Consider the following 288358-nt stretch of genomic DNA (forward strand, 5'->3'; position numbering starts at 1 on the left):
TTTTGTGCGGGGTCCTGGTGGTCTGTAGAGGAGTGTGCCTCTGAGTGTGGTCTTGGGGTCGGTGTGGATTTGGAAGTGAAGGTGTTCGGCGATAGCGAGGTTGTCTTCTGAGCTGGTTGAGACGCGGATGGTGTTCTAGTGGACGATGGCGATGCCTCCTCCTGTTTGGATGGTGCGGTCCTTACGGATGATCTTGTAGACGTCTGGGATGGCTATGGCGATGTCTGGAGCTGAAGAGGCATTCATCCAGGTTTCTGTTAGGAAGGCGATGTCCGGAGAAGTGGTGTCAAGTATATTCCAGAGGTCGATGGCGTGTTTGTGAACCGAGCGGGTGTTGAGAAGGATGCAGTTAAGGTGGTTGGTGTTGGATCTCTGTTTGGTGTTTGTGGGTTTGGTATGGGTGTTGATGCAGGAGAATTTGCAGGAGAGGCAGGTGAAGGGTCCATGGGTGTGTCCTGGTGCTGCTTGGGCACAGTTAGGGAGTCGGCCGGGGTTAAGTGCTAGGAGGGTGGAGGCGTCGTGAGTAATGCGGGAGGGGTGGGTAAAGCGGGGGCCAGGGGGTCTGGCACTGGGCGCGGTCCAGGCGCGGACGGGCGTAGACGGGCTTACCTTTGGCACACCTTCGGCGCGGCCGCAGCTCGTGGACGCTGCACGTTGGAACATCTTTCATAAATGGAAAGTGGAGGGGGCGGAGCGTGGGAGGGTCAGATGAGAGGCGGTAGCGGGGAGGGGAGGCGTGCCCGGGGGAAGCACAACAACACAAATGGAGGTCGGAAAGGAAAGCGAGGAAGGGATCAACAGGCAATACGTGAAACGTGAAGCAACACAAAGTCTGTAGAGACTATAATGAAAGTGAGAGTCCCTGAAATGACACGCAGCTTGGCAGGGCAGTGGGGGTGGCTCTGCGAGACTAGGCGCTAAGTTCGTGTCCAGGCGCAATTGAATATTATAAATTAAAAATTAAAATTAGGCTGCGGTATTGCATAGGCTAAGTTACTGAAATAGGGCTACGATACCACACGCAGCAACGTGGTCAGCAATGCGCTTCAGCTGTGGGCGCTGCACAGAGGAGCACGATCCAGGGATCTCAGGCCGGGGAGCGACCGCGTAGGCACAGGTCCAGACGGTCACAGCTGTGCGTAGGAGGAGGAGAGCCCTCTGTGTGTGGGTGGGAGGGTCAGATGGGAGGCGGTAGCGGGGAGGGGAGGCGTGCCCAGGGGAAGCCCAACAACACAAATGGAGGTCGGAAAGGAAAGCGAGGAAGGGATCAACAGGCAATATGTGAAACGTGAAGCAACACAAAGTCTGTAGAGACTATAATGAAAGTGAGAGTCCCTGAAATGACGCGCAGCTTGGCAGGGCAGTGGGGGTGGCTCTGCGAGACTAGTCGCTAAGTTCGTGTCCAGGCGCAATTGAATATTATAAATTAAAAATTAAAATTAGGCTGCGGTATGGCATAGGCTAAGTTACTGAAATAGGGCTACGATACCACACGCAGCAACGTGGTCGGCAATGCGCTTCAGCTGTGGGCGCTGCACAGAGGAGCACGATCCAGGGATCTCAGGCCGGGGAGCGACCGCGTAGGCACAGGTCCAGACGGTCACAGCTGTGCGTAGGAGGAGGAGAGCCCTCTGTGTGTGGGTGGGAGGGGCAGATGGGAGGCGGTAGCGGGGAGGGGAGGCATGCCCGGGGGAAGCACAACAACACAAATGGAGGTCGGAAAGGAAAGCGAGGAAGGGATCAACAGGCAATACGTGAAACGTGAAGCAACACAAAGTCTGTAGAGACTATAATGAAAGTGAGAGTCCCTGAAATGACGCGCAGCTTGGCAGGGCAGTGGGGGTGGCTCTGCGAGACTAGGCGCTAACTTCGTGTCCAGGCGCAATTGAATATTATAAATTAAAAATAAAAATTAGGCTGCGGTATTGCATAGGCTAAGTTACTGAAATAGGGCTACGATACCACACGCAGCAACGTGGTCGGCAATGCGCTTCAGCTGTGGGCACTGCACAGAGGAGCACGATCCAGGGATCTCAGGCCGGGGAGCGACCGCGTAGGCACAGGTCCAGGCTTTTTGGGTTGCAAATGCTTCGTTATAAGCTCCTCTATGAACAAGTCTGTTGCCTGACTTTATGCTCGCTCAGGCACGCCTAAGATTTGCACATTGTTGCGTAGGCCCTGCCCTCATAATCGTCCAGCTGGATTTCGTGACTGGCTTTTTTTTTTTTACTAATTTCTTTATTAATTTTATTCTTCGGAAGTTACAGACCATGTTCATATGCAATACATTTCGCCCACATGACAACTAATACCATGAACATTCCAATTGTGAACTCAGGATTATATCCGTGTACACTCCTCGGGAGCGATGTGCCACTTTAGACAAGGATTTGGTTTGTGGTAAAGAAACTTTAACTGAACTCCCCTTACCCCCTCCATCATCCCCAACACCCCCCCCCCCTCTTGACCGTTTGATGCACCTTAGGTCCAAGTATCTGAAGTGCCATCTGGAGTCTCCATCTAGCTCCCTTCCTGACTGTGGGTTTCCGTCCCAGTGGGGTGCGTCTCATCTTGCGATACCTGCGTGGACTGTGGGGTCTGCCCCTCTATCTCCTGTACCATCATCCCCCACGTCATCAGTACCTCAGGCAGCTTGTCATCTCATCTGGTGGCGCGCATATGCCCCTCCTCTGCCAGTGCCCATTCTCTCAGATCCGTTACCCAGCTTGCTATCAGTGGCCGCTGCTGCGCCAGCCAGTGTATTGCTATCCGCCGCCTAGCTATTATGAGCCCCAGCTCAAGGAACAGTCTACTCGTCTTTCGTTTAGGGTCCCGGGGAATTAGTCTGAGGAGACATGAGTTCGCCTCCATGGAAATTTTCCAGCCAGTTATTCTATGCAGGTCCTCTAGGACCTCCGTCCAGTACGTTTGAATTATAGGGCAGGTCCATACCATATGTGGAAAGTCCGCCTGAACATTGCGACATCTGGGGCATGTTGGATCCCTAGAACTATCGATGGCATGGAGCCACCTGGGCAAGAGGTAGGCCATAAGCACTATATTATACTGTATTTGTTTGAATCTGTTAGAGACCGATACTTTGCGTTCGCTCTCGTGGATTTTCTCCCAGTCCTGTGGCGTAAGTTCCTGCGGACACACCAGCTGCCATCTCTCTTCTACTTTTAAGGGCCCAATTTTTTTATCCTCCCTCAGCGCCCTACATAGATGGGTGACGAACCTCCGCCTTCCCACCATTGCTATCATCGTAACCAGGATAAAGGTGCGTTCTGGGGCCTCGGGAATGAGGGCCATAGCTGTCGCACTGTGGCCGCAATCTTGGCAAATTGCAGAAATTGCCCGGGTCCCAAGTCAAAGGTAGCCACCGCCTCCTGATAGGTAATGAACCTATTTTCCGGGTATAGGTCAGGCAACATTAGGCAGCCCAGCCTTTCCATTTGTCAGTTGACATCCGCTCAATTTGAGCAAAGAGCGGCAGAAGCCAGAGATCAGCCTCCGGGACGAATAACCATTCTCGGACAAGTCTCTTAATCACACGATTCCAGATCGTCGTTAATAGTCGGACTAGTGGAGGACACGGCTCCCGAGACCCACCTTCCTGCCAAAGGAGCTCCCCCAACTGTTGTCCACCATACGTGTCCGCCAGTAGGGCCCTCTCCCAGGAAGGGTCGGTATCCAGCCATGCTATAGCATGCTGCAATTGCGATGCAAAATAGTAAAGTTCCAAGTCTGGAATTTCTAAACCTCCTTTGTCCCACTTGGTTTCATGACCTCTAGACTGACCCGGCACCGTTTCCCTTTTCATAGCAGCTGTATAAGCAGTGCGTTTAGTTTCTTAAATACCCGATGGGGGAGTTCAAAGAAGGATCTCTGCATTATAAAGAGGCATCTAGGCAAAACTACCATTTTTTATCAAGGCTCTCTTCCCCATCAGCAAGAGCTTGAGTGTGTTCCAGAATGTAATACAGCCCTGGAGCCCCCTAATCTACCCCATTATATGGTGATAGAAGACGTCCCTGTCCCTGGCTATCCATATCCTGAGGTATTGGAGTGTATCCGGTACCCAGCGGAGCCCCATCTCAGGTGGCTGGGCGTCATCCCCTTCATCCGGCTGCCCGATCGCGTATAGTTGTGATTTCAGTTTATTAATGTGAAATCCGGAGGCCCCCGCAAATTGCTCCAAAACGCAAATAGCTTCAACATACACTGGGTCGGTTGGCGCAGGTACACCTGTACAATGACACAATATATTCTGTTTCCCCACTCGGATGCTCTCCCCCTGAAGTACCCCACGGAGATGACAAGCCTATGACTCCATTGCCAGGGCAAACTACAAGGTGGGAAAGTGGGCATTCTGTCACGTCCCCCTTTCTACTGTGATTGTATCTGACACGTATCTATCCCTACTGACCCTTGCCAGTGGATGAGCATATAGTAATTTCACCCAAGTCATGAAGCCCTCCCCCAACCCCATCTTTAGAAGCACCTGCCACATATATTACAAACGGATCGAGTCGAACGCTTGTTCGATATCAAGAAATACTTGGGTACTCTGATGTGCCGCACCCTCCATCGATTGCATAACGTGAGCGAGACGATGGATGTTCCTCAACGCATTCCTGCCAGGTATAAAACCGAACTAGTCATCATAAACCAGCTGCCTAAGATAGGGAAGGAGCCTGCCAACCAGCACATGGCTAAGAATTTTAAGATCCACGTTCAACATCGAGATTGGCCGGTACGAACTGGGGAGCATGGGGTCCTTCCCTGGTTTGGGGATCATAACGACCAGTGCCTCGCACATGGAGTCTGGGAGCAAGCCAATCTCGGCTGCTTCTACCGTAATTTCCAGGAGTTTAAGGATAAAGACCCCTCCATACTCCTTATAGAGCTCAGCCACCAGGCCATCCATCCCAGGGGACTTCGCGGTCTTCAAGTGGGCGATTGCCACTCTGATCTCCTCACCTCTAAAGGGGACCCCCAGAGATTCCTGACTCTCTGGGTCAAGACATGGTAGTTCCAGCCCGGCAAGGTAGGTCTCCACCACCTGGGATGCTGTGGGGCGCCTGGGTTCCGAGTATAGACGAATTGGCCCTGCTCTGTTTTGATCTATAAAATCGGGAGAGGCTTCATCTCCATCCTAATCAGGTCCGCCAAAAGGTGTCCCGCTTTATCCCCCTCTATGTACTAGCGACGTCTACTCGTGGTTCTATTGTATTTGCCCAGAGAGTCCCAGATGTCCCCAATCTTTCGTTTTAGTTCCGTCCACTTGGCAGGTCCTTCCTCAGCAGTGGGAAGCTCTCTTTCTAGAACCACCAAGCTATCCTCTTGTTGGAATGAATCCCATTCCAGCACTCTCCTCACCCCCACCTCCGTGGACATACACACCCCCCATAGCACCAGCTTCATCGCATCCCATTCAAGCGCCCTAGTGGCAGTCGTACCTCAATTCACATCGAAATAGTCGTCTAACCCCTTCGTTATGGCATCTTTATATATCGGTCTGTCAAGGCTTCGTGTTTAGTCTCCACAGTGGTACTTTAGATCGTGGCCAGCCTAGAGTATACAATATCATCAGAGGGGAGTTGTCGGACAAATAGCGGGCCAGATACTGCATCTCCTCTACCCGGGGAGCCGATGTCACCTGAATAAAAAAACAATCAAGTCTACTGTATGTGTTGGCAGCAGGTGTGTGGCACGAGTACACGCGCCCTCGGGGATTGCGGTGGCACCAGTCGTCCAACAGGCGGTAGCTGTGAAGCATCAGGCGTATGTCCTCTCTCGCTTTTGGTTTGGCGTCTGGTCTGGGGGGGTGTCTGTCCAGCTCTCTATCCAGGGCACAATTAAAGTCTCCTGCGATAATAAGCTCTACCTCTGGATCTAGATCTAACTGACCCAGGACCTATCCCAGAAACTCCCCATCATCACTATTTGGGGCGTATATATTTACCAAACTTATGTGTCGTCCATCTAGTGTCGCCGTCAGCACCACAAACCTCCCAGGATCAAGTCTAGTGTGCACCGCCTTGAAAGGGCTCCAGGCACTATCCATATAAGTGCTCCTCTAGCGAACCCCGAACAGGAAGTTGCAAAAAACTGGCCTCTCCATCTGCGTTGGACATATTTAAGGCAGCCTCCCCACAGGTGTGTATCTTGAAGAAAGGCTATACTTAACCCGCATTTTCTTGGATAGGTCACCACCGTCACCCGTTTGATCATCTTATTACGCCCCCTTACATTCCACGTTATGAATTTATATTTTTGATTATCGCCTACCATGAGTGTAATATCCGGTGGTAAGGTGGCCCACATCTTTTGTGAGGAGGATCCCGCCTGTGACATAATGTGACCATGTGCGCTGAAACCTCATAAACCAAGCAGTGATATGACAGAGTATTGCCCGGGCATGAAATTGTGAAACATAACAATGTAAACTCCCAACCCCTCCACCCCCCTCCCTCAGGTAGTAGCACTGCATTCTCACAACCCAACCGAGGCCTGAGGACTCAGGACTCCGCCCCATTGCTGTCACCCTCCCCTTACCTCAGCCCCCCAACTCAAATCAACTATCACATTCCAGTAACAAAATTGCACAAGAAAAGTAACTCTCCCACTCGCAGATATATAGCCAAAATGTCTGGCACTGCGCGTCCCGCCCGAGCAATGGTCTAGCGAGGCCGCCCCAGTACACCACAGTCGGAGTGTCTAAAACTGTAGAGTGGGGGAAGGGTGCCTATCCCTCCCAGAACTTCTCCGCCTCAATCCATCGTCCCTGGGGCTCGGGCCCCTCAAGTTGGAGTACCATGGCCAAGTTCAGACCCGTCCAGGCCAAGTCTCGTACTTACAGTTTCGGTCAGTGCTTCTATCTCACCTTAAAGCGATTGTTCCAGCTCCGCCCACCTCCGCAGGGTGCGCAGCCCGCTGCCAGCGCCAATGTCCTCACACGGGTGGGGAGGGGGCAGACTCACCGCCAGAACAGGTGTCTTGAGTCCCCTCAGCCAGACGTCCGCCAGGCAATGCTGTAGTCTCCCAGTGGACGAGGCTGCCCTCCCGAAGCGCCGCATTCCTCCGGGACTCGGGGGGACCAGGGCAATTGTCACCAGGGCACGGCCCCGTTCCACAGCGTCGGGCCTCCGCCTTCCCCAGCGTCAGGATCTATCATGCGCCACAGGGTCTGAGCGGGCCAGGTGCAGACCCGCGCAGCCCCGGGCTCACATAGAGCCAACACCCGTGCCGCCGGCGTCCCCTCAGCCCGGTGGCCCGTCTTGGCTATCAAACCACCTGATCCACCACTGCCTCCCCCAGTCTTGACTGAGCAGGCCCTCTCCCCCTCCGCACTCTGGAGCAGTTTACCGCTGCCCGCTGTCTCCTGGGTCAGGCCGGGGCTGCCATCTTGACAGGACACCGCGCCAGATAGGAAAGCTCCCACAGCTATGCATAAGCTCTTCAGATCTTTACCGACTCCCTCTGGCACGCCTTCAGACTCCACAGAGCCAAGAGGCCTTCCACCTGATTTACCGTCTGTGGGTTTGTCCTTGGCACCAGTTTGACCCTCTGAGGCACTTCTGTCCACTGCTCCAACACTGACGCCACCACAGGATGCCATGACCACACAACGCAGGGTACGCCGACCGCCTGATCAGCGGGCCCGATTGTCCTCTCCAACGCTGCACTACCTTTACCAGAAGGTGCAAGGCATGCATTCCTTACACTCCCTTTTTGGAACGTATTTCGATAATGACTATTACCACGGTGATGAGTTAACTCAGACCTATGCTGATGTCAATTGGTACAAGGACTTACAAGAGGTGAGTGGGCGTGACACTTTCTCAGAAACCGTCCTTTTCTCTCCTCCTAGTCCAGCCACAGAAAAATCTGCCTCCTACACCATGGTCATGCGTAGGACGACTGAAGTTCTTGACATCCAACTCCCTACCATGGAGGTGAAAACGAACATCCTGACTGAAGTTTTGCAGTTTGATCAGACTGCTTTTTAATGAGGGAGGTTGACGGATACCCTCCTAGGGACTTGGGCTAAGCCTTGTTCCGGCTCTCCCGTATAACGGATAAATTGCCACGTGCCACCGTCCTGCTCTAGGAGGCAAGGTGACGATTTGGGTCACTTTACACCCCTCATACCAAACATTTGTAGTGTGCCTTTACAGGTCACAGTGACCTAGTGGAAGGCAGCCACCGATCCTATCTGGGCTGGCATGCATCACAGCGGACAAATGGGTCCTCCAAATTATTTGCAAGGGCTGTGCTTTGATCTTTCTTTGGTCCTTGCAGCACTTTCTGCAATCTACTTAATGACTGACAAAGGACAATCACTCTATTTTTCAGCACAAAGTGTAAGCCCTTTGTCCAAAGGGACATTCGAGTAGGTGCCAACTCCAGAAGAAAGGTGTGGTTGTTATTCCCACTACTTCTTGGTTCCCAGGAAGGACGGAGGTCTTTGGCCTATTCTAGATCTATGCCTTGTCAATCTCTTCCTCCAGAAGGAGAAATTTGAAATGCTCACCCTGACCCATGTTTTGACGGCCCTCAACCCAAGGTGGTGTTGGACCTGCAGCATGCTTCTATCCATATGTTTGTCCTGCCTGTTAATTGGCGCTACCTGAGGTGAGTTATGGGAGAGGAGCATTTCCAGTTCACTGTGCTCCCCTTTGGTCTCACTAGTTCCCCTCAGGAGTGATGGCCGTGGTGGCTACACAGCTTCGGCGGTCAGGGGTGCCTGACTTCCCATATCTGGACGATTGGCTGTGGAAGGTGGACTCCCACAAAGTGGCTCAAAAAAGCCCACTCCTCCTGCCAAAACCTCAATGATATTTTGCAAACGGTGTAAGTCCCATAGGCTCTTTCCTCATTCCTCCACCTCCGGAGGCGTGATCTTGCCTCGTTGTGCACAGTGCTAATGATATTTGCCTGCCCCTGCAGAACTGGAGAGTGAATGTCTGATCATTAGGGACTGCCAGCAGGGTAGATTGGAAATCTTGGCTTAACAGCACTAAAGATTGTCAATTATGTTTTGCTAGTGTGTAGAAGCACTGCAGCATGATTTTTACCAAGGCTTCCCTCTCTGCAGTGTTTTAGTCGGTGTTCGGTTTCTGGGTGTGTATGTCAGTCCACTCTTCATCACTAACTGATCTATTCAGCTCTGCCACCCATCTTTTCTGACCGGGGGTCTTGCCTGTTTTGTCTTGGTTACCAGCAGTTTATATATTTCAGAGATGAGTTGCAAACCCTTACTTTTGGTATATTGATATTTGCAAATTTAGTAAGTGTTCTAGAGACCAGGCGTTTAATTGATGGTTCCATTAACTAGAGTCTAATCTGGTAGGAACTAAGGCTCTTTGTTTCAGGTTTTCCATAGACTTCTTTCTGCTTCTCGAATGACTGTATTATTAAATAGTTCTCCTACCCTGATGCACACTTTAGATTTCCACCAGTGAAGAGCTTAACATTTTCAACTAGAATAAAAACTGGTTTGCCAGTTTTGGAGACATTGGTGATAGAAATGTTGAAAGCCCACTTTTCTGCCCAAACAAAATTATTCAAAAGTTTCAGTGGTTACTGTGAGTGGCAAGGTCTGTAACAAGAACAGAGGTTTGGGACCGGAGCGATCTTGACTGCCACCAGACAGCCAGTCCATGAAAGACCCTTATGTCCGAGATATGTTGATGAGTCTGAGGCCCAGCTGTAAGGCAAGAACATCTTCAGCTGCCCTCGGTGGTCTTAAGGCTAGGCTATAGTCCGGGTTCATGATTTGACCAAATGGACCCTGAACCTACAAACCTTTCCAAATCGAGTAGTATGTAATGTAATGTAAACCGAGTCGTATCCCTCAGCAGTGCTGGGAGAATGCTCTGGCTCAATGTAAGTAGAACATTGTTGGCTTACATTGCCCGTTTTAGAGTGTCTATCCCTATCTGAACTCCCTTGTTTTTTGCTTTCCTGCAAGCGGAAGGGGGCAGCCATGCTTTGTTCCCCTTGAGATTGATCTAGAAGAGGAACAGATTAGGAAGCTCGTTCTATATATAGTATATAAAAACAAGGTGTACTGTGTAAAGAGTCCAGGTATTTCCTTATGAGTGATAGGGGCTTGCTCTAGCAATCCCAAGATGCTCTTCTAGGGGTAGTGTGGTCGTGACTTTTCAGAGAGTAGTGTTGGACATGTGCAAATAACACAAAATTGTCAAAAAATGATACACACAACTCAAGAAGGGGATCCAAAGCAATTTATGAAAAATAACACGTATCTTTAGATATGTTTAGGCACCAGAATCAATACGATCAGGTAAGTACATTAAGCAAAAGAAATACTTTTATGTTTAAAAAATCTACACGGCATTTTTCAGAAGCTGCAATGTTAACCTATGGGAGGAAAAACAAGTATGGCATTCAGGTAGAGAGTACACCGACTAATGAGACCAATTAAGGTTCAAGACAGCCCCAACAAGTCACATCCAGCGGCACTATGGCGGCTGAGTGAAGTAGTGCAATACAGCGTCGAATGCCCAGTGATAGTTTAAGGGAACCGGTCTTCGTTAAAAGAGGCTGCATGTTTGGACTGGGACGCCCGTCGGACCAGACAGTTCAAGTCTTGCAATGTTTGAGGGGGCTGCACACAGAGGCTGCAGGTGATTTGGGGATTTCATGAAGGGGAAAACCAAAGTGGAGTTTGTCTCCTGAGGGCTTGGAGACCACGCTCACTCCATTGGCCCACTTCAACTCGGGTTGGGGGCTCAGGTGCAGTGGTGCTTGGCGGCAGTGAGTTTTTGCCAGTCATAAGTCCTTGTGGTTCTTGTTGGGGTACCTGCAGTATGTAGGAGAGCAGCTCTGCTGCTCCATGGGAGTCCTGGAATCTTTATTGAAGGCAGGCAGTCCTCCAGCCAATGGAGGCATGACAGCTTGCAGGACGATTTACAAAAAGGGGGTGGTGATGAACAGAGTGTCTGAGTTAAACAGACCACTCTTACCCAGTCCAAAGATCAGGGCTTGATCCATCACCGTTATTTATTTCACTGCCCCATCCCAGCTCAGAACCTGGCTATATGCAAATCAGTCTGTCCCTGGCCCAGTGCATCATGGGAACAGGGCAGACTAAACTACCAAGCCAATTCTTCACCAGAAAGGAGACAAGCTACCGGGGACCGGTTTCTGGCATTTCAGCCTTCTTCGGCCCGGCTTGCTTGAATCCTGATGGAGCAGTGAGAAAGGGACTCATGTCTGAGTATACCCTGCCACACCTATAGTGGCCAAAAATGATTTACAAAAAGGGGGTGGTGATGAACAGAGTGTCTGAGTTAAACAGACCACTCTTACCCAGTCCAAAGATCAGGGCTTGATCCATCACCGTTATTTATCTCACTGCCCCATCCCAGCTCAGAACCTGGCTATATGCAAATCAGTCTGTCCCTGGCCCAGTGCATCATGGGAACAGGGCAGACTAAACTACCAAGCCAATTCTTCACCAGAAAGGAGACAAGCTACCGGGGACCGGTTTCTGGCATTTCAGCCTTCTTCGGCCCGGCTTGCTTGAATCCTGATGGAGCAGTGAGAAAGGGACTCATGTCTGAGTATACCCTGCCACACCTATAGTGGCCAAAAATGATTTACAAAAAGGGGGTGGTGATGAACAGAGTGTCTGAGTTAAACAGACCACTCTTACCCAGTCCAAAGATCAGGGCTTGATCCATCACCGTTATTTATCTCACTGCCCCATCCCAGCTCAGAACCTGGCTATATGCAAATCAGTCTGTCCCTGGCCCAGTGCATCATGAAAAAAAAACGGTGTTGGATCTAGCCCTGATCTCTTGACTGGGTGAGAGTATTCTGTTTAATTCAGAGACTCTGTCCCTCACCACCCCTTGTTGTAAATATTTTTGTCCACCCTAAGCGTGGAAGGGTATGCTCAGATGTGAGTCCCTTGCTCATTGCACCATCAGGATTCAAGCAAGCCGGGCCGAAGACGGCTGAAATGCCAGAAACCGGTCCCCGGTAGCTTGTTTCCTTCCCAGTGTAAGAATTGGCTTTTGTAGTTTGGTTTGCCCTGTTCCCATCATGCACTGGGACAGGAACAGACTAATTTGCATACAGCCAGGTTCTGAAACTGGGATGGTGCAGTGAGCTAAAAAACGGTGTTGGATCTAGCCCTGATCTCTTGACTGGGTGAGAGTATTCTGTTTAATTCAGAGACTCTGTCCCTCACCACCCCTTGTTGTAAATAAGCTTGCAGGACGAGACAGCTTTGATGCAATTCGGCAGGGAATAGCAGATAGGCCGGCAGGGCTGCCCCCAACCCAATTGCTCTTCTTCAGTCTTTGTTTTCTTAGCTATTCAGTGTCCTCCTTGGTAGGTCAGTAGGATCTGCTTCCCTGGTGCCAGGGACCCCCCTAAATACATATTTAGGGGTACTGGGGAGTGTATGGTATTAGCCAATGGTCTACTGACCCCTGTGGTCACTAAGCCCCCTATATGACCACTTCCTGTGAGAAGTGGGCAAAACCTTGTCCCAGCGTTCCTAAGTTTGCTATCACCAAGATGGCTAACTTTGAAAAGTCACCTTCACTTCAGGTAGCCCACCTTGGTAGGTAGTACTAGCCTGAGGCTGGACACCCCTATCTGACTACCTAATGTTCCCATCTGTCCAGGTACCAAAGGGCTCTGGACAAAGGAGGACAGCATCCTCTCCTGTGAGGGAAGGCAGATTTGCATCTCAAAGGCGGTGGGCTCTTTGAAGCTCCCCTCCCTTGGAATGCTAATCTACAGATCATCCTGTTGGAGAGGATGTAAACACCCTATGCCCATTCAGGCTTGGTTTCTGACCTCCTGAGAGCAAAGTCCCTCACCCTTGGGGGAGGAGGGAAGTATCAGAAACTCGTCTCTGGTGATAGGCTGGTGAAAACCAGCCAGTCAGCAAACAAGTAGCTGGTTGGTTTTCAGGGGGCACCTCCAAGGTGCTCTCTAGGCAGGAGCGCAACACCCATTGGGCTCACGGGGCTTCAGCCCCCCCGTCGTGTTTGTCAGCCCGGGCTAAGACAGCTTCGCGGGCTGAAGAGCATCTTAATTGCAGCCGCACCGAGTACTTAACAGGTCTTTAAAAGACCATTTAGTTGTACATGAGGCTTTTAATTGTAAATGAGGCTTTTGTTGTGTGTTCACCCCTTCTTACAGCGACTCGGTCTAAGTTTGGAAAGATTAGCCCCCCCCCCCCCGAAATATTTCTCCGTCCCCCCACCCCCCGAAATTTGGCTCTGGTTGCCCGCCTGCCTCTAGGTGCATGTATAAATAAATCCATCACTGGAATCAGTGTGGGTTTATTAATATGAGATGTTTTATACTAAACACCTCTTTTCAGTGAAGTCATCATGTAGCTGGGGAACTAGTTTTCACCAGTGACCAGCACATGCTTTTTAAATGGCTTCTCTGATCACTTGTACTGGCAGTAATGGAACTGATGAACATGGGCATATCTGCTCATGTAGTGATTGCCTCACATGTAGTATACTGCACCCTGCCTTGGGCATGTAAGGCCTGCTGTAGTGGTGACTTACCTATACAGCATGCAGCGTCTGGAGGCATAGCACAGAGGCTGTGTGCCATGTAGTGTCTTCACTTTTGTTTGCACCAAGACACACAGCCGGTAGTGGCAGTTTGCATTTGCTTGGTGAGGGGCCACTGAGGGTGGCAAAATTCATGCTGCATGTGTGTAAAAAACGTTAGGAAATTTAATGTGAGGTGGACCTTCGAGATTTCAATATCAATATATCATTGACCAGATCCTCGACTTTTCTGGTGCAGCATTTACATCCCACCATCACAATATAAGGGACGATAAAATCAGGTAAGAACCACCCGCAAATCAGTAGCTATCACTCTGTTAGTCCAAACAGCAATTGGGTCTTTTAAAAGTGAAACGCAGGCTTTCACACAGTCTATGTGGAAACTAAAATTAGGAGAATCTAAGAAGTTCTCTACCATAAAATATACACTGCAGTCGCTAATATCATGTATTTGCTTCTTTCTGTAGGGGACATATTCTTGTACCTCTCTCTGTTATGGATGCATTTTTTGCATCCTTAAAACCTGTAAGCCCTTTAACTTTAGCTCACACTTGTTTAGCATCAAATGTATGAGGTCACTACTAAAACATCTCCTGTCAGGTTTCATAGACAGATTTACAACATCAACGAGCCATATATCTCCCATAAGACTATATGTTCAACTTACAGTCATAAGGTAACCCTATGTTAAAACTAAGAGGCATTCTGCACACAAATACCTGGGAGTTATGACTTTCTATCCTGTATTTCCTTACTTTGTTTCAACAGTCTTTATGCAGATTTTATTGCATGCATAATATATGCATGAATTTGGCACTTTAAAAACTTTTTAGTTCACATACCTTTTTTGGGATTTTTTGGGGAGCACGACATGGGCTATAATTGGGTTCTATTTTTCCTTCATTCAAGTTTGATTGAGGAACTTACACCATATTCCTCTTTTTTTCTGTGGCACACCATGTTTTTCCCCCCATAGTTAAGCATACATATAAGTAGGACCAATAATTGGTAACCCAGATGTTTTTTCACATGTTTTTAGGATTCATACCAAACATGGCTTCCTGATGAAGGGTCAAAGCCAAAACGCGTGTAGGACACAACCTATTTCAGCCATGACTATTATGAATGTTCTTTTTGACTGAAATAGAGGCCATACCCCAATTGGTGTTACTAAATCCGTAACAAATCATAAAATACCCCATATGAAGAAAGCCCTAAAACATTCCTAGCAATGACTAGAGGCTACTTGCAATGAATATAATGAACAGTCCATGGTTTGCCTAAAGTATAAAAACTGCCCAGAATTTATGTATCATAGCGGTATCAAATCCATGATAAAATAGGCAGTGGATGAATGTGGGAGTATGCCTGAAAGGATCTAGTGAGAACCATTATGGAAATATATCAATCATGCGGTATGCAATTAATTAAATATGAGCTTTTGTATATGTATATAATCTATTTGTATTGATTTTTAACAAAAAAAGATAAGAAAAACATAACATTGTTAAATGAATAAAAATATTTTTGATAATGATTAGCATCTGATCAATAATATGTTGATATTGAAATCTTGAAGTTCCACTTCATATTGAATGTCCTAAAGTTTTGTACACATGTCATTTTTCCCTGATATAGGAAATATTCTCATTTTCAAGGGTATCCCTATTTTTGCAATTATTGTTTCTACAACCTATCTGTGCTGGGTTGTCTGGTTCTTTTCCTTCTAGGCAGAGCATTGCTTGTCTTTATCAATATTTACATGGTAGCTTGCCACAGATTAATTCTTTTTTCTTTTCCGTCTAGTTTCTAAATATCATACCTTGTCACCATTGTATCATCTAATTGACAACTGAGACAGATACTGTTTTTCTAAACTGAAGAGTACACTTAGGTGTTTCATTCATTCTTTCTTGACTTAGAAGTGACAAATATTTACAACTTGTTACGAATGCTATCTAACATACCAATATGGACAAATTACAAACTTTTGGATTTTCGGACAAAGATTTTGCCTCTGGTGGAAGATTCAGCTTGAGGGGTAAACTCAACTAATACTGTCACAATAGGTAGTGAAGATATACAAAAAATAGCAGCCCTTAGGAAACAAAATTAACGGATAGAGCTGCATGTAACCCTATTTTTGCAATTACAATTCATGCTGCAGCCCTTGAGAGGGATCATTTACTAGGAACATACAGAGGGTGCTAAAGGTATTGCTAATTGAGGAAACAATTGCACAGTTTTGGGAAAGAGATCTGGCACCGGGGAACTGGTTAGCATGAACCCAGTGCACTTCCAGTCAAAATCCCATTAAATACTAGGCAAAAAGTGGGGGTGAACATGTTAAAAATGGTCTCTTTCCTACAGAAAGCAAGCTTCCTTTCACTGTGATCCATGCTGTTGGGGATTGAATATCCCGTCATTACCCACCCCATGAACCTGGAACCCAGACTGAACTTCTCTAGCACATCTCTCATGAAGCCCCAGTTGACCCAATCAGACTCCTTCTCATGGTCTAGATATAAGAGGATAGCTTTTTGTGTGCAAGATATTCTTTGTATAAGCCACACATTGTGTCTCACAAATGAAGCAAGACTGATCAGTGTCAATCATAACAAGCATTTACAATGCAATGGTTTCGCCTTTGGAAAAGTTAGAGCTATTGGCATTGTAAATGACAAAATTTGTATTTATGTGTTGGTTTTGAAAACAGATAAATAAATGGCATTGCCATTTACATTGCCATTAGCTTAATCTCTGCAGTCACTCTGCAGTCCCATAGTACTCCATAGCACTCCCTAGTCACTCTGCAGTCCCATAGCACTCCCTAGTCACTCTGCAGTCCCATAGCACTCCCTAGCACTCCCTAGCACTCTGCACTCCCTAGCCACTCTGCACTCCCTAGCACTCTGCACTCCCTAGCCACTCTGCACTCCCTAGCACTCTGCACTCCCTAGCACTCCCTAGCACTCTGCACTCCCTAGCCACTCTGCACTCCCTAGCCACTCTGCACTCCCTAGCACTCTGCACTCCCTAGCCACTCTGCACTCCCTAGCCACTCTGCACTCCCTAGCCACTCAGCACTCCCTAGCACTCTGCACTCCCTAGCCACTCTGCACTCCCTAGCACTCTGCACTCCCTAGCCACTCTGCACTCCCTAGCCACTCTGCACTCCCTAGCTACTCTGCACTCCCTAGCCACTCTGCACTCCCTAGCCACTCTGCACTCCCTAGCCACTCTGCACTCCCTAGCCACTCTGCACTCCCTAGCACTCTGCACTCCCTGGCACTCTGCACTCCCTAGCACTCTGCACTCCCTAGCACTCTGCACTCCCTAGCACTCTGCACTCCCTAGCACTCCCTAGTCACTCCGCACTTCCTCGCACTCTGCACTCACTACTCTGCACTCACTACTCTGCACTCACTACTCTGCTAACTCACTCTTCACTCACTAGTCTGCACACTCACTACTGTGCACTGACTACTCTGCACACTCACTACTCTGCACTCTGCCTTGCATCGCCTTGTGCAACGTACAGACAACGCAACACCTTTTATAAATCCAGGCCTCGGTATTCAATTTTACACAGAAATCAACTCAGCAAACACATTCTGCAAAGTCTGCCTTCCATCCAACATAAACAGCTCCACGCCCACTGCAGCCAATGGTAATTACTCAGCCGCATTTCAGTCCATCTTCATTTTGCATACCATGCCACCTCAGTTTGTACCCAGTCATATGCAAATCTGTCTTGACCCTTCTCCATTGCAATGAGTCCAGTACCAACTGCCAGGCCAGGTTCTCCCTGAATCAGAACACAAGCAACCCAGGACCTGTTTCACACTTATTAGGGCTCATTAGTAGGGTATAGCTTGGTTCCAGTGGCACTGCGGGCACAGGCCCCACGTCTGAGCATACCCATCTCCCTTAGAGAGTCACACTGAAGGATATAAAAAGGGATGGATGGGATGCTTGAATTAATCTCAGCCACTGGTAATTATTCAGGCCGCATCCCGGTTCAGTGTAATTTTGCATACCTTGCACCCAAGTTAGTGGTGACTGTAGCTACACATACATCAAGCTAAACACTAGTAAAGTCAGAAACCGAGGCCGCAAAAAGCACACTTCTCGGCTCTGAGACTGGTCGCCCATGAAAGACAGTTGCTTGCTCTTATAGAACTAGAGACTGAATATACATACTGAAGCTGAGGGTCTCCCTCTCCCAACTTGGCCACATATCAGCAAAAGCACCTTTGACTGGGGGCTTACTGTTTTACTCCAGACAAGTAAACACTCTCCCTTTTACTCAAAATGTGCTCTATACTTTCTATTCCGTTTAAAACAATTTAACCACTTCACCGTTTTTGCAGTCTACTACGGATCAACTGATAAGAATCCATTTCGATCATATTAGCTGTTGTGAGTGAGCACTTGCCTGGCCCGACCTTGCTTTTGTTTTGCAGTTTCCATCTTGAGTGGCCATGCACGCGGGAAAAGGGTAGGGAGGGGAGGTGGCCTGGCTCTTTAAGGGACTCCTTTCAGAGCTGGTCCAGCGAGTTATTGATTCATGCTCTGGTAACGAATATTAGATTGTGTAGAGCTGGAAATGGTTGCAGAGCGGGCCCGGCTCCTTCTTCTAAAGCAGCTCCCCGAAGGGGGCTTGGGTTAGACATGCTTTTGTCGGCGTCAGTTAAATGCGCCTGGCTGGGAGAGGGGCGATGGGTAGATCCAGGCTATGGTCTGGGTGGGCGGAGGGGCTGTCTTGAAGGGGTATAGTCGTTGGTGTAAGCATAGGGCATCAGACCAGAGATGGGCGGGCCTTCAGAAAAACAAAGCGAGTTCCCGGAACGCCGGTGTCTTTGAAAGGCTAAACAGGATGGGGAGCATTGCATGTCAGCGACATGAAGAGATTGGCGTGACATGCCATTGATTCAGCCCCAGACACGAGCGTCTTCCACGGGCACTGGCTTGCTATAAAATCTTAATATGTGTCCACAGTCCCACTGCTGGCCATTAAGGCCCAAATAACATTTCCGATCGTATTGTCATACAAGGAACGAGAGACACTGGCAAACAGCACCTTTAAACAGATGCAAGATGCTCGAGACGTCACATTCACAGATGAGCATGCGTGCCTAGAGGCGATTACTGAATAACAGCAAGTACACATTGCTCCTTTCCTGCTCCAAAGAGCACTGTCATTTGCTAGTTTCATCCAATTGTTTTACGTCAAGAGCAGGATGTTAACAAGGATCTTCCACGGAAGAGAGCAGAGCACACGGACAGCGGGAGGGAGGGCGGGAAAGGCACGGACAGCGGGAGAGGGGGCGGGAACGGGCACACGAACAGCGGGAGGGGGGGGGCGGGAACGGGCACACGGACAGCGGGAGGGGGGGACGGGAACGGAGAGCAGGACATCGCGCAACCCACCCCTGCAAAGGACACTTCCGAAATGGTGGAAAACAAAGCTGTAAAAAAAAAAAAAAAAACACCGCCCACCGCCGCATGACGATCGATAGGGGGCGGGATGAGTAAAAATGGCCGGAAGGCCCACGAATCTGCTCCGGCCATGACGGACAGATCTCTGTTCCAATGGCTAGCCTCCATGCAGGGAACTAGATGAGTTAGAGGCTCTGTACACTTGACAACAGGCAGGGGATAGATGCGACAGCCCTAGCTGACCTCTCCGATACTAGATCTCAATACAATGAGGCTCTAGAACGACTCCGGAAATTCGATTACAAAGGATACCTGGCCGGGGTCCATGACGAGGAGGGCAAATCAGGCTGACGATTAGCTAGGTTGATTAAATCGGAGACACGTGGATCCCATATAACACATATCAGTAATGGGGCAGACACAATTTTACACAACCCAGAAGAGGTTAAAACCCTCCTTAAATAATATTATGAAACACTATATGTGGCTCCACCCCCACCAAATGAAGTTGGAGAATTCCTTATGCCCCTGTAGCTACCAATGTTAGAAGAACAACATAGGGAAGCACTGGGAGGTCCGGTGACACTGGCAGAAATAAGACAAGCTATAAAATCAATGGCCACAGGGAAGACACGGGCCCAGTTGGCCTCATAGCCGAATTCTACTCAACAGTTGCCTCTAAATTGGCACCCCACTTGGAAACACTGTATGCCACATCACTGGAACTAGGGCGACTCCCAGACTCCACGCAAAGTGCCAAGGTGATCTCACTCCCACAGACTAACCCCCCCCTGGGGTCCAGAGTAGGAGATTACCAACCGCTATCCATGCTCAACCTAGATTTTAAGATCCTGTGCAAGGTATTGGCGATGAGACTGTTCCTGCACCTGCCCACGCTGATTCATGCTGACCTAAATGGATTTATCCCCTCACGAAACACCTCATATAATCTCAAGAGACTATATTCCATTCTATATCACCCGGAGGCCAAAACACTCGAACACGCCGCAATTCTATTGATAGACCTAGAAAAGGCTTTCAACACAGTTGGGAATATCTCTTTGCATGTATGGTGCGGATGGGGCTGAGGGAAAAGTGGTTTCACTGGGTTAAAATATTATATGACTGCCCAACAGCTAGGGTTCGGACAGGGGGAACATACTTTGCTCAATACAGTATCTTTCGCGGCATGACACAGGGTTGCCCTCTATTGCCGGTGCTGTTTGCGCTAGTGATGGAGGCCTTGGCTGCTCTGCTCCACCAAGGCAGGAAGGGACTGGGACTGACGCTAAATAGGAAACAGCATGTGGCAAAGGATGTAGATTGATTACCTTACTCTATGCAGCTATGAGACGCGATTCCGCCCCCCCCCCCCCCGGTGCCGCCTACGTGGGCGGCCTGGGAGGCGGACTTCGGGGCCTCCTTAGACCACGGACAGCGCAAGCGCATAGGGCTTTTGACACAGCAGGTGTCCTGTAACGCGCGCTTCAAGCTTATTCACTTCAACTTCATGCACTGCACCTATCTCACTCCGAAGTCGGTGAGTCGTTACGCAGAAGACAGGAGGGACAATTGCCCCAGGTGTGGCACGGGAAGCGCAGGATTCCTACACCTGGCATGAGAATGTCCGCTGGTGGGAAGTTTCTGGACAGGGGTAGTCGGTCGTTTAGCGGCCACTACGGGTCTCCGAGTTGAACTATCCCCCCTGCACTGTCTGCTGGGATCAGTACCCAAACCTAGAAAAAAGAAACTTCCATTTAAACTGTTGCATTTAATGTTGGTGCTGGCTAGGCGTAGAGTAGCCATTACTTGGATGGGACAGAGGGCCCCTGGTGTGGACATTTGGCTTAAGGACGTGAGGGAATGGACCCTCGCAGAGGAAACACACATGCAAGCCACCAGAAAGGTGAGAAATTACAAGATGATTTGCTAGCATGGCGTTCAATGTGTATGGCGGCTCTCACTACTGATGAACAATCATCACACAGCGACTCAGAAGGGACCAGTGGCGAGCTTATTTCGGCACCGGGATCAGAGTCTGAGAGGGAGGGTGGGGGGGGAACGTTGAGGGGTCATTTGCGATAGGGGCAGTATGGGGCCTGACCGATCTACCTTCACGATGTCCACAATGCATTGATTCATGCTGAAAGTACCACATGAACTTCCGTAAAAACTCTGTTCTCTGTTTCGGATGTTGTCCTAACCTGCAATGTGCCATAATGAGTCTGTCGATCTGTAACCAAATGTTTTTAATGATGCTTGGAGGGGGGAGGGTCCTGTTTTGTATCTGTAAAATTGAAAAGAAAGTAAAAAAAAAAAATAGGAAACAGCATATTGTGTCCTTATATGTGGATGGCCAGTCGATTTTATCTGCGGAAGGTGGTGGCAGGTTCGGAAATGGCCCTGAGGTTAATAGATAGATGTGATGCTCTGACAGGACTTCGAGTAAATAAAGTAAATAGACCAAGAGTCAGACCTATCTTTTCCTGGTGGCGGGAATGCTCCAGAGACCACCTACTCTCCCAATGGACCTTAACTGGGCTCAAACCATGATTAAATACCTGGGCATACATGTCTACCATCCTCTTGCTGACTTGCACGAAGGCAACCTCGACGGAGCGCTTCACTTGCTCAGATCCTTCTGTAGCCTTTTGGAGCTCATTAAGGTTGCCGGTGAGGGTGTTCATATTGTTGACCAAGATGGTTATGTTGCCCAGGTTACTCTATTATTTTGTGAACCTCCTTTTCGTGTATGCCCAGAAGTGGGTTTTCCCCTCTGGATTCACTGGTGCGAGACTTAATATGGGCAGAAGAATGCAGGAGAGTCTCACTGGTGAAACTGCTGCACCCAGTTCGTAACGGGGGTGCCCAACTTTGAACTGCACTATCTGGCCGCCCCAGCTACAGTGGCTGGCCCAACGGCTGGAAGGAATCAATGCGGAGAGAACATTCATGGGAGACTTGAATGCCCACCCCACCCTAGTATTAGCCAAGATACTGGACTATAGAGTCGTTATCCCCTACAAGTTTACCCTGCAGACTACAGCACTACAGTGTTGGAAAAGGGCCAAGCTGCCCGCGACTCCCAAATACTCACTGCAGCTCCCCGTGGTGGGCCTACCACATGGAACCACACGCCAAATCTTTCTTTGGGAGCAATTGATAGATTGGGAGGAATTAGGTCTCGGGACAGTAGGCGACTTCTACCAGGAAAAAATGCGGATGCCGTTTGTGGAACTTGTAGAACAATATGGGTTGCTGGTGTGTCAGTTCCTGCAGGATGAAGCCCTAGTTTGTACCTACAGAGAATTATGGGGAGGAGGAGGAGGAGCGGAACAGAAAAAAAATCCCTTACTCCATGCACTACTCTCATTTGAAGGGGCTGTCCAACAAGTAAAATAGTTTTACATGACGCTAGTGGAGGCATAATTGACGGCACTGCCCAAAATCATGGGGCGTTGGGAACAAGCTTTAAACAAACAATTTACAGACCAAGAACGGGACAAGCTCCTGACTTCCCTCAAGTCAATATCACGCAACACAAGACTGAAATATATCCAGTTTAATTATGTGCACGACATACCTGACCCCACACAGAATTAGAATGATACATGGAGGTGAAAAACAGGCATTTCCAATATGTGCCCAACATGATGTGGACTTTATCTACATGGTCTGGAGCTGACCAGCATTGACTCCCTTCTGGGTCGAAGTAGTCTGACAAACAGGGGTGCACACGGTAAAGATTTAAACAACACTGGAGAGGTGTGCCTCTTGGGCCTTTTTTCTTGCCCGCCAAAGCGGAAGGTAGGAAACAAATTTGTCGTATGGCCCTTACCAAGAGATGAATAGTGCTGGCATGGAAGATCAACACTGGACCACGAATAGAAATCTGGAAAAGGGATCTCATGAATTAAGCGGAGGCAGAGATGAGGGCCCTCCTTAGTGAGGACGCGAGGGGGGTGCGTAAGAAGTCAATAGCAGACCAATGGAAGGAACTGGTGAGAGCCTGAGACCCTAGACCTTGAAAATGACGAGACAGAAGATGAAGGGAACATGGAGCTCCTTGATAGATTGTCTGACCAAGCTTAGAGAAGGGGGTAGTAGCTGAGCCAAGCAAGCAAAACTCAAACAGGGGAGGACACATAATGGTAGTTACGCCATACCTAGGACTGCTATGGAGACTAGAACAGTAGATACGGTGCACCTAGTACAGACCACAGACACACACCCAGACCCTCCACAGCAATGATTAGTAATGAGGAGATCGCTTGCGGACACAGGATAGGCACAAGTTGTAAGGCACAAAGTTCTTTGTTAAGGTTACATGCATTGATCAAAATTGGGAATTCATAAGCACACACGCAAAATGAGCAAATCACAATGTTGGCTAATAATGGGTACAACAACTCCCGGGAAAACAGAGCTATTATGTAAAAATGTGTAAAATATTGGAAGCGGAGTCAAAATGAAGTGTTGGATCCCTGATGCGAACAAAAGATTTAAAATTGGAATGTAAAAAACTAATTTGAACTGTTGAGATTGTAATACATGCATCCTGTATAGTGTGTATAATAACTTTGGAAAAGCCAATCAACAAATATTTTTTTTTTTACAAAAAAAGTCTCCCTGTAGAAGCTTAAGCTGTTGCCATCCTCTCTCTTGACCTAGTTTTAAGCTTGCATGCATCTAACTTCAGCTCATGTCATTCTATGAAGTAAATGGGCACTGGACAAAAAAAGAGGTCGAATCTGGCATTAGTCTTTTGTGCAGAATAGTAAAATGTGTAGTCTATTTCACCTTGATGAAAATGTCATTATTTATCTGCCAAGACCACAGTGGTGAGCTATTCTTCTACATCCTCACCCATTGTGCCCTACCTTCAATATCTTACTGCTGACCTGTCCACTCCAATGGCCCTTTCACCCTTTGCAACCATTATGTAGTTAGCAATTGTGGAGTTCGGGAATTTGTTTTGCCCAGTGTTAGGGATGGAACCCATCATAAGGGTCAGACCCGACATCCCAACTGGCCTCCTCCTTCACGATTGCACCCATAGTGGATTTGGCTAACAGCATAGCAACATCTAATTTTGATGGCCCCAAGTAAAAGAACTAGGGGAGAACTAGGGGGGAAACACAGTGAAAACAGCCGAAACCTCTCTTGTATAGAAGCCATCAAAGAATGAAGACCCTACACATTCAGAGCAATGCATTTCTGTTACATGGTAGCCAGAATTAGTGTGCATGAGTCATGCCTCACTGATACAACGAGGAGAAACTTACAGTTGGCTGGGGCATTGAAGGATAACTCTGAAGGCACCAACATTAGAACCCTCATCCCCAAAAGAATTCAAACCACAATATACCCAGAGCTCACTTCTATACAAAACAAATCCACACAGGACACTTGGCTCCATACAAGTCCATACCCCTTTCCAGGAACAGGAGTCTCATATTCAAAAAGGTTTCGTTCCCTGACTTCCTGTCCCTATCTACGCCCCCCTGCAAAGTACTTCATGTATGATTATGGCGTTTGCCCACATCGTTAGGGGGAGCATCAAGGTACTGGCTGAGAGTTGGAGCCCAACCCTTCTGCGTCTTAGGGTTCCCAAATTGGGCAACTGACCTCCCTCGGGTGCCTCAGCAAATCTTCTAAGTCCACAACAATGTCATCTGGGGACAATTTCTCTTTGCGTCTGCAGGCTTGCACACTCTGTCATATCTTTTAGGGTTCTATGATAGTTGCATAATTTTCCTATGTGCACTTATGTGGCACGGAAGCGCACTTTGAACTAAACAAGCAAAAAAGGAATGCACCGCGAACTTTCTCCTCTCTTTCTGTCCATCTACCCATGTTCTTCTGTGTTCTTGCAAAGTATTTTTTACCCAAACGATCTCCAATTACAACATATGGCATCATTTTCATGTAAAAATCATAACATTAAATGACAGAAATTAGGCTGGTGTAATTGAAATTTGGCTGAGCCTAGTCTCTTCATGTCTCTACCATCTTTGTATCCAGCCAGTGTTTAGAGCTGCGTCATGTGTGATGCCTAGTAGTTGTTTACCTTCTTGGCATGATCTTGTGCAGGAGCCCCCTAAACAGAAACTAATGCTGGACCCCTGAAATACCTCTGTAAAAATAAAAAATGTGTCCGGAGATTTTCATTTATGATTTGTGTTTTTGGATCATTAGAGAAGTAATTTAGCATGGGTAGACATTGCTAATCCAGGCGGAATTTTTCTGGACAACATTTTAAAAAATGGCAGCTATGTTGCAGTGATGATGTAATATTTCATGAACCATGAGACCTATATACTTAATTTTGGTGTCAAAACACAGGTTTTGGGGGTCAGCTAGAAAATAACTCCTCAGAGAAACCTTTCCACCATTTCCCAAAATGGCCACTATAATAGAGGAAGAAGAGACATATATAGAAATGTAACAAATAATAAATGTTTTTTAATCACCAAGCAATGTTTATGATCAGAATATGAAAAAAAATGTTATCACTCTTGTTTTAAACACATTTTCATAGTTCATTGTATTTATTTGTTTCAGCAATTGCTTGTGGTATATTTGTAGAATATTGAACATTTGAGAAGAGCATATCGGCAGAAACATCTTTTTGTAGCACAGGTTTTGCAAGTACATGAACGTTCAGTGGGTAGAGGCCTTAATATTTTCGTAGGTTTTACCACCCCATCAATATCTTCCCAATCACATTCACATGGATTTTTCTCTACATATTCATGATCCAAAACATTTACACACCTTCTGATCAAGTTAAACACTCTTTTAATGTGTCCATGCACAGAATATGAGGTTGGTGAAAGGTCACTTAGTGGGACTGATCTCTTGAACTCACTGTGCTGAAGATTGTCAAATGTATAAGTCAGAACTCATTTCCCACACATGCAAAAGGTATTTGTCTACCTCTTTAAAGTCACAGTCTTCTTCTGTCTCAGCAAATCCTTTTAGAAACTTCACAGGTTCAGCAGTTAAAGCCCCAAGCTTAGTTCCCATTTTGTGCATAGTGTCATCACCCGTACGAATATGTGGCATCTCTGGGTCAAGTTTCTTGTACAGAATATGAAGCAGGATTACGTGTCTGTTCTCACCTGTTCCATAATGTATCCATAACTCTGATAATCCATGATTTATGAACATTGCAACAAATCTAAGTAGCACAATAATAACATCTGTGCCATTTGGCAGTACAATGACTCCATTGGAACCATTTCGAACAGCCCACTCAACATGTGGCACAACACTAAGGTCATCTTCTTCCAATTTTTTATTAAGCTCTTGAACAATATGCCCATACCTTTTCAATATATCTCCGATGGCACCAACTCCTCATTGACAATCATTCTACCTGCAATAATTGGAAATGTAGTGTTCACTGAAGCATTAGCAATGTTTTGGCGAGTTAACATCTCCAAGTTCATCGTGTTCGATATTGAGGACCAGAATTTATCAAGTTGCACAGGTATAGGTGTCAAATGTTTGATGCAAGCAAGGTCAATTGTTCTACTTGTAGACATTCATCTGATTCTCTCACATCCTTTGACAGAGAGTTCTAGATAACTGTCAAAGGCAATGTGCAGTCACTTTGCGAGGTGCAAACTGACTGTGATATCTGTATTCTGAACAGACATCTCCACATCTCCTAAATTTTGCATGGATGAAATCTTGACCATTCACAAGTGTGACATATAGTCCACAACAACACCAGTTTTCAATGAGGACACCTTTTCGAGCTCTTGTACGAGTTTGTGATTCACTGGTTTGGTTGCAGCATCTCCATCAAATAATGCGTTTATTGGAAGAAGATCATGCGACGGACTGTTATGGATAAATTCACTACTTTCTTTTGCTACATCCATTTCTCTGTGTGCATGCAAAACATGTTTTTTGTAACCTATTTTGTAGTGGCTAGTTGGACGAAACACTTACTATGGCAATTAAAACGTGGAAGTTTAGCTTTAGTGATTAAGTCAAATAGCTTTTTTTCTTTCAGTACAAATCTCTCCTGCTTCAGTTCTGCATTTAGTTCTGATCCATGTTCGAGGACATTTAGTAGATGTGTCTTTATATCTTAATACACATATTGTTTGGTTGCGTGTTGGAAGATGGCTCTGGATATACTATACCTAAGTAAGGTATAGTGTGCACAGAGTCCAGTGGAACCCCAAAGGGAGGCAGAGGTAAAGTAGATAATACCTTACTCTCTATTTGTGGTAGTGTGGGTGAGCAGTAAGGCTTTTGTCAAAGGGTAGTGTTAAGCATTTATCGTACACACTCAGGCAAGAAATGATGTCACACACTCAAAGACTGAACTCTATTTAGTTGTTTTTAGATTCAAGCCAGGCCTGGTGCAGGTAAGTGAAATAATACTTTGCAGGTATAATGATGTTGACATACAATTGAAAGTACGCAGCCCCACCCTCTTCCCCTCCCTGCATGACGACTTTCTCCATCCCTGCTTCTAAAGCCCCCACCAATACAACTGCACGTCCCCTCTCTATACCCATCCTTTCCAGTGCTTCTGACTTCCACTCTGCATCAATGCCTCATAACGAATCAGATACTCCTAAAACACACATCAATATCCCTTCCCGTCCCCTCTCAACCTCTCCCGTCCCCACTCCACCCCTCCTGTCCCCAGAGACTACCACACTGAAAAACCACCTTTCCTTGAACCAGTTCACATCACGCCCCGGGACACCACACAAGCTACAACCCCTCCTCACTTAACCACAGGCAAGGCTATTAAGAGGACAACTCCTACGTCGGACCCCAGACTAGAGGAGATACTACTATCCTTACAACAACTAAAAGAGGACATCCAAACCCTTCATTTCCTGATCCAGCAGCAACCCAAACCTCGGGTGAAACCCATTCAGTGGCCATGCACAAGCCACTCACCTCAGTTTCCCCCCAGATGGAAAGCAGTACCTTACCCCAATGCCACATCTCGTCCGATCAGGGAAATGAATACCCTATCTTCTAATTATCTTACTTCTTTACTACATTCCTACGAACCCTCTTCCCTACCCTCTGGACCTATGCACACGGAGATCACACAAACTAATCCAACCCATCTATTCCACTGCCTGCAGAATTACAAGACACACTCCCAGAGGTATTGTCGAGATTTACCTCAAAAGAGTAACCATCTCCCACGATCAAAACACCACCCTGAATAAAAATAAAGTTAACCATAAAAAAAACCCCACCCTGACCAAGGCCTAGTTAAAGTGCATCCTACTAAAGTATGGATCGGAAACAAGTTATGCCGCAGATATAGCTGCCCTCATCATATCCAATGAACCCGACATGATAATTTTAACGGAAACCTGGCTCAATGAATCATCCACGCCCATCCTGCACATACTAGTTCCCCCAAACTATTTTATCACAAGACTAGATAGACCCGATAGACTAGGATGTGGTATTGCCTGCATCAATAGAAACAACCTCTCTGTGAACTGCTCCAACACCCCGGTGTTCTCCTCATGTGAATACCTGTGCCTACACATCACTGACAATAACAAGCCAATATGCTCACTACACTCTTTCTACCATCCTCCTGGTAACTACCTTAACTTCATCAAACACATGATGGATATTCTAGTCACAAATATCGGACAACAGATTACACAGATCTTCCTGGGGGATTTCAACCTCCACTGAAACGATCCTGACGACCCAGAGGTCAATAGTTTCAAAGCGTTCCTGTCCAACCTTAACTTGTCGCAAATCTGCATTAGCGCCACCCATGAAAAAGGCTCAATCCTTGATCTAGTAATTTCCAAATCAGACTCTACCCAGCTGGTATCCATTCTACCTTGCGATTGGTCCGATCATTACATAACCAATTTCCATATCATGAAAGTAGGACTCTCTGTCCAACCATCGAGAACAAAAATCTGGAAGAGGAACCTAGATAACATCAATCCTGCTAATCTCGCATTCGCTAGTAACATCCTCATGCCCCCACCAGATGGATTAAAGGATGTACAGGATATCACCACTCACTACTTCCACTCTATGAACAGGGTACTTGACACCTTAGCTCCCCTAGAATTAAAAAGAGTCACCACAAAAATTACAAAAATCATTGGTATGATGGTAGACTAAATGAGGACAGAAGATCAGTGAGAGCAATTAAAAGACAATGGAGAGCCGCCCCATCCGCTACCCACCTTAAATTACTAAGAAGCACCAAATGCCTATTACAGAAGGATTAGACGCTCAAAAGCGGATTTCATTTGCAAACAGTTAGACCAAGCTAAGAATCGCCCAAAAAAACAGTTCCAAATAATCAAAGCTCAATCCAAGGGTGTCTTCCACTCCCCCATGACCAATCCAGACACACTCCCCAATTGTGAGGATCTTGCCTCCTTTTTCACAACAAAGACTGAAAACTTACAGACAGATCTACTTAACGATCTATTATCCCTACCGACCCACACACAATCTCCTCAATGGCCACACCAGAGACCCCACTTAACTGCCCTGCAAAGCACGACCTCAAGAACAATGCCTCCTGAACGGCCTTCACCTTCTACAGCAACAAACTATACTAAACACGCTCACTACTTTGAATGCCTCTAATCACTTCACAGACCCTCTCCCAGCATCCACTTAAAGACCTTCATTCCACTGCTACTGCCTCTTTGGACTAGGATGATAAATACTTCTCTTCTGCAAGGAACCATCCCAGACATCCTCAAAGCTGGTCAAGTATCCCCCATCCTAACGAAAGTATCAGAAGACCCATTAGATCTGAACAACTATAGCCCAATATCCAACATCTCGACCCGGCCAAACTACTCGAAAAATGTGTCCATATGCAGTTTAGTACCCACATAGACCACTTTAACCTGCTCGACCAATTCCAATCAGGCTTCTGCTCAGGGCACAGTACCGAATCTGCCATGACCCACATAATAGATGATGCATTGCAAATACTGGATCAAAACAAGGCTTGCTTGCTAATCTTACTTGATTTATCCTCAGCCTTATTGAAAAACGGTGTTAAACTGGTTTGCTCCCTTCCTCCAAAACAGATCTCAAAGATTCAAGGTCAACCAATCCTTAACTAACCCCACCCAGTCACTTTGGGGTGGGGATCTTCCCTCTCCCCAACTCTGTTTAATTTGTTTATGGAACCACTCACTGAGCTTCTCAACTCCGCAAATATCCAATATCACATGTACGCTGATGACGCACAACTCTACATTAAGGTCCAGTCTCTTGAAGACATCAAGACCCTTAGCTCAACGCTCCAAAAGACACAGACCTGGCTGGCTAGGAACCATTTAAAGTTAAACACACTAAAGACAAAATTCCTCTTAATCACTTCCCCCAGCCAAACAACCATCATTGTTGAGTGGATGAAGCACCTAACTGCACTCGACAGTCAACCTCTCACCATCGATTCCGCTAAATCCCTAGGAATAACCCTGGATAATAAGCTTAATATTCGGAAGTACATCAGTGCAGCAACTAAAGGAGCACATTTTCAGATAAACGTCCTGAGAAAATTGAAACCTTTCATACCCGCAAAACAACTTTAAACAGGCAGTTCAAACTCTAGTAATTCCCAGAGTTGACTATGGGAGTGTCGCTCTCTGTGGCCTTCCCAAATCGACAACTACTCCGCTAAGAGCCTCAATCAATACAGCCGCCAGATTCATCACTGGCACCAAAAGAAACTGTCACATCTCCCCTGACCTTCATGCCCTCAACTGGTTACCTTTTGAAGCTAGAATCCATTTTAAAATCGCCTGTATGACACATAGCCATTGCATCACAAAACCCCAAGGTACCTAGCTGAGAAACTAGTGGTATCGGGTGGTAACAGAGCTACCAGGAGCTCTGATAATCTTCTACTTAAACCTCAACGTTTCTCCAAGAAGAAAACATACAATCTTACCTTCTCCAGAATGGCTTCCAGGATTTGGAATGTCTTACCCTCAGAAACTAGACTTAAACCGTCCGCTGCCTATTTAAGAAAATAAGTTAAATCAATTCTCATGTCCAAATTGACTTGAACTTTTCTTGTACACTCTTGTAGATATGTGCTAATTTGTAATAGTTACCAGTACTGTTGTCACAGAAGTCTGTATATTTATATGTATATGTCATTCACCTATATTTGCCCTGTTAAGGGCTCTGATACCAACAAGGTTCGCGCTATACAAAACAGTCAAAATAAACAAATAAATAAATGCAGAAGCTAATTGGTGGGGCAGTGAATCATACAAGGGCCATGGTAAATGTATTTTTTTCTATTTAGGGGTGAATAGCTGATGTGAAATAAAAAGTAAAGAAAGAGAAGCATCAGCCACACCTCTGTGTCCTTAATAGAATTGAAAGAATTTACACACCAGCTAGAACATTTAGTATTGTACTGCCTTAACCTCTTCTTAGCTCAAAAGGCAGTTTTATACATTTCAGGGTTGTGGTATTCAGAGCTGACACTGTACAGTAAGCTTACAAATGTAGTCAATTTGGGCGAACCATAGTCTGTTCGACTTGATATCTTTCATTCCCAGTCTAATTTTTAGACCTATTCTTTTACCAGTATAAGTTCCAGTCAGCAGCAACATTTCACCTCACCTTAGACCTTGATTTTGCATGCTGCTTTACGATCAGTACATCTACCTTAAAAGGTAAAAGAATTTAGCTTGTGCCTATGTGACGCGGGGGACCCCGACGAGGGCCCCCCTGGTATGCCTAGTAATGTGTCTGCCTTTTCTTCCCAGAATACAGAAGCCTGGAATACCCCCGACGTAGTACGGAGACGGCCTGGAGCTGTACCCCTGCGGGACTACTCCTTTAAGGGGGCGGAGTCGGACTGGCGCCACACCCTTCCTGACGACGTAAAGCCCGTTCCGGAGTCCAGCCAGGTGTGCGAGTCACCCGGAGGTGGAGTTGGCGGTTGGTGGAGCGAGTGGAGAGACAGCGGAGCAGAGTGGACGGAGGAGGAAGAAGACGAGCGGAGGACGGAGGAAGATCGGAGGTCGGAGGACGAGGAGGACGGAGAGAGTAGGACGGAGGTGGAGGCGAATCAACAAGGGGATCACCGGCACGGCGGGGACAGCGGAGAAAGATCAGGAAGGTGGAGCCGGACGGAATCGGAGACGAGGACGTGCTACAGGACGATCCGAACAGGGAAGGAGGCGGCGGGACCTGACAGCGACCCTGAGGTGGATTACCGCGGGAAGCCAGGGGGCTCTGCGGGACGCGCATCGCCCAGCCACACTAACACGGAAGTGTGGCTCACCCAGGTACGGTCCGATAATCCAGCGTGGGGAGGTAGTAGACGAGGGAAGCCCGCCTAAAAAGAAAGCACCCCTGCACACCCTTGTTGGTTTCACAAGGGTTCACGTCCCGCATACTGGGTTGGAGGTTGCACGTGTGATTCCCCTCACTCCCTTCCCTGAGAATCGTTCATCCCAGCACCTGTACTGAGACGGACATTTGTTTCTTTCCTTTTTCTCTGGGGTACCTGCGACAAGCGACCAGCGAGACGGCGGGGAAAAGGCCTACGACACCCAGGAGACCTTGGGACAGGAGAGCAACAGGAGGCCGAACCAGGACGGAGGAGGCGGACCCACCCCTACCATTCTATAGAGTGCCTGTTCGCAAACGTCGTTTGTACAAAGCAATAAAACCTGCATTACCCAGAGAGCCCGTGTGTGCGAATCTTTTCGACCACCCCACAGTACAGACACAAACCCGGTCCCCAGTCTCACAAGTGGTGGAGAATGCGGGCATTACTACTGTGAGCAACATCGAGGACACAACGATGGACGCGATCCTGCAAGCCCTCGTGAAGGGCCAAGAACAACTGGCATGGGCAGTGGAGCAACAACTAGCGGCAGCCCAGTTGGACCGGGATACCTTCCGAAGTTCCGTGGTACAGCAACTAGAAGGAATGCGCGTCACGGGAGACCCCGGCACCGTCACCGTCCGTGAGACCAGGGCACCTCCTACACCCGCGGGCATTTCCTTGCAAAAATATGTCCCGGGAGAGGACCCAGACGCTTTCCTAACTAATTTTGAGAGGGTGGCCCTTGCTTGTGGGTGGACTGTGGACAAGTGGCCATTTTTTCTGGCACCATTGTTGACTGGAGAGGCACAGGCAGCCTATCAGGTAGCGAACAACAATGGTACCACCCCCTATGCCCAAATCAAGACTGTGATTCTAGATCACCTCGGCTTAGATTCCGAGGCCTATAGGGTGCGGTTCCGCAAGGAGAGGGGACAAGCTGGAGACAACCCCAAAACCTTGTTCTTTAGACTCAAAACCGCAGCGGACAAGTGGCTCACACCAACCACGAGCACCAAAGACCAAATCATGGACAAAATATACCTCGAACAGTATTTGGAAGCACTTCCCTATGGGACACAGCGATGGCTACGCCAACATTCTAATTTGAACACGGCTCAGGCCATGGAGATGGCCACCACCTACGCCCGGGCACAGCCTCGACTTCACAGTGCGGAACCGGAAAAACCAAGCAAGGGACCAACAAGGCCCGAGCGACGAGTGAGGGCACAACCGGGACCCCTCCCTCCTCTGCCCCGACCATCGGCTGGCGATCACTCCCAATATCGCGGCCCACAGTGTTTCGATTGTGGCCAGTGGGGACACATAGCACGGATGTGCCCCCAGAAAAGAACGCACGAAGAGCCAATGGACGTTAATTACCTTCCAAAGGCGGTGTTGTATTCGGCTGAACTAGGAGGCTCCTTCCATGTGAGTGTTAGCGTTAATGGGGTGAGGGTCAGGGCCCTCCTTGACTCTGGCTGTAAGCAATCTGTCATCCAAGGGGTTTATGTGACACCCAAACAGTTAGTACCGGAGAACAGTGTGTATATTAAGTGTGTACACGGGGACGTAAAAGAGTACCCAGTGGCTACCATTCCCCTAGGTCTAGAGGGTACGGAAAATATGGTAGTGAAAGTCGGGGTAATGGATACCCTACCCGAACCTTTGATCTTGGGCACAGACAATCCGAACTTCCTGAACCTCTTTAAACGCCATTTGTGCCGAGACAATGAACAAGGAGACACAGTAAACAACCTGTTATCCACAGGCCCCTGGGAAGGAGATAGGTCCTTCCGATTTGCCCAGTCCAATGACGAGACGCTCATCAATGCTTGGGAACAGGCACATGTGGGTTTAAACAATCCTAATCCCTCCTACCCCCGTTTTTTGATAAAGGATGATCTTTTATATAGACTAGCCTCTAAGGATGAGCCGATGCAACTGCTGGTACCAGCCTGTTTTCGCGACCAAATCATGTACTATGCCCATACCCACCTACTGGCGGGACACATTGGGAGCGAGAAAACGACCCAGAACGTCCTCCGGAACTTCTACTGGCCTGGTATCTATAGCGACATAAAAAAACATTGTCAAACCTGTGACCTTTGTCAGCGGAAGAATGCCCAACGTCCAGCGGCGGTACCCTTACAACCTCTGCCAGTCATCGGGACCCCTTTCGAGAGAGTGGGGATGGACCTGATAGGCCCCTTAACCACCACGAAAAAAGGATTTAGATACGCTCTCGTTATTGTGGACTACGCCACTAGATTTCCTGAGGCGTTTCCTTTAAAAGCACCCACCTCCAGGAACATTGCCGATAAATTCCTAGAGTTATTTTCACGAGTGGGGTTCCCTAAGGAGATCCTCACGGACCAGGGGACCCCATTCATGTCCAAGGTTATGGAGGAGGTTTGCCAAATGTTGGGTTTACACCAGATTAAGACATCCGTGTACCACCCTCAAACGGATGGGTTAGTTGAACGTTACAACAGGACACTAAAAACGGTCCTGAAGAAAATGGTGGAGGTAAACCACTCCGACTGGGACTCCTTGTTGCCCTTAGCTCTGTATGTGATAAGAGGCCAGCGTCAAAGTAGCCTTGGGTGTTCATCTTTCGAGATGCTCTATGGGAGACAACCCAGGAGCCTGCTCGATATGACAAAGGATATGTGGGAAACGGAACAAGGCGGAGAAACCAGAACTCTTCTAGAATACAGCTCGAATTTGAGGAACAAATTAGGAAAGATCAGGGAACTCGCTTTTACGCACTTGGAGGACAGCCAGAAACATCAACAGACCCATTACAATAGAGGAAAAAAATGGAGGTCCCTAAAAATCGGGGACTGGGCCCTGGTCTTACTCCCTTCACTGGCCAAAAAGTTCAGCAATGAGTGGCAGGGTCCCTACAAGGTCATCGAGACGATAGGCAAAACGACCTATCGACTCCGTCTCACCCCCAGAAAGACCCAGATTTTTCAAATAAATCTGTTGAAGAAATGGCTTGGAAGGCCTCCGGTCGCAGCAAATTTGGTACTGAATCCCATAAAAACCCCTTCCTCCACGATAAAGGACTTGGTTATCAGTGAGGAGTTGTTTGAAGAAGAACAGGAAGGGCTCCGGCAGGTTCTGAGGAGATACGCACCCATCTTCTCCGACCTTCCAGGTAAAACCACCTTGGCTGAGCACAGGATTGAGACGCCTCCGGGTACCGTGGTCAAGCAACGACCGTATAGGATTCCAGAGGCTAAACGGGATGCCATTGCGAAAGAGGTGGCAGAAATGCTCAGGTAAGGGGTGATACGGCCTTCCCGGAGTGACTGGTCGTCCCCTATAGTTATGGTACCTAAACCCGATGGCAGCAGCCGTTTTTGTATGGACTTCCGGGCATTAAACGAAGTATCCGCTTGTGATTCCTACCCCATACCCCGGATCGATGAACTCATCGAGAAACTCGGGGAGGCCAAATATATAAGTACCCTGGACCTGACGAAGGGTTATTGGCAGGTGCCCCTGCGCGAGGAAGACAGGAGAAAAACAGCTTTTGCCACCTCGGAGGGGCTGTTCGAATTTACGGTGCTGCCCTTCGGTCTACACGGGGCTCCCGCCACGTTCCAGAGGCTCATGAATACGGTATTGCGGGGACATCATCAATATTGCTCCGCGTATCTTGATGATATCATCATTTTCAGTCCCTCCTGGGAGGCTCACTTGCAACATCTGGATACCGTGTTCGGTTTGCTAGCATCTGCGGGTCTACATGTCAACTCCAAGAAATCCCGAATCGGGTACCATAAAGTCAAATATCTGGGGTACCTTCTGGGTCATGGCCTCATTGAACCCCAGGTGGAAAAAGTGCGGGCTATCGCAGAAACCCCGTTTCCGAAAACTCTAAAGGACATGCGTGCCTTTTTGGGTTTAGTCGGGTACTACCGACGTTTTATTCCCTCCTTTTCTGAGGTTGCGACACCACTGACCGATACTCTCAAGAAGTCGAAGACCCGCCCAGACTTCCACAACCCGTCGCCGGCCATGTGGACGGCCTTCCAGTCTCTCAAAAAAGCCATCACCACCAGGCCGGTTCTTACGTCGCCCGATTTCAACAAGCCCTTCGTGTTGCATACTGATGCTTCGGACTTTGGTATCGGGGCGGTGTTGTCCCAGGACACCGGGGAGGGGGGCCTCCGCCCCGTTCTGTACATCAGCAGGAAGCTCTTTCCTAGGGAGGTTAGGTACCCGACTATTGAGAAGGAGTGCCTGGCCATCAGGTGGGCGGTGGACAAGCTACGCTACTACCTTGAAGGGCGGTCTTTCCTGCTTTACACGGACCATGCCCCTCTCATATGGATGGCAAGGAACATTTCGAACAACCCTCGCGTCATGCGATGGTTTCTAGCCTTGCAGCCTTTTCGGTTTCAGGTCAGGCACCAGAAGGGTGCCGAGAATGTTCATGCTGACTTCCTTTCTCGATATCCTCTCCCCGATCGGGAGATTCCTAGGGGGGGGATGTGTGACGCGGGGGACCCCGACGAGGGCCCCCCTGGTATGCCTAGTAATGTGTCTGCCTTTTCTTCCCAGAATACAGAAGCCTGGAATACCCCCGACGTAGTACGGAGACGGCCTGGAGCTGTACCCCTGCGGGACTACTCCTTTAAGGGGGCGGAGTCGGACTGGCGCCACACCCTTCCTGACGACGTAAAGCCCGTTCCGGAGTCCAGCCAGGTGTGCGAGTCACCCGGAGGTGGAGTTGGCGGTTGGTGGAGCGAGTGGAGAGACAGCGGAGCAGAGTGGACGGAGGAGGAAGAAGACGAGCGGAGGACGGAGGAAGATCGGAGGTCGGAGGACGAGGAGGACGGAGAGAGTAGGACGGAGGTGGAGGCGAATCAACAAGGGGATCACCGGCACGGCGGGGACATCGGAGAAAGATCAGGAAGGTGGAGCCGGACGGAATCGGAGACGAGGACGTGCTACAGGACGATCCGAACAGGGAAGGAGGCGGCGGGACCTGACAGCGACCCTGAGGTGGATTACCGCGGGAAGCCAGGGGGCTCTGCGGGACGCGCATCGCCCAGCCACACTAACACGGAAGTGTGGCTCACCCAGGTACGGTCCGATAATCCAGCGTGGGGAGGTAGTAGACGAGGGAAGCCCGCCTAAAAAGAAAGCACCCCTGCACACCCTTGTTGGTTTCACAAGGGTTCACGTCCCGCATACTGGGTTGGAGGTTGCACGTGTGATTCCCCTCACTCCCTTCCCTGAGAATCGTTCATCCCAGCACCTGTACTGAGACGGACATTTGTTTCTTTCCTTTTTCTCTGGGGTACCTGCGACAAGCGACCAGCGAGACGGCGGGGAAAAGGCCTACGACACCCAGGAGACCTTGGGACAGGAGAGCAACAGGAGGCCGAACCAGGACGGAGGAGGCGGACCCACCCCTACCATTCTATAGAGTGCCTGTTCGCAAACGTCGTTTGTACAAAGCAATAAAACCTGCATTACCCAGAGAGCCCGTGTGTGCGAATCTTTTCGACCACCCCACAGTACAGACACAAACCCGGTCCCCAGTCTCACAGCCTACTAGTTTAACATTGTAGGTCAGAAAACACATCATTTTAATGATATATCACTCTTTTGACATATGAGGTAAATAGAACACACTGAATTAATGTTTACTATTTTTTCTGTGCTAGATTTTATTGTCCAACACAAGAAGAATTGCACAAATGTATTGGGTACACCGAACTTTTAAACTTCTTTGTTAGTTCAGTTCAGTTCAGTAAATATTTATTTCGTTGATTAAAAATCAACATAAAAAGTGCATAATACAGATACATACATTGTGCAATTTGCAATATATTTACATTAAATCTGAACCGACATACTTTAAAAACAGGTTAAAAGAAAAACATTAAAAGACATTTAGCAAACATGCACATTACGTAAAAAAATGTCATCATTATTCAGTCACGGGTATTCCTGAGTCTTACGGACACTCTCAAAAAATTTACTATCGAGCATAAAGTGCGGGTATCAACAGCCATTTGTAAAAAGTTGAGGGCAATCTTGGCTTCATGTATTTTAGCCTCCCTTAAAATGTCAACAAGAAATTTACGCGGGGCATTTGATAAAAAGAACACAAAAGTACAAAATGAAGGGTGTCCTGCGGAGACCTATTGTCGCAGCCGCAGGCACCCTTCTGCTCAACTGTTACCGTAAAACCTGAAGGATAAGCTAAAATGTGATGTAACAAGTTGAGCCTAAAACGGCACATTAAGAATCTGTCCTGATGATTATGCATTAGAAATAGATAGGGCTCCAGGTTCATCCTCGTTAGAGCCGTATACTGAGACAATGGTATACCGCCCCCCAGCTGTTTCCCCTTCTACCATAACCCATCTCCCTCCATCATCTTCCTTCTTTTTCTTTACCTGCATAGCTCCCTTTTTCGCGAATATAGCCACTCCTTTTGTTTTTGAATCTTGCTGTGTATATGCTAAGACTTTATAACCGAGTTGATCCATAAGGTATTTATCCTTTCCCCTCACATGTGTCTCCTGAAGGCATATAACATCCAATTTCAATAATCTAAACATAGCCGCAACTTTCTGCCTTTTCCCACCATCGTTTAGCCCGCAGATAATAATAGTAGCAATCCTTAACGCCATCTGATCTTAAAGGTTGAGCTACCAGATGCCATCCTCTTAAAAATTACTACCACTTGTTTATTCCTATACATCTTCTTGCCTGGTGCTGTACATGTCCTTAATTCTTCTCCACCACCCTAACCCCCCCCACTCCCCCGTCAACCCCCCTCCCTTTGCTTACCCCCCCCCCTGCTACAGGCAAATAGGTCAGTCATGACCTATGTGTGGCTGCTCACTGTTGTAGTGTCGCCTCCTTCTCCTACCCAATCTACCCAAACTGCTAACATATTCAATACTCTTCTCAGTATTGTAATATGCATCTTATGCTAGCTCGGTGTCCCTACTCTTCCTGCCCCTTTGATTCTCCGTAATTTCTGCAAGATACTCGCCTGCCTTTATTTCTGAGAAGAACATTCTGACACGACCCCCTGTAATGACTTTCAACTTCGCTGGAAACATCAGGTATGCTTCAGAGCCCTGGCGCTGTAAGGGAGTAATTATCTGCCTGAGTTTCCATCTCCTTTCGACGGTCGCGTGGCAGAAATCTGGCCTTGCAAAAAATGTAACCCCTTCAAATGACCTCTTTTTATCTGGTCTGGCAGACTCCATGACTTCCTGCCTAGCCAAGAAGTTCCCGAAAAAGACTAGCATAGCCCTTGGTAAAGCATCCTAACTAGCGCCTCTTGTTTTTTTCTGCGTAAGTGGGAATCTGTGTGCTCTCTGAACTTCTAATTCCCATTGCCACTGCGCCTCTGGGTATGCACCTTTCAGCAGCTTAACCACAAACCCCCTTGGGTCCTTCCCTTCCACTCCCTCTTCCAGGCCAAGAAGTCTCAGATTGTTCCGCCGCTGGTGATTCTCGAAATCCTCCAGCTTCCATTGTAGGTCCTCGACCACCTTCCCTTGCTCCATTCTAAAAGACTGCCAGTCTGTTACTTCGTCCTCCAATCTGCCAGTTCTTTCTTCAACCTGTACAACTCTCTCTTCCACCTCTTCGTATCTTTTATTCATTTTCCTAATGCTCGCTTGTATTTTTTTAGTGTCTTGTCTGGCTCTCCTACTTTCTATCCTAGCCTCTGCATGCATTTGCTTTAGCATAGCGAACATTCCATCTAGGGTTGCTTGTGGTGGTGGTTCGGCGGTGTCTTGAGAGGCATTCGTGGCGTGATTATCAGCTCCTTCTTCTAGACAATGTTCCTGATACATTTTAGAAGTATTACCATAGTCCCAGAGCAATTTCCTATTTGTGCTTGATGCTGATCTGTCTATGTCTCTGTCCCGTCTTATCACGGATCTTCTTTTCTTCTGTGTCTCTTTGCCTCTGGAATTGCTAGAGTGGGACCCCTCTGATTCTGTCTCTGACGAGAGATCTGTGGTATTGCCCTCATCTTCTGTGCCCAGTAGGGAGGAGTCAGAGCCTTCTGTTACTGAGTAGAATTTCTCCCCTTCAGGGGAGCGGACTCTCCTTCCTTTGCCCCCTTTAAACCCCCTTGATGCGCGACTTTCAACACTTCTCATGCTCCCCCAAGTAGAAGATTGCATTAAAGTATTTTTGTCTCCAGGGGTGGGAGCGAGATTTACCTGCATCAGGGCTTCTAACATTTGGGCATTATTGTAATTTACCGGGTCTCCCAGTCCTGACCCCGTCTCCTCCAGCTTACCACTGCTCACCTTGTCGGTTCCGCTCGCCATGGCTGTGTCTGCGTTCTCGGCGTTTTCCCCTCTCAGCGCGGCTCCCGCATGAGGCGTGCATGATTGGAGCTCCTGTTGCTTAGCAACCGCCGTGCTTGCGTCCTAGAGGCCCGTGAATGCTGCATCAGCGTTTGTCTCCGTGTTTGTTTCCGCAGAAGTCTCGGAAACCAGAATCGCCGGCTGAGCTTTACCTGCGAAAGCCTCTGAGACGGTGGGTTGTCTTGGATCTTTGCTGGGTACGGTGATCGGGTGTTTCAAAGTTCCGCTGTCCGACTGCGAGCGTCTCTGCTGTTGCTGTCCTTTAATCCCGGGAGTGCCCGCTTGCACCACTGCCTTAGATTCCGCCTTTTCTTTGCCAGCTTTTTCTGACTTCTCCCCTTTCTTGAGCTGCTGATTCTTTTGGGAAGTAGTATTCGCCGGGGCAGATCGTTTGTTCGCACTTGCGAGTTTCGAGACTGCACCAGTGCGCTGTGCCATCTCTGTGATTGCGCTGACACCTCGAGTGTACACTTTCCTACAGTGTCTTCCAAGAAGGATGAAAAGCGTCGCCAGGGTCTTCTGTATTGCCCTAGTGCTTCCTTCGTTATTGGTCTTGTTTGATCTTTGGAAAATCGGCATATCTTATTCAAACTTCCAGCCGCATGTCCCGTAGGTCAGGAGAAGGAGTAAATGCGACTGTTCTCTACAGCAGCATAGCGGCCATCTTGCCTAGATATCGAATTGGCATTATGGGCAGAACCGGTGATATTTTGCGGGGACTTTAATGTTAATGGACTGTCAGGGTTGGGCCTGTCGGACGGGGGGATGCAGGGCGATCGCAAAAAGAGAACACGAAGGGCTATTGGTAATTTAATGTTTCACAATGCATTGGTAGATGTCTGGACAGCCAACAATCCCACTGGGACGGGCAACACTTTTAATTCCGCTCCTCACAGGGTTATTGCTAGACTGGATTACTTTTTGGTCTCTAGCTCCTTCGCACCAGACTCAAAAATAGAAAGGCTCCCTCGGGTCTTCTCAGACCATAACCCCCTATTATTAACTATCATTCAGAACCTTAGTGCTGTCTATAAAGAATATAACTGGACGTTTGAAAGAGGGCTACTTAGGGAAGAAGATTATGTAACTAGAATGAAGTTATGGATTAGACAGTTCTGGGAAGTAAATAGAGGCACGGCATCCGCAGGGGTGGTCTGGGATACCTTTAAAGCAGGGATAAGAGGGGAAACACTGGCCTATACCCTCCACAGGAGTAAAAATGAGAAACTAGAATTAACTAATAGACTGCATGACTTAATGGAATTAGAACAACAGCTTATTCAAGCGGTCATTAGCCAAGAACCTCTCGAGGAGATCCTATTGGAGATGGAGTTGAAAAGAGCCGAGGCCAGCAAAAGTTTGGCAAAGAAAGCTGCAAGTAACTATTTAATGAAAAAGGAAAAATGTTATGAATTTAATGAGAGGGTAGGTCATATGCTAGCAGTCCGCATCAGACAAAATATGGCAGCGGGAGAAATAAAAGAAATTAAGGATAAAGGGGGAAAAGTTGTGACTAAGGTAGAGGATGTGAGGGAAGTGTTTAGAGAGTTCTACTCTGATCTATATGATCAAGATCTGGGGAATGTTGACATTGAGATAGAGGACTACTTATCAGGAACCCTACATGAGGAACTGAGCGAGGAGAATAAAGAGGCACTGGAGTTACCATTGACATTGGGGGAAGTCCAAAACGCAGTAACCAAACTCCCTTCAGGGAAGGCAGCGGGGCCCGACCAAATTCCGGCGGAATTCTACAGAATCTTCTGGGACACCCTGGGGATTGATATGTTGGAAATCTTAAGCCAAGCACAGAGGGGGGAAAATACTCCACAATCATGGGCCGGAGCAAACATCATAGTAATTCTGAAAAAAAAACAAATCACACTTGGATCCCGGCTCATATAGGCCAATAACACTCATGAATGCCGATGCAAAAATCTATTCCAAGGCGCTTTCACAAAGACGAAGCAAGGTAATTGAGGGACTGGTATGTACAACGCAACACGGGTTTATACCCGTGAAAGGGACTACACAACATACAAGGCAGATGGTTACCATACTGGATGCAGCAGGTGCCACAGGGGACCCTGCCTCGGCTATTTTCTTGGACGCAGAGAAGGCCTTTGACAGGGTCTCCTGGAGGTATCTGTGGAAGGTCCTGGACTGGTTTGGTATAGGAGCAGGCTATGTAAAGGCTATACAGGCACTGTATATAGAACCTATGGCTAAAGTGAGGATAAACAGAGGGTATACTGCTGAAATACGTATAAGACGCGGCACACGACAGGGCTGCCCGGCTTCACCACTTCTATTTGCGTTATATCTTGACCCCCCTCCTGCGCAAACTGGAAGGGAATCCTAACATCTCCCCGATAAAATTGCATGGTTATGAGTACAAAACACTTGCTTATGCAGACGACGTGGTGGTGGTTACCCCTGAGCCGGAGTCGGCTATTACAGAAATAGAACAGGAGGCCGCAGCCTTTGGGGTAGTGTCGGGTTACTCACTGAATAAAGGAAAGACACAAATTATACAAAATAACTGTGTTAATTACCAGGACATAAGAGTAGCTCCAGAAGTTACGTATTTAGGTGTCAAAATCACAGCCGACCTAGATAGGTTAGTGGAAATAAATATGAGCCCATTGTTGGCATAAGTAAAAGCAAATACGGAAAGAATTAACAATCTGCATCTGACCTTGATGGGTCGGATCAATGTAATAAAAATGGTAACATTCCCAAAAATTCTCTATCTGTTTAGGTCCATCCCGTTATTTTTTGACAACACATGGTTCAATAAACTAGAAGCGATTTTGAACAAATTTATTTGGGTCAAAGGGAAGACAAGGAGAGCCTATAGACACCTAACAGTATCCAGAGAAAAAGGCGGTGAGGGGGGGCACCAGACTTTAGGCTCTATTATTGGGCTGCCGTACTGCAGTATTGTCAGGGGTTGTTAGGTGGGGGAGGCACAGATCATACAGCGGAAGCTAAGCCAGGATTTACTAACGTTTATACTACATTATTGGGAGAGGGGGCAGAGAATGGGTTTCTAAACACAACTGACTTTAGCTATTTTAAACATACACGGTTTAAGACATTAAAGGCAGCCTACAGGGTCTGGAAAGGGATTTCAAAAAAATTTGGTCTAGGAAGGTACAATAACTATACACGACTGTACACAAATTGCTCACTACCGAGGGGCATTTTTAGGGACACTACTATGAGGGACTGGCATAGCAAGGGTATAGTGAAAATAGGAAATCTGCTTGATAGCCAGGGGAATATGCTACAGTTTCGGGCGTTACAAACAAAGTTCGGGTTAGAACAACGTAGTTAGGTCGAGCAGACCTTACTCTCAATGCGTGAGCATTGAGAGTGTCTGCTTCAGACCTTTTGCCGCCCGTATGGGGAATGAGTTGGGAATGAGGACACAAATCTGTTACGAGCTGCGTTTTTCCTCGCGGGAGCGCGCGTCTGATACCTGCGCATGCGCGGTGCAAGCCCTGGCTCTCACACAGACACAGGCAGCCCCCACCCCTCTGCATGCACGCACGCACACACACAGGCGCAAGCCCTCGCTCACACACAGACACAGGCAGCCCCCACCCCTCTGCATGCACGCACACACACACAGGCGCGCGCATGCACACGCAGGCACACTATCCCCTGCCTCGCATTCTCTCAATCACACACAGTCACGCATGCGCACACACATGCACACACACACACGCACGCACACACACAGGCCTTCACATTAGCCCTGGCCCTCCCCTCCCCTCCCACTCACGGGCTCTTTCGGCGTGTTTCGTGTCTCCTCTGCAGCGCTGGTCGGAGTCGGCCGGCTTCACTGCTTCCTCGGCGGCGGCGGGCGGAACTTCCTGCTGGATTGCAGGCCCCGCCCCCGTCTCGGCCAAAAGTGCCTGACTTCCGGTTTACACGGAGCAGGGCTGCGGCGGTGATTTCGAATGCTCACTAAGTTATTGAATGTTTTTTTTTACTGCTTTTAACATAAAAATGCGGGCAAAGCCAATAAAATATAGTCTTGTGACTACCCTGCGCTTGTTTTTGCTGATGTTGTTGTGGTGGCGAAACTCCAGAGCAGTTTCAATACGTGTGTTCTGATTTCGCTTTGCTGCCCTTTGAGTGTGATATGTACGGTCAGGGGCATTTAGGAGAAGGCGTTGCGTACATCCTTTCGTTTGGTCTCAGCTAAACTACCCAAGGCCATTGTTTTTATGTGCCCGTGCACGAGCTTGCCGTTTGCTCAGGCATTTCTCCTCCCCCTAATTAGTCACCCCTGCTGTTGCTGCCCACGGCCGGCCGTACTTTGTCTCCCATTTCCCCCCTCCCCACAGAAATTCCAAGAGCTTGTTAATGATGCTTTCTCTGCTGTAGCTATATACCAAGTGAGAAGTGGGCTGTTTCAGAATGTAGACACTTCAGTGGCTGGTTCTTGTTGAATACTCCCAGTGAGCAGACACAGCATCAGTTGTGTGTTGCCTGTGTGTTTCTAAGCACACCGGATTGTCGTGGTTATGCAAATGTTCCCTGAGAGCAACAGCCCTTTTTGTCTCGGTCTGCTACTTTTAAGGCAGTGCTTTAATTCGAAAGACTGGGTAATCTAAATTGATCCCGACATAATCTCTGAGGCATTGACCGGGCATTTGCAACAGGTTTGTACCACAGAAAAATACTTTTACGTTGGTTAATGCAAATGTTGCACTCACAGTAGCCTTTTTTTGTGCTACTGTATCTGCACCAAAGCTTCCACCCATATAGATACCCAATTTATCGCAATTGAGAGAAAGGTAAATCTGACGTATAAATTAATTAGCAAAAAAACCTTTTAAAGATGGGCTAGAATAGTAACGAAGATGATTTTGCATAATATGCAGAGGGTGCAAATAGAGATGAGCTTAAAGGGAAACAAGAATACAGAGCATCTATTATACGGTCAACATAAAACATGTATACATGTGTAACCACTTTGAAAGTAATACACTAGTTGTAGGGTAATTCGAGCTACGTAAACACTTATAGCCTTAAGACAGAAAACCAAAGATACATATGAAAACGGCCTGTTACTCTTCTCTGCTTCTCTAGTCCCTATTTAAAGAAATAGTAACTACATTTAGACAAGTAGCAAAACGGTTAATCTGGGGGCACACTGTCAGCTGCTCCTCTTATTTTAACTGTTCTGAAGCATTAAAGTTTGCACTGCCCTCTTTTCCTCTTTTTGCCCTCCTTATCTCCAAATTAATTCATGTTCCTCACAACAGTCACGTTTTTTTGTAATTTTATTCTATTCTCCATTCGGTCTGTTTCTCTTCCTTCAGCTAGAAAATAAGTGAGGATTAATGCTAGCCTGCTCATTACACAAACAATAACAAGCTACAGAGGGAAAAAGACAAACAGGTCGTCCTCCACTCACCTTGTAATATCAATACACGTTCATCAAAGGCACCTCTTTTTAGGATAATTATATAGGTGGAGGTGGGGGTTTCCATAACTCTTTCTCCATATACATCCCTCACTTGCAACCAGAGGTAGTGACCTCCCACTTTATTGCCTCTAAATTTCTAAAATGTATGTTTTACAGATGACAGTCACTGGGCTAAAATACCCCTATAAAACATAAAGGAGTGTAGCTGTGAATGATGTATCAGAAACAGATCACAACAATCTATATGTGAACTTAAAAAATAGTGAGGGCAAGATGGCACCTAACATGCGCACCGCCAATAGGACGAGACTAGTGGTAGCAATGTATTATACAACTGACGATGCTTGCCTTCATCGCTTCCTTGCATGCTCTGCAAGCTAACTGAATTTGACCTACAGCCACTTGCGTTTACAACAGTTCTTTTTGTCTCAGCTTGGCAATGCTAAACCGTGAGCTGGGTTCTATTTATTGACAAAAAGATTGCTCATAAAATTGGGGGTAGTTGTTTAACAAATGCCCTCGGCTGCCTTTGAAGGGTGTTGATTGTTCAGGGGTTTATTTATGACTTATAATTCATCTAGCGTGTTTTGATTTTCTTTACCATCATTTTAATTTACCTTCACGTGTTTTTTCCCCCTTTAAAATCCTTTATTCCGAACTTGCCTTTTTTCTTTATTGTCCTGCAATTAATTTTATTTCTTCGTCTTGGCTTGTCCTGCCTCTGACTGGCTTTTCTCCTCTTCTTAATACTTTCTCTCTCTTCCCAGTTCTCTCAAGCAGCCTCTCTTCGGACTGCTCCCTCTTTCATTTCTCCGTCTTTCTGTTCTTACCTCTTCTCTTTCCCCTCTAATGACTTTTGCTCAGTCTACTTTTATTTTCGCCTTTGATTCATATCTCAGCTCACCTCACCGTCTTTTCCTTTCACTCTCCCTTTCTTGTTCTTTGCCTCCTTGACTCACACCGACACTCATCAATGGGCACTCTCGTCCACTGCTCTCTTTTTTCTAACATTCTTAGGAACTTTGCTGGGGTACAGGGTGCGAAATGCCAATGAAGGCTGTACTGTGCATGTGAGGCCGCACTGGACACTCGAGGCTACATCTCGGGATGTAAAGTCATACATGGGCAACTGAGGCTATACTGAGTATGTGAGGCTGGCATATGAAGCCTATACGTGGGACCACATTTTGAAAACTAAAAGACCAGGATGTTTAACAAACATAGAAGAAGGACTACAATTTTACATCTGCCAGGCACACAGAATGACTTAAATGACAACGCTGATCTACACCGAAATTCAGACAATGTGGAACCGAGGGACTAAATTAATTGCAACTTTTAAACCCAGTATCTTGCATGTTCATTACATTACTTTTTGGTAACAGCTGTTAACTTGCCCTACAATGAAACACATAAAAACGTGCCTCCCTCTGTCTTTAGTCGACTCTCTCTAAAAATCAGGACATGTGCTAAAATTGTTGAAATCCAATGTGACAGCTGGTGCAAAACCAGGACTGTCCTCGTAAATCCAGGACGCCTAGTCACCCTCGGCCCTCCAGAGGCTGGCGGCCACGCTCTTCTCTAGTAGTTAGTGCTAGCTGTGAGGCAGGGGCTCCCAGTAAGGTACTGCAGCAGAGGCAGGACAGTGGCGGCTCCTCGAGGGAGTGCTGTGGGGAGAGGCAGGGTGGGGGTAGTAAACTCCGGCATATGGCCGAACCGAGTTAAGTACATAAATAAATAAACAAGCATTGACATAGCCAATAGGACTCACTCTATCTATCTATCTATCGCCCTCACTCTATCTATCGCCCTAACTCTATCTATCTAGCTATCTATAGCCCTCACTCTATCTATCGCCCTCACTCTATCTATCTAATGACCCCTCCTATCTACCTATCTATCTCCCACACACTATCCATCGCCCACACTATCTATCGCCCTCCCTCTATCGATCGCCCTCACTCTATCTATCGCCCTCCCTCCTATCTATCTATCCATCGCCCACATTATCTATCGCCCACACTCTATCTATCGCCCTCACTCTATCTATCTTTCGCCCTCACTCTATCTATCTATCTCCCTCACTCTATCTATCGCCCGCACTCTATCTATCCATCACCCTCACTCTATTTATTTATCGCACCACCACAGCATCACTCAAGAGCACCACAACATCACACAGCATCACTGAACGCCACAGCATCACTCGTCGCCACAACAACATCACTCAGAGCCACCACAGCATCAATCTGTGCAACCATTCAACAACAACTGGTTCAAATATATTCTCTCAATGTTTCAAGCTTTATTACAAATGTCACAAAAAGATGTTATTTCACTTCTGTTCTTGGATTTTGTCACAATAAAATACACTGAACATAATCTTCACAAAAGTTATTTACAAAAGTTTAAGCTATTGCCATTATAAGTTACAATACCTTTTATTTAAGTATTAATTATTAAAAAAAATTAAAAGCCATTGTTATTTGTAATATCAATACATCTAAGTCACGTAAATACAACACATATTGCATTACAAATGCTGTAGGTGTCACATTTGCGAAAGTTAAAACTATTGGCATTGTAAATGATAAAGCTATTAATTTCGCTATTTTCAAAATCAAAACATAAATACAAAATTTGTCATTTACAATACCAATAGCTCAAACTTTCCTAATGCGAGACCTATTGCATTGCAAATGCTTGTTTTTACAAATATCTCCAAACCAGAAGTTTCCTAATGCAAAAACAGGGAGGCCTGGCAGGGTTGGGTCAATGTAGAGTCATGGAATACATAGAAGTAGCTAATAAGTGTACGATAAGACAGTTATACGCGGAACTGAAAGACAGCAAAACTGATGAAAGGTGGAAATATGCACAAAAATGGACAGAAAAACTGGGGTCAGGGCTAGAAACCTTTCAGCTATCTCTGGATCTGGGCAGAACGGTGCTATGCTCAGCTACCTTGCAATCACAACATTTTAAGACCGTATTTTCATTACATCATACCCCGGCCAGAATCGCCCAGTGGGGCGGCACAACTGGAATATCATGCCCCCGCTGTGACTCAACTGAGGCAGACATTGTACATATGTTTTCACAATGTCCTCAATTGTACACCTTGAAAAAGGCTATTGAAGAGTTTTTGGATAAATCACTTAAGATCAAGATAAAGCTCACAGACGAACTAATTATTCTGGGGGTGGGGGATACGCCAGATGTTTTGTCAGTAGAATTTATTTTTGTCTCACTTGCGGTGTTTCGCATATGCATAGCAAGAACTTGGTTGGACAAGGCTCCCCCCCCCCCGTTTCAAGCTTGGATTGCAAGCCTTCTTGATATGTATAACCTAGAAAAGGCAATCTATGATAGGAAAGGTAGGAAAGCTAAGTTATTAGGTAAAAGGATATGGCAGCCTATCACAAGTTGGAAACATAGTAGGTTAAATCCAGGACAGACGATGGAAGGCTGACACAATAAAAATTTACAGAAAGTGGGATAGGCCAATATGTAAGATTCATCCATCTCTCTTAACTCTATAGACGCTTATCCTCTTGTTCTGTTTTATTCACCTTTTTTTTCCTTTTTGCAATGTTTAGTTCATATCGTACACATGTTTGGTGGCTTTCTTATGACACAATGTACTAGAATAATGTTGTAATGTGTACAATCACTTGTGAAATTGTTGTGTGCTGTAACATATACAGAAATATGCGGAAAAATTCTTCTTAAAAATGTTTAATAAAAATATTTTAAAAAAATTTTAAAAAAAGAAATAGATAGGGCTCCATTCCTGCTCCATTGCTCACTCGATGGTGTGCCATAACTGATTTCTTTAGGGAGTCGGTGCTTAATCTTTGCAATTCGAATTTGTCAAGTAGCTCTCTTTTGATTTGATGTCTGCATGTGGGGGTAATGGAGGTAGGATCACTAAAAAGAGATGGGTGATCAATAGATTCCAAAGTCTCTTTTATATATCTCAGCCATGGGATATGCAAGTGGTTGTCCATTTGCAAGCAGTCACGGACTATTTGCCTGCTCAGTTCCGCTACAGGGTTCACCCATAACCTAAGCCATATCATGATGGGTCTTACCTTCACCAAATCAGTGATATATGGTAACCCCAGTTCCGTGTGTGTTATTCGTGCAGGGGTGCCCTGTGGTAGCTTCAGGATCCTCCTTAGAAATTTATCTTCCTCCATTTGCAGTGTCCTTACATCTCTAAATCCCCAGACCTCTGCTCCATATATAGCTTTTGCAGTGCTAACAGCTACATAAAGGTTCATCACCTGTTCTGGCGACCACCTCACCAATCTGCGAGCAAAGTTATGAATAGCCCCGTTCGCGGATACCAACTTCCTGCATCTTTCATCAATTAACAGATCAAACTTTATGTCCCCGTCAAACAGTAGGCCCAAATAGGAGAAAGAGCCAACCGTTTCCAATTTGTGTGACCCTATTTTAAAAGCAAATTTCCTACTCGGTTTCTTGCCTGCTGTCATAACATAAGATTTGCTCTCGTTTATGGACAAATCTAATTCCTCCATAAATCCCACAAATCCATTAACAAGCTGTTGAAGGCTTATGGCCGTCCTGGCAAGCAGGACGGCATCGTCAGCATACAATAAAACCCGTATGTGACGATTTCCAACTTTAGGGCAATCCACGTTTAAGGCAACCAACCTTCTCTCTAAGTCATTGATATAAAGGGAAAACAGAAATGGGGCAAGGATACACCCCTGCCTCACTCCGCTGGTGCACAGGAAGGGGTCCGTGCCCCCCGCCCGTGCTACAGCGGACCCTGGCAGTGGTGTTCCAATGTAGTTCTTTTAAAATGTGAATGAGTCCAGGGTCAATACCAAGATTGCTCATCAAATCCCAAAGTTTGCTTCTGTTCACATTATCGAAGGCTGCCACCAGGTCCATGAAGCCCATAAATAGTGTACCTTTACCAGCCCTCGTGTATTTTGCTGTTAGTAAATACAGATTCAGACATTGGTCACTGGTTGATTTGGCTGGCCTGAAACCGTATTGGGTGTCTGCAATAATGTTGTGCTCTTCTGTTCATGACATCAAACGACTAAGTACTGCCCTTCCCAACAGTTTGGCCGAGACATCTATTAGCGATATTGGCCTATAGCACTGCGGATTGTCCCTACACCCTTTCTTGAATATAGGGACAATCAGTGCCATAGACCAAGACCGTGGAAGGCCCGACACAACTGCTGCATTTAGGACCCTTGTCATAATGGGTGCCGAGGTCGATGTTACTCAGATAGAGATCAGGTGGCGTCCCATCAGGCCCGGGTACTTTGTTACGAGTTAGCCCTCTGATTGCTTGGGTAATTTCTTGGAGTGAGAATTCCACCTTGCCTGTCCGGCAGCCCTCCCAGCCCACTGTAGCCACAATGTCATTTTCATGATTATAGAGACTCTTGAAATGTGCCACCAACTGATCAGAGAGAATATTATTACTAATCCCCTGGGAATTTTTCTCTTGGAAGCAGGGCCTGTTGATAATTCTCCAAAATTCATTGAAATCTCTTCGTTCCCCCGCTTCCCTCAGGTCCGCCCAGACTTCTGCTTGAAGCGTGATCTTTCTCTGCTTAACCTTTGTTTTATAAATGTTTCTACATAGGCCTACTGCCGGCTTATCCCTGGGGTAGGTTTTGAGACACAATTTCAGATCTCTAAGTGCCCTCGCACATTCTGTATTAAACCAATGTGGCTGTGTTTCAATTTTTACTGGCCCTTTTACTTTCAGGAGTTCGCCTATCATGGTGGTTAATGACTCGAAGGTAGAGACCAAAAGCCCACCTTCTACTAAGGGATCGAGACAGTCTTTAATTTGGTGTTTGCCTTTTGTTACCAGGGTTTTATAGAACTCCTCCACATTAATTTTGGCCTATCTGAGTCGCCTCCCCTGATCCGTTGGGCACAGTGTGGCAGGGGCCATTTGAGTTCTTCTGGATCGTGGACTATATTCTAGTTCCATTATCAGCGGATTGTGGTCGCTAAAGGGGTTCCAATCTATTCTCGCTTCCTTCACCCTGTCCATCATGGCAGAAGATATCATCATATAATCTATGATTGAGTAACATCCTTTGCCCTTAAATGTCGGGGTGAGGAAGCCGTCCCTTCCTGGATTCACCAGGTCTATTGTGTGGGTCAAGGCAAATGTATCCAGGATCTTCAGGAGGCTATTTCCCTCCATGTTGTGCTCAAAGTGGGGCCCACTTTCTATCGGGCAGGATGACTAATCTGCGTTTGCAGGGATCAGTTTGGGACAAAGGTGGCAGTTAAAGTCACCCATGATCAACACTCCTCGTTCCCCGCCCCTTCTCTGCTGTTTGGTCTCATAATTTAGCCTATTTTCTAGTTCCTGGGTTACTGATTTTTTTCCTTCCCCTGATACTGAGTTATAAATGTTAAATATCAGTAGCCTTAGGCCCTGCCCCTGAAACTCGACTGCCTGGATTAAGTGTGACGACCATGAGGATTCTGACCATGTGCCTTCCAGCTCTAGCTTGACATAAAGGGTTAGCCCACCCTTCGCTCTGCCCGGCCTTCCTCCACTCGCAGGGACAAAAAAATGTAAAACCTTCTAATTGATAAGCGGTTGGGTCTAGCGCCCATGTCTCCTGCAAGGCTATGATATGATAACCATTGAGATTCATTTTCCAGTCTGCATTGTCAAATTTTCCCGCCAGGCCCGCGATGTTCCACAACAGTATTTTTAGACCTTCCTTTAGTGATTCCCTCTCCTCTTCACCCTGTGTTAATGATATATGATCTATTGCCCTGTCCTGGGTTCCTCCCTGATCCCCCTTACCTGTGTGCATTTGTATTACTGGGGCAACTGTCCTCTTCTCTGGGATACTATCTGCATTCCTCTGTGACCCCGGCTCCCTTTCCACCTGTTCGATAGCCCCCTCCCTAGGTAATTGGGGTAGTCAGTCCAGTTCTTCTAAAGATTGCAAAGGACTGAATCTATTTACCCACTGTGTGTAATCCTGCCCACTATAACCTTCCTCTCTTGACCAGTTTCTTCCCACTACGTTTCCTGGTCTAGCCTGGACATAGTGCAACTGGTTTAGGGCACGTCTCCTTGAGTAAAAATGTCTTAGTGGTAACGGGCATATTGTGCTAGTACAGTTTTTATTGTAGCCTCCCAGTATGTATTTAACTAAATCTGTGTCCTTGAAATTTGCCACAATACAGTCTCCTGCGGCATCTTTCCTCCTGCTGCCAACCCAGTTTGTTCTTCTTACTAGCAGGATCTCCCCACATTCTCCTCCTCTCAGAGGCCTGTGTATATTTAGCCATTTAATTAATTTCATTTTTAACTCCTCATGTGACTCTCTCTCCCCCGCCCTAAGTCTGGGTACCCCCGTGAAAACCACCACGTAGGCGGCGACTACAGGTGGTAGATTTATGCATGTTGGTACATAATCCGTTGGAGTGTCTAAAGGGGAACATCTGGTTTGGGCTTTCTCTACGCCGCACTGACTTCTTGCTGTCCCTAGTTGTGGGGGTGTAGGGATTGTGCTCTGTGGGTTATTTTCAGGTGCAATTACCCCCCCTTGGTTAGAGTTACCCCTGTCTCCTTGTGCAATTGCCGAGGGTATGTCATGTAGTTGCACTATACTGCAGTCCTCATTACTCACATAGTTGTTTCTACCTCGTGCCTGTTCCCCTGTCCTTGTTCCTGCTACGGGCGATTTACTGCTTGAATAGTATCAGATGTTCCCTTACTTTTTCCCAGCTTTGCAATTCCATTTATTGCTTTGTCCAGCCTGCTTATTATTGGTTTTAGTTGGTTCACTATGCATGTTTCCATACGTTTTTGGAAGTCGCCCATTACCTCTTCCAGCCAACCCGGAGGGATTTGCTGCCCTGCTACCGTTCCTCTAAACTCTTCGATCACTATCTCCCCACGGCTTTTGGGCCCCCCTATTCCCCTACTTTGCTTCTTATTGTTGGCTCTGCTCTTCCTACTAGCCCCTGGTTTCGTTTTTTTATTATTATCCGTGGCTGTTTGCTTTACCACCTGGGCACAAGGAATTATGTCTGTGGAATTTTCCAGGGAATCATTTTCAGAAATTTCTAAACTTTCCAGTGCAATAGGTTGTATGGGTGTGTTAGGAGTGGGCAGGCTTCTCTCAGTTCGTTCTATCTCCCTGTTAACTTTTTGCAGCATTAAATCAATTGCAGTGGGTTGTAGCACCCAGTTTAATGCCACCCCAGTGGGATTATCAGACCGGGATGCATTGGTTTTACTTGTGGCAGATCGTGTTTTAGTTTTATTAGACATGCCTGATATGTCCCCAGAAAGAATTTTTGGGAGAAACCTACCAAAACACTAAAGTTCTTTGAGTTCCCTGCTGCCCTTGTTATTCTAGCACGGAGTCAGAAAGTCTCCCTTTTATCCCTGCGGTGTGTGGGAATAGGTAAGTTGTTTCACCCAGATATAATGTATTCAGTAGTCTTAGCTATGACGCTATTATTACTGTTTGGGAGGAACAGTCAATTCCCAGGGAAACAAATGTCAGTATAGTTCACAGTTTATGTCTTTTTTCTCTTGTACCTTGTAGCAGATGCAAGTGGGGTAGTCCAGCCCAGCCTCTTCAGTCACGGATGATCACAGATGGTCCCGCCCTTGTCCCGGTCTTCTCCCGGCACGCTCTTGCGACGCGGAGAGACTCGCGGGCTTTTCAGCGCCACCAGGCGCGTTGTGGGCGAGTCCTCGGCCGGCTTCCTGAAGCCGAGGATCCTGGGGGTTGTAGTTTGCTCCTGCTCAGCTGCCGCGCTCTGGGTTGGGAGGCCGCGGCAGCGAGGAGAACCCAGGAGACAGAGCCCGTGGGGCAGTCCAGCAGCAACAGTACAGGTAGGTGGACCCCGCTCCACAGAAGACGCTTCCCGCTTCACTATCCAAGCCGCAGGCTTTTCAGCGCCACCAGGCGCGTTGTGGGCGAGTCCTCGGCCGGCTTCCTGAAGCCGAGGATCCTGGGGGTTGTAGTTTGCTCCTGCTCAGCAGCCGCGCTCTGGGTTGGGAGGCAGTGGCAGCGAGGAGAACCCAGGAGACAGAGCTCGTGGGGCAGTCCAGCAGCAACAGGTCAGGTAGGTGGACCCCGCTCCACAGAAGACGCTTCAAGAAACCAGGATTTGTGAAGTGGTGCACTGTCACCCCTTGGGGTACCTGAGTACTTGGGGAAGAGGTCTCCATCGAAAAAGCCAGTTCTTGAGAAAACGGTGGGAAGAGGGTCGAGACAAGAAGAAAAAGGGAAGACAGAGGGCAGAAAAATGAGCAAGCAGAAAAGGCAAAGCAGAGGGCAGAAAAAGGAAAAACAGAGTGCAGAAAAACGAGCAGAAAGGCAAAATGGAGTAGAAGAGGGCAAAACAGAGTGCAGAAAAACGAGCAGAAAGGAAACATGGAGTAGAAGAGGGCAAAACAGTGGGCAGAAAAACGAGCAGAAAGGTCAGAGGACAGAAAATGTCAAAAGAAAGGCAGACAACGAGCAGAAAAGGTAAAACAGAACAGAAAAAGCAAAAAAGAGGGCAGAAAAAACGAGCAGAAAGGCAAAACAGAAGGCAGCAAAAGGTAAAACAGAGCAAAAAACGAACAGAGGAGGCACAGAGGGCAGCAAGTAGGCAGACAGCAGAGGGTAGAGGACTACCGCAACACTGCCAAGTACCATGCATCAGGCGTTAGACTGGCGCATTTTGGTGTGGCGGTCCACACTACCACACCAATATGCGAAGTCACGCATTTAGAGCGCCTCCTAAAGTTACAGACAAACGGAGACGGAAGCGCCGCTATTAGCACTCATTGAGCAAAGCACAGACCGCGTGCTGCTCTCCCAGCCACAGTGTTACAGACTGCACTGCACTGTGGAGTGCAACAGCGCTGCACTACTTTGCTCCGGTGCATATAACATCTCATCTGCCAGAAGGTGGTTCCGGTCGTGCCAGCCAGCCTGGCTTATCTGTCCTCTTACTGACTGCAGCACCACAGCTGCATTTGCAACATTGTTCATTTGCCACCCGGGAAAAACATTAAGGGTTCTGATTCACAGAACTAATCTGAGTCAAAATCCTAAACTTACTACTTTTCGGATTCACAGAAGGCATTCAGTAGTAGTAAAGTTAGCATTTTGTCTTAAGATACTATTTTGTCTTCAATTAGTATTTTGTCTTAAATTAGACAAAAATCCTAATTTAAGACAAAATCCTAACTTAAGACAAAATACTAACTTAAGACAAGATCCTAACTTATGACAAAATACTAATTTTACTACTACTAAATGCCTTCTGCGAATACCAACAGTAGTACGTTTAGGATTTTGTCTCGGATTAGTTCTGTGAATCTGCTCCAGTCATTAAGTGGGCAGCGCAGGCGGGCAGAAGTTATGTTTGTAAGTTTTGTTTTGAAGCCCCCACTGCTCGCACCGCCGCCTGTGCCTCTCATCATGATGCCCTGCTGTGACTGGACCAGGCTGAAGGAGACTCCTTGTCGCAGCAGTGGAGCTCAGTCACTCTCAAGACTCTGGTCCATCAAGGTTAGGTGAGCCTCAACAATCTTAGATTTAATTACATTATTTTATCTATAGAGTGAGGGCAGATTGACCACTCCGCCACTGCTGACAGAAAAGCAAACAAAGTAGACCAAGCATGGATTAGGGAAGACGGAAAAGCAAGCAAAAGACTGCTGGTTACCATGTGGCTCACATCCCACCGCCCCAAGGACCAGCAGTTAGTGAGTTCAGAGACAAGGAGCACAAACAAATGGGAGTAGGAGGCGCTTCGCTCAGAGCATAGAGGATGGCAGCTCCTGTCATGGGCGGTTCCAAGACCCGCACCCCAGCTGCTACAAGACCTTCCTGCCTGACAGCTGGAACAGTTCTGCTGGATAATAGACTGGCTATTGGACAACAGCTGGATGCTCCTTGGCAAGAACCCCATCCTGTGTACCCCGTACGGCATACCTGTTTAACCACTTGTGCCTCTTATCCTCCCTACATGTTACCATCCCCTCTTATAAACCTTATGCCTCCCTGTAACCAGAACTTTAACGTGGACAGCTTGTAGGCCCCTAATCCCGCACAAATCCAAATTGTGGCACTGTAACCGTTTTTAGAGTAGTCTGGTGCTGCCACCAATGCTACTCACTAGTCATAAGGACAGTGAAAAATCCAAGGTCAGGAGTCAGTCTGTAAAAAATGCATAATTTACTATTCTATGAATAGGCAGCCTCTATCTCCTAAGGCTTGCCCGGTGCAATAGCCGCGCTCTGACGTCTTGTTGAGATTAGTAATTATCATAATTTATCAGCAAGATGGGGCATCAGAGATTCCCGTTCTATGGGGCTCTCTCACATCCTGAATCTGACCTGCTAATAAAGTATGATCATTATTAGTTGTGACAGGCTACTTGGTTTTGGGGCAGTCACATCCACGTGGAGACCCTGGACAGACCTCTGTGTGTCAAGTCAGTTAGTGCCCTTCCATTTCTGGAGCTTTGCAGCGGTTTTTAAGAGGATCGTATAGTTTTTTATTGTTCAAATGGGTATAATTTCTGATTTATAGGTTTCCCTCGTCTTCATTTGGTTATTTTTTTCTGGCGAGTGTCACTCATTACGTTGAATGTCACTCATAATTACACAATAATTATGAAAATGCCACACATAGCAATCCAAAGCCTTGCCAGCTATGCTAAGGGCAAGCTGCACAGGAGAACTGTTGCAGGGGGACCTGGCAAGAGACACGAGTTTTGCGTCTTGTATTGAATGGCATCTGTAAAGCTCAAACAACATGGTGTAATACAAACATTAGGACTACATGTTCTATAAAGCAGACCAAAAAAAACTGGACTATTTGAGATGACCTAATTCCGCATAGTCTGGACCTGGGAGGGATTTTAATGGAGGTGGTAGTTAATCTATCTACCGTCCAATAGGGGATCCGGAGAACAGGGTATGTCCCGAAATAGGCAGTGCCCTAAAATTCCGCGCTCATCTGCAACGCCTTTTTCCTCTCGTCCAAAATCGTGGATAGCAGCAGCAGGGTGAGCCCCGAAGTAAGACCCCCATTTAACATCTCAGCACCTCCTGTCCTAAATTGCAAGCGCCCGGCGTCAAATGGAAGAGGTCGGGGTTTGACTTTATTTAAGTTATTCAGCAGATGCAACTGCAGACTCCACAGCCAATGAGCACTTCCGAATGTTGTACTACGCGTTAGGATTGGATAAAGTGCCGCCGATAGTCCAATTCAATGTCATTTTACACATTTCGACTCCTCTTATTGTCGGTCACCCCATAGATATGTACAGCCATTGGATTGGCTTTTATATAACCTGGAAGTACTCTGACAAATCCGTTACAAGATAAATTACAGAGAGACCCGACATTACTCTGATTTCACGGACGTTCGGTGTAGCTCGCGATGTAAGTAGACATAAACTTCGTAGGCATAGTTGGCATTGTAGGATTTTCTCCTTTGTACGAACCCCGTTTTGTTAACTCGTTTAATTTTTTGCTAATTTACAAGTTTGTTAAATTCGTAGTGTGTTGTCAAATCCGCGAGTTGTGTGACATTGTTGTAGGTAACACATACATGCCAACATTTCAGAAGAGCAAAGTGGGAGAATTAAAAAAAAACACGGGAGAATGGGGCATTGAATCGGGTTAACTGCATGTATGGGCTTTGGAAGTGGCTGCTGCAGGATCGGACATTTGAAACGTAAATGCACGTGTTTTTTTAAAACTTTCAGATGCACGGAGCGCAAAGGCAGGAGAGAGAGGGTGATGCAAGTGTTGTGCACTGGCCTGTCAGGTTGCTGGCAGTGCATTCACTCCTCCTCCCCCTCCTGTGTGGCAGCCCGGGCTGTAACAGCTTCCCCGCGCACACACAGCCGCCCTAGTACTTCACACGTCTTTAAAAGACCATTGCCTTGTTAATGACGCTTTGTTGGTTTTTCACCCCTTCTAGACCCCCTGCATCGCCACTCTGAATATTGCTGGAAGAATTAGCACCTTACACAATACCAAACCCTGTCAGCTAAAACCTCTGAGGAATCGGGCTTTTGCTTGCAGGAATCGGGAGGCGGGAGACTAACCTTGAAATCGGTAGTCTCACGCCTAAATCGGGAAGGTTGGCATGTCTGGGTAACATGCTTGCTTAATGTACCCAAAATATATTTGTTTTATTGCTCTATATAGGTAGCTGCATAGGATGCACACAGGACGTGCACACAGGACGTGCTTCTTTATAAGAGCTTGTAAAAACTCAGGTGTTTTGCTCTGTATGTGATTTTTCTTAACTTGCAGGGTAGAATGTCAAAGAATCTCCAAATTCTCCTGCTGTTGACAGACCAGGGCTAGCGCCTGCCTCACAGATTAAACAAGTATTGACAAAACCAATAGGTCAGGTATAATGACGGAGATTTAGCATATTAGAGCGAGACACGTGAGGGAGCAGCGGCAGGCAGCGGCAGATGCAGAGGTCTAGCCCGGGACCAGGGTTCAATTGCCCACCTCGGCGGGTCTTGGGCTCAAAAATTCCACGGACCTGATAATTCTCGCCTCGGTGCCTATTCCAATCATGGAGTCCCACTCTGCAACTCTGGGCAATAACTTGCTTAATCTCCACAACGGCCCCCACAACGCTAAGGATGCCTGGCCTCCACCTTGGGGGGTGCCCAGGAGTGGACGCCTCACAGGGAAAGCCAGGATGGGTTCCTCAGCGGTATTCGTACAAGCGCCTTGAGACCCTTGCGGGTGAGTAGTGCGCTATACAAGTATCAATTTACATGAGCGGTAAGTAAGAGATATAAAGTAGTCCCTCATGCATCTCATGCAAATACTGCATTGAGGGCGGAAGGATACAGCGAAACAATCTAGCAGCTCACAGGTCACTTGATAGAGGAGGTAACTATATTATTTTAAATATATATATATATATATATATTTTTTTTTTTCTTGGAGGAAATAAAGCACCTTGATTAAGCACAAAATTACGGGTCTGCTCTTTCATCGTTTGGGACTGGGCTGGGGCGGCTGCCTCAAGTTGTTTGGCGAATTTACCTTCATATATATGGTTTTGTACGAGTGAAATGTCCAACTAACTATAACGTCCCTGAAGCCTATGGTTTTTTCAGTGACTTTCAATGTTTTTTTAAATGCTAATTTCTAACTATGCCTACAAAGTTAGGACATGTGAAGAAAGAGGAAGAAAAGCGCAGCAAGAAGCAAGACAATTGCAGAAAGATGCAACAGAAGTCCAGAAAGACAAAGAAAAGTGCAGGAAGAATCAAGAGATGTGCAGAAAGAACCAACAGAGGAGCAGAAAGTCCTCCTGTGCCCCAACTTTTTAGTGGCGGGTACTGGTGGTAACTGACACTGACTAACCAGGACCGGAGCCAGTGCTATGCTAAAAGACACTTAGAATACAGTGAAAATACCTACATACACTAGGGAACACTATGTGTTGGGGTACTCCTGTAATGAGCATGACCTCCTCTGTATTTGCCATGAGTTAGTGCCTGGGTCATTGCATGAGTACATGGGTAGTGGCTGGATGATTATGGTGATTTTATAACTTGTTGGGTTTGGGTGGAGTGACTGGATAAGTACATGATGCTGGATGGGTGATTGGAGGAGTGCATGGGTAGTGACAGAGGGATTTCTGGAGTTGTTAGAAATGGGATTTCTGGCTAGCTGAGACTTGCGCCAAAGCCAGGCAAAAAGCCCCACTCTAGTCAGGATAAGGGAGTTACACGTCTAAAATAACCCCTGCTCACCCCCTTGGTAGCTTGTCCCAAGCAGCCAGGCTTATCTTAGTGGTAGTGTGTAAAGCATTTGCACATAACCAACAGTAATACAGTGTACGCATTACAAAAGGACACCACACCAGTTTAGAAAAATATCTAATATTTTATAGAATTAAGACAAGACCAAAAACGATAAAAATCCACACTTCTATACTTAAAAGTTCACAGTTCCAAAAATACGCTGATTAAAAAGAGTTTGTTGTGTGGATAGCTTTGTCAGGGCTACCACGGCGTAGTGAACAACAAAATCCAACAGTTATGGCTGGTCGCGGTCCACCTACGGTGTCAGGGAGACCCGCAAAACAGTACCTGTGAGAAATGCAGGTCGTTGAAGCCCTTGAAGTCGCTCGCATTTGCAGGCCGAACTCCTCTCTCGTGGAATCAGTAGCGCTGGCGAAGGCAGGTGTCGGGTGCTGCGGTGCGGCGTGCGGTGGCCCCAGGTCGCGGTGCGAGCAGCGGCACGGTGGCGGCATCAGATGACATTATCGATGAGACCAAGGTCGCGGTGCGAGATGAAGGCTGTGCTAGTCACGGTGCTAGCAGGTCGCAGTGCAAGCAGCGTCGTCATCGTTGCTGAAGCGCTGTCATCGGCTGACGAACTGGAGTCGATGGTGCCGGCGTCTGAAGGCCAAGGCTGCAGTGTGAGATGAGGGCGGTGCGTCGTGTAACTTACGAATGGTGCCCTCAAACCATGGTGCAAGCAGCAACGTCTATTTCAGAGGCGTCAGGCCAACCAAGGCATCCTCGTGAAGCAAGGCGGTGCGGCGTGCGGTGCCCACAGGTCGCTGTGCGAGCAGTGGCTCGGTGGCGGCCTCGTCAACAGGCGTCGCCGATGAGACCAGGGTCGCGTTGTGGCAGTGCTCTCTGTGGGGCCAAAGCTTCAGCGTGAAGTGAGGCGGTGCGGAGTGTGGTGCCCACAAGTCGCGGTGCAAGCAGCGGCTCGGTGGCGCCATCAACAGGCGTGGTTGGTGAGACCAGGGTTTTGTGGTGCTCTGTTGCGGCAGTGCTCTCTGCGGTGCCAAAGCTTTGGCGTGAAGCCTCGTCAACAGGCATCGCTGATGAGACCAGGGTCGCGTTGCGGCGGTGCTCTATCTGGGGGCCAAAGCTTCGGTGTAAAGTGAGGCGGTGCGGAGTGTGGTGCCCACAGGTCGCGGTGCAAGCAGCGGCTCGGTGGCAGCGTCAACAGGAGTCGTCGTTGAGACCAGGGTTACGGTGCAGCGTTGCGGCGGTGCCTTCAGGTCACGGAGTCGGCAGCGGCATCGTAGACGTCGTCGAGTTGGTGTTCTTCGGGTTGCAGCACAAAACGACACAGTCCCCAGTGCAGTGGGTCGAAGAACTTTAAGTCTTTGCTTTTCCTGAGACTTCGTGAACAGGGGGCAAGCTCTACCTCAAGCCCTTGGAGAAACTCACAAATTAGGTTGCCGAAAAGTTCAGTCCAGGCCTTTCACTGCCCAAGACAAAAGCAGTCCTTGCAGGTCAGCCCAGCAAAGAACCCAGCAAAGCAGTCAATCCTTTTTGCAACTTCTCCGGCTCTCCTTTTTGGCAGTCTTCTTGATCCAAATGAGTTCTAAAGTTCAGGGGTCAGGGACCCAGTATTTATGTCCACAAATCCTTTGATCTCTTAGGCAGAGAGGGCCTGTGCCTGGCCAGAACCAATTCTTCCTTCTCTGGTGAGAATTCCTGGTAGGAGGTGGAGACTGCATTTGTCAGTGGCAGAGCAGGCCCTTTGAGGTGCAAGGAAATCTCCTCCACCTTCCCCCATCGCAACCCAGGTCTATTTAGCACTTGCCTGACCTACCTAGACCATCTGGAGCCCCTCTGGCCCCCCAGCATTCTGTCATCCAAAACCCAGACGGGCGATTCACATTCAAGCAGAGGCACACGGGATGACTGAGCAAGAAAATACCCACTTTCTAAAAGCAGTATTTTCAAACACAGAATGTAAAAATCACCCTCACTAAAAGATGCATCTTTAGATCCTGAGTTCAGGCATACTAAATTCTGTTTTCTTACCAAATTCCTGGGGCCAGTTATGTTCATAAGATGTTATAATCAAACCTCCCATTCTATCCTATAGAGAACTGGTCACCTTGCAATAGTGAAAAACGAAATTGGCTGTAATTCACTATTAGGACATACCACACACACCAGGGCATGTACTACCTTTCACAAACACTGCACCCTGCCCACAGAGGTACCTTGGGCCTACCTGAGGGGTGTCTAACATGTAAGAAAGGGAAGGTCAAGGACTGGCCTGTGTGTGCACTGGCCAAGTCGACATGGCAGTTACAAACTGCGCGCAGACTCTGCAATTGCTGGTCTGAGTTACCGTTTTCAGGGCTACTCACGGGGGCGGCACAACCAGTTCTGCAGGCCCCCCGAGTAGCATTCGATTCAACGGCCCTGGCACATGCAGTGCACTTTACTAGGGGCTAACAGGTAAATCAAATATACTATCATGGAAACACCAATTCATAACACAATTTGCACAGAGAGCATATCCACTTTAGCACTGAATAGCAGTGGTAAAGTGCCCAAAGTCCTAAAACCAACACACACAGGTCAGGGAAAAATAGGAGGAAAAAGCAAAACGTTTGGGGATAACCCTGCAAAAAGGGCCATTTCCAACAGGAGTGCAAGGGTATAACCTGGGTAATTGGAGGAGTGAATCAGTACTGTGTAGGTGGTTCGAGGTCTGCATGGGTAGTGCACAGGGGATTGTAGCAGTGCATGTGTTATTGCCTGGGTCACTCCATGAGTACATGGGTAATGACTGGAAGATTAGAGTACTGCAAGGAGAGTGCATGGTACATTTATAAGGGCCTGAGTTTTGGCGGAGTCATTGGATAAGTACATGGTTCTCGCTGGGTGATTGGCCGAGTGCATAAGTAGTGACAGGGCAATGGCTGGACTGCATGGGTACTGCTCAGGGTATTGTAGCAGTGCATGAGTTGGTGCATGGGTCATTGCATGAGTGTATGGATAGTGAGTGGATGATTAGAGTGCTGCAAGGAGAGTGCATGGTGAATTTATAAGTGCTTGGGTTTTGGTGGAGTGCATAAGTACACACATGTCACATCAGGTTCCGCCCCCTCCCTTTACCACTGTGCAAACGCGCCCATCTGGAGGGTTTTAATTTGGGGGATTAATTCCCCTTGAATCCTGAGGGTCCCTGGGGGCCAACTAGCCCACCATGTACCTCCAGTAAGCGCCACAGTGCAGCGCTGCAGAGAGGTGGTCCGAGGCAATGCCCCTTTTTACACCTCTCTGCAATACAACTCTGTTGCGCTTACTGGTGGGCTAGTTGGCCCCAGGGACCCTCAGGATTCAAGGGGACTTAATTCCCCAACTTAAAACGCGCTACAGGGCGCATTTGCACACTTGTCACATCAGGCCACCCCCTCCCTGCACCACTGTGCAAACGCACCCCCTGGTGCGTTGTAAATTGGGGGATTAAGTCCCCTTGAGTCATGAGGGTCCTTGGGGGCCAACTAGCCCACCAGCTACCTCAAGTAAGCACCACAGAGCTGCGTTGCAGAGTGGGGTAAAAAAGGGACATGGCCTTGGACTATCTCTCTGCAAAGCAGCTCCCTGTCGCTTACTAGAGGAACTTGGTGGGCTAGTTGGCCCCCAGGGACCCTCAGGATTCAAGGGAACTTAACCCCCCCAACTTAAAACGGGGCGCGTTTGCACAGTGGTGCAGGGAGAGGGCGGGGCCTGTAGTGACAAGTGTGCAAATGCGCCCTGTGGCGCATTTTAAGTTAGTAGATTAAATCCCCTTGAATCCGGAGGGTTGCTGGGGGCCAACTAACCCACCCTGTACCACCACTATGCGCCAGGGAGCTGCGTTGCAGAGAGTTGTTCAGAGGCCACGCCCCTTTTTACACACCCAGCAACGCAGCACTTTGGCGCATACTAGAGGTACCTGGTGGGCTAGTTGGCCCCCAGGGACCCTCAGAATTGAGGGGACTAAATCCCCCAATTTACAATGTGCCAGGGGGTGCATTTGCACACTTGGTATGTCAGGCCCGCCCCCTCCGTGCACCACTGTGCAAATGTGCCCCCCTGGCGCGTTGTAAATTGGGGGATTAATTCCCCTCGAGTCCTGAGGGTCCCTGGGGGCCTACTAGCCCACCAGGTACCCCCAGAAAGCGCCAAAGAGCTGCGTTGCAGAGAGGTGTAAAAAGGGGCGTGGCCTCTGAACCTAAAACGTTAATCAGTCTTGCTCTTTTTTTTTTTCAGAACAAGATTTTATTGTGTTGTTGAAAAATTGCATGACAGGCACAGCGCCCCGGGAACCGGAGGAGCTGTGAGCATTAGAGTAATAATCACATTTAGGCAATTCAAACAACAGTTTAAGATAAAATAATTTTTCTACGCCCCCCTTCCCCTCTCCCTCCTACTCCCCCTACCCGGAACCCCCCTCCCGCCCCGTGCATAGGATCTAAGTAGTCTATAAACAAAAAACATATCAAGAAACATTCAGTGTGTATTCCTCATCATCCGGGATCAGTGTCCAAATGACTTTCTTCAGGTTCATCATGTGCTGGCGGTTCCAGTTACAGTCCTCTATAATCTGCCCATCTCTTCCAAATCTTATAATGCTTCTGAGGGAAGCCCCTGGCTTCAAAGATCGGGCGCTCCAGTCCCATGTAGAAGTCCAGTCCCCTTTTCCACACTTCCAGGCTCGGGCTACATGTCTCTTGGCCACAGTGAGGCCCAACAGCAGCAGATGTCGTTTATAGATATTTCCCCCCACTTGTTCCAGAACATGGAGAAGACCCAACTGTGGCGAGCGGGGGAGCTCCCAGCCCAACACCTCAGACAGGCAGTCCCACACCCCCGACCAAAACCTCCGTAGCCCGTCACACGACCATACTGTTTGTATAAAAGTGCCCACCTCTCTGCCACATCTCAAACAATCAGGGGACGCAATCAGGCCTGCCCTCCACAATCGTTCCCTTGTATAATAGGCTCTATGTAGATATTTGAACTGAATGAATCGTAGGCGTACCGCAATGGCCGCTCCTCTCGGGGCCTCAAGCGCGTCTCTCCAGTCTTCCTCCTCAAATGCACCCACATCACTCTCCCATTTAGTCCACAGACCGTCTAGGGAAGATGAACAATGTGTAACTAGCGTTTGGTAGATAGTAGATATCTTTTTACTTTCCAATTCCCCCATAAATACCTTAGCCTCCAGTGGGCTAAACTCGGGCAATGAGTCCAGTCCTTTCAGGGTGGGTGCAATAGCATGTCGGAACTGCAAATATCTAAAGAACTGGGTCTGGGGCATATCGTACTCCTCACGTAGCTCCTGGAACGACATGAGGGTCGTGCCCCTGACAACGTGGCCTAAGGCTGATATGCCAATTGCGTCCCAGCCTCGGAACCCCGGTAGGGACGTCAACGCCGGCAGTAGCCCATTTTGCCACAAAGGGGTTTCCCTCGTTAGCCTGTTCCACCACCCCATGCGGTGGAGTGCGAGTGCTCCGCTCCATATATGAAACACTATTTGAGTGACCACTGGGAGCCTCTTTCTCTTACTAGCCGAGTAAAGTATAGTATGTAGCGTGTCAGGGTCCATCAGGTACCTCTCCAGGGCATAGGTCGGATCGCCCCGGTCCCCATACCACCACTCATTCAGTATCAATAGATGGGAAGCTTGATAATAGGACAGAATGTCCGACGTCGCTAGGCCGCCACAATACGTGGAGAGGAAACATGTGCGGAGTGCTACTCTCGCCACTCCCCCGGCCCAAAGAAACTGACTGAGTGTCGAATTTACTTGCTTGAACCACTGCGGTGAAATAGGATATGGGTGATTTTGTAGTTGGTATAATAGACGCGGGAGGGCTACCATCTTAAATATGGCTGAGCGGCCGTATACATTCAGGGGCATGCGGGACCATGTAGTCATGTCTGATCGGACACGCTCCCATACGGGCACAACATTGCGCGTCCAGGAGACTCCACGCAAGTCTGTCAGGAATACACCCAGATATTTAAGGCCTCCCGTCGCTTCCTGCAATGCCGCCGCCCAGGACCCTAGGCCACAGCGCTCTCCCAGCACCCACAGCACAGACTTACGTAAGTTTAAACTGAGGCCCGACACTTCCCCGAATATCCGCATTATGTCGAGGACCCGCGGCCCAGATTTATTCAGATCTGTGAGGAAGAATAGGACGTCATCCGCATAGAGTGCGATTCTATCAAAGGGTCCCGCCTTCCACTCAACGCCTCGCATCTGAGCGTCCATTCGTACCCACGCCGCCAATGGTTCCATAGCCAGGGAAAAAAAAAATTGGCGATAGTGGGCATCCTTGCTTGGTGCCCTGACCTATGGAGAAGGAATCGGACACTGCCCCAGCCACTCTCACCGACGCTGTCAGGTCTGTGTATAATAACTGCAGGTATGATAGAAAGTGGGGCCCGAGATTCAGGCGGTATAGAAGTGCGCGGAGGTAGACCCAACTTACTGAGTCGAAGGCCCTATCTATGTCAGCCAGCAGAAGTGCCGCAGGGATCCCCGCTCTATGGGGCATAAACCCGGATTGGTCCGGGTGGACAAGATGGGTAATGTATGGGAGGAGGCGATTGGCCAGCGCTTTCGCCAATATTTTCGCTTCGGTATTCAATAACGATATTGGTCTATAGGACTCGGGTAGTTCAGGGGGCCTCCCTGGTTTGCAGAAGACCACAATTTCAGCGTGTCTCCAGTCCCTCGGGAGTAGGCCACACTCCTTGGCTGCCTCCAGTGCCCTACCGTAGTATGTTCCTAGTTGGAGGTGGAATTTCTTAAAAAATTCACAAGGGAAACCATTGGGTCCAGGGGCCTTGCCCACGTTTAATTCTCCGAGGGCTGTACCCAGCTCTTCCGCTGACAAAGGGAGTTCAAGTCGAGCACGCCCTTCATCTAAGATTGATCGTGGCGGGAGGTCAGCAAGGAACTTGTCGACATCTTCTGCCGGGAGGAGCTCCTGGGGGTCATATCGGGCTGCATAATACTGTGCAAAGCTGGCTGCCAGGTCGCTGGGGCCGTCATGGGCGTCCCCGCGTCATCACGAAGACACGGTAGGGACTGCGCATGGAAAGTGCTCTGGCAGAGCCTATATAGCATTGAGCTGGATTTATCACCCCACTGGTAGATCCTACTCTGAGTCGCCAGCCACAGCTGCCTAGCCTCATCTAACAGCAAGGAGGCATACGACTGCTGCGACAATAGTAGTTGACCCACATCTTCCTCACTCCCACCAGTGTGGCATCTTTCTTCCTGGACGCTGACCCGGTCTGCAGCTTTCACTATATCCTCCCTACGTGCCTTACGGGCAGCTGCACACCAAGCAATGTCTACCCCTCGAAGCGTGGGCTTCAGAGCCTCCCAGAGGGTCATGTCATCCGTGTCCGGTTTATCATTGTCGCTCCAGTAGTGAGCAATAGCCTCCCTCATATGTGTCTGGTAGCTTTCTTGTTGCAAATATCAACTGGAAAGACACCATCTGAACGGCTGTCGTCTTCTAACTAGAAGTAAGTCAATCGCTATCAGGGAGTGATCTGACAGACTGCGTGGCAGTATGGACGTGGAATCCACCCTCCCAACCCAGGCGTGAGGGACAAACAGGTAATCAATCCTGGAGAAGGACTTATGCACCGCTGAGACGTATGTGTATTCACGACTTTGGGTGTGTTGGTGTCGCGATGCATCCACCCATCCCACACTCTCACCATGCCATTCAGTTTAGTAGGTGTGTCCGAAGGCATCTCTCCCCCCAGCCTGTGTCGATCCATCCGTGCATTCATCACATCATTCCAGTCGCCGCCCACCACTGCCATAACATCTGGTATCTCAGCCCATACACCGAACAGCTTTTCTATAAGAGCTCCTTGTAGTGGAAGCGGGGCATATACACTCCCGAAGACTACCGGTTCAGTGCCTATTTTGCCCTGGGCAAACACATACCTGCCTTGCGCATCAACCCACTAAGTCTCATGAACATAGGACAGCCTGCGGTGTACCAAGATTGCTACCCCACGAGAACCCCTTGCAAACCCAGCATGATATACCTGCTGAAAACCGTAACGCTGTAAGCTAAGGGTCTGGGTACCCATGAGGTGAGTCTCCTGCAACAGTAACACATCAGCCCTGTCTCTCTTCCCCTGTCTTAGGACTGCCCCTCTCTTTATCCTGTCCAGCATCCCCTGTACATTCCAGCTCACAACACGCATCAATGCCCTCTGTAGGCCCGATTCGTGAGTATCAACCGCCATCCATGGGCAGAAGTATGGATAGCCCGAGCGTCTGAGTCCACACACACACATCTTGCTTCAATAGGACTCGAAAGATCACTGTGCAAATTAACGCATCCCTCCTCCCTTCCCCCCCTTCAACTCACACCCAACAAACCCCCAACCCCCACCCGTCCCAAGTCAATCCAACAACTTCTCCGCCACACCCCACCCCATACCTCAGTAACATTGAAGTACCTGTCGCGGTATAGGTCATCTCCGGCCCCCAACGGGAGGTCAGAGACCCACTATCCCAATGGATCCCCATGAACTACCCACTCAGTCCCAACTCACCCCCCACCTAACAAACTCCTCTAAATTGAGGGGTTACCGCCTTTTAGTCCGTCCCTCCCCACCCAACCCGAATCCCGTGTCTGTAAGTCTACATTTGTCTGCCAGTGTTAGTGTTACTATAAGCGTAAATCATCTTCGACCAGGCCTGCAATATCTGCTACTCAGCCTGTACTGTGGTATACAAATCAAACAGGTAAACTGTGTCCTTTCGCCCCTCACGGATCCACTTTCGGAGAGTCTGGGGGATTAGTCTCCTCCGTGTTCCCCTTTTTTGCTGGGGAGCGTTTCGATGAGCGAGATCTCCAGTTACTTCTGCTGCGCGAGCGTTGGAGCGTCCGCGGCAGCACTGCTGAGGAGGATGAATCTGAATCTGAGTCTCGAGCCGGCGGCGTATGTGGTCTCATCTGTCCATGTGAACACCTCTTCAGGGGAGTTAAAGAATAGGGTGCGGGGCTGATAGACCACCCGTAGACGAGCTGGATAAAGTAGAGCATATTGGATCTTGAGGCCTCGCAGGCGGGCTTTAGCTGCCGTGAAGGACTGCCGTTGTTGCTGCACTAGTCTTGTGTAGTCCGGGAATATCATGATCCGCTGATTATTCCACAGGAGGGGCTCTTTCAACCGGGCTTGCTTCAGGATTGTGTCCCGGTCATGATAGTTGAGCAGCTTGGCTATTACCGGCCGCGGTCGTTCGCCAACCGGCGGCTTCTGAGTTAGCGCTCTGTGGGCCCGTTCGATGATAAAGCAGCAGGAGAGGGACTCCGGCGGGAGCCAGCCCTCCAGCCACTCGGTGAGAAAGGCTTCCATGTTGCCCTTTTCGCAGTCTTCTGGAAAGCCGACGAATCGTAAGTTGTTGCGCCGAGCCCGTCCTTTGGCATCCTCAGCCCGGAGCGCCAGGCCCTTTTGTATGCCTTCCATGTTGGTCACTCTTTTCTTCAAGGTTGCCAGATCGTCCTCCACTCCTGTAATCCGGACTTCTGCTTCTGTAATGCGGGCCACCGCATTCCGCAAGGCCTGCCGCAGCAAGGTAACATCAGCCCCAACGGCCCCAATTTTTGCATCTAACGTATCCCGGGATTGGGTGATTGCCGCCAGGAGAGCTGCATTGTCTGGCCCGTGGGCTTGGTGGCCTCCAGAAGCTCCAGAGTTTCCACTTGGGCCCGTGAATTTATCAATAGTCCCCTGTTTCGAGGTGCCACCGCCACTCAGGCCTCTGGTCATGGTCAATGATTGATAGGGCAGTCGTCAGGTCACTTTCTGTGGCTCTCGTGTCTCTCGCCTCTCGCCAATGGGGGGGGCCCTTCCTCTGCAAGGAGTCGTCCTCTGGGCCCCACTAGCCCCACACCCCCGTTCCACAGCTTAGATAGTAGGCAGCAGGGAGTCCGGGCCATGTTCGCCAACCACGGCTACAGTGTCTGCCCTTGGCGTCTTCCCTGCGGACACACTACAATTCACTACAATGTGCGTCTGTCCACCAAGGGGTCCCTTAGTCTCTGGCAATTAGGGTCCGGAAATTTGCATCTGTGGCTGCGTGGGCATGCAGGTTTAGGCCGCCACAGGTTTGTTGTCTATCTCCGGGCTTCTGTTCCTCCCGCTGCCCCCTCGCTGTTTCATCTGCAAGATGGCCGTTTCAGGGGCCCGACCCAGGGCGCCCGCTACTGTCCCTCGCTACCAGAAGAGGCTTACTTGATGTGCGAAGGCTTGCCGTCCGCGGTCTGTCTCGGCCGCCGAGATGTCCGTGGCTGCTCGTCTGCCCCGGTCACTGCACCCGGTCGTCACTGTGTACCTCCGTATCTGCTTTCGGCACGTTAGGTGCCCCCCCGGCTCCGGGTGTCCCTCCAGGTCGCCGCCTTTACCTCCAGCCAACACACAGCCAATACTCCGGTGTTCGGCAGCACTGCTCCCGTTTTGGATCTGCTGCCGCACGCACAAGTGATCCGTCAGCGCCGCCGGACCAGCGCCGGTGCAGCCGCCGTAGGCCGTCCTCCTCCCCGGGCGTCTCCAAACTCGAGGTCCCCGGCGCCGCTCTCTAATGTAGGCCGCTCAGGTTCCGAGCGTAGTGCAGCGTCTTCCTATGCTCCGATGCGGCTCAAAGTCTCGCCATGTCCGCCGATCACCTTCCGGTGCACCACACCGGGATACTGTCGGGTGCGGGGGAGGAAGGATAATTTTGGCGGATAAGATAACGGCGGGACGGAGCTCTGTTAAGCTGCGTCCGCCATGATGGCTTCCTTAGCCACGCCCCCCAGTCTTGCTCTTTTTAACAATAAAATAACAATTAAATCTGATAATGGATCTTCGCAGAACTGTTTCTTCAATTCAAATCCCTAAGATCCATGAAATGGAAATGGCACCATAACCCGTAAAAGCACTTGCTGCAGAAGCTATGCTCAGAAACACTCTTTCCACATAGTTACATTCATAAACCAGAAAACTAACTCTGCCAAGAATTATTTTAAAATTTAAAGTAGCAACAATCTAGCTCCTTCACACTGTTCCCCCATGCCCGACCCTTAATTTAAATGTAAAGAGCTTGCAAAGATCTTTGAGGCAAAGTTAACAAGCATTTGCAATGCAATAGGTCTCGCGTTATTAAAGTTTGAGCTATTGGTGTTCCATTATTTAGCAATGCCAACAGCTCAAACTTTAATAATGTGAGACCTTTTGCATTGCAAATGCTTGTTATATTTATTAACACTGGGCATAGAGTTCACCTCAGTCACACTGGTTTAACACAAATATAGCAATAAGTCACAGAAAGGGGTCAAGTCAACGTTTGCAAAGGGCCTTTTACTATGTAGTTGTGTTTTTGTAACTTTTGATACATTTCAGCTAGAAACATATTTTTTTGTTAAAATATACAGATTTTGCCGCAGATGATGGATTGTGTGGCAAATACATTAGATTCATAATTATGCAAAAACAGTGGCTACAGAATTGCATAATTTGAGTGGCCCTGAATTAACCCCAATTATGGCTGTTTTACTTTCTCGCATTGCTTGCATGACGTGCCAGGGCCGGACTGGCTGTAGTGGGCACCGGGCAATCCCCCGGTGCGCCGCACGGGTGGGGGGCCGGTTTGGGGCCCCTGGGGTCCGTTTTTGTTACAGGCCTTTTTTGCAGCATAGCTGCAAAATTGGCCCTGTAACAAAATAGTCTGAAAACCGGTTTTGGTTCCCAGTCTGGCCCTGGCCAGTGCACACTTAGTGTGCCAGTGTTTCATTGGCCTCAGAGCAAGGGCCCACGATAAGTAGAGGAAACCCCTTAGGTTGGGCATCAGAGAGAAGACAGAGAGTGGAATGGTGCAAGATGGAAGGCCATGTTTTTAACCAAGGGCAGCGGAAACAGCCCACTTCAAAAAGCAGTAGCAATCATTAGTGAAGCAGGTATAGTAGCACTGGGGTCCGTGAGTCTGAGGGATGTGCTGGATCACAATTATGACTACCTTTCTGTAAAGAAGAAAAGGAAAAAAGGGTAATGGGCTAATTTTCGCTGGTAGCAATAGAGCTGAGAGCACCTTCACTGCAAAAAATTGAGAACAATACGTTGGCGCTATTTTTTTTTTTTTAAAGGGAGAAGATGTGGCCTAACAGCGAGAACTGCCGACTTTGGAACCAGGTTTAAGTCCCGGTTCAGCTCAACATTCTCTGATTCTAGGCAAATCACTTAATCTCTCCAGGCCTAAAAAATGAATCTGACCATTCGTAATGTAACTGGTTCTCATGTAAACTGTCTAGTGCCCTTCGACCTAGTACCTACTGGATAAAACTGCAGAAAAAAAGGGACAGAGAGCCTGCTTCAAGATTGTGATGCTCGGGCAGGGTGTAATGATGTTGAGGTCCAGGAGTGTGGGGGCCTCACAACATACACATTTTGCGGAGCACAATATTTTGCTCCCTCTAACTATCTGTTTTGTATGCTGAATTTGTCCTATTATAAGTCTCATATTTATTGTGGATTATGAGCTCCAGAAAAAGTATCCATGAATTGATCTCTTAAACCTGCAGTCTGCCCTGCCCCTCCACTCCCCCAATCCTTGCCATAAAATATCTCTAGATCATCCCTCAACTATTCTACTGCTACTTACACCTTTCTAACCCTGTCTACCACCAGTTTTGCACTTTTCCCAGCAAAAGCTACATTGAAACTCTTCGTTTAAGCCATCAAAGCACCTGTGCTGCCCTCACGATACTGTAACTATTAAGCCAATGGGTCAAAGCTTGAATGTTAATCGGAGATCGGCCCTTGTGGAAAACGGACAGGGAATCTCTGCTTCTTCTGACCCTTTTCTTTACTTTTTTTGACGAACTTGAACTCTGGGTGTGTTGGCATGCCACAAAAAGAGCAATTGTGTTTGAATTTATAGGTCCCAGGCGGTCTTGTGCATGTTTTTCTGTTATAGGCCCAGCAAGCTCCCTTCTTTTCCCCTGTCCCTTGGCCGCGCCCTGCCCGAAAAGGCTGAGGTATGTTTGACTCTGACTTCCTGACCATCATATGGCATAACCAAAAATCGACGTGAGTCTGATCCCAATACAATGTTTTGCATTATTACTTCTAAATGACCTGTCATAATCTTTCCATGAGGTACCCCCTAACTCATCATGCGCACAGTTCTGTTTTGGTCACAAGACAGCTGAGACCCCAGTTTAGGGAACTTCTCTACCCTGACTGAATGAAAGATAGTGAAACATTTTACCAAATTCAACAATGTTTCCTGTACCTTCTGCATGAGAGCAACCTTTGGAATGCGAACCTTCCTTACGTTTAGCATCCTCCCTCATTGGAGTCTCAATAATCTGATTACATATCTCCAAAAACGCACCATTTCATATCTTTTCTTTCACCTATGCAGGGACACGACCCCTTCCCCCCCCAAATGATCACGCTTAGGTCTCACCCAGACCCATACTTGGCAAAGCAGCGGCTGTCGCAACATTACCTTTAATGGCCCTGTGGGGTTGCGCTGATACGGAGGACATAGTCTCTGATGCAGACCCTTGGCCTTTCTCCCCTGCAGGACACCCCACCCGGCTGGGGAACCAACGCACTCTATTCTGAGTCACTTGCTAAACTGGGTTCAGCTGCCCTTGATCACCCATCCCAAACTGGGAGACCAGCTTCCTTGCACTCTTTAAAGCCCCGTCTAACACTACGTTGGTTCGGCCACCTATCTTAGAGAGTCTGGGCAGTACACTAGCGATATTAGCTAAATGTGATAAACTGAGAAATTTAACTTGATGCATTTAAGGTAGACTGTTGTCGCTTCACAAAATAGATTATACATTAATAGTGCTAAATAAATTCAAGAAATCATGGTGTGAAATCCATCAAAGACATAACATTTACGATTCAAGTTATTAAATCATAGTGTTTGGCCTCACTACATTCTTGATTTAAAGTGACATTTCATATGCTCCATTTGATCACTGGACAAAAACTCTATTCTGAATTTATATTTGTAAGATTCCGAAGGGACTGTCTCACAATACAATCCTGTACTAAACCGTAACTGGTCATAGCCCTTTTACATTAATGTAAGGAAAACTGCCATGTATAAACATGTTTTCAAGTTATGCCATTTTATGATAGTTTGTTATTATCATTGTATAGACCAAACTATCGATGCACGTGAATGATTGGCAGGTGATGGGACGTCAGATGAGGAGGATGGGAGTAAGGTTGTGAAGTTATCTTGCTGATGAGATGCCCAAAAGGTGGAATATGGTGCCAGTGCTGAATCTAAGGCTTGTGGGAATCTAAGGTTAAGTGACTTGATTATGTAGAGTGGCCAAAGTGGGAATGAAGTACAATGTAGTTGTAGGAAATGGAGTGAGGATACATTATCAGTTAGTGGTTAGAGAGGATTAAACCATAGGTGTGTGTTATCTACGAGTGTGTGCAAATATGTAAAATGTTGTCATCTTTAAGTTTTATGAATGCAGAATGTAATGTAATTAGGATGCATAAAATTGTGACTCTAAATCAAAATAGAATTATGAGATGGAATGTACATGGTTGGTCGGCTGTGGAAGTTCCCCCTGTGTCGTTTGCTACCTGCCTTTCATAAGGGTGCAGTTAATATACTCACGTGGTTACTCAATGCCTCTCTCCTTGGAACTAGGAGCATACGGGTTAAACCAAATGCTTCCAATTGTTAGCTGTGCTTCAGTGGATTGTAGATTTTAGTGGCGGGTGTAAGAACTGTCTTTGTATCCTGTTGCGCAGGTTTCAGCCGGGCAAATGCATTTTGGATACACGGGGCACGTATCCTACGTATTAAGAAAAATACCTTTTTTTATACTTAAAATTGCAAATTCGTTCACAAAGGTAAATTTATGATCAATGTTGTTGTTGTTTTGTGTGATTTATACGATTGATTGCCGTGGTTCCAGCATATTACATTATGTTTTCTTCCCTCAGTATGCCTAAATCAAAGGAACTCGACACTTCAAGCTCAGCGGAAAGTGGCTCGGACAGCGAGGCTGATAAAAAGGTGAATATTGCACCCAGCGCTATGAACTTGCCAATGGATCCTACACACCCATCTGTCAACCATATGCGATTATTGTAAAACCTTGTTGAAGATCCGAGTAGTTGCTTATTCCCATAGATGTGTTTTGGCATGCACATATATATTGAGCTTCTTTCACCCTAGTAGGCAAAAAGTAAGTGGCTGTAGTTTCACCTCAGTTCTTTCTTTACCACTGAATGAGCTGTACCAAGGATCTGTCGTGAAGAGATGTGGCAGTTACTTTCTGCTATTTTTGCATTTTTGACAGCATTGAGTGCCTTGTTCTGTGCTTGCATCCAACTTATATTTTTAGAATCAAACAATTTTATTCAGCAGGCACGTAGCAGTGAACACAGCTGAGCTGCCTACATCCACAGGCCGGCAGAGCAGAGTCAAATTGCACAGAACACAGTAACACAGCCATAGGGTCTACAACCCGGAGGGCGACCCGGCGAAGGTGAGCTAACAGCCAGGCGGTGAGTTCATGTAGGGAGGCGAGGCTGCTTTTTGTCAAAACCAGAAAAGAAAACAACCCGAAGGAAACCGAACCCCCCCCCCCCCCCATCCCCTCCCACCCTCTCCGCATCAGCATAGTTCAGAAAACCCTCAGAATCCCAGGGTCAGAGTCCCCGTTGCTGTCCTAAGACGACCTAGCAGCAATCATGCCATCATGCCACAGCCCCGGGCGGTTCCAAGGGAATAAGTTGTAAAATCTGGAGGAACTTGGGGCACGTGACCTCCCGCAAGTCCCGGGACAACAGGTGTATGAAGGGTGCCCAAAGTTTAGCATATGTGTCCCCTTTACCATCCACACACAGGGAAAGCCTCTCCATCCCCAGAAGCAGCCATAGGCGCCTAATCCAGTCCCTGGGGTCAGGGGCGTCCAGTGAGCGCCACTTCAAAAGGATCACCAGGCGCGCCGCCAGGAGCGCCAGCGCAATCTGTCTACCTCGAGGGGAGCGCAAGGGAAACGCCTTAGGGTGAGGGAGGCCCAGTAGTACATATTCCGGAGCCCTGGGAAAGATGATACCGAAAGCATTGTCAATGTCATCTAAAACTGCTTGCCAGTAGCGCACCAGCTTGGGACAGTGCCAGAGCAAATGGGAAAGAGTGCCTGTAGCGCCGCAGCCCCTCCAGCAAAGCTTCGAGCACTTGGGGTCCCACCCATGGAGCCTCGCCGGTGTGTGGTACCAATAAGTTACGATTTTGAAGGCCGCTTCCGCTCCCGCCACGTTCGCCGCTGTGTGGTGCGCGCGATAGAAAATTTTACCCCATTCCTTACTCGTCAGGGGGCGGCCCAACTCCGTCTCCCAACGAACCTGTGCCTTGGAGCGCTGCGGGTGGTGGCGTTTCATAATGAAGGCGTACAGCTCGGAGATAAGCTTGCAATCGTCTTTCTTGAAGGCCACCCAGCGTTCCAGAGGTGTCATTGGACGAGACATGTCCGCGATGTTATCAGGAAGCGTCACCCAATGCGCTACCTGCGAGTAGTGGAAGGCGTCAGCCACGGTCAGCTCAAAGTACTCCCGGCGCAGAGTGGTGAACGGTATCAGCCCCTCCGGCTGAAAGAGGTGACCCACTCTCTTACAGCCCAATTCCCTCCAACGCTGGAAGACCGGCGAGTCGCACCCGGGGGGGAACTCCCGGTTGTCGACGATAGGCGTCAGTGGGGATGGGAAAGTGGTCCAGCCACGCCTGAGAGCTAGACGATCCCACACTGCCAGGGTCGGGGAGGTCACCGGGGAGGAGTAAAGGCCCCAGGATCTGTGCTTGCGTGGGAGCCATAGCTCGCGCCAGATGTTGCGCCCGGCCACAGTCTGGTCCATGAAGAGCCAGTGCTTGCTGGACAGCGGCCTATTCCATTCCAGAATGAAACGTAGGCACGCCGCCTGGTAGTACGCCTCCACGCACGGGAAGTTAAGGCCGCCGTCATCGCGCGGCGCCATGAGGCGGTCAATAGCAATGCGAGGGCGCTTATGGTTCCACAAAAAGGTGGTCAGCAACCGCTGGAGCTTTCGTAGAGTTCCCGGGGGGGGGGGCGCAAAGGCAGCATCTGGAAGAGATAGAGGATGCGGGGAAGGATCGTCATTTTGATCGCCGCGAGGCGGCCAAACCAGGCCAGCTGCAGCCGGGACCAGTCCGAGACGGACTTAGCCGTTTGGTCAAGGAGGAGCCTGTAGTTGAGAGCAACCGTTTGCGTGAGCGTGGGCGCCAGCTGGATCCCGAGGTACGGGATGGCCGACTGGACCCATTGGAACGCGAAATCGGCACCGAGGTCCCGGACCTCCTCTTCCGGCACCGAGAGGTTCAAGATTTGGGATTCGAGAAATTGACCTTGAAGCCGGCCACCAGGCCGAAGTCTTCTAGCTCCCGGGAGAGATGTCTCAGTGAGGAGCGCGGGTGTGTGAGGGATAGGATGACATCATCCGCATAGAGGCTCACCTTGTGCTCCTCTGCCCCAAAGTGCACCCCCTGTACGTCCGCATTGTCCCGGAGGCGTTGCGCAAAAGGCTCCATATAGGGCGCGAATAACAGGGGCGAGAGAGGGCACCCCTGCCTCGTCCCCCGGGTAATCGGAAAATAATCAGACCGACAGCCGTTCACTCGAACAGTGGCTCGGGGGGAGGCGTAGAGGCAGCGGACCCAGCTAACAAACGAGTCCCCCAGCCCGAACTTACGCAGGACCGCAAACATGTACGACCAGTCAACACGGTCGAAAGCCTTCTCGGCGTCGATGGAGAGGAAGCATGCCTGCGTACGCGACCGGCGAATCAAGTCCATCAGATGCAGGAGGCGTTTGGTGTTCTCTCCGCCCTGACGCGTCGGTACAAAGCCCACCTGGTCGGGTTCAATGATACCGTCCATAAACGGGCTGAGGCGAGCGGCCAGGAGGCCCGAAAATACCTTCATGTCTATATTCAGAAGCGAAATGGGGCGGTAGGAGCCACACTCCTGGGCGTCCTTGCCTGCCTTATGAATAACAGTGACCACGGCCTCGGCCATGGACGGCGTCACGTTCCCCGACTCTCGGAAAGAGTTGAAGAGACGCGTCAGGAAGGGGGCCAGCGCGGGACAAAACTTCTTGTAGAAGGCGGCCGTAAAGCCGTCAGAGCCAGGCGATTTCGCCACCTTCAGGCGCGCAATCGCTGAGATGACCTCCTCAATGCGTATCTCGGCGTCTAGCGACGCAGCCGAGGTCTGCGACAGGGGAGTGATGTCACAAGACTCCAAGTATGCTTGTACCTTGTCTGGGTCTGGGGGGTCAGCAGAGTAGAGCGCTTGGTAGAAGCGCTGGAAGCTGTTCGCCACGCGTGCGTCAGCCACCTGTACCACCCCATGTTCGTCCCTGACGGATGACACCATCAATTGTTGCGTTTGCGCCCTCAGACGTGCGCCAGCATCTTACCCCCTTTGTCGCCACTAAGATAAAATTTATGGCGCAGGCGGAGGAGCGCGTATTCGGCCCTGTCAAGGTCAAGGTGTTTCAGCATGCGCCGTTTCGTCTCCAGTTCCCTCCAGACCCTTTGCGCCCCGGTCCGTTTATGTATCGCTTCCAGCCCGTGGACGCCCCTCTCGAGCTCCTCGCGCTGCTCTTTGCGCGCCTTCGCCAACGAGGCCGAAATCGCGATGCATTCCCCCCGCACCACCAGTTTAAGCGCTTCCCAAACCGAACTAAGCGACATCCCGTCGGTCTCGTTGGTGTCAAAGTAATGTTTGATCGTGTCCTGCAAACGATCCACTACCGAGGCGGCGTTAAGCAGAGAGTCGCGCAACCGCCAGCTCCCGCGCGCCCGCGTCCCGACCCTCCCGACAGCATAACCGAGATAAGCGCATGGTCAGAGAGGGAGCGCGGCGCTATCTCCGCAGAAGAGAGCTGGGAAAGCAGGGAAGAGGAGGCAAGGAAGTGATCCAGGCGCGCATAGGACTTGTGCGCAGCAGAGTAGTAGGTGAAATCGCGCTCAGCCGGGTGCAAATGCCGCCACACATCATGGAGTCCCCCCTCTTGCAACCAAAGCAGACCCCCTTTGGAAAGCGCGCCAGACGCGTAAGAGCGCGCCTCAGACCTATCAAGCGCCGGATCCATCACCACATTCAAATCACCACCCACCAGGATCCCGGGATCAGGAGAAGCCAACACATCCGCGAGCGCTGAGGTCAAAAAGGCCTCCTGTTGCACATTGGGGGCATAGATGGAGCCTACCGTGAGTTGGGAGTCCCCCCATTGGATCCTAACCGCCAGAAAGCGCCCTCTAATATCAACCACCTGGGATAGCACTTTACAAGGGGCTTTCGCACTGATCAATATCGCCACCCCCTGTCTCTTTGTGCCACAGGAGGACCATATCTGGGTGGGGAAGCGCCTGTCCTTCATCCGCCTCGTGTCTTTGGCGAGTAGGTGTGTCTCTTGCAGGAGACAGATGTCACCACCTGACCCCTCCAACAGGGAGAGGATCGCCGCTCTCTTGACAGGGCTGTTGAGACCTCTCACATTTAAGCTAACAACCTTCAAATCTCTCCCCATCTAGCAAGCAAGAGAAGCACTCTGCTGAGAGAAACTAGCGGCTGATGCGGAGAACCCTCCCTCCCCCTCCCTCCCCTCCCCAGACCCTCAACCACCCCAAAACCTTCCAAGTCAAACCCCCCAAAACATACCCACCCCAACAACAACAAACCCCGACATGGACCCCAGGAGCGAACTACCAAGGGGGAACAAAAGTCTGTCAGTGAAGTCCCAAGGGCTGGGGGCATGGACTTACTCCCACCAGCCACCCAGATCCTGATACAGGACAATATACACGGGGAACGTGTCAGTACATTACCCATCAGTGTCCAGTAGTTCGGTCCCTCCACTGCCAGCCAGCCAAGATGCACAGGGGAAGAAGTTCAGCCAAACCATTCAGGGCCCTTCGGGCGAGACCGTCACCTTCGACACAGAGGCCACTGCGGCGTCACGCTCCTGCAGGCTGACGGACAAGTCCGGGCCCACTGGCTTGGACGACCTGCCCACGGTGTGCCATTCCTCGGAGCGGCGGCGAGACCTCGAAGTGGGCGATGGATGCTCAGCGGCCGGGTCGGCCTGCTCCATTCCCAACAGGTCACGGGCCACCTCCACTGAGCGCACCTGTATCAGCTTCCCCTTCCATCGGAAGACTAGCCTGAAGGGGTGCCCCCAGGAGTAGGGGACACCCTGTTCCTTCAGAAAAGCTGTGACCTCCCGGAAGCCCCGTCGCTTGGCCAGGGTGGTGGCCGCCAAGTCCTGGTAAAGCACAGGGCGATGGTCACGAAACAGGAGGGGGTCATGCTCACGGGCTTTCTTCAGGATCCTCTCTTTGAGTTGGAAGTTGTGGACGCACACCAGGATGTCCGGGGGGGGTGCGTTGGAGCCTCGGGGTAAGCCGACCCTGTGGGCCCTGTCCAGCTGGATCTCGCCGAGCTCCTCGTCTTGTAAGATGTGGCGGAACAAGCCGTCGATGTACTCGCGCAGGTCCGGCCCCTCACCTTTCCAAGGGACCGCACGAATACGAATGTTATTGCGCCTGGATCTGTTCTCCAGATCCTCCGTATGTGATTGCAGGTCGAGGTGCTGAGTGTTAAGGCGAAGGATCTCCTGCTGGAGCCTATGGATGTCCCCCGCCGTGTCCACGTCGTGCTCCTCGAGGGTCGCTACCCTCTCCCCGATGGCGTCGACGTCTCGGCGTACTTCCCGGAGGTCCGAAGCTAGCTGCGTCCGGAGTTCCTGTATGTCCTCCTTGATGGCCGCAAAGAGGTCACGCATAAAGGCCTTGGTGGCCGGCGCCTCACCCTCCTCTGGCGCCGCCGCTTTGTCAGGCGCCGTCGACGACCGCAGTGGAGAGCTTTTCAGCGAGGCCTCCTTCAGGGCTTTCTCCCTCTCCTTGTCCTTTTTGGTTCTTTTGGCCGTCATGGCGGCGTCGGACCCCCAGACGCCAAAAGCGCGCCTCCGTGCAGTCGCCGGGCGTGTAGCAGGTTCCGCAAGCGTAGTGCGTCCGGGCAACAGTGCAGTCCAGGGGCCAGCGAGCGTCAATTCCGCTGTCCTCGGTAGGGGCTCACCACCCGGAGGCTCTGACCAGGCCGATGGAGCCGGAGGTGAGGGGAGGGACTACCGCCCCCACGTGCTGTGTTTGCGCCTCTTCCATCGCCGGCCCAGGCGGGAGGGGGGAGGGGATGCCGAATGGCGCCACGCGGGCCTCTTCTCCCCGGTCAGGGCCCAGGCACACGAGTGTCTCCACAGTGCTAGCTCTGTGTCATCAGGTGCAGCACGGTGCACCACGCTGGGTGTCCTTGCCAGGCGTTCACCACCGCCGGCCCAGGCGGGAGGGGGGAGGGGATGCTGGACGGTGTCACGCGGGCCTCTCCTCACCGGCCAGGCCCCAGGCACGTCAATGCCCTCTTAGTGCCGCTGCTGTCTCGCCTGGTCCAGCGCTGTGCCCCCTGCTGGGTGTCTCCTTCGGGTGCCTTCCACCGCTGGCCCAGGCGGGAGGGGGGAGGGGATGCTGGACGGCGCCACGCGGGCCTCTTCGCAACGGTCAGGACCCAGACACGCCAATGTCCCCTTAGTGCCGCTTCTGTCTCGCCGGGTCCAGCGCTGTGCCCCCTGCTGGGTGTCTCCGTCGGTTGCCTTCCCCCGCTGTCCTAGGCGGGAGGGGGGAGGGGATGCAGGACGGTGTCACGCGGGCCTTCCCACTCTGGCCGGACCTCAGGCACACAAACGCTCTCTCCTTGTCGGGTCAGCCCCACCAGCTGCAGCGCGGAGTACCTCGGCGGGTGTCTCTGGTGGCCTCCGACGAACCTCCGTTGCGGCGCCACAGCAATGGCGGCCCGCGCGACGCGGCACCAGTGCAGGCCGCTGAGCCGGGGCCCACAGTGGACAGCGCGCCGGCTGCGCGAACCACAGTCTCCAGGCGCCGCGCCGGCTCCACCGCCACCCAGCGCCGCGTCCGCCTCTCCGGGGCTGGAGCGCCAGGAACCGCACCCGCGGCTACCGGATCGTCACTCAGGCTGCCGGTGACGCTTTGGAGACAGCAGCAAGGTCCCCTGCAGGGCTAATTCAACGCTTTGTAGAAGCGGCAGCGGAGGGACCGAGAAAGACGTCCTACGCTGCCGCCATCTTGGCCACCCCAACTTATATTTTTCAAAATGTTCTTGTACTGTTGCATTTTTTGTTTTCTGTATTTTAAATTAAGGGGTAGTACATGCTATCTAGCCTTGCATTTGAATCATTTGATCTGAATAAGTCATAAACAGGAACTGTAAGTCACATCCAGTAATGTGAATGCTGCGTTGTAGTGAAGATCTCTGGGAACCTAAATTCCATCTTAGTTCTTTGTGAGCTTGGACTTTGTCTCTAAAAAATATATTTGCTTCCAGGTGGACTTGTAATTTGCCTTAACCTTGTAGGTGAGTACATTAGTAAACTCGGGATTCACCCACGGCATATTATTACATCCAGTCTTCATACTTTGTTGGGCTGCTTCCCTGATTCGTGAGATCTCGAGTACAACTAAGCAACATCAAAAGTGACCCATTCTCCAATAACCACGACAGGTTGTTGATCTACAGAAGGGTTGTCAATCTATGAAAGAAAGTTTGCCTACCAAGCCTACTTGAGTTTCATTGTAGATGTGAAGTGAACATGCAGTCAAGGTGGTGTGATGTTGAGTAAAGATATCACAGTTGCAATAAAGATGTTAATTTCCAGGTTGAATTCTATGTTTTTGGCAAGACATGAAACTTTATTAAGATCTTTAATAAGGTTGCCACAAATATATTATTGTGTTCAGCACAAAGCACAGTAAGATACACAACAAAGGAATTTATTATATTTATGCATCAACTTACAAATGTAACATTTGCTATTCAGGAGTGCAAAAAAACGAAATTTGTCTCCACAAACATAAAAACTCAGCAGCAAAGAATAAGTTGATGTAATAGTACCTTAGCAAAGTGCAAACAAATGTTCTTAAAGTTTAAACGCGGAAAACGCAACTAGGAAGATTAGCTTATATTGCAGTTTAGAGTTAAAAATTGTATGTTGCTTAAAAAGTGACTATTTTGCAACCTGGAAACCCTAGTTACTCATGGTCGGAGGCAGTACCCATGTGGGAGTGATCATACTTGAGTGCAGAATGCTGTCTTCTGCTGTGATACAAACGATGTGTGAATCACAGGCAAAGAACCTACACTAGGATCACTGTGGTCCTACTTAGGGTCTCCTTAGTCTGGCTTGCGAGCAGTCTGTCGAGGTACTGGACCGCTTCACAAAAAGACAGGGTCAAATTATGAGAAATTACAAAAGGTTGTGCAAGGAGGTAGTGTGATCACGAGGCTGAGTCAATATTCTACTCACCATTATTTGGAGATGTTGGATTCTAGAGATAGGCTTATGTTGTTCTGGAGGTCCTATGTCTGGACTCTTTAGGCTTGATGGGAGCTTCCATAAGTCAGTCAGTAGTAACAGGGCTGGTGCAGAGCGTCAGCCTTGTTCATACCCAATAGGAAATGTGCAGAACTTGTCTCCACGTTCGGAAACACCACACCAATGTCCATGATAGTCTGTTCAAGATCTGTTGCCTTTTCAGGCTGGAGCTTCGGCTTATATGGCCAGTCCCTGGCATTAGTTCAACTGTTTCTGCAAATCCGAGGTAGTGTAGGTTTCCAGTTCGAAATCCATATTAGTTGGGGTGGCGCTACTGGGAAGGGCACACTTTATCCTTCTCCAGATGCATTGTGCTAATCATTGTGCCTATAGGCAACTGGCCATACAGCTTCTTCAGTAGTCTGCTCTAGCAGGAAACTTTGTGTGTTCTCCTCCAAGAGGTCCTGGAGGTAGCAAAGGACAAAGTGGGGAGTAGTAGAGTGCTTGTGTTTTCTCTGTGATAGAAGCTATAGCCTATCTTGTGTTCACTGTTTCAAACCGATATATATGATCAATGGATGGTAATCTTAATAAAAGGGACACTAATGGGAACTGCAAACTGTCTTCCTAACACTCACACGTACACTTTGGTGTCTATGATGGCGGAATGCCTTTCTTGCCTTATTCTTGATTGTATCCACCAAGAAAACACCACATGGGCTTACACTAGCCATCATTCACTCCACGTTCTATAAGGCGGTAGCGACAATCACCATATATCATAATGGAATCATCCTCATGCAAGCCTCAGACCAGAACCTGTATTTACTGGATAACATATTTCCGCACATCGAAGAGAAGGTTGTAAGACACCTTCCCACTCCCCCAGCAGATCATTCTCTCTGCACTCAGCCCGACTAGCCACATGAGCCCCCCACTAGTCCTCTTTCCTCTTGCTCCCATTGTATACATACCTCTGCCCCCGCCCCAATTGACCCCCCACTGCATGACACACATCTCCCCTTAGCCTACTCCTCCCACAACTCCACATCCTCTATGCCTATTGCTTTGCACACAAACGTCCCCTCTCCTCTAGCTATCCCATCCTGCATCCATTCCCCCTCCCTTTCATTACACATCCCTACCCACCCCACTGCTCTCGCTTTGCCCAGCATCCCCACCACAAATTCTACCCCAAACTCCCCCTACGCCGGTACATCCGAACAGTCAGCGTTCCTACAGGCCCCCTCACGTCGATCCTCACCTTCTCTCCCCCTATAGCACATATTTCCCAGTCGCACCCCTTGTCTACTTCCCCCCTTAATTCGGATCACCACAATAAAAAACAGCCATCCATCGGATCACCTCACTTCTCACCACACGAGCACAGTCTTGTAAATCCCTCACCTTCCTACAGACCAGGTGAGGAATAAGCCAACTCCGGCTCCTGACACTAGACTCGAGGCGATATTACTCGCACTACTTCAAATTAAAGAAGACATCCATACGCTTCACAACCTTATCTTGAAACAACAAAACCCAAACGCGAACTTACTCCAACAATCACACGCTAGTTCCACGTCAAAGAAACCCCCTAGATCATGGGTACTCACAAACTTTCTCTCGGGGGCCAAATTTACAGTGTGGTTTGTGTCCGAGGGCCGCACCGGTGGGGGCGGGGTCAGTGGGGGAGGGTACAGAGCTAAAGCAACAAAAAAACCTGTGACCATGAGGTTGATCACAGATTCCTGCAGCGGACGCCTTAGTCCACTGAGCCACCAGACCCGGCATACACACATCTCTCTCTCTCTCTCTCTCTTTCTCTCTTTCTCTCTCTCGTTCTTTCTCCTTCCTTCTCTCCCTCTCTTTCTCCCTCTCCCTCCCTCTGTCTCCCTCCCTCCTTCTCCCTCCCTCTCCCTCCCTCTCCCTCTCTCTCCCTCCCTCCCTCTCCCTCTCTCTCCCTCCTTCACTCTGTCTCCCTCCCCCTCCCCCTGTTTCCCTCCCCCTCCCCCTCCCCCTCCCTCTATTTCCCTCTCCCTCCCCCTGTTTCCCTCTCCCTCCCCCTGTTTACCTCTCGCTTCCCCTGTTTCCCTCTCTCTCTCCTTTCCTCTCCCTCATTCTGAGGTCTCCCTCTCGCTCCTTCCCTCCTCCCCTCTGTCCCTCTCCCTCCTCCCCTTTCCCTCCTTCCCTCTCCCTCCTTCTCTCTGTCTCCCTCTCCCCCTTCCCTCTCCCTCCTTCTCTCTGTCTCCCTCTCCCTCCTACCCTCTCCCTCCTTCCCTCTCCCTCCTTCCCTCTCCCTCCTTCTCTCTGACACCCTCTCCCTCCTTCTCTCTGTCTCCATCTCCCTCCTTCCCTCTCCCTCCTTCCCTCTGTCTCCCTCTCTCTCCTTCCCTCTCCCCCCTTCCCTCTGTCTCCCTCTCCCTCCTCCCCTTTCCCCCCTTCCCTCTCCCTCCTTCTCTCTGACACCCTCTCCCTCCTTCTCTCTGTCTCCATCTCCCTCCTTCCCTCTCCCTCCTTCCCTCTGTCTCCCTCTCTCTCCTTCCCTCTCCCTCCTTCCCTCTGTCTCCCTCTCTCTCCTTCCCTCTCCCTCCTTCCCTCTGTCCCTCTCTCTCCTTCCCTCTGTCTCCCTCTCTCTGTCTCCCTCTCTCTCCTTCCCTCTCTCTCTTTCCCTCTCCCTCTCCCTCCTCGCCTCTTGTCTCCCTCTCCCTCCTTCCCTCTGTCTCCCTCTCCCTACTTCCCTCTCCCTTACTCTGAGGTCTGCCTCCCTGCCTCTGCCTCCCTCCCTCCCTCTGCCACCCTCCCTCTGCCTGCCTCCCTCTCTCCTCTGCCTCCTTCCTTCCTCTGCCTCCTCCCTCTGCCTGTCCCCCTCTGCCTGCCTCCCTCCTCTGCCTCCCTCCCTCCTCTGCCTCCCTCCGTCTACTTCCCTCTCCTTTCCTCTGCCTCCCTCCCTCCGCCTCCTTTCCTCTGTCTCTCTCTCCTTTCCTCTGTCTCCCTCCCTCTCCCTCACTGAGGTCTGCCTCCCTCACTCTGCCTGCCTCCCTCCCGCCCCCCTCTGCCTCCCTCCCTCCTCTGCCTCCTTCCCTCCGTCTCTCTCTCCTTTCCTCTGTCTCCCTCTCTCTCCTTCCATCTCCCTCATTCTGAGGTCTGCCTCCCTCCCCCTCCCTTCTGCCTCCTTCCCTCTGTCTCTCTCCTTTCCTTCTTTCTGTCACCCTCACTCACTCTGACGTCTCCGTTGCCTCCTCTCCCTCCCTGTCTTCCTCTGCGCCCGGGCTGAGACACACACACACACACACAGTTGCTGCAGGCAGAAGTGCTGGATTGCATGGACAGACACAAGACGTGAGAAAGTCGTGCATTTATTGTAGGGGAGGGTAGAAGTACTGGAATAACCAAAAGTTTCATGCAGTGAACGCAGAGGTGTATAAAAGTACTGAGCGTTGTGTGGTTAAGGCAGATGGCTTGGGACGGTCATGCAGTTTGTGAGGTGAAGCCGGGAGGTTTGGATGACTCCTACATCATGTCAGGAAGCAGCAGAGGCTGCATGAAAGCACGGGTGCTGTGGGTGACAGTCGAGGTACTGTCAAGCGATACTTTCTCTTTGACAAAGACCGAAGGAAAGAGCAAGTCTTGGGTATTGTGATGTCTACATTGAGCTCTCAGGAGTTTTGCGAATAGAACACGTTTCTTATGACAATATTATACCTATTGCTTTTATTTTAACCCCTTGCATGCTGATGACGAACCCCAGCTGTCATGCACTACGGTGCTCGTGTGCTGATGACGGCTGGGGTTCGTCATGGCCCACCCCTGTTCATTTGTTTACAGCACAGGGGCGGAAACGGGCCAGCAGTGAAGGGGTTAAAGAATCAAAGTAAACCCCCTGTTCTGTGAGTGTCATGGAAGCTGCTTCAGAGGCAAACAAATGTGTATACAGAAATAGTTGAATGTGCAGTGGGACTAGGTTTGATGCCTTATTTATGAGGCTATCACAAGGGAAGCTCATGTACATTCATCTGCATTACAGGTTCCGGTTAATGCGCTGCTTCTATGTGCTTCTAACATCATGCTGCTGTCTCTTGCGAAGCATTTAGTGCGGGATCCGAATTGGTTGCATTATGGAAAGCCACTGAGCTCATTTTACCCGCTACTGACTTACTCCTTTCACCGCCGGCACAAATCGCAATCAGTACACTGGTAGTCACTGAGGGCACTGCTAATATCTAGGTGCCGAACCAATGTGTTTTTCAGCATGAATTCTTTCACAAATATGCAAGTTGGCATGTGTTGAAAATGGCATGGAGGAGAATCTAGAACGGTCCTCGCCTCCCCTTCAGGGTGTGCTGCACCAACCTTCTGTAGCCTGCTGGGTCACACTTCGTCTATCGCACGTGCCAAACCCACATGAAGGGGTGCAGTTCGTTATGTGATGAGGTGTCTTCCAGAGGCTTTATACTAGTTTTTGTGCTGCTGTGTAAAATACTTCTGTTCAGGACCGCACTGATTAGATTACAATAGCACGATTATATATGTTCAGATAAACACACACGCACACACACACACACACACACACACCACCGAGCATTTCACAGGTCTTTAAAAGACCATTCGCATGTAAATGAGGCTTTGTTCACCTCTTAGCGCCCCTGGAGCCCCACTCTGACTATGACAGGAATTGCCCGGTCCCCACAGAGCTGCAGTCTGAGTCGCGCTGCCACAGGGGTGTTTCCTGACATACTTAAAAAAAACAAAAACGTGTACGATGTTTGTAAGGTCCGCGGGCCGCCAGGGAAGGCTTGCCGGGCCGCTGGCGGCCCGCGGGCCGTACTATGAGTAACCCTGCCCTAGATGGAAAACAATACCTTCCCCAATGCCTTAACCCGCCCGTTCAGAATAAAAAAACCACTCTCACAGCAAGATCTTACCTCTCTACTACATTCCTACAACCCCCAACTCAGCCCCCCCAACTCAGCCCCCCTTCTCTGCGCACACAGACAACACATTGACACCATCCTCTATCCAAGCCATCCCTTCCAACCCCGATAGAGCCAGTAGACCCATTGCTAGAGGTATCGTTGAAAATAAAACTCAAAGTTCCCATCTTACAAGACCACAACACTATACCCACTAAGGCCCGCTACAATGCATCCTACTAAACTGTAGGTTGGCCACGCGTCATGCAGCTGAGATAGCTGACCTCATACTAAACAACGAACCTGACCTTACAATCTTAACGGAAACATGGCTAAACGATTCATCCGCGCCCATCGCAGATCTACTAGTCCCACCCAACTATCACATCACAAGATTAGACAGAATTGACAGGCATGGAGACTGTATTGCCTGAATACACCGGAACCACCTCTCCGTGAAACCTCTCACCTCCCCTGTTTTCTCCTCCTGTGAATACTTACATCTTGAAATCTCTAATAATAACACCCCAATATGCTCACTTCACTCACTTTACCATCCACCAGGAAACAACCTTCCCTTTATTGAACACATGATGGACATCCTAACCCCAAACGCCAATCTCCAGAACAAGCAGATATTCCTTGGGGACTTTAACCTCCACTGGAATGACCCGGACGACCCGGAGGTCAATAGCCTCAAAACTTTCTTGACTGACATTAACCTAATCCCAAATTTGTGACAGCTCAACACATGAAAAAGGATCAACCCTAGATCTGGTAATCTTCAAAGCGGACTCCACCCAGCTAGAATCTATCCTCCCTTGTGACTGGTCCGACCATCACATCATTACTTTCTATATCAACGAAGTGGTTAAACCACGCCATGCCCAACCCAAGAGAACAAAAGTTTGAAAGAGAAACCTAAAAAAACATCAATCCTTCCTCACTTGCAACCGCTTGCCCCATCTTAACACCCCCATCTGACAGTTCACATGAAGGTCACAATCTAACCAATCTCTACCAATCCATGAACATATTACTAGACAATTTAGCCCCACTACAATTGAAAAGTATCTCAAACAAAGTCTCAAACCCATGGGATGACGGTAGGTTAAATGATGACAAAAGAGCACTAAGAACAATTGAATGCCACTGGAGAACAGCTCCTTCCTCCCTGCACCTCAAATTACACAGAAGCACGAGAAACGTCTATTATAGGAAAATCAGATGCTCAAAAATCGACTTCATCAGCAATCAATTGAACCAATCCAAAAAGCGTCCCATGAATCCAATCAAATCAGATGTTTGTTAAGCGCGACTACTCACCCGTAAGTGTCTCAAGGCGCTGAGGGTGTGTTTTTCGCAGGTTTCAGTCCATCAAGAAGGGGGTCTGTCGAAGAGCCAGGTTTTGAGGTTTCTTGCGAAGATGGGGACCGTGTTATCTGTCGGAGGTGGAGTGGAAGGTCGTTCCAGGCACTGGCCGTGCGGAAGGAGAAGGAGTGGCCTCCCGATCTGGTCTTTCTGGTGCGGGGGACCACGGCGTAGGAGAGCTGGGCTGATCGTAGAGTCCTCAGAGCGTTTGTCTTCTGTTTTTGCCTCTGTTTTGACCTGCATTGTTGCCTGTACCCAGTGCCCCGTTTTTCTTCGTGTTTTTTTCCATTTGTGCCTGTCTCCTTCCTGTGTGCCCGCCTACCTCGCCGCCCTCCGCTCTCCCTCCCCGCTCCCGCTTCCCGCCACCGCCATCAAGCCCCGCCCCTTTTCTCTTCTGTTCCCTCCCCGCTCCCGCCTCCCAGCTGCTCCGCCCACCCGCGCACTTCGCCTTTAAATGGCGACCGTGCGTACGCGCAGCGGTCACGCGCAGCGGGCGCGCCGATTGTGCGCCGAAGGCGCGCCAAAGGTAAGCCCGTCTGCGCCCGTCCGCGACCGGATCGCGACCAGCGCCAGGACCCCTGGCCCACGAAGACCCCGACCGACCCGCCTGACGTACTCCGCCACCACCCTCATCGCTCTCAACTCCGGCCGACTCCCTGAATGCCATCAAGCCACACCACGACACACCCACGGACCTTTCAGCTGCCATGCCTGCAAGTTCTCCTGCATCCGGACCAGCCCCGCACCAGCACCCGCCAAGTCGAACTCCAGCAGCACCCACCTCAAGTGCATCCTGCTCAACACCCGCTCCATCCACAGACACGCCATCGAACTCTGGAACCTTCTAGACGCCACAGCCCCTGACGTTGCCTTCCTCACGGAGACCTGGATGAACGCCTCTTCAGCTCCCGACATCGCCATCGCTATCCCGGAGGGCTACAAGATCGTCCGGAGGGACCGAAACGCCAACCAGATGGGAGGAGGCATCGCCATCATCCACAAGAACACCATCCGTCTCACGACCAGCACCGACAACACCCTGACCAGCGCCGAACACCTGCACTTCCAGATCCACACCAACCCGAACACCACCCTCAGAGGCACCCTGATCTACCGACCCCCGGGACCACGCACGCAATTCAGCGAGGACATCGCCGACTTCGTCAGCCCGCATGCCCTCCCCTCCGCTGACTACATCCTCCTGGGGGACCTCAACTTCCATCTGGAGAACAACAACGACCGCAACACCAGCACCCTGCTCGACAACCTCGCCAACCTGGGACTCAAGCAACTGGTGTCCACCCCCACCCACCTCGCCGGACACACACTCGACGCCGTCTTCTCATCCAGCACAGACATCGACTTCAGCCACGCCACAGAGCTTCAATGGACGGACCACAGCTGCGTCCACTTCACCTTCAAGAGAACGACGACCCACCAACACCAGCAACACACCGCCCGCAGAAGCTGGAACAAGATCACAGCAGACCAGCTCGCCACCTCCCTGAGCCAACACCCTCCTGCCAGCTCAGCGAACCCCAGCCAGGCCGCCGATAACATCACGAAGTGGATCAGCAACTGCGCGGACGAACTCGCCCCGCTGAGGACCCCGCCTAGCAGACCCGGCAGCAAGAAGGCCCCATGGTTCACCGACGAACTCAAGAGCTCCAAGAAGAACTGCCGAGCCCTCGAGAAAGTCTGGAAAAGGGATCCGACACCGGACAACAGGACCTCCTACAAACTTGCCACCCGGAAACACCACCAGCTGATCCGCGCCGCCAAGAGAACAGCATTCAAGGACCGGTTGGACAACAACGCACACAACAGCAAGGAACTCTTCAACATCGTGAAAGAGCTTTCCAACCCCAACGCAGGAAACAACGACATCACCCCATCGCAAGACCTCTGCAACTCCCTCGCCTCCTACTTCCACAACAAGATCACAGACATACACAGCAGTTTCAACAACCAACCTACGCACACCACGACCGACCAGCCACCCCCCCCCACCACCACCCTCCACGCCTGGACCCCGATCAGCACAGAAGACACCATCCGCACGATGAACTCAATCCACTCCGGATCACCAACCGACCCCTGCCCTCACCACATCTTCAACAAGGCCAACGCTGTCATCGCACCCCACCTGCGAGACATCATCAACACATCCTTCGACACCGCCATCTTCCCCGAGAGCTGGAAACACGCCGAACTCAGCGCTCTACTCAAGAAACCAACAGCGGACCCCACCGACCTCAAGAATTACCGCCCCATCTCGCTTCTCCCGTTTCCAGCCAAAGTCATCGAGAAGACCGTCAACAAGCAGATGGCCGCCTTCCTCGAGACGAACGGATCCCTCGACCCCTCACAGTCCGGCTTCCGAGCCAAACACAGCACCGAGACCGCCCTCATCGCCGCCACCGATGACATCCGGGCCCTGATGGACAATGGAGAAACAGCGGCCCTCATCCTCCTAGACCTCTCCGCGGCATTCGACACGGTCTGCCACCGCACCCTGGTACGGCGCCTCAGCAACATCGGAATCCAGGACAAGGCGCTGGAATGGATCATCTCCTTCCTCGACGGAAGAACACAGCGAGTCCGCCTACCACCGTACAAGTCAGAGGCCTCCGAAGTCATCTGCGGCGTCCCCCAAGGATCATCCCTGAGCCCCACCCTCTTCAACGTCTACATGAGCCCCCTCGCGGCCATCGTACGCAAACACCACCTCAGCATCATCTCCTACGCCGACGACACCCAGCTGATCCTCTCCCTGACCAACAACCCCGCCGCCGCCAGAGCCAACCTACACGAAGGGATGAAAGAGGTAGCCGAGTGGATGACGACCAGCCGCCTGAAACTGAACTCGGACAAGACGGAGGTCCTCATCCTGGGCTCCTCTCCCTCCGCCTGGGACGACTCCTGGTGGCCTCCCGCCCTGGGCACCGCAACCAAACCGACAGACCATGCACGAAACCTGGGCTTCATCCTGGACTCCTCCCTCTCCATGACCAGGCAAGTCAGCAGCGTCTCCTCGGCGTGCTTCAACATCCTACGCATGCTACGGAAGATCTTCTGGTGGATCCCCACAGAGACCAGGAAGACCGTCACCCAGGCCCTCGTCACCAGCCGACTGGACTACGGCAACGCCCTCTACGCCGGGACCACCGCCAAGCTCCAGAAGAGACTCCAGCGGATCCAAAACGCCTCAGCCAGACTCATCCTCGACATCCCACGATCCAGCCACATCTCCGGACATCTGAGAGACCTTCACTGGCTCCCCATCAACAAGAGAATCACCTTCCGCCTCCTCACCCACGCACACAAAGCCCTACACGACCAAGGCCCGAGCTACCTCAACAGCCGAGTCAACTTCTACGCTCCCAAACGCCACCTCCGATCAGCCAACCACGCCCTCGCCGCCGTCCCCCGCATCCGAAGAGCGACTACAGGAGGAAGGTCCTTCTCCTACCTGGCCGCCAAGACCTGGAACTCCCTCCCGTCCGACCTGCGCTTGACCCAAGACCACCTCTCCTTCAGGAAGAAGCTGAAGACCTGGCTGTTCGAGCAGTAGCGGCACCCCCCCCCCCCCAGCGCCTTGAGACCCTATGGGTATGTAGCGCGCTTTATAAGTGTCACTGATTGATTGATTGATTGATTGCTTTGGGGTGCGTGGAATTTGAGTCAGCTGTTCTGGTAGGCTGGTCCGGTGTCGTGGAGGGCCTTGTGAGCGTGGGTTAGTATCTTGAAGGTGACTCTAGCTTCGATGGGGAGCCAGTGGAGTGTGTGCAGGTGCTGGGAGATGTGGCAGTGGCTTGGCAGGTTGAGGACCAGTCTTGCGGCACCGTTTTTGATGTTCTGTAGCTTGCGGGTGAGGTTTTTGTTTATTCCGGCATAGAGTGCGTTGCCGTAGTCAAGCCTGCTGGTGATCAGGGCGTGAGTGACGGTTTTTCTGTGTTCCAGTGGGATCCATTTGAAGATGTCACGCAGGAGGCAGAGGGTGTGAAAGCAGGACAGCAAGACAGAGTTGATCTGGAGGTCCATTTTGAGCTCTGAGTCCAGGATGATTCCCAGGTTGCTTGCGTGGTCCGTGGGGGTGGGTGGGCTTCCGAGGGCGGGGGGCCACCAGGTGTCATTCCAGGCGTCTGGATTTGGGCCCATGATGAGTACTTCCGTTTTGTTTATGTTTGGATGTAGGCAGCTGTTTTTCATCCATTTGGCGACGGCTTCCATACCTTCTCGAAAGTTGTGTCTGGAGGTGTTGGGTTCGTTGGATAGGGAGAGGATGAGTTGGGTGTCGTCTGCATATGACACAATATTGAGTCCGTAGGTTCTGGCTATGGGGGCGAGCGGAGCCATGTAGACACTGAAGAGCGTAGGGCTGAGGGAGGACCCCTTGGGGACTTCGCAGGTGGTAGGTGTAGGGTCTGAGAGGAAAGGGGGGAGTCTGACCCGCTGCGTTCTGCCGGAGAGGAAGGAGCGGATCCAGTCTAGGGCCTTGTCTTGAATCCCTGCATCGTGGAGTCCGCGTATTAGGGTGCAGTGAGAGACCGTGTCGAACGCCGCTGATAGGTCGAGGAGGATGTGGGCTGCTGTTTCTCCTTTGTCCAGTAAGGTACGGATGTCATCGGTTGGGGCAAGGAGGGCGGTTTCCGTACTGTGTTTTTTTCTGAAGCCGGATTGGGAGGAGTCGAGGATGTTGTGCTGTTCGATGACTGTGGCGAGTTGGCTGTTGATGACTTTCTCAATGACTTTCGCTGGGAACAGGAGCCGGGAGATGGGTCTGTAGTTTTCTAGGTTGGTGGGGTCCGCCGAGGGTTTCTTCAGTAGGGGGTTGATCTCAGTGCATTTCCAGTCGTCAGGGAACGAGGCGGTTGCCAGGGAGCGGTTGATGGTGTAGCAGAGCATGGGTGCCATGGTGTCGGGCTCTGTTGAAAATGTGGTGGGGCAGGGGTCCGTGGGGGCCGCGGAGTGGATTGACTTCATCGTCTTCAGTGTGTCTTCGGTGGTGAGGGCTGTCCAGTTGTCGATCGCTGGCTTCAGGGTGTCGGGGGTGGTTGGTGAGGGTTCAGTGTGTTGGTTGTCTTAGTCCAAGTTGTCGTAGATGCTCTTGATTTTGTGGTGGGAAAAGGGTGCTGAGTGTGTCGCAAAGGTCTTGTGAGGGAAGGATGTCGGTGGACTTGTTGGTGGGTTGTGCGAACTCCTGTCTTCAATCGCTTTTTTCCTTGTTTTTCTGATGAGTTGGTGGTGGGTGTTGGACACGGCTCTGAAGTTGTTGTGGGCTTCTGTGGATTTGGTGTTCCTTCAGGCCTTTTCGAGTCGGCGGCAAGTGCGTCTGGACTCTCGAAGTTCGGTGGTGAACCATCTAGCTTTCTTGGCGTGGGTGTTGTTGTTTTTCTTGAGGGGGGCTATGGTGTTGGCACTGTTGGAGATCCATCTGTGCAGGGTTCTGGCTGCAGTGTTGGCGTCGTCGTTTTACGCGATGGTTTGGGTGGAGTTGCTGAGTGATGAGGTTAGCTGGTCGTTGGTGATTCTGGTCCAGTTTCTCCGTGGGAGCAGGTGCTGGTGTCTGTAGATGGGGGTGTTCTGAAGGTGAAGTGGACGCATCGATGGTCAGTCTATGGGAGTTCAGTGGTGTGGCTGAAGGTGATGGAGTTTCCTGTTGTGAAGAGTGGGTCGAGGGTGTGTCCTGCTGAGTACGTGGGTTCGGTCACGATCTGACTGAGTCCAATGTTGTGGAGGTTGTCCAGGAGTGATGTGGTGCTGGGGTCCAGTTGGTTGTCAAGGTGGAAGTTGAGGTCTCCCAGTAGGGTGTAGTTGGTGGACGCGATGGCATGCGGGGAGATGATGATGTCCGTGATTGAGTTGGCGAAAAGCCTGCAGGGTCCAGGGGGTCGGTAGATGAGGGTTCCACGGAGGGTGAAGATAGGGCTGGCCAGTATCTTGAAGTGAAGGTGTTCCATCAGGTCTGTGGGCTCGTCGGGGAGTGTGCTCTGGCGGAGGGTGGATTTGTGGACAATGGCGATTCCTCCTCCAAGGCGGGTGGGGCAGTCCTTCGTGGAGATCTTGTATTCTTGGGGAATGGCGATGGCGATGTCCGGTACCAAAGTGGTGTTGGTCCAGGTTTCGGTAAAGAATGCTACGTCCGGGGTAGTGCTGTCAAGGAGGTCGCAGACTTCTGTGGCGTGTTTGTGGAGGGATTGTACGATGAGGAGGATGCATTGCAGGGTCTTCGGTTCTGTTGTGCTCTTGCGGGCGGATTGCGCGGGTCAGTGGTCTTGGCGGTGCTGTAGGTGTGCTGGCAGCGGTGACAGCTGAAGGGATCGTGGGTGTCGACTGGCGATGCTAGCTTGCATTTGTTGTTGCGGCCTGGGTTGAGAGCGTTAATAGCTGCTGGATCATAGCGTTGGCGGGGCAGAGATCCAGGGTTCCTGGCGCTGGTCGGAGTCGGGGCTCCGATGGGCGCAGAAGGGCTTGCCTTTGGCGCCCCCGCAGCGCGGCCGCACAGTGGCCACCATTGAGTAGGGGTCAGAGAGGGCTGGACAGCTGGGAGGGGGGAGCTGGATTGGGTCGGTCGCACTGGTCGTGCTGGGGGAGAGGGACCGCAGGGGCAGCAGCGGTGGGGAAAAACAGGCTAAAAAAGGCAAAAGGAAAAAGGCAAAAAGAGAGCGAAAAGTGCAAATAAGGCAGCAAAAGTGCAAGAAAGAGTGGAGGAAAGACACAGAGGACACAGGAGAATGAAAGGGGGAGATTGAGATGAGGGTAAAAAACTAGTGGAGAACGGAGGAAAGACACAGGAGAGTGAAGGAGGGAGCTTGAAATGAGGGGAAAACAACAGAAAATGGAGGTTAAGACCCAGAAGGAGAGTGAAGAGGGGAGATAGAAGTGAGTGAAAAAACGAGTAAAAAAGGAGAGAAAAAGCGGAGCAAGAGAATGGAGACAGAGGTCCACTGTACCACCAGGGATGAGGTGCAGGTGAAACCTGTGGGTGGAGGAGGGCCTCGAACACCAAGACTCGAGAGGGCAGGGGCTCGGTGGTAAGGCCTCACTTAATGGTGGAGCTGCGAGGGAGGGAGAGCAATTTCACTGACAATGAGTCCGTGGTCTTGCTTGCCTGTCCCCGCAGTGGCCGCCATTAAGTAGGGGTCGGGGAGGGCTGGACCGCTAGGAGGCGGGAGCGGGGAGGGGAGCTGGATTGGAGTGGTCGCACTGGTCATGCTGGGGGGGGGGGCGGGGCCGCAGCGGCGGGGGAAAACGGGCTAAAAAAGGCAAAAGGCAAAAAGAGAGAGAAGTGCAAATAAGGCAGCAAAAGTGCAAGAAAGAGTGGAGGAAAGACACAGAGGACACAGGAGAGTGAAAGGGGAGCTTGAAATGAGGGGAAAACGACAGAAGATGGAGGTTAAGACCCAGAAGGAGAGTGAAGGGGGAGATAGAAGTGAGGGAAAACGAGTTAAAAAGGAGAGAAAAAAGAGGAGCAAGAGAATGGAGACAGAGGTCCACTGGACCACCAGGGATCAGGCGCAGGTGAAACCTGCGCGTGGAGGAGGGCCTCGAACACCAACACTCGACAGTACAGGGGCTCGGGGGAAGGCCTCACTTAATGGTGAAGCTGCGAGGGAGGGAGAGTAATTTCACTGACAATGAGTCTGTGGCCTTGCTCCCATTAGACTTTTGAAATAATCAAAACACACTCTAAGGGTGTTGCCCACTCACCTCAAGTTAATTCAGAAACCCTCCCCACAGCGAGGCATTTGCATCCTATTTCACAACCAAAACGGAAAACATAAAGACAGACCTATTAAAAGACCTATCAGCCCTCACCAAACCTCGCATGATCGCCTCAGGGATCCCGTGCAGTAATCCGCTTAGTTGTGCTGCAAAGCTCGACCCCCAAAAACAATGCAGACTGGTCCTCATTTAACCTCTACAGTGAAGAAACTAGTCTGAAAACGCTTACGGCCTTAAATCCCTCCAATCACTTTGCCGACCCTCCCTCCTAAAAGACTTCATACCAACGTTAGTGCCGCTTTGGACCAGGATTATAAACACGTCTCTGCTTCAAGGGGCCATCCTGGATATCCTCAAAGCTGGTCAGGTCTCCCCCTTTTAAAGAAACCATCAGCTGACCCAGCTGACCTAAATAACGATCGCCCCATATCCAACATCCCTGCCCTGGCAAAACTACTAGAAAAATGTGTTCACATGCAACTTACCCATCACATCGATCACTTCAATCTGCTCGACAAATTCCAATCGGGCTTTTGATCACGGCACAGTACCGAATCCGCCATGACCCACATAATAGATGATGCATTAAAAATACTCGACCAAAACAAAGCTCGTCTACTAATCCTACTGGACCTATCCTCCGCCTCGACACCGTCAAACATGACAGGCTTTTAGACCTCCTGAAACATAGAATGGGGCTATCGGAAATGGTTCTTAACTGGTTCACTTCCTTCCTTCAAAACAGACCCAAAAGTTTCAAGACCAATCAATCTTTATCCAAACCTACGCCTGTCACTTTAGGAGTACCCCAAGGTTTCTCCCTCTCTCCGACACGCTTCAACTTGTTCATGGAACCACTCACAGAGATGCTCAACTCTGCAAAGGTCCAATATTGTAGTGTAGTTCCTAGTTTCCCACTATGCCCTGCGCATTGGAATAACATAAACAGTAGTATCGACGTGGAACTGCAGATATTCCAGGCCTCCACTGACTATGCTAAACTTAATTGGGTTGTGTTACCAACTAGCTCAGAGGTCACTGGAAACTTTCTTCTCTGCATAGGAAGTGATCAGCTTCCTTGGCACAGACAAGAAGGGATTCAGTTTTCCAACAACCGTGCAACATGACAACTTTGCTCCTCAGATCAAGAGTCGATCTCTAGGGTCGTGTGAAACAATAGACATAGATTTCACTCAGTCAGTCTAGTGCAGTTTACTTTCACAGTATGTAGAGAATAGAGAGACGGGCGTTTATCAATAAAGGGTTAACATTTATTGAACAGTCTTTCTTCTCGTACAAGAGAAATGTATTGCCACAATTGCAATAACTGTTATTATAAAAAGTACGTACAGTAAGATAAGTATTGCGAAATAGAACTGTAAAAGCATTGATATGGTTTCTTAGCCATACAATGGTTTAAAAGTAATAAAACATATATACAGTCATATATACATTAGGCTAACATACTCAACTGGTGCTTCTAACTAAGCCTACCCCAGTGTGCCTGACCTAAGCCTAACACGTGAGAAGGGGAGTAAGTAAGTAGCTTAAGTTAAGTTGGTTTTGCCAAGGTTTGTTTCAAGAATTCTCGTCTAAGGGTTTAGTCAACACCATACCTCTGAATAGAATGATGGAGGATTGGTATCTCCTTCAGGGGTCTCTCTCGATATCCCAGTCACCCGCGAGGGTAAACCGGAAGCGCCGGGACTGGATTTCTCTGCACGAGAAATGCAGCGGCTTCTCTCAGCGCGTCGAGGAAGGAGGGGTGACAGCGTCCGCGGGCAGCTGGAATCGGCTGGATGTCTTCGCAGAGGACGGCTGTTTCAGCTCCTTAAGCGTACTGCACCATAGTTCGCGCTGTAGCGGCGATAATGGTAATCAGCAGCTTCACCACCACAGGATAGCAGGCTGCAGCGACAGAGTGCTAGTTTTTACCAACACAGGGTCATGCAGGCAGCTGGCATCAGCAACAGGGAACGAACTCGCAGCTCGTATCTCTCTCTCATTGCTTAAGGCAACGTGGGTAATATTTATACCTGACAGGTGCCGGGTTTGACGCAAGTTTGCTGGACATAAGACGTCAATTAAAGATGTCACTAGGAAGTGACAGTTATCAGTTGCTCATTAGAGTTCCATTACTAATCAAAACATAGCAAGCGGGGATTTCCAGGTTTGCTAAGTTTTTATCTTGTTGAAGAACTCGGAGTGTTATCTAGGAATATCAGATAGTGACTGCTGCTCTGTCATTGCACTAATTGGTCGCAAAGGAAGTAGCAGAGAGTCATGCTGGAATGTGGCTCTGTTCGTGTGAGGCCAGAGATGACTATTCAGAAAATCGCACTTGAACGGTTATGCCAATATAGGGAATAAATGGATTTATAGCCGAATAGGGGCATAAGGTCACAGTATCGATCAGGAACCTAGATAAGCACGCAACACCCACTCCACGTTTTCATGTCCATCAAAATTACTAAAACTAAAGCAATTAGATGTATGTGTAACATTGCCCACCCCAAAATACATAAATGCATTCGAAATAGGCGTACTTGTAATACATGGAATTTAGGTACTGTACGTTTTTTTAAAGCATATTAATCATTCAAAAAATTATTGCATATGAAATCAATGAACGATTATGCAAAAGGAATTACACACGAAGTATCTCTGACAGAAGAAAGGCGAGATAAATCATCACATAAAAATGCATTGTAATAACATGTGTGCTAGAGGCTGGTGTTATGTTGTTATGTCTCTAGATGTGCTTAGAAATCGAAGTGTGAAGCTTCTGTTCTCTAAGAATAGTTTTTACGTTAAGCAAAGAATTGTTTGTGCCAAAATCGGGTCAATATTAGAAAAATTGTCCAATTCAAAGAAAATATATTTCCAAAGCTCCTGGCAGTTTTTGTTGATCAAAACTGAAGGCCGAATTCAGAGTTCATGGGAACGCTGTGTGTCGGAAAGCTTTTCAAAAGTTATTGTTTCTCTATGGGTGAGAACATCGTATCAGACAGGCTCGCAAAGAATTGGTCTACAAAATCAGGTGATAGTTCAACCAAATTAGATAGCGCTGTAACTTGGCAGGTGTGAGAATGATTGCTGTCATCGAAGACAGGACCAGCAATGCTCACAGAACGTTGTACCTGGATGATGTTGCTTTTGTCACTCGCTCCACTGTTACCACTTGGCTGTAGTACAGGAGTCTCCACGAATGCCGTCATCAGGATTGGTAGCCGCTGGGGACAACACAATGCGTGAGCCGTTATTGGACTGAGCAAAGTATCGACGTCCATTGGTACTGCTGATGGAAGTGAAAGACAGATGTCCAACACGCATTCATCGCCGCAAAGCATACACCGTAGCACAGGTAAAATGTAATTTTGCCATATCGGTCTGAATGAAAGGAACCAGGTCATGTTTAGATCTCTCAGCCTGGCCAATCCGAGGACGTTAGTTATCCTGTCCCTGTAGCGCATTGCTAGGATTGTCTCTTCCATTCCCATGGGAGCTATGTCTGAGCCGAGGCTTGCCATAACGTAGCAGGATGGTCAAAAATAGAATCCCTGCGATGAGTCCCAAAAATAGTGGTATGCCGCCAAAGATGGAGTGCACAAAATTAGGAAAGATTCCCAAAATTGCCTGGAAGGGTGTTAGCAGTCCCGTAAAGACTGTCTTAAATATGCTTGGGATGCTTGTTGCACTAGACATGTTAAGGAGTTGGCTGAACATTTCTACGAAATGCACGGGGCAATTTGTTGATAAAAGGTCATGGACTTCAGTAGCCGTCCTTGCGACTAGAAGATCATACGTCTCTTTAGATGACGTTATAGGCACTGTTGTCTGTAAAAGCACAGATTTCATTTTGCTTAATGTATCAATTCGTATAGAATAGAGATTCAGACGAGGCCAGAGAGGAGTCACTATGTCTGGAGGCCCGCTCGGAAACAATGCTTGCATACAACATTTGACCATGGACGTTACTTGTACTAGATAACTTTTCCCTGGCGTGAGGCCACAACACCTGTGATCCGTTCTAAGAATGTAACTCCCGTTTGCGAGTTGCATAAAGAAGGGCTCTATCTGAGTTGCAGGTGTGACTAGCTGGTGGCATGAAAGGTTGTTTGAATTTCCATCACATGCTCCGTGTAAATTAATACCCTGACACAAAAGTATACCGCTTAGTGAGTGTTTACAGTTGTTACCACTAAGAAATACATTTTTGTCGCTGTCACTATAGCAAGAATGAGTGTATGGTAATTTCCATTCGGATTTTACATATCCCTTACCCAATTGTTCATATTGGCCAGCAGGTATGTACTCAAGGCATTTATGAAATCGGAAAGTTGTTATCGGAATTGTGATAATTCCGTGTATTATCCATTCAATGACAGGACTCTCTGACATTGTCAATGGTAATCTCTCGAGTTTCTCGATGCTCAGGATTGTATAGTCTGCTCCTTTCTGTGCCAAACTGATCTGTTTATCAGTAAGGTTAAAACTGGAAAATAATGACGTTGTGTTGATTAAACGCCAAGGCACATAGCCTGAACGAAGATTTTGCAGCGTCCAGCCTAATTCTATAATAGAGCGTAATTGAGACTGGCCATGTTGTAACATTAGCAAATCTCTGTCTATCACATCAAAGGCAGAGGATACAATATTGTCCAAAGAATATATTCTGGAAGACAGAGTCATTAACCCATTGTCTACCACAGAAAGTGATTTCTCCAAATTAATACGATCAATTTCTCGTATTTTTTCAGCAGTTTCAATTTGCTTTACTTTCCAAGCCTCGTTGTAAGCAGCATAGATACTGGTCGCTATGAAACGCTTTTGACGCTGTTTGCGTGGTCCAAGAATGAAATCGCGCAAATCAGCACCATCTTTTAATAAAGACAAGTGTTGCTTAATTTCAGCTAGTGTGGATGTAGTTAGCCATTCTAGGCAGAGTTTCCCTACACTGTATGTTGTTATAATCCCTGGATGTTGTCTCTGGGAATATCTAGGGTCTAATCTGGTCATTTTTAAACCCTGTGTTTTATTCAGGAACCTATCTTGACAGCTATTTGTGTCTGTAGGCCAGATTAACCACTTTTTCCAATCAGGATGTGTTCTGTTGAAATGTAAAATTTGTGACACGTCTAACTCAATATCAGCTGTTGCATTTTCAGATATTGGCTTTGGTATAGACGGTGTTTTAAGTTCTTTGTTCTTAGCTAGGCCAAGACAAGATGTTTGGTGTACAGTGTCATTTAAAAATAACATTTGTTCTGGTATCATGCAGGTTCTAAACAGTGCTTCTATGCCTTGCACCTGCCAATCTTTTGTACCCCAAATTGTTTTCGTTTCAATATTATTTTTCCAATAATCAAAACCAAATGTCATCATTTTGTCATAAAATGCTTCTGAATATATCAATTTAGAATTTGTCAGCATTGTTTTCATGCCGGTTTTATCTAACAGTTTATAATAAAACGTTTCTGCATCACTGGTGTTAAACTCTGAGAAGTATTTGAATTTCTCAAAAAATGCTTTAGAACTGCTTTTAGGTGGTGTAGCACAATGTCCCCATTGATTATACATAAAAACATTTCTAGGCTGTGCAGATTTATGCAAGTAATGATCCCCATAGTGGGTATAACAGAATAACTGCTCATAACTAGATGAACCTTGTAAATAATCATGATCTGTGAATCTAGCTGACATTACTAAATCAGACATCATGTCATTAATACTGTTAAAGTCCCAATCATCAGAGAATGTACTAGGAGTCACAAAGTCACTTAAGGAAACCTTTAGTTGATGAGGATACTTCAGGATTTCGACCGGACCATATATCTCATAGTCTGTTTTCTCCCATACTACCCCACCAGGTATTGGAATTGCTGTGACATTTACTGTTGACAGTTCTCTTTTCTTCACGTGGGATGATCTGTGTGGTTTCAGGACTAGGTTGATGTTCTGACTTGCTGTGTCCATTGTAATATATTTTCCTTCAATGAATTTTCCCAAACACAGTACCATGATGAGCCAAAGCAGGAGGAAAAATATACCTAGACCGAACCAGAACTCTAGCCAAGGGGAAATTAGGTAGATTTCCTTCAGTTGATGAAAGAGTTCCGTTGCTTTTTCTTTACAAGACTTTTTTGTTTCTGGCATCACTTCGGGGTCGTTTTGATCTTCAGAGAAGTTGTCGAAGTTGATGAAATAACCAGAGGCAGTTCTGTCAATTGATGGGATTGTTCTTTCAATCTGTCTCTCGGTAGCACTTTCTGATGCCACATCATTGTAGACTGGTGTTGTTTCTTGACGAACTGTTTCAATCTGTGTTTCAAGAGGCACGAGTTCCATGGCATTATTGCATAGTCCTTCATTGTGCACTGCAGGCTGATCGAATGTGATTAGTCTTTCAGTTTGAACCTCTTGGATTGTTGCAAGTTTGGGTATTCTGTTGTTTCTTGGGAGTCCACTGGGCCTACTGTTGATTATAGGCCACATGCTTGTGGTTTTACCAGATCGATGGACACAACTCTGTTCTCCTTTTTACCAGCAAGGGGCGGTAGCACAACTGATCTTGTTCCGGTGACTGCCAAGACAGGTACTGCTTTTCTGTAAGAAGGCCCAAATTCCTTCTTAACCGCGATCTTTTCTCTGACTAGATCCCCAATCTTTGGAATCCAGACAGGCCTTGCTGGGGCTGTTGCGGGTGGTGCCTCGTCAGTGGTACTTGGCTGTTGCTTTAACTTTATGTTGCTTAATGATTTTCTTGTTTCATTCAGTTCCTGTAAAACAGCCAAACGGTCTTTTACATCAAACTGCGTTGTTTCTTCTTGTACCACTGACATCTGACTATCGAGGTCCTGAACGTTCATTCTAATTCCGAACAATAGTTCGTATGGGCTGAAACCTTTTAGAGAATTTCTTGGCATGTTGTTAAGACTAGTCTGGACACTTATTAAATGTTTGACCCACCCAGCGCCTGAACCTAATACCTTCGCTGTTATAGATTGCTTTATGTCCCGGTTTTTTCTTTCTACCACACTATTCCCTTCGGGGTGCGACGGACAAGAATACCGCAACCCAATTCCCATGCTGGCCATGGCCTCCCTATAAGCTCGAGAGCTGAAAGCAGGACCCTGGTCAGAATGGAACGTGGTAATTGCGTATGTGCCGATAAAGACTCGCAAATCTTTTATAACCGTTCTAGCGTCAGCCGAGCGCTGGAGACCTCATTTTTTAAGTGCTTTTCGCCTTAACTGTTAATAGGACGCAGGGTGTGGTGTAGGCAGCGTTACGCTCTTTCTGACTGGTAGCCGGTAGCAAGGTTCGCTACTGCGATCCCTATTACAGTTTTCACAGTTGTTTGCATATATTTGGTGTTCTACACTCATTCCCGGCCACCAGAATACTGATTGTAATTCAGTCAGTGATTCCTTGATCTCTCTGTGCCGTAGACCCAAACCCATGTGTGCGTCTGCTATTAAAAATATTCTCCTGTTCATGTTTGGAATTACTCTGTCCCCCACTCCAGGGATTCGAGCAAAAGGAACGGAGTTTGCATCGATTATGTATGCATAATTGAGTGGATAGTTTACGGGTAGTGCTGCACAGTCGCCTTTTACGGTCGTTTTTACTGCTAGCATGGTTTCCCCGTCTATGTACTTATCTGTACGCTTTTTTGTGGCTACGGAAGCCGGGTTAGTTGCTTCCGCGGTGGCTGTATTAGCCAATGAATTCCCTGCAACGTGAACGCCATCACGTTGAAGACTCTGTGCGTGAATCACGTGAGTCTTTTGTAGTTCTTTGTGTAAAAGAGCTACCTCGTTCCAGAGCTTTTTATGCTTTATTGTGGCACCTGTGTCATCTTTGTAGTCGTTTTCGATCCAACTCTGCAGTTTGTTATTGTAAGAATTGACGCAAAAATGAGAATCGCACACTATAAGTGTGGGGAATTCGCGTTCTGCATTTTCGAGCGCCATCTTTAAAGATCTGATTTCAGTTCTCTGAACCGAACAGTTTCTTACAGATTCAGTTTTTGTTACTTTCGGTCTGAATTTACCGCACAGCCAACGACCTTTAATGATCGCACATGCTGCATTGTAGGATTTACTCTCTACATTAAAATGCTGTACAAAGCTATCTGTATAGATTATACAGGCGTATTGTGGGAGAGGCAGGATTTCGATTGGCAGAGGATATTCTTCTTCATACTCTAAATCATTCAGTTCTCAAATTGCGGGGCGAAATAGTATTTCACGTCTTCCGCTCCTAGAGAATCTATGTACTGTATCCATTTCGGATCCAGTGACACTGTAGGCAGGTTTACTGGGCTGAATAGCGCCTCGAAGGCGGATTCCGCTGTAAGGATATTAATCCGTTTGCCGTGTGCTAGTTCTCGTTCATTTGCTAATGCGATTTGCACTGCGTTCACAGTTCTTTCTGTGCGACTGAATGTTTTTTCTGCTTGTGTGTACAAGTGAGATTTAATTGAAATTGGTACCTTTTCTCCCTCATTAGAGGTTAGGTACGTGAATCCGCATCTTCCTGGGATGACTCGGATTACTAGATCGATCGTGTTGTCACGTGTGTCTAATTTTGTTTTTGCTAACATGTCTGTTTGCAGTGATCTCAAAATTTCTGTGTGTTTTTGAGTCCAATTGATTTGTTTTAAATCAGGTTTTATTAGTTCGTAGAGAGGTTTAACCCTCTCTGCGTAATTTAGGATGTAAGTTCTTCCGAAATTCAGAAAACCTAGTATGGATTGTAAATTCTTCAGCGTTTTTGGAGCTTGGAGTACAGCACACTTCTCTAAGAAGTTGTCCGCTAGGCTTTTCCCTTCGCTTGATAATTCGTACCCTAAAAACAGTACTGTCAGATGGGCAATTCGGGACTTTTTAAAGTTGAATTTGTAACCCTCTGCTGCGAACCCAAGTATAATGGTGTTCACTCTTTTCAAGTGAGTATCCAAGTCGTCGTCTGTGAGATAAATATCATCTACGTAAGATAATGCTTCATCATCATAGATTTGTAGTAACTCTGTTACCCTAGCTGAGAATAGTCCTGGGCTGTTCTTGAACCCCTGTGGGAGTCGACAGAATTTTTTCTGTGACCCAAATGCGGAGAAAGCGGTCAAATATCTGCTTTCTGGTGCAATGTTTTGACAAAAGAAACCATTAGAAATGTCTAATGTCGTTTTGTATTTTTTCCTAACTATGTTATTCATTAGGGCTGCACTATGCGAGTTTTGTACTGCAAAAGTTTTGCAACATGTATTAAGGTGTCTGTAGTCCAAAACTAGACGATATGAATTGTCTGGCTTGGAGACAGGAAACAAAGGATTGTTCATTTGAGAGGTGCATGTTTCAATCACCCCCTGGTACTCAAGTTGATCTAAGATCTCCCTGACTTGTTTTTGAGCTTCTTGCTTTATGGGATACTGCCGTTGGGCAGTTGGTTCACTTTTTAATTGGATTTTGTGAGGCGGTGAATCCTCATCCCATCCTACATGATTTTTATATAATGCAGGTGCCTGGGCTACTGCCCATTTCCTTGCATATGTATATTTTTTGTGAATCGGAATGTGATTCGAGAAGGCAGGCATAATCACTTCTTCGCCACGAGGGCACTCCCTGACAAACTCCGGGGGCCAATCTTTTTCAGCTAACAGAATATCATAGCCTTTTGAGAGCTTATCCCAAAATAGACCCTTAATTTTCCTAGTCTTATCACCCTCTATACGCAATGTTATTTCGTATATTTTATGGGGCTCGCTAAGTCTGGCGTCGGCAGTTTCAACCTGAATGTATTCATTCGTGTCCACTGTCTCCAGATGACTCATCAAGATCTTGCGCGCTATACTTATTTCTGCTGCACTGTCCAACATTGTCAATGCCCACTCCCCGTTTTTCAACTGTGTCCTCAGTATTCTCGGCATGGTTGATTACTCTAATACTGGCTACCTTCTTTTTCTGAAATTGAGATTTCTTATTTTGAGCAGGTTCCTTGTCTTTGGACTTGGTGTGCTCTCCTGGGTCTGACCGTCCTCTTCTTTCCGAATTCTGTGGAAAAGATCGAGAGGGACGTGTATCAATACTTTGATATCTATCAGGTTTTTTTAGATTATCCCTATTTCTAAGGTTATATCTTTTCTCAGAGGGCTCCCGTTGGGGAGACTGGCGTTCTCGAGTCGGAGTTCTTTCCCTCCGTCGAGGAGACCTTCCTCTGGACTGGAAAACTTTTTCCTTGGGAGTGGATTGTTTATTTCCATCCCAGCTCTTTTTAGGAGTGTTTAAATTATTTTTAATAAATAATTTTTCAGGATTTTCGAGCAGTTGGGGCTTAACTGGTTTTCCACCCAAGCTGTCTCTACCTAATTCTTCATAGCATTTTTCTATGATTTTTGCAAGCTCAACAGGATCTTTTATATCTGTTTCCCTCAACTTCTGGCGGATCGCCACAGATGCTGCTTCTCCCTTTATGTTGGCTAATAATATAGCCGTAACCTGCTTGAAATCTTTCAGTAATTTCATACCTAGATTTAAAGCGGGCTCTGGACCGAATTCATTTTGAATCTGTTTTAGCACTTCTGGTATTACCGCCATAGACGGAACACCGTGTGTTTTTGTGTAAATGGAAGCAAAGACTGTACCCCAAGTGTCACAGTCCTCCACGTGTGGTGCGATTCCCATAGGAAGGCAGATGGTCAAGATTCTGTGTTTCTCAATAGGGGTAGTATCAGGAAACACTGCCTCTATTTGAGTGATTTTCTGGGCTAACCAGAAAGGAATTTGTTCCCGTTTTACGGGTGTTTTACAAAGACATGACTGTATGTTCTGTGGTGTAATTTTATTTGGGTTCCCCTGATGAGGGGTCAGCTGTGATACATTAACAGCTGGCTGGACTGTTGCAGTCCGCATTACATATTGGACTAATTGCCTATGTATTTTTATTCATGTGTTTAGCTGTGCTAACAGCTCTTCTCTAGACATTCTTGCAATGTCAGGATGTGGTGTGTAGCTGGCTAGAACCGGCCACGTGGCTCCTGGTCTACCTAGTGGACCGAGCCTAGTTATGTGATCATTGTGTTTTAGGGCGCCATTAAACCAGAGCAGGTGCTCTTGAAATTTAAGTGGAATTTCAATCTCCTCGAAAGGAGCGTACTCTTCCGGAGGTTTCTCTATTTTGTAATAGTGAAACTCTTGTGTTATAGCGTTTACCGCTGGAAAGTTTATCCATGAATAGAATACCTCTGTCTGCCGATATTCGTGAGCCTCTATCACGAAAATTACTGTACCACCTTGAGGTGTCAGTCCGTTTTCTATAAGTTTTAAAGTTATAGATCTTCTTAAGTGGACCGGGATGATTATAGCATCCGGGTCTGTGTATTCGGGACCTTGCTGAGTAGCATCTGCTGCGGCCCCAGAGGTTCCGTTATTTTCTGGCATTGTAAAAATGCGAGGTTTGCAGAGTAGGTCTCCAAGGAGACAAAGATTAGGTGCACAATATTTTGGAACACTGTATCCTTCAACGTTGAATAAACCAGAGCTTTACATAGGAATCTCTTCCTACTAAGGTCGGGCGGATTTTAACCTTTCACCCACTCCAGACGTCTATTGGAGTATTTACGGGAGAAAGGGGTGTGAAATATGCACGACTGAGTTACTCTACAAGTCTTGCGTTAGTTTATCGCCTTGCCCCACGTTGGGCGCCATGTAGTGTAGTTCCTAGTTTCCCACTAGGCCCTGCGCATTGGAATAACATAAACAGTAGTATCGACGTGGAACTGCAGATATTCCAGGCCTCCACTGACTATGCTAAACTTAATTGGGTTGTGTTACCAACTAGCTCAGAGGTCACTGGAAACTTTCTTCTCTGCATAGGAAGTGATCAGCTTCCTTGGCACAGACAAGAAGGGATTCAGTTTTCCAACAACCGTGCAACATGACAACTTTGCTCCTCAGATCAAGAGTCGATCTCTAGGGTCGTGTGAAACAATAGACATAGATTTCACTCAGTCAGTCTAGTGCAGTTTACTTTCACAGTATGTAGAGAATAGAGAGACGGGCGTTTATCAATAAAGGGTTAACATTTATTGAACAGTCTTTCTTCTCGTACAAGAGAAATGTATTGCCACAATTGCAATAACTGTTATTATAAAAAGTACGTACAGTAAGATAAGTATTGCGAAATAGAACTGTAAAAGCATTGATATGGTTTCTTAGCCATACAATGGTTTAAAAGTAATAAAACATATATACAGTCGTATATACATTAGGCTAACATACTCAACTGGTGCTTCTAACTAAGCCTACCCCAGTGTGCCTGACCTAAGCCTAACACGTGAGAAGGGGAGTAAGTAAGTAGCTTAAGTTAAGTTGGTTTTGCCAAGGTTTGTTTCAAGAATTCTCGTCTAAGGGTTTAGTCAACACCATACCTCTGAATAGAATGATGGAGGATTGGTATCTCCTTCAGGGGTCTCTCTCGATATCCCAGTCACCCGCGAGGGTAAACCGGAAGCGCCGGGACTGGATTTCTCTGCACGAGAAATGCAGCGGCTTCTCTCAGCGCGTCGAGGAAGGAGGGGTGACAGCGTCCGCGGGCAGCTGGAATCGGCTGGATGTCTTCGCAGAGGACGGCTGTTTCAGCTCCTTAAGCGTACTGCACCATAGTTCGCGCTGTAGCGGCGATAATGGTAATCAGCAGCTTCACCACCACAGGATAGCAGGCTGCAGCGACAGAGTGCTAGTTTTTACCAACACAGGGTCATGCAGGCAGCTGGCATCAGCAACAGGGAACGAACTCGCAGCTCGTATCTCTCTCTCATTGCTTAAGGCAACGTGGGTAATATTTATACCTGACAGGTGCCGGGTTTGACGCAAGTTTGCTGGACATAAGACGTCAATTAAAGATGTCACTAGGAAGTGACAGTTATCAGTTGCTCATTAGAGTTCCATTACTAATCAAAACATAGCAAGCGGGGATTTCCAGGTTTGCTAAGTTTTTATCTTGTTGAAGAACTCGGAGTGTTATCTAGGAATATCAGATAGTGACTGCTGCTCTGTCATTGCACTAATTGGTCGCAAAGGAAGTAGCAGAGAGTCATGCTGGAATGTGGCTCTGTTCGTGTGAGGCCAGAGATGACTATTCAGAAAATCGCACTTGAACGGTTATGCCAATATAGGGAATAAATGGATTTATAGCCGAATAGGGGCATAAGGTCACAGTATCGATCAGGAACCTAGATAAGCACGCAACAATATCACATGTACGCAGACAACACACAACTCTACATTAAGGTACACTCACTAGAGGACATCAAGTCCCTCAATTCTACGCTCCAAAAAACACAGACATGGCTGGCAAATAACCATTTAAAATTAAACACCCTAAAAACAGAATTCCTCCTAATAGAGCCACCCACCCAACCAACCAACATTCAAAATGAAATGGATGAAGCACCTAAAAGCATTAGACGGCCAAGCGCTCATGATCGATTCTGCCAAATCGCTAGGTATAACTCTGGACAAAAAGCTAACTCTGCAGAAACACATCAGTGCAGCAACAAAAGGAGCAACTTTCCAAATGAACACCCTAAGAAGACTGAAACCCTTCCTACCTGCAAATGACTTTAAAGAGGCAGTCCAAACTCTAGTAATCCCTAGAGTGGAATATGGGAGTGTCGCTCTCTGCGGCCTTCCCAGAACAACAGCCCCACTAGGAGCATCAATCAATGCAGCTGCCAGACTAATCACAGGTTCCAAAAGAAACTGTCACATTTTCCCGGACTTGCGTGCCCTTCACTGGCTACCCTTTGAGGCTAGAATCCATTTGAAAATCACCTGTATGACACACAAGGCATTGCACATCAAAACACCACGATACCTTGCAGAAAAACTAGTACTATCGGGCGGCGACAGAACTAACAGGAGTCCATATACCCTTCTTTTGAAACCACAACGCTTTAAAAAAAAGAAACTTATAACCACTCCTTCTCAGGAAAGGCCATTAGGATTTGGAATGCCTTACCCCCAAAAACAAGACAGAACCCTCATGCGGCATCCTTTAAAAAGGAAGTTAAATCGATTCTCCTATGTGCTATGTTGGAACAGTTACTGTTTGTTTGACCTATTATAAGAAATATTATTTTCGTATGTAGATGCCTATGTCTCCTCTGTCTATTTCCCCTTTTTCCTGTATTTGTTGTAAAGCGCTCGGACACCCGCAAGGGTCTGGTCCGCGCTATATAAAACCTTCAAAATAAAATAAAATAAATAAAAATATGATCATTGCTGTCAACATTCCTATTAAACACAAAGAGAACAATTTTCCTGATTCTACGAGATCTAATTTAAAACAGGAGCTCAGTCGATATCACTTGTATGGAGCTACTTCATACCAAAATGCTACAAATGCCAACACTAGCCAGGGCCTAAGCATATGGTACAGTGGGTTACACCCTCAAGGCTACAGAGAGGGAGGAGAGACTGAGAGCGTTTCTACATTCTCAGTAAAGCACCAAGGGTGCCCCTGAGGATCGCAAGGTCTGCAGTTTGTCGGTCCCTGGGGATGAGGGTCCCTGCAAACTGCAGAAACAAGCATTTACAATGCAACGGTCTCGCCTTTGCAAACGTTAGAGCCATTGTCATTGTAAATTACATTTTTTTTATTTGTGTTGGTTTTGAAAACAGATAAATCGCATTGTCATTTACAATGCCAATAGCCTAATCTCTCGCAAATGCGAGACCTATTGCATTTGCACCCACACACACACATACAGAGCCACACATACACACACACACAAAGCCACACACACAGACATGGTGGTAGATGTGGTGGTGGTGGATGTGGTGGTGGTGGATGTGGTGGTGGTGGATGTGGTGGTGGTGGATGTGGTGGTGGTGGATGTGGTGGTGGTGAATGTGGTGGTGGATGTGCTGGATGTGGTGGTGGTGGTGGTGGATGTGGTGGAGGTGGTGGATGTGGTGCTAGATTTGGTGGATGTGGTGGATGTGGTGGTGGTTTTGGATATGGTGGTGGTTTTGGATATGGTGGTGGTGGTGGATGTGGATGTGGTGGTGGATGTGGATGTGGTGGTGGTGGAGGATGTGGGGGTGGATGTGGGGGTGGTGGTGGTGGATGTGGAGGTGGATGTGGTGGTGGATGTAGTTGTGGAGGTGGATGTGGTGGTGGTGGATGTGGTGGTGTTGGTGGATGTGGGAGTGGTGGATGTGGTGGTGGTGGTGGATGTGGTGGTGGTGGATGTGGTTGTGGTGGTGGATGTGGTGGTGGTGAATGTGGTGGTGGATGTGCTGGATGTGGTGGTGGTGGTGGAGGTGGTGGATGTGGTGCTAGATTTGGTGGATGTGGTGGTGGTGGTGGTGGATGTGGTGGTGGTTTTGGATATGGTGGTGGTGGTGGATGTGGATGTGGTGGTGGTGGAGGATGTGGAGGATGTGGGGGTGGATGTGGGGGTGGTGGATGTGGAGGTGGATGTGGTGGTGGATGTAGTTATGGATGTGGTGGTGGTGGATGTGGTGGTGTTGGTGGATGTGGTGGTGGTGGTGGATGTGGTGGTGGTGTTGGATGTGGTGAATGTGGTGGTGAATGTGGTGGTGGATGTGGTGAATATGGTGGTGGATGTGGTGAATGTGGTGGTGGTGGATGTGGTGGCGGATGTGGTGGTGGTGGTGGAGGTGGTGGTGGATGTGGTGGTGGTGGATGTGGTGGTGGTGGTGGATGTGGTGGTGGTGGTGGATGTGGTGGTGGTGGTGGTGGATGTGGTGGTGGTGGTGGATGTGGTGGTGGTGGTGGATGTGGTGGTGGTGGATGTGGTGGTGGTGGTGGATGTGGTGGTGGATGTGGTGGTGGTGGTATTGGATGTGGTGGTGGTGGTGGTGGATGTGGTGGTGGTGGTGGTGGATGTGGTGGTGGTGGTGGTGTTGGATGTGTTGAATGTGGTGGTGGATGTGGCGGTGGTGGTGGATGTGGTGAATATGGTGGTGGATGTGGTGAATGTGGTGGTGGTGGATGTGGTGGCGGATGTGGTGGCGGTAGTGGATGTGGTGGCGGATGTGGTGGCGGTAGTGGATGTGGTGGTGGATGTGGTGGCGGTAGTGGATGTGGTGGTGGATGTGGTAGTGGATGTGGTGATGGTGGATGTGGTGGTGGTGGATGTGGTCCCGAATCACTAGGTCAGTCGCCAGCCTCACTTCACAGCAAAAGGAACGTGGGTCTTACCTTTGCATACAACCTTGTTTTCAACCCCTCAAGCCGAAACACTCATCAAAAGCACAGGCTACCAAATTCGCTTGGGCAGCGGAGGCAGCCTGCCCCTTTCAATGTAATACAGGAAAGTACGATTGCCAGGTCTATACGAGATTATTGCAGTTTCGCCCGCTGAGTCTTCCTGCAAAACACTTGCAGAAATTACATTTTTTTTTCAAGAATCATGCAGATCTATTCACTCCCCAATCAACAATTGTATATCCTATCACACTAACCCATCCATAGTAACGGCCCTACCATGACTAGCTCTCAAAAGCTGAGTCACATTCAAAGTTCTGTTTCCATCGAAGCGCACTTTGGAAAACTACCTCTTACTACAGTCTTGCAGAGTCTGCAGTCCCTTAACTCAAGAAGGCCAGCTTCCAATGCCGCTCAGTGAACTAACCAATGGGTTACTAAGAGCGACCCTGTGGAGAAACACGCGCCTCGGTTTTAGGCGCCTGACAGACCTTAAACAATCGAAGAGTTTGAAGACGCTTCACTTCAAGATAAGTTCCAAATGCTTTCATTCTTGTGCTAATCCTCCTGGCGCTCTTCAGATATTACTAACCTATGAGGGCCTTGTTTACTGAATATTTACATCACCTTGTAATGCTCGCTTAGTGCCAGCAACATCTGTGCAATCTTCATCCACAAGTGCTGTGACCTGACTTTTGATAGTAACAGTACTATATAATTAAAACATGCACTCGCCATGACGCGAGTTTTCTCTTTTAGCTCGTCCTTTTCAGACTGGGCGCCCCGACTTTTTGCTGGGGTACAAGGTTCCTTATCTTCTTTGTGGGGCCATCTAGACCCATAAAGAAGATAAGACACCTTTTACTTCAGCAGTAAGTCAAGGAACCCAATCTGAAAAGGAAGGGGCTAAAAGAGAAAGGAGAACGTCACTAGGACCTCTTCTCCAATGGCTGGCCACCGGTTAGGAGGCCAGCCTATGGAGAAGAGGGGCGGGGCTTAACCTGGCTAGTGATATTCTCTCTCTCTCATTAAATCTCGCCAGCGAGACTGCGCAAGCGCAGCCATCGCAGGCTGAGACCTAAAAATAAAAACACAGGAGCAAGGGGGAAAAAAGATTGGAGATTTTCAACCTCACATCTGCCACTGGTGCTCTGTTCTGAAGAGCATTGAGCTTCAGGATTTGTACAATGCACACTGGTCCTACCTTTTGCCACAGAACCTCTGCAAATGGTCATACCATGTAAAACTATCCGGTTGCATGACAGATCCACCTCCCTTTATGAAATGTGTGGGTCAGATCTAGTATATTTCGTTTCTCAATAGTTCTGCATGTTGGAGAAATCCTAATGATAGATGAATAATGTATGCCAATGATGCATTGTTCTACCTGTGGTTACCTAGAGATTTAGTGCCACAACGTAGCAGGCCATCAGGTGAACAAACATAAGATTATATTATTCCTTTTGGGATCCTTATCATGTTGTCGAGAGGAGAGGCTACCTGAGCTGGAGTTGGTCATGGGATTAACAAATTTAGATATCTAGGGATCATGGTGGCTCACACTGATCGATCAATACTGAAAATCGATATTGATTCATCATGAGGAGAGTCCTAAAGGGTTTACAAGCATTAATAACAGTGCCCCTCTGTGTTGTCAGCAGAATTACAATCGCAAAGATGGTATATCTGCTGCGTTGTCATTACAACATGCAAAACTCTCTATCCATTGCCACCCTACACATTTAAAACAATGACTATTTAGCTGGTTTCTTTGGTTTGAGCTGAGAAGATGAGCAAGATTACTCTTGACAAATTAAATTGGAATCAAGAGGACGGTGGACTTGGCTTCTATGTGGCCCACCTTCAGCATGCTTCTAGGTGGTTCACAGAGGAAGATAACTGGGAGAAACCTTTTTTGCGGAGAACAAACGGGAATACCTTACTCCTAGAATTATTCATGTGTGGAGTAATTAATATCCCTGAAGAATTTCTCTGTTTGCAAGACAGTTAGGATATGGGAGATCATTGTCAAAAGGGTCCTGAAACGTCCCGCTTTCATGAGTGTGCCTGATTTGTGGGCCCTATATTCATTTAAACCGATAGACTTGGCTATGACAGTGGCTCAATGGCGGGAGGGCGCTGTATTTTGTCCAGAGAAATGTATTTGGGGAGACTCATTACATTTCAAGAGGTTCGAGGCCCTATCAGGTTAGGCCTGGCCAGAGTTTGCAATACTCTAAGCTGCCAGGGACCGTAAGAGAGATCTTGATAGATTAACCTAATGCTCCCTCTCCCACTGGAACCTTCGAGACAATCTTGCAATTGGGCATGAGCCGTCATACGGTGGTGATAATGTACAAGGCTAAAAAAACAAGTAGGGCATGACCTCTGTTGAGGGCTAAGCCAGCCACAGAAGCAGACATGCGGGGAAAACCTGGTGAAAAACAGTGGGAAGAAATGCATGCCTTGAGGAACGGGGGTCTCGTGTAATGCAACATTTAATGATAAACCCTTCAATTTCCTCGCACTTCAATTTCTATCACATTTATTTATTTATTTATTTTAAAAGTTTTATATAGCGCGGACAAGATCTTTGCAGATATCAGAGCGCTTTACATAGATGGATACATGATGGGGCGTACTCATACCAATAAATCAATAAATCAAAACAGTACAAATAGGTTACATAGAGGGGTACATGATGGGGGCGTAATCATGCAAATAAATCAACAAATCGAACAGTACAACTAGGTTACATACGGGGTATGTGAGGGAGACTACTCATACAAGTAGGCAAAGGGGTCAAGCAGGTAGAAGCATGTAGTACAGTGTTAACAGAGTTCTAGATACTAGTTCAAGTGTATTTAGCCATGAGGATAGCTTTTACTTCTTTTTTAGAGTGTAGTAGATGGGATAAGCCTGGTTTCTGGAGGGAGAGAGTTCCAGATCCTAAGTGCCATTCCAGAGAAGGAGCGCTTATATGTTTTTTCCTTCCGGAATCTTCGCGGTTTCAGCAGAAGATTATTTGTGCCTCTAGTGTTTCTGGTTCCGCCAGATATTGTCAATTTCTGGGCGAGGTAACCGGGTGATTTAAGGTGAACCGCCTTGTGTGTCATGCAGGCGATTTTCAGGTGTATTCTGGCTTCAAATGGCAGCCAATTGACCAAGCTCCAGTCACATTGAGCAGAATTTACCCTTGCAGGTCAGCCACATGGCCCAGGTGACGTGGGGAGGGGATGTTCATGTTTTTGAAATAGACCTGTTGCACGGTTGCACTCTTTTGGGAAGAGGTGGTTGTGAGACTGAAAAGAGTAACAGGGGCTCCTTGTGTCTTACCCTAAAGAAATGCCTATTGGTACATTTGGCAGAGCCTAGAAAGATAAAGAAAATGTAGTATACATTTCTTGCATTGTTGTTGGCGTATAGCAATTGGCTGGATGGATACATAGTCGCAGAATGGTGTTGTAGGTTAAGGGCGTAAGCGAATGGACGTTAGCTGAGGAGCTGCACATTAATACCGCCAGAAAGGATGGCGAATTTGGGGCGGACTTGAGCCTGGACTGAGGTGCTGGGAAATGAGGAATTCTCGTTGGAGGTGGAAGAATACATGTGGTATGGGAGTACTGTTGAGCATTGAGGTGTTCTCGTTCTCCTCCATTCTTTTACCAGCAATAATATTTCAAGTGAAGCCAGAATGATATTGATGAAGTGTAATAATTCCAGCAACCCGAGTTGACACAGCGGACACCCTGGATACTACGTGTTTGTTCTTAGTGGGGAAGATGCTGTGACACATACTGTTATTGTTATATTCATATTGTGAAACACTTTAATAATATTAAAAAATGGTAGGTGAATACAAGCCAGGGGTGGCTTCTTGGTGGTAGTAGTACAGACTACATTAAAAATGCATTTGTAAAAGTTTAACATTTATTTATCAGCTTCATTTGTTTTTTGCTTTACGTTCTGGGACTTTGCAATGTTGCATGACAATTTTCTGTCTTTTTAGGCAAAACGTAAAAAGCAAGCACCCCCGGAGAAGCCTGCAAAGAAACAGAAAACTGGGGAAAGTTCTAAAGGATCATCAGCTTCTTCTAAGCAGAGCAAAAAAGCGGATGATAATATGTTCCAGGCAAGTTAGCTATGGTTAAACGTTATTAGGTGTACATGTAGAAGGTGATTAGGCATGACATTTTATGTGTACATCCTACGCCTGTGCATGCAGTATACAGAGACTACCTTTTCCTGGGCAATATCACCAGTGCAGGTTTGCATGTATGGCTTCTGCAAATGAAAAATAACATTGTGTTCATTATGGTTTACTCTACAATTGCTTTCTGGATGCAGTTAAAATCTTGCATCATTAGTAGTACACTAGTTAGGGAGCATTGAAGCGGCTCAAACTTATTTTTTTCTTATTAAATTAGTTTGGATACTTCTGTTTACGTTAATGATGTAACAGTAGAAAAGTACCTTAAGTGTTGTTTCCTGAATTATGATGTTCTGTAGTAGGGGATCTCTGTGTATAGTCATAATCTAGTGAATAGTCCCGCCCATGTACGTGGACCCCGGCAATCAAAAATAATCTCTTAAATTGTCAAATAATTGCAGAACTGCAAAGACACTTAGGAGAGAATTTAAAGACAAATAATGCAGCCTATATCCACAGGCTACACTGTCCAGTACTTCAACTAGAAATTCCACCAAAAACACCATACATACAACACAGCCTGCCCAGTTTCTTCACAGAGAAACTTGCCTCTACCATTAAAAGCCTCTGGAATGATAGAGAGGAAGGCATGGACAGACAAGCCCCATAGGCTGCCATTATGTGGCTTAAATTGGATACTGTGCCTTTAAGAGAACTTTCCAGAACTTCTCCCAGTATCCCAGAATGCACTGCAGGTCCCTCTCACTTTCAGTTCTTTTTTCCGGCTCCTGCTAACAGGACCCTGGCATTGAGCTCTCTTTTTTTCAAGGGTTTATTGGATTTTTGTGCACTTTGGGATTTTAAAAGTGTTTCAGTTTGTGTCTTGGTGCTTTCCCTTCTCTCCTGTGTGTTTGTTCAGGCTTTTTAGGGCTCTAAAATGCCTGCTCTTTTCGACAAATGCCCAATTTGTGGGAGGAAGAAGGCCAAGACTGATCCACACGAGGTCTGCATCATCTGCCTTCCTGAAGCACATGTCCCTGAAGCGTGTGACATCTGTAAGAACCTTTCAGCAAGGACCCTGAGGGAAAGGCTGAAGATTAGGCTGCAAGGCCTAGGGGACAGACAACTGCAGGCAGCAGGTGGGTCTGGGCAGGCTGGGAAGATTCCCTCTGCCTCTGCTGAGGCGTCTGGGGGGCTCCCCAGAGGCAGGAAGACCAGCAAACGGTCCCGGTCTCCGTCGGCGTCGATTGCATCGACGACGTCGAGAGGGATGACGACGGTGTGTTCACCATCTCCCCGGGGCTCTGGGTCGAGACGAAGGGAAAGATCGACGTCGAAGGGCCTGGGTAGGCCTCCGTCGAGATCCCAGTCGACGGCTTCGTCGACGTCCACGTCGAGCCATCGACGCCGGAGAAGGTATGACAGGCGTCGGCGCTTGCCGTCGAGGCGACACCGCCGTTCGCCGTCGAGACGACGGTCGGCGTCGAGAAGCCGATCGGTGTCGAGGGGATCCTCGTCGTCGAGGACCTCGAAGAAGCGGTCGGCGTCAAGGAAGAGCCGACGTTCATCGTCGAGGACTGACCGTTCGATGTCGCGGAGGCGACGTTCGGCGTCGAGGAAGAAGCGTTCGACGTCGCGGAGGCGGCGATAGACGCCGGAGTCGCGGAGACGACATTCGACGCCGGAGACATGCCACTCGGCGTCGAGAAGGAAGAGGTCGGCGTCTAGGAGTAGTTCCAACTCTCCTAAGCGGCGCAGGAGGAGTTCTGGCTCCAGAAGTCACGCTGGTTCTGGTGGAGGGCGCCGGAGACGGCGATCACCTGCTGGAGGGGCTGGTTCACAGTCCCCTCCCCCGAAGAAGTCACCGGGCTCGGTGTATTCAGTGGTTTATACACCACCTCGGCCAAAGGCTCCGCCTCGCCCTATACCTAAGGAGGACTGTCAGGAATTTACAAATTGCATCTACCTATGTTCCAAAAGTGGGGAATGGTGGAAAGACAATTGTAAAGCCTTGTCGGGTAAATATTTGGTACCCGTGTATTTCCAAATAGATTCCTTTCGTTATCATGTAAATAGGTTCAGGTCATAGTGGGTGTAGTTCCTTCCTAAGATGGCCGCCACGATAGCCACTGAAGCCATTCAGAGTTTAGTACGTGAGGGCTAGTTGATGTACGCCTCGCGCAGCGTTCAAACTGCGCACTTCAACTGTTCGGGTTCCTGAGGAAACAGCTAGAGTCAGACGCTCCGTGTCAAGTATTCGTGACAGGAGTTCATAGAGTTGTTTAGTTAAATTCTCGAGTCCGCTATCCTAGTAACTTGCCAAATGTTACTTTTGAGTGGATTCCTGGAAGTTCGTGAAGTAACGTTCTTCCGTCTGCTGCAGTGACTGAGACTTCGTTCGTCTCCTTCTGTCATCGTCGTGGGATCCAGTTCACCCTGCTGAAACTCGACAGAGGTCCCCTTCACTGAAGGTTCAACAGACTCCATCGACCTCTTGCGGAGCTAGCGAGAGGAACAGTAAGCCAGCGACTGCTTCGCCTTTCTCCCCCATTGTCGGCGAACTGTGTGCTGAACAGCTATTCCCTTCTTGCGTTAAACCTGTTCTTTCCTTCCCCCCTTTGCCTCCCTTGTTCCTTTTTGCGCGCTTCGTTCCGTTCTGCATTGGAATCCTTGGAGCCGCATGTTCACTGCAAGACATTAACAGATATAAACAGAACCCCAGTTGGGGCGTATACAGAGAGCTTACAGGTAAAGAAGGAGTGAGAGAGTATTAGTTCCTGGGTCGTAGATTTTCAGGAAGGAACATCCAGTAATGTTGGTCTTTGTCCTGCAGGCATGAAGCTCCCTGAATGTACCTACACATCTTTATGAAGAGTAGCAATACCTTTGGGAACTACTGGTAGGATAAGATTCAATATTTACATAGAGTGAGAATTTTGGTAGGTGGAAGTTGTTGTTTATTCTTTCCCCCCTTGATCTGTGCATTAGGCATCTGCAGTAACCGAAGTCCAGGTCAAGAGTGATCTACCCAATCGGTGAAGGTGCCAGAAGCTCTCAAGGTGTCTCTTCTCTGTCCACTTCCCCTTTCCCTGTCACTAGTGCGTTCGCCCATGTGGCGGAGTCACTGGTGGAAGGGTGATCGGGTACAGCATCACTGCCTCTGCGAAGATTGGAGCCTTCTGACAAGGACCCTCCCATCAACCCACCACTTCCGCCACTTCCTCCTTCAGGACAGCCACTACCACTTCCACCTCGTGGGCCCGTCCCTAGGTCGGAGAAACCCCCCGTTCCTCCACCAAGATCGGCGTCACTGCCTCCCCTTCCAACACCACCTAAGGGGACGCCAAAACCGAAACCTCAGGATAAACCACAGAGGACTCCTCCACGGAAACCTGCGGAACGTCCACGGACGGGGAGATCGCGTTCTCGTTCCAGGAGGAGGGAACGATCACGCAACAGGTCATCCACGAGATCGAGACGACGCCACAGGAGGCACAGGTCTCGTTCCCTGACGAGGTCATCAGATACCAGGGACTACTCCCCGACTCCGTCGGAGTCACCGGAGACAAGAGTATCACCGGTGGACGATCTGGTGTCCTTTCACAACGTCCTGTTAAGGGGTGCAGCTAAGTTGGGCATCTCGTTGACGGTGCCCACTCCCAAGACGTCGGTAATTTTTGAGACGCTGCACCAAAAACATCTGTCTCGACCTTTACTGCCACTGGTGCCGGGCCTGGAGGATCCGGCCATGGACCTTTTTCTCACCCTGGCGGTGACGAAGGCGGCCCCCTCGAGACTACAGAAAAAGTACCGGGCTCCTGATTCGGATCCGGCCTTTCTAAGGGTGGAACCCCCTCCAGAGTCTGTGATAGTGACGGCGGCTCGTAAACAACATGCCACCACTCTATCATCCACGGTCCCAAAGAATCCAGGTGGATGGATTCTGCTGGAAGGAAGGTTTGTGGGACTTCGGCTACGTCTATGAAGGCGGCGAGTGCTACGGCCCTGTTGGGGCGCTACGACCGCGCGCTCTGGGAGTCCCTCCAGCAGTTTGTGGAACATCTGCCTCGCGACAAAAGAGAGGATTTCCAAGAGGTGTTAAACGAGGGGATGTTGGTGGCGAATCAGGTCATCAGTGCTGCGGCCGATTCTTCCCTCCTGGCGGCGCATGGCTTCTGCCACTGGATTAACCAGAGAAGCTACGCTTGGCTCCGCCTCAGGTCACTAAAACCTGACGCCCAAAAGAGGGTTGCCAATTTGCCATTCTCTGGTGAGACTCTGTTCGGGAAACATGCGGATGACGAAATGGCCCGCATGAAGGCTGAGGCTGAGACGCTCACGGCTGTGGGCCTGGAGAAGCCCAAAGAGACAAAGAAATCTTACCGACCTTTCCAGAGGCGGTTCGATGGACAGGGCAGAAGGCATGGCCAACCTTCGGGACAGCAACAGCAACAACAACAGCAGTTCCGAAGGCCGTTCCAGAAGCGCCAGAAAGACAGAGGAGGCCAACAGTCAGCGACAGCGACCAAAGGCCCGGCCGGGTCTAGGCCCTGAGCGCTTACTTCCCCTACATCCGTTACCCACTCCGGTGGGGGGAAGCGTTCAATTTTTCCTGGCAGAGTGGAGAAAAATTACTCAGGACAAGTGGGTGCTGAATATTGTTTGCAATGCATACAGTCTTTGGTTCACCATCCCGCCTCCAGCAATTCCGCCAGTCAGCTCACAGTTTCAACTGCGCGAGCTTCAGGCGGAGGCAGATATCCTGTTATGGAAAAGGGCGATAGAAGACGTTCCTCTGTCTCAAAGAGGAAGAGGTCTGTACTCCCGGTTCTTCCTCGTTCACAAGAAGGACCATAACGAGTTCAGGCCCATTCTAGACTTGCGGCAGGCAAGCAAGTGGATTCGCAGAGAAAAGTTTTGCATGCTGTTGTTGCATCAGATTTATCCTCAGTTGCAACAGGGAGACTGGTGATGTGCTATAGACCTACAGGATGCGTACTTCCATGTGCCCATTGCACACAAACACAGGAAGTTCCTGCGATTCCAAGTCGGCGCCAATCATTATCAATACACAGTACTCCCATTCGGACTGAAGTCTGCGCCGAGAACATTCTCGAAGTCGATGGCGGTGGTAGCAGCACACCTGAGGAAGAACAAAGTGTTCGTCTACCCGTACCTGGACGATTGGTTGATCAAGGCCTCCTCCTTCTCGGAAGCTCGAGCATACTTCCAGAAGACGTGCGTTCTCTTGAACAAGCTGGGGTTGCACATCAACATGTCCAAGTCTGTCCCGACTCCGGTCCAATGCATACAGTACTTGGGAGCCTCCATCAATACGCTGTCAGCAAGCGTGTCTCCTTCGGAGGAGCGACGCTTATCACTCCTTCGGAAGGCTCAGGCTCTTATGACCACTCCATCTACAACAGTGAGGTCGGTGTCTTCTCTACTGGGATCGATGGCCTCTTGTATCTTCCTAACGCCGCACGCACGACTGCACATGAGACCATTGCAGGAGTGCTTGGAGGACCAGTGGGATCAGAGGAGAGGATCTTGGGACGACAAGATACAACTGTCTCTGCATGCTCGTCAGTCTCTGAAGTGGTGGTGTTCGGCGGAGAATCTCCTCAAAGGGGTTCCCTTCCACAAGGACATTCCCACGCAGACTGTCATGACGGATGCCTCCCTCCACGGCTGGGGGGCGCACTCCGGAAACTTACAGATTCAAGGAACGTGGTCCCCGATGGAGTCCATGTATCACATCAATTTCCTGGAACTCAGAGCTGTTCACTTGGCACTGAAGGCCTTTCATCCGTCCTTCCAGACCAAATCTCTGCTTGTACAGACGAACAATACGACCACGATGTATTACCTCAACAAGCAGGGGGGTTCGAGATCACGCACTCTTGTCACAGGAGTCACAGGCGATCTGGCACTGGCTTCTGGCCGGAGGACTGATGATAACAGCTACCCATCTACCAGGTGTGCAGAATGTTCAGGCGGACGCACTGAGCAGACCGATTCAAGAAAACCACGAATGGGTCATAAACGACGAAGTACTAGGAGAAGTCTTCGCAAGGTGGGGAACTCCAGACGTAGATCTGTTCGCCACTGTCGAAAACAGCAAATGCCGAGACTTCGCCTCCAGGTACTACCAGCAGGGGACGCTGGGGAATGCGCTATGGATCGACTGGTCGAACAGCTTTCTGTACGCTTTTCCACCCATTCCCCTGATTCCGGCGGTACTCATCAAGTTGGCCCGGTCCAGGGCGAGGATGATACTCATTGCCCCGGAATGGCCCAGGCAGTGGTGGTTCACGGACCTGCTTCACCGGTCTCTCCTTCCTCCCATACGGCTGCCTTGCAGGCCGGACCTTCTCACGAAGTTTGGGGGGCAGATGTTGCACCCCAACCTCTCGTCTTTGAGTTTGGCGGCATGGCTCCTGAGAGAGTGCAATATGGCCATTTGAATCTACCTGAAGATTGCATGGACATACTGAAGGAGTCTAAGAGACCTTCCACTCGGACTTCATATGCTTACAAGTGGAAGAGGTTCTGTATCTGGTGCAAGTCCAAGAACTATGATCCAACGACGTGCAAGGAAGATGTCATCCTTCCTTACCTTCTACATTTGGCGCAGTCTGGACTTAATGTTCACTCCATTAAGGTTCATCTCGCTGCATTGACTGTCTACAGGAAATGCCCTTCACAGACTTCCTTTTACCAGATCCCTGTGATCAAAGACTTTCGGGAAGGATTGAAGAAGAAAGTATTCCCTCCTGTCAGGCTTCCTTTGCCTTCATGGGAATTGAATGTGGTGCTCTCCAGGTTGATGAAGGAGCCTTTTGAGCATATTCATAAGGCTTCGGTACAGCACCTGTCCTGGAAGGCGGCGTTACTCGTGGCCATTACATCGGCCCGCAGGGTGAGTGAAATTCAGGCGTTGTGTTGCCAAGAACCTTATACTGTATTTTATGCTGCTAAGGTTGTTATGCGTACTCACCCTAAATTTCTTCCCAAGGTTATTTCTGATTTTCATGTCAACCAGACAATAACTTTGCCTAAGTTTTTTCAGAATCCTTCATCTCCAGCGGAAAGGTCTCTACATTCCCTGGATGTTAGGAGGGTGTTGAAATTTTATCTGGATAAAACCAAAGATATTCGTAGGTCAGACCAATTGTTAATCAATTATGGATCAGTCAGGACGGGTCTTGCTACCTCTAAGCAGTCCATTTCTAGTTGGATTGTGTCCTGCATACAGTTGTGTTACCAAAAAGCTAATAAGACCGTAGGAGGTAAGCCTAAGGCTCATTCCACCAGGGGCAAAGCTGCCACGACAGCTTTGCTCCGTAACGTTCCGATTGCAGAAATCTGCAAGGCAGCCACTTGGAAGTCGGTTCATACCTTTGCTAAGCATTACTGTATGGACACTGATGCCAGGACAGACGCTCAGGTTGGGCAGGCTTCGCTGCGAAATCTGTTCGCACAATAGTGGTGTTAATTTTCTTCTCTCCACCGCCGCTTTGGTGTGGGGATGGGCTTGCCATTCTATTCACTAGATTATGACTATACACAGAGATCCCCTACTACAGAAAGAGTAGTTTCTGTCCTGTAACTCCAGTTCTGTAGTAGGGGTATCTCTGTTATAGTCATAAGCGCCCTCCCGCCTCCCCGGTGGAGAAAGTTATTCTTGTAAGGAATGCTACAGGTCTGGCGTGTTACCCCTTCAAAAAGAACTGAAAGTAAGAGGGACCTGCAGTGCATTCTTGGATACTGGGAGAAGTTCTGGAAAGTTCTCTTAAAGGCACAGTATCCTATTTAAGCCACATAATGGCAGCCTATGGGGCTTGTCTGTCCATGCCTTCCTCTCTATCATTCCAGAGGCTTTTAATGGTAGAGGCAAGTTTCTCTGTGAAGAAACTGGGCAGGCTGTGTTGTATGTGTGGTGTTTTTGGTGGAAGTTCTAGTTGAAGTACTGGACAGTGTAGCCTGTGGATATAGGCTGCATTATTTGTCTTTAAATTCTCTCCTAAGTGTCTTTGCAGTTCTGCAATTTTTTGACAATTTAAGAGATTATTTTTGATTGCCGGGGTCCACGCACATGGGCGGGACTATTCACTAGATTATGACTATAACAGAGATACCCCTACTACAGAACTGGAGTTACAGGACAGAAACTACTCCTTCTCCAAGCTTCCTTCAGGTTGAACTACCTGTGTTTGTAAACTTCTAAGAGTTTGACCTCTATGGAAAGTTTGTGTCATGCTGTTTCCTATGTTCTGTCTTCTGTAGGGATGTAGACAAGGCACATCTTCAGGGTGTCCACCATTTAGTTGTTCAGAGTTGTCGAGACTATGGTGTGTTACGATAACCTGATATAGCGCAACAACTCAACCTCAAAGGGGCATCTCAGCGCTTGGATAGCAGATCAATTAGGAATCCACCATTAAAGGAGCAGGTCTTTAGATGGCTTTTTGATAAACAATTTTATTGATTTTCGCACCGAAGAACAATTTTTTTTTTTATCAAACAAGACATCTTAAGACCTGCGCCTTTTAAAGTCTGAAAACTCGATGCAAGCCCGCATTTGAAGGGGAAGCCTATTCCAATGATGGGGAGCAAGATACAAAAAGGATCGACCACTGTATTTAAGAGTTTGAATACGTTGTGGGTGAAGGAGAAGCTGGATACTTGATCTGAGGTTTCTTTGGGAAAGATAGGGGACTGGTTTATTCTGCAGTATATCGGTCCTTTGACTGACCTGACTTTAAATGTCAGACAGAGCAGTTTAAAAATAGCTCTTTTCTTTACGTATTGCCAATGAAGGGCCCTGTGCGGGGGGATTAACGGTGTGTCTGGTAACTGTTTATTAACCAGTCAGGCGGCAGTATTTTGCACCACCTGTAATTTCAATAGAAGGGATTCATTGGATGGTACAAGTAGTGCATTTCCATAGTCCAGGCGACTGATTATCAGCCCCTGGACTAGGGTCTTCTTGGAGGACCTCAGAACCCACTGGAATACCTTCTTAAGGAGGCACATTACCCCAAAGCACGTGCCACAGGTGACTATCACCTGCTGTTTCATAGAAGGTTTGTTGTCTATCAAAATACCTAGATTTCTTGCTGTATTGTTACGAAAGGGAGAAGGCCCGAGCATTTTTCACCCTCCTGAGGCGGAAGCCGGGAGGTTTCTCTGCACTAACTTTGCCTAAGCTTCTTTTAGCGATTTCGATTGTACTCTGCTTGACTTAATAAGGGGCGTATTTTACATTTGTATTGTGGCACTTTTAGAATTAATTTCGAAGCTTCTTCACTCACGAAACTTCCCTCCTCCACTACTCGGGCCACTCTCAGCTGAGCATAGACGCTGAGAGATCGGTCCCGAGTAGTCGTAGTTCAACGCAGCGGCCATCTTGGGGGTGGTAAGCGCTCTGACGCGCTCTAGTTTTCGATAAAAGGGGGACGCCCGCTCTCCGCGTAGCGGACGCGCCGGACTCACGCCGGAGTCATGCCATAGTCCTGCCCGTCTGCGCCCGTCAGCGCTAAGGAAGCGCCAAGGGCCACGAGTGATGTCCCACACAATAGAGGCTCCGGTTTATCTAGAGCATATCTCCTTTCGTTGAACAACCCATCCCCGCACTGTCATAACACTCTTAAACCTGACACTTGGTATTGCCCAATCCATTGCCAACACTGCAAGACAACCTTCTGGCCGAGTCAGCATCTAATAGGAAGCCACGACCCTTTACCTTACGAGGGGGTTGATGAAATGCCAGATCAATGTGTAAAAATGCACAACACATCCATGATCTAATTACTGAAAGGGACCTTGATTGGCTCTTCATTTCAGAAACATGGTTAAAATCCTGGTGTAATCCAGACATAGCAGTGGCTCTCCCACAAGGGTTCCAACTCCAACACTTAGCCAAACCCCCCCCTTTGTTCTTGTCTGTCTATCATCCATCGCGACACCATAACATGTACCACCCAAGAATTGCCAGACATCAAGGGGGCAGAGGCCATGGCCTTCTGCTTAAATATACATGATTCCCTGACGTTTTCTGGAGCCCTAGTATATCGCCCCCCGGGACAACCCCATGATTTCCTGGAGAGTATTGGGGACGTACTGAGTCAAGTCAAGTCAGAGAATTTATATAGCGCACTACATACCCAGAGGGTCTCAAGGCGCTTAAGGAGGGGTAGGGAATCACTTGTCAAATATCCACGTTTTAAGTTGCTTTCTGAATGCTAGGTGGTTCTGGGTAAGGCGAAGGTAGGTGGGAAGTGAGTTCCAGGTTTTAGCTGCCAGGTAGGAGAAGGATCTACCTCCCATGGTGGTCTTGTTGATGGGAGGTACTTTGGCAAGATCTTGGTTGGAAGATCAAAGCTGGCGGGAGGGGGCGTAGAAGGACAGTCGTGTGTTGAGGCATTCTGGTCCGATTTCGTAGAGTGCTTTGTGTGCGTGGGTAAGGAGCCGGAAAGTGATTCTCTTATTGACGGGAAGCCAGTGGAGGTTTTTCAGGTGACCAGAGATATGTTCTTTACGCGAATATGAGCCTGGCTGAGGCGTTTTGGATTCATTGGAGTTTTTTCTGGAGTTTAGCGGTAGTCCCGGCGTAGAGGGTGTTTCCATAGTCCAGTCGGCTCGTGACCAGAGCGTGGGTGACCGTTTTCCTAGTTTCGGTGGGGATCCAACGAAATGTTTTTTTGAGCATGCGAAGAATGTTGAAGCAGGATGAGGAGACAGCGTTGACTTGTCTGTTCATTGAAAGTGAGGAATCCAGGATGACGCCCAGGTTCCGTGCATGGTCTGTCGGGATGGGTGCTTTTCCAAGGGCTTCTGGCCACCAAGAGTCGTCCCATGCGGAGGGGGAGGTACCTAAGATGAGGACTTCTGTTTTATCTGAGTTCAGTTTCAGACGGCTGTGTTTCATCCATTCGGCTACTTCTTTCATTCCTTCGTGTAGGTTCGTTTTGGCGGTGCTAGGGTCATTGGTGAGTGATAGGATCAGTTGAGTGTCATCCGCGTAGGAGATGATGTTGAGGTTGTGTTGGCGGGCGATGGCCGCGAGGGGGCTCATGTATACGTTGAAAAGGGTGGGGCTGAGTGAGGATCCTTGTGGTACGCCGCAGATGACTTCAGTGGCCACTGACTTGAATGGTGGAAGGCGGACTCTCTGGGTTCTTCCGGTGAGGAACGAGGTGATCCATTCCAGAGCTTTTCCTTGGATTCTGATGTTTCTGAGGCGCTGTAGAAGGGTGCTATGGCAGACTGTCGAAGGCTGCTGAGAGGTCGAGGAGGATGAGGGCGACTGTGTCTCCATTGTCCAGTAGAGTTCTAATGTCGTCTGTTGCTGCGATGAGGGCGGTCTCAGTGCTGAGATCTGCCCATTTTACATTACTAGGAGATCTCAATCTCCATTTAGATTCCTCAAAAGACCCAGGAGTAATGAGCTTCATGGAAATAATTAATGTCCTTGGACTTACCCTGCTGACTCAAGAACCCACGTACAGTGCAGGCCACATACTGGATTGTATCTGTTCAAACTTCAACATGCTGATTAGTGAATCCCCAGTGGTCCAAACCTGGTCAGATCACAAACTCATTCCTTTTGAGCTGACTTCTAACCTGAGTCAAAACACCCAAGGAAACACAACAAAAAGAACTGTGGGAGGTAACAAACCTGACTGGAAAAAAGTTCTTACTCAACCAGATCTTCTAACGAACGTAATAAACACCAAACCTATATTATCCGGCCAGACCACGACAGACGACCAATATTTCTGTGACTGGATCACAGCCTTAAGCAAGCAGCCAGACCTGATGAAGGTGAAAACTTCAGGTAGCTTCAAAAACAAAAGGAGCGCCCCCTGGTTCTCCCCCACCCTGAAGACTGAACTAGGTAGAGTAAGATCATTAGAGCGTAGATGGCGCAGAAATTATGAGGAAGATGCCCGCAGGATTTTTAAAGTAGCACGTAGGCAGTATCATGCCTCAATTAAATTAGCAAAAAAAGCTCACTTCTCAGAGGCTATTGCCTCGTCGGGAAATGGGCAAAAATAAATATTCAGGATTGTCAATAGCTTCACTAATCATAGAGCACTGGCACAGGATATCACTCCCTCGCTACCCCTTTGCAATTCTATTGCCGATTATTTTGATAACAAAATTCAAGCTATTGTTAAGGATTTCCCTCTACCAACCTCGACCTCTCTTGATAATGAAATGACGGAAGTAAATAGAAAGTGACCCAAACAAGCCCCATCTAAATGTTTTTACTCCTATTTCCTTAGAGGAATCACATCAGGCCATTCTGTCCAGTAAATCAGGCTCTCCATTTGATCCCTGTCCCCCCATGTTTTTAAGAGCTCTGGTCAATGAGGTAAATCCCATAGTCAATAGTATCATCAATTCATCTCTGGCGACTGCAGAGGTCCCACCTGAATGGAAATTAGCCGCGGTCAAACCTCTTCAGAAAAAACCTTTATCTGACCCCACAATTCTATCCAATTTGCGTCCCATTTCATTGCTGCCGGTATTGTCCAAACTGACCGAATCCTTTGTCAACCGCCAAGTTACAACATTCTTGGAAGACAACAACATCTTGCACACTAATCAGTCTGGCTTCAGGTCCAAGCACTCGACCGAAACGGCACTCCTGTTCTCTGCTGAATCCCTACGTTCCGCCATGGACCAAGGGAAGAAGGCCGTCCTGATTTTACCCGATCTATCGGCGGCCTTCGATACGGTCTCCCACACCATCCTGATTGACCGTCTACTCAGCTCAGGGATAGGAGGAGTAGTGCTGGACTGGTTTAAAAACTTCCTCAGCTTAAGACGACAAGTCACGGTGTTGTGCGAATTCAGCTCCGATGAAAAATCCATCAGCACAGGGGTACCCAGGGCTCTACTTTGAGCCCTGTACATTTCAATCTTTATATGGTACCCCTGATCGAGCTCATTTCCTCTTATCAGATCAGCACCATATCTTACGCTGACGATACGCAGCTCATCCTGGTACTTGACCGGGAGCTGCCAGGAGCCGAAGAAAACCTTAAAACATGCCTGACTGCCACATTTGAATGGATGAAGACCAACCATCTCAAGTGCAACTCTGGGAAAACCGAAATCTTACCATTTGGTCCACAAAATCTGTTCTCTCCCAAGCAGTGGTGGCCTGAAGATGCTGAAGCACCCCCAAATACCATCTCCTCTGCCCTCAACCTGGGTGTTAAGTTTGATGATGCTCTATCATTCAAGCAACAAGCCATTGGGGTGGCCAGTACATGCTTCTATATCATCAGAATGCTTAGAAAATTCTTCGACCTCCTCCCACTGTCAACTAGGAAAACGGTAGCGGTGGCACTCATTACATCAAGACTGGACTACTGCAACAGCTTGTACGCGGGAGCCAATAAGTCCGTGCTCCACAGGCTGCAGATGGTCCAGCATGCCACCGCCCGCCTAGTCCTGGGCTGGCCCAGGAAATCATCCGCTTCAGCCGCACTACACGCCCTCCACTGGCTTCCCATACACAAAGTATCCGTTTTAAAATCTTGATCATTACTTACAGAGCCTATCACGCACATGGACCGAGGTATCTCTCAAAAAATTTCAAACGCCAGCTCCCCATCCGGAATCTGAGATCCTCTAACCTGAATTTGCTAGTTGTCCCAAAATTCAGACTAGCCACCAAAGGTGGAAAATCCATTGTGGTGCTAGGTTCCAGAGCATGGAATAAACTGCCTCTTTCGCTCCGGCAAATTCCATCAGAATCTCTTTTCAGGAAAGCCTTGAAGACCTGGGTCTTTACGCTTACCGATGCTGCCTGTAGAGCTTTAGTGGAAAGGATTTGTTCTTGGGAATTGCTCCAGCTAACCACCTTTTCCATTCTGGGTTGGTATTAAGTGCCAAGATGCTCCTTGGAGTGATAGAACGCGCTATAGAAGAGCTATTTTACATTACATTACATTACATGGGCCATCCACTCAGTTGTCCAAAGGGACTGTGCTTTTCCAAACAATAAAATCTCAGTTTTATCCCCGTTCAACTGAAGGCAGTTTAGGAACATCCATGTAGCAATGTTTCTCATGCATGTTGTAAAACGTATTTTGACATTCTCTATCTCTGGTCCAAGAGCGATGACCAGTTGTATGTCGTCCGCATAACAAAGTATTTCAAAGCCAAAGGACCTAACCAGCTGAGCCAAGGGGGGGATGTAGACATTAAAGAGTGTGGGGCTCAGGGCCGAGCCCTGAGGCACTCCCGTTCCCAGGGACAAGAGTCTTGGATTGGAAAGGACCTTGCGTAATTTTTTTAGTCCTATCCTTAATGTCAGTTAGCCAATTCAATGCCGTGCCAGGAATTCCCATCTCGTGCAGAAACTGAATCAGGAAGGAATGAGTCATGGTATTGAATGCCGCCGACAGGTCGAGAAGAACCAGCATTGCAGGTGTACCTGCATCCAAGATAAGGCTGAGCGAGTCAACTACCGCTACAAGGATGGTTTCTGTACTATGAGCCGGCCGAAAGCCCGATTGAGAGTCATCCAGCAAATGATGTGTCTCTAAATAAGAGGAAAGTTGTCTATTGACATGAGATTCCAACAACTTACTAATCGAGGACAGGAGAGAAATAGGATGTTAGTGTGCCACGTCCATAGGTTTGGCCAATGGCTTTGAAAAAAATAGGTGTAACAGAGACGACTTTCTTTTCCGTAGGCACCGTGGCTGACGACAAAGATAGGTTACATAGAGAAGTAACCATTGGTGCAAGAGAAGTGGATAGCATGGCTGTGATATGGGGGGTAAAGGTCTGCTGGAGAGCCAGATTTTGTTATAACTAAGATATCCAGTACTTGAGAATATGCGATCAATTCAAATCTTTCTAATATAGCCTGGGAGTTATCTGGAAAATTATCGAGTTCTGCGTATATTGGCGACAACATGTTCTTATGAAAATTGCGATAGATGTTCTCTAATTTTGTTTCAGAATACAAAGCCAGGGATTGGAGGTATTGAAGATTCAGGTACAGTCACTCAATGATGTACAAGTCATGGTCCTTCTACTTCTGCCTTTTACTGATGACACCTATGATTGTTACTTTTTCTTGCTGCAGGAAGAAGCCACCATGTACTCTTTGCTAAAGCTTCTGGCTTAAAATATAATTGTTGAAAAGTTTTTCTGAGTGCAGCAAATTGATGTTCTGCCAGAAGGTGTTGGAGACTTATAAAAGCTGTGGTTTAGTTGGGCTCACTTCCTATTTGGCGAACTGATGATTATGTTAATTAATCCACAGAGGAGGCACGCAAAAAAGTGTGAACCACCTACTCTAGATTCACCTGTCTGTGTGTTATCCCATCATCTGAAGCTTTGGCATGGAAGTATATCTTGTTTGCTTGAATAAAGTTTTGGTTTTTGACCATCGGCAATCTTGGAAAGACTCATGCCAATTTTGATTCGATATGCATGGTGCCTCCCGTTGATTTTGATAGTACAGGTGCTATCACGACAGAGCAAGTAAATTGGTGCTCACTGGAATTTCATTGATTAATGGTTTGGACTTCGAAACTCAGCCTTTTATATAGTCACTCATTCTCTCCTCTTAGACCATCTCGCTAAGATCCGAGGGAAGAATATTGCCCTCAGTTGGATATCTTCCTTTCTAAATAATAGAGAACAGGAGGATTGGCTGCCCCCGTTTGCCTCTGGCCTATCTCTGTCGGGGTTCTGCAGATTTATGCGGTTTAATGTGTACCATACCCCGCTTGCTCTAGTTGTTGAGTCATTTAGTGCTAAGATTGTGTCATATGCAGATTCTACTATTCCTTATGGAGGGAGAGTTTCTGGTCCTTGACTCTATTAAATCTTGCCTTACAGCAGTTTTTGCCAGGCTACATCAGAATCCGCTGCTGTGCAAAACTGACAAGACCGAATTTGGCACCTCTTCGCCCTCCTACTGGTCTGCTTATTGGCCAGATGGTTTAATTTCTCCTGTGTCTCATGCAGACACATCTGGGAATCTGGGAGTTAAGTTTGACAGGTGGCTATATTTCCAACCCCAGATTAGCGCAGTGACTAGTATGTGTTTTGGCATATTAAGGGCATTGAAAAAAAGTATGTTTCTTCCCTTCTTTACTGCCAGGAAAACTGTTATCCAGGCTCTCATAACGTCTCACCTCGATTACGCTAATATCCTCTATCTCGAGCTGCCAGAATATGCCATCTGTAGGTTACAAGTGGTGCAAAATGCAGCGGCGCCGCCTCTTACTGAATTTACCTAAGAAAGCAAGGATCTGAAGTCATCTTTCCCTCTGCACTGGCTCCTAGTGAGGAAAAAAATTCAGTTTAAACCTTGGTAATGATGTTTTGGGCTCTGCACAATATTGGTCCGGGATACCTGGTTTCCGGTATTCTTTTCTACAGTCCAGCGAGGAGCTTATGGTCCTCTCATCTGGCACTGGCTAGAGTGCCAAGAGTGGATTGGAGGGCGCTCCATTCCCTTGTTAGGGCCTTCTGCATGGAACTCTCTCTCCCTACATCTGAGGCCTGAAACATCAGAACAAATTCTTAGGAAGGGATTAAAAACTTCATTATTTACTAAGTAATCTGGATTGCTCTTGGACTAGTGTCGGGACTCCCCTTAGAGCATCTGTGCACTTTATACAACTGTTTCATCATCATCATAGTAATGACTCCAAAATGTATGTAACTGACAATGTCTTTTTGGGAAGTTAGTGAACAAAATGCTGTTGAAATGTAACCATTGGGATACATGGGTTAATTCTATACAAGCTGTTCAATTTGTGTCTCCTAAGACCATAAACCATAGAGAGAAAAGCACGAAGGGGCAGATTTACTAATATTTGGAGGGCAGATTTATAAATATTTTGTGCAACGGAGCAAGACCACTTGCATCAAATGAAGAGGGCAGGAATATGCCATATCTACTAAGAATGGGTGGATTCCTATTGCGCTGGCACATTTGTGGCTGCCAAGTGCCAATGCAGGCACCCTTGCGTCATGATATAAGGGTGCCTGTGTTACAGCCAGGATTGTTTTTTGTGCAGGAACGTATAATCTTCTGAGGTTATTTCCTCTTTCTACATGTGCTGCAGAATGCAGCTCATGTAGAAAGGGAAAAAACGAGGAGAAATAAACAGCTTTCTTCTTTTTGCGCTTCTCCTGGGAAGGTGTATCATTTTGACACATTCCCAGGTTTACTAGTGTTAGTAGATCTGGAAATGTGCCATAAAACCTGGGTCGATGTGTCGGAACACTCATTCTTCACCCTTGAAATGCCTTCCCAGGGCAGAGTAACGCAAGGCCGCAACGTGCTGCCTTGCATTACTCCTGACTTAATATGCTGCACAGAGCTATGCAAAGTGGCTCTGCGTGGCATAGTACATCTCACTTATGGTCTAGCGTTGCCCTTGTGTCACCTTTGCGACGCAAATTTAGCCCTTGCTAAATCTGGCCAGAGTTTTTTTATGATAGCTTTGGCACCATGCTTGACCCCGTTTGGGGGGCTACAGGTCAAACAGGGTCTACTGGGCCTCCTATGTTGGAGTCTAGGTTGTTTGCCTCTGATTTCCCAGGGTCCGGCATATTATGACTCTGCAGACTGGCTCAAGCACAACTTCTTCAGCACTTGACTCTTGGTGGCAGAGATTTAGAGCAGTCACACACTTCTCTGGTAGGTAGTGTGGGAGGTGCTCCAGCTCTACACTCAACAAACATGGTTCCTTATAATACCTGATTTTCCAACCCTGTCATTGAAAGAAGTTTTTAGTTTAAAACTCAATACTTAGCATAAAGTTATGCACACAGTGCAATTTAGTGTTTTGGTGCTTAGTGAGTTACCGCTTCCTCCGGCTGCAGACCTCTGTTCTCTCCCCTCATGGTCCAGATGGTCCCCACCACAGGGTAGGTACGTAGCATGATTACGCTGATGTGCAGATTACCACCATACTCTAGTGTTAAGGCACAGTCCTGAACAGTTCTGTCTTGTTTCCCACCCTCAAGTCTTTCTCAGTCTGTGATGGAGGCTGGCGCTTCTTCATAGGCCGCTCGACTCTGGAGCTTGCTCGCTCATCAGCTTCTGTACTAAGCAAGAACTTGCAGTTTTCCTTTGCCTCCTCAGCGGTTGCGTTGGGCGAAGCGGCTGTAGTCTGGGACAGCTTCGTAGGGAAAAGCTGGATCCTCTTTACGATTAGTCCGGCAGGTGGTCTTTGCAGCCCCACATGGGCTGTTTGTGTCCGGATTGGTGCGGCATAGCAGGACCGGACTCTGAGTTAGTTGTCGCACATGCCTTTTAGCTCCGATGTTGAGCCATGGCCTCGGGCATGCTGCAGTCTTGGTTTCACAGCAGATCTGGGTAATGCTGTGACACTTGCAAGTGCAGTGTCTGGCGACACACCGCAAATTCACAATTCAGGTGCAACTACTCTGGACGTGCTGCAATCTTCACAGCTCTGGCACAGTGGCTGCGGTCACACTGCGATCTTCAACAGTCCCGCCATAATGGCACAGATCATACCACCCCTCTAAGATGACAGTCTCCTTCCCTCCAGGAGGCAGGCAGGCTGGCTTCTAAGCACTCTAGGACAGGTAATAGCTCTTGTAGCAAGTGGTGAAGTAGGTATTGTCCCTTTAACTCTAAGAGCTGCCTGTTAGGCTGACACCATCTCTGACTGCACATCAGACTTCTTTGTACTCTGCGTAACTCTCCCTTCCTTGGTCATGGAGAACTTGGACTGGAAGAACAAGTGTCCCACTTTTATACATTCAGCCTACATAGGAGATGTAGATATACTGTCTGCACTTAGAGAACCTCTTTGGTTTGGAGGCTGCTGTATTTTCACACCGCTTTTGTGCATAGGGATGCTATTCACAGCATGGTAATATCCAGCAGGACTCCTCATAACAGAGGCACTAAAGGTGTGTCCTTGCTGCACCTGACTTTCATCAGCTGCATTGAAGAGTGGTCGTGCAAAAGACAAAAGGCAGGCCTTACCAAAGGGGACCCATTCACTTTGAACAACAGAGACGGCAGTCCCACCCTTCAACTTAAACATCTAGAGCTACATAAACAGTAATCAGCATCTGCTCTCCGCAAAAGGCCTACAATTTTTTCTAAAGAAACCATGTCTTTTCATTCCTAACTTGAGTGTCTTGGTCTCTTACTTCCTGCTTCAGGAATTCAAGCAATACACTCTTTAATGTCTGGAAAATAACCTCGCCCTTGTCTTCTGCACAAGAGTAGGCTTGGGGTATCCACAATGGATCTCCTAGGCCTCCAGAACCCTGGTTCACCTATACACACTTTATATGAGTGGACAGTATGCCTCCACTCCAGTGAAAACTATGGCCACAATTATGGATTTACAAAGTGCGATACGCTGCCACCATCGCTCCATGGGCTAAACAGTAGTCCACACCGGTTGCACTCCTCCATATTGCCAAACAAGCCCAGAACCTTACTCATGTCGAGGGACAAGCGGGTAAGGCTGAAATCAATAACCTGGATACCAGATTCACACAGTCAAACACTCCGTGCAGGGAAATCTTTCTGCACACAATGCATAGGGCATTTCTGTCCCAATAGCATGACTGTTTCATTATGCGGTCTAAACCTGCTCATCATAGCAAGGCTATTTAATACAATGCTTACATTCGGTTCCTGAGGACAAAGTTTTCCAAGGGCCATACCATTGTTTCAGAAGATGATGCGAAGCAAAGGAAGCACTTGATCTGTTTAAAGACTTGCAAATAGTTTTCCAGTGGTTATACTAACCTTACTAATAGCCGCCTACACTGTAAAGGTGTAGGCACACCAAGAACTTAAAAGGGCTTGAAAAAAGCTATTGAGACATTTTAATGCTGTCAGCTTTGAGAAAGAAAAAGAAAAAAGACTTGATTATAGCCATACTGAAAGACTCCTTCAAGCAAAGGCTCCTTTTTTCCTACGACAATTGACTTCAAAGGAAGATGTTGAGGTCTTTTAGTGCTGTAAATTTGGAACCACTGAAAAAAACGAAGGTAATTTTTTAAAATGTTCTAGGATCCTTTATAATAGCAAGCACAGCCAAAACTTCCACAGAAGGAGTGTGTGTGTGTGAATTTCGAAAACGTTCAGATCCCTCCGAATAGGGACAGGCTATACTTGCCCATCACCATACCAATCTTGTCAGAAGGCTGAAGGTATTTCCTCACAATTGGTACAAGATAAGTGGGTGCTTCAAATTGAATACTGTATAGAGTTTGAAATTATTCAAACACCCCAACAAACTTAATGGAAGGAAGACCATATCTGTTTGGTAGCACGGATTAGGTTCTCATGTACCTAAGTGGTAGACAGATGATATTCTAAAACAAGAGTAGTCGGCGTTGTTTACACTTTATAGCAAAGACCAACAGGACCTTGCACCTAATCCTGGATCTTCAGTCACTCATTTGATACACTTGATCACAGTTGAAAGGACAACTTTGTAGGGCTTCCTTTACCTTCTACAACAGAAGTGATTTTCTGTAAACTATCAACGATCAGGATGTGTAGTTTCATATTGCCATACTTCCAAACCACGGAAAACAATCGTTCATTGCTCTGTAAACAATCTTTATCAGATGTTCTTCTGTGGTTGTAGTTCATCTACAACACAAAGCTATTCATGTGTATTAATACTTGTACAATGCCATAACATCACAAACAAGAGGAGCCATCTTATGAATCCCTTTGGGCTTCGCTTTCAACTTATGAAAGTCCTGTATATATTCCATGTACCTTTATCTGCACAGACGGATTGTGCCTTATAAGAAGACAATACCTCTTTGTCAGTCGTTAAAGTCAGACAACACGGACAGTGATGACGCTGCAGGGAATGGTTGAATAATTTTTTTGCCATCTACCACATACATTCCTTTATGTGAGATGACGTCAGTGATCACAGCCCTTGATGGACTTTGTAAGATATAGTGGCTATAACATAAAGTATAAAAAGATATATCCTAGTAGACATTGACATGTATTGCTGGGCAGAGTGTTCACAATCCCATCATGACTGTGACCATCACTAGGGACACTTGCGCACAGATTTGGAGTGCGCGTGGCATATATGTCAGTCAAATAGCAATGCCCAGAACTATAATCTTGTATCATAATATTGCATCAGTGTCTTAGATTTACAGGCACATTGCCTTGAAAACATTTCAGAGTCAGATACATGGGAAGGTGTTCTTAAAAGGCACCACTACTTTAGTGATCTGTGTCCTTAAGCAATTGGGGCCATCGTCATTATCTATCCTGGCATGCACACTCAATTAGGCACTGTGTGATATGTCTCAGAGAACTGAACAACTTCGCACCAAGGAGTTTGAAAACATACTAGACCGGGAGCTGTGCATGGTCTTTCTTTAAGACACTTTGTCAGACTGGCGTTATCTGACAAATGGACTATGGCTAGACTTTGGATCCAGGTACCTGCATCTTGAGGCAAGAGTAATGTGTATGGATCAATTGATGCCAGATAATTTAGTATGCTTTTCCCCCCATTCCCGGTCACATGGGAATGCCATTTTAGGCATTCACATGCACGGATACTGAAGTTTGCATCATGACGTCTGAAGCAGTAGAGTTTCGTTCTTGAAAATGTGCAGCAAAGAGGCCTTCACATTCTTAGGAAAGCTAGAGGACCATCTGCAAGAACTTGCTACTAAGCCAAGTAAAGCGATTTCTATGCTTTCTGTTCCTTACTACAAATGATGCCTTTCCTAAACAATATCTAATATGTTTTTGAATATTGATAATCTGTTTTATGCACATTAGTCACCAATCTATTGGAGTTTGTTTGACAGCATTGACAGCTTACTTGGAGACATGCATTTTTGAAGGTGCTAAAACTGGGTAACACACGCCTCGCCATACTCTGCTACCCACATGGCACCTAAGGACAGTACTCACTAGATTGATGCCACCAACTCATGAACCATTTTTCAAATGGTCCCCCAGCACGTGGCATTGACCATCACTTCATTCATTTCTGTGATCTCACAAAATAGATGAGTATCGTTAAGACTCTGACAGTGTTAGGTTATGTTATTGTGATTTTTATAGCGCACAGCTGCCCCAGCAAAGGGGCGTCCCGGCGCTTTTGACTGGCAGAAGGAAAATACCAATACATAACTGAACAGAAAGCAAAAAGGAATAGCCCGAGGGCAGTGAAACATCCATACAGCTTATAAACAGCTCTGCTGTCAACACTAACACAATGTTTATTTCTAGTCACTAATTCTCCATGTCAGTTGAATTCTAGTAAAACCTAAGCTGCTCCCTGGTATTAAAATATCATCAAACAGATTACACATGATGTGCAGTGAGCACTTCAATTTTCTAGAACTGAAGGCTTTAGAGAGCCACATTATCAACAAAAATCTGTTTGCTAGTGGTTGCATGTAGCACTGCTATAGTGTGGGGAACACTGCTATGTAATCGGTGCACAACATGTGATGCTAGAATAAGTTGGTAAGGGAAAAGTGATTTGTCTGCAACAGCATGATTCTATTCTAGATACTCATGAGACCATGTCACCTCCCCTGTGACGGTTAGAGCTTTTGCAGCAAAGTCAAATGTATTTGAGTTTGTATACAGTGTCAAGGAGAGCACAATTTGAAGCTGTCTTCTACAGTTGGGAGACTTTGGGTTTTAGTGGCCATCTGTTAAATCATCTTAATGCATCTTAGGGTTGATGACTAACGCGCCATAGAACTAAATAGGATGGTTTTCCTTTACCGTTTCGACCAACTAATTAACGGGGTAATAGACAGCATACACATTTAAAACCGTCTCAAATTTCAAAGATTTTGTTCATGGTTACGTTTTTTTTTCTCTTTCATTCAATAGATGTAGAGGTGATCAATTGTATAGATTCATTTTTTGCATGATATTCAAGGTTATTTAAAGTAACCTTATCTAGTGCGGCAGTTTTTGACTTAGAATGGGAGATTTGAAAGCTGTTTTTTCACTTATAAAAAGTAATGTAGTTGGGAAATGCATTTAAGTTTTACTGATGAAAGACACTAGATCATCCTCTTTCAGTTAAAGCTGAGTATGATGTATAGCCAATATTTTGTTCTTGGTAAATTTACTCAAGTTTGAGTGACAGCTTCTATATTTTGTTCACCTAGATTGGTTAGGTCTATATTTCACGTCTTACAACTTGAGTAAATTACTGAATTTGTTTGTCCTCTTCAGATTGGAAAAATGAGGTATGTCAGCGTTCGAGATTTTAAAGGTAAAGTACTAATTGATATCCGAGAGTACTGGATGGATCAAGAAGGAGAAATGAAACCTGGAAGAAAAGGTGAACTTTTTTGCACTTTTTAATAGATTGGTTTGATTTTTTTTAGTTTTTGTTTTACCTGTTACATTACAAAGTGAATGTTATTGGCCAGTTTGATTGTCATGCACGGGTATTTCTGATAAACTTAGTGTAGTTGGGAAGACAAATAACTTTCCCTTTTGTTAACTAAACTTGGGGAAACAATATTTAAAGGGAACTTAACTTGGTAGTAGTGATTTAGAGTTTATGGAAAGTTTTGCACGCTCATGTTGTACTGTCTGTGTCATTTGAAGTTATAATTTTAGCTTACTTCTGGTAAAAATATCCATTTCCATTTATAAACTTTATTTCGATTTAAAAATAAATCTCAAAAGTCATCACAAAACATACATAAAAATCATGTTAAAATATACATCAAATCCACAAAGCAACACACATGATTGTAACATGGACATTATTAGGCATTATTAAGACAATAAATAGTATTAAAAAAAAGCTAAAACACTCCTATGTCAGAGGCCAGGTATTGTAAAGAGCAACAATTCTAAACACTAAAATTCTTATAACAAATTAAATATATAAAATGCAAAGGGATAGAGAGAAATGGATTATTTCCTCCCCTCTTTCCAACGGATCACCCAAACCCAGCCCAGGAACTTAGCTACAGCAATCACAGAGGGGCCATCTACTGCTGTTTTGAGTAATCTAAATGCCTCATTGTGTAACCTTGTACCCAACAGTGAGCAAATTGGTTTCAACCAACATCGCCTCAGATTTCTATAAGCTGGGCAGGCAAAAAAGATGTGGACCACAGAGTCTGCCCTCTCTGGACAAAACGGACAGCTGTTGTTGGTTGCATCCGAATTAGACCACTTCGAGGTAAAAATCTTAGTAGCTGAAGTTCCCACTCTAAACTAGTGGAATAGTTTTCTATCATGTGTTGATGTGATTAAATCCCAGTATTGTTCTAATAGTGGTTCAAATTTAATTTCAAGAAAGGTACTAGACAGGGAGGGAGTACTAGATGCCGTCTGAAAAAAATCAAATGCCAGTAAGCCGCCTTTAGCTCGATTTACTGGGAAATATACTTCCAGCGGCACAAGTCCACAGCCGGCTCAGCCCCAGCTTACAGAAAATGTTTTTAACACTCCTGAGCCACTATATTTATTTATTTACATCCAACTCCCTAACTTCTAATACAGCTTGAGCATAATTGGCTCGCTCGGGAGTCACCCAAATTCTTCTCCAGTATGCAATTAATCTGTACCGTGCTATATCCCTAATGGAGTGACATCCCAAATCCAAATACAGGGGGATCAGTGGGGTGGATTGTGGAAGGCCTATCAAAGATCTTAAAAATTTGTTTTGGACTGCCACTAAAGAATCCAGATTACCATGACCCCACAACTCTGCACCATAGAGAATAGATGCACCAATTTTAGTATTATAGATCTTTAATACTGGGGCAATGGGTTTGGTATGGGAGCGTCTGTGTTCTTTTAACAACACACCCGAGAGTTGGGCGTGTCTTACTGTAAGGTAGTTTATTTGGGTCTTCCAGCTCAGCTTCTTGTCTATGATTAAACCTAGATATGAAAAGTTAGATGTTTGCTCAAGAACACCTTCCTCCATCCTAACATTACCGACGACTTTGTTAGAGTTCTGGAAGACCGTAAACTTGGTTTTGTCAACGTTGACAACGAGTTCATGATCTACACAGAACTCCTCAAACCTTGAAAGGGCGCGTTGTAGGCCCTGTCTTGTTTTGGAAAATTGAGGGTGTAAAAATATCCATATAACAATCGCAAAGTTATCATAAGGCAAGAGAACATAACGTTTTTTTAAAAAACAATAATTAAAATCTCCCAGCCCTATAGCAGCAGTTGCATTAGATTCTAATAAACTGAATAAAATCATCATTAAAACAAAGGAGTATCCTACACAATACTCCTCATCATTTAAATATCTCCTTTTTACAAGTGCTACATTTACATTCACTAGGCATTCTGCTCTCAGTGGCCTGTAGACACTGTGCCTTATTCATAAGAGAAAAATACAGCCATTTGTTTAAATAGGAGGAATTTAAAGAGAAGAAACATGCTCCATAAACATTAAGATGTAATTGGCTTAGTTGAAAGTGGATGTCGCAGCGTTGAGAGGGGGCTGACAGAAGTAATCACCTTGCTGCCTGAACCGCGGGCTCTGTGGAGGAGAACTGCTGTTGTTGCTGGGGGTGCCGGGGGCTGGGCGAGTGGCGCCCGCGTTACCTCACGGGACTACCTGTGCCAGCATTCTTTGGGGCCGCCCACACCTGCACACAAGATTGTGCTCCGCCCACGGACCAGATGCTATTTAACCTACGCCACCACCCGCATCGCGGGCGCACGAGGGAGCGTTCCTGGAGAAGCCCGGGCAAAGGGCGGGCCGTCTACGGCAGGCCAAGGCTGGGCTGGGCCACACCCCTAACATTTGGTGAACTGTAAGCCATTCTAACCCAATCTCCTTCTGTTTGCAATTTGTTAACTGTTGTTGTGGATTTAGATTATTGTTGGGGACATAGTAGCAATGCCAAAGGGGAAGAAAACAGGGGTGGGAGGATCAGTGAGTGGCACGCTGGACCAATTCATTACACGGGCGGCTTCGGTCCTAGAGTATGAAATTGCTGTTACCTAACGTCGCCTCTCACAGGAACCTATGTAAATTAGGCGTTCATCCCTGGGGCCCCTAATGCAAGTCAACTCCCCAAATGTGTTAGACAGGTCACCCACCTCGCTAATTAATGAGGAAGTTAGTCGATTAAGCCCTAATGAGACCACTTCAGTGGAGCGGGTTTCTGCAAATGAGGCTCCCCGCAAAACCCTAAACTCTTATCCTCAGACGCGAGCTAATATTGGAGGAATTATAAACAGGAAAAGGACAGAATTCATAGAGGACGGGAGAAATCCGAAAACACCTAAGATTGCTGATTCTACAAACCCGAAGCCTGGGCCATCTGTAGGCAGGACCTCATTACTACCAGATGTTGATTTATTGGATGAAAGTCGAACTATTCCAAATGACAGTGGGGAAATAATCTCTACCACCACCTCCGAGGAAGTTGGAGGATCAATTGCCCACATAGAGCATGTTGTAAAATCATTGATTCTCCCCCTCCTTGAGAGGATAAAAGTGGTAAATGAAAGGCTGGAGAGATTTGAACAGTCTACTCTAGATAACTTTTTTTCCCTAAAAAATTTGATAAAATCCGAAGCCAGAGGGAGAATGGAGAACGCTATGGGCCCCTCCCCCCCGGGGAATCTGTAACCGCGACAGGAGCTGTAATTAGCGAAGCCATTGTACAAACAGTAGAGACTAGGTCTCAAAAAGGCTCTAAGAATAACAAACAGACAAAAACAGCTCCTGGCAAAAGTGCAAAAGATAAAACCACTAGTGCAAGTAAAAGCATGACGGGGAGGGGTACTAGCTCTGAAAGTGCAGCCAAAACAAAAGACAGTTATGATAGTGATCCGAAAACCACACTGTCTACTGTTGACTTACCGCCAGAGTCATTGCCATATGTAGTAGTGCTCACTGGTGTCCCTGAACTACAGAATGGAAAACCTGAATCCCATCAAGAATTAAAAAATAAAGTGACATTCTGGCTAAACAGGAACAGGCCACTTCCCAGATATATGAATGGAGAAGTCCTGTTTGTCAGAAGGGTCAATTGGGTAGGTAGAAGACCAAAGGATATACCTGAGGATGCAATTATTGTACATTTTAGGGACAGCAACGTAGTGAGACTAATTTGTAATGAACAACACTACATGGACATGGGTCCAAGTGGCACACAAGATCTTACCTATTTTTACAATTTGAAGGCTATGTTGTTACCCCTGCCCACCAAACTATGATGCAAGAAGAGATGATGGGCGGTTTTAACACAAATTTCTCTCCAGCCACCAAAAACTGCTTTACTGGATTATACGGGTTAGAGAAGGTTGACTGACTGGAAGAAAACCAAGGCAGGAAAATAATTGATATAAGGGTTATATCCACAAAGGGGACAGAGGATAAGCCCAACAAAATAAGAAATATTCCAGAAGACCGCAATTTGATCGAGCTGGAGCAGTTAGGAAATGGTAATCCCCTAATACCGATGACCCAAGGAGGCATAAATATGGAACATAATACACTGGGCAGTAAGGTCCACACTGAGGTCAAACTAATCTCTTGGAACATTGCTGGCATGAGAACAAACTTGAGTGACCCCGCATGGCACGATTATATCGACAGTGGGGATATCATTCTGTTTCAAGAAACATGGGGGCCGGACAACTACTTTAAAATAGGCTACAGGTCCTTCCATATACCAGCTACTAATTTAAACAAAGGAAGACCCTCTGGTGGCCTGATAATTTGGGCAAAGATCACATTGGGTCTTGACTATAGGCAAATAGATTCCAATAGCCCTGCTATCTTGGCCATAAAATTTAAAGATGCAAAGGGCAGGGAGGTCTGTATTTTTAATATCTATAACAGACCATTATCATCAAACAAAGAGTCAGAGACTATAGCTCAGCTAAATAGCATGATTTCTAGTATAGATCATAAAATCATGTTGATCGTAGGAGGTGACTTCAATAGGAAGTATGAACCAATATTAGGCCTAGAAGATGTCTTTGAGTTAGAAGACCACGCCAATAACATCCCAGGCATCGAGGCCAGCACTACAGTAGCCGGTACAAGAGGGGCCCTGCAATTATTAAGAATGACAGTCGAATACAGTTTACGTCCCTGTAATGGACGCTTATCGTCAGACTGTCCGAGCAAACCCACTTTCAGACGGGGTTGCTGTGTTAGTCATTTAGACTATATAATGGTCTCAACAAACTTATGGCCAATGAGTCTAGACCTGGCGGTGGATGATCGCATAGAGAGTGATCACTATCCTCTCTCTTTGACCATCTCAAGATCATTATTCAAGCTATCCACAGAGGTAGTACCCCAAACCTACAACCCGAGCTATGACTCCTTAGAGTCCAACAACCGTAGGACCTTAAAATGACCCGTTGTTATTGGAAATGGCTGTATTACCAAGAAAATTTAAGAGCTCTATGTAAAGCTCATGTCACCGCTAGTTGATGGCAATATTAAGAGTACCTCCCTAACAGAAGTGCATGAAAAATTTATACCGGAGCTTAGCGAGATACTCTTTAAAGTAACTAAACGGGCACGGTCTGGGCAAAGCATTGCTCCGAAGCACTGCCTTTGGTATGACAAAGCATGCTGCCACACTAAAGTGGAACTAATAAGAGCTGTAAAAGGGAAACATATAGCCACTGTCAGAGAAAAAAGGTAGCAATATAAAAAAACTATGACACTAGCAAAAAAGGGCTGGGACGAAAAAGTCTGGTCTGATTTACTGCAAGCATGTAAGTTAAAAGACCAGTCTTTGTTCTGGGGTCTCATAGCTAGAGGCAAGAAAGAAGGGACACCATCTAGGGACTTGTTTCTAGAGGAAAATATATGGGTCAAACACTTCTCCGCACTATATTCATGCGGTGGAAATGAGCAAAGTTGTATAGAAGAAGACGTAGGACCAAATTTATGTATGACACCCTTATCATTTAGTCTGATTGATACTATAACAGCCATTAATGCAATGAAACTGGGTAAAGCACCAGGTCCAGATAAAATACCTGTGGACCTTTGGAAACACGAGAACCTGCTGTGGGCCCCGTACATTAATCTTCTCAGCAACGAGATTGCGAGAGGTGCCCCAGTTCCCGAGACCTGGCGGGGCGCAGAAATTGTGACTATTTTTAAAAAGGGAGACAGACTTAATCCAGCGCATTATAGACCTATCAGTCTGATAGATGTCCTCCAAAAGGTTTTTGCTCGTTAAGTGTTAACACCATCGCTGCTGATGGTATCCTCCTCCTGTGCTGGGCCCTAATGTAAACGGGTGTGGTCATGACGAGCTCAGCTCCTCATGAGCACAGCTCCACTGTGAGCTCATGAGGAGCTGAGCTCGTCATGAGTATCGAAGGGGTTAAGCAAGCTAAATATGTGTATTGAGGAAAACTCTATTTTAACAAAATACCAGGCTGGTTTTAGAGGTAAAATTAGCACTGTCGATCAAGTTTTTAGGTTTTTATGTTTAACATGGAAATATATTAATATCAGGAACTCTCACCTATACGTAGCTTTTGTGGACCTCAGAGCAGCCTTTGATTTGGTCCCCAGGGGAAAGTTGTGGACATAGTTAAGGAATCTGGGGGTCCCCCGGGAAATTCTTGAACAACTTATCAGGCTACATGAGGAAAATTATTCAAGAGTGAGGTGGGGTCCTAACGGAGAATTAACGGAGAGAATAGACATAAAGAGAGGCGTCAGGCAAGGATGTGTGCTGGCGCCGACTCTTTTCTCTCTTTATGTAAATGACATTCCGGACACCCTCTTGGGCTGCGAGCATGACTCTCCCAAGTTGTGCGGCCAAGCAGTTCCGGCTTTGCTATTTGCTGACGATACCATTTTAATCTCCCAGACCCTAAAAGGACTTCAGAACATGCTTAATAACTTCCGATTTTATTGTTTGGACAAAAAGCTTGAAATTAACTCGTTCAAAACAAAGTTTATGACGATTAGTCCTCACAAGGGTTTTAATAAAGTTTTTACTGTTAATAATGAAAAGATCGAGCATGTGCACAGTTTTAAATACTTTGGTATTACACTTGATACAATAATGAACTGGAAGCCGCAAATTGAAAAGTCTAAATTAATTTTAATACACAATCTGGCACCTATAATCAGAAGGCATAGGAACAGTTATACTAGAGCCGTATCACCTGCAATTGAGCTGTTTAAATATTAAGCTCAATCAGCCACACTATATGGGGTCGGAATTGTGGGGCCATGCAGCAAAAAATGCTTTTTCAGTACATGAAAATAGCTTCTTCAGACAATTATTAGCAGTACCAGGCCGCACCCCTTTAATACCTCTTTTTTGGGACCTAAATGTACACCCCTCCGACGACCATGCCACTCTACGTCCATTGTTGTACTGGATTCGCCTGTGGTCTACGGACGAATTAGTGGACTATAGAGAAGCACTAAAAGAACTAATGGAAATAAAGAATACGACTCGGTTGGCATGGCTGATTCACATTGAAAATTGGTTCCTAAAGCTGGGACTATATCACTATTGGACAGATCCTGACTCCCTAACTTTATCTTGTAAAAAACTGTTGCGGATAAGGTACTGGGAATACATCCATAACCGTTCACTGCAAAACTCAAAAACTGGAGCACTAACTCTCAAGTTCCTTGATCTGAAGGCAAATTCGAATATTTTATGGTTGAAATCTTGCCTACTATGGCAAAATCATTGTATTTAAAGTATCGTTACGGCATTCTACAAAATAAATTTAACACATCAAAATGGACTTGTAATAAGGATTCCACAGGGAATGTTTTCCTAGAAACTTGTGAACTGTGTGATATGGGCGCAAGGGAGGACGAGGCTCATGTTTTATTTTTATGCCCAGCATACCTCCAGATTAGGAAAAAATGGATAAAACCCATCTGTCGCCTTTTAGGCTTCCGACGTATTAAGGAAGGGGAAAGAGTGTTCAAAGGTGACACATCGCAGACCATCGTCTTCAGTTTAAGCCTCTTTTTCCTTGCAGTGGCAATAGTCCGAAAAACACAAGGCTTAAAATTGTAGTTGTAATAGCTGGACCAGTAAGGATAAGATACTTGGTATTCAAACTAAATTGATTGAATTAAATCAAGTGTAGAGCGGTGGATCTGTATTGAAGTACTATTCATACACTTTAGCTTCTAATATGCAATGGACGTAATACCTTATAAAACGTTTTCATGATTTTAACATTGTATTGTGCTTATAATGCTATTATCATTAATTAATAATAGCACCTGGTATTCTTTTCAATACTATTTATTATATTTCTATTCTAACATTTTTAATATTGTATTCCCTCGCCCATTTATGCTTGCATTTGCACAAACATGATGGACTGATTCAAATAGCGTGCTTGTAAATTTTTAATGTCTGTTCAAATTGCGCGTCCCCTTAGAGATGATTTTTTTTGAGGCCATGGTCCTTTTATGTGTTTGTTTTCTTACCCAGATATTGATATTGCCTGACCATGATGGATGTTTTAAGATATTGTCTTGTATTATTGTATGATTCTTTTATGGTTTGTTTTAACCAAAATAAAGATTTGAATTGAAAAAATTGAAAGTGGAAAAACACATTAAGATTGGATGTTTCGGGGCGTGGTCTCGCTACCGATGGAGTGAGACTCACTCCGTGGGAGTTCGAACCGCCGGGGGTGTATTTAGCACCTAAAGCGGTTCTATAGCCTCGCGGGCAACCCAGACTGACGGGCCGGACCCAAGTAGGGGCTTGGGTGATCGACTGGAGGCTCGGCATCCCGCCGGATCGGCAGACGGTGGCATGAGCGGAGCCAGTGAAGGGCACAGTGCCAGTGAAGGGCTCTTCATCTGCCAGAAGCGAGGCCGCCATTTTGCAGCTCCCGATCCTGTGCACACTGGGGCGATCTGATAGCTGTGCCGCATTGTGCTCTATGGCCGCCGCCTTGACGGAACCTGGAGAGCCCTGGTTCAGTTTGGGCCCTACTCGGCCATCCACTGCTGCACTGGGGTGCTTGCTCCCCCCTCGGAGGTTGGGAGCGACACCCGGAGGCCTGAGCTCCTCCAGGTGGCCTCTCAGAGAGCACATGGCCACGCTACCCTCGTTGCTGTTCCCGATGCTCCGGCCCGCTCCCCCGCCGTGCTGTGGTGACTGCGCTGGATCTTACCAGTGAGTGCGCGCTGTGTGCCGCCGGCTGAACGCTCCCCGGGTAGGTGAACACCTGTGGCCCCACACCGTAAGTGCACCTGCAGTCCTCACGGACCTGCTGAAGAATCCCAGAGGGGAGCGCTATTGCTGAGGGCAGCCACGGTCCCTGAGATTGCACCCCGGACTGCACGAGCGGCTCTCCCCATGACCCCCTGGCAGAGGGGTGGAGATATTGTACTCTTGCCTGGCCTGGGCCTTCATATATCAACTGATCAGCCCTGACTTGTGCTCTTATCTTTTCTGGACGGCCAGTGTGGCACCTGGGGAGCCTCGCAAAACCGTGTTATTTTTCGGCCGGGCAGCCCCCTGACCTTGCGCAGTGCATATTCGTCTGGGCCTCCTGCCCTTTGCATGGAACATTGAGGGGACATGACTCGCTCACAGACCGGTAAGGACTCTTCTGCACCTCCTAAAGACAACCCGGACACGGCTCTGTGGAACAAGGCGGTACCTGCTCCTGCTGCGGATATGGCATCTTCGGCGGGAGGGCCGTCTGACCCTTTCACCCATTCCTTTATGGCCACCTTCATGCACAAACTCAAATCTGAAATTGGCTCATTAAGAGCAGAGGTTTAGGCCTGCATCAAGAAGCTCCGGAGAGATGTCGTAAAGCTCGGAGGGAGAGTGGACGACCTCGAAAGGACAGTTGACGCCCGCTCGGAGGATCAGGAGCACTCGTGGCAGTGCCTGGCCACCATGGAGGAACAGCACATTAAGCTACAGTTCAAACAGAAGGACCTGGAAAACCGGGGGCGCCGCAATAACCTGCGCTTACGGGGCATTCCAGTCGGGGCTGAGGGCACAGACATTATGACCTTTGTAGCAGACCTGCTCCACGACATTATGAGGGACGAAGATTCATCCCCTCCAGCCCTGGATCGCGCCCACAGGGTGTCTGGCCCTCCTGGCCGCCCTGGCCTCCCTGGCCTCATCCCCGACATCTTGACACAGGTCCATTTCTTCACAGAGAAAGAGGCTATCCTCAAGGCAGCACGTGGTAAAGCTGAGCTCACCTTCAAAGGTGCCCCCATTCAACTGTTTCAGGATCTCGCTCCCACGACGCTTCGCCGTCGCAGGAACTTCTGACCCATTACTAACAAGTTACGAGAGTTGGGCATCCGCTACAAGTGGGGGCCCCCGTTTGCACTTATCTTTCAGTGGGAGTCTAAACACAGGGTGCTGCGGCCCAGCTGCTAAAGATACCAAACATGCCGCCTCCTAGCCCATCGCGTCTGCACTCCCTGACCCGTGAGCCGGCCAAAACTCCAAAGGACTCAGGTGCACCTCTCCAGATGCCCCTCTCCTCGGGAGTCTGCACCTTATCTCAAGAAAAGGAAGACATTCTACAACATATCTGATCCTTAGAAGGTGGACATTCACCCTTGGGCTCCCAGCCCTCTGAAAAGTAGTCACTTGGCACCCATACACATTACTTGTTTCTCTCGCGCCCCATGGTGACTTTTTGCGGGAATGGGGATTGCCGGATTGTACCCCTAGACGGCGGTAACGTTCTACTGTGACCCGCTTCCACTCCTATTCCTCGGAGAGTGACATCTCTGGGATTGCCTGTGCCACTGAGCCTGGCTTGCCCTTGGACTGGAATAGGCCTTGTTGGCCCCGTTGGTCGAAGTTACTTTTGGATATTCTGTCTCACCTCTTCTTTGTTTCTCCCTCTCTTTTCCTTTCTCCTTTCCTCTTCCCTGGCGGGAGGGTGGTCCAGATCATGGTGGGTGTTTTCTCCTCTAGGCGGGTAGATTCCTCTTCTCTCAGCATTGCACTGGGCCTTGCGATGACTCTTCACCTGCTTCGGGGAGGCGCTTTGGGAAGTTTGGGGGGGGGGGGGGGAACAGAGCTGTGCTGCGTCTCATTTCAACCCACCTGCCCAAGATGGACCTAGAGTGTGACACGCCTGCATCATGACTTCTACTCCCTGTCTGAACCATCTCTCCCTTAATGTGAAGGGCCTCAACTCCCCCAATAAGCGCCGCCAGATATGGCGTTTCCTCCTCTTGCACAACCCCGACGTTCTATTCCTGCAGGAAACGTACTTTCTGAGGGATGACGTCCCTCTCATGGCCCATCCTATTCTGGGCATCTGCGTCCACCAAGACAGAGGGGGTGGCAATTCTTAGTCATACAGGCATACAAAAAGGGGACCCCCGTGTGATCAGCAGCATGGATGGCAGACTCTTTAAAGTGATGGTCAAGGTGGGCAACACCTCCTCACCCTATGTAACATTTAAGCACCAAACCAAGCTCAGGACTCGTTTCTCAGGGTTGCTATGCGGGAACAGATAACGCATGATGACCCTTATTCTGGGTGGAGACTTTAACCTTGTATGGGAGGCGGGACTTGACTGTAGCGATGGCACATTTCATGGGACGGGAGCCATGTCCTCCGCCTTAAAGAGTCCGCTTACAGAACTTGATCTCACAGATATTTGGCACTATCACTCCCCAGACTCCAGCGACTATTTTTATTACTCTTAGGTTCACTGTTCCTACTCCCGCATCGGTGACATTTTTATCTTGCGCTGCCTTCTCTAAGACACACTTTTGAAAACCATATCTGACATTTGTCTCCGATCACGCTCATGTAGAGCTTCTCATTCACGACCGTTCCACCTGCTCACACCGGCCCCCCAGGTGGTGCTTCCTCCTCACATCCTCAGGGACCCCGTAGACGCGGCAGAAATCAAGAACGCTATCACGTCCTATTTCGATGCCAACGATCTCCCAGAGACCCCACTCCCCGTGGTCTGGTATTCATTTATAGCCACAATTTGCGGCACCATTACGTCCATTGCAATTGCTCGGGCTCAGGAGGCCCGCCTGTTAGAAGATCAACTCTTTTGGGACATAAAGGCGCTTGAGAGAATGGACCAGGAACACCCCCTGGGGCTACATAAGAGACGCCTCGCTATGCTTCGGGCCAGATCACGGGCGCATAGAACCAACAAGGCAGAACACATCCTCTTAGCCTTGAAACAGTGAGGGTGGGGGGGATAAGGTGGGCACGGTCCGCGGCACGTCGGCTTCGGGCACGGACCGCCAAGGCGCACATCACTAAACTTAAACTAGGGGACTGTACCTAGACTGCAAGCTTTCCAGGAATATTACTTGTCCCTCTACCTGGGGGAGTCGACTGACCCGGACCAGGTGCAGGCTGCTTTGGAGGACTGTGAGTGGACCCCGATCGGACGGTATCATGCCCAGCTACTGGGCGACCCTATCTCTCCAGAGGAACTAGTCGGCAATTTAAAGGACCTTCCCTTTGGAGAATCCCCAGGGCCGGATGGCCTATCGGTCTTGTTTTACCAAGCTTTTTATCTGCAATGCAGGTCACATTTGCTCCGCCTCTTCAATTCTTTCTCAGACACGGTGGGACCCTCCCCGTCTATGGCCATGGCTGAAATCGCCTTAATTCCCAAGCCGAGAAAAGATCATACGCTTTGCTCCTCTTTTCGCCCCATTGAAATTCTAAATACAGATCTCAAGCTTTATACTAAGATACTAGCTAAGCGCCTGAACCCACACATCCCAGGGCTCATCGAGCCTGACCAGGTGGGCTTTATCCGCCAACGGCAAGGTGCTTATAACGTGCGACGTATTGTACACATAGTCGGGAAGGCGCAACATTGGCGGATAGCCTTGCGCTTGCTATCGCTCAATGCTGAGAAAGCATTCGATTGAGTAGATTGGGTGTTTCTCCGAGCTGTTCTACATAAAATAGGACTGGGCCCTCGGATGATTGCTAGAATTCTGGCTCTCTATCTCGCACCATGGTGCAGGTGCCGGTTAACGGCCAGCTTACAAGCCCCATCTCTATTCACAGGGGCACCTGTCAAGGGTGTCCTTTATCCCCTTATTATTTGCCCTTGTAGCAGAACCCCTTGCTAACATGATACGCCAGTCCCCTGACCTTCGCAGCATTATACTTGGGTGGGTGGAACATAAAATCGCTTTATTTCTCCTCCTTACATTATTCCAATCACTGTCCTCACTACCCACCCTGCATAGACTGCTTCAGTCCTTTAAGCTAGTATCCGGACTTAAAATCAACCATGCAAAATCGTGGCCTCTAAATCTCACGATACCAGCAGAGGAGATCCCTACACTAAAATCTCTGGTCCCTTACCAATGGTCGCCTCACTCCATCAGGTACCTGGGGCTCAACCTGACACCTGACCTTGCCACCTGGACGCAAGCGAACTGGCAGGAGTGTAAAAAGGCCGTACTACGTGAAAATCCCTCCCGCTCTCTTGGTTAGTGTGCCTGAACACGATCAAAATGTTGATCCTTCCAAAGATCCTCTACCTCTTTCAGGCCCTACCCACGCCCATTCCAGAACATCAGATTCAGAGCCTTCAGCGTGAACTCACCGTGTTTATCTGGGGAGGGAATAGGCCGTGCTTCTCTAATAAGATACTTATGCTCCCGCGCGATAGAGGGGGGTCTGTCCTGCCCTAACTTATTAGAATATTATTGGGCATCGCATCTCCGCTTTATCTCAGAATGGATAGTGAAAAGGTTTGGTTCCATATGGACAAGGCTGTGACCTGTCGACCCATCGGGGACCTTGCCTGACTCTCACGGGAGGCCCGTTCTCGTAGCGCGTATATAGCGGGCCCTACCAAGACGGTACTTGATGTCTGGGATAAGTTGGCAGTGCGTAGAGGCCTCACCTCCTTTCTGTCCCCCCCATATTCTCCATAACTCGCAACCTACACTTTCTGCCTGCTTACCATCCAACCTACTTCTCAAATTGGACTGAAGGGGGCTGCTGGACGATTCTGGACCTGTTTACAGGAGACTCCTTCAAAACTTTCGATAAATGCAAGCGGGACTTTCAACTATCCAGATAGATTTCAATATATCAAATTCAGACATTGCGTTCAGGCATCATCTTTGACGCAGGCGGCCACCCGACCTTTAACCCCATTCGAACGACTGGTGCGCTCTTTTTGCAACTCCAGGGGTTTAGTTTCCCGTACATATCCAGTTCTCCAACACTCTCAGTGGACTGTGACCCACCCTTACCAGTCACGGTGGCAGTTGGCTTCCGATACCGACATCACCCCCACTCAATAGGATCACTTGTGGCGAGACATCCCGAAGATCTTCCTTAGCCAATCCCAGCGGGAAACCTCATATAAGGTCATGATGCAATGGCATTCTACCCCTCACCGGCTTCATAAAATGTTCCCCACCTCCTCACTACAGTGCTGGCACTTTGCAGGGGCCCTGGGAGACTTCATACACATTTGGTGGACGTGCCCGCTCTTGACCATCTATTGGAAGGAAGTTCTTAGCCATATCTGATTGGTGATTGGTTACCCGCTTCCTGATGACCCGATCTCGACTGTCTTGGGCCTCCTACCGGAGAACCTGCGTGGCATGATTTGCCCAGACTGGCATCTAAGCCTCCATATGCTGGGCGCTGCCAAGCAAATCATATCTCTTTACTGGAAAAAGGCTGAAACGCCTCCGATTAATGTATGGTTGACCCATCTGTGGCAAACAATAGCGATGGAGTTGCTTACGCGCGTCTGTAACTTCGCAACACTAACTTTACCAAACTCTGGCAACTGCTTGTGGACTACTTCTGTAAGTTGGAACACGCTTGTCTTCAGCTTCCGAACCTATAGGCTTTGCGCCTCTTTGAAGATGCTATACTCCCTTCGGAGGCAGATAGACTTTGTTGACTTACAGATGGCGCAGCGCGAACCCTCTCCCTGCATGAGTGCTCCCCGCAGGCCCTAGACACTTAGCCTCCCTCTATGGCATAGGCAGCCCTGGCCCTTGGATGTGCACCACCGCGAGCTTTAGTGACCTATACTATCATGGCGCCCCCGCCCTACCACCTGCTACACCAAGCGCCAAGAGGCCGCTGACCACTCCCCGCCTTGTCTTTCCTATCCTTCTCTAGCCATCTCTCCTCTCTCTTGTCTCCCTTCTCCTCCTTTTCACTCTCTCGCTGTACCCTTTGCTGTTTGTATTGTTCCTCATCGATTCTGTTATCACCATGAGCAGCTTTGCAATGTTAACATTAGGCAAACATTAGCTCTGTCTGAGTTTAGCTTAGCGATACAGTGATTAGCTGGTAATCCCATACTAATTAATGCTCTGAGGTCGAACTCTGTACTAGGCACAACTATGACACCGAGCTCCCTCTTAAGATTATCATTCCCTATTGTTTGCAATACCTTTGACATTATTTCAGTTAAACAATGCATATGGCAACCCTGAAACAATGTATTATAGTACTGTGGGAGAACGGCCAATAACACTGCCTGTATCTGCTCTTGTGTGATTGCATATTGAGAACAAATGCAAACAAAACAGGTGATGGACCGAATGTGGATCAATGTCACACATTCAACCCAGTCAAACGATCTGGGCTCAAATCCATCGTTTTTTTGCACTCCACACCACCCTGGGTTAGACAATGGCGATATGCAAATCAGCTCTGACCCTGTGCCCCATGGGAACAGTCCAGTCCGAACTACAAAAGCCATGTCCTTCCCAGAACGGAATCAAACATCCGAGGACCGGACCGGTTTCGAGGTAACACCTCTCATCAGCCCGGCTAGCTTGACTCCAGTGGTGTGGAGTGCCTGGGACCCACGTCTGAGCATCCCCAGCGCACTTATGGCGGCAATTGCAAACAAAACAGGTGATGGACCGAATGTGGATCAATGTCACACATTCAACCCAGTCAAATTGAGGCCACCTGTGGGTTACCCCACACCTACCCTAGTTGCCACCAATCTCTTCTTGGCTGTCCACCACCACAAAGCCTGAGTTGCGGTGAAGGAGCACTGCTGCCCCAGCCACCTTTCTGGGTGCAGAGGAAAAGAACTGCCTCAGGACATTTCTTCATCTCATCCAATGCTGATCCACTTAAAATAGGTGTGTTTCCTGAAGGAGGCAGAAATGTAATATCCACTGTTTTAACTCATGACATTCAAGCCCCTCATATCATAGGAAGCTATGAAGACATATAAACCGAAGAAAAGTAAATATAATATGTACCTTTGCTTTGAGTGTTGTGAATAAATTGACTGACCTGCTGACTATACTGATAATTCAGACACACAATGATAAATTATTATTTCATTGTTAAATAAATACCACAGGTGTAGATTTATCCTCATAGCTTTCCAGGGTTATTGAGCTTTCATATCTAGGCCTAGAATTTATGGGGGATTTGGGCAGACTCCTTTGCTGTACTGAGAGATCTAAAAGTATGAAGGCAGCTGTGCCCTCTATCGAGATCCACACAGACATCCTTGACAGCCAGAAGGGTGACTCCGTGCTGTATAGTGGACGAAAGTCGGATTGAGAAGCGTCCAGGAGATTTTTTATTGCGGAAAAAAGTAAGATTGATTTGATTTTCCATGATTTGCACAGGAAACGTAACAGAGAAAAATGTCTATAGTTAGGTGAAATCTGGGGATCAAGGGACTGCTTATTTAGCAGCTGAACAATTGTAGTATACTTCCAGACTACAGGAATAGAAGATGATTCAGTGGATGGATGAATGTATATATTCATGAGATCTGTGATCACCGGATAGATGGCCTTTACTCCCGAAGCTAGAACATGATGAGGGCATGGTCAGATTTAACTAAATTGATCAAAGTGTGGAGTGATTCAAGAATCCTAAGAAGTAGTTCTGTGTTAGGGTAGCCTGCGAGAAAGCTAGAGGACTGTGAACGTTCTGGAAAAGGGACTACAAAGGATTTAGGGGGGAAAGTAGAGTATATGGTTTCTATTTTTGGCGACCATTATGTAGTCAAATTGTTCCAGAAATCCTGAGAACTAGGGGTAGTTGGAGTAGGTGCAGGTGGATCTGTAAGTGATTTAAAATATTTTCCAGAAACTATTAGTGTCAATCATTTTTGTTGGAATGGTATGGTGTACCAATGAAGCAGATAGTTATATGATAATATGTGACAGCCACTTTGTACTTGGCTTTGGGTGTGGGGTCATACTTGACTCTATGGGCATACTCTAAAGCTCTGTATGCAGTGCTTAAATTGCATACAGATCCGGCACTCAATTTGGGGGACAGTACTTATTTTTCCTTATCTGACTTTGTCCCAATTCAAACGAGAGAAATCACTCGAGAGGAAGGGTGAAATGAAAGATGGAAATGCAATGACCATGGAAGAAAGCAAGGGTGATAAAGAACTTGTAAGAGTGAGATAAATGGACATAGATTGTCTTGTGGTTGATGGAAGAGGTGGAATCAAGAATATGCAGCCCTGATATATAATAACACCAGCGTGGGCATATGGACAAAAATGTTGGCACCAACACTATTGCCAAGTAAGCGCTGCCTCTAGGTATATTCCAATGTTCTCAGATGGTCATTGTCTCAATGGGCCGTGAGCCGAGATCTGGTTATGGAAAGCTTTTTTAAGGGACTAGCTTTGTCTAAAGCATTCAGTTGGAACAGTTTGATGTAGCAGCATCAATGTCTGAAAGTATCATGGGAGGGCATTTGCATAAGGTTAGGCAGAGGTCAGTAGGGTTAAATTAAGATCATGTGCAGGAAAGGGCAGGCTTGGAACAGGACATCTGTTAGAGGAGGAGCACAACAGAATTTTAAAAAGTATTACAAGATGGTTGGTCCATAGAAGGAGGATTTTAGAGCTGACCATTAGCTTTAGAGAAGATAGGATCTAGTATATGTCCTCCTGCCTGATTGGTAAGGGTGCAGAAAAGTTTGTGTAACTGCATGACAGCTATGGCTTTATGGAGATTGTTGTGCTCTAGCTTTCAGTTAGCAAACTATTATTAACTTATCATTCGATGTTCCGCTGCTCTGCTCATGTGTTACTTTCTGCCAAAGTGGATTACTGCATATTGGAAATTTCCTTCACAAACCTCTTTCTTTAACCCGTTAACCACGGCGGTAATTCCGCCGCGGTGCGGGTGTTTCCGTGCGCAGGCGGGGCCGCGTCGGCCATTGGCCGACGGAAGCACTGGGGAGGTAGTGCTGCCGTCGGCCAATGGCCGACGGCAGCAATTAAAGGGTTAAGATACCCGAAGGGAAGATTTTCTAGAGGGCATTAAGAAGATATATTCTCCAACTAGAATTCCTTCTCCGTCTTGGGAAATTAAAATTGTTTGTTCAAAATTAACAGGTTCACCATTTGAACCAATACACAAACCTACCCTACAGCATATAACATGGAAGGCCGTTCTTTAGGTAGCTATTTATTCCATTTAAGAGAGAATGAAACTCAGGCCCCGTTTTCGCAAGTACCCTACAGTTTTTCATAGGAAAAGGGTGGTGTAATGAGTTTCTTATCGAAAGCAATAAAGGATTTCTATGTAAACTAAACAATTGCTTTACTAACCTTCTTTCTGAACACTTCCACTCCAGTAGCAGAACGGGTTCTCATCAGATGTTAAAACATTTCTAAAATTCTTTCTGGACAGGAGAGAAGATGTGAGGCAACCTGAACTCGTTTTTAAAATGAAGGTTCTGTAAGGAATAGATTGCCTACACCAAAACAATCTGTTTCACGATGGATAGTTTCTAGCATTAAACTGCTTTATCAGCTGGCAAGTAAACCTCTTCCCGCCAGATACAAGAGCCATTCAAACAAGGGAAAGACTGCCAGCTCAGCTGTTACCTAACCATACATACTCTTACCAAACACTATTCTTTATATTCAAGCTCCATGGTTGATGTTCAAAGGATGAATGCTGCTTTTCTTTCTTCTTCACAAGTTTAAATGGGATGGGCTTTCTACTCTATTCATTGATTTTGACTATTGATGAAGAACCCCTAGAAGAGATGGAACATTTACTTACCTGTAATCCTAGTTCTCTTCTAGGGATCCACATCAAAGTCCAGCATCTCTTCCATACACCCAGGATTCTCTTGTTTCTGTAAAACATAAACTGACCTAACTGCCACCTGTAGGGCAAGCTGGGACGCCAGACGAAGCTTGAGGCCATTAAAGACACTTTCAGTTTTTTTGATTTCATGCACTGTGCAGGATATCTGTAAACATTATCCTTCATTCCCTTTCTTTTTTAATTTTAAAACAAAGTTTGTGAAAAATATTTTCTAGTTACTTTTGTAAATGCAGGCACTATTTGATTTAATTAGATGCCTTTTTTTAAAACGAAAAAAATATGAAACATGGCCATTTCTAACCTTTTAACAACCACACGTCTCTACTCAAAAGACTTGGGCAGGTATACAAATGTAATTTTTTTTTTAGATATTTTAGTAAAGTGCTCCGGGATCCCGCACGTGGGCGGGGCCATTTAGTGCTTATGACTTGTCTGATTCCCCTGGAAGAGAATGTAGGTTTCGTATGTAGCTGAGCTAAAGTATCTAGAACGCATGTGGTATTCATTAGGTACCTATTAAGCTAGTTTGAACTAAAGTACAGCCTAAATGTTTCAATGACCGCTTTCTTGCAAAGGTGGACTGTTATAAACCAAAGATAAATAGTAACAAAAGTAGGACAGTTGACCCGTATATAAGCAAAAATAAGATACTGTTTCCGAATAGTAAGATCTTTCTTGAATAGTTGCATAGTAGCGAAGGAAAAGATGTTTTTCAAGATTGTGAAAAATTTCATTTGGTGATTGTTACTTATTTATGGAAGAGCCCACCATTGACAGAAGATTCCAAGCCATTGACCACAATCAAATGGCTCATGTGATCAGTCCAGTGATTCCCAGGAAAAAAACAGAACTAGTCTAGGGGTGAATGTTTGAGGTTTCTGTGGCTCAGATTGCAAGATGTTATCAATGAAGATAAAATTCATTTAAAATACCTCAATACAGGATTAATGCTAAATTAAGCGATTAACAGTCTATTCTTCATAACGTTAGCACAAATGAATACGTTTTATGATTCCTACACTTATCTGAAATTGTAAATCCCCAAAGTTGTAAACTGGTTTACAAATTGCAAAACAGCGTATTGTAATGTACAATGTCCCTAAAATGAGTTGATCGCAAAAACTGCATGGCAAACCAATTCATTTTGGTAGCCACAAAATGCTAATCTAAATCATGATTACCAAATTGCGACTCTGTAATCTGCTATGCATTTGCAAATAGCATATTGTCACAAAAATAAGAAATTGCACTATCAATATACCATGAGGTCAAAACCGGTGTTGGTCATATACAAAATGTAAAAATTCATGTCAAATGCATTTAAACCAACACAGTGCATTACCACTTTGTTAGGTGATGATATCTGGTGCACATCAATGACAAACAATGAAAGGGGATGGGCATAAATAAACGTATTACTTATTACTACAGCAGAGGTTGTAAATGCTAAGTACAATATGTAATGCATAAAAGGATGTCGGGCAATTACCTGAAGGCTGTACTGCATAATCATGATCCATTGGCTTAAATGTGACTTAGTCATTCCTGTTGTGTGTTACACCATGGCAAATGCGTTTATGTAAATCGGGAACCACAATACAATGGATGCTTTACAACACAAAGCAATAACATTATCATCAAATGGTTTTATAGCTGATGTTTAAAGACTTCAAGACCCTTTCATCTTAATTAGAAATGTGGCTTTAACTGCAGTGTGTATTGTCATTTGGCACAGTGAACGTTCTCTACATTGATCACTTTTCTAAGGCTGAGAATGCCGAAAGGGTATATAGGATAATACCAAGGAAACACTCCCCATGTAGGGATGTATACGAACATTTGAAGAAAAAAAAAACACAATCCATATTGTTTATTATGATATAACAAAGTTGACACCGAGGTACATGTTATGCTACTGAAACATTAGCTTGTGTATTCAACACACTATTATAAGACATTTGGGTAATAGTTGACCGGTATGAGTACCCTCCTCGGATAATAACCACAGCCTGTGCCAAGGTGAACCCTTTAAGTCGCTAAATTAACTTCAGCTCAACCCCTTGGTAGCTATGGAACAGAGGAGACTGACTTAACTTAGAGGCAATGTGTAAATTAGCAGAGGCCGGAAGCAGGGTCCAAGGCATGTCCAGTTGTAACTGGTCAGCTAAGCAGTTGCAGAAAAAGGCCCAGTTGCAGAAAAAGGCCTCTTGTAGCTTGTTGTGTTCCTGAGCTTGAACAGGAGGTCAGCCTTATGGCCATTGGATTTCACTTATTTGTCCTGGGTGCAAGAGAGCGAGCATGGCCAATCTTTTAGGCTCTCCTCTAGTTACAGACAGCAAATGGAAATGCCAATTTAATGCATGGTACAAGCCTGTGGGTGGGGAAACTCTGGTCACTTCCTAACCACTGGGTTAAAAGTTACCACAGATTCTTCTTCCCACTTTGGAGTAGTTCCTGTATGCCCTACTACAGACAATTCCACAGTGCTACTCACTACCTACAACCAAAATAGAAGACACTTTCTTCCCCTGTAAAACAGACAACCGCAAAGGTGCACCACAAGACATGAAACATTAAGTGCAGACGGTATTAAAGCACAATGAGGAGAAATATCTCAGAGATGTTGAGGTTCTTCTTATATTCTTTATTTTCGATAAGCAGTAAAACACAAACAGCCAACGCGTTTCGTCCCAAACTGGGACTTCTTCAGGGCTTATAATTAGTGGGACGTCGCTTGTGGGGAAAAGTGTAAAAGGAACCGGGATCCAGAAGATAACTTCCCGGCTACTGTAATCCCTAACTTTATTGATTCGTTCAAAGGTGCAAATAATAAGCATGGACTATAAGTATAATATAGGCCAATGTGAGTATTGGTTCCTCAAAGTTCCTTGATGATGAAGAAGAGCTTCCCACCTCAATAATGTGACTAACTCATACCGTATACTGAGTCAGATCTAGGACTTGAGGTGGACTGGAGGCCCTATTTGTCCAGGGGAGGAGGGTGTGGGCACTGAGTACCAGTTGGCCGTTTTAGAACAAGCTTATTATTTGCACCTTTGAACGAATCAATAAAGTTAAGGATTACAGTAGCCGGGAAGTTATCTTCTGGATCCCGGTTCCTTTTACACTTTTCCCCACAAGCGACGTCCCACTAATTATAAGCCCTGAAGAAGTCCCAGTTTGGGATGAAACGCGTCGGCTGTTTGTGTTTTACTGCTTATCGAAAATAAAGAATATAAGAAGAACCTCAACATCTCTGAGATATTTCTCCTCATTGTGCTTTAATACCGTCTGCACTTAATGTTTCATGTCTTGTGGTGCACCTTTGCGGTTGTCTGTTTTGCATTGAAATTCCCTAGGGAAAAGGCACGGTGATGATGGGTGCCATCCAGTGTGCACGCAACCCCCTTGTTTAACTTAGGGGTCAAAGAACTTTACCGGGGAATAGCCAGTCAGGTGCTGTTTCTAAAAAGGGTCCATCATTTATTCTGTTCTTTACTTTCTTCCCCTGTGCAGAGCTTCTGTGGCCACCTCACTGGTGTGACCAGGGAAATTAGCAACTCTCATTTGTGCTCTCTCTAAAGTATTTCTGGGATCAGCACCACTCCCACTGAGATTGTGCCCTCCCCCCTGCTGTCAGCTAACATTTGCCTGTGACAGGATAGTCCTCTTTGAAGTAATTCAAGCTCCTGGGCATAGCCCAGATGGTCATCCTGCCAGAAAAAGAGATCACCTCTCCATGCCCAAGGCCTTTGTCACAGCTCTGTGAGCAAGTTCACACCTTATCAAGAGAGGTATTCAGCTTCCAGGTGATAGTTGAAGCTCATGCAAATGGGCATCTATAGGTTTTAGGCAGGAAAAAGGAAACTTTCTAAAAGTACCTGTTCCAAAATATTTATTACAAATCTGACTTCAGCAATGAATTGGGCTTATAAGAAAGTATTTCAGTAAGTCCAAGAATTCATTTTGTTGTGGGTTCTTAGTCAAAGATAACATTATTGCATTTAATATTGTATCCCAATTCGCTTTTCTATGTAAAGGCCAACCCTGCTACAGTGAAAATAGCCTTTGGGACCTTTTCACTGTAAGAATAAGTTTAACATTAAACTTTTACGTGCCCTACCTTTATATACCATGTTCCTCCCCTTATGGGCAGTAAGGCCATCTTAGAGGTGACTAATATTTTGAAGGAAGGTTTAGGGCTGTTAACGGGTGATTTGACGGGCCAAATTTGCATTTTTAAAATTGCACAGCCAATCTACAGGTGGTGGGCCTTCAGTCACATTTACATTGTCAATGTGGTAGATTGCAGAATGGGTGCTGCAGTCCACTTGTGACATTCAAGTTACCGGCCCTAGGAACCTTTTTTACCATATACTAGGGACTTCGAGGTAAGTTAAGTAGGCCAATTAGGGTTATGCTGCTTTCATTATGTTGAAAGGGTGAGGCCAGGCTTTTTCCTACTGGTTAGTACGAGTGAAGTGGTCAGGGTTTTACAATCAGCACAAACAGTTAAGGCAAACATCTGAGATTACACCATGCAAAAGATGGTAATTTGCTACAAATATACAAAGAATCCTAAAGTTTAAAACACATAAATGTCTGAACATATGTTAATGATTGTGTGCCATATCTGTACCCAACATGAATTGTGCATGCCGGGAAACACACAGTATACAAGCTGTTGACTCAACTACATTACAATCTACTCTAGTACTTATGCTTAACACCTAAACTAATGTGGCCTTTACTCCTATCCTTAGTGCTGAGCCTGTTTTTTTATGTTTAGAGCACTCCACCCTTAAGTTTCATAACGTTTTTTACACAAAAGAGTCTGAGGCCAAATTTGTGTTCTTTGTCACACTTGTTGGGGATTCTAAAGCTACCACGTGTTGTGTGTTGTGGGTTCTGAAGGGAGCCAAGAAATTTGCAAAAAAATAGCACAACCTTGGGTTTTGTTTTGAAAAATGTGGTGCAAAAATGGTATGCTTTTTAATTTTATTTTTTTATAAAAAAGGTATTCACCTAAAGGTTTGCTGTGCTAAGACCATTTTCTTTTCAGCTTTTAGGAGCATGCAGTTTTGTTAAAAAAAAAAAAAAAAAATATATATATATATATATATATATATATATATATATATATATATATATATATATATATATATATATATATATATATATATATATATATATATATATATATATATATATATGACATTTTCACCTGTAAAAGTAATATACCATTACAGCTGTCAGACCGTTTTTGTTGCAGCAATACACAGTGCAATACACAGTGCTTGTTGCTTGTCCAGAAACTTACGATACCCAGAGTCGACAACTGAGCTGCAGCTTATAATGTTTTTATTTTTTTTATTTTGTACTATTAGACCTGACACCCCAAATTGCCTTCACTGCTCCTGTTTTGCTGAAATTGTTTTGTTGGCCTTAGGACTTGTTACTTCACCACTGCTAACAGAGCTAAAGTGCTTGTGCACATGGTAGAATTGGCCTACACCTAATTAGCACATTAAATTTACTCCTAAGCACTTTTGGACCTGCAGCTCTCATTGTGCCAGCCATTAAAGTAACACTTACAAGAATGTACCAGTCCTGCCACTGAAGCTTGTAGTGCAGTTTTAAACTGCTTTTCGCCCTGGTAAAAGAAATTAGATTTTTCGAAAGTTTACTGTGCCAAACCCAGTGTGCCTTACTGTCAATGTCCTGGGCCACATAATTGTGAATGGTTCTCCTGCTCTGGGATGTGCATTCCTTCCAGATAAAGGGACAAAAGGAGTGTGGGTGTGACCGGACGGGCCATCCTGGCAAGATGGCTGGGGGAGAAGTTGTGCCCAGTTCCAAAAAGGACCTGCTGCTAGCCATTTGTCACCCCACCCATTTGACCTGGTCTCATGACACTTTGGGCCATATATACAAATCATTTTTGCGGTTGGAAAGGTTTCGGCAGCAAAAAGGCTTTTGCAAATGTACATATGCCAAATTACAACTCGTTAGCTTGTTACCGAATCACAATTTGGTTTAGCGATAGGGTATTTGTAAGGGGCGTGTTCAGGGCGTCCCTTCCAAATATTGAATTGTAGTGCTATGTATGAAAATTTTGTGACCAAGTTAGGGTCGCAAAACATTCATTTTTTACCATCAACTAAAAAATGGTTACCATTCACAAATGGGAAGGGGTCCCCACTGAACTCCTTTCCCTTTGAGAATGTAATAAAATAAATATAAGAGCAGGCAGTGGTCACACAGACTTCAAAGTTGCATTTTTTCTTTTTAAACGCAGTTTGTATTCCTTTAAGAAAAACGGGCGGCATTTAATTTACTTAATTAAAAAGCAATCACAGACATGGTGTCTGCTCACTCCAGCAGGCGACCATCCCTGATAGACATCATTCCTAATGGTTTGCAAATTGCGACCTACCACATTAATATTCACGAGGTAGGTCGGTTTGCGTCCCATTAAAAATTACTATTGGAAACTTACGTTTTGCGATTTCTTAATTGCGTTTCAGTAAGAATTGCAATTAGGAAATTGCAATTTCTAAATTTTTTGAATGTGCTCCTATATTTTTTTGGGGCGCCAGAGTTCACTAAAATCTTTAAAAAGTCATAACTGCGGTTCTACTAATTGGGTTTTGTTCGTTTTTGGGAGCGTTTTATTTATTAAAATATACTATTATTTTTCTAAATTGGGTTTGGATTTTTCTTTTGTTGTGTTTTCACTGTATTACTGTTTGTGTTCTATATAAATACTTTATACATTTCCTCTAAGTTAATCCTGAGTGCTTTTGTACCAAGCTACCAGAAGGTTAAACACCGGTTAATTTAACAAGGATTGTGTTTATTATGTGAGTTGGGCTGCCACCACACTACTAATAACCCAATTACTTACTACTACTGATTCAAAGTAAAATACAATGCAGGATACTGATACCATAGAAAGGCATCCACCACATTACCCTGTGCATTGTTTTAATGTGTGAAAAATGCTGAGTTTAGGAATAGGGATTATTTGTACAACTCTAAATTTCAAGTTACCCATACTTTCCTGTGATTCAGAGGGAATTTTGCTAAATGCGTTGTTTCTTGTACTTTGAATTACGTTTGAAAGGCAAAAATGGAGAGATATTCAACTGATAAAACATGCTCTACTATTCTCTGTTCCCTCACTTCCCCCTAGACAAATGGTACCCCACTTGTGTGACTAGGTCTATCAATCGTGACAAGAAAAGACCCAAAACACAACTTGGAGATATCAAGATTTTATCTTGAAAATTGACTCAGTTTGGCAATGTGGGTTTCTGTGGCATTTAGGCCTGTTGCTGGGCTGACACCAATGAAAACCTATAGAACCCAGACATTTCTGAAAACGCGACACCCAGGGTAGTCTATTGGCATATTACTTTTGTGGAGCCCCTTATGTCATGGAGCTTTTGAGCGCCTGGGTGGCAGTTGGAATCTCATGCAAATGGGCTTCTAGAGACTTTAGGTAGGTTATGGTGACTTTTTAAATGTATCTTTTGTAAAATGTTTGTTACAAATTCGACTTTACCAACAAATTGGATTTGTACTAAATATTTAGAAAAGTCCAAGAATTAATGTTTTATCTGATTCCAAGGCGGAGATAAATGTAATCATGTGTCTCAATGCTTTCCTATGGAACTTCTAACTATGCTACAGTGAAAATAGCATTTAGAGCAGTCTCAATGTAAGGCCGTGTTTAACATTACATTTTTCATGTCCTACTTTTTTTTTAAACCCATTTAAAAAAATGTTTTTAATAATCAACTCCAAATATTATACAAAAGGTAATAAAGATATACATATACATCAGTATAAAAATATTTTAAAACCTACATAATCCATAAGGTTAATTAGAAAAGGTAATTCCTTACATTAGATAACACGTATCATGAAGCCTAAGATATATATATTAGTAGTAGTAGTAAGCTTTATTTCGATATAGAAACATATCATAAAAGCAAACATGACAGCATAAAAACAATAGTCGAAACAAAGCAGTTTACAATTCATATTACCGTTAAAACATTCATATTTACACGAGAGAAACGTAGAATTTATACAAATGAAAAGGGACACTCTACTGTATCATCAGTTGTTTAGCAGATCTAATGCGCCAGGCCCAGCCTAGGAATTTAGCCAAACAAATAGCAAAAAAGGGTCTTGTGTCTGAGAGCAGAATTCTTAAAGCTTCCAGATGTGAGCGAGTTCCCAGGCTCCTGCAAAGAGGCTTCAACCACCTCCGTCTAGGGGCCATATAAGCTTGACACTCAAATAGAAAGTGTGCAACAGATTCAATTTTTAGCTCGCAGAATGGGCAATACGGTACAGTTTGCAATGGTGGTTTCCAGGTGGAGGTAAACTGACATAAAGGTAAGACCCCAACCCTGAATTTGAAATATAATGCCCTGTCATGTGAACTGTGAATCAAATCCAAGTATTGTTCTCTGGAGGGTATATCTTTAACCATTAAGAAATTGGCAACAGATTTTGGGTGATTTGATTTACCAATTCTCTCATTATCCACCCATGACCAGTAAGCCTTCTTCAGTTCTTGTTTGGGAGGTGCTGTTTTATTTTCCCACGCGGCTTCTAGACCGAGTTTGTACAATGCCCTCTTAACCTCTCTGAGCCAGGCGATCTTATGCCAGCCAGGTAAGGACAGTACATCTTTTAGGGCGTCTGCATAACTGTGTAGCTCGGGGACGTTCCAGATTCTAGACCATAGAAGTAAGGGGCGTAATTTTGCTTGTTCGCAGATTGGGCGAGAACCTGCGTCAAGCAAGATGGGGATTGTGGGGGTGCTCTGGGGTAGCCTCATCAGATCTTTATGAAATTTATTTTCTAGGTGGGCCAAAGTATCCACTCTCTGGGTACCCCAAAGTTCTGCACCATACAGTGCTGCACTCACAACCCTACCCCTGTAAATATCAAGAAGTGCCCCAATAGGTTTTATGGAGGAAGCACGCTGCTCTTTTAGTAAAGCACCAACAGTCCTCTTATGGGTTAGAAACACTTTTTGGTAATGGGCCTTCCAGCTCATACTATCACAAAGACGTATGCCTAGATAGTCAAATTCTCTGACCCGTTCTAATGCAACAGAGTCTAGAGTGGGGGGTTTAACAGATTTCTTAGGGGGGTTGAGGCCAAGAAATTTGGTCTTGCCGATGTTTATGGCCAGTCCCTTGGTGTCACAGAAGGCCTTAAAGCTGGAAAGTAGTGACTGTATGCCTGCGGGTGATTTCGAAATCAGGAGGGTGTCATCCGCAAACAGAAGCGTCGGGATTTTCCTTCCGGCCAGGGATGGTGCATCTGCAGGATGTTGGAGAAGGTGCTCCACCACTCCATTGACGTAAAGCGAAAACAGAGTGGGGGCAAGCACACACCCCTGGCGGACGCCTCTGTCTACTGGAATACACGGGTTTTTTTCGCCCTGGCCACCCCATCTGATTTGGGCAAAGTTGTTTTCATGAAATTTTATCAGCAAGGCCAACAGGTAGGGAGGTAGACCTAACTCGTCGAGGACCTTCCACAATAACGCTCTTGGAACCAGGTCAAAGGCTGTTTTTAAGTCTATGAAGACTAAATATAAACTGCCCCCTCCTAGCACCACTACCTTCCAATAGAGCATTAAAAGGCGGAATGTCTGCTCGACGGTGCCTGTCCCTGATCTAAAACCCGCTTGGAAATCAGACAATATCTGATTTTCTTCCACCCACTCCAGAATCCTGCCCAATACCACTTTCCCCGCTACCTTTTGCGTTGAATCCAGCAAACTGATGGGGCGGTAATTGGCTGGGTCCTCCCTGCTACCTTTCTTGAAAATGGGGACTACTTCAGCCCCCCTCCAAGAATCAGGGAAAGACCCCCCCATCACAACCTCCTTAAGAAGAGCAGCAATTAGTCTGCTCCAGAATGGGGGATTATTTTTTATCAGGTCGCCCGGGATCCCATCAGGGCCTGCCGCTTTGTTAGAAACGATGCACCTGATTGCCTTCTCTACTTCCAAGGTGGTGAATGGGACTTCATTTAGTGGGAGATCTGTGGAGCTGAGCATTGGGAGCGGGTCTGGTTTCGAAGGCCCTGTATGAGCCGAATACAATTTCGAAAAGTGGGCAAACCAGGCAACACCAGGGATATTACAGGTCAGTTGTTGATCAATGGGCTTGTCTCTTGATCTTAGCAAGTCCCAGAACCCCTTAGCATCTTTCCTTGTGCTCGCCTCCGTTAGATCGCGCCAAAAATTGAAATCATATGTCCGCTTAGCCTCAGTCACAGTTTTCCTATAAAGTTGCCTTGCAGACCTGATGGTAACTTGGTCTTTTCCTTTTACTGCAGCAACAAGATTACCCTTAGCAAGTCGACATTTGGCTGTGAACCACTTTTCACTTGTCCTCAGGGTCCCCTTTGAAGCAGTTCTGGAGCTGGGTTTGGGAGTGATGAACAGCCCACTTAGTGCCGTTACAGTCTCCGTGAATAACGATAAAAACATCTTACTATCGCTATTAGTGATGTCAAGCCTAGATTCAGCCTTTAGTAAGATAGTTTCAGCATGTGACATCCTAGCCTCATCCGCTGAGACTCTTGCCCATTTGAGACGTCTGCCACAGTTTGAGGGAAGAATCTCATGTGAAGCTTTCCATACCCGGTTGGTAGGTTCTTGAGACCCAGAATGCCAGAGGGCAGAGATGGTTAAAGCGAGAGGGTTGTGGTCACTGTCACAGGTCTCTATAACCTCCATGTCTTGGTGATATGGCCAGAGGTTATAGTTGAGCATAACAAAGTCAATTCTGGATGAGTGGCCCGTCCTATTGTATGTATGGGCACCCATAGGATCTGATTTGGAACGCCCATTCGTTGCTCTCAAGTTATACTCCATGCAAAGAGCATTTATGTCGATCGCCTGTTGTGTCCATTTAGGGATCGGTTCAAGATTCAAAATAGGGATGCCCCTCCTGTTGTCCTCCTCATAGGTATCCAGAATGTCATCTTTGGCTAAAGGCTCAAAACAGCAGTTAAAATCGCCTGCCAGCAGGACAAGAGAGTTGGCGTCACAGGCAGAAAGGTTGTTACTTAAGCCTAAAGAGTTTAGAGATCCTCCGTTCCTGTTGCCCCTTAAGTAAAGGTTAAATAGTTCTAGTTTCCTTCCTCCTTTATAATGCAGTGTTAGCCATTGTAGGTCAGGTGTTTCGGTGGTCCTTTGTGAAACACTGAGGTCTAGTGCAATGTTAATCCAGATAAGGAGACCGCCGGATGGACGTCCTTTAGAGCCTTGGTGACATACAGCCGGTACATAGAAGGTCGAAAACCCCACTCTGTGTCTAGGTTCCTGGCACCATGTTTCCTGTATCAAGCAAATGTCATAGGGTGCCAGGAAAGTAATCCATTCCGGGTTGTCAAAGTTACGTGCCAGGCCAGCCACATTCAAGCATAAGACCCTCAAAGGGGGATCACCTGGAGAGGCAGTACTAACAGGCAGGTCGATCTCCATGGGATTAGGTTGTACAGGAAGGGGGGAGATCGAACAGGGGCTATCTGGCCTCGTTTCCACTCTTTTGTGATCTAAGTGAGCCATTTTGGTTGGTTCCGTGGCCCGGGGCAGGAAAGTCAGAAGCCCGTCTTGGCTTTTTGGAGGGCCGTTGGTTGGATTCCCAACTATGTCTGTAACCTGTGGAGACAGTACTTTTACTAGTTGTGGGCAAGCTGGAAACATAAAGAGTCAATCGACCTCCTCCAGGCCTCCATATCTATTGTAGGTTGAGAGGCCATTCCAGTGCAGAAGTGTATTCTTTTGCCTCGTGGGGTGGGCGTTCCATGGATGATGCTGCACCAAGGACCAGTTATCCACTTGGGTATGCACTGGGCGTGGGGGATAGAAATAGGATAGCGGCCTTGGTATAACTAAGGAATCTTCGCTGGTTGGCCAGGAACAGATATGGTGCGCCGTGTGTGGGTCTTCGAAAGTTACAACTACACAGTCCCCTTGCTTAGATTTCATGGTTGGGCCCACCCAGGGTATTCTACGGACCATCATCACTCGGCTTCTATTGCCATTGGGGATCGGTCTGTTGACGTTAAGCCAGTGCATAGTTTTGTTTTTCAATGGCCAGTGATTTTCGTGTTGATCAGTGCCGATCACAGGGACGCCTGTCAACACGACCACGTAGTCATTGGCCTCTGGAGGAAGATCTATATAACCTCCTCTAAAATTTTCTTTTGGGCGAGAACCCTGAGTTCCGGCAGAATGGGGTCTGGAGGGTGCTACCAGGTTTGGATTTGCTTTTTCAGGCTTAGAGTTCCGTGTGGGAATCTGCGGTTTGGTGGCCTGAGGTTTAGCGGTCATGGAAACTTGGTCCACAGCCACAGTCCTCGGCTTAGGAACAGGCCTTACAGCAACAGGTACTGGTGGGGGTGCTGCTCAGCTTGCGAAACAGGTGCTGACAAATGTGGGTCAGATAAGGACACGCCCTGGTTTTCGAGACTTCTCAGACCAAGAGTGGCCAGAGCAATAATGCTCTTCTCCATCTCGAGTAGATTGTTTTCAATCCTAGACAATCTTAAGTCGAGTGGAGAGAGAAGTTTTTTTAATGTTTCCCAGACTTGATCTATAAATTCCTTATCATTCCTTCCCTGGTCCTGTACCTGTGCCCCCCCATTGTCTTCTGGGGTTGTGTTGGCTGGACCCTCTCCCATACTTTGGCATAGTGACTGCGTGCTCGGGGAACCCTCAGGTACAACATTACAGGCCTGAGCGTTGGTCATTGTAAGCTGGTGGGAGACTGCCACCTTTGCCTTTTTACGAGAGTAGGCTGAGCGTGATTGGCGTTTTCCTTTTGGGTTGTGCGCCACTAACACAGGAAGTAGTTGGGAATGCTTGGGAAGGGGGATTAAGGGTGGGAGTCTGGACGTGTGAAGGTGCAGGGAAACTTAGCTCATCTGTAATACGTGGTTGTTCTAAGGGCAGAGTGAGGTTAGAAGTAATCGGGGGCTGGTGTAAATCAACCTGAGTGGTAATAATATTTGGACGGGCGGGGCGTGCTGGCGTGACAGCAGAGGCTATATGTCCTAGGGATGATTTTTTCGAAAGGGCAATTACCTCAGACAGCCTACGTACAGCTACCAATTCTAGGGATACCCGGGATTGAAGTTTGGATATTTCCTCATCAATGGCTATATTTGTGCGGGTGATGAAGTCGTCCATAGGGCCACAGATTTGTGAACCGCCTTTGGAGGCTTTGCTACGTGTCATCCTAGTACTCATTGTGCTAACGATGTTATCTAGATCGTCACTGGCCTTACTTAATGGGGATCTTAAGTTTACACTAACCTGTCTCAGCACGGTGATACAATAACAAGCGGGTTAGGAGCAATAAGGGGGGTGGGCCAGGGCCGTCCTCTGCCGTCCTCGAACGGCCTCAAACGGCCCGCTCTTTGCCCGGTCTTCGCCCCGGCCGTTGCCCCGCGCGCGTCCCGCGTGCGCGTTGCTGTGGCTGCTTATCAGAGAGTGGAAGAGGAGGAGGGGGCGGGAAGAGGACCAGCTGCGGCCGATCAGCGCCGCTGAGCAGGCTGGTCCTCGCAGTCCCGCCTCTGTTCCTGGGGTCAGCTGCCAAGTCCCTCGAAGCGCGTTGGTGCCCTGGTGCACGAGAAGAGACCCAGGTTGTGGCTCTTGGCAAAGTCTCCCGCCTACGAGCGGCTCCCGCGAAGCGGGGGCCGCGAGGCGTGGCAAAGTGGCGGGAAAGGCGGACAAGAAAGCAGGCGACGCTCCCACAACAAGGTCAGTGGTGAGTCCCAGGGAAGGCTCTCTCCGTGGTGGTTTTACTGGAGGAGGGGGCGGGAAGAGGACCAGCTGCGGCCGATCAGCGCCGCTGAGCAGGCTGGTCCTCGCAGTCCCGCCTCTGTTCCTGGGGTCAGCTGCCAAGTCCCTCGAAGCGCGTTGGTGCCCTGGTGCACGAGAAGAGACCCAGGTGGTGGCTTTTGGCAAAGTCTCCCGCCTACGAGCGGCGCCCGCGAAGCGGGGGCCGCGAGGCGTGGCAAAGTGGCCGGAAAGGCGGACAAGAAAGCAGGCGACGCTCCCACAACATGGTCAGTGGTGAGTCTATATACTTATATATATATTTATATAAAAGAAAAAAGCAAGAATAGGAACATTTCATCTTTAAACATTTCTTACATCCCTACTCCTGACAGCAATTGGAAGCCAAATTTTACCACCACATATTCTCGAATTTTTCCCTCTAGCTGCAAAAATGTCTTTTTCTTGATTATAGATCCCCAGAAAGCGAGTTAGCCACATTTGAAAGCTTGGGGAATCCTCGTCCTTCCAACGGGCTGCCAGTATTATTCTATAAACTGCTGTACATAGGAATAGACATGTTTCCTCTTCCGTGCTATGCCCAAGAGTACTATCATAACTAAGAATAAAAAGGTTGGACGACTTCGCCACTTTATGGCCAAACACTTCCTCCCAAAACTCTGATAACATTCTTTTCAAACATGTGCGCTAGGGTGGCAGAGCCTACTCCACATCTCGGACATTCATCATTTATTCTTTTGCCCCATGCATATAATTTAGCCGGTGTGTAATATAAATCGTAAATAGTTTTGTATAATTGGGCTTTAAAATTGGATGATAGGAGTAATCGCGATGTTAACAGCAGACACCTATCAATATCTACATTGGGATGAACAAGTTTACCTGCCCATGATGTCTCTATATGTTCCAAAGCATCCTTAAGCTTTTCCAAAAGCATATCATAGATTGTACCTATTCTAGTCGAGCGTTTACCTATATTGTCAAGGAAAGGAATGTTCTCGAGTGTAATTCTTGGGATTTTTAAATTAAGAATAGTATTAACTTGGATAAACTTAAAATAATCAGTGCTAGGAATAGCAAAGTTTGTCTGAAGGTTCAGAAACCTGGTATCTGAATTACTACCCAAGAAATCCCACACTGTGGCTATACCCATTTTTTCCCATTTTTAGGCAATATCTTCGTTAGTTTGTATTGACAATATAGAGGAGTGCCATAATGGAGTGTATTTGTTAAATTTTGGGATTGCCAAATGTCTGGAAGCCTTATTCCTTACTTTCCAAGCACTGATAATAATCTTAAACTTAACTTTTTCATAATTAGAAGGTTCTAGTTGTCTCAGCAAAAGACCTTTTGCTTTTTTCTCAATTGCTAATTCATAGATAGATGGTATTTCACTGCTCTGTGTGCTTTCAGTGGGTGATACCGTATTAAATAGCAGTGCCATTTGATGGAGAAGAGCAACCCAGAGGTAAAGCATCATATTCGGAATCGCCAAACCACCCCAATGTTGAGGTAGAGATAAATATGTCATAGCCCTCCTAATTTTTCCGTATTGCGTATTGCCAAACAAACTTAGACATGTGTGACTCGATGGATTTGATTATATTATCCTCTACAATTAGGGAGATAGCTCGGAACAGATATAGTAGCCTGGGAAGTATATTCATTTTTTAAAAGTTTCCCCTACCAATGATTGACAGATGTAGGCTATTAACCATAGTAAGATCCTTTTTTATAGCCCTCATTAAGGGTTCATAGTTAAGCTTGTTGATGTTTCTACCTTTGGAGATATACATGCTCCAAGATATGTGGCTTTATCTACTTTCCTGGGATCTACATATACAACATTGTCGGTGCATAGAACCACTGTTTTGTCTCGATTAAGCGAGTACCCAGACTAGTGGCCAAATGCCTGAGTAATAAGTTCTATTTCTACAATTGCCTCAGCAGGGTTTGGTGTTAGTACCGCCACATCATCGGCATAGGCCAGTATCTTAGTTTCATAAACGCCGACTATAATAGGTTTTATTGCCTGACATCGTATTAGTTTTAAAATCAGAGGGTTAATGTACATGGCAAACAATATCGGGGAGCATGGGCATCCCTGCCTGGTACCTGTTAATATGTTAATTAGCTAGATTCAATTCCCATCACTTGAAGCTTGGCCCTTGGGTCCTGATACATTGCTCTGATTGACTTCGCAAAGCCGGGCCCAAAATTATTCAGCTCCAGCACTCCCCATAGAAATTTCCATGAGACATCTGGCCCCCCGTCCCGCTCATGATGTCAAAAAGGGAAATGACCCTGCGGGTATGATCCGTTGTGAAACCATGTTGCCAGGGGGAGACCAGGTGTTCGATGACCCTCCCGAGCCGATTGGCCAAAATCTTTGCATAGAGCTTCGAATCGGAGTTAATCAATGAAATTGGGCAATATGATGATGGAAGCTCAGGAGGTTTTCCGTATTTAGGGAAGATAATTATGTTGGTTTCCTTCCATGACTCTGGCGGGATACCGCTCCATTGTATCCCAACAAACAGATCTAATAAGAAAGGTATTATTTGATCTCCAAGAATTCTATACAATTCTAGAGGAAGTTTATCGGGAGCTGCAGCCTTCCCTGAGGCCAGGCCGGATAGGGCCAATTGCAGCTCCGTGACCGTGATCTCTTTTTCCAGATCTTCTCTAGTCATATCAACAATGGTCCTACTCAGCCTGGTATCCATTAACAATTCCCTTAGCTATTCTCTAATTTCATTCGAGTCAGTTATACCGTCACTTTGATATAGCTTTTGATAATACTGCCGAAATACTTCCACAATATCACCAGGTTTTGTGTATTCTTGACCCTCAAATTAATAGCGGTGATCGTATTATAGGACAACTACAGTACGCAAGCCAGCTGCTTTTCTACCCTCTCCCCATTTTCATAAATATTATTTTGGTGTGACTGAAAGGTCTATGCTGCTCTCTGGGTAAGCCCGTTGTTAAGTTCTATTTTAAGAACTAACATTCGACACATGGTTATTCCCCCGTCTTCACCCCGAGCTATTGAAGTGGTATGTTCTTCCTCTGCTCTAGCCAGTTCTTGCATCAATTGGTGATTAGCCTTGTCTTGCTGCTTTTTACGTCTGGCAACATAGATAATTGTCTCTCCCCTGAGGGCGGCTTTGAAACAGTCCAACACAATCCCCCTAGATGCACTATATCGATTGCTATCAAAAAATCCCTGAGTCCAGGCAGTTATATAGTTTATATAGTCTATGTTAACCAAGAGTTTTCTATCAAATGTCCAGTTTGAACGCGCCCTGTTGAAATCTGCTATATTGATTGTAAGAATCAGTGAATTATGATCAGAGATTGTCTTTGGGCATTTAATAATTTCTGCTTGAGTAGAGTGGTCTCATCAATATATAATCGATTCTTACATATTTATTATGGGGATACGAAAAATATGTATACCCGGGATCAGATTGGCTTTTTACATCCCAGATATCTATAATATCATAGCTATCCCTGAGCTGGCTAATGGCTCTAAATACTTTCGGTTTACGTCCTATATATATATATATCCTGCCTCTGCCTGCTACCTGTAGACCCCAGGGAGACAATAAAATCGCCAGAGAATATAAGCGTACATGGCCAGGAGGCAAGTTCTAATTCTAACTTCAAATATTTGTGGGTCATCCTGATTTGACCCATAAACTTAGCAGATGGTAATTCCCAGTTCAAGTTCTATAATCGCCCACCTTCCATGAATGTCAACTGCCTTGCATGTAGCTTGTCCAAGGGAGATTTTAGCTAAAATGGTTACCCCACGGGTATTTGATGTTTGTGTAGTAGAGGCAAGTAGGTTATATCCTGGAACTTTTAATAGATCCCTTTTGTCCCCAGGCAGGTGAGTCTTTTGGAGGCAGAGTATATCATAAGAGTTTTGTCTAACTATTTCATATAATAGAGCCCTCATGCCCCTATCATTAAGTCCAGCCACATTCCAAGAACATAGCTTTATTTTCCCCATTACGGTTTACTTGTTAGCTCCCATGTGATATGTACTCTTCTCAATTTTACAAATATTTCCAGGATCTTGATCTTTTGCATATCTTCTAACCATTTTATCCTTATCGTTGTTTTATTTTTAATCTTGGAGGTGCTTTATTTTTTTAATTGCTTTTTCCCCCTGCCTTCCCATCACCACCCCCCCCCCCTCCAAACCTGCCTCCCCACCCTCCCCCAGCACCAAATTGAGGCATTCAGACTCCATAAGAGTCTGTTTGTGATGGATATGCGTCTCCTGACCAGTGCTCAGTTTGAATCTCCTAACTCGTTAAATATACAGATAAGGTAAGCCTATATATGTTTAACACATGCAAGTACCGAATTGAACGAGTTCCCCATAGTGTCCTGTTTCTTAATCTATGCCCTTAAATTATTTATTCATGCTATAGCTTATGCAGTTATAGTTGTTATCAGCACTTGCTAAATCTGTTTAAGCCCTATTTAAGCCCGTCAAGATATTCTTTAGCTTTGATTTCCGAAGAGAAAGAATTTTGTTTGGCCCCCATAAATCACTTTGAGCCGAGCAGGATTATTAAGATATGCCTGCGCTTTTTTTTCTTGGAATGGTTTAATTAGCTGGCGTAACCTCCACCTCCTTTCGACGGTGGTGTGGCAGAAATCAGGGCGCACAAAATAAGAAATCCCACCTCTAGCACGTTTAGCTTCAGGCCTAGTTTTCTCAAAAATTGCCTGGAGGAGGAGGAAATTACCCAAAAAAAGCGAGAATAGTCTGGGGATATGCCCCAAGTTTCACTGGGTGTTTTAGGGTGAGGGGTACATGCGCGCGCTGAACTTCTGTGGGCCAGTTCCAGCCGGACAATTCCGGCAAGGTGTCACGGAGAAGATCCACCACAAATGATCGAACATCTTCCCCCTCTGCCACCTCCAGAACACCTAGTATGCGTAGATTATTTCTACGCTGGCAGTTTTCGAAGTTCTCTAGCTTCCATCTGACATCTGCCAGTTCAGCCTCGTGAGATTCGACCCGCTCCTGGTTCACAGCAATCTCGGATTCGTTTGAAACAATTCTGGACTCCAGCTCGGTCATTCGATCCCCAAACGTGTTGACAGTTCTAGTCAATTTACGCACCACCCCTTGCACCTTCCGTAGAGCTGCCCGAGCTTTACGCCCATCTTGAGATGTCTCTTCACGGTGCGCAGCAATGGCTTGGAGCACAGTGTCAAGTGTTGGTATAGCTGGGTTTGAGTATACGGGCAGCCTGGGTGCTAGACTGGACTAGCAAGCTGAGTAGACGGAGTATAGTCCCAGGCCAATTCCGCTGCCCCAAGATGGCTTTTTTTTGCGTCTCAGCACAGTTTTTGGATTGACCTTCGGATCATCGAGTTTCTCACCACTGTCACTCTTATCCGTTAGATAGGACTCCGCGTCATCAGACCCCTCAAATTCGTCCGAGAAAGAAAAGAAATCACTGGGGTCTTTGTCTTGTTCAGCACCAGCATTCTCTATGTTGTACAAGTTTAATGCAGTAATCTTTCCAGTGTCGATCGCTGTCTTGGGGTCAAGTAGGCTTATTTGAGGCGTTGGAGGCTTGAAGACATCCCCTACCACAACATGTTGCTGACTAGCTTCTCCCGCTCCGGCCACAGCCCTATTGTCAATGTTGGGCCTCCCCCCTTTATCTCCTGTGTTAATGTTAATGTTAGTGATAGTATTGATATCTGATTCTACCATCAGGGGGAGCAATGAAGGGGACATACCTTCTTTATCGCCAAAGTCCCCGAAGTCGCTGTCACACTTTACCTATGTGCTCGTGCTCACTTCAGGTATCTCACTGTTATCGCCCTCCGAGTTCGGTAATTCAGATCCCCCAGGGGTATCACAAGCATTTGGGCCTTTGACCGGTATTGCCGCTGTATCAGGGTGTTCGTCCGACAGTAATGCAGGATCTCCTGTTTTGCTCTTCCTCCGCGACCCGGAAGGAGTTTAGCTGGTGTTCTCCGCAGCATGTCCTCCACCGATGGACCGGTCACGCTCCCCTCCCTGGCTGCAGTTCCTCCCTGCTTCGGTGTTCTGGAGCCTGGAACAGTCTCCACCGTGATACCACCACCTTGCTTGCCCACCGGTTTGCCAATCTCTCGCTGTGCTAATCTCGTCGCTCTCGCTTTGGCAGCAGCCAGTGCCGCCGCATTTTTTGGAGCCATATCTGCGTCAGCTTGACCCTCGGTGTTCGCAGAAAGGTATGCTCCGTTTTGTTTTTTCTTGTACTTTAGTATTGTTGGGTATCTCCCTCCATAGATAGCGGAGTACCGTGAGGCCAATCAGAGAGCCTAGGGTTAGTAACTGGTTTCTAGCCGGCTTCCTTCCATCAGAACAGGACTCCGCCACCATCTCCTCTCCTCCTCCTGCCAGTTTTTTTCCTTTATATAGCGCAAAGATTCTCGTACTGTTTTGTCAACATGTTTTTAGGCAAGCAACGGCACTTGTATTAGCATAATCCGCAACTCTACTTCCAAGAACACTGGTCCGAGTGCACTGGGGTCTCGCAAACCGCCATCTTGCCTCCGAGGCACATAGGGCCAGCTGTAGGAGCTCAAATACCGGTCGGTAACGGCCGAATTCGGCCGTTACCGACCGGTATTTGGTGATTGGGATGTAGGGGCATAATTTTACAGATTCAGTAAATTTACCGAATCGGTAATTTTACCGATTCGGTAAAACCCAGATGTAGGTGGGACTCTTCTGAGTCCCAAAGGCCTTTCAGATTCGGTATTTTACCACCCAATTCAATTGGGTGATGAAATACCGAATCCTGGTGTGCATGCACATGTGTGCGTGCACACCTATGCCATGTGACAGTAGACATGCCCTTAGGGCATGTCTGTGTGCCACATGGCACACATGCCTGTATTTGGGGTGCTAGAGGGTGTCAAAGTGACACCCCCCTGCACCCTTGCTGGAATCGGTATTTACCGAATAATGCCCATTGATTCCTATGCGCTTCAATGCCCATAGGAATCAATGGGCATTACCGAATCGGTATTTACAGAATCGGTAAATACTGAATCTTAACGATTCGGTATTTACACAATCTGTAATACCTACATCCCTCCCCCCCCCCTCTATTTTACCACTTCTTAAATACCGAATCGGTAAAATTCGGTATTTAAGAAGTGGTAAAATAGAATTACCTACATCTAGGCCATAGTCTTTAACACATTTTATTGTGTTTTTCATATGAAGGAAAGAAAAACATTGCACTACCACACAACGTGGTAAACCTATAACTGTAACAAGGCGGAGTTCACCACCCAAACTTCACCCACCCACCAATAGCACACAGGGGTCCTAAATCATGTAGGAGATGAGTCTCAAAGAAACTCTAGTGGAGTGTCAGTGGTTCGGACCACCATGAGTTCCAATCTTTGCACCCTGGCTTGATCTACGAGCCTCGTCTGCTCAATGAGAGCGCCTCTGTTGTTCACCCAGCGCTGCCAAATTTTCACATATCTTTGGGGGCACCCCATGGCTTCTTATACAGTTTTTTGCTTGTCAAGGAACAAGTACAGGCCCTGTTTCCATTGTGATCAGGCCAGATGGTATCCTTTCTGTGGTGAGCTGTATCTCGTTTCACGACAGTTGGGCTGAGACAGAGGAAGGTGATTGTGTATCAGTCATCCTCCTAATCACTCGATAAATGAAGAAGGATCAGCCTAGTATCTTGTGGAATGGGGCATCCCAACACCCGGCCCAAACAGTGCAGAATTCGTGTTGAGCATCTTTCTATGGTTGCACAGCTCCACACATATGCAGGAAGGTAACCTTTGATTCTGCGCAGCAAAGACATGAGGGGGAGGCAACCCTGCCCATTACCCAGAGCTCATGACGTATGTGGTGGAGGTACTTCATCTGTATGAATCGCAGCTTGGATGCAATGGCCGCACCTCACGGGGAATCCCTAGCCTCTGCTTAATCCTCATTCACCAAAGCCCCGATATCCCTCTCCAAAGCCTTGCGCAGTATGGCAAATGAACCAGAGACGTATAACCTGCGTGGTTCTATGCTTAGCTAATTCCCTCAGGGAGTAGTTTGGCCTTGAAGAAGGTTATATTAAGGGAGTCTTGCCAGCCCGCTAATGTGTGGTGGTCAAGGCATGGCACAGCTGGAGTTAGCATTGACTGTATTGTCATTGAAATTCGCTCTGGAGGGTAGTGGCACATCCTCCATGACATCCCCTAGAGTCGAAATACCTATAGTTTTTCAATTGGAGAAGCCCTCTAGAACCGCCACCGCTTGGAGTGAAGCACCAACCCATAGTGGGGGTAGGTGCCTTAAGGGGCCGTTCTCATCCCATCTTCATCAGTGCCCCCTCTCAGATCCATAGCACCATCCACATAGTTAGGGGAGGTGGAAACGGCTCCCGTTCTCCATACAATAAGTGTTGGATTGAGTTGCCTTGGAGCTTCCACTTCTTGAACGCAAAAGCGGGATTGTCTTGCTTGTCATGCCACCATTCATGATCATTAGTAGATGGTATGTCCTATAATAGGAATCCGTGTCAGGCAAGGCAATCCTTCCGTTGTTATGCGGACTTGAAACATTTAGTGAAGGCTAAGTATCTCCAATCCACTGAGTCAAAAGCCTTTTCAATATCAGTCAGCACAGCAGTAATGCTCATGGACCCTCTAGGCGGCCTGCCAGGGCAAGTGCATTATATACCCTATGGATGTTATGTCTGGTGGTTGGCCAGGGCATAATGCCCACCTGGTCACAGTGGACCAGGGAGGGGATAACCTTAAGCTAGCGGTTGGCTAGAGATTTGGCCAGGGTCTTGGCCTCCTTGTTTATTAAAGAGATCGGACAATAGGAGGAGCACTGGTCTGGGTGCCACCCTGGTTGGGGAATCCATACGATCTCTGCCCTGTGGAAGTAAGGAGGAAGTATTCCTGTGTCAGCCACTTCTTTTGAGATCTGCCATCGGGATTGCACTGAGTTTTACGCGCAAATAATTTAAAGAACTAACACGGGCACCTGTTGGGGCCCGGCGTCTTACCTGATTGGAGCTCACCAAGGTCAATAGTATACTCTTCAGAGGTCAGGTCTTCATCAAGTGTTCTAGTGTATGTCAACCAGATGGTTCTGAAGGGCAGGTTTGACACAAACTGAATGATTTGCATGTCAGGCAGCTGGTCGAGCAGACCTTATAAGTCTGCAAAAAAATGAGCAACTGGGTTTGCCATAGCATCTTCCCCAGAGACCCCGGAGCCCGCAGCAGCCAACAAATAAAGGATATGGGAACGATGTCTACCATTGGAGCAGAGATGGTGGAGTAGTTTACTACCTTTGTCCTCCCACTGATAGAGCCGGGACTAGGAGGTCAGCCACACTGTCATGACCTCATCGAGCAAGAGAGACACATGAAGTTTATGCCTTTAGGGCCTCCCACAGAATACCTGTACTGAGTGGCGGTTGTGGGATAAGTACATCAGGGAGATGAGGGCCACATTACGAAGGCACCATGAAGACCAGGGTCAGCGTAATGACTGCATTGAGTGGGCTCTACGTAGTGTGAGAGTTACTGGTGAATTATCCGACAGCACTTGAGGCAGGATTTGTGCACCCAGAGCTCTATGAAGGTCAGTTTTCGAGAGAAGGAAATCATCCAAGCGGGAGAAGATATTGTGTGCCCCAGAGTAGAATGTATAGGCTCTGCCCTCTCAGTGGAACCCCTGCCACACATCAGCTAGGCCCAACACCTTTGAGAACGGTTTTATCAGGGAGGGGCAACTCGTGAGGCCATCTCCTCCCCTCTAACCCCCCCACCCTGAAACCTATCCATGTACTGCTGAATCACGCCATTCCAATCTCCTTCCAGCACCAAGGGTCCCACTGAAAGAGTCCTGAAGGAAGGAGCGGGTAAGTGGGGACAGTGTGTAAACATTCAGCAGGGTCAGGGGTTCCCCAAAAAACTGTCCATTGACGGGAGCATATCAATACCATAGATCAATCCAGGTCTGTCGCGCTACATAGAGAAGGTGACCTCGGACCATAGCGGGCCATGAAAGGAACTCGGTTTCCCAGTAAGTGTGTTTCCGGTGGAAATAGCAGGGTCAGCATGTATGCCTTTTGCACCCCAGAGGTCGGCCGCCCTGTTTTCATTTTATCCAACAGGCCATTGATGTTCAAGGATAGCAGCTGAACCCGGCTGAGCTTGGTAAGGCCACCCTCAGCTATTGTGTGTTGAGAATGTGGGAGTCCTAACAATATGTGGGACAGCGATAGTCTCATGTTGTGGGTGCGCCCTCCACTGAAAGTTAAACAGAAAACAATAACTGCAACCACACAGTATTTGAAAACTCCCCACCCTACCCACTGTACTCCTAGAACCTGAAGTATCTTTCGCTGGGCAGGGCATCCACCGGCGCCAAAAGGGCGAGAAACAGTGTTATATTATAGATGTCTGCGATTAGTGTGTGACCCCATACCTGCCATACATAGGTAGTTGTTCTACATCTCAGGCAGCGAAGCTCTCTCTCGGGACCGTTGCTCTTTGAGAATGTGTCCGATCTCTTTTCAAAAGGACAACCTTATATGATGAGAATTGCACGTACAAAACAGGCTGGATTTTGTTTTATATTGTCTAGGTGTTGGTGTCCGACTACAGAGAAAACAGAGCACAATCTTTTTCACCCTTGTATGAAATGTTCTGTCTTAATCCTAGAAGAAGAACCAAATAACAAAACATGTGCAGCCGATTTGAAAAATAAATGTGTTGTGTTCTTTTGTAACGTGGCAAAGCAAATGCTGGCTATTACGTGCAATTAGGCTAACATAAGGGAGGAAATACATTGGGCCTCTAGAAAATACACAACACCATCGGTCAAGTGGGGAGGGTGTGTGTTCAAAGCAGACACGGCTCGTCGGTCCACTGCAAGACTCTGGAGTAGCAAAGAAGAAGGTTTGGGATTGAAAGATCACTTGGAGTTAAGCAGGGAACAACAATATTTTGCAAATGTTGAGGCTATGGAACTTCTTTGAGAAATGAGCGACCTTGGTCTTGGACCAGCTTGTTATAATCCAGGAATATCATGATGTGGTGAGATTGAAACCGGAGTGAGTCCTGCGAACGAACGTGATGGAGGATGGCATGCTTATCTAGGTAGTTGACTATGCATGCAATCGGGTGGGTGCCCCGGGGGTGGTTTCTTAGCCAGAATTCTGTGTGCTCTCTCAATGACCAAATAGGAGAATAAGGAAGCAGCAGGCATGATAGAACGGATCGATTGAAATAGGAACTTTCGGGTGAGGATCCTTTCAACCCTATGGGAAACCCACGAAACGAAGGTCATTCTGGTGGGCCCGCCCCTCCGCTTCTTCCACTCTCACGGCCAGGCCACTGGAAACCGAGGATAAGTATGAAAGTTTTTGTTTCATCTCATACATCGCATTCTCTATAGTGAAAAACCTAGTCTGTGCTTCTGTGATCCGGTCAGCTGCCTTACACAAGTCTTGACTCAGTTACGTCGGATCCCACCACACCTATCTTTGGCTCCAGAGTAATGCATGATTCATTTATCCCCTCCAGGATTGCGCTTGTGTCCGAGTCATAAATATGCCAATTAGGAGTATTTTAGGGGTCTTACCACATGCACTCAGCATTGGACAGCAGTGTTCCAGTGCTCAGGTACAATGTTATAGGTCTCTCAATGACATTATTTTGAGCTATTGACCTTGCAAATGACATTGATTTTTTTATTTTGTTTTTCTTCTGTAAAACATAAATGCATTTGCTATTGACTATTAACATTGCAAATGACAATGCCTTTTATTTTTGTTATTAAAACATAAGTAAAGTGCATTGGTATTTATAATGCCAATAGCTTAAACTTGCGTAACTGCGAGACCTATTGCATTGCAAATGCTTGTTTATTTAATTTTCCCTATTTCGTCATCTGCCGACTCCCGCCAGCCCTGCCCCACGCGCACTTACCTACACCGTCCACGACTGATTATGTGTGTCTTTCCTTGCAGCTAAAAAGTATCGGGTATCATTTGCCATATTTGCCTGTGGCGCCCTTTAACTCTCCTGCTGTACACTGTTCCCCAGTGCAACACTGGGTTAGTGCTATAAATCTAAGCTATCAAAATGCTGTTCCCACTGGACATGGGTGCTCTTGTTAATTACGTACTGTCATTGCGTATTTGTTCAGGGGGACCCAAAGCAATAAATGCATTATTTCGATAGTGAACTAGTCATTTCCACAATTATTTTGTCAGCAACTCAGTTGCGAGTCAGGACAGTCATTTCAGGAGCAAATATGACAACTAATTTGCTGTTGCAATAAACCGTCCCTTAAAGGGGAGTTCCCATTGCCTGCGGCCCATGATAGGAATGCAAGATATTGTCAAGATGACAGCTAACCCCACGTGTTTCTGAACACACGCTTGCAGTAGGATGACCGAGTTACCTCTATTTTTACAAGTTTAGAAACAAGGAAGCTCATCAACAACAAAAAATCACAAGAATGCAAGGGGGTGTGTTCTGATACTAACTATGCCCATGTCACACCAACCAACAATTTAAGTGCTCAGTAGGATATTTGATGAAAGGCAAACTAGCCGAAAAACTAGAAGGGGAACCAGGGGAATGCAGGGGTGAATCAAGAGTTATTGCCGTGGAACCAGCAGATGTTGCTGAGAATTAACCTTGACTGAATCCTGTAAAGTGGGCACCGGGGAATCCTGGAATGGAACAGGCTGACTGTGACTAAAATCACTAGGTTTGCAAGCCAAAATGCAGCTTGCAGCCAGTGGGATGTGCAAAGCCCACACAAAGCTAGAAGGAAAAAACACAGCAGATTTCACTTTGTACTAGTGATACAAGGTTATGTCTTCTGCTTGCCTATTCTGGGAAACCATTGACTACCATAGGTTCCCTCTCTTAAAAACCCTTCCTTAAAAACTACTCCTCTTGTGTTGTGCACCTGTTATGGGGGCTGCACTCTTCTTTGATTCTGAACCAGCTCTGCTCCAGTAGCCATACTGGAAAAATATATGTTTTAATTTATTTAGGCGTTTTATATTGTGCCGCACGTTCCCTTGACCACTTCAGAGTGCTATCGACAAATCAGACATTTGCAGAATGAAAAGTATTATGTGAGTCCAGCCACTGAAGCGGATCCTAGAACCAGTTTTCTACTTTTCTTCGTTCAGTCCCTGCAGTGAGGTAGCTGCCTGGTCCAAAGCTCTGTGAATAACTCCGTTCACAAAAATGTTTGGATTGAAGATAATTTGAAACAGGGAGACGCTGTGGGCTGTTGCAGTTCCAGATTCTCTGATACTTCTTGTAAGTCTCTTATGGGTGTTACTTGTTAAGGAACAAACCCTCGGTAAAACTGTGTTTCCTTGGAGTGAAAATGTCTTTGAAGTATTTGAGTGGCCGCTATAACTCGAGATGGCACCCCACAGTATTAACATGTAAGATTGGAATAAATCCCGGGTGAAGGGTTGATTGTAGGACCTAAGAAAAACAAGCTGACTCCGCGGAGCCGACGGGATTGCACATCTCCTGTCCGCACGTGCCACCTCCTGTCTCCCTTCGGCACAGAAAACAGCAGCAATAGAGGCTCACAAGGCGAAGCAGCGCATGCGCTGTGTTCGCTAGCGAAACCTAAAAACGTAACATCAGTCCAAACCAAAATAATTGCCATGATCATGCTAAAAATAGGCATTTCCTTACAGGTAGCCTTTCTGAAATCTGTAAGCATCACAGAGCACTGTCTGCAGTGTAACAAGGGAGTATACTTAGTTTATACATGAGATTTTACTGAACTGATACAAGTTTTACCCACAATGTGTTCAATGTTCACCCTATTTGGCGAGAAGAGTGGCTATAAACGTATTGTAGTTAGGTAATAAGTTTCTATATTTGGCATTTGTAGTCTGATTGTTCATGTCTGGCAATCTTCATAGAGCAATGTAAAATTAAAGTACTGGGTGTTTTGTTGTTTTCCTCTGCAATCTTGCTTAAGTGTGTTATATGTTCAAACAAAAAAGACACAACGTGGTGGGGGGGTCCAAGGGAGATTTAAGGACCAGCACGTGTATTATCCCCATACAACTAACATTAATAAACCATGGAACATGCCACCTAGGTGGGTGATAGGATTCCGTCCTTAAAAAGGGACTTTCCTGTGTTTGGTTGAGGTTTTTCCTACTTGTGTGACAATTCTTTCTGGGTTCTTAGTATCCTGTTAGACCCACGGATATCATAGTTTGTTGGTATATGTTCAAACAAACCTTAATTATATAAACCTAAACCAATTTCTTTGTTGCATTACAGGGATTTCTCTGAACCCAGAGCAGTGGAATCAGCTGAAGGAACAGATATCCGAGATTGATGATGCTGTAAAAAATCTGTAAACCATGCACAATGGGTGCTCCGTTTTAGAAATTTTAAAAGGACTTTTTACTTTGGCTTTTGTTTTATATCTTTTTATTAAAAATGTTAAGGTTAATATTGTTTTGTGTGCACCGAGTGAAACTTGTTTGTGTGGATATTTTTGTAACCATCATGAATGTTCACCTACAACCCTACACTCATCCGGTGAAACTGGATATTGAGTTATGCATAGTGATTTAAAGATTTCTGGATGGAGGTCGGGTATGTTTACGTGAGACATCTTAAACATTTATCTATTTATTAAGTATGAGATAGTGCAGGAGGCCCTGAGTTGCATTTCCTCACTAAAACCATTTATTTTCACCATTTTGTATGCTGACATTCCAAGATGCTAGTTTACAGGCTTGCATTTACACGACAGGTGGGTGTAGGCTGAAAAAATATTACTGTTATCTCCCTACTACACACTTCAAGATCAGACATTCATCTCCTGTAAGATTACAGATAACAGAATAAAGGCTTAAAGAAGATGTATTTAGTTTGGCTTAGTTTACAGCATGATCAGACAAGTTGTTTTATCTCGAACTGAAAACTGAAGATTTGAGGCCTTCTGTCATCTCATGCCCCTCTCTTCAACTAGTGTGTTTCTTTGTGCCTGACATTTAAGGGGAGTGTAGGCCACGGAGATTGCATCACGTGTATTGGAAATTCAGTGTGACATTGAGGTTTTCTAGAAATGCAAATCATAGGCAACTGCTGCAGTCATACCCAACTGTATCTGGGTATGTAAAATAGTTTCAGCATTGCAGCACTATCATATACATATAGCTCTTGGTAATTTATAGGCTTGCAAAAACATGATGACAGCTCCCTTCTTTGGAAAATAGTGCTTGACTCAATAATTTTATAATCACACATGTACTTCATGAAAAAAACTTTATGTACTCTACCAACTCGTAGATATTAAAGGAGTTCTATCTAATTAAGCTCTCACCAGTCCACAAAGTCACTGTATTAATTTGATATCTAAATGGTCCTCGATTTCAATGTTGCCTTTTCTCTATTTTGGCTCTGTGAGGTTGAGCTTTACTGTGAGGGTGGTCAGTAGGTGTAGCATGGATGTCTGCTTTCAAACCTGTACGCTCGAGTTTAGTATCAGTGACTTTAAATAAAAAAAAATGTGTTTAAAATCTTTTTCGTATGTGTGAATATACTTTAAATAAATATTATCTTAATAGTTTTGAGATGTACTTATTGGAGAATGTTTGCGTCTACCCCTTCCCTTGCACACTTCTGCAACACTCCTCGCTTCCCCAACTTTCCTACAAGCCTCATCACAGTACCTTATCTCTCCTCTGTCATGCATTACCAATGATGGCAGTAGCCTCACTTTCCCCATTTTCCTCTTCTCTTCTTCTGCACAATATATTATAAAACTCCAATTCTGTAGAATGCTCTGTTGCTTAATTGTTAGGCTCATTCTATAGGAGTTGTACATCTGCTACAAGTCATAGCACATAGAATTATGCTGTAAAAAAAGTGCTACAAATTAAGAGCTATTTTGCCATACTTGCAATAGTGCAATACGCAAACATACAGGACCTGATTACGATGTTGAGCAGACAGCACTGTTGCAGTTTGGAACTGCCTGACCTTAGGTCGATCGTTCCGACCACATGATTACTGTGCGACCGCCCTATGGTCTCAAAAATCGATTTTTCAATGGAAGCTTATACGGCAGGCGGAAAACATCCCTGCATATGGCACCATGCGTTGCCTGCCACATGGCGCATGGATGTTTAGGGGGGCACCATAGGTGCCTCCCAGGCCCCATTGCGGAGGGCCAGAGGATATGGCGGCCCTGCTAGTGGCCCCCAGTGTCGCTTTCCGACAGCCTTACCCTGTCGGAAAGGCCGACATTGAATAGCTGTCGGAAACTGATATTGTAATCCCAACGGCGGAACTTCCGTCATTAAGGGATTATGCTGTCTTTTCGATGCACCGATGGGCTCTGTGAGCACGTTGGAATCCCCCGCAGATTTAACTCCGACTGCCGTCATCCTAATATGGTGGTCTGACGGTAAACCTACTATGTCGGCGGAAAGCCTCCGACCGCTGATTGGAGGCTTTCCGCCCATCATCACGAGGCCCACAGTGTCTTAACCCTGCTTATGTTATATCATTTAGAGGTTACTTAAAGAACGCTTGTTCACCATATGTTCATTAGCTCTCGACCACTCCAATAAAGAACCGAACCTGAGAAGTAGTCTAGAAGGCCTGACTTTGGGATTACTAAATCCAGATGTGAATTTGATTTAATAAAAACATGTTTGCTTTTTTGGATATTATGAACACTTCTGCATTAAAATGACAACATTGCACTTAACAGAACTTTATTTTTCTGTGCTTGAGACACCGGGGTCCGAATTAGGCCTCAACTGAATTTTATTTTTGGAAGCCGCCATAACAATGTTTTCATTCTTCTGTTCTCCGCATGGAACCAAAATGAGCACACGTAATGCTTTGTATTGACATTCTGTTTTCAAAGAATCATTTCAGAAGCCTTAGTAACATTCAAGGCTTTTCCTGCCTTATGACTTCCATTGTTTTGTAACTAGTGTGTACTGCCTCATCTAATGACACTAGATTAGAATAGAACACATTATTATGCAGTTAAGAGGCTGGTGATAGAATGGTGGTATTAGATAACGTATAATTATGTGTTGTGATTTGTCAATTCATTGCTAAGCATCTCCTTATGCTTACTGCGGTATCTACTAACTTCTATGGTGAATTTGGTTATATATTAGCTAAGAACTCTGAGCCAGGCTTCTGTTTCATTGTCTGTTCGTTTTATGTTTTTGACTTAAAATATTTTTGCCTTGACTTTATGTCGTTTACTGCTTCATTTGATTGCTAATTCCTTATACTGCTTTATTTTGTATCTACTTTTTGCATTTTGTATTGCCCCTGACTTATTTTAATAAACCTTTATAGTTTTCATTTTACTTCTGACTCTTGAAGATTTATTTCCTTGAAATGCTAATTTATTGATTTGTATTTGGGTGCTACTTATGGACACATTGCCTTATACATGCTTGATGTGCAAAAGTGCTTTATTTGACAGGATAAGACCAACACTAATAAGTTAGTTGTGGCGGAATGAAATGTTCTTCTGGCACAGTTTCATTTGTTTTTTCTTTGAATGCTGCAGAGAGTTCATGACGGACTCTATAGAGGAGGCGATTGGCAGGAAAGAATCTTGAGTCTCTGATGACAAAGCAAACTGCCTCATTTTGAATATGTATTGACTTTCCTCAGTAATTATAAGCGATAGGAGCAGGTAGAAAACACTGAGGCTACACGATCATTCTTGGACAAATCTTAGTCAATTTTAACAAATGTATACAGGGTAGGGAGATCACACTCCTCGGCAGCGGCGTAGGAAGGGGGTGTGGTGGGCGTGGGCCGCCACGGGTGTCATCACCGAGGGGGGTTACAAAATGGCAAAAATATGTGTTTTTAAAATAAAGTAAAACATTTTTGGCTCACAACACTTTTTGGGGAAAAAATAATATTATTTAAAATGAGTGGTGCGCAGCAAAGAAAAAAATAGAAAGGCAAAGCTTTACGTATTTTATTTTTCCTTTTAATAATTTCAATGTGTGTGGGGGGTGAAAAGAAATGTTCCCCATCGCGTAACACCTGACCTTGCTACGCCACTGCTCCTCGGGGAGGAGTAGTTAAATAGCCAGAGGTGCGTTTCCCATTAACCACTAGGACTTCAGTTTTGTCTGTGTTTAATTCAAGCTTGTTACTTCCCATCCAATTCAATGCATTACTGCAAAGAATGTCTCGAAGGTAAATCATCATCTGATTGTACTAGCAGCTCAGTATCGTCAGCTTACATGTTAATTCCCATTGTTTTTTTTGCGTGAGCCAAGGTCGCTCATATGTTTTGTAAAGATAAGGAGAGAATGCAGCGCCATTGAAGTCAATGTTTAGGCTTTCTGGTGTTTGTTTTAACCCAAAAAAGGCAGATTTGAAGCAGGAGCTGCTCATTTATTATTTACTGCTCAGGCAAAATATATAGTTTTTAAAAGCCATTGGCCCCATAATTGCCCATGGCTTTCATAAATGACATATTTTCTTACTGGTGGTACCCTTAGAACGGACAGGGGCACCACCACATTTTTCAGTCTTAAATCACAGATCAGTTAAAAATACATATATAAACACAATAATATCACCTCTTTGTACACAGTGGTTTACAAACGATTTAAAAACCTTTTGCCACTTTCGTAAGACACAATACATATAAAATTGACAATTATTGTATAGAATACATAATAGATATTTCTATTGAACTTCATGCATAGAAAACTTCATGGTATATTTTCATACTCTTGTGCTATAATTTCAGAAATTGTGAACACAGCCACTCAAGTCTATATACAGTTCTACATGTGGTATATTACACTCCAGTGTGTACATCTATATATATTAAAAACAATACATATTTCTTGTCCTTATGTCAATGCGTTTCAGTTTGTCTTGTGATTTCTTAAACACCTTCATCAGGACTCAGATTAAAAACAAGATTTTCCCTTTAAAACCAGACCAAAATATCTAAAAAATAAATAACAAATACAATTAAATGCTAAACATTATGTGTGCGAACATTCTCTAATTGTTTTGGTTCAATACATACTCAAACTAATTTGTAATTGTGGACAAGCACAAAAAACAATTGTCTAATTGTTTGTGTTTGGGGACCAGACACAAATGCCATATTACTTAGTCACCCTTCACCTGAGATCTTACAAAGGCATCAGTTGTTCATGATTAATACTCTTTCTATTGTAATACTTTATTCGATGAACATACATCATAAAAGTACAAACGTACAAACATATAAAACAAATGATCCATAGTACTGCAATTACATCTCATAAAGCAGGAAAAAACAGAAATTATTTTAAGAAATTAACTTCCCCTTTCTCGAAATTTACACATTGTTCACCAATCTAGAGCGTAATATCCACGCACCCCCCAAATATTTGGCCACCCCACAAACAATGTACAAAGAAACCGTGTTGGTTGTAATAATACGTAAGGCTGACATACAATCTTTAACCCCCAACTCCCTACATACAGGTTTCAGCCATTTAGTTCTAACAACTTTATACGTTGGGCAAGCAAATAGGAAATGGGGAAGGGTTTCCTCAGGACATTGGCACCCTGGACATTTTAATTCAGTTCCCCCCTTAGAATCCCATTTTCCCACAAAACCATTAAGGGGCAGGGTGCCATACCTTAATTTCAAATATAATGTTCTATGGCTGGCTATTTGGATGAAATCTAGGAACGGTTCTAGCTTCATGTGTGGTTTATGAGCAAGAAAGTTCGTTGTTAGCGTTCCCAAGTTTGAACTGTTATTAATTTTGGACTCAACCCAATCCCAGTACAATTTTTTTACACTTTCTTTTGGGGGTGGATCCTGTGACGCCCAAAACTCCCCCAGTCCTACTGACACTACTAGTTTTTTGAGGTTGTTAAGCCATTTTATTTGTTTGGAAACATTGAGAGTAATTAGCTCATCCAACACTCGAGCGTACCCCCTTAATTCCTCGGTTCTTCTAAGGCGGACCCAAAATAACAAAGGCCGAAGCCGAACTTTGTCCGCAATTGACTTTTTACCCATGTCAAAAAATAGGGGTAACAAGGGTGAGGAAATCGGAAGTGACACTAAATCTCTGATAAACTTATTTTCAGCAATTACCAGTGGCCTAGTGTTTTCTGCCCCCCAAAGTTCGGCGCCATAAACTGCCGAAGATAAAGCCTTCCCTTCGTAGACTATTAGGGCCGGGGCTACCGGACGGCTTATGGAGAGTCGTTGATTTTTTGTTATTGCACCGGACACCCTTTTTAAATTCAGTACCATCTTAGAAATATGGGAGTCCCAAGTCATACGGTTAGACAGTCTCACCCCCAGGTAGTCAAACTCACTCACAACCTCCAAGGGTGAACCACACAGGGTAACATGTACCTTTCTCAACTTACTATTGGGGGTTAAGACCATTAGTTTAGTCTTCAAAGTGTTGACAGTTAACCCACGGTCCTCACAAAATAAAGAGAAACGGTCAAGAAGCGTTTGTAAACCTTTGGGGGTTTTAGACATCAAGAGGGTGTCGTCAGCAAAGAGGAGGGTCGGGGTTTTCTCCCCGGCAAGAATGGGGGCATCTGCCGGAACCTCCCTCAAATGGTCCACCACCCCATTTATAAAGAGGGAGAATAGTGTTGGCGCCATCACACATCCCTGCCGTACCCCCCTGCTGACTGGAACCCTCTCTGTCAGTTGGCCCTGCTTTCCCCAACGTATTCTTGCATAGGTGTTCTCATGCATTTTAATAACTAATTGGAGTAGAGGGCATGGAAACCCCATAGCTTCAAGAATTTCCCATAACTTAGCCCGAGGGATAACATCGAATGCCGTTTTTAGATCAATGAAAGCCAAGTACAGGCAACCCTTGGTGATTAATACTGACTTCCAGTATACAGCACAAAACCGGAAGACTTGGTCCATAGCACCAACATTCCGCCTAAAACCAGCCTGAAAATGCGTGAGGATGTCATTATCCATTAACCAGGTCTCTACTCGGTTTATGATGACCCTACCAACTACCTTCTGGATAGTGTCAATCAGACTAATGGGTCTGTAGTTAGCCGGGTCCTCTCTATCTCCTTTTTTAAAGATTGTAATCACCTCCGCACCTTTCCATGATGCAGGGATTGGGTGGCCTAGCTGGATAAGAGCCAATAAAGTAGCTATATAGTTAGCCCAGAGTGGGGGGTCATGTAGTATAAGATCTCCCGGCAGGCCGTCTGGGCCAGCTGCTTTCCCTGGATACATCTTTAAAATCGCCGCTTTAACTTCTAACTCGGAGAAAGGTAATCCGTTAGTCAACATTTCCGAACCAGATGCAATTTTACTAAACTCCAACAAAGACGGGATGGGAGCCTGAATAACAGGATTACAGTATAGTTTTAAAAAATGGGCATACCATTGCTGATCAGTAATATGATTTACAATTGGGCTACCAGCCCTCCTGTCTAACTTGTTAATCAATTTCCAAAATATAATGGAATTTTTACCACTGGCAGCAGTTTTAAGCTTCTGCCAGTGCTCTTCCTCCCAATTTTTTTTTGCCAAGGCAATGGCACCACGGTATTCTTTCCTTGCTAATCTAACTAACAGTGGATCCTTTAATTTTATTGCTGTGCCAATAGCTTTCCTCTTGGCTTTGCATTCTGCTGTAAACCACGGATTCTCTTTAGACAATCCGTTGGTCACTGCGGGTTTCCTTTGCGGTGTTTTAACAAAATTTGCTCCTACTTTGTCAATGAAAGTTTGGTATTGGTCCAAAAGTTTTTGGCCCATAGGGGGAGTATTACTTCTTACCATTTCGACAAGGTTGGAAGTTTCTATTCGGACCAATTCCCTAATTTTATCGATTTTCCCCTCTTCAAGCTTAACCACCTCCCACCTCAGTTTCCGATTGCAATTGGATGGTTGAACATCCTTTGTGATCATCTCGGGGCCACCTTTGTTGTTAATCCCAATGCCCCAGTCAATTTCCATACAAAGTGGGTTGTGGTCACTGTCAGAGGACTGTTTAACTTCCATATCTTTTAGACTAGCCCAAGAAGGTACATCTAGGAAGATATAATCAATACGTGAAGGGCAGTTAATTCTATTGAAGGTCATTGCTCCTTCACGATCAGAAATTGTCCGACCATTTAATGCCCGTAAGTTATGGTCCAGAGCTAATGCATTCAGCTGTAATGCTCTTGCTGTCCACTTTTTGATAGGTACCAACGTTAACAGTGGAATAGCCTGACTCACGTCTTCGGTATTTGAACCCATGACATCCTCCTCATCCAAAGGTTCAAATGTACAATTAAAATCTCCCCCCAGCAAGATTCTAGACTTAGGTGGAAGCTCGGACAATTTAACATCTAAAAGCTCAATCGTTGGGGAAATAGAACCACCCGGTGTCCCTCTAGCATATACACAAAACAGATGAACACAGCTCCCATTGGGACTTTTCAGAGAAATATGCAGGATATCGCTTGACAGTGTATTATGTAACATAACAGAATAATTCAAAATCACTTTCACCCAAATAAGCAAGCCGCCAGAGGGGCGCCCTTTGCCTATAGAGACCGCTGGCACAAAGTAGGAAGAATACCCATTTTTATATTGGGGAGACATGCACCATGTTTCCTGAAACATACAAATGTGGAACTTATCAACAAAGTCATTCCATTCTGGGATTTCAAGGTTTTTCCTTAGTCCCGCTATATTCCAAGAGAGAATGTGGATGGACCGAGAGTCAGTGACTATTACCGGAGTTGAGGACAGGGGACTGCACTCAGATTCAATCGCTCTAATGGGCATATCGATCAAAGAATCTTCTCTATTTTCTCCACCAGTCTGTATTAGGACCCTATCACCTAGGGTGTGGGTTGGAAGTCAATCTACTCCCTCTAAGCTGCTAAAATGATTGAAACATGGAAGAGGGGGGGGGTAATGTTGCTGGCCCGACCAATCTCCCTGAAACTGGCTAGCCCCCTGAGGGTATCTGCCTGTTCTCCTTCGTACGGTACTCCATCCTCTATCTTCCCCTCCATCCCAGAAGTTAGCTTTATGATCACGGAAAGATTCTCTCGATCCCCATCTTGAATTGTTCGGAGCTCTTAACCAACTCCATCTATTGCTACGTTGATCATGAGACATATAAAAGTAAGAGAGCGATTTAACCTGAATAGGCGAGTTAGTGTCACATGGGGATCCGGCACATATGAATTCTACTGTGCGCGGGTCCCCAAATGTCACAACTATACAATCCCCCTGAATGTTTTTGGTCTTCTGGCCCACCCAAGGTGCTCTTTCTAACATAAGCATGTCACTGCGAGTATTTGGCGGTAAAGGATAATTTCTGTCAAGCCAGTAGCATACTTTATTCTTAAGAGCCCAAAATGGTTCAGATGAAGAGGGGGGTAGCTCGGATGATTAATACATGAAAAGCAAGGCATTGTCTTAAATAATAATATGAGACATTGCCCATAGGTGGAGTATCCACAGCAATTCAGAAATACCTGAGAAGGCATGATGGAACATTACATTTAAATCCATCATCTTTATTGAAACTCCCTAGTGATGACAATTAAGGGTAAGACATTTTGACAACTGATGCCTTTGTAAGATCTCAGCATGAAGGGAGACGTAGTGACGTCAAGGATATATGTGATCAAGATCGAAACGTGTCATGTTGATGAAGGGAAAATTAAGGCACAATTAATATTCCAACTGCGTGGTGGTCCGTACCTGCTTTGTCGTTTAAGGACGTTTTGATGTAAGGACTGTGGTTTCGAGATATATATATATATATATATATATATATATATATATATATCTATATCTGGATATCTCCGAACCTCTCTGCAGTGCCCAGCCGGAACACAACCAAAGGACGAAATACAGACTCATTAAAAGTGGACTTACAGCTGCGGCCAACAGCCAAGTTCGTCTATCCCTGAGGAAGAAGGCATGGACCTTTGAAACGCGTCGGAAAGCAGAAATAAAGCACAAAGACGAACCCTCAGCCTTTTGAATTCTCTTGAGGCCTTTCATGGACCTGATAGCTATCTAGCACGCTGCTGCAAATAAACGCCTTTGAAATAACCCCCGCGAGTGTGGTGTGTTCAAGCAACACGGGAGCTGTACTGTAAGGAACGGATCTACCACCGTTCTTCCGCACCCGCCATGAAGAGTGCAAGGAGCATTTTGGTGGAAACAGGAGCCTCGCAGCAATACTGCATATGCTCAGCACCGCCACTGCACCAGCCGGAGTTTGGAGCCGTAAAGGGAATCATTCAGATTCACTGGATGCCGGATATACACCGCTCCTGTCTTCAACAACCTGGATGGTCAGTGGCAGGCGAGGGGGTGCTCAGATGGGGTTAACTGACAGCGGCACAGGACCTGAAGAAGGAACGCATCACGCAACTAATTCAATACAGCATGCAAGTTCCACAAGACACTGCGGCAACAGCACTGCCCATTGGGGGGCGTGTCATCTCATTAAAAGTGGACTTACAGCTGCGGCCAACAGCCAAGTTCGTCTATCCCTGAGGAAGAAGGCATGGACCTTTGAAACGCGTCGGAAAGCAGAAATAAAGCACAAAGACGAATCCTCAGCCTTTTGAATTCTCTTGAGGCCTTTCATGGACCTGATAGCTATCTAGCACGCTGCTGCAAATAAACGCCTTTGAAATAACCCCCGCGAGTGTGGTGTGTTCAAGCAACACGGGAGCTGTAATATATATATATATATATATATATATATATATCTATATCTGGATATCTCCGAACCTCTCTGCAGTGCCCAGTCGGAACACAACCAAAGGACGAAATACAGACTCCAAATGTTGTGGAAATTGCAGGTCTTTAATTTACCAGTTTGTCAGACATGTTTCGAATACCTTTGTATTCTTTCTCAATTAACAAACATGTAGTCCACTTTTAGTTTTTATACAGTTTTTTGTGTGATGCTTTCACCTCCTCTATGTGATGTATAGAAATAGAGGAAATACTAAACAAATATGCATGCTGGGACTTGTAGTTTTTAAAAGCCTCATTCAGTTACTTGCATATTGGGTTTGCACAACATTACAGCATGAATGCAGTTTCATATGTGATAGAAGATAGCGTAATGCACATTTATACCAATTATCATAACATTATTTGAAATGCATGTTTTGTTTAAATAGGTTACCAATTTCATTATATATTTTTTTAATGAGTATAAATAAATAAATATATACATTGATAAAATATGCCGTACAAAAATATATTTTTGAAAATATATATTTATCATTCTTCTTGTAGTAAAAAATGACAAATAAATAAACATTTCATATATACGGAATACAATATAAAAATAGAAATAAGCTATATAAAATATTGTCACTCTAAAATGTTTTTATATATATAGATATCACGGAATAAATTCCTGATTTCATTATTGGCTAACCTCATTAACCTAAATCGGTCAAATGACAAATGTGCAAAATTACGCAATGTGCAAAAGTACAAACCAAGTGCAAACTTTGCATTGTTTTATAGCAGCATGAAAGTATTTCCTTGAATAAAGTGCAAAAAAGTGATATAGTAATTACAAAATTTCCCCCAATCTGTGCTACTTGCTAATGAAAATCTTGATTCTTTCAAGATATGTGTTTTAAAACTTATAAGCAAAAAATAAATTGTACTTATAATGTGAAAGACTAAAAACCGTATTGAGAGAAAAGGACAAGGAACCGGGGCCAGAGTAATGTTATCAATTTTTTTTTATATATATATATATTTTTTTTTTCCATTAGAAAAACTGCCGCTAAGGAAGGGCCACAGCAGGTACATGAGCTTCAAATTTGGCAGGCAATATTCATTTCCTGTATGCGGCAAACTCTAATAAAGAATTAGAAGCTCATTTACATATATATATATATATATAATATTTTTTTCACTGAAAAAAGCAAAGGTTATATGGACTTTATAGTTATAGTTAGCTGAATATGTCAGTGACAACATTAACGTTTTGAAAGCAAAAACACAGAAATTCACCAGTTTTAGTTATCAGAGATAACTATAACTTGTGCACTGCTTATGATCTTACATATTCCATCACCCATCATCCATGACCTGTTCTGTGACATAATTTATGACCTCACTGATGACATCCTCCAATGAGTGGGTTAGTTTGTTTTATTGTCTACATAGTGGCGGTTAACTACTATAGTACTTTTCTACATTATTTTGTACAATCTGTGTCCTGCTAATGGGTGTGTTTACAGAATGCATGTGCTAATAATGCATCATAGGTGTGTAGAGGTATTGCATAGGTTAGAAATCTTTGTATTGAAGAGTAGCTCTGTTTACAGGTGATAGTTGACAACTTGTGTTCAGCATGTTCTTCATACGTTTTTTGGCACTGCCGAAAAGGTTTACCTCAGGGCAAAGATTCTATGTACTACATACAAAGTATTGTAAGTAGCCTTAAGTTATTAGATAGAATAGTCTCAGTCTGGGAATTTCTACATAACATCAAAGATTATGTGCAACAGGTACTAATCTTTTTACATGTGTATGTTTGATTTCAAGGCTGCAGATAGTATTCTCATTAGCGCCTTGAGACTTTGGTTATTTTAAGTGAATAGACTGTCTTTGGGAAAGTTTTGCATAGAATTCACACTTTTCTTAGTGGCTACTTTTTAATTGGTGTACATGTCATGAGAGCTTCTCTGTCTGCAAACAATGTTGTATTGAGTAAACACTGTTTACAGTACCCACTTTTCTACTTATATCCACTTAATTTCTTAATGTAGTTTTAGTTACTGTGTGGGGTTTGATACAGGTAAAGACTGTAGTAAAGCATTGGTTTTGTAATAGAAACGTGGTTTTCCCTGACCAGTTGTATACAGATTGAACACTGTGTGCAGTACATGTTACCCTTTTATTTGTGGTTGATAGCCCAAATGAACCCAGCAACCCATGAAGTGTATGGTATTGGGTCAGTGCTACATATAACACACGCTTGCTTCACCAATGGGGGTTTTATGTATGGTAGCAGTAGTGATGCTTCATAATATTAAGAGCTATTTTGCACTTACTATCATAGCTTTAAAACTAAACCATGTAAAAGACCAATATGTACAAAAGAATCTTGGACGATGTTGTCATCAGTGATGTCATCAATGATGTTGTTTGAGATGTTAGCAGTCAGACCCCCCAGCATTTTGCTATTTCGCAATTCACTAAAAAATCTCGAAATCAGCTGGCAAGCGCGACAAGCGCGATATTTACCAAACTGCCTGCGAAAAAAAGTCTCCCAGAAGGCATGAAAAAATTATGCCATTTTATTGGCTGTGCGCCCATACGTCAACCCGTGAAACCCCCTCAGAAGCGGTCGCTCCTCACGCTGCTCCCTCACCTGCCTAACGCCAGTGGTATCGTAGCGCTTGAGTTCCTGATTGCTCTTTGTTGCCTTGCATTGCCCATAGAAGCATCTGTGCCTGATTGCTGTTTAAATTCATTTCGTAGCGCTTATAATCGTACCTGACTGCACAGCAATTAGTAATCGTAGCGCTACAGCGAAAGTAAGCTTTAAAGAGATTTAAATTGTGCTGCGCTGCCTTTGCCTGTAGACCGGAGCTGTGATTGCCTGTGCGGTGCATTTGCCATCATCAGAGCGTTCTAGTTGATTGTGCCCCATCGTGTTTCGCTTTTGGCTTCTGTAGAAAAAGGTAGGGCTAGGACCTTTCTCAAGATTTGCCCGGCGCTAACCGCCCTTGTACCATACAAATTACCAAGCAATGAGGCAGGCGCCGGAGACCAGAAGGCAGGAAACAGAAGTTTATTCCGACGGAGCAGAACACATCAGATCAGACAACAAGGTATCGTCTCGAGGTGCTCTAACAACTGAGCTGAGACTCAGCCTTTTATACCTTACAAAACACTTGGCATTACAGTCACAGCATTGTGAAACAAAGAAAAGATAACCCCATAATCCTCGTGTCAATCCTACCCCACATGTGTTCACAATAGGGACCCTTGACCTGCTGATAAGAGAGGGGGCAATGACGCAGCTGAATGTTCCGCTGATTATTAGGATGTGTGCGCCTGATCGTAGCCCAGGGGGTGGGGAGACCAGGATCAATAGTGGGTCCTTTGAAGAGGAGTGACTTCATACAATAAAGTGCAGTAAATGGTATCCTCTGGCTTAGGCGATGGCCTCGGACATGTGTGGTCAGTCGGACTCGGGGGAAGGGGTCATCAAAGGAGTGGTATTCATGCCGCGTGGACAATCGAGAGCGGAGGGAAGGCTTGTCAGCAGAGGGGCATTCATGGAAGGAAAGGAGGTGTTGGTCAGGCGCGGCCGTGACTCCCAAGGACAGGGTCTTGCAGAAGGAGAAGGTTTATGACTTGTCCATGTGAGGGAGAAGGAGGGGGTCAGGGTGCGCGCAGGGTCAGAGTCGCACAGAGAGAGAGAGAGGTCTTATGACCCGTACATGAGAGAACAGGGGCAGTCAGATACAGCTGGGGGGCTATGTCAGCTGAGGCGAAGGATGCCTCTTCAAGAGGGAAATGGGGGGGGTGCCTGGGTCAAGCAGGAGGGTTGCCTTTCATAGCAGGGTCGCGCAGAGTGCTGGGTTTCATGGTCTATGCATGTGAGAGTGGGAGGGGGGTGCTCAAATGCGCGCAGGAGGGAAGCCAGTGATTCTAATGAGTGGGCAAGAGGCCAAGGTGCCTAAAATGGCTGTCATGTACATATGGGCACGGGCTTTTACTGGCGGAGTGATACGGTCAATATTTTATGGTATTCATGGTGCATACAGGGAGAGGAGTGGGAAAAAGGGAAATGAACGCTGCTTATGTACATCAATTTTTCTATTTTCCACAGTCGCCCCTTTTTACATAACAGAGTTCATTTTTGTAGTTGATGGGGGTACATATAAACAATGAAGTTCATTTTCCTATCCTTCCTAGTTAAGGGGCGTACATATAAACATGTGGTTGATGAAATAGCATTTGTCAATACTAACATATTGCATAAAAATCATGAACAGTTGGTGCGATTGGCAAAATGCAGTACATAGGAAATTGCATTTGTAAACGTACTACATAGCATAAATGCTTCTGACTTTCAAAAACGAATGTGACCAATGAACATTTTGACCAAGTAGTTGAGGGAGGAATTCAGTCCAATAAGATCTCTTCGTCACAGTGTCTTTTTAGTAGTGAGCCATCACTGGTAGGCTCTAGTCCGTGTCCTTTCGTTGGCGCTGTTGAGCACCGGCGGTGGAGCTATAGGTCCAGCTCGGTTCTATCCTTACGCGTTGCAGGGTGCGGTCAGTCCTCTGCTGTTAGACCACAGTCCTGTTCCCTAACCAATCCCTTTAGTGGCGCCTTAAGTTTGGCACCTATATTTCCGTGGCGTAACCCCATTTCCATCTAGATGCTGTTCTTCCTTTCAGCAGAGAGTCGCATGGAAAAGAGGGTGTGTTGTTTCGATAGTCGATGGGAGTGAGAGGGCGGAGTGGGGGCAGATTTCCTGGGACACACCAAAGGGACCAAGGGAGCAATGGATAACAAGCAAGCGGGCCCATCAATCGGGCTTGAAAAGAGGGACGGAGGCTCCGGGCACACGTGGGTTGGCGGACAGAGAGCTTCAGGACAGCCCTTCATCCTTTCTTTTACCGCCTTTGAGAGTGCTGCCTCGTCCCGTTTCTTGTTGTGCTGCGGCTCCACCTTTGGTCGAGGTCGCATGTGTCTCATGATCTGCAGCCACGCTGTGCGTCACGTCCGGCCCTTCTCCTCCGGTGATTGAGTATCTTTAAATGGGTAAAAACAAGTTTTAGAGACCTGGCAGGAGAAGAGATTTTTACATTTGAATTCCACTCGCAATCCTAGCACCTGGCGTTATGCTCATTGGTCATAGTCAGAAGTCTATTACCATGAAGTAAGTAGGTGGGTATTTCTACTGCGTTCGCACCAAGTCTAATCGGCGTTCGTTCATGACATATATGGACAGAGGTCAGACTCTTATCACCTGCGTATTTCAACAAAAACCCCAAGATTGACAACATTCAGGGGAGACTCGTCCTTCTAACCCGAGCCTTAACAGTCTTACATTTCCCTTTAGAGCTGGCTAACTCTTTCAAACAGAGCGGGGGTGCAATCATTGAAAGACAGGGTCAAACAGGTTTTTCTCGAGGGGCGGCAGTTACTCATGGTCATCAGATATATATATCGGGGACAGTAGCTGGGGTCAATCAAGTGGGGCGGGGACGCTTCGGGCATTCGCGCTTGGGTGCAAAGGGGGTGGGGCAATCTGGGCATTGGGGGTCAATCTGGACCTTGGCGCTTGTCTCTAACAATAAAAATTAGGATGCCATTGACATATAGTCCCCTTTTTAAGAGGGCCAGATTAGGGGACCTTAGTCGTCTCACCTGTCCTTTCCTTCTCAGCCAATTCGAGTTCATTCATTTTGTAGAAAGGAGAGGTAGTAATATGGCGAGATACAATCATTTTAGTTTCGGTCAATTTCGCTGAACACCTTCGCGTTCAATAAGTATCCAATCAGACTGGTGCCGACGGGGCACAATATTACCATACAAAAAGGATGGGACAGGGGGACTCTCGTAGGGAGTGAGAGTCGTCCGCAACCTAAACGAGCCATTCGGTACACGTATGACATGTAGAGAGAGGGAGAGAGAGAGAGAGAGAGAGAGAGACGTGTACGAAAATAGGTCATTTAGTGTGCTCACAACACAGAACGACAGAGGTCAGGTAACACGCAAACGCAGACAGAGGGAAGACATAAACCCGTACATTACATACACACAAACTCAGACAAGGGAAGACAGTACATGTGTTACATACAAAAGAGTTCACGACAAAACACAAAACAGTTATTGGCCAAACAGAACTTCTGCATGCTGCGCATCTTTAGTATCCTATTTATCTACGTGCTGAGCTCTTTTTACCTTTTTCCTCCTTTTCCTCTCATTTCCCTTTTCGTTTGTTATTTCTTCGAGCCTTCTCATTTGCCAATACTTACACCTCGATTAGTTGATCAGAAATTAACCTGGTCGCGCTATTTACCCATGGTTGGATCTTAAATCATTTTTCAGTTTCTTCCTTTGGTGGGAAGTTCTCCAGGCTGAGGCAACGGCAAGTATTGATCGGGAGAACAGTCGGACAGCTTGGCTAGATCTATAATGTGAGAAGGGGGGGGGGGAGCAGTATTTTTGAACATCAGCAACATTTCTAACTTCCCATACGGCAGCAGCCTTGGTAACCCTAACTCTTGCATTTTTCTTCTGTCCTTTCCCTACCTAGTCAAACGTCTAGTTACATTCTTTAACGTGTTATCTCAAGTCAATTTTCGTCATACAGTACCCGTCAAGTCTCTATGTCAGTCCATCCTCCCAGCCGTTCTAACGTGCTAATTTCCAGTCAATTTCCGTCATACAGTACCCGTCGAGTTTCTATGTCAGTCCATTTTCTCAGTCGCTATGCTCTAAGGAGGAGCAGTCATGTTAAGCCTACGTCTTTTAAAAACTTATCGTTATAACGACTAAACACATATTCCCCCTTTCCCTTTTTCGTCGGTGGTCCAACCGTCGCTCTTCCACACCTCAGCCGACGTTCTGACGTGACCTGCAGAAGGGAGGAAAAGAAGGGGTGGGGGGGCAGCATTCGAAGCACATCATCATGCAGTAGTTCGAAAATGTTTTTACCTACCATATACTCGCCCTATCTCCTCGTACTGCATTCCCTTGCCATCTCGGCGTTTCAGCCCAGAGGGACCAGTGGTGTCAGATAGATAATCATTGACGATCTGAGTATCTACATGAGCTACTTGGTCGTAACCCTCTTTATCGGGTGCAAGGGTGACGGTCAGGTGGCATTTTCTGTGGTGTCATTTTAAGGGTATCTGAAACACTTTTCCGGCTGCTTGTGGCACATAAGGTAGCTGCTAAATATCTGATCCCTTTTGATCTACATCCTTCGTCATACTTACTCTTCGCTCACAGTAGTAAGGCATCCAAAACTCATTAATGCAACTGCTACGACCATGCTTTCTTCTTCAAAATACTTTTAATAAACGAAATTGGTGGCAGTTCATTGCATAAAGTGCAGCAGTGCAAATAAAATCGTATTAAAATTTCCTTACAGAGCAAGCATGATGCATGTCAAGAATTCATTTTTAATTAATTCAAAAATTCATTATCCAATACTCATTCGTTATCTAAGTTACACCAATTCATTTTCCAAATCATAATCAGTACCCATCCTAAGTCAATTCATTATCCAAGCACATACTCAACGCCCTTCATATCTACTTTCATTATCCAAAAACTGCACATAGATCTCGGGACAACAAGCTGCGCAATCTGGGTGCCACAAAGTTTATTCAAAATACGTTTCATTTTGTGGCGGCGCCATTTTAGGTGGGGTCAGGCAAGTTCCAGCACAGTCAGAAAGTCTCTAGTCTCGCGTGGTTGGCCCAGAACTTTCCGTTGGTAGTTCAAAAAGTTTTGTGCTATGTGGTTAACAGTTTAGCAAATATGGACCATGAGTCAAAGAGTGGGAAGGGCGGCAACAATTTTCCTACCGGGTCATCCTGGCGTTCCTCCGGAACTGAACAAGTCCGTGCCGTGGCTTCATTTTAGCCATTTCCAATCCGAGGCTGGTGCCGGCAGGAGTTGCACCGGTGTCGTGGTTCCCAGTGAAGGGGGCGGGGGCACCCATGCGGAGGGATCGGGGTGCCCCCCGGCTCTTATAGAATCTTCAAGGTTGAGGGGAGAAGGCATGGAGCGTGTGCCCGTCCTGGGCAGAAGACCGCTTTATGATGTTGACCCTCTTTAAGTAAGAGCATTGGGGTGTCGCTGGAAGCCTCCACCTGGAGGGAGGTGGGGGAGGCTCGTTCGCGTCACCTCCCCCTTCCAGCGACCCCGCGCCGTTACTCGGCTCCGTCGTTTCGATATTGGCCGTGCTGGCTATTGAAGATGGGGGGGGGTCGGTGGCTGAGGCAAGACAGCCCCCCCCCCCCTTTTGACATGTGGCGGGACTACCTCCAACTCTCCAGAGGTGGACATGTGGCGGGGCTACTTGCGCTTGTCCAGGCGTTGACATGTGGCGGCACTACCTGTAACTATCCAGGAATTTGACATGTGGCGGGACTACCTGTAAGCGGCGCCGTTCTCGCTTTTGGCTTCGGCCTTCTTTGCGGGTCGGACCAGGCGAGAGACAGAGGGGGGGGGGGTGGTCGGTGGCTGAGGCAAGACAGCCCCCCCCCCCGTGGCCTGCAGGGCAGCAGAGGAGGAGAGAAGGAGAGGCCATCACGGTTTTCTGGGCCGTCCGCCCCACAGCCTCCCCTTCCGACTGCGTCCAGGCGAGCCCCGCATGCCTCGAGGCCTCGCCTACCGGATGGGCGTAACCGCGGACCTGTGGCACTTCGGGAGTTTCCGGGATGGGGGTAGGTACCTATTGATTTGTATCTATTTCACGTGACCGTTATTTGGGCGTGGTGGGCAATGAGGCAGACATGTTTAGGGCAGGAATAGGCAACGGAACCTAGCTACCTCGTGGCTTGCCTGCTGTCAAACTTGTCTTCCCTCGCCATTTGTATGTTTCTTATTACGGGTTGTTTCTAGCGTTTCTTATTTTATTTTTAGCGAAGTTGATAACTCCTCAGTGGCCTACTGATTTCGCTCAACTCCTTTTCTTGTATTTTTATGCCATAACCTATTACAAGCTATAGCGACTAGTCCATGCTTAGTGAACATGTCCTTATTAGGGGTGCCCTCCAGTGGAGCTGGATGGTTCATCTCTAATAAGCGGTCCGGGCTAAACAGGCTACCAACCAGTGGGGAGAAGATAGGCATGACGGTTTACACCGGGGACAAAAGTCTGCACTACCTATCTTATCACGGCGGGCAAAGACTAGACAGAATATTTCTATTCTCCGTTGTTTGCCGGCGGTGAATACCTCAAACGAACCAATACCGAATAATCGGCCAATCAAACAATTCAGTGGGGAGAATAAGTGGGCACGAAAAGTTATCGCTACCCACTCTTTCTCTACCTGCAAAGAGAGACCTTGTTCTTCCCTGTTTGCAGACAAAGAATCTCCAGACAATAATCCACGAACGACAGTTCGGGAAACAGTGGGGGAGGAAAATAGGCACGACGAATTACAACGGGGACAAAAGTCTGCGTTACCTATCCTTCACTGTTTGCAAAGAGAGAGCCTGTTTGTTTTTCCCCGTTTGCAGACAGTGAATCTCCAGAGGTTTCAACAAAGCGTAATACTAGTATTATCCAAACAAAACAATCTTTTCTTAATTTGTCGTGTTTACACGACCTTACCCGGACCGCATGGACGGTTTCCTGTCTCCTGGATCCAGCGCCCGATCGTCCTCTCTTCTTCGTGATGCCCGTGGCACTCCTGATGGTTCCCAGTCAGGACCGTGGATCACTCGAGAGAGGTCTGTTCAGAACTAGTGAAGGTCGGATGATCGGCTGTCAGACGAGGGTCTATCGGACACGAGCTCTTCCCGATCGTTGCAGTCGTTCACTCTGTCATCGGGACCTCTCCCACTGGATCCACGTGTCGCTGATGGGCCCCACGCTTTGGGACGCCAATTGTAGAAAAAGGTAGGGCTAGGACCTTTCTCAAGATTTGCCCGGCGCTAACCGCCCTTGTACCATACAAATTACCAAGCAATGAGGCAGGCGCCGGAGACCAGAAGGCAGGAAACAGAAGTTTATTCCGACGGAGCAGAACACATCAGATCAGACAACAAGGTATCGTCTCGAGGTGCTCTAACAACTGAGCTGAGACTCAGCCTTTTATACCTTACAAAACACTTGGCATTACAGTCACAGCATTGTGAAACAAAGAAAAGATAACCCCATAATCCTCGTGTCAATCCTACCCCACATGTGTTCACAATAGGGACCCTTGACCTGCTGATAAGAGAGGGGGCAATGACGCAGCTGAATGTTCCGCTGATTATTAGGATGTGTGCGCCTGATCGTAGCCCAGGGGGTGGGGAGACCAGGATCAATAGTGGGTCCTTTGAAGAGGAGTGACTTCATACAATAAAGTGCAGTAAATGGTATCCTCTGGCTTAGGCGATGGCCTCGGACATGTGTGGTCAGTCGGACTCGGGGGAAGGGGTCATCAAAGGCGTGGTATTCATGCCGCGTGGACAATCGAGAGCGGAGGGAAGGCTTGTCAGCAGAGGGGCATTCATGGAAGGAAAGGAGGTGTTGGTCAGGCGCGGCCGTGACTCCCAAGGACAGGGTCTTGCAGAAGGAGAAGGTTTATGACTTGTCCATGTGAGGGAGAAGGAGGGGGTCAGGGTGCGCGCAGGGTCAGAGTCGCACAGAGAGAGAGAGAGGTCTTATGACCCGTACATGAGAGAACAGGGGCAGTCAGATACAGCTGGGGGGCTATGTCAGCTGAGGCGAAGGATGCCTCTTCAAGAGGGAAATGGGGGGGGTGCCTGGGTCAAGCAGGAGGGTTGCCTTTCATAGCAGGGTCGCGCAGAGTGCTGGGTTTCATGGTCTATGCATGTGAGAGTGGGAGGGGGGTGCTCAAATGCGCGCAGGAGGGAAGCCAGTGATTCTAATGAGTGGGCAAGAGGCCAAGGTGCCTAAAATGGCTGTCATGTACATATGGGCACGGGCTTTTACTGGCGGAGTGATACGGTCAATATTTTATGGTATTCATGGTGCATACAGGGAGAGGAGTGGGAAAAAGGGAAATGAACGCTGCTTATGTACATCAATTTTTCTATTTTCCACACTTCCAGCCATTTTGTTGATTTGCATCCTTGTTGTTCTGCATCCCTGGCCGGCCCTCCACCACGATCCCGCCTCCCAGCTGACCCTCCCTCGCCCCTCCCCCCTCTACTATCTACATATGACAGATGCCTTTGCGCGCAGCGTTCACGCGCAGCGGTTGCGCCCCATGCGCGTCAAAGGTACGCCAAAGGTAAGCCCGTCTACGCCTGTCCGCGCCTGGACCGCGCCCAGCGCCAGACCCCCCTGGTCCCTGCAATAGCCACTCCACTCACTTAACATACGACGCCGCTACTCTCCTTGCCCTTAACCCCGGACGCACCCCACAATGCTGCGTAGCTTCCCCAGGACACACCCACAACCATTCGCCTGCCACTCCTGCAAGTTCGCCTGCATCAGGACCCAGGCCAAATCCTCCCCCTCCAAACACAATTTCGACTCCAACCACCTGAAGTGTATCCTGCTGAACACCCGATCGATCCACAAACATGCCACTGAACTCTGGGACCTACTCGACACTACATCACCGGACGTCGCCTTCCTTACAGAAACCTGGATGAACGCCTCATCAGCGCCCGACATCGCCATAGCCATCCCCGACACCTACAAGATCATCCGGAAAGACCGCATCAACCAAATAGGAGGAGGCCTCGCCATCGCCCATAAGAACACCATCCGATTCACGACCAACTCCGACGATAGCCTCGGGACCGCCGAACACCTTCACTTCTAGATCCACACCGACCCCAGGACCACACTTAGAGGCACCCTCATCTACAGACCACCAGGAACCCGCACACAATTCAACGAAGACATCACTGACTTCATCAGCCCACATGCCCTCACCTCCGAGAACTACATTCTACTGGGAGACCTCAACTTCCACATGGAAAAGAATAACGACAGCAACACCACTACCCTTCTGGACAACCTGGCCAATCTCGGACTCAAACAACTTGTTAACACCCCCACCCACTTAGCCGGACACACGCTCAACCCTATCTTCACCTCCAGCAAACACATCTGCTTCGATCACACCACAGCTCTCCATTGGACGGACCACAGCTGCGTTCACTTCAGCTACAAAAAGACCACGAACCACATCCCACCACAACCTATTCCTCGAAGAAACTGGAACAAAATCCTCACAGTCCGGCTTTCGAGCCAAACACAGCACCGAAACCGCCCTCATCGCTGCTACGGATGACATCCGAACGCTACTGGACAACGGAGAATCAGTCGCCCTCATCCTACTTGACCACTCCGCCGCCTTCGACACAGTCTGTCATAACACCCTCATACAACGCCTCAGCAACGTCGGAATACAAGGAAAAGCGTTGGACTGGATCATCTCGTTCCTCGCCGGAAGAACACAGAGAGTCCGCCTCCCCCCTTTCAAATCCGAGGCCACCGAAGTCATCTGCAGCGTTCCACAAGGATCATCAGTCAGTCCCACCCTCTTCAACGTGTACATGAGTCCCCAAGCAACCATCGCGCAACAACACGACCTCAACATCATCTCCTACGCTGACGACACCCAACTAATCCTCTCCCTCACCAAAGACCCCAACACCGCCAAAACCAATCTTCACGAAGGAATGAAAGAAGTAGCTGAATGGATGAAGAACAGCCGTTTAAAACTAAACTCTGACAAAACGGAAGTCCTCATCTTAGGATTGTCCCCCTCTGCATGGGACGACTCATGGTGGCCACCGGCTCTGGGCACAGCACCCATACCTACAGATCACGCACAGAACCTGGGCTTCATCCTAGACTCCTCCCTCTCGATGACCAGACAAGTGAACGCTGTTTCATCATCATGCTTCAACATCCTACGCATGCTCAAAAAAATCTTCCGCTGGATCCCCACCGAAACAAGAAAAACAGTCACCCACGCACTAGTCACTAGCCGACTAGATTATGGAAACACCCTTTACGCCGGAACCACAGCCAAACTACAGAAAAAACTCCAACGTATCCAAAACGCCTCGGCCAGACTCATACTGGACATCCCCCGTCAAGCCCACATTTCCAGTCACCTAAAAGATCTCCACTGGCTTCCCGTCAACAAGAGAGTAACGTTCCGTCTCCTCACCCACGCACACAAGGCCCTCTACGACTTAGGACCCGAATGCCTCAACAAACGGCTATTCTTCTACACACCCACCCGCCAACTACGCTCATCTAATCAAGCCCTCGCCGCAATTCCGCGCATCAATAGATCCACCAGGGGAGGAAGATCTTTCTCCTACTTAGCGGCCAAAACCATAGAATTCTCTCCCCACTAACCTCCGCCTTACACCGAACCACCTCTCCTTTAGAAAGCAGCTTAAAACCTGGCTATTCGATAAGTAACGCACCCCCCTCCCCCAAGCGCCTTGAGACCCTCTGGGTGAGTAGTGCGCTATACAAATTACTGAACTTGAACTTGTAATAGCTGCCTGCTTCCTCGATTATTTTCAATAGGTATGAAAGAGGAGCGAGAAAAGTAAAGTGTTGCTTCTCTTCTTTCCAGCTTGCAGGCCCGACTGGAAAGAATGGCAAAAAGTAGTATTCCAGCACGGGGACGGGAGTGGCGCGCGGAGAAGGAAAAGGACTGTCTTTTCCTTCTTGTGCACAGAATACACTGACTGTGTTTGCTCTGCCGCTTCAACTGCCCTCCCCCTTTCTTTCTTCCTCCCTTTTCTTCCCTCTTTTTGTCTAGCAGCTTCTCTCCTACTGAAAACCCTAACTTCAGAAACGGTTCTCCCCGTCTCTTTTCTTCGTTCGTTGATTTGTGCCCTTGTGAAATGGATCCAAAAAAGAAAAACATTGTAATTGACGTCTTTTTGTGATATGTTACTATTTCAAAGCAGCGCTTGAAATGGATAAATAGAAGTGCAGGTACTCTGTAACAGAGTGCCTGCTTGTTTTTGAGAAGTGCCGGTACTCACTCTCTCTCAATATAAAAAAGTGCCGGGTACTTCGTACTGGACAATACCGGCTCAATGAAAGCAATGTTTCAAAGTGTAGCTGTGGGAAAAAAGGTTCAAACCATGAAAAGTAACGAAATAAAGCCAAACGGAGTGATAGCAAAGTGGCCAGTTTGATTTTAATCATACCCAAACACATTTGCGCCACTCTACAGAGTTTGCCAGTGAAGCACTACTTTTGTTTACTTGTCTTTCTTTGAATAGCGTTGTTTTCCCTGGGCGGGGAACTAGTGCACCAGTGCTGGAGGCACTGCAACACGTGGATTGGAAAACAAAATGTGTACTGCGTCTCGGTGTTCAGGGAATTGTTTTTTTTACTATACTGCTTACATTCTGTAAGGATATAAGCAATGGACATTGAAATGGGTCCATTCCCTGCCCTGTAGTCATGTCCTTAACTTTTCAGGCAAAATCACTCTCTGATTTCTGAATAGTGAGGTAAAAGTGTTAAAGTAACCATGTTTTTCCTGCTTACATCTTACATGATTTACTTAATTTTGTATTCCCTATGAGTATTTGCTTTTTCCAGGATGATGTTACTTTTTTTTGTAAGCAGAATATTGCTCTTGTCTCGTGCGTAATTTAAATTGAGCCGCATCCAGGTGTTTATAGGGGGCACAATTGGGTTATAGTTGAGGCAGTGCGAGTTTCTCTCAGTGGGCGGTATGGTGTTTAGTGGGGGAGAGGATGTGACACCGTGGTCAGAGCTACCGAATTTAGAACTGGGGAACCTGGTTCTGAAGGATGATTATTGCGAGATGTCTGCCCTGTCAGCACTACCCATAAAATGGAGTCAGTGCACGAAACACAAGAGGAGGCTGTACCTCTGCACCCAGGGAGCGATAGGGGTCTGTGTGACTGCACCCAGGGAGAAAATGGGGGCTGTGTGATTGCACCCATGGAGCAAAGGGGAGCTGTGTGACTGCACCCAGGGAGCGGTAAAAGTGGTGCCCCGGCAGGGGTGCACTCATGGGCGCTAGAAAATCCCAGGGAGAAATACGCCCCCTCCCACAAGGTTAGTAGATTGGAGCTGTGCTTCCGTAGAGCTGTAGAAACTTTAACCATGCCTATTTCAAAGAGGAATACCATGCTAAAACAGGTTCCATTGATTTAGGGCTCAAAAGGAATGATTACGAGTAAAATAAAGTGCCGCAATAATGCCGCTAAATTTACATTTTTGTGCCGCTAAATTTGCACTTTTATGCTGCTATATCCTGGGGGGTCTGAGCAGTAATCTCATAAATTATGTTATAGAACATGTCATGAGTGATGTAATATGTGAGGTCATAAGCAGTGCATGGCAAGTGTGCAAATTCTAGTTAGCTCGGCTAACTAAGACTGGTGAAATTATGCAATTTTTGTAGTTCAAAATGTGAATGTATTCACTAGCCTATTCACCTAAATAACCATCTCTTTAACCTTTGGGTTATGAATTGAATTTCAATAAAAAAAATTATTAAAAAAACCAGATGTTTTTATCACATCTAACAGTAACGTTACTTTAACTTTTTTTTCTCGTGAATTTCTCCATTTTATTTTTATGTTGCATAATATTTTAGTACCATTAGTAAAGCCAGCCCCCCTAGTGTGCACAGCCTTTGGCAGTGTGCAGCCTTTGGCCGTGCAAAGCAGCCAGGTCGACCACAGAGCTTGAATGTGAGCTGGATCTGAAATTGTTAGCTAAGCAAAAAAGTTTTGACTTTCAACAGCTTTTACTCTCAATCTGTAATTGTACTTTAATCAGATTTCATTTTGGAATTTGCAGCGTATTGGTTGACAACCATTTAATCTAACAGCACACTTTTCTGGGATCTATAAATTAAAAGTGAGAATGAGCCACTGATAATATTACATTTATTTCTAGTTTAACAGCATTGTTTTTGTCAGAACAGAAAATGTAAGATTTGATGTCTTCCACTACACCCTTTTGCCAAACCCTCAGCAGGCTGCCAACCCCACGCTGCACAAAGCCTTTAGTTGTGTGCATTTGAGGCGTTGCCAATGAGCTTGGCCTGCTGTCAGGCCCTCTGTCCAAGACTCCAGTAGGCTGCCAGCCCCACACCGCTCACGGCCATATCAAGGCATAGGGTTGGCCTTCGGCCCCAAAGTCTCCATCATCCCCAGAGGCCAAAACATATATATTAAATGGAGGGGGCACGCATCCTGCCTCCCCGAGCATTAATTGGCCCCAGGGACCATATCCCCTGGGGTCAGTTTCAATAAAAGGGAGTGTGGGGGGCATAATCCCCTCCAAAATTTAAAAGGCCCGGGGACCCCATCCCCAGGGGCCAAACACAATTGAACAGCGAAGGGGTGCGTGGTGCACCATTTGCCGAGCCTTCTTGTGCGCTGGAGACCCTATTCCCCGGGGCCAAAATCTAAGCGGAGTGGGGCGTGCAGCCACCCTTCCTAAGTCTTGATAGATGCCAGAGACCCCATCCCCTGGGACCAAATACAATAAAAAAGGGCAGGGGTCTGAGCGCTTCCCTCTAAGAGCCCTCTTGGGCCCTGTAGACCCCATTCCCTTGGGCCAAAATCAGAGCTGATGGGGGCATGGAACCCCCTCCCTGTGCCATAAGATGCCCCAGTGACCCCATCCCCTGTAGCCAAATCAAATAAAAAAAGGTAAGGGTGGCTGCATTCCCCTCCTGACTGAGGCTCATTTTGCCCGAGAACCCTATCTTCCGGGGCTGTGTATTTTTTTGTTTTTAAATTGAGAAGGGTGCTGCAGGGCCCCCTTCACCGACTAGTATTAGGCACCGGGCACCCTATTCCATGGGGCTACATTACATTATAAAGGGGTGAATGGGCCACATAGCCCCTCCTCCCCGAGCCTTCATAGGCCCCGGGGAAGTCATCCCCCGGGTCGTATTTAATTAAAAAGGGGAGGAGGCCTGTGCGGCCTCAGTTATCTATAGGTGGGCACCCACCAAGCACAATGCCCGTGGCCACGGGGAGCCCCAGGGCACCCACAGCCTCAACCGGCTCCCCGCATGGTGTGGGAACTTGCATTGCTTCCGCCCAGAGGGAGCAGCTATCATTGCATGCTCCCACACATGCTCCCTCCGGGCCGAGGGGGGTTGGAGTTGGGAGTCTCTCTGGGTCCCCCCCATGGGGCCTTGCTGGCAGGATGTTCCTACCACTTCAGGACAGAAGACTAAGTCCCCGAGTCCTGTAATTGCTTCTAGCAACATTTTGCTGGCAGCCAGTCAGAGCACTCGCTCCCACAGGAGTCTGACCTGACTCCCATAGGCGCAAGATGGCCCAAGCTTAAAAAAAAAAAAGAAAAAAAAAAAAAAGCTCCCGGGCCAGTCAGAACACTATGTTTAAATTGGCTCTTCTGCAAGACTCTTTAGAGACTCTTGGGGACCCTTAAATTACTCAAACACTACTAAAATGGATTTACACCAAATCATAACAAGTGCAATCTGCATACCAATATCTAGCTTCTTGCTGAATTTGGTGTAATTCTGTTGAGCAGTTTTTGCAGTAGCGCTGCCTAAACATGTTTATGGAAAATGTGAGGATTTTGCATTTTGGGCCTCGCTTGACAGATCACCCACAACTTTCCAGGAAGGAGCTGAAGTGAATTTAATTTTTTTGTAGAAACTTTCGTGAAGATTCATCAAATGGAGCCAAAGTTTTTTGCAAACCAAAAAACGCCATACCTATGGAAAAGCAAACCTAACTACTAACTAGAACTACTCAGTGGCAACTGCAACTGGGTAATATGGACACACACACACACACTCACATATATATATTCACAAAAGTTCTGCCCGATATAAGGAGGCCCACTCCGTCAACGAACTGCCTTGTATGGTGGAGCTGGCAGCCTCGAAACACTGCTTTCAAATGCTTTGGCTTTACGCATTTCAGAATATCTTCCTTGTTCACAAGCCATGCGCAAAATAAGGAAAGTGACGAATGGTAAGTTTACTCTGCTTTAATTAAACACTTTCAAGCCTCAAAGGGAGTGGTCAGTTGGCCCCAATGAGCGTTGGTATTTGCAGTCCAAAATAAATCCCCAGTGGGTGTCGCAGCTTGCCTTATTGCTGAATTATCCTCATGTAGGTGAAAACCGGCGTCATCAAGTCAGCTGCCTATTCAGATCTCTCCCTGTATGGCAAGTTGACAGTCCTGCATTGAGTGTCATCAAACACCCCAGGGCCGCTGTAAACACAAACGGCGGTTCCTCCTTGCAACCCAGGCATGGCCGCTTCAACATTCACAAAAGTTCTGCCCGATATAAAGAGGCCCACTCCGTCAACAAACTGCCTTGTATGGTGGAGCTGGCAGCCTCGAAACACTGCTTTCAAATGCTTTGGCTTTACGCGTTTCAGAATATCTTCCTTGTTCACAAGCCATGCGCAACATAAGGAAAGTGACGACTGGTAAGTTTACTCTCCTTTAATTAAACACTTTCAAGCCTCAAAGGGCGTGATCAGTTGGCCCCAGTGAGCGCTGGTATTTGCAGTCCAAAATAAATCCCCAGTGGGTGTCGCAGCTTGCATCAAACACCCACGTCACTTTCCTTATTTTGCGCATGGCTTGTGAACAAGGAAGATATTCTGAAACGCGTAAAGCCAAAGCATTTGAAAGCAGTGTTTCGACATACTCTGCGATAAATAAATGATATGCACCTAAATTGGTCCGTGTCCTGCTGATCTTTGGCATCCTACCTGGCGTTGAATTGGATGTTCGGAATATGTGTGGCCAGTGAGTTCCGATACGGCCATTTACACGAGATCCTCTTCGAGTAATGGACAACGCCTGAATCGGGATTGCATCTGGGAGTTTCCTGGATCTCATTGCTCCGGAAGGAGATTGGCGTTTGACCCCCAGCAACCGCGATACCTACGAGAACTACACCACGCTGAACCAGAGCAGCTACGGCGGTCTCGGAGGAGACGAAGGGCCGCGTGTACACCCTGGGAGCTGGCAATTTCACAAGTAAGCGGAATTATTGGGAGAAGAGCAAGGTATAAGAGGCGCACTGAACTGTAACTATCATATTAAGTTTAGATCAGAAGCCAATTAACTTTATTAAAAGCAAAGATGTCGGCTGACAATGTCCGTGATCGGGAAGCAGCGGCACTTACTATGTTTTCCGACAGCTCGCCCATCCCGGAGAACATACGGGGGAGGGCTAACAATGACGCCAGCAGCGGCAGTAGTACGTTAATTGATATCTTTAAAACACTTGAAAAGAAGCCTAGAAGTGAGCTAGCCAAGTGGTGGGAATCAAAATCCTTGCAGAGCTACATAGATGTTAAACGCATACCCCGAGGATTACGTATTTTAACAGCACCCACCTATGAGGATCCTAATCCTGAGTTGATGAAAGAGTGGGCAGAGATCAATTTGGAAGCCTCAAGACGACAGGTGTTGGTACTCATCAAATATGCGGACATTGATAGGGCAGCTTTACTTATTGAAATAGTGGCCCTATATGAACAACTTGAAACCATGGGTAGTTCTGAAGAAAGAACGTGGTTAACTAATGAAATCAATGTACGTCTAAAAAAAGAGGAGGAAAAAATAAAAGAAAGAAAGACTAACAAATTTCAAAGAGATCCCAATGATTGAGCTCGGACAGGTTTTTACATTCTCTATGAATTATGACGCTATGAGGGGGGATCTACTTCTAAACCTCAATCTAAATTTAAGCAAAACAGAAAGCAAAAGGAGCAAATGGATTCCTTGAACTCTGCATTGAGTTCTGATGTGGATACAGATAACGAGTCTCAACGCCGTAACAATGTAACAAGCGGCATGCATGTCAAACCATCTTTAGGGCAAGAGATACGTTTTTTTATGCCAAGAAAGACTGCAAACTTTGAGGCCGCGTGTACGGCGAAACTACAGAGACAATGGGTCAATTACAAGCGGCGGCGGAGGTACAGGGCGAGGCAGAGGGGGAAACTTTCAAAAATCAAAGCGAGGCAAAGGACAGGGGGCCACGAAGCAACAACAGTGAATACTCAAACAAATCAGACTATAGTAAATCTGACCCCACTTGTCCTTACCAATGATGAGAAACATATTTTGAACTTGGGCCTCTCATATGCAACCCACGCAATTTCAACTACCCAAGCACACAATGTGACTTATACAAGGCTGTTAGGAAGCTGAAGTTGCGGAAATTCTATGCACTCAAACCGAAGAATAAAAACCTCTGTCAACAATCCTCTATGACATCATTGGAGGACGCACCAGGTACTCCTATACCTGAGGATTTTACGGAATTATGGATTACTGAAGGGGCGGGATATGGGCATCAGACCCCGAGATCAAAGGGTATGGACAATATCGATGAGGTTGGTAATCGGACTTCAGCTATCACTCCCTTTAAACCGCCATCAGTATTCAATCCCATTTTACATTGTGATGCTATCGATATTTTCCACGAGAACGTTGTCAAACAACTCAAGGACTTACACTAAAATACATGTGCACAAAAGAAAAAATATGACAAGCAATCTCAGTTGTACATGGCCCTTACCTCACGTCTTACTAAAGAAAAGAACATTGTTATACATGCTAGTGATAAGGGTGGGAACATTGTACTGATGACAAGATCTAACTATGACAAGGAGGCATATCTCCAACTAAATGATCGTGCCTGCTATGAAAGAACCAATATAGCAAATCTCAATACTACCAAGATCGAATATCATCGCAAGCTATTGAGATGGAAAACAAGTGGTTTGATTTCTGATATGGAATTTAAATATTTGAAAGTTGAGAACCCCGTTTCTCCTCTCATATATTTCATACCCAAAGTGCACAAAAATGCTGAAACCCCCCCTGGCAGACCCATCATTTCAGCCAGAGGGGGTTTACTGGAGCATACATCTATGTACATTGACTATTTTTTGCAAGGGGTTCGATCATTGGAATCATACGTGCAGGACTCAGGTGATTTTTTACAGAAAATTCAACATGTCAATTGGATGGAGGGTGATTGGTTAATGGCTCTTGACGTCACCGCCCTCTACACTAGTATAATACATTTTGACGGGTTGAAAGCTGTAAACCATTACTTATCACGACGTCCCCCCATATTCAAGGATCACAATATGATGTTACATCAGATGTTGGAATTTTGTTTGTGCAACAATGTCTTTATGTACAACAACCTCCTTTATAGGCAGCTACAAGGTGTGGCAATGGGGCCCAGCTTCTCCCTGAGCTTCGCATGTTTACACCTGGGAGCTTGGGAGGAGCTGGTCCTCAAAACCACACACAAAGAGGTATTTGAGACCAACGTAAAAGGGTGGTTTCGATTCATTGATGATCTTTTTGTTATTTGGAGGGGGAGTGAATCACAGGCGATCGAATTCATCAATGCAATCAATACTAACATTCTGAACCTTGCTTTTACTGCTACTTTGAGTCAGGAATCTGTAACCTTTCTTGACACAGTGGTGTATGCATTAAATGGCAAATTGGAAATTAAATTGTATCGGAAAAGCACTGCCGGTAACAGCATTTTACATGCTAGTAGTGCCCACCCCTCTCATCTCATTGCTAGCATCCCCTATGGGGAAATGCCACGCATAAGAAGAATTTGCAGCAACCCAAATGATTTAGAGGCAGCCCAATCAGCAACTAGTAAAAGATTTTTACTACGAGGCTACTCTGCACAACTTATTGAGAGAGCGCGCATTAAATCCATGTTTCCCAGCAGACAGGATCTATTCAAAAAATATATTGAAGACAATATGCATAGTGAGATGGCCCTGACAACAGATGGTGATTCCAAATGAAATGAATACAACACGTTTAGGATCATCACTGGGTATAGTAGACAGCACAAGGCCATATATAATATAATTAACACATTGAATGCTAAAGCAATTTCCGCTCGGTGCTGAAGTCCGCTAGATCCCATTGTTCATGACGAACACAAGCAGTGTACTGCATGACGAGCTGAGCTCGTCATGAGCATGGAAGGGGTTAACAAAAATTGGCCCATTGTTATCATTGACCCGGTCATTGGATCTACCTTACCAAACAGAGCAACACTCACTTTCAGTAAAGCTCCATCTCTTAGAGATCAGGTGGTAGATACCAGCCCTGAGACCCTGGAAAGGACGGCATGGCTTGACAATAACAGGGTTTTTTTTCGGTGCAAAACCTGTAAGTCATGCACACATGGGGTCAACAAGAAATTCTACAGGGATGGATTTAGCACTATTGAACATCCTATTACACAGGTCCTGACATGCAAAACTGAGTTTGCTGTATACGTCTTAAAATGTCCCTGCCCGTTGAGCTATGTTGGCAGCACCAAATTGCCTGTACACAAGCGTGTGCTTCAACATTTAAGAGCGATAACGAATCAAGACAACACGTACCCGGTGGCACGTCATTTTCGTGATCACCATCAGAGCAATAACAACAGCCTAAAGTACTACTTTATCGACTCAGTTAAGGCCAGCCGACGGGGTGGTGATAGGGAGGCAAAACTACGAAGCCTCGAAAACCGATATATATTACAACTGGATACGAAGGCCCCGGCAGGCCTTAATATTACGGAGGGCATGTACACATGCCTACCATAAAGATGATGCCTATTACACTCCTGATTGCCATCTGAACCTATATGTTCCGAATACACTTATAGCCAATTGACTAGCAGTTGCCATTTTATTGATCTAATTGTGAGACCATTAGGATTGACCCCTACAGTACTTTCCCCTCATACAAATTTTGTAACTATTTAGTGACCGGTCTAAATAGGTATGTTGGCACCCCGGCTGGGGACAACAAGGTATTTGACTGATATTACAACTGCAAATACTTGGCTTTGCTCCAAACTGTTAAACAAATTGATGTATCAGATGTTTTTAAACGTTCTACTGCTGCTATGATCGATTCGATCAGATATGAAAAAAATAAACCTATATTTTAACATTATCATTAGTTTAGGCCCTTATTTTGATTTGTCACTTTATATGAGCCTCAGTAGGAATAAGGACATAAGCAATTGACACACATTATACATACTGTATTTATTCCAGCCAGTGAGGACTGGAATGGAAGGGTGTTTTAGTAATACTTACACATCTATTAGCCCAGTTATTACATAATTAAAAATTCTCTCTTTGACCTTCGAGGTAGACAATGTTATTTATGATGAACTAACCTATGAAGATTACAATTACTGATGTATATATATGTAAATTAATTTTATTAATTGCATAATTTGCACATCATTATGAGAATACCTTTGCGATATTGCACTAATAGCTATTTTTGCACAATATGAATAATATCCATAAACCCGTGATATATCGATGAGCTAAATGTGATACATAATGTTTACAATGCATATTTTGCACTTACTGCGTTGATTTGCACAGATATTGTTTTAAAGCGAGAACATAGGCCATTTATTTCTGGGACAGTCTATCAGATGTTTATGCCTATCTACCCGTTGTGATATATTTATAGGCGGTTTTTTACCAATATTTTATCACGTTAGGAAAAATTGCTATATATTATATCAGTATGCATTACCATCAACATATTTTTAACTGTGTGTATTTCTTTTATGTCCATTGTACTACACATCACGTGGTGTTAATCAAAAGCAATCACTGCACTTTAAAAATGAGCAAATGTATGTGGGACGTTGTCATGTGAGCAAGGCTCCAAGGAGCCGAAACGTCATGCGGCATACTCTGCGATAATTAAATGATATGCACCTAAATTGGTCCGTGACCTGCTGATCTTCGGCGTCCTACCTGGCGTTGAATTGGATGTTCGGAATTTATATATATATATATATTTATATATATATATATATATATATATATAACAGGCCCAGATTCCCGGTACAGGCTAGTACCCGCTCTCGAGTGGGTCGTCCCAGGGGCCCCGGAAGCCCAATATATTTCACCACACGCTTTCCATTCCAGAAAATACGTAGACGACACACCAAGAGTCTGCTGTGCTGTGGAGATTTATTGGCAGCAAAAACAAACAACGCGTTTCACCTCACGGCTTGCTCACGTTTGCTGTGGATTCTAAAACGTAGACCTTTTACATTCTCTATACATTCATCATAGAAATAGGACTAACACATAAACACCCGAAGTGCAAAGTGTGGGGGACATTTTGGAATTGGAAACATATTCATTTCTTTTTGTTTTAGTAAGTGTCAAATATAAGTCAAAGAAAATAAATATCTCTTATATGACATAAACTGTTTAAGGCATTAGAGTGCTTACACTAAACAATAAACATCGCACCATTTGCGTTGATAAATCCATTACTCGCTAAGTAAGCATGTCAAATTTCAAATCTATGCATAAGCATAATGCCTTATATGATTGTGACAAATATGCGAAATTCTGCCCCAGTGGGCATAGTCTTGGAGTTTGTTTGAGCCCATAATTTTCAAATCATAATTATTTCAAACATATTTCTCGAATCAAGCCCAAGTGGGCAAAATTCACTGAAAAAAACGTAGGTTTCAGGGGTATTATAGTTAGTTGGACATTTCACTCGTACTAAATCATAGAAATTCCCCCGTTATAGTTAGTTCAGCTAACTATAAATTGCGCGCCCGCAATGCACTTCTGATGACGTCACATATTACATCACTCATGACATGGTCAGTGACCTCACTCATGACATCTCAAATGACATCACTGATGACATCCAGTGAATGTGTGTTTTTCTGAAAATTAAATGTTTTACATATGTATATCTCAAGGTCGATGAAAGAATAAATCGGTATATAAGTGTCTAAATGGATGATTTTATTTTTATAAAATTGATTGTAAAACTGACTAATTGTATCTTAGTGAATACATGGGTTAGCAAGTAATGTTTAAATATGGACATATCTGTATTAGTCTCTCACTTTGTGTATAAGTTGCTGCATGGGTTGGTGAGTAGCTAAATGAGTGTCTATATGTGTTATTAGTTGTTTTTTTGCGTATCAGTATGAGTGTCTGTATGGTTTTGGTGGGGGGTATTACTTAGCGCATAGATGCATGAATGAGTGACTCACTGTTTGTATGTGTTGAAGACCGCATGTGTGCAGGACTGTATGGGTGGATGAGTGTGTGTATGGGTGTATGGGTGTGTTAGTGAGTGAATGACTCTTAATGAGTAACTACATATGTTTTAAACTAGTATATGTGAGTTTTGATGTATATAAGTGAGTATATGTGAGAGTGAGATTGGAAGAGTATCTGTATAAAGAAATATGTGTTTCTATAAGTGATTGTTTAAGAGAGTAAGTATGTGTAAGTTTCTGTAGAAGTAAGTGTGGTAGAGTGTGTATAACTGCATATGCAAGTAAATGGATGTTTGATACTTTGTTTGCATGTGTGACTATGTGCGTGAGTAACTATGGGTGAGTGGCGGTGTGTAACAGAATGTATAGGTTTCTGAGTACATATGATGAGTGAGTACATGTATGAGTGACTGTATAGGACTGTTGCTGAATGAGTGGATGTGTGTGTAGATCTTGGAATTATTAAATAGGTGTGTTGTAACTGGTATTGGTGTGTCCATTGTTTTGAAAATGTTAGTTTCTATTTCTGAGTGTGTGTATCAAAGGTTATATTGGGGTGAGAGGAGGTCTGCCACTCTATCACAAGGATGATGTCATCAGTGATATAATTTGAGATGTCATCAGTGATATCATGAGTGATGTCACTAACCATGTCTTGAGTGATGTCATATGTGACGTCATCAGCAGTGCATTGCAGGCGCGCAAGTTATAGTTAGCTGAACTAACTATAACGGGGGAATTTCTATGGTTTTGTACGAGTAAAATGTCCAACTAACTATAAGGCCCCTGAAACCTATGTTTTTTTCAGTGAATTTCTTAGGTTTTTTTAAATGCTAATTTCTAACTTTAACAAGCCTGAAACCTAGGGTTTTTTTCAGTGAATTTCAAATGTTTTTAAAATACTAGTTTCCAACTACGCCTACAGCGGTAGGACATAAGGAAAAACGCACAGAAAGAAGCAACAGAATTCCTCAAAGATGAAGAAAAGTGCCGGAAGAAGCAAGACATGCGCAGAAAGAACCAACAGAGGAACAGAAAGAGGCCTTGTTACAAAATCATCTTGTGCCCACAACTTTTTCAGACGGGTATTGGTGTTAACTGACTCTGACTAATCAGGCCTAGAGCCAGTGGCATGCTAAAAGACACTTAGATTACAGTGAAAACACCTACATACACTAGGGAACACTATGTGTTGGGGGTACCCCTGTGATAAGCATGACCTCCTCTGTAAGCCCTAGTACATAATAGGGCAGGGGGATTAAAACTACCTCTTAAAATGTGCCACGGGGTGCGTTTACACACTGGTGAAGGGAGGGGGGGAGCCTGAAGTGACATGTGTGCAAACACGCCCTGTAGACGTTTTAAGTTGGGGGCTAAAGTTCTCTTGAATCCTGAGGGTTCCTGGGGGCCAACTACCCCACCAGGTATGTCCAGTAAGTGCCACAGAGTTGCATTGCAGAGAGGTGTAAAATGGGGCATGGGCTCAGACCACCTCTCTGCAACGCAGCTCTGTGGTGCTTACTGGAGGTACATGGTGGGCTAGTCGGACCCAGGGACTCTCAGGATTAAAGGGGATTTAATTCCCCAACTTAAAACGTGCCACAGGGCGTGTTTGCACACGTCACCTCAGGCCCCGTCCCCTCCCTTCACCACTGTGTAAATGCGCCCTGTGGCCGTTTTAAGTTGGGAGATTAAGTCCCTTTGAATCCTGAGTGTCCCTAGGGTCCAACTACCCCACTTGGTACCTCCAGTAAGCGCCACCAAGCTACATTGCAGAGAGGTGTAAAAAGGGGCACGGCCTAGACCACCTCTCTGCAATGCAACACAGTGGCGCTTGCTGGAAGCACCTGGTAGGCTAGTTGGCCCCCAGGGTCCCTCAGGATTGAAGGGGAATTATTTCCCGAACTTAAAAGGTGCCACAGGGCGTTTTTGCATACGTCACCTCAGGCCCTGTCCCCTCCCTTCACCACTGTGTAAACACGCCCTGTGGTCATTTTAAGTTGGGAGATTAAGTCCCCTTGAATCCTGAGGGTCCCTAGGGTCCAACTAGCCCAACAGGTACCTCCAATAAGTGCCACAGAGCTGCATTGCAGAGTGTTGTTAAAAGGGGCGTGGCCTATGAGCACCTCTCTGCAACGCAGCTCCCTGGCGCATACTGGAGGTACCTAGTGGGCTAGTTGGCCCCCAATGACCCTCAGGATTGAAGAGGAATTAATTCCCCAACTTACAACTCGCCAAGGGGCGCGTTTGCACAGTGGAGAAGGAAGGGGCGGGGCCTGAGGTGACATGTGTGCAAAAACGCCCTGTGGCGCGTTTTAAGTTGGGGAATTAATTCCTCTTCAATCCTGAGGGTCCCTGGGGCCAACAAGCCCACCAGGTACCTCCAGTATGCACCAGGGAGCTTGCTTTGTAGAGAGGTGTTCATAGGCCATGCCCCTTTTTACAACACTCTGCATTGCAGCTCTGGTTTGCTTATTGTAGGTACCTGTGGGCTAGTAGGCCCCCAGGGGACCTCAGGATTGAATGTGAATTAATTTCCCAACTTAAAACGCGCCACAGGGCTTGTTTGCACACGTCACCTCAGGCCCCGCCCCCTCCCTTTACCACTCTGCAAAAGAGCCCCGTGTCCCGTTTATAGTTGGGGATTAAGTTCCCTTGAATCCTAAGGGTCCTTGGAGTGCAACTAGCCCACCGGGTACCTCCATTAAGCGCCACAGAGCTGCGTTTCAGAGAGGTGTAAAAAGGGGCATGGCCTCTGAACACCTCTCTGCAGCAGAGCACCCTGACGCATACTCGAGGTTCCTGGTGGGCTAGTTGGCCCCCAGTATTCAAGGAGAATTAGTTCCCCATCTGCAAAAGTGCCAGGGGCCGTGTTTGCAGAGTCCTGCAGGGAGTGGGCGGGGCCTCTGGCGTGATGCCAGTCTTTTTCTTAAAATTGTTTTTTTTTTTAAATGAGGGCTGTGTGGACCCTGGGGACCCCATCTCCCAGGGTCTGCCCCTAATTTTTTATTTTTATTTCTTAAAGTGGAAGGGGGCTGCGTGGCCCCCCTCCAGAGGCCATAATCGCCCCGGGGACCCCATTCCCAGGGGCATGGCCAGTTTTTTTCATGTAACTTAAATATTGGAGGGGTGCTGTGCGGCCCCCCTCCCACCATTTACAAAGCCCTGGGTGGTGGTGGTTCCCAGGGCGTGTGGGGGTGGGTTCAAGCCGCCCACACAGGTTCTTTTGTTTTTAAAAATAGAGGCCTGGAGGGTGGCGGTCCCCGGGGCTGCGGGGGGCCTTTGAGCCCCCCCAAACCCATTGATTTTTGAAGCCCCGGGGGTGGTGGTCCCTGGGGCTGGTGGGGGCTGTAAGCCCCCCGCAAATATTTTCAGAAAGCCCCGGGGGTGGTGGTCCCTGTTGTTTGGGGGGACTTTTGAGCCCCTAAACCCATTTTTTTAAAAGCCCCGGGGGGTGGTGGTCCCCGGGCTGGGGGGGCTGGGAGCCCCCCCACATATTTTCGAAAAGCCCCGGGGGTTGGCGGTCCCCGGGGCAGAGGGGGTCATGGTGTTTCTACCCTGCCCCCTTTTCGTGTTTTGCACGTTTGTTTTCCTGATTTCTTGTGCCTCGGTTCTACAGAGGCCCAAGATGGCTGCCAACACTTCCTGATTTGGAGTGTTAACAGCCAATTAGCATGAAGCTCATGATCAAGAGGGTGCGCGGATCCTCCGCGGCCATAGATATCGAAACTTTTTTTAATTTTGATTCTCTCAGCAACTACTGAACGGATTTACACCATTTAACAAAAAGGGATCTTTCTGAACCAAGGGATCTTTTTTGCCTAATTTGGTGTAATTCCGTTCAGCAGTTCGGGCTGTAGCCGTGTCTAAAGATTCCTGTGGTAAACTGCATGGGGAAAACATGTTTTTTGGGACCCCCCCTTTTTCTCAGCGCCCGCTTGACGAATCACCCCGAAACTTTTAAGATAGGAGCGGACCGGAGCGGACCACAAGTTTTAAAAAATTTGTGAACATTCGTCCATCGGCGCCAAAGTTATTCGGAATAGAATGTTGCGATTTTCCTATGGATAATAGGTCCTAACTATAACTATCTACTGGCGACCGCCAGCAGATTATATATATATATATATATATATATATATATATATATATATATATATACATATATATACATATATATATATATATATATATATATATATATATATATATATAGATATATATATATATTAAGTCGAACACTTCTCACCAACCGGTTCAAAGAACAAAGGACACCAAACGGGGCTTCACAGGCTGTTTATTTGGATTTTTCAAACGGCAGACCGGTTTCAGCTCCTCGCTTTTCTCAATGCCTGGGATCCAAATGATCGCATTCCTCCTACAACAGTCTTTTATCACGGCTCCTCCTTCCCAGTGGAATGGGGCACACCTGCACTGAGTCTTTACCGCTGCTCCAAATCTCGGGGACTACCAGTCCCACAATGCAGCTTACAAAACTCCATGCATGCAGGAAGATCGTGGCGAGATGAAAACTTTCGCTCTGTGTCCCCTTCTTTCAACCATCACAATTTTGTAGGCACCCAGTCTGAAAACGCAAACCCAGTGGCGGCGTCTTATCAAGCAGTCTTGACCTGCTGTACAACAGCTGCTCCTCGGTGCTTAACAGTTCGTGATGGTGGGTCACCGATACTCCGATACCTCGGCTAACTTCCACATTTTCCCATGTCTCTGTGACCTTCTTCTTAGAAAGGGTCCTTTGTGCGCATCACGGGCAGGGCGCAAACATTAAGTCGAACACTTCTCACCAACCGGTTCAAAGAACAAAGGACACCAAACGGGGCTTCACAGGCTGTTTATTTGGATTTTTCAAACGGCAGACCGGTTGCAGCTCCTCGCTTTTCTCAATGCCTGGGATCCAAATGATCGCATTCCTCCTACAACAGTCTTTTATCACGGCTCCTCCTTCCCAGTGGAATGGGGCACACCTGCACTGAGTCTTTACCGCTGCTCCAAATCTCGGGGACTACCAGTCCCACAATGCAGCTTACAAAACTCCATGCATGCAGGAAGATCGTGGCGAGATGAAAACTTTCGCTCTGTGTCCCCTTCTTTCAACCATCACAATTTTGTAGGCACCCAGTCTGAAAACGCAAACCCAGTGGCGGCGTCTTATCAAGCAGTCTTGACCTGCTGTACAACAGCTGCTCCTCGGTGCTTAACAGTTCGTGATGGTGGGTCACCGATACTCCGATACCTCGGCTAACTTCCACATTTTCCCATGTCTCTGTGACCTTCTTCTTAGAAAGGGTCCTTTGTGCGCATCACGGGCAGGGCGCAAACATTAAGTCGAACACTTCTCACCAACCGGTTCAAAGAACAAAGGACACCAAACGGGGCTTCACAGGCTGTTTATTTGGATTTTTCAAACGGCAGACCGGTTTCAGCTCCTCGCTTTTCTCAATGCCTGGGATCCAAATGATCGCATTCCTCCTACAACAGTCTTTTATCACGGCTCCTCCTTCCCAGTGGAATGGGGCACACCTGCACTGAGTCTTTACCGCTGCTCCAAATCTCGGGGACTACCAGTCCCACAATGCAGCTTACAAAACTCCATGCATGCAGGAAGATCGTGGCGAGATGAAAACTTTCGCTCTGTGTCCCCTTCTTTCAACCATCACAATTTTGTAGGCACCCAGTCTGAAAACGCAAACCCAGTGGCGGCGTCTTATCAAGCAGTCTTGACCTGCTGTACAACAGCTGCTCCTCGGTGCTTAACAGTTCGTGATGGTGGGTCACCGATACTCCGATACCTCGGCTAACTTCCACATTTTCCCATGTCTCTGTGACCTTCTTCTTAGAAAGGGTCCTTTGTGCGCATCACGGGCAGGGCGCAAACATTATATATATATATATATATTACCTACTGGCGGTCGCCAGTAGGTAGTTATAGTTAGGATTTTTTTCAATGCAAAATCTCAAAATTCTATTTGAAACAACTTTGGCGCCGGTTGACGAATCTGCCTGAAAATTTCCTTAAATTTGCCTCGCGAAGCTCCGGTCCTTCCTCGAAAGTTTGGGGGGGATTCGTCAAGCGGGGGCCGAGATAAAAGGGGGGTCCCAAAACGTGTTTTCCCCATGTTAATTTCCATAGGGTGGTCGAACTCACTTTTAGCCCGAAAGGCTGAATGGATTTCCACCAAACTTGGCAAAATTGTAGGGACTGGTAGCCCGATGTGCCTTTGCTATGTCTCAAGATATGTGCTCCAGTGGATTTTGAGTAATTTAGGTTAAAAAAATATATATATCTATGGCCGCGCCCCGGTACGCGCACCGGGGAGCGCAGCGGGCGCGACACGCGAGGTGCGCACGGAAAGCTGATTGACTCTCGGGTGTCTGTAAACATTCGAAACAGTCCGGACCGGCCGCCATCTTGTGTCTCGGTAGGATAGAGACACAAGAAGTAGGAAAAAAAGGGGGAAATGACCATAAGGGGGCAGGGTAGAACCCCCCCTGCCCCCTAGGTTTGATGTGGGGGCTATAAAAGGGCCCCGCGGTGCAAAATATATATATATTTTTTTTTTGATTTGCGCTGGGGGAGCGCCTGGTACGCCCACCGGGGAGCGGACCGGGAGCGGCCCATGGGGAAAGAAGAATGACAGAGTTATTAAAAAATGTAGCCTTTTTTTATAAATTGGAGGTAGTTCTAAAAAGAACTGTTTTTTTTCTTCTTTTTGTTGTTTTATATTTTTTTGTGTTTTTGGAACATTTTGTACTTTTTTTGGCTTTTATGAACTATTTTATATTTTTTTGGGTATTTTTATGGGGATAACCGAAAAAACAGGGAATTGAAAATGGCTTAACTGGAGCAGAAAAAAAAATAAGAAAAAATTAGGGTTTTTGGGGGCATTTGTGGTTGTCCCCAGCAAGGACGATGAGCTTTATGCTCAGTTCACCATAGGAGATGGTCTTACCACAATGTATGCATGTTATACGGAAATCCCCAAACTGTGGCTGAATGTTAGGGATCGTCTCCTTTGTCTCTGGTCCTGTTGGAGTGGGTTGATTTCTTTGGGAGGTGGAGCTTGAAGATCGGGGAAGGTTACTGGCCAGTTCCCTCATCTCTGTAGCAGAATAGTTGATTGGATGCCTGCGCTGCATGTGGCGAATCATGGTGTTGTTTCCGAAAGAGTATTTCTTATTAGGGTTTCCCCTGGAAAGTTCCACGCCACAGATTAGGCAAGTCACCTTGGCCGCATTTACTTTTTTCTTTCCCTCTGGGATCGAAAAAAACTCCCATACAATGTGTGGTTTTGGCTGGTATGGGGTATTGTGTTCTTGTAGCCATCTTCTCCTCCCCTCCTCCTCCTCCTCCTCCTCCTCCTCTTGTTGACCACCAATGTAATCTTGTGGTGGTCCTCTTGGTGGTTGTGGTGGTGGTGCAGATGCTCCAGCTGCTGCTGCTATTGAAACCATTTTAAAGTACAAAATATACCTGAAAGATTGCAAAACAGGTCTTCCTAAGTCAAAGGACAAAGTCAGAATAAGGAAAAAAGGTGGGGTCTTTCATCATTTGGGAAAAAAAAGGCCTGAACCAATGAGAAGTGTTATTTTCAGGTCACAAGACCAGGGATTTCATCATTATGAAACCAAAACTGTTCTGCACCAATAAAAAGTGTTATTTTCAGGTCACATGACCGACGCGCTTACGTCTTTGGATACTAAAAAAAGTAAGCTTACGCTTATATAAAGAGTCTGCCCCTAGTTGAGTCGGTTGGTTTGGTTGTTGCTGTAATAAATAACGGAAAATGCTGGAGTCCCTATGGTGTTCTTGATTGATGGCGCCACCTTCCTGTGATAAAGGGCGCATGCCTGAAACGGGTCGGAAATACGGCGAAGTGGCGAACTTTGAGACCTTCCCTGATCTTTATTGGCCTCCTGCGTGTGAGGCTCAACTAGGGGCAGACTCTTTATATATATATATATATATATATATATATATATATATATATATATGAACGAACCTTCTCCACAGGCAAGAAGAAGAGACCACAACAGGGGAGGCAGTGGAGGCGTCCTTTATTGCAGGTAAAACCAATTTCATCTCTGGGGCGAATGCATTTCGGCGATCTCTGTCGCCTTCTTCAGTGCCAAATGGTTTGAGCAGGAGCTGGGCGTTAGTCGAGGTTTTAATGCCGCTGGCCCCTCCTGCCTGATGTCAGTAACCTCCGCCCCCTCAAACAGCAATAGTTCATGTTCTTGGTTGATTGACAAGGAGGACGCCCCATGCATCTGTACTCCATGTCCCAGAATGCTGTGGACTGCTCTGGGAATGTTTGAGGGTAAATGATGAACCTTTGTTGCGGGGTACTGGCATCAATTTAAATGCAATGCCGGCGTCTCCTCAGCTCCCCAATCCGCACCCCCACCGAGTCACAGCAAAGCGTTAAGCAGGGGTAGATCCGGAAGTCCAGCTCACCCAACGTGCCGGAGAATTACTCCAACACTGCCCAGTTGTCTGCCAAATCCGGTGGTGGGTCCCGGTACTCCCAGTAACCTAGGTACAGACATCACCACCGAAGCAGAATCCAAGTATGTCCGGGACCATCTTTTGGTGCGGGGATCTCTTTAAAGCACGACTTGGCACTTGTGCTGAAAATGTATGAACGAACCTTCTCCACAGGCAAGAAGAAGAGACCACAACAGGGGAGGCAGTGGAGGCGTCCTTTATTGCAGGTAAAACCAATTTCATCTCTGGGGCGAATGCATTTCGGCGATCTCTGTCGCCTTCTTCAGCGCCAAATGGTTTGAGCAGGAGCTGGGCGTTAGTTGAGGTTTTAATGCCGCTGGCCCCTCCTGCCTGATGTCAGTAACCTCCGCCCCCTCAAACAGCAATAGTTCATGTTCTTGGTTGATTGACAAGGAGGACGCCCCATGCATCTGTACTCCACGTCCCAGAATGCTGTGGACTGCTCTGGGAATGTTTGAGGGTAAATGATGAACCTTTGTTGCGGGGTACTGGCATCAATTTAAATGCAATGCCGGCGTCTCCTCAGCTCCCCAATCCGCACCCCCACCGAGTCACAGCAAAGCGTTAAGCAGGGGTAGATCCGGAAGTCCAGCTCACCCAACGTGGCGTAGAATTACTCCAACACTGCCCAGTTGTCTGCCAAATCCGGTGGTGGGTCCCGGTACTCCCAGTAACCTAGGTACAGACATCACCACCGAAGCGGAATCCAAGTATGTCCGGGACCATCTTTTGGTGCGGGGATCTCTTTAAAGCACGACTTGGCACTCGTGCTGAAAATATATGAACAAACCTTCTCCACAGGCAAGAAGAAGAGACCACAACAGGGGAGGCAGTGGAGGCGTCCTTTATTGCAGGTAAAACCAATTTCATCTCTGGGGCGAATGCATTTCGGCGATCTCTGTCGCCTTCTTCAGCGCCAAATGGTTTGAGCAGGAGCTGGGCGTTAGTCGAGGTTTTAATGCCGCTGGCCCCTCCTGCCTGATGTCAGTAACCTCCGCCCCCTCAAACAGCAATAGTTCATGTTCTTGGTTGATTGACAAGGAGGACGCCCCATGCATCTGTACTCCATGTCCCAGAATGCTGTGGACTGCTCTGGGAATGTTTGAGGGTAAATGATGAACCTTTGTTGCGGGGTACTGGCATCAATTTAAATGCAATGCCGGCGTCTCCTCAGCTCCCCAATCCGCACCCCCACCGAGTCACAGCAAAGTGTTAAGCAGGGGTAGATCCGGAAGTCCAGCTCACCCAACGTGGCGTAGAATTACTCCAACACTGCCCAGTTGTCTGCCAAATCCGGTGGTGGGTCCCGGTACTCCCAGTAACCTAGGTACAGACATCACCACCGAAGCGGAATCCAAGTATGTCCGGGACCATCTTTTGGTGCGGGGATCTCTTTAAAGCACGACTTGGCACTCGTGCTGAAAATGTATGAACGAACCTTCTCCACAGGCAAGAAGAAGAGACCACAACAAGGGAGGCAGTGGAGGCGTCCTTTATTGCAGGTAAAACCAATTTCATCTCTGGGGCGAATGCATTTCGGCGATCTCTGTCGCCTTCTTCAGCGCCAAATGGTTTGAGCAGGAGCTGGGCGTTAGTCGACGTTTTAATGCCGCTGGCCCCTCCTGACTGATGTCAGTAACCTCCGCCCCCTCAAACAGCAATAGTTCATGTTCTTGGTTGATTGACAAGGAGGACGCCCCATGCATCTGTACTCCATGTCCCAGAATGCTGTGGACTGCTCTGGGAATGTTTGAGGGTAAATGATGAACCTTTGTTGCGGGGTACTGCATCAATTTAAATGCAATGCCGGCGTCTCCTCAGCTCCCCAATCTGCACCCCCACCGAGTCACAGCAAAGCATTAAGCAGGGGTAGATCCGGAAGTCCAGCTCACCCAACGTGGCGTAGAATTACTCCAACACTGCCCAGTTGTCTGCCAAATCCGGTGGTGGGTCCCGGTACTCCCAGTAACCTAGGTACAGACATCACCACCGAAGCGGAATCCAAGTATGTCCGGGACCATCTTTTGGTGCGGGGATCTCTTTAAAGCACGACTTGTCACTCGTGCTGAAAATGTATGAACGAACCTTCTCCACAGGCAAGAAGAAGAGACCACAACAAGGGAGGCAGTGGAGGCGTCCTTTATTGCAGGTAAAACCAATTTCATCTCTGGGGCGAATGCATTTCGGCGATCTCTGTCGCCTTCTTCAGCGCCAAATGGTTTGAGCAGGAGCTGGGCGTTAGTCGACGTTTTAATGCCGCTGGCCCCTCCTGCCTGATGTCAGTAACCTCCGCCCCCTCAAACAGCAATAGTTCATGTTCTTGGTTGATTGACAAGGAGGACGCCCCATGCATCTGTACTCCATGTCCCAGAATGCTGTGGACTGCTCTGGGAATGTTTGAGGGTAAATGATGAACCTTTGTTGCGGGGTACTGGCATCAATTTAAATGCAATGCCGGCGTCTCCTCAGCTCCCCAATCCGCACCCCCACCGAGTCACAGCAAAGCGTTAAGCAGGGGTAGATCCGGAAGTCCAGCTCACCCAACGTGGCGTAGAATTACTCCAACACTGCCCAGTTGTCTGCCAAATCCGGTGGTGGGTCCCGGTACTCCCAGTAACCTAGGTACAGACATCACCACCGAAGCGGAATCCAAGTATGTCCGGGACCATCTTTTGGTGCGGGGATCTCTTTAAAGCACGACTTGGCACTCGTGCTGAAAATGTATGAACGAACCTTCTCCACAGGCAAGAAGAAGAGACCACAACAGGGGAGGCAGTGGAGGCGTCCTTTATTGCAGGTAAAACCAATTTCATCTCTGGGGCGAATGCATTTCGGCGATCTCTGTCGCCTTCTTCAGCGCCAAATGGTTTGAGCAGGAGCTGGGCGTTAGTCGAGGTTTTAATGCCGCTGGCCCCTCCTGCCTGATGTCAGTAACCTCCGCCCCCTCAAACAGCAATAGTTCATGTTCTTGGTTGATTGACAAGGAGGACGCCCCATGCATCTGTACTCCATGTCCCAGAATGCTGTGGACTGCTCTGGGAATGTTTGAGGGTAAATGATGAACCTTTGTTGCGGGGTACTGGCATCAATTTAAATGCAATGCCGGCGTCTCCTCAGCTTACGCTTATATAAAGAGTCTGCCCCTAGTTGAGTCGGTTGGTTTGGTTGTTGCTGTAATAAATAACGGAAAATGCTGGAGTCCCTATGGTGTTCTTGATTGATGGCGCCACCTTCCTGTGATAAAGGGCGCATGCCTGAAACGCGTCGGAAATACGGCGAAGTGGCGAACTTTGAGACCTTCCCTGATCTTTATTGGCCTCCTGCGTGTGAGGCTCAACTAGGGGCAGACTCTTTATATATATATATATATATATATATATATATATATATATATATATATATATATATATATATATATATATATATATATATATATATATATATAATCTCAATTCTACAGCAAGTGCAACGAAGGACAGTAACTTGAGGTTGTGATATGTCAGGTGAGTGCATTTCTGTCTGTGACGCTAACAGTACTGAACAACGCCTTCCACCAGCCAATGTGTACTTTATCCCAAGAACCTGGCTGCCTGTCAGCTCTTTTGGAGTGTTTACGGGAGGATGTTGAACAATTCTGCTGCCAGAACTACCCATGCTATATGGAAATGCAATTTTGGAATTTATATTGTACACACTGTAAAAGCAAAGTATCCAGTGAATGTTTTGGGTGCTGAAATATATAAATGGTGGTAAGCATTGTTCCAAATTCATAAAAACATTGGAAAATGTCCAGTGTGATTCTAAAAAATTAAATACTGAAACAGGAAACCGCATTTTAACGGGATACTGTAAGGAGGTATGTTAACAGATCGATCTGTTTTTGAATGATTTTAACCAATCTAGGGCAGTACCACTGATGACCTCTGTTCTAGGGCAGTTGTGAAAGCTACCATGATCTACTTTAACTACTGTATCAAATGCAGAAGACAAATCCAATAAATTTGGTGTGATGATCCTGCCTCAATCTTCCTGTAATCTTAGATAATATAATACTGGCAGTGGAATGGTTTTAGTACTGTGGGTGAGCTGAAAGTTTGTTTGGGTACTTTCCAGAGCAGTAGTTCATTGCAGCAGTGCAGTAGGCTATTTATTTTTGTTATGTGAATTTCAAGTAGCTTGGCAGCTGCCAGTGGTAGCGTTATTGAAGACATCATTTCCATAAATTTGGCTGGAGGACAGGATTTGCAGCAAGGGTGTAACTATGATATTTCATATTTGGATACTAATCCCGGATACATAGAAGTGCTGTACAGTTCTTAAGGGCCATAGTATTGTACTTTGCAATATTTTTGGAAAAACTAAATGTAAAGGGATCTGAAGGTGTGTCAAGATTTAACTGGGACGAAACATGTTGTTACATGGATAAATATAAACGGTAGAAAATTAACCAAATATTACCAAAAATTATACTGACATAATGCCAAAAATATTTCCTTACAAACTGCTAAATCATTACAGTAAAACAATCTGTATAAAAAGTATATACAAAATTGGGGAGCTTGTGAGCACCTGCTGAAATGGAGGTAGTGTAGTTGTTTGTGGCAAGATTAGTTGCAGTGTCTTACCCAAAGTATCGTCGAAGGAAGAGGGCTTTCAGATAAATTTCGAAAGTAGCAAGCTAGGTGGTTGTGGGTTGGTTTAGGGGTAATGAGTTCCAAATTATGGTTGCACTACCCTAGAAGGAATGTGCCACGATATGCACCTTTTTGAAGGTGGGGTGCTCTAGCAGCAATGCTTCTGTATTTCGCAATATAGTGTAGAACCGCCTGATAGATTGAGTTTGTCCGTCACGTAACGGAAAAATTAATTAAGAAATAGTGACCGTATAAAACATTTGAAAATATCTCTGCTCAGTTCAAGTAAAGATCGGTGGCCGAATTAGTACTAGGGGCTTTCTTTTTCCTTAAGGATTAGTTGTGGCAGGTTTGTTAAGTTTGTGCTCTTGAGATAGTATGCATTTATTGTATTGTTTTTAAAGGGATAAATCAATTGAGATTGTATGCCGTCAAACATAGGAGGAAGTCACAGACCTTTTATAAGTCCTGCTCCTGCTCCAAGTCAACAGCTTAGACTTGCTCTCGAGACCTATTCTGCGACAGGTCTTCTTCATGGTTGAAGTCATCCGGTAAGTCAAAGTCCAAATCGAAGAGGGAACAGAAGAAGGCAAAGCTGGAGTCGACCCCCATCCCACCACTTTCTATCTAAAGAGAAGTTGCCAGTGTGTCAAGGTGGCATTTAATCTCGCTCTTGTTTCCCTATTTAGGAGGAGATTAGGCATTTGATCCCGATGTGCCCTGAACTTCTTGGGCCATTGGCAATGCAGCATAATGTCAAGGAATTTAAGTAGTTCATGCTTCTTATTTTTGAGACTATCAATGCTTGCTCTGGTGTACCATTGGGCCTCAAGGACTGGCAGGGGCCTCCAGTCCTATTACCACTGACAGACTGGTCTTGAACCGTCTGAAACCCTAATGCCTACCTCGGGTTCCACACAGTCTTCAGTGGCAACCTCCATTCTGGCTCCAGTATCTGTGTTGTTCCACCAGCATCACAGGTGGATCTGGTGCCGACTCTGATTTTCCGACCCAGAGTTGGATCCATCTTGACAATGGCCAAGGCTCCACTCCGAACCCACTTCAGTGCATCCGGTTCCTATACAGCTTGATTGAGACAATATACCATCAACAAGAGATGACCATGGTAATGATAGGGATGATCTGCCTCCATATTATGGTGATGTCTGTTTATACATGAGTCCGTGGGCTTGATACTTACCACTGATACAGGGTTGTTCTCCCCTAATACCCCCCCCCCCCCCTGCTTGGGCCACCAACAGAAGAGAGTACTTCCTTTGCTTTGGTAATTCGACGTACTGCTGAGGCCCTGGATATACAGCTGCCTTTTGCTGAAGTTAAGACAGATGTCCTTACAGGAGTCCTACAATGTGGCCCTGCTTCCTTTAAGCCCTTACTCCCATTCAGTGAAGCCCTAACTGACATTCTGATGGGCATCTGGTCTAAGCCTTCCTCTTGCCCACAAACGAAGAGTCCAGCACCTGGCTACCCTGATTTTCCTACACAGAATCCTACTCCTGAGAGTTTGATGGTCCAAGCTTCAAACAGCAATATGGATTGTAGTTTATTCCTATGATCTCCTGGACAGGGAGCCAAAAAAGATTGAGTTATTCGGAAAACAAATCTTGGCTTCAGCAAGCCTAGCCTAGAGGTAAATTAAAGCTGATTGCCTATTAGGACGATCAATCAATCAGGGTTTTTAAAGTGTGTCAAATCACCAGTAACGATCTCAAGGCTCTGGAGTTGCTAGCTGCTTTACGGGGAAAGATGTGAAAAACAAGGCAAAAGCAGGAGAAAGCACTGCTAAAAACAGTGGAGAGGAAGGATAAATCAAAAAGAACTAGGCAAAAGCAGGTGAAAGCACTCAGAAAAACCGAGTGAAAGGATGGAAAAAGCAGTAAAAAATTAGGTAAAGCAGGAGAAAGAACTAAAAAAACAGAGAGGAAGAAGAGCGGTGCATAACCACTGGAGAGCTGGGCCTGGGGCCTGCTCAATGGGGTCGCGCTGTGGTCTCCATTAAATAGGTCCTGGGAGGAGAGGTGGGTGGGGCTAAGCGGGAAAAGCAGGAAAAAGCACTCAAACACTGGTGAGAGGAAGGAGAAAGCAGTAAAAAACGAGGAGAAAGGAGAAAAGCACTCTGAAAAACGGGTGTAAAGGAGGGAGAAAGTAGTAAAAAAAAGAGACAAATAGAGAAAGCACTCAGAAAAATGAGGGCGAGGAAGGGGAAAGCAGTAAACAAAACTCTTCAAAAGCATCATATAGCACTAAAAAATGGGGGGAATCAAAGGGGAAATCAGTAAAAAATTAGGCAAAAGCACGAGAAAGCATTCAAAATGGCCAAAAGAAAGGAGAAAGCAGTAAAAAACAGAGTAAAAGCAGGAGAAAGCACTAAAAAAAATGGGGAGGAAGAAGAGTGGTGCAGCAGCATGAAAAAGCTGGGCCTTGGGCGATATCACGGCACGGCATCAGGGACATGGCCAGCAAGATCATATCATTGGTCGCAGAAGAATTTAGGGCTTCCCTGGCTCAAACCATGCACGATAATCAGAAAGCAGCCAAATACGTAATTTGTGATGGCATGAATACTACTGATTTCTTCGGGTGAACAGTCGGCACTAATGTGCTCTGTTGTCCTGTGTGGGTGCAGTCCACAGGTTCTTCAGAAGATATATAGGCATCCCAAAGCTTTCTGCCTTAAAATGCTTTAAGGAAAGTTGGACCACAGTGCTTTCTTCGGGCCTCTCAAGCTCTGCCAGACAGTTTCCCCATCTTTTCTGAGATTACTCTAGACAGTTGGCACACAGGCATCTCCAGGGCCTCCACCCCAATTGCAGTCATCACAGATCTTTTGTGGCCAGTGACTGGTATCAGGGGCATAGATCTTACAAGTTCCCCTCTTCTGTGGCATCACCATCTAAACCGCTTTAGTTCCCCCTTAGTGGAGCACAACCGCCCTGTGGGAGGCATAAGCCAGTATTTTCTCCCACATGACAGATGGGTCCTTTAGATCATTCCGCAGGGCTATGCCCTCCTGTTCTTTTCCAGCATGCTGTAGCTTCCTTCTGCATCAGAGCAGCTCTCAGAGGAGCACCAGGCCATCTTACTGCAATAGGTGGGAGCTCTACTGTCAAAATGGGCTATTGACAGAGTTACGGAAACTAGAAATTGGTGTAGGTTGTTATTTTTATTATTTCCTTTTGCCAAAGAATGAAGTAGACCATTGTTCTATTTTATATCTTTACTCTCTGAATGTCTTCCTGCGGTAGGACGCCTTCAAAATACTCACTGGCCCAGGTTCTGTCTGCCCTGGACCTGGGGACTAGATTGTAGTCTTGGACCTGCAGGATGCGTACTTTCATGTACCGTCCTGCAGTCCCACAGAGGTTACCAACGGCTCGCCGTTGGCCAAGAAAATTTTTCAAATTTCTGTCCTCCCATTCAGACTTACCAGCGCACCTTGGGTATTTACAAAAGTGATGGTGGAGGTCAACACTACACTTCGGAGGTTGGGGATACCAGTTTCCTCCTACCTCGACAACTGACTTTTGAAGACAGGCTCACCACAATCAGTTGTAGACCACCTGTAGATGAGAAGAAACTCTTGACATTGTTTGAATTCTCGTTCAACAAGCTGAAGGCACCCCTGGCTCCTTTACAGAGACTTTCTTTTATAAGAACTGTCTTGGACAAGCTGCAGTTGAAGGCCTTTCCTCTAACTCCAGGACTTTCAGGCGATAATTTCGATGTTTCAGCCTTGATCCTGGATCATGGTGAGAGTAGCTGTGCAGCTCTGAGACTTCTGGGCCTGTTATCTTCTTGCAGCCTGCTAATCTACTTTGCCAGGTGAAATACAGGTTCTGCAGACGAATCTGAACTCTCAGTGGGTGCAGAACCAAGCAAACCAGGTTTCCAAGGAGACTGCACAAGATTTGTAGTGTTGGCCGTTAAACTGCAACCTGACCAGCAGCAGACACCTCACCCAATTCCGCCCAGAGCTGTTGGGGTGACCAATACATCACTACTGGGTTGAGGAGGTCACCAGGAGAGATGGAGGTCAGAGCACTCTGGTCTTCAGGTTTCGGGCTATTCAACGGGTGCTGATGGCCTTCCTACCGCCCATCAAGAAGATGCTGGGGCAGGTTCTTAAAGACCACACCACCATCATTTGGTAACATAGCAAGCAAGTCTGAGTGGGGTCCTGGACCCAGTCCCGGAAGGATTTGTGCATTTGGAGGTGGTCGGAACATCAGGGCATCTCTCTGATTGTAAACCACCTGGCGGTAAGCTGGGGTGGACAAGCTCAACAGGCGGTAACTGGCAGATCATGAATGACAGCTGTACCCCAAGGTCACACAAGGCATCTTCTGACAATGGGGAGAAATCTGGCTAGATCTTTCTCACCACAGAAAACGCAGTGTCCAAACATTTGCTCATTAGAGTTCCAGGGAAGGGTCTCGGTAGGAGACACATTTTGTATGGAGTGGAACATGGGACTCCTGTATGCTATCCCACCTCGGCCAGTCCTACCCAGAGTTCTGAAGATCAGGAATGATCGGGCCAAGTCATCCTTATGGCCCTTGATTGAGCCAGGTGAGTGTGGTACCCAGACCTTCTGAACATGTGCGTCTGCCCTCCATTCACGCTACCTCTTCAGGATGAATTTCTGTTGTAGCAGCAGGGTTCTTCTCCCAAACCTGCGCAATCTATACCTCCTTGCATGTAGATATGAGTTATGGCAATTGACTGCTTTGATTTGCGATCTGAAATGCATGTCATAATGGCTGCTAGACACCCATCCATGAAGTCTGTTTACATTAGACCGTTAGACAAATTTGTGGCCTTGAGTGAAGCCTTTAGGTAGATGCTTTGCAAGCCTAACGATTCAAAATGTTATTTGTTTTGCCTTTGGCCCATCAAGATCTTACAATGGGCACTATTAAATGTTGCTTATAGGCTCATTTGACTTTTAGTGTTTACCAGACCAACTGTCTTTATTTAAACCACATGTTGTGGTGCGTTTTTCTTAAGGGTTTGACACACATGTTCCCCCCCAGACTGTTTGTGATGCCACAGTGGGATCTTAATTTGTCCCTGACATTTCTCATATGCACTTCCTATAGGCTGATGAACAGCTGCTCCTTTTGCCTTCTTACCCTAAAGATTGTCTTCCTTGTCTCTGTCACTTCAGATCATTGTGTGAGTGAGGTCCAGGCTCTTGTTCCTTCTGTCCTACACCCCTTTTTTCCAGGCAAACTGATACTGAGGACCATGGTGGTATTCTTGTTAAAAGTTGGATTGTTTTATTCGAGTAGTGTTAAGGCAGTTTTGTATATGGCTGGCTCCAAATTGAGGTTGAATTGTGTGCAAAATAACAATGGACTTGGATGCGGCTAGAGGAAATAATAGTGGCTTTGATTAATTGAATAATTCCACCAATTACTGTTTTGTATACTTTCTTTTCAGGTTTGCTAGTCCACCAAAATCCTAACATTCTTTGCCTTGCCTCACCTCTTGAAAGAGGAGGAGAGACTCCATTGGCCCACCCTCTCCCAAAAGCTTTAAGCTTTCACATTCATTGTGCCAAAGACTATCAGGTGAACAATCTGCTTTTTATGGGGTTCTCTGGAACAAGGAAAAGTAAGGCAGTGCAGAAAAGTACTGTTGAGGTCGATATTCCTTTGCATTAAGATCTCCTATATATAGGCCAAAAAGCAGCTTCCAGAAGGATTGAGAGCCCATTCCGCCAGGCTAAGGCTGCTACCACTGTGTTGGCACGTGGAGTGCCTGCCCTTGACATCGGTCAGTCCGCAATGTGGACATCGTTGCACGCGTCCATTGCAGGAACGTGCACCTTTTTTGCATGGTTACCGCCTAACTTTTTTGCCAGATACCTGATGCCATCGTGACTGAGTGTGCCCTGGGTCCCTACCAATCAGGTTTCCAGGATCTGTGTTATTTCCCAAAAACGTACCTTTGTTTCTACAATTGGAACACCCATGGGACACATGTCCCCTGGTTTCAAGGGTCTTGTGACCAGAGAGGGCCTCTGGGAACTGCAGCATGTATTATGCCACCCTCAGAGACCCCTCATCTTAACATCCACACACTGCCATTGCAGGCTGCGTGTTTTGGTGCAGACCAAACTGAAGTTGACATGGCACACATGTGGGCCATTCCCACCAACACTACCTGTGCCCTGGGGGAGTCACCCCTCTAGAAGGCCTTACTGCCCTAAATGCTGGGTGCACCATACCACCGGTGAGGGCATAGCTGTATGAGCAATAGACCCCTACAGTGTCTGTGCCATTCACAGACATTTTAAGTGCAGTGAAGCTACATGATGGCTTTACTGAAAACTGAGAAGTTTGGTACCAAACATCTCAGCATAATAAACCCACACTAATGCCAGTGTTGGATTTATTATAAAATGCCCTCAGTGGGCATCTTGGAGATGTACCCTAAAAATGAAGAACTTCTAGTGTATTGGCTGACTGGTCTTTGACCTCATTGGGTGAGGGCCTTTGTGCTCTCGGAGGTCAGAAACAAAGCCTTCTCTACTGGGGATGCTTCACACCTCCCCCAGTCAGGAACAGCAACACTTGGCGGTTAGTCTCAAAGGCTTTCACCTTGTAACATGCTGATTTGGACAGCTCCAACTAGTGGAGATGCCTGCCCGCCCGTCCAGGCCCCACTTTTGGTGGCAGATTAGGCAGGAAAATTAGTAGGCAGTGAAGGAGTGTCCCCCTTTGCCTGGAACACCCCAACAGTGGCCACCAGCTGAGGGAAACCCCTCTCTGAAAAAATCTCCATCTTGAATTGAAAAATTTGCCAATAGGAACAGGCCTGTGGCCCTCTCCCCAAAGGTAGGGGGCACCTACTAGGGTGTAGCCACACTAGGGGACAGTAGCCATTGGCTACTGACCCCGGACCTCAGTAACGTCCTTAAATTCAGTATTTAAGGGCTCTCCTGAACCTCCTTCTTTAGATTACGACAACCTTCAAAGAAGGACCGAAGAGCCATGCAGCAGTGGAGCAGACGACAACTGACTTGGTCTCAGCCCTACCGGCCTGTCTCCTCTTCCAGCGACCCTGCTCGAAGAAACCGGCGTGTCCTGCAGCCAGCACCTCGCCAGAGACCTGAACTGATTTAAACAGACTCTTTTCTCCCATGGACAGTGATTGTCCAACAAAAAAACTCCAACTTCAAGGACTCCGGATCCAGGCGAATCTGCGACCCCTGCACACTCGGCACCCAACTCCCATGACCCGAGTTCGAGTGACTCACCTATCCTGTGGAGTCTCCCTGGCGATCCTCACTTTGTCTGCATCGGTGGCTGACCAATCCAGGACCCACCCCCCTCGATACCTGCAGCCTCTGTTTTAAGGGTCCCCCCCAACTGCAACCCCTGCAAACCTATTCAATTCCAGATAGTGATTTTCCTTCACATGGGTCTCCTGCAGTTGGACTATATCTGGGGATTGTCTCCGTAGGTATAGTAAGACAGTGGTGCACTTAATTTTGTCACCAAGCCCATTGATGTTTCACGTCAGGATAGTCCGGGCCTTCACTGGTTGTACCATTATGTCTTGGCTAAAGTAAAGTGTGCCCTTCTCCCACGCTCTCCCTCCATCCCTCTCTCAACCCCACTGTATCGAGTGTTTGGTGCATGTTGATCAGGTGTGTCCAGAGAGTTAACAAAAATCACGTAATACAAGCATAAATCAAACCTGAGTAAACATTTTCCCTTGTGAAACTCTCCTTCCTGTTACACTGCACCTTAGGTCTAGAACTACCCACGTCCCCAATTTGCAGAGCGCCTGTTGCCAAGACATGACTATTACCATAACCAGGGGTTAGCTAGCACTGCTGAAGTTGACCAGTTAGCAGTTTCTTGCCCCCTCGTGTGTCCACTTGGCATTTTGTATCCTGTTACGCCGCACAGGTTTCTTTTCTGCACTTACATATATCGTCCAGCGTCCATACCACAAATCGGCCTCTGATGCAGGCGTCCAGAAAGGCCGTCACCGGGCCAGAACCCCCCACCCTCTCGAGTAGCAGTCTAATGGAGTATGAGGAACGTATCCCATTTCGATCACTTTGGCAGGCTTGGGAAGCGCACGTCTCAATTTGTTCCTTCATCTATGACATCTTCCTGCAACCCTCGTGGACTGTCCTCCTTTCTGTCTCTGCCTCTGCAGCGTAAAATCTGGAAACAAACTATAGTGGCATTCTCGTGTACAGTCTCCCCATGTGCGAGCAGCCTGCAGCACTGCTTTCCTGTACCTGTAGTTGAAGATTCTGGCTATAACTTTCCTGGGGAGGCATCGGGTTTCGGCGGTGGAATCGGTGCCAATGCGGCCTTTCAACAGTGAAAGGGGTAAAGAAACGTTTAGGATTCTGATTGAGGGTAAGATCTTCCAAAAAGAGGTCCACGCTGGGCCCTTCTGCCCCCTCTGGGACACCACCACTCTTATGAGGTTCCTGCGGGCCCTAACTTCTTGTCAGTTTTGCGGCCATTATTTTGTGTTGGTGCTGTCGCTGCTGCACCGTTTCCTCCAGTTTACGCGTCTTGGATTGAAGTACGCCAATATTGTCTCTTCCTCTGTGACCTTCCCCGATATCTTATTCACATCCGCTCGGAAGAGGTTAATGTCCATTGTCACTTTATCCAGCTTGGGATCAAGGGGTTCTTTTAAATCCGTTATGGCCGCCATGATGGCCCCTAAAGAGGGATCTGCCATTGCTTGACTCTCTGCGACCGTTGCTTCCTCTTCTGCCACTGGTCTGGGTACTGCATATTTGTCCATCTTGTTGGTTTGGGCCAGAGTTGCCCCTTTCGGTCTCACCATTACCCCCTTCATGTCTGCTGGTTCAGCCGACTTTACCTAGGCCTCTGCCAGACTCCGGCTGCAACGTGCTCTGATCCGAGCACCGACTGCACGGGGGCCTGCAGTTCCACCCCACCCTATTACCAATGCCTCTTTGAGCTTTAGGGGCCACTCTATCTTCACCCGGCTATTCCTCCACCTGTCCAACTGGGGAAAGGAATCAATCATTAGAGTATGTCTGAGTCACACACCTTCTATCTCCCACCGGCTCACTCTGCCACATTCGGTGGCATCCAGGCCGTCCCTTCCATGACACCCTGAGTGGCTCCCAATCGGGTGCTGGGCTCAGACTGCTTATCTAAGTCGCAGCTGTCCGCGGCCCGGGGAGGGGGCTTGACGGACACCAGTCATTTGCCTCTCTCGCCCCCACAAAGTTCAATGACCGGCCTCAGGACTCTGTGGCATACCATACTCCTCAGCACTCTGGCCGCTGCTGCACATTACCTTCCTGTGGTGGAGCTGCACTTGCCCCCCACGGCGACACACACGGGGCAAGGGGTGGTTAGAGAACAGCTACTCTCTCCCAACTCCACTACACAGGTCTCCGGGCCTCCAGGGCTCTTTCGTCGGACACTTGGGGGTCCGTATCTGCTGTACTCCTTAAGCTCTTCCGTGACCACACTGGCTTCAGGTCGGCCTCCTCCTACACCTACTCTTCAGCTGGCCTGCTTCTTTGCTCTCCTCCGGATGTGTGACACTATTTATTATTCCCAGTGAGGGGGGCAAAACTTTTCCGTCAGACCTTCCTGGCGGCCACTGTGCTATCCAGCCCCAGCATGTGGGTCTCAATGTCTGGCAATGGCCGCTCCATACATCGCTGGAGCACGGCCCCTCCTGGCCCTCTAGCGTCTCAAATGCAGTGGGGAACCATTGCCGCTGTCAATAAAACATTCCCAAAGTAAAAAACGGTTACAGCATTTCTTCCCAAGCTGGAGAGACTAAGAGTTGTGCAAAGTATAAAAGACCATTCTGTGGAACCCCAAACGAATTGAAGAGATAATGAAACCTATTAAGACTAAGACACAGGGCCTGCTGGCAGATAAAGGAAGCAAATGAACTTACATTGATGGAATGAAAGTGGTTTGGGAGAAAGTATCTTCGCTGAGGATATACAGTCAGGGGTGAACAGTTTTGCAGCTGTCAACATACATGAACTTTGTTAATACTTACAACCTTATTATGAGTTTGCCGGTCCGACCACCTTAGGACTGCGTCCGCCCCCACCGGCAGCCCATGGCGCTGGAGGTCCAAAGACTGCCGTATTACAAGTCTACCTCGGGCCGGTGTTGTGGAGGCGGGGATCTTGCAGCGGTGGTACTATTCCCAAATAGTTCAATGCCTGTGTGTGCTTTTCAACTGCATATGTGTTGGATGCACCGATGCATGTTATATGTGGGACAATACCATATACCCAAATGGAGTTCGGCCCATATGTGTACAGTCCTGGCAATGGGTATATGGCATGAAAAGGACTCACCAGTAGATCGCTGCATACAGGGTTGTAATCCTTGGGTGGAGATCCTGCTGTGAAGGGGGTACCTGGAGAAAGAGATCCATGTTGAAATCTGCCTGGAATAAAAAGAAGGGTGAGTATGCACCCCAAATTGTGCCTCACCCCTACCTTGAAGCGGGAGGTTAGACCGCCGTGGTCCACTCGTGGAACAGGCAACTTATAATATGCACGGCTGTGCAGCTCCCCTGTGGAGGTGGCCTTTCCCCGACCACAAACCTGCTGCTTGGCAGTCTCGGTGGTCCAGTGGCGGTCTTCTCAAAGCTAATCCACCCAACTTGTAATATGCCGGTCGGACTGCCGAGCTCACCGCGCTTTGACTGCCACCGTTGATGCGGCGCTCTAAGGGACCGCCAAATTAGCTCTAAGGCCCTTAAACTGTACCAACAAAGGTCACCGCTTTTGTATCCCGCACTTATGCAAGTATTGACTCCGATCCATTCACTTTTATATTTCCACACTGCTTCAAGCACAACAGTGCTTACCTTTAGAGGAGCACCTAGTGAGAAGCCCACAGATCCAGGAGCACAGCAGAGTACTTCTGCAGCAGGGAGAAGGCGTACTTATGAGTATGGCTGCATGTGTAAAAGTAAACAAGTATTGACAAAACTAGTAGGTCTTGCCTATGCAAGAGTTATTGGCTTTGCCAATGTGTTTTAGCCATATTGTACACCAGCATGGCTGCAGTTCAGCATAGCTAAAAGTTAGTGGCGTAGAGTGTCTTAGAGTAGAATGTCGAATAGTAGAAAAGAGTGTAATGGAGTGGCAGCTAGTGTCATGTATTTGAGTGGCATAGTGTGGAGTTGTGTGGAGTGGCACATCCTGAGTGGCATAGAGTAGAGTGGACTGGTGTAGAGTGCATTGTCATAGAGTGTTGCAGAGTATAGTGGGATAGAATTCAGTGGCATTGAGTGCACTAGCCTTGAATTCAGCGGCGTACAGTGCAGTGTCATAAAATACAGTGACATAGTACAGTACAGTGGTGCAGAGTGCAGTGGCATATAGTGCAGTGACTTAGGGGCACATGCATCAAGGTAGGCAATTGTGATTCCTTAATTGCGATCATTAAGGAATCTCAATTATAGTACCACAATTGCCTATGCATGTAGGTTTTGCTAAAATATTAGTGATTCCTAAATATTTCTTAATTGTGAATAGCAAATTGCAATTCACAATTACGGAATAGCTTCCCATTCATTCCTATGGAACCAGAGGTCCATAGGAATGAATGGGAATTGTAAGCACTATTTGAGAGTACCGAATAGGTACTCGCAAATTGCGCATGCAATTTCAAGGGTGCAAGGGGCCAAAAGGCCACCCTGATGCACCCCCGAAATTGGTACTGTGCACATGTGGAGCATGCTCATGCCCCAAGGGCATGTGTGTGCGCCACATGCCACTTTGAAATTACTGGAAGTTCATGGTAATCAGCATTTCCTAAATGCAAAGTCACATTTAAGAAAGGCTTGTTGCATACCAAAAAGGGACTTGCATTTTGTGATTCCCTAACTGCATTCGCAATTTAGGTAATCACACATTTTGCGATTACCTATTTTGCGAATTTGCGTTTGAGTTGATGCATCCCAAATGCCAAAATACTGGTCGCAAAGGGGCCGGTTCTGTGATTCGGCTTGTTTGTGACTGGTAATTTGGTTGATGCATGTGCCCGTGGCGTAGAGTACAGTGGCATAGAGTGGAGTGGCAGAGTTTAGTGATGCAGAGGGCAGTGGCACAGAGTTGTGTTGAGTGGCATGGTGTGCAGCACTGTATAGTTGAGTAGTGCAGAGTAGAGTGTGTGGAGTCCAGTGGCAGAGTGCAGTGGCGTGGAGGGAAGTAGAGTGCAGTTGAGAAGAGTGCATTGGTGTACAGTGCAGTGATTAAGAGGAGAGTGCAGAGGGATAGACTGGAGTGGCGCATAATGGAGTATAGTGCAGTGGCATAGAATATATTGTGGAGTGGAGTGTGGTGGTGCAGAGTAGAGTGCAGTTGCGTAGAGTGGCATAGAGTGTAACGGCGTAGAGTATAGTTAGGGAGAGTGCAGTGGCATAGAGTGTACTTGTACAGAATAGATTAGAATGGTGTACAGTGGATTGGTGTGGAATGTAGGGGCATAGAGGGGAGTGTTACAGAGTAAAGTGCATTGGTTTAGAGTACATTGGCATAGAGTGCAAAGTTGCCTAGTGGTGTTGTGAAAAGTAGATTGGTGTGGCCCAGACTGGAGTGGTGTAGAGTGCAGTGGCGAAGAGTGATGTAGCGTAGAGTAGAGTGGTGAAGAGTGCATTGACACAGAGTAGAGTGTTACAGGGTAGATGAGAAAAGCGCAGAGTAAAGTGGCATAGAGTACCGTGGAGCGGTGTAAAGTGGAGTGGTGCAGAGTAGAGTGGAGGTATTTATCAGAAACAGAGGTCCTGAGCAGAAATAGTGATATAAACAGCATATAATATAGGCCACAATAGGAACTATATATTTCTCCTGTCCACCCGGACCAGGATTTGTTTAATTAGAGTCAACAATTACTTTGAATTCAATAAACAATAGTTACTTCGAGTAGGGCACAGTCCTGTACCATACTAGTGACAGAAAGGTGAAGAAGGAAAATGAAAAGAGAATATTCACGGGCAAGAAAGGTGAGCAACCTGGACACTTTTAAGATCAGTGTAGGTAGTGTTCTCCAGAGTGGAGCATACAAAATATTAAACAATGATTACATGTATGTCCACTTAAAAGAGTCGACGTTTCGATCCATTGCTCAAGATATTAAGGATCATCATCAGGACTGAAAACAAAATTGTGTTGCCTGGTAATTAATACGCCTGTTTAGGGAAGGAACAGGGAGGAAAAGGAACAGTAGAGTTGTTCAGAATAATTACGAGAAGTCAGCACTTTGAATAGTTTGCATACCTTTACAGTATTCGGAAATGCAGTGATCTTATGAGTGCGAGTGCACAGGTGAATTAAAACATGGCGTGGGTTAAAAGTTCGTTTGTGAACCATTTTGTGAAGGCCTTCTGTGATTTGGGTGGGATCTACTTGAGCTGCGTAGGTGCCGAATATGATATTGACATCTACCCAGTGGGTGGTAGAGTGCATGTGCTCATACACGGCTGTGGTGAGGGAAGAGTTAAATTAATTGCTCCGTTAAAAAGTAGCGCCAACGCTAGAGCCAGACGTGGTTAATGCCAAAATATATATTGGGTAGCATACGCTGTTGGCGGTGCTTACCTCGAGTACAGAGGATTGGCTGAGCTGGGGTTTGTCATTTAACGCCCGGGCCAGTAGCGTAAAATTTAAGTATTGCGCTGTTGAGGAAAGGTATTAGGGTTTAGGTTGCATTATATACGATACTAGCTTGGTTGCTTGCACATTGAAGAGGGGGCGCTGGCGTGGGTGGACCTACCATGCCGGTAATGGCTTATCGGCAATTGGGGGCTGCTCGTGGTACGGCCATTCAATGCAGCAAGGAGGAGGGTTATTCCTGGCAATTGGGTAAACCCGGTGGATGCGCTCACGGCGATCAGCGTTCTATGTTAGATACAGGATACGCTGGTGAAAAGTAATAATCGGAGTTAGAGAAAGCCTTACTCCATCGGACACTAGGGGCAGGGGCCATAATCATATTACGGAGCCGCTTACCGGATAATTGAACAATGTCAGGTACTGCCGTTCGGAGACGCGAGATCAATGCCGTCTGGTACAACTGGCATGCAGAACACCCACGTAATATGGAGACCTCTCGGCAGGGGTCATGTGACCACGGGCTGGATCACGTGTCTGCGAGAATGAGTGCGGTTTAGCCATGCAACCGTGGGGGCCATCTTGGAAGGGAGGGTGATGGAAGTGAATAATAAAGGAAACAGAGTTGTGCTTTAAAATTACGGCGCAAGTGTGAAATAAGTGACTTACAATACACAATTTTGGGTTCAACAAAAGCTGGACAATTGTACACATTTCATATTTTAGAAGCAAATTGTGAATGTTGGTAATTTGTATAGTTTTCAGTAATTTAGAGTGGTTTAACCAAAGGGAGGGGCCCTTCACAAAGTTCATTGGAGTAGTGAAAGTTCATATGAGGAATGTAGGTTTAAAGCAGGGTAGTCCAATCCTCGCTTCTGTTCATGCCGGTCTGTATGGTGTCAAATTGTAATATACTCTTGAGTTCCTCCAGATTCAAAAGTTGAGCGAGATTGCCACCCTTTTGTGGCAGTTTCATTACTTTTAGGATTGTCCACCGGATATCATCCTCAGTATGGTTCTTTTCAGAAAAATGTTCCACCAATGGCGCATTAGGAGTCCTGCAGCTAATACGACTCATATGTTGGCAAATCCGTGTTTTTGCTTTCTGGGTTGTCTGTCCAACATACATCTTAGGGCAGGGGCACAATATTGCATGGATAACATTATTCGTGTTACAGTTTGAAAGAGATTTCAATTCAACAGTGACATTGTTGTGACTAAAGTTGCGTGTCTCAATTGCATAGCCACAGACATTACACCCACCGCATTTGATATGTCCACGCAGTGGTGGCTAGCCCCAGTTGGATTCAGTAGTGGCTCGGGTGTTGGAGTTGGTAGGGCCGCTGTCACTAGGTGATCCTTAAGATTTTTACTCTTTCGAAAGGCAAATAGGGGTCTTTCCAGAATAATAGAAAATGCATTGATTGTGGGACAGTGTCTGAGAAGAGATTTCCTAATTTTATGAGACAATGGTGATGAGGTCGTGACACAAGCTATTCTTTCTGATTTGTCACGTGGTTTTGGTGTCAGTAAGACCTCTCTTGGGCAATACCATGCCCTTTTATTTATTTATTTATTATTATTTTTTTTGGAAAACCTTTATTTATCGGAAACATAGTACACAGCGTCTGCCTACAACCACTGCGGGCCGGCCGCTATGACAATATACAACCTTCCAAGGTACCTTGCGCTGCAATAGATGACAAAAATAACAACACTACGATGGACTGGCAAGGAGCCACAGGAAAAGGATAAAGAGGGTTTCATTTTGTAATTTTGACGAATCGTCCTAAAGTCAGACTGGGTAGCTGAGAGGGCGAGCAACATAAAAGGATATCCACAAGTAAAACATCGTTATCAAAATACTGGCGTAAGTCATTACAATAAGGATATACAAGCGCAGAAGTACATGTCGCCCCAGTTAGCGCCCGCCCAGTCAATATATCACATCAGGAGTTGCAATCTAGCTTGGCTACGGTATAATAGGATATAAGAGGGATCATTCTATAGCAGCGATGAAAGGATCCGACGACGTACAAAAAGGCACTTGTTACATGGGAAAATTCGTGACAGGATAGGCGCCCTCAAACAGTAGTATAAGAGGGAAGGAAAAGCAGGATATGTAATCATTCAGTGACTATGCATTAAAATCGATATCTTGGTCGTAGAATCAATAAGCCATGCGAGAAAGACATAGACGCAAAGCGCAAAAATCGTCCCGGAAAGAACCAGACCAAACCCCCGTCTGACCCAAGATATATAAGAAAGAAGAAGAGAAACAAGAGAAAGAACAAGAAGAAAAGGCCATAGAAACAAAAAAGAAACGAAAATCAAGCCCCAACCCCCCCACCCTGCACGTCGAAGAGGCTACGGCCCTCCCCCCCAACTAACGTGCCTGTCGCCCCAAGAATACCCACATAAGGGAAAAAACGGGGGAAAGTCAACACAACCAGACTCCCACCCCACCCCACTCGCACAAAGCAGCTCAGGCTCGATCATAAACAAACCAACAGTTCGACAAGCAATGGCGGCGTCGTAGTATAGTTCAGCAAAGCGTCCACATCATAATGGGTGACCGGGCATCCGTCCTGCGATATGTAAAGGAAGAGTTCACCCCTGTCCCAACTTGACCCTTCCGTCAATACGTAGCCACTGGAAGTTCGCAATGGGGCACCGCCTCAGACGAATAGGGTGGCCAGGCAGGTAGAACAAAAGCAACTCCGTGAGAGACCCCAGAAGCAAGGGGCTGAGAAGTTATCTCTTCCAGACATGTAGGCACAAGAACAGGGCTCCGGGCAAATCTCTCAGATTGCGACCCAGTAGGGGCAGCGCAAGATGGCTGGGTGGTGGAACAGGCCCACGGAGGCAATCCGCATGTGTTGCAGCACTAGGCCCCGATGTCACATTCACGCGGCCGGTTAAGTTGGACCTGTGACCAACATCATCCAGGACCCTCCACGGCACCACCTGTAGACACGTAGCAGGCGCACTCAGTGTCGGTAGAGATCCGCTTACGACACAACATCACCCCGGATCGCCGGAGCCCTCTTCCCACGGCTGGATGATAATAGCGTCCAGACGCCGTCCAAGGTCCCTGGCCCCATCCACCCAGGTAAGACGCAGGGAGCTCAGAGCAGCAATGAGGTCTCGAGCCGTAGGTTCTATCCTGCTTAGCCAATATAAACTCTCTCGCACTCTGGGTATCTGCTCCCCCGGCCAGGGTCCGTAGCCCCCACAGCACCACCCAGCCAAAAAGCTGGTATAAAATCCACCAGAGCGGGGGCCGGAGCCACATCCAGCTGCTATGAGCAATCCGCCATTACACTCTGCCAGTACACCGTTTACTCAGTCACAGGATGCCCCATAAGAAGCGCGGGTAGTATTAGCGCTGTGCGGCACAGAGTCTTAGTAGCAGGGACAGATCCACCAACTGTGCGCAGGAGAGCCGACCTCCACATCTCCGAGGTCCGAAAACGATGTACAGGTCTGCCCCAGATCCGCAAATGCCTGCAACGTTGCGCCCGTTCCAAAATGGCGACCCCAGCCCGCCAGTAGACCCACACGCAGCATAGAGAACAAAGGAACAGTCTTACTGGGCGGTGGAATCGAATCTTCAGCGTGTGCGTCCGTGTCTGGGGCAGCGCTAAATCACCACGTCCGTCTGGGAAGGTGCAGTGTGTCTCCCGCAGCTCCAAGCTATGGGCTTCGTGGCCCGCAAAGCCGCGACCTCAAGTGGCATCCGCGGCCGGCAATAACATCCGGTCCCTCGGCCAGTAGTCGGATGCCGCCACGGCATCAGGCAAAAAGGGTGAATGAAAGGGCCGCCGGTAACGGCCAAGCGCCGGAGTCGCCGCCCGCTAATCCTTGCGACTTCCGACGCCGTGTCAGCATGGCCCGAGCTTGTGCGACCCGGGGAGAGCAGGATATTAAAAGGATTAATGCCGTGGCGAGCGGAGCTCGCGGACTAGGCGGCCATCTCGCTCCGCGCTCGGCCACGCCCCCCTACCATGCCCTTTTAGATGCAGATTTGACTAGCCTTTTGGGATAACCTCGGTCTTTAAGTTTGTTTGACAGAACATTGGCTTCCCTGAAGTAATCTGTTTTGCACGAACAGTTACGCCTTATCCGTAAGAACTGGGAGTAGGGCAACGAGTCTTTTAGTGCCCTCGGGTGAATACTGTCAGAGCTAAGGAGCGTATTGCGCTCAGTCAGTTTTCTGAAGAGGTGTGTTAGTAATTCACCTTCTTTGTGGTAAATTGTGAGGTCTAGGAATGCTATTTGTCTATCTGTCTGACAGCAATCCTTTCCATTCAGGGATTGTAATGTGGCGCTGCTATATCGATGATATTTTCCTCAAATGGAATCTTGACATCAGCGCGCTACTTCAGTTTCTGCACTGGCTTCACAATAACTGCGCAGACCTGAAATTTACACTCGCACATGATAAAGCTGAAATAGCATCCCTAGACCTCACAATTTACCACAAAGAAGGTGAATTACTAACACGCCTCTTCAGAAAACGACTGAGCGCAATACGCTCCTTAGCTATGACAGTAATCACCCGAGGGCACTAAAAGACTCGTTGCCCTACTCTCAGTTCTTACGGATAAGGCACAACTGTTCTTGCAAAACAGATTACTTCAGGGAAGCCAATATTCTGTCAAACAAACTTAAAGACCGAGGTTATCCTAAAAAGCTAGTCAAATCTGCATCTAAAAGGGCATGGTATTGCCCAAGAGAGGTCTTACTGACACCAAAACCACGTGACAAATCAGAAAGAATAGCTTGTGTCACGACCTTCTCACCATTGTCTCATAAAATCGGGAAATCTATTCTAAGACACTGGCCCACAATCAATGCAGGTTCTATTAATCTGGAAAGACCCCTATTTGCCTTTCGAAAGAGTAAAAATCTTAAGGATCACCTATTGAGAGCGGCCCTACCAACTCCAACACCCCGAACCACTATTGAATACAACTGGGGCTTGCCACCACTGCGTGGACATGTCAAATGCGGTGGGTGTAATGTCTGTGGCTATGCAATTGAGACACGCAACTTTAGTCACAACAATGTCACTGTTGAATTGAAATCTCTTTCAAACTGTAATAAGAATAATGTTATCTATGCAATATTGTGCCCCTGCCCTAAGATGTATGTTGGACAGACAACCCAGAAAGCAAAAACACAGATTTGCCAACATAGGAGTCGTATTAGGTGCAGGACTCTTAATGCACCATTGGTGGAACATTTTTCTGAAAAGAACCATACTGAGGATGATATCCGGTGGACAATCCTAAAAGTAATAAAAACTGCCACAAAGGGGTGGCAATCTCGCTCAACTTTTGAACCGGGAGGAACTCAAGAGTATAATACAATTTGACACCATACAGACCGGCCTGAACAGAAGCGAGGATTGGACTACCCTGCTTTAAACCTACATTCCTCATATGAACTTTCACCACTCCAATGAACTTTGTGAAGGGCCCCTCCCTTTGGTTAAACCACTCTAAATTACTGAAAACTATACAAATTACCAACATTCGCAATTTGCTTCTAAAATGTGAAATGTGTACAATTGTCCAGCTTTTGTTGAACCCAAAATTGTGTATTGTAAGTCACTTATTTCACACTCGCGCCATAATTTTAAAGCACAACTCTGTTTCCTTTATTATTCACTTCCATCACCCTCTCTTCCAAGATGGCCCCCACGGTTGCATGGCTAAACCGCACTCATTCTCGCAGACACGTGATCCAGCCCGTGGTCACATGACCCCTGCCGAGAGGTCTCCATATTACGCGGGTGTTCTGAATGCCAGTTGTACCAGACGGCATTGACCTCGCGTCTCCGAACGGCAGTACCTGACATTGTTCAATTATCCGGTAAGCGGCTCCGTAATATGATTATGGCCCCCCACACCTAGTGTCCGATGGAGTAAGGCTATCTCTAACTCAGATTATTACTTTTCACCAGTGTATCCTGTATCTAACATAGAACGCTGATCGCCGTGAGCGCATCCACCGGGTTTACCCAATTGCCAATAATAACCCTCCTCCTTGCTGCATTGAATGACAGTACCAGGAGCAGCCCTCAATTGCCGATAAGCCATTACCGGCATGGTAGGTCCACCCACGCCAGCGCCCCCTCTTCAGTGTGCATGCAACCAAGCTAGTATCGTATATAATGCAACCTAAACCGTAATACCTTTTCCTCAACAGCGCAATACTTAAATTGTACGCTACTGGCCCGGGCGTTACATGACAAACCCCAGCTCGGCCAATCCTCTGTACTCGAGGTAAGCACCGCCAACAGCGTATGCTACCCAATATATATTTTGGCATTAACCACGTCTGGCTCTAGCGTTGGCGCCACTTTTTAACAGAGCAATTAATTTAACTCTTCCCTCACCACAGCCGTGTATGAGCTCATGCACTCTACCACCCACTGGGTAGATGTCAATATCATATTCGGCACCTACGCAGCTCAAGTAGATCCCACCCAAATCACAGAAGGCCTTCACAAAATGGTTCACAAACGAACTTTTAACCCACGCCATGTTTTAATTCACCTGTGCACTCGCACTCATAAGATCACTGCGTTTCCGAATACTGTAAAGGTATGCAAACTATTCAAAGTGCTGACTTCTCGTAATTATTCTGAACAACTCTACTGTTCTTTTTCCTCCCTGTTCCTTCCCTAAACAGGCGTATTAATTAGCAGGCAACACAATTTTGTTTTCAGTCCTGATGATGATCCTTAATATCTTGAGCAATGGATCGAAACGTCGACTCTTTTAAGTGGACATACATGTAATCATTGTTTAATAATTTGTATGCTCCACTCTGAAGAACACTACCTACACTGATCTTAAAAGTGTCCAGGTTGCTCACCTTTCTTGCCCGTGAATATTCTCTTTTCATTTTCCTTCTTCACCTTTCTGTCACTAGTATGGTACAGGACTGTGCCCTACTCGAAGTAACTATTGTTTATTGTATTCAAAGTAATTGTTGACTCTAATTAAACAAATCCTGGTCCGGGTGGACAGGAGAAATATATAGTTCCTATTGTGGCCTATATCATATGCTGTTTATATCACTATTTCTGCTCAGGACCTCTGTTTCTGATAAATAACTTATACCCATGGTCCTTGGCTACCTTTTGGGCCCCCCTTGTTTCCATGAAATAGAGTAGAGTGAAGTGGCATAGAATGGAGTATGCATGGTGTGGTAGCACACTGCCATTCCAGACAACACATTTTCAATTGACATGACAATTCGATCTGAACAGACATTGTTTTAATAATAAAACTTCACACAGACAAAATTGTGTGAAAATTGCATCACATAGTGTAATGATTTGTTTTTATCATATTAAAGTATTTGTTTCCAACACACTTCAGAAATAACAAAAAATGTGCTTCATGTGTGCTCCTAATTCTGATATAGTCTGAAATACGTACACAGTTCATTTCAGTGTTGTGTGCTAGCAAAAAACTTTCCTATTCCCAGTTTCCCGCAAGATTGTAATATATATCCTCTCACTATGAAGTCAGAGAAAGAAAAGTAACAGATGCTCATGTAAAGAACTCCAATACCTTTGGGTGGTGCTCGTGCTACATAAAACTGCAACAAAAAAAGGGAAAAGCAGGGACAGAGTAGTAGGTGAGCTTGGAAGGAAGAGTCAATCAGTGTACAGTAATGGGATTTCAGCAGGGGCAAGCAGCGACAGGCGGGGGCTGGGGTTACGGACACCCAACAACAAATGCGGGCATTAAGTGATTTGCCCGTAATTTAAACACTAGGGAGGAGGGCGATAACAAGATGAGAGGGGAGAGACTGCCTGCAAAGGCACTCGTATGTAGTGCTCGTTTGTAAATAAAAAGAAAAAGTACCTGCAGTGTAAGTAGCCAGTGGAAAGACACTGGCTAGTAGTCAGTGGCCAGTGACGGGAAGCTGTACTTGGCCAAAGCTCTAAGCCACGGCATGGAAAGCAAAGCAGAGCAGGAAATAAAAGCAGATGATGTGCTTGGCCAATCAGAAGCACGTAAATTAGAGCAACTTTGGAATCAACGAATGCTAAGTTCAGGTACGTAAAGAGCAGGTTTCTAAGCCCCTTTTAAGACTTTTTTTTCTCTACAAGTGATTTCACTATCACATTTTAAGCAAAACTAAAAAACCGCCACCATGCCTGTAGCACCTGCCCATCAGTGACAACCAGATCTTATCCTCTACATACCCTCTGCCTCGTCTCACCAAAACAATCCTAACCAAAACGCTAAATCTAAAACAAAAACAAAAACATTAGCTTGGATAGGAGGGAGGGGAAAAAACTCATGATGTCCCCAATGACTGACATGCCACCTGTCTGATGAACAAAAGGAGAAATCATTACTAACAGCCCTAGGCTTTGAAGCTTTAGAACCTCAGCCTGCCCCTGACCACAGAGAATGATGTTAACCTGTGACTCCTGGGCTACTCCACCTGCTCGAAATCTCAGGGGGGTTCAGGCTAAATTCTTCAACACCCCCAATGTGCATATGCTGTCCCGCTTAGTTCAATACAGAGGATGAAGGGTTCAGAGCCCCCTAAATGTGAGTTGTGTAGGATCGAGCTTTTACCCAAAGACAGGAGAGCGCGGGAAAATGCGTCCGTAGGATCGCGGGCTCCTCGCTCTCTGTGTTCCCCAAAATGGCGGCTGCGCTCTGTGTCATCACGACGCAGCGTAACAACTAGAGCGCGACACTACATAACTCCCTCCTTTATACATATACAATATTACAGAAAGGAAAAATCTCTCAGTCTACCTGCTGGTTGACTCATTCCCATCACCCATCTTAAAGTCTCAGTACTTGGCCAGTTTTACCACGGCCCTGTCAGCACGGGTACGTCTCACTGGAGTGCTGGAAGAGTTCTCAGTCTCTTTGGGATTTCTCACTCCAGTTCGTTCAGCACATGTGGGGATTCTTCCTGGAGGTGTTCCGCTTGTGCTTCCTTGGAATTCCAGAGTGTCTTGATCCTTCACCATCTCCTCTTCTTCTTCTCTCTCTCTCTTCGAATCTTTCCACTCCTTCTTTCTCTGGGGTGATCTCCGTGCATTGGGTAAGGGGGTTTTCTGATTGCCCTTCTCCTTTACCCCACTGCAGTATCTTGTTTGCATTTGGACATCCGGTCCAGAGACCAAACTTTTCCATCGCTCAGTAGGACGGCTCTGCTATAAACCTCTTTCCTTTGCAAAGGTACACTGAACTTACTGTCACCTTTCCTTCTCAACTCGGCTAATTTGCCTCGAACCCACTCTCCTTTCTCTAGCTCCGTGCCCTTTACGTTGCGTCTTCTGTTAAAGTGCTCTGCATATATCCATTGCGCTTTTTCCAAGTTGTGTGAACTACTGCAGGGTACCATTTGCTCGTGATCGTGCACTCCTTCCTAGTAAAAGATTCCTGACCACTTAGGATCTGGAAGGGACTGTATCCTGTGCCAGTCGGGGTGATCCTGTAGGCCCACAACATGCACTTCAACTCTTTTTCCCAGTCCTTCCCTGCTCCTATCGCGGACTGTACCGAGCCCATGATGACTCTATTAAACCTTGCGGCTGAGCCGTTTCCCGCCGGATGATATATTGACGTGTGCTTGATCTGTATTCCGTTCCTTTCCATGTAGGTGTACCATTTTTCCGACATAAACTGAGGCCCATTGTCCCTTAGGATGGAGCATGAAATACCTTCTCTAAGGAAGATGGCTGTAAGAAACTTTAATACTTTGTCCGTGTCCATGTCTTCTTGTATATCTATCTGAGGCCCCTTGGAATACCTGTCCATGAGCACTACTACGTATTTTGGGATTCCTTGTGTGTTCAACACCGGACCTAGAATGTCTATCGACAAATCCTCACAGGGGCTAGAGGGGTTGTCAATTTTTCCCAAGGTTGGGCGCAACAAGCTTTGTGACTTGTCTGCTTTTTGGCATTGCTCGCACTCACACACGTGTCTTTCTATCTGGCTATCCATCGCTGGCCACCTGTACATCTATTTTTCCCTAAGCTTCGTCTTCATGGTGCCTAAATGTCCTTCATGTAGAATGGCGAGTACGTGTGGTTCCAAGGATAAAGGAGGAACCACCTTTTCTCCTCTCCGCAAGAAGACGACCAGATCTCCCGAGGCTTCGCCGGGAGCAACAACGCTACCTGGTGTGGCACAACTTCGTGTTTTAAACTGCAAAGACTTTTTTAAAACTTTACCTTCTCCTGCTCTGGGGCTGCGCTCTGGACATCGCTCACCCCTTCATCTCCTTGCCTCCCGCTGCCAGAGCGCCCCACGCTGATCGTTCTCCCCCCTCTGACGGGCAAGTCACTGGGGCGGGGACGGGCGTGGCCACCATCTTGGGCTGCTCTGTGGTTGGTGGGGCAGCTCCTCTGTCCCTCCACCCCTGGCAATTTCTTCGGACTGGCTGAGTCCCGCCCCAGCTTTCATTGATGACCAGATCTCCCAAGGCTTCGCCGGGAGCAACAACGCTACCTGGTGTGGCGCAACTTCGTGTTTTAAACTGCAAAGACTTTTTAAAAACTTTACCTTCTCCTGCTCTGGGGCTGCGCTCTGGACATCGCGCACCCCTTCATCTCCTTGCCTCCCGCTGCCAGAGCGCCCCACGCTGATCGTTCTCCCCCCTCTGACGGGCAGGTCACTGGAGCGGGGACGGGCGTGGCCACCATCTTGGGCTGCTCTGTGGTTGGTGGGGCAGCTCCTCTGTCCCTCCACCCCCTGCCACGCCCCTACTACTTCCTGCGGCCTACATTATGGCTCTCCTATCCCGGCCGCGCAGCGGGCGCGACGAAGGCGCGCCGAAGTTGCGCCTAAGTTGAGCCCGTCTGCGCCTGTCCGCGACGGGCCGGGACCAGGGGCCACAGCCCCTGCCTCCTTACTCGCATACTCCTCTGCGCAACTGTTATGGCTGGATTTTCTGAGTAGGTGGGATCAGCCCCCAGGGGCCCCTCCAACCCAGCCAGAACGTACTCACCTTCCCTCCCCAGGACCACCTATATCCAGGCACCTGGCTACCTACCTGAGGATGGGGAACTCGCAATATACAAGCTCATATTATTAAGAACACCACTAAATCTATAGGGATACTAAGAATACTCACTGATTACTAGGGATATCCATACCCTACACCACACTTATTCACATCAGTTGGTCTCGCGGCCAACCTGACCCAGACCATTCTACCCTAGGGCAGATATTGCGCACAATCCGGTGCGACTACACATGGGCCTGCAGAACCCAATGCTCCCTTTTCCAAAATGTTCGCAATCCTGCGAAACTACACACTAGTTCAACCTCCTAGTGTTCTCACTTATTCAAGCCACAATCCAGTGGGTATCCACACTGGTTCGACCCCCCAGTGCTCTCATTAACGCTGCATATCAACGACGACCACATTCCTATGAACCATTATTTGGGATATTATCTCAGCTGTCTACTCGGGATGAAACTACAATAATAACTTTGAATATAGTTCCAGATTATAGTGTACTCCCTGCTCTTGGCATCAAAGGTCCACTCACTCCCTATTTATGTGATCACCACTTACCTGATTGGGATTACTCATCCATTCACGTAGCAACTACCTAGGAGATATATTTACCTTCAGTGAACAAGAATAGGGGCTACACACCAGTTTGTTATAAACTGGGGGTTGTTTTATTATAACAATATAAACATTTATACAGATCTAACAAAGGCTATAGGTAGAACACACCGCTTGAAAGAGAAGGATTACACATAACAGGAACACTCCGCTGAAAGGGAAAAGATTAGACATAAAGTGTAAGTGTAGCTAATGTGATGAAAACAATATCACCTGATTAGTGTGAAGTCTTGTTCTAGCTGTCATCTGGGTTCCTCTCTCGTCTGTGCCTTGGCTCCTCTCAGACTCTCTCTCTCTCCTGCACTCTTGGGTACACCTCTGCGCTGATCACTCTGTCTCTGGACTCCTCTCCCCCACACGAACTGTCTCTCCACCTTCCGTCTTCAATCTTAATGGTTCCTGCCGCTCTGATCACCGTTCATTCCACTAGCTTATTCACTCTGTCTCTGCGCCAATGTCCAATTAACTCCATCTGCTTCCATAGGTTAGTCCACAAGCTCTCCTCTATCTCTTCTAAAAGGCATTACTTCAGACTCCAGCTATTCACACCTCCTCCTGATAAGCAACTGCTTCTGACTGCTTCCTTCAGTTCCAGCTCACTATTCAACTCAGCTCTTCTCCAGCTTGAACCCTCTCTCTCTCTCTGCCAACTCCACTCCACTGCTTGACTCTCTGCTGGACTCTCTGGCTGACTCTCTCCTCGACTCCCCTCTGCTTGACTGACTGACTCCGCCTCTGCACTTCACTGATATAGAATGCTGTTTCCTCATGGAAAGTTCCAGCCATCAGCCCGCCGCCTACCAGGTCTCTGCATCACCTCGCATCAAGGACACACACCCAGCCGGCCGGCCTTTTGTTGTGTCTTCTACACAGAGAATAATACAGCCTACCGATAAGGGCTGGCCCAGACCGGTTCTCTCCAAGTGAAAAACAGCCTTAACTATAAACATTGCCTTTGCCCTGAAAAGTCTCCCAGCTTCATCAAAATGGAGTCCCTCTAGCTCTAGGCCTGTAGGCCTGAAAGGGGTGAAATGCTCCTTAGCTCTGTCAGAATACCTACATAAACCATACCAAAGTGTCTAATATGTCAAAGCCAATAGGCAATAGACAGGTTAAAGTCAAGAATAAAGGCATATTAAGCAGCTATCCTCTTCTAGATCTGGAAAAAAGGCTTAAAAGGGCCAACACAGGCTAAGAATACCTATACTAGATGCGAGCAAGACTAATGATCTATATCACTGCTAAATAAAGCCAAAAACTCTGCCATTACATTGCACCCTAGATCCTTATCTTGCGAGCATCTTATAAACAACAACAACCATCAAAACAAACATCAACATAATCTATCCAACATAGGCTAAGAATACCTATCCTAGATGTGAGCAAGATTAAGATCTATATCACTGCTAAATATCTCTGCCATCCACCCTTTAGATCCTTATCTTGCGAACATCTTATAAACAATAACATCTGGATAAACAAACATCAACACAATCTATCAACAAATCAAAACCTAAAAAACTCCCTAAAAACAATGACAACTCAAGGAAATTCCACCTGAAACTCAATTGTAGGGAATAGAAACCTAAAAACAAATCAAAGCACCCTTGACTTGAATGCTGAAACATATCTGATAACAACAGAAACTAACCAAAGCATCCTCAAACTAAATGTGCCTCAACTTCTAATGATAACTGGTGAAATCTAGTGATGTAGGGACTTATGTGTTGAATGAAAACAGCAAGGGGCCTAAATGGGCCTACTTCGGACAACTTAAGGCTAAATGAGGCCTACCTACTATTGTCAACTTAAGAACTAAATGTGTGTCAACTCCTAATGAGAAAACAAGAAAGGGCCTAAATGAGCCCTACGTACTATAGGCAACTTAAGCTAATGATGACTCATGAAACTATTGGTGTAGGGGCTTGTTTGTGGGATGAAAATAACAATAGGCCTGAATGAGGCCTACCTGCTGACATTTGTCAATTTAAAGTGAAATCAGAGAAGTACTGTTTCAAGGTCCGAGCAAACATTAATACATAATCATACTAAAAGACACACCACCCAGAACAATCCAAATTTTAAGGTAACCACCCTTTGATCAATCAAGGTGAAAATGTAAGAACAGTAAAAAAACTACAACAACAACCCCATTTAAGAACACATGTGGGCACCGCCATTCAAAAAAGTCCTTCATTGGCAAAAACTGTTTTGAAGAAAACAGAAAAACTATAATAGGTGACATGTTTTTTGCTTTAAAAGTGGGGCCTGCTTGTCCAAGGGATTATTCATCAAATCCTTTTAAAATTCTGTAACAAATAAAACATGTTTTAGTTTTTTGTTTTTTTAAAAGTGGGGCCTGCTCGTAGTGATGTCAAGAAAAAATTGCAGGCCAAGCCATAATGTCCAAATTCTTCAGTGTAGGCCACCACCCTGCATCCTCGGTATCCGGACATTTCCTCCAATGCGGCCATCCATCACCCTTCCGGTCTGGTCTGGTCTGGTCTGGTTCCATCATCCAAAAAATAATAAACTAAAATAAAAACATGAAAGTAAAAAGCTAAAACAATAAAGGGAGTGGGAGGGGGGTGGGCCGACGCACGCACGCACCACAACCCAGCCACCTAGGAACAAGAGAACAAGTATCATTATTCTTGCAAAATAAAATTTTCCATTTAAAAAGCACCCCGGGTGCCTTTCATTATTGAAAAGAAAATATCCTAATTAATTAAAAACATTCAAAATTTAACTTTTAATAACATTTTGCAGGGCCTAGCATACCCTAATCCTTCCTAAGCCAGTCCCACCCTTCAGAGCAGGAGCCAGGCTACAGTGTGAAAAAATTTGGATTACCGCCAAATGATGAGCTCACAGCATCAGCAGGGCCCTGCAAGCCTCCCATTTCCCTGATCAGAGAAGCCCGCCCAGGCCCATCACGACTAACTAACTCCAAGGGAAGAGCCAGGTCACCCCGCCCTTAAGTAAACAAGCCGTTCGCGGAGGAAAATTGGATTGTAGCCAATCATAACGAACTGGGACGTGATCGAAACTTGCAGAATGAAGGAAAAAACTCGTCTGCACAGACCAGCTGGTCTGCCAAGGTCGAAAAACAAATTTCTCATGCCTTATTTTCTAACTAACGGAAGCTAGAATTTAACAAAAAACAATTCTGTTACAGTGTACTGCCAATTAAAAAGCTCCAGTTTTTTAAAAAGACTTTAGTCCAACTAATTCAGCTAAAGGCAAGACACTTAAAATATGGGCACTTATTTAGAAAGGGGCAACTATCTTTAGCACACAAGATTATACATTCTGCATTTGGAAAAAACGAATTAACATGGTCCATTTGTCAGCTGCTGAAAAGAGAAAACAACATAAAATGCAGATACATTTCAACATTGTATTTAAGTTAATGTTTTGCTGACACATTTATAAAAGCATACATTTTAATTCATATTTGGGAAAATAATAATATTACATTTTAACATTTTTCCTTTCAAAGGCACATGGTTGCCTTTCACTAATTAAAAGCACATGTCACCATGCACAGTCGGGCAAGATTTATTATTCTCAAACCAACACATTCCTGTCTAGATGGTGTCATGTGCTTATCTAGGTTCCTGATCGATACTGTGACCTTATGCCCCTATTCGGCTATAAATCCATTTATTCCCTATATTGGCATAACCGTTCAAGTGCGATTTTCTGTAAAGTCATCTCTGGCCTCACACGAGCAGAGCCACAGAGCCACATTCCAGCATGACTCTCTGCTACTTCCTTTGCGACCAATTAGTGCAATGACAGAGCAGCAGTCACTATCTGATATTCCTAGATAACACTCCGAGTTCTTCAACAAGATAAAAACTTAGCAAACCTGGAAATCCCCGCTTGCTATGTTTTGATTAGTAATGGAACTCTAATGAGCAACTGATAACTATCACTTCCTAGTGACATCTTTAATTGACGTCTTATGTCCAGCAAACTTGCGTCAAACCCGGCACCTGTCAGGTATAAATATTACCAACGTTGCCTTAAGCAATGAGCGAACATGTTGCTGATGCCAGCTGCCTGCATGACCCCGTGTTGGTAAAAACTAGCACTCTGTCGCTGCAGCCTGCTATCCTGTGGTGGTGAAGCTACTGATTACCATTATCGCCGCTACAGCGCGACCTATGGTGCAGTACGCTTGAGGAGCCGTGCAGCCGTCCTCTGCGAAGACATCCAGCCCAGCTGCCCGCAGACGCTGTCACCCCTCCTTCCTCGACGCGCTGAGAGAAGCCGCTGCCTTTCTCGTGCAGAGAAATCCAGTCCCGGCGCTTCCAGTTTACCCTCGCAGGTGACTGGGATATCGAGAGAGACCCCTGAAGGAGATACCAATCCTCCATCATTCTATTCAGAGGTATGGTGTTGACTAAACCCTTAGACGAGAATTCTTGAAACAAACCTTGGCAAAACCAACTCAACTTAAGCTACTTACTTACTCCCCCTTCTCACGTGTTAGGCTTAGGTCAGGCACACTGGGGTAGGCTTAGTTAGAAGCACCAGTTGAGTATGTTAGCCTAATGTATATATGACTGTATATATGTTTTATTACTTTTAAACCATTGTATGGCTAAGAAACCATATCAATGCTTTTACAGTTCTATTTCGCAATACTTATCTTACTGTACGTACTTTTTATAATAACAGTTATTGCAATTGTGGCAATACATTTCTCTTGTATGAGAAGGAAGACTGTTCAATAAATGTTAACCTTTATTGATACACGCCCGTCTCTCTATTCTCTACATACTGTGAAAGTAAACTGCACTAGACTGACTGAGTGAAATCTGTGTCTATTGTTTCACACGACCCTAGAGATCGACTCTTGATCTGAGGAGCAAAGTTGTCATGTTGCACGGTTGTTGGAAAGCTGAATCCCTTCTTGTCTGTGCCAAGGAAGCTGATCACTTCCTATGCAGAGAAGAAAGTTTCCAGTGACCTCTGAGCTAGTTGGTAACACAACCCAATTAAGTTTAGCATAGTCAGTGGAGGCCTGGAATATAAGCAGTTCCACGTCGATACTACTGTTTATGTTATTCCAATGCGCAGGGCCTAGTGGGAAACTAGGAACTACACTACATGGCGCCCTAACGTTTGGTAAGGCGATAAACTAACGCAAGACTTGTAGAGTAACTCAGTCGTGCATATTTCACACCCCTTTCTCCCTTAAATACTCCAATAGACGTCTGGAGTGGGTGAAAGGTTAAAATCCGCCCGACCTTAGTAGGAAGAGATTCCTATGTAAAGCTCTGGTTTATTCAACGTTGAAGGATACAGTGTTCCAAAATATTGTGCATCTAATCTTTGTCTCCTTGGAGACCTACTCTGCAAAAACTGCATTTTCAAAATGTCAGACAATGAAGAAGCAGCTAGGCTGGCTTCCATACTAATAGAGGAGGACTCGAGTCTCCTACAGGCAGACCCGGATGCTATTATCATCCCGGTCCAGTTAAGAAGATCTATAACTTTAAAACTTATAGAACACGGACTGACACCTCAAGGTGGTACAGTAATTTTCGTGATAGAGGCTCACGAGTATCGGCAGACAGAGGTATTCTATTCATGGATAAACTTTCCAGCGGTAAACGCTATAACACAAGAGTTTCACTATTACAAAATAGAGGAACCTCCGGGAGAGTACGCTCCTTTTGAGGAGATTGAAATCCCACTTAAATTTCAAGAGCACCTGCTCTGGTTTAATGGCGCCCTAAAACACAATGATCACATAACTAGGCTCGGTCCACTAGGTAGACCAGGAGCCACGTGGCCGGTTCTAGCCAGCTACACACCACATCCTGACATTACAAGAATGTCTAGAGAAGAGCTGTTAGCACAGCTAAACACATTAATAAAAATACATAGGCAATTAGTCCAATATGTAATACGGACTGCAACAGTCCAGCCAGCTGTTAATTCACACCAGCTGACCCCTCATCAGGGGAACACAAATAAAATTACACCACAGAACATACAGTCATGTCTTGGTAAAACACCCGTAAAACGGGAACAAATTCCTTTCTGGTTAGCCCAGAAAATCACTCAAATAGAGGCAGTATTTCCTGATACTACCCCTATTGAGAAACACAGAATCTTGACCATCTGCCTTCCTATGGGAATCGCACCACACGTGGAGGACTGCGACACTTGGGGTACAGTCTTTGCTTCCATTTACACAAAAACACACGGTGTTCCGTCTATGGCGGTAATGCCAGACGTGCTAAAACAGATTCAAAATGAATTCGGTCCAGAACCAGCTTTAAATCTAGGTATGAAATTACTGAAAGACTTCAAGCAGGTCACGGCTATATTATTAGCCAATGTAAAGGGAGAAGCAGCATCTGTGGCGATTCGCCAGAAGTTGAGGGAAACAGATATAAAAGATCCTGTTGAGCTTGCCAAAATCATAGAAAAATGCTATGAAGAATTAGGTAGAGACAGCTTGGGTGGGAAACCAGTTAAGCCCCAACTGCTCGAAAATCTAGAAAAATTATTTATTAAAAATAATTTAAACACTCCTAAAAAGAGCTGGGATGGAAATAAACAATCCACTCCCAAGGAAAAAGTTTTCCAGTCCAGAGGAAGGTCTCCTCGACGGAGGGAGAGAACTCCGACTCGAGAACGCCAGTCTCCCCAGAGGGAGCCCTCTGAGAAAAGATATAACCTTAGAAATAGGGATAATATAAAAAAACCTGATAGATATCAAAGTATTGATACACGTCCCTCTCGATCTTTTCCACAGAATTCGGAAAGAAGAGGACGGTCAGACCCAGGAGAGCACACCAAGTCCAAAGACAAGGAACCTGCTCAAAATAAGAAATCTCAATTTCAGAAAAAGAAGGTAGCCAGTATTAGAGTAATCAACCATGCCGAGAATACTGAGGACACAGTTGAAAAACGGGGAGTGGGCATTGACAATGTTGGACAGTGCAGCAGAAATCAGTATAGCGCGCAAGATCTTGATGAGTCATCTGGAGACAGTGGACACGAATGAATACATTCAGGTTGAAACTGCCGACGCCAGACTTAGCGAGCCCCATAAAATATACAAAATAACATTGCGTATAGAGGGTGATAAGACTAGGAAAATTAGGGGTCTATTTTGGGATAAGCTCTCAAAAGGCTATGATATTCTGTTAGCTGAAAAAGATTGGCCCCCGGAGTTTGTCAGGGAGTGCCCTCGTGGCGAAGAAGTGATTATGCCTGCCTTCTCGAATCACATACCGATTCACAAAAAATACACATATGCAAGGAAATGGGCTGTAGCCCAGGCACCTGCATTGTATAAAAATCATGTAGGATGGGATGAGGATTCACCTCCTCACAAAATCCAACTAAAAAGTGAACCAACTGCCCAACGGCAGTATCCCATAAAGCAAGAAGCTAAAAAACAGGTCAGGGAGATCTTAGATCAACTTGAGTACCAGGGGGTGATTGAAACATGCACCTCTCAAATGAACAATCCTTTGTTTCCTGTCTCCAAGCCAGACAATTCATATCGTCTAGTGTTGGACTACAGACATCTTAATACATGTTGCAAAACCTTTGCAGTACAAAACTCGCATAGTGCAGCCCTAATGAATAATATAGTTAGGAGAAAATACAAAACGACATTAGACATTTCTAATGGTTTCTTTTGTCAAAACATTGCACCAGAAAGCAGATACTTGACCGCTTTCTCCGCATTTGGGTCACAGAAAAAATTCTGTCGACTCCCACAGGGGTTCAAGAACAGCCCAGGACTATTCTCAGCTAGGCTAACAGAGTTACTACAAATCTATGATGATGAAGCATTGTCTTACGTAGATGATATTTATCTCACAGACGACGACTTGGATACTCACTTGAAAAGAGTGAACACCATTATACTTGGGTTCGCAGCAGAGGGTTACAAATTCAACTTTAAAAAGTCCCGAATTGCCCATCTGACAGTACTGTTCTTAGGGTACGAATTGTCAAGTGAAGGGAAAAGCCTAGCGGACAACTTCTTAGAGAAGTGCGCTGTACTCCAAGCTCCAAAAACGCTGAAGAATTTACAATCCATACTAGGTTTTCTGAATTTCGGAAGAACTTACATCCTAAATTACGCAGAGAGGGTTAAACCTCTCTACGAACTAATTAAACCTGATTTAAAACAAATCAATTGGACTCAAAAACACACAGAAATTTTGAGATCACTGCAAACAGACATGTTAGCAAAAACTAAATTAGATACACGTGACAACACGATCGATCTTGTAATCCGAGTCATCCCAGGAAGATGCGGATTCACGTACCTAACCTCTAATGAGGGAGAAAAGGTACCAATTTCAATTAAATCTCACTTGTACACACAAGCAGAAAAAACATTCAGTCGCACAGAAAAAACTGTGAACGCAGTGCAAATCGCATTAGCAAATGAACGAGAACTAGCACACGGCAAACGGATTAATATCCTTACAGCGGAATCCGCCTTCGAGGCGCTATTCAGCCCAGTAAACCTGCCTACAGTGTCACTGGATCCAAAATGGATACAGTGCATAGATTCTCTAGGAGCGGAAGACGTGAAATACTATTTCGCCCCGCAATACGAAGAACTGAATGATTTAGAATATGAAGAAGAATATCCTCTGCCAATCGAAATCCTGCCTCTCCCACATTACGCATGTATAATCTATACAGATAGCTTTGTACAGCATTTCAACGTAGAGAGAAAATCCTACGATGCAGCATGTGCGATTATTAAAGGTCGTTGGCTGTGCGGTAAATTGAGACCGATAGTAACAAAAACTGAATCAGTAAAGTACTGTTCGGTTCAAAGAACTGAAATCAGGTCTTTAAAGATGGCGCTCGAAAATGCAGAACGCGAATTCCCCACACTTATAGTGTGCGATTCTCATTTTTGCGTCAACTCTTACAACAATAAACTGCAGAGTTGGATCGAAAACGACTACAAAGATGACACAGGTGCCACAATAAAGCATAAATTGCTCTGGAACGAGGTAGCTCTTTTACACAAAGAACTACAAAAGACTCACGTGATTCACGCACAGAGTCTTCAGCGTGATGGCGTTCACGTTGCAGGGAATTCATTGGCTAATACAGCCACCGCGGAAGCAACTAACCCGGCTTCCGTAGCCACAAAAAAGCGTACAGATAAGTACATAGACGGGGAAACCATGCTAGCAGTAAAAACGACCGTAAAAGGCGACTGTGCAGCACTACCCGTAAACTATCCACTCAATTATGCATACATAATCGATGCAAACTCCGTTCCTTTTGCTCGAATCCCTGGAGTGGGGGATAGAGTAATTCCAAACAGGAGCAGGAGGGGCTTCCTATTACTGGAAGCACACATGGGGTTGGGTCTGAAACACCAAACAATCAAAGCCTCTCTGAAAAAATTGCAATCAGAGTACTGGTGGCCAGGAATGAGTATAGATATTCAATGTTTTGCTCAAAATTGTGAAAACTGCAACAGAGATCGCAGTAATGAACAGGCCAGTGTAGTTTCAGGATCCCTTCTAGACAGCATAAGGCGGTCTATCTGCGCAATCAAAGAAGAGAAGCGCGTCCCAGTGTACACAGTTTAGACGAAAAGCACTTAAAAAATGAGGCCCCCAGCGCTCGGCTGACGCTAGAACGGTTATAAAAGATTTGCGAGTCCATATCGGCACATACGCAATTACCACGTTCCATTCTGACCAGGGTCCTGCTTTTAGCTCTCGAGCCTATAAGGAGGCCATGGCCAGCATGGGAATTGGGTTGCGGTATTCTTGTCCGTCGCATCCCGAAGGGAATAGTGTGGTAGAAAGAAAAAACCGTGACATAAAGCAATCTATAACAGCGAAGGTATTAGGTTCAGGCGCTGGGTGGGTCAAACATTTAATAAGTGTCCAGACTAGTCTTAACAACATGCCAAGAAATTCTCTAAAAGGTTTCAGCCCATACGAACTATTGTTCGGAATTAGAATGAACGTTCAGGACCTCGATAGTCAGATGTCAGTGGTACAAGCAGAAACAAAGCAGTTTGAAGTAAAAGACCGTTTGGCTGTTTTACAGGAACTGAATGAAACAAGAAAATCATTAAGCAACATAAAGTTAAAGCAACAGCCAAATACCACTGACGAGGCACCACCCGCAACAGCCCCAGCAAGGCCTGTCTGGATTCCAAAGATTGGGGATCTAGTCAGAGAAAAGATCGCGGTTAAGAAGGAATTTGGGCCTTCTTACAGAAAAGCAGTACCTGTCTTAGCAGTCACCGGAACAAGATCAGTTGTGCTACCGCCTCTTGCTGGTAAAAAGGAGAACAGAGTCGTGTCTATCGATCTGGTAAAACCACAAGCATGTGGCCTATAATCAACAGTAGGCCCAGTGGACTCCCAAGAAACAACAGAATACCCAAACTTGCAACAATCCAAGAGGTTCAAACTGAAAGACTCATCACATTCGATCAGCCTGCAGTGCACAATGAAGGACTATGCAATAATGCCATGGAACTCGTGCCTCTTGAAACAGAGATTGAAACAGTTCGTCAAGAAACAACACCAGTCTACACTAATGTGGCATCAGAAAGTGCTACCGAGAGACAGATTGAAAGAACAATCCCATCAATTGACAGAACTGCCTCTGGTTATTTCATCAACTTCGACAACTTCTCTGAAGATTTAAATGACCCCGAAGTGATGCCAGAAACAAAAAAGTCTTTTAAAGAAAAAGCGACGGAACTCTTTCATCAACTGAAGGAAATCTACCTAATTTCCCCTTGGCTAGAGTTCTGGTTCGGTCTAGGTGTATTTTTCCTCCTGCTTTGGCTCATCATGGTACTGTGTTTGGGAAAATTCATTGAAGGAAAATATATTACAATGGACACAGCAAGTCAGAACATCAACCTAGTCCTGAAACCACACAGATCATCCCACGTGAAGAAAAGAGAACTGTCAACAGTAAATGTCACAGCAATTCCAATACCTGGTGGGGTAGTATGGGAGAAAACAGACTATGAGATCTATGGTCCGGTCGAAATCCTGAAGTATCCTCATCAACTAAAGGTTTCCTTAAGTGACTTTGTGACACCAAGTACATTCTCTGATGATTGGGACTTTAACAGTATTAATGACATGATGTCTGATTTAGTAATGTCAGCTAGATTCACAGATCATGATTATTTACAAGGTTCATCTAGTTATGAGCAGTTATTCTGTTACACCCACTATGGGGATCATTACTTGCATAAATCTGCACAGCCTAGAAATGTTTTTATGTATAATCAATGGGAACATTGTTCTACACCACCTAAAAGCAGTTCTAAAGCATTTTTTGAGAAATTCAAATATTTTTCAGGGTTTAACACCAGTGATGCAGAAACGTTTTATTATAAACTGTTAGATAAAACAGGAATGAAAACAATGCTGACAAATTCTAAATTGATATATTCAGAAGCATTTTATGACAAAATGATGACATTTGGTTTTGATTATTGGAAAAATAATATTGAAACGAAATCAATTTGGGGTACAAAAGATTGGCAGGTGCAAGGCATAGAAGCACTATTTAGAACCTGCATGATACCAGAACAAATGTTATTTTTAAATGACACTGTACACCAAACATCTTGTCTTGGCCTAGCTAAGATCAAAGACCTTAAAACACCGTCTATACCAAAGCCAATAGCTGAGAATACAACTGCAGATAATGAGTTAGACGTGTTACACATTTTACATTTCAACAGAACACATCCTGATTGGAAAAAGTGGTTAATCTGGCCTACAGACACAAATAGCTGTCAAGATAGATTCCTGAATCAAACACAGGGTTTAAAAATGACCAGATTAGACTCTAGATACTCCCAGAGACAACATCCAGGGATTATAACAACATACAGTGTAGGGAAACTCTGCCTAGAATGGCTAACTACATCCACACTGGCTGAAATTAAGCAATACTTGTCTTTATTAAAAGATGGTGCTGATTTGCGCGATTTCATTCTTGGACCACGCAAACAGCGTCAAAAGCGTTTCATAGCGACCAGTATCTATGCTGCTTACAACGAGGCTTGGAAAGTGAAGCAAATTGAAACTGCTGAAAAAATACGAGAAATTGATCGTATTAATTTGGAAAAATCACTTTCTGTGGTAGACAATGGGTTAATGACTCTGTCTTCCAGAATATATTCTTTGGACAATATTGTATCCTCTGCCTTTGATGTGATAGACAGAGATTTGCTAATGTTACAACATGGCCAGTCTCAATTACGCTCTATTATAGAATTAGGCTGGACGCTGCAAAATCTTCGTTCAGGCTATGTGCCTTGGCGTTTAATCAACACAACGTCATTATTTTCCAGTTTTAACCTTACTGATAAACAGATCAGTTTGGCACAGAAAGGAGCAGACTATACAATCTTGAGCATCGAGAAACTCGAGAGATTACCATTGACAATGTCAGAGAGTCCTGTCATTGAATGGATAATACACGGAATTATCACAATTCCGATAACAACTTTCCGATTTCATAAATGCCTTGAATACATACCTGCTGGCCAGTATGAACAATTGGGTAAGGGTTATGTAAAATCCGAATGGAAATTACCATACACTCATTCTTGCTATAGTGACAGCGACAAAAATGTATTTCTTAGTGGTGAAAATTGTAAACACTCACTAAGCGGTATACTTTTGTGTCAGGGTATTAATTTACACGGAGCATGTGATGGCAATTCAAACAACCTTTCATGCCACCAGCTAGTCACACCTGCAACTCAGATAGAGCCCTTCTTTATGCAACTCGCAAACGGGAGTTACATTCTAAGAACGGATCACAGGTGCTGTGGCCTCGCGCCCGGAAAAAGTTATCTAGTACAAGTAACGTCCATGGTCAAATGTTGCATGCAAGCATTGTTCCCGAGCGGGCCTCCAGACTTAGTGACTCCCCTCTGGCCTCGTCTGAATCTCTATTCTATACGAATTGATACATTAAGCAAAATGAAATCTGTGCTTTTACAGACAACAGTGCCTATAACGTCATCTAAAGAGACATATGATCTTCTAGTCGCAAGGACGGCTACTGAGGTCCATGACCTTTTATCAACAAATTGCCCCGTGCATTTCGTACAAATGCTCGACCAACTCCTTAACATGTCTAGTGCTACAAGCATCCCAGGCATATTTAAGACAGTCTTTACGGGACTGCTAACACCCTTCCAGGCAATTTTGGGAATCTTTCCTAATTTTGTGCACTCCATCTTTGGTGGTATTCCACTATTTTTTGGACTCATCGCAGGGATTCTATTTTTGACCCTTCTGCTACGTTATGGCAAGCCTCGGCTCAGACATAGCTCCCATGGGAATGGAAGAGACAATCCTAGCAATGCGCTACAGGGACAGGATAACTAACGTCCTCGGATTGGCCAGGCTAAGAGATCTAAACATGACCTGGTTCCTTTCATTCAGACCGATATGGCAAAATTGCATTTTACCTGTGCTACGGTGTATGCTTTGCGGCGATGAATGCGTGTTGGACATCTGTCTTTCACTTCCATCAGCAGTACCAATGGACGTCGATACTTTGCTAAGTCCAATAACGGCTCACGCATTGTGTTGTCCCCAGCGGCTACCAATCCTGATGACGGCATTCGTGGAGACTCCTGTACTACAGCCAAGTGGTAACAGTGGAGCGAGTGACAAAAGCAACATCATCCAGGTACAACGTTCTGTGAGCAGGGCTGGTCCTGTCTTCGATGACAGCAATCATTCTCACACCTGCCAAGTTTCAGCGCTATCTAATTTGGTTGAACTATCACCTGATTTTGTAGACCAATTCTTTGCGAGCCTGTCTGATACGATGTTCTCACCCATAGAGAAACAATAACTTTTGAGAAGCTTTCCGACACACAGCGTTCCCATGAACTCTGAATTCGGCCTTCAGTTTTGATCAACATAAAACTGCCAGGAGCTTTGGTAAACTGATTTTTTCTTTGAATTGGACAATTTTTAAAAAATATTGACCCTCTCCTTTTGGCACGAACAATTCTTTGCTTAACGTAAAAACTATTCTTAGAGAACAGAAGCTTCACACTTCTATTTCTAAAAACACATCTAGAGACATAACAACATAACACCAGCCTCTAGCACACATATTATTACAATGCATTTTTATGTGATGATTTATCTCGCATTTCTACTGTCAGAGATACTTCATGTGTAATTCTTTATGCATAATCGTTCATTGATTTCATATGCAATAATTTTTGAATGATTACTATGCTTTTAAGACTACGTACAGTACCTAAATTCCATGTATTACAAGTACGCCTATTTCGAATGCATTTATGTATTTTGGGGTGGGCTATGTTACACCATGTTACACATGCATCTAATTGCTTAGTTTTAGTAATTTTGATGGACATGAATTCGTGGAGTGGGTGTCATGTGCTTATCTAGGTTCCTGATCGATACTGTGACCTTATGCCCCTATTCGGCTATAAATCCATTTATTCCCTATATTGGCATAACCGTTCAAGTGCGATTTTCTGTAAAGTCATCTCTGGCCTCACACGAGCAGAGCCACAGAGCCACATTCCAGCATGACTCTCTGCTACTTCCTTTGCGACCAATTAGTGCAATGACAGAGCAGCAGTCACTATCTGATATTCCTAGATAACACTCCGAGTTCTTCAACAAGATAAAAACTTAGCAAACCTGGAAATCCCCGCTTGCTATGTTTTGATTAGTAATGGAACTCTAATGAGCAACTGATAACTATCACTTCCTAGTGACATCTTTAATTGACGTCTTATGTCCAGCAAACTTGCGTCAAACCCGGCACCTGTCAGGTATAAATATTACCAACGTTGCCTTAAGCAATGAGCGAACATGTTGCTGATGCCAGCTGCCTGCATGACCCCGTGTTGGTAAAAACTAGCACTCTGTCGCTGCAGCCTGCTATCCTGTGGTGGTGAAGCTACTGATTACCATTATCGCCGCTACAGCGCGACCTATGGTGCAGTACGCTTGAGGAGCTGTGCAGCCGTCCTCTGCGAAGACATCCAGCCCAGCTGCCCGCAGACGCTGTCACCCCTCCTTCCTCGACGCGCTGAGAGAAGCCGCTGCCTTTCTCGTGCAGAGAAATCCAGTCCCGGCGCTTCCAGTTTACCCTCGCAGGTGACTGGGATATCGAGAGAGACCCCTGAAGGAGATACCAATCCTCCATCATTCTATTCAGAGGTATGGTGTTGACTAAACCCTTAGACGAGAATTCTTGAAACAAACCTTGGCAAAACCAACTCAACTTAAGCTACTTACTTACTCCCCCTTCTCACGTGTTAGGCTTAGGTCAGGCACACTGGGGTAGGCTTAGTTAGAAGCACCAGTTGAGTATGTTAGCCTAATGTATATATGACTGTATATATGTTTTATTACTTTTAAACCATTGTATGGCTAAGAAACCATATCAATGCTTTTACAGTTCTATTTCGCAATACTTATCTTACTGTACGTACTTTTTATAATAACAGTTATTGCAATTGTGGCAATACATTTCTCTTGTATGAGAAGGAAGACTGTTCAATAAATGTTAACCTTTATTGATACACGCCCGTCTCTCTATTCTCTACATACTGTGAAAGTAAACTGCACTAGACTGACTGAGTGAAATCTGTGTCTATTGTTTCACACGACCCTAGAGATCGACTCTTGATCTGAGGAGCAAAGTTGTCATGTTGCACGGTTGTTGGAAAGCTGAATCCCTTCTTGTCTGTGCCAAGGAAGCTGATCACTTCCTATGCAGAGAAGAAAGTTTCCAGTGACCTCTGAGCTAGTTGGTAACACAACCCAATTAAGTTTAGCATAGTCAGTGGAGGCCTGGAATATAAGCAGTTCCACGTCGATACTACTGTTTATGTTATTCCAATGCGCAGGGCCTAGTGGGAAACTAGGAACTACACTACAATGGAAACCCCTCACAGAAATAATTAATGAAAATAGCTCGTAGCATGCATTCTAACGGGCCATCTTTTTAACATTTCACTCATTTTAAAAGAAAAACACAGCCCTCTCCGTAATCAGACTGGTTGATTTATAACCACATCAGTTCCAAGGCAAACCCACACAAAAATTCGTAGACGCATTTCAAAAGGAATGTGAAATGAACAAAACCCTTCTCAAAACACAAGATGTTACCTTTCCGTCAAGAAACTGACAAAGCACATAGGCAGACCAAGGAATCAAAAAAAGTCAAAATCAAACCATCAAATAATCCACTGACTTTTATAGTCAGGTCAGATAACCATGCATGTTGACAGCATGTAAAAAATAAAGACTGCCATCTCAACTCAAGATATTAACCCTTTGGCAGCTCAAGCAGAATCATTTCCCAACGTCCATGGATACATGGGAAAATCATAATTACATTTCTTCACGTTTACAGATGACACATACACATATTTTCAAAAACGTTATCCCCAAGCACCCGAGAGAGATCCAGCTCCCTCCTGCCAAACGTAATGATAACATGCCCTGTCCAAGCCATGACCACATGGCGCTATTCACAAGCCATATTTACAAGACAAGCCTTTCACAAACAACATTTCCAAGGCGCAATGCACAAGGAACACAGCAGCAACATGAGAACATGCACCTCACAAGCCACAATAATATGGCGCTATTCACAAGTCATATTTACAAGACAAGCTTTTCACAAACAATGTATCCAAGGCGCAATGCACAAGGAACACAATAGATCAACATAAGAACATGCACCTCACAAGCCACAATAATATGGCGCTATTCACAAGTCATATTTACAAGGAGCTATATTCAAAGAACTTCACAAATCATATTACAATGAACACATTTCACATTGCACAGCATAAGCAGATGCAGCAAGCAATTTAATGGGCAATTTAAAAGCACTTTTTACACACATTTATACAATTGGACCATCACATAGATGTAACTGGCTTTCTCATGTAATGCCATCCTTCAACTCTGACAATTTAAACACCAAGATGAAAACCATTCCTTCCACCCTGAATAAGCCAAATGCCATGATGTAATGCAATCTCCTCACGCTGCAACTGTTCAAGCCAATAGGTCTAACAGGCTACATAAACTGCAACATTACGCCAGATGGAACCAGCGTTCAGGGCACTCCCTCAGAACACATGGGAAACAATCTAAGCACATGGCCAGGCACACAGGCTTCGTAAGATGACGACTACGCCAGATGTAATGTCTGGCGCTCAGGGCACTCCCACACAACACATGGGAAACAATCTAAGCACATGGCCAGGCACACAGGCTTCGTAAACTGTTCGACTACGCCAGATGTAATGTCTGGCGCTCAGGGCACTCCCACACAACACATGGGAAACAATCTAAGCACATGGCCAGGACACACAGGATAGGTAAACAGTTCGTGACGCCAGATGTTATGGCTGGATTTTCTGAGTAGGTGGGATCAGCCCCCAGGGGCCCCTCCAACCCAGCCAGAACGTACTCACCTTCCCTCCCCAGGACCACCTATATCCAGGCACCTGGTACCTACCTGAGGATGGGGAACTCGCAATATACAAGCTCATATTATTAAGAACACCACTAAATCTATAGGGATACTAAGAATACTCACTGATTACTAGGGATATCCATACCCTACACCACACTTATTCACATCAGTTGGTCTCGCGGCCAACCTGACCCAGACCGTTCTACCCTAGGGCAGATATTGCGCACAATCCGGTGCGACTACACATGGGCCTGCAGAACCCAATGCTCCCTTTTCCAAACTGTTCGCAATCCTGCGAAACTACACACTAGTTCAACCTCCTAGTGTTCTCACTTATTCAAGCCACAATCCAGTGGGTATCCACACTGGTTCGACCCCCCCAGTGCTCTCATTAACGCCGCATATCAACGACGACCACATTCCTATGAACACCTATACATATATATATATATATTGGGATATTATCTCAGCTGTCTACTCGGGATGAAACTACAATAATAACTTTGAATATAGTTCCAGATTATAGTGTACTCCCTGCTCTTGGCATCAAAGGTCCACTCACTCCCTATTTATGTGATCACCACTTACCTGATTGGGATTACTCATCCATTCACATACCTAGTAATTACCTAGGAGGTACATTTACCTTCAGTGAACAAGAATAGGGGCTACACACCAGTTTGTTATAAACTGGGGGTTGTTTTATTATAACAATATAAACATTTACACAGATCAACAAAGGCTATAGGTAGAACACACCGCTTGAAAGAGAAGGATTACACATAACAGGAACACTCCGCTGAAAGGGAAAAGATTAGACATAAAGTGTAAGTGTAGCTAATGTGATGAAAACAATATCACCTGATTAGTGTGAAGTCTTGTTCTAGCTGTCATCTGAGTTCCTCTCTCGTCTGTGCCTTGGCTCCTCTCAGACTCTCTCTCTCTCCTGCACTCTTGGGTACACCTCTGCGCTGATCACTCTGTCTCTGGACTCCTCTCCCCCACACGAACTGTCTCTCCACCTTCCGTCTTCAATCTTAATGGTTCCTGCCGCTCTGATCACCGTTCATTCCTCTAGCTTATTCACTCTGTCTCTGCGCCAATGTCCAATTAACTCCATCTGCTTCCATAGGTTAGTCCACGAGCTCTCCTCTATCTCTTCTAAAAGGCATTACTTCAGACTCCAGCTATTCACACCTCCTCCTGATAAGCAACTGCTTCTGACTGCTTCCTTCAGTTCCAGCTCACTATTCAACTCAGCTCTTCTCCAGCTTGAACCCTCTCTCTCTCTCTGCCAACTCCACTCCACTGCTTGACTCTCTGCTGGACTCTCTGGCTGACTCTCTCCTCGACTCCCCTCTGCTTGACTGACTGACTCCGCCTCTGCACTTTACTGATATAGAATGCTGTTTCCTCATGGAAAGTTCCAGCCATCAGCCCGCCGCCTACCAGGTCTCTGCATCACCTCGCATCAAGGACACACACCCAGCCGGCCGGCCTTTTGTTGTGTCTTCTACACAGAGAATAATACAGCCTACCGATAAGGGCTGGCCCAGACCGGTTCTCTCCAAGTGAAAAACAGCCTTAACTATAAACATTGCCTTTGCCCTGAAAAGTCTCCCAGCTTCATCAAAATGGAGTCCCTCTAGCTCTAGGCCTGTAGGCCTGAAAGGGGTGAAATGCTCCTTAGCTCTGTCAGAATACCTACATAAACCATACCAAAGTGTCTAATATGTCAAAGCCAATAGGCAATAGACAGGTTAAAGTCAAGAATAAAGGCATATTAAGCAGCTATCCTCTTCTAGATCTGGAAAAAAGGCTTAAAAGGGCCAACACAGGCTAAGAATACCTATACTAGATGCGAGCAAGACTAATGATCTATATCACTGCTAAATAAAGCCAAAAACTCTGCCATTACAGCAACTTCTCTCCTGCTCTGCTGATGTGCCCCTTCCCCATTCCCTCACGCAGCATCTCACTTGCCTAGGTATCTATGCCCCCCATCCTGACCGTGCCACTTCCCCGCGAGCTATCTCTTCCATACCTTCTCAGGATCCTACGCTTTCTACCACTACACCTTCTCCTTCTCACATTGCCTCTGCCTGCCTCCTTAACACTCGTTCGGCAGGCAAGCATCAACTGCAATTATTTAACCTCCTTACCTCCGATTCCCCTGACATTCTGTTTTTAACAGAAACTTGGTTCTCGGAGGCTTCACTCCCTGACATCCTGGCCATCCTCCCCGATTGCTACTACGCCCTCCGGGCTGATCGCCCTGACGACAGGATCGGAGGGGGTGTAGCCAAGATTGTTCGGGCCAGTCTCCAATTCCAGCTTCTCCCTCAATCTTCCATAGCTGGAGTGGACTTTTTGGTTGCCCGTTCCACTAACCTTCCCGCCACTCTGACAGTTGTCCTTGTGTACCGCCCCCCCCTGAATATGCCTTTGTTTGTAGCCTCCCTGCAGGAACTCCTTGCTACCCTAGTAGTTAACAACTCCTCGGTTCTCCTGCTGGGAGACTTCAATTACTGGCCTGGTGACCCCAGGGAGGACCTGGCGTCCAAGGACTTCACGGCCACCCTCTTGTGTCTTAACCTCCTGTCTCACGTTTCTGTTCCCACCCATAACCTTGGTCATACATTGGACCAAGTCTGGTCATCTCAGGACATTGTCTCTCCCCCTAGCATCCTTCCTTGCACCTGGTCTGACCACTCTCTTATCTTCTTCACTATTAATCTCGGTTCCCTTCACAAATCCTCTCGCCCCAAGAACATCTTTGCACGCAGCTGGAATCGCGTGGACCTCCCCTCCCTTTCCCTCTCCTTGGCATCCTCCCTTCCTGACCTTAACGGCCTTTCTCTCGATCTTCAGGCCGTCGCAGTCAGCAATTGGTTATCTTCTGGTTGTGATCTAGTTGCCTCTCTTAAAATAGTTAAGTCTATTCGCCCTCACGAGGCCCATAGATGGTTCAACTCTGAACTCAAGGTCCTTAAACTGGAACTTAGACGCTCTGAGCGGATTTGGCGCCGCAGTTATTGCCCCGATTTTAAGGCCAAATATAAACGTCTCCTTAATGATTATAAGAAAGCTATCCTTGTGTCCAAGACCAAGTATTTCTCTGAGCAGGTAGCATTATCCGCTAATAAATCTAAAGAGATCTTTTCCTTGGTCACTAATCTGGCCACCTCTTATTGTGTTTACCCCAAGCTTATCCCTTCCCAGGCCCTCTGTTCTTCTTTAAACGACTTCTTTATCGAGAAGATCGCTAAAATTAAATCCAACATTCCTACCACTCCCTTCCCTCTCCCTCATCATGCCCTTCCTGTCTCTAATTCTTCTTTTGCTTCCTTTCCACCTATTTCCTTGGACTCCTTTTTAGCTTTACTTACCAAAATCAAGTCTGGCTCCCCTGCCGATTGTGCCCCTGCCCGCGTGCTGAGAACTCTCTTTACCTCTTGCCCCACTACTCCTCTTTCCTTTCTTAATGCTTCCCTTTCAACTGGTTTGGTCCCCTCCTCATTTAAATCTGCAATTGTTTTTCCCATCCTCAAAAAACCTGGCATTGATTCTTCCCTCCCTTCTAATTTCAGACCTATTTCTCTTCTTCCCTATCTTGCCAAAATCCTCGAAAGCTATGTCACCTCCTGTCTTTCCTCTTATATTGAGCAGAACCATCTCCTTGCTTCCCACCAAGCAGGCTTCCGATCGGGCCACTCGACCGAGTCAGTGGTGCTTGCGGTTCTCGATGAGTTGAAAGCCAAGGCTGACACCAACTCCCCTCAAGCTTTGGTTCTCCTGGATTTATCCGCTGCGTTTGACACCGTCGACCATACCATCCTTCTTGACCGTGTCAGCACAGCGGGCATCCGAGGCTCCGCTCTCTCCTGGATCACGTCCTTTCTTTCAGGACGCTCACAAGCTGTTCACCTCTCTGGTTTCTCTGCCTCCCCCCTCCCGGTGTCCTGTGGGGTTCCCCAAGGTTCCTCTCTCTCCACCCTTCTTTTCAATCTTTCTATTCGCCCCCTTATTGTTTCTCTTCTCGATCTGGGGGTCTCTGTGTACAACTACGCAGATTACCTCCAGCTCGTCTTTGATCTTTCTTCCTCTTCTCACTCCCTATCTTTTTTTCGGTCCACTCTGGTTTTCATTTCTGGGTGGATGAGCGCCAATCACCTCAAGCTCAATCCAGACAAGACTAAGCTTGTCTTGACGGGTGGCTCATCCAGCCCCTGGTCCTCTGCTTTCTGGCAGCCTATTTTCGGTCCCCCTCCTACCCCTGTTCCTTCCGTCAAAACGCTGGGCATTTAGGTCAGCCATGACCTGTCAATGCACGGCCAGGTCAGTTCTGTAGTGTCTTCCTGCTTTCTTTCCCTTCGTCTGATTCGTAAAAATTTCCCGTTTTTTTTCCCTTGATTCCCTCAAAATTATCATTTCGACCCTCATCACTTCCCGCCTTGATTATGGAAACAGCTTGTTCGTGGGTATTCCTGCCTACGAAACCCGTTGTCTCCAAGCAATCCAAAATCAGGCTGCCCGACTCATTTTTCATTTTCCCAAAACTCACCATATCACTCCCGCCAAATCTCTCCACTGGCTCCCCGTTCTACAGGGATCCCTGTTTAAACTAGGGTGTCTAGTCTTTCGGGCTGTTAATCGCTCTGCTCGGGCGTTCATCAATTCTTTGATCTCCACTCACACCCCTGCCCGTACCCTCCGCTCATCTACCTCTGCCCTTCTCACTATTCCCCGCTTTCGTAAATCCCGCACTGGTGGAACCAGATTCTCTGTCCTTGCCCCCTGGTTCTGGAACTCTCTCCCTCTCTCCATGCGTTCTATTCCCATCTTTTCACTCTTCCGTAAAGCGCTCAAAACATTCTTGTTTGCCCAGGCCTACCCCTGCTAACTTCCTCGGCCCTGTCTGTTCTGTTCAGTTGAGCTCCCAGCGCCAGGAAGCCGTCTGGCCACCGTGCGCTCTATAAATACTTTATTTCATTTCATTATTTCATTTCATTTCATTTCAAGATCCCTCTGTCTCCAATGGATAATTCCTCTCTCACTTCAAAGAATCTCCTGTATTCAGCCTCTTTTCTGGCCACCCTTGTAATATAAATTGCTTGACCATCCTGATGTCTGAGTCGTTCTCGTATGCTTCCTTCCATTCCTGTGCACTTATTACTTTTTCGTGATCCTCCATGAACGCCACTCTGATATCTCCATCTTCGGACTCATGTGGAGCCTCCTCCATGGCCGATGCTCGGCTGAGATAATCGGCCACTTTGTTCCTTGCTCTTGGGACATATTCCACGTCTTACCTATAGTCCAACAATTTCTATGTCATCCTCGCAATGCGTGGAGGCGCATTCGCATGTCCCGATGACGTGTCCCAGCGGCTTGTGGTCCGTCCGGAGTCTGAATCTCGTGCCCCATATGAACTGGCGGAACGTCTCCATGGCCCATACTGTTGCCAACATCTCCTTTTCTATTACACTGAACTTTTGTTCCGTGGGTGACAGAGATCTGGATGCAAATCTGACGGTGGTCATTTCTCCTTGCTCCGTCTCTTGCATTAAGACTGCTCTTAGGCCCCTCTCGCTCGCATCTATCGTTAGTATGGACTTTGCTTGCTGGTCAAATCCGTATAGGGGTACTGCCGTACTGATATCCACTTTGATCCTTTGAAATTCTTCTTGTGTCTCTTTTGTCCATTCAAAGGTTGTCTTGTCTCGGAGGAGCTGGTGCAAGTGATGTGTCTTGGTGGCGAAGTGCCGGACAAATTTACTGTAAAACTCGGCCATGCCTAGGAAGGACCTGACCTCTTCTTTGTTTCTTGGCGGAGAGCGTCACAGATTGCTTTGACTTTGGCTTGTTTCGGTGTGATACCCTGATCACTGATCTCGTGGCCCAAGTATGTGACCGAACCAAACCGGCACTTGTCCCATTCTGCAATAAGCCCATTACGTTCTAAGACATGCAGGACATTGGACAGCTTTGCGTCATGGTCCACCTTGTTCTTGCCCATTACCAAGATGTTGTCCTGAAAGTACTGAACTCCGTCCACTTCCTTCAAGAGCTTGTGCATCAGTTTCTGGAACACGCCCGCTGCTGATGCTAGTCCGAACGGCATTCTCCGAAACTGGTAACATCCGAACAGGGTTATGAACGACATCAGTTTTCAGCAGGTGTGGTGTAGGGGTATTTGATGGGAGGCTGAGGTGAGGTCGATGGTGGAAAACCATTTCACCCCCTTCGTTCTTGCCAACATTTCATCTATTCTAGGTAGTGGGAATTTTTCTACTATGTTTTTGTTCAATTCCCTTAAATCCACACACAGACGGACCTTGCCGTTTGGTTTCATCGCCACGACTAACGGTGCCAACCACTCTGCAATGTTTATCGGCTCTATGATGCCATTGTCTTCCAATTTCTGTAATTCCAATTGTACCTTTTCTCTGATTGCCAACAGGATATTTCTCACTTTGTGGCACACAGGTCTAGCATCTGCATTGAGGTCGATCTTGTGCGTGAATTTTTTTAATTTGCCTACCGCCCCTCCGAACACTGTGGGAAAGTCTTCCTTCATTTGCTTGACGTCTGGCATTTGCTCTGGGCTGGTCATTAGAACCTGTGTGGTGCCTTCTGGGTTCAACTGTATGCCTAAATCTCCTTGGTCAACCCATCCAAGAAATGAGGGACCTTTCTCTGCCAGGTATTACTTGCACTCTGCGCTCCGCTCTTTAAATTCAAATTTTAGGCTCCGATATCCTACCATGGAGATAGAATCTCCTGTAAACGTGAATGGTTCTAGCTGGTGTCCTAAGCGGCATTTGAAATGTTCATCCCACACCGTCCTTTGTATTATGGTATACAGGGATCCAGAGTCCGCTACCATTTTATCGGCATTCCTCCTATCACTAGGTCACACTGGGGTTTCTTGGAGCGGTTGCAATTAATTCCTAGTATGTGTTCTTCTATGCACAACACACTATCTTCTTCTTCTTCTCCTTCTCCCTCTACATTTGACTCTACTGCGACATACTTGACAGCTGGTCTTTTGTGCTTGCAGCGACACACTTTCTCATAAGGCCCCACAATTCCACAGAACATGCATTTGGCGCGGAAAAGCTGGGCAGCGCTTATCATAAGCCGCATGAGACAGACTGCCGTACCTGTAACACGTGTTTTTGCCGCCATTGGCAGGTTTCTTCGTTGGTGCCGGTCTGGACGTCCCTTTGGCCTGTGTTCTCGTGTCCCCCGTGACTACCTTGCCTCTTTCCGGTGGTTCTGCTTCCGTGATTTTGTTAACCATGGGTCTGGTGCCAGTTTCCTTTTTGCTGCCTCTGCGCACCTTTTTGATAGTTCCACTTTCTTCACCATGGCTATGACTTCTTTCAGGGTCGTGCCGCCATTTACCCACAGCTTGTCTTGGATGACTGAGTTTGTGGTGTGCATGACTATTTGGTCTTTAATGAATTTGTCGTGTAAGGCACCGAATTTGCATGTGACAGCTAATTTCTTCAATGCTGCTACATACTCATCAATGGACTCCCCCACCGCTTGTTTCCTCTGTTGGAAGTTGTACCTATCAATGGACGTTCACACCGCCGGTCTATAGTGGTTGTTCAGGTCGTCGATCGCATGTTAAAATACGTCATCATCAGCTGCTTGTCGTGGTGTTGGAACTAGATTCTGGAGCACTCTGAGGCCTTCTGGGCCTA

General features: G+C 46.6%; 1 protein-coding gene across 2 annotated transcripts; it reads left to right on the plus strand.

The window, feature by feature from the left end:
• Positions 1-58232: 58232 nt before the first annotated feature.
• LOC147726365 (activated RNA polymerase II transcriptional coactivator p15-like) lies at positions 58233-192244 on the plus strand. 2 transcript variants are annotated; one of them, XM_086960501.1, is made up of 5 exons: positions 58233-58272; positions 76021-76093; positions 118743-118865; positions 142132-142240; positions 189177-192244. In XM_086960501.1, exons 2-5 carry the CDS (start codon positions 76022-76024, stop codon positions 189254-189256), a joined length of 384 nt encoding a protein of 127 aa, XP_086816627.1. In that variant the 5' UTR covers positions 58233-58272; position 76021; the 3' UTR covers positions 189257-192244. The 2 variants fall into 2 exon arrangements, with proteins under 2 accessions (XP_086816627.1, XP_086816626.1); XM_086960500.1 differs by lacking the exon at positions 58233-58272 and adding an exon at positions 58453-58639.
• The last annotated feature ends 96114 nt before the right edge of the window (positions 192245-288358 follow it).

This window comes from Lissotriton vulgaris, chromosome 3_1, assembly GCF_964263255.1.
Source record: "Lissotriton vulgaris chromosome 3_1, aLisVul1.2, whole genome shotgun sequence".
NCBI classification, from domain to species: domain Eukaryota; kingdom Metazoa; phylum Chordata; class Amphibia; order Caudata; family Salamandridae; genus Lissotriton; species Lissotriton vulgaris.

Coding starts and splice junctions, on each gene's coding strand:
- LOC147726365 (XM_086960501.1), top strand. CDS start 76,022: ATGCCTAAATCAAAGGAACTCGACACTTCAAGCTCAGCGGAAAGTGGC. Junction 118,866..142,131: donor CGGATGATAATATGTTCCAG/GCAAGTTAGCTA, acceptor TGTCCTCTTCAG/ATTGGAAAAATGAGGTATGT. Junction 142,241..189,176: donor AATGAAACCTGGAAGAAAAG/GTGAACTTTTTT, acceptor GTTGCATTACAG/GGATTTCTCTGAACCCAGAG.